This window comes from Drosophila busckii, chromosome X (genome assembly GCF_011750605.1).
Source record: "Drosophila busckii strain San Diego stock center, stock number 13000-0081.31 chromosome X, ASM1175060v1, whole genome shotgun sequence".
In the NCBI taxonomy this organism is placed as follows: Eukaryota; Metazoa; Arthropoda; class Insecta; order Diptera; family Drosophilidae; genus Drosophila; species Drosophila busckii.
The window spans coordinates 17,338,971-17,627,328 of record NC_046608.1 but is presented as its reverse complement, the minus strand read 5'-3'; the positions used below and the strand labels follow the sequence as shown (position 1 = coordinate 17,627,328).

Sequence of the window (288,358 nt, the reverse complement as noted above, 5' to 3'; positions counted from 1 at the left end):
GCAACAAAGTTGAGCGGCATGTCGCATGCATCGGCAGCAGGCCCCACCCGACCCTCGAGAGCGCGCGCAACACAAATCATTTTCGAATAGCAAACTTTTGGCAAGTTTTGTTGCAATAAAGTTGTTGCTGCCACACCTTAGACCAAGCGAGCAGCAGCTACTTTTGAGTGCATGCCTTGTTACTCAGTTGGTTTTATGTGTGGCAAGCAGTTCGCAGTGTTTTAAACACCACATTTAATGCAACGTTCGGTTTGAGTTAAGCAAAGTGAACTGAAGTGCTGTTTGTTGTGTTTGCTTTGGCGTTTGGCTGTCAATAAATTTGGCATTGCTGCTGGGGTGCGGTGGCAAAAAGTTGCAGACTAGCTTACAAGCATGTATCTGTCAGATACACGCATTTGAAACGCTTTCTCCAACTGCAAATAGCCACTTAACTAAGCAGTCAAAATGTCTGTGAATCTGATATGAACGCACTTAGTTTCTATTTACTTGCGAGAGAGAGAGAGAGAGAGGGGGAGAGAGAGAGACACACAGTGCACAATATTTGGCAGGCTCAGGGCTATTGCTATGGTTTTCTAATTTACACGTATTTTTATAGCATTAATTTTTTCTTTTTGCTCCTGCTCTCTTATCTACAGAATTTTGTTTATACCATATGAAAAAATTTGTTTGCAACTGCCATAACTTTTAGCATTTTATCTTTGATGTGGTTGACTTTCTTCTTGCCAAATGCTCTAGCATACTTTCTCTCTCACACACACACACACACACATGCACACATACACACGCACACACTCTTGTTTGGCTTCAGCTTCGTCGCAATCTCGCCACTGCGCCAGTTGTGAATCTGTAAAATCTGTAAGCTGCAATTGTGCCACGCCTCGCTTGCCGCCTTCAGTGGAAGGCGCTGTGCGAAATTAATTTGCGGCTTATCGAAGCCATAAAAAAATTTCTAATCCACTTTGCGTAAATAATAATCAGCAGCATCAATTTCAATGCCAGTCGGTGTCGCTTTCGCTCGCTCGCTCGCTCTTTCGTGTGTGTGTATGTGTAGCATACTTTTATGGGCTGTGGCTGCAGCAACTTTGTGGATTCGTCAAGGTTATAATTTTAGCTATGGGCGCTTTAAAATTTTTACGTGCAATCATAATAGAACGTTTTTGAAGGCAGGCGCAGGCAGGCAGGCAGCAAAATATCTCAATTTCAGATTTAAAAAGCGCTGCATCAGCCGAAAACAAGCAACACACTTGTCAAAGCCCCTGACAATATTACACGCTATTTGCTTTAGCTGCAGCGAAATTCGAGCGCAAAATGCAACAAAGTTTTGCCAACAACAATGCGCTGCACTCTTGGGAGTGACAGACAGACAGCCAGACAGCCAGACAGACTGAATGCGCTTAAACATCTCAATGAGTTGAATTGCTTAAAAAGTCAGCGAGCTGCAGCAATTAAAGTTTTATTGAAATAAATCGAATCGACTCGAATCGTTCAATTGCTGCTGCTGCTGACCACAAATTAAATATAGCTTGCACCTAAGAGTGTGTGCAACGAAACTAGAAGCAACTACAAGCTTATTGATTATTTGCTGAAGCAGTTTGCACGAATGGCCAATGAATATAAAATGTTGTGGCATTTGTTAATTAAATTGAACAAAAATTAGATGCATACACCTGACCCGAGGGACTGCAGCAGCAGCAGCAACTAATACTAATAAAATTACAAATACACACACACACACACATATATATTGTGTGTGCAGACATTGGCAAAAGATTTGCATTTTGGCCAAACAAGCAAGAGGGGAAACGAAAAATTGTGCAAACTTTTTAAAGACTTTCGTCTGAAAACTGCTAAACTAAAGATTTGTATACGTGCCTCGTGCTGTGATAGTCCAGAATGTCTGTTTGTTCGTCTGTCTGTCCCTGTGGGTGTGTGTGTAGTTGTCGATGTTGATATTCTAACTTAGTTTACAGTTTGCCTGTCACAGGCGGTAAAACAAAAGCAAAAACCGTATAAAATTTCAAAACTTTCACATGCACTGCATAGCTGTGTGTGTGTGTGTGTGTGTGTGTGCATTGGGCATAGTTTTTAGTTTAAACCTTAGACAGTTTGTTGTTGATTTTATTGCTTGATATTAATATGTGCGCAATCTAATAAAATCAAATTGAACTGCAGCCCGCAGTTGCTGCCGACACATGTCCATGCCCATAAAATGCCGAGCCAATTATTTTGGGATTAAAGATTTTCTACTTTTTTCCTATTTTAAGTGTCTAAGCGAGCGCGTGTGTGTGTGTGTGTGTGTGTGTGCAGGACCTTGACTATAGCTTTGGCTTTGGCCTTTTCAATATTTCATGCTCAGCTAAGGCTGCTCTGAAACGAGAGCACTTCAAAGTCAATAGCCTGCCTCTCTCCACACCAAAATGTGTGTTTTGCTCAGGCCTGGCCACTTTGCACTTGCCACGCCACTGACTCAACGCACCAGAGATTCTAGGGCTGCTCTAATGCGTATCAATTGCAGAGCATGAAACTTTCGAAAAACTTGCACAGTTCATTAGGCACACCATTTGTTAATACGACGATGGGGCATGCACTAAGCGGCTATCAAAATTTCCTTTTTTGCTTGCAAGTTACTTTAAGCTACAGTCGAACAGCCGAACAGCTGTTACAGCTACAGTTATAGTTATAGCTACAATAATAGTTGTCTGACTTACCCTTATTGCTGATGCTTTGGCTTTTGTTTTTACATTCCGTGCATGAAATGAAGCTGAAAGCAAAAGAAATTGCATAAATAAATTGCTTAAGCTTGAATTATATATTTTAATCGATTTGCTTTATCAATTGAATTATTAGTTGACAAGCTTATGCTGCATTTTGAATTGGGCACACTCATTTCGCTTTTGTTGCTGGGGAACAAAGTGTATGAGCGAACTTAGTTGATATTCCAAGCGTGTTTGGCTTAACTTTAATAACTTTTCAACTTTTTGCTTGCTCGTCTGCTTTTGCTCGTCTGCTATTTTTTTTGTTTTTTTTTTTTTTGAATGTTATTTTGGGTTTGGCTTGCGCTTTTGTCTACGCCGAGGCTGAGGACATGCCTTGATTACTACTTACAATGTGTGGAGTCGCAGCCATTTGCTTTGATTGCCGCTTGTGACGTTGATGGGCTGCTGGAACTGCTGCTGTTGACTTGGCTGGACATGATTTGTGTGCGACACTCCTACCCAAGACGGTCCAGTCAGTCAGTCAGTCAGTCAGTCAGTCGGTCGAAACAAAAACAAAAGCTGCAAGCTGAGTAAAACTTGTTTGTCTAAGTGAAATAAAGCGCAGAAAAACAAGCCAAAGCGATATGGCAGCAGCACTTGCTGCTTGCAACACTGCAAAAAATCTCTCACTTACTTTGTCAACTTGAGTGAACTGAGCAGCGCTGTAATCAGCGCTGGCCTGCACTTTGTTTGCCATTAATTAATAAGTTTAATTTGCATATTTACTGCTCTCGAGCTTTGCTTGCCGTGTAGGCTTCGGTCGAGCGATAATGAAGATAAATAACTGAAAAGAAAAATACCTCAATTACGAACTTTAAGCGCACTACTTTTGTAATCAAATGAGCGATTATCAAAGTTTCGCTTTGGCCAGCAGCTGGCGCTTATCCCATAGTAGTAAAAAAAAAGTCACATAGTCACAGAAATAATCGCGCATAATGGACGAGCGCAGAACCTAAAACTGCCAGTCAAGTCATAAGATGTAAAACGACTCTCACTCTCTCTCTCTCTCTCGCTCGACTGTAGTCTTGGCTCATTATCTACTCAGCACGCGTAGTTTTGTTTAGTTTTGCGCACTCTTTGCTACTTTTGTTTTGAAGTTCAAAAGCCGCGTCAAGCAGGTTCAGTCAACTTAATTACAACTTTATGCGGTCTACAGTTTATAATTTATAAGCGGAGCTGCCAAGAGTTTCCAATGTTTACTACTTGCCAATTCAATTGCAGCTACATCAATACACACAAAATTAATTTATGTCTATTAACAAGTAATGAACACAGCGCCGCGCTGAGCTTAAATAATTGCTAATTAGCCATTAACATAAAATGCCGCATGTGTGCATAAACTAAATATAAAATTAGTTTGCAGCTCTCACGCTCACGCTCACGCTCACGCTCTCACTTGAGTTTGTTCATTGATTTGCATATTTATGCAGTAGATAAAACTCGACAGTACCACAGCACAAATAAATATGCATAAATTTATGGAAATAGACATTGGCATTGACAATCGAATGACTGTAAGTGTATGTGTGTATGTGTGTGTGTGTGTGTGTGGCAGGTGGCATTTTTGTGGTTTATAGAACACGCAAGTGCGCATCATCTGATGGCTCTTGTTGCAATTTCATTCAATCAAACAGTCAATCAAACAAATTGCATTCGTTATGCTCAGCATTCAATATGCTGCCACCAAGGGCAGACGACTATATATACATAAAATATACAGAGAAGCGTTCATATATAACCAAATTATAAGCAAGCATGCATGCAGTTATATGCACACACACACAGAGACAGACACACAGACAGACAGAAGGCGCCATTTGTTTTTGCAACATCATTTTGTTTGAGCGCTGCGCTCCTTTGCTGCTAAAACTATGAAAGCAAAATTGCTGGCAATAAAATGCGTTACAAGTGCCGCGACGCAGGTGTAAAGCAGGCAGTCATTCAGTCAGTCAGTCAGACAGTCAGACAGCCAGACAGTCGCTGCTTTGCTTGTCAGCGGCATCTGGTGGTTTTGCCAAGTTGAAAGCTGAAAAATGTATCTGCAGGTTTCGCTCGCAAACATTATTTATTGACTGTGTAAATTGGAATTTATTTAAATATGTTTTTATATATAAATACATACATATATATGTGTGTATATATGTTTCCATGAACTGCTGCTGCTGTTGAGCTTACTACAATGTGCTCTTTGATTTTCGCTTGTTTCTATTTTTGTTCGTATCTGTTTTTGTTGTTTGCTATTTTTGCACCTTGGCAAACAATTTTATGGCCTGCCATTTGCAGCTGCCAAGCCAACAGCACGCTCTGTGTATGTGTGTGTGTGTATTTTATATGTTTGCCATCGACATTTTGTGCTTTGCGCTTTGTAGCGTTTTATTATTGTTGTTGAACAGCAGCAATAGCGACAGCAGCAACATCAAACTATTTGTTGCCAACAAATTGTTTAGCAGCAGCAACTTTTGCTGCAACTTCGAAGCGCCATGAAGCTGGTAGGTTTATTAAGCAGAAATACTTTTAGTTTCTGACAGTGCTTAGAAGCCTTTTAATGCCATAAAGATGCGCATGCTAGTTTCACTTTTAGCAAGGCTCTGGGCTCTGGCTCTGCCAGTTGATTAGGCAGCAGCGGGTGGCGATATTCAGTGCTTATGACACACAAAGAGCGACAGTCTGAGAGTTTGAGTGAGAGCGAACGAACGAATTGTGCTTATGGCATATCAAACTCTCAATGAGCAACGCAAATACGCAAAACTAAATGCAGCAGCATGCATACTAACTAAATACAGCTATGCAGCTGGCTAAGTATATGGCTGTGTGTGTGTGTGTGTGTGCATTTAAGTCTCTGTCTAAGTGCACACACACATGGATAGACACGTAGATATTTTGGCACATAAGCTCTCCTATTTAGAGTTGTCTATTGCTTTGGCTTCCAACTTGGCCTGTGATTCGTGGTATGCATTGCAATTTCATTAATTTAATGAATTACGGCTCTTGGTTAAGTCGACGCTCGACGCTCGACGCTCTGCTCTCAACAAAAGCAATTGCAATCTCAACTGCCACTAGCTTTTGCCTAGTGCCTATTCATTATGAAATTCCATTTAATTATATACTACTGCCACACACACACACTCACACACACAGATACATACATATATATTACAATGCTGTGCATTTTGAGGCAGCCTCATGGCTGAGACTGAGGCCATGACTATTGTTCGAAATACGCAAATATCAGTCAAGCGAACGCTTGAGTCAACCGCTTAATTATTATTTTAAGCCTCAATCGTATTCATATTGCACTTAAGTACATATCATATTTATACCTTAGACAATTTGAAGTGTGTGGTGGGGCTGCTTTGAATTTACCCAATGCACTGCGATTCATCGCTTTGCTTGTGTAACTTACACTAATTTCAACAATGCACGAATACACTGCAAAAAGTTTATTACAATTTGCGCACACAGCATTCAAAACATTCAAAAGTTTTTAAGTAGTTTTCAAGTAATTTAAAGTCAGCGCTTAAAGGTAGGCAACACTTTTTATTTTTTACCAGCTCCAGCTGCAACTTGCACAGTGTTGAGCTGTTAATTTACTAGCGCCGCCTTTTATTAACAACATTTTCAAGTGCAGTTTGTGAAACTTAAGTGAGGGGATTAAAAATATATTTTATAAAATTTGTTACTTGTCTGCGCTGCAGTTAAAATCAAATTAAACTTTTGCTGATTAAGCAGTTAAGCTTTGAGTGCAACTACTGGATATGCAGTCAACTCATTTGAACGTGGTACAACCAATTTATAATGCATGATTGAACATGTTTTATGTACTCACACACACACGCACACACACAGTCGTATGCCTGAATAAACATTGCTGGTGTCGGCATGACAAAAGACCAGCCCCAAGCCCCAAAGTGGCCACACATTCGAGGCTAAAAACACAGCCTCAGGCTTCAGGCAATGCTGGCTGGCTGGCTGGCTGGCTGGCTGGCAGTTTTGTTATTGTGGTCAACGTGGTGGCAGCAGCATTGGTATTTCAAATTGCAATATCCTGCCATGTGCCTGTGTTGACAGACACATTAAATTTGTAATGAGAGCCATGTTGCTTGCAGTTAGTTTCACGTGTTTTTAATCGTTATAAGCTCACCTTTAGTTCAAACGCCCCCCACACTCAACCCAGCACATGTGACAGAGCTTGCTTAAACATGACAGCCATTTGATTGCCTGCCTGCCTGCCTGACTTGATTTAAATGGACAGCTTCTGTCACTTAAACTGTCCCTTCGAGACATGGGCAATGTTAAGTAGTGTTGCTCCATTGATGTACATGTAATTAGCTTGGCAAATACAAAATGCAGAGAGCGTACAATCAATAGAGAGCCAGGCTGGCTGAAATTCCTAGTTCCTGATATTAACTACAGTTATAGTTGGTATATAGTTATATATGCATATGCAAATATTGATTTATTTTCTGTCTCTCTGTTTTAATCAACTCAAATATTTGCGCAATTGCGAATTGTAAAATATGTGAGCTGAAAATTCATTTGAAGCGCAGATTAAACTTGTTCGACATTTTGCAAGCCAAGCACGCTCAAGTTTATTAAAGGCGCAGTGCTCGTATGTGTGTGTGGGCGTTGGCTATCCATTATATGTATTCATATGCGTATAAACAAATATAAATTACACAGACAGACGCACACGGTTTTTGCAATTTATGCAAATCTGTGAACTGTAAAAAAAAAAGCAATTAGCCGCAGTTTTTGCAGCTGCCATAATACACACACACACACACACATACACATGCGTTGTATATTTGCTTGACTTCAATACATATATATTTTAAATGGCTAAAAAACAAGAACAAGCGTCGTAGCCGCAGCCGCAGCCGCAGCAGCAACAAGAGCAAACAATGGGAAAATACATTTCAACAATGGGATGTTTGTAAGGGCGCCAGCCACGCCCATTTGGCAATTTACAAAACTAACCTTGCCTGTGCCCGAAATTTTCAGCGTGTTTACCGCAAATTTCCATTTAGCCAGACGCTCGCTGTGCTGCCCATCTCTCGAGTACGGAAGTGCTGAGTTTGTAGTCATCGTCATTTTTTTTTCTCTGATTAATTCAATATTTGGGTTTATTATTTATGCAAAAGGCGCTCCTGTTTAAGCCTTTCTCCATGATCTTCTGCCTTGTTTCTCATTCTTTCTTTTTTTCCATCCTGTTTCCGTTAGTTGTTTTTTGTTTTTTGTTTTTTGGTGTGGGTGTTGGTGTTTGCCTGGGTGTTTCCTAGCGGCAGATTCGCTCTGCTTCGGCGAATCGATTGATAGTAGTTTATTTTTGCCTATGTCGGCTACACACTTAGAAAGACCATGAAATACATGCAAAAACAATGTGACTTTTTTAATACTTATGTCAAGATATAGTTTTTTCATGTTTTTCTAAATCTGGCTAACTGCAGTATGTTTTCACGTTAGTTTAGTGCGTCCGGAACTCGACGGTCAAAGTTACCTAGATTTGTATATTTGATGTGTTGACGTTGTCAGGTATAATTTGTGGGCAGGAGAGATATGTAGGCGCGACACAGGGTTGGGTTGCACCCGCGATGTGCGTGGTGTTTGTTTTGTTTTTGAATGTGTAGTTTTTGGTTAACTTGCGCTTATGGTTGTTTTTCTAATAGAATACTATTTATTAGCCTATAGGGCAAGTTGTCTCTTATTAGGGCCATTACGTCTTAGCTATGTATGTCAAGGTATGCGCCGTTGTTAAGTACGTTGTAGCTGGCGCGCCGCCGGGGGAGCCGATCCGAGCCGTAGGCAAGAGCGTAGCGAGGCTGTGTTCGGTTTTTTTCTGGTCGATTGGAGTCTCTGAGCGTGGTGTTCGTATTCGTTCGCGCGCTTGATTATGCCTGCGCATTAAGTGTAGTGTGTGCGCTTTTTCGAATGCGCTCTGTGAGCCATAAGTGTTAGTATGTGCTATTTGCCTTTAGCGGGTGCCAGAAGCGAGCGCCAAGCCAAAGCCAATCTAGTAGCTTGAGCGCTAGTAAGCTCGCAAGGATTTTGTGTCTGCGAGATAGCTCAAAGGCTACGACTATAGAACAATTGTGTGTATTATAGCCACCTACTGCGCGGTGGTCATAGTGTTACTTGTGTTCTGGTGTCATTATAGACGAGTTGGGTCTGAAGTCCTGAACTAATGTTGGACGGTTGTTGTGTTTGCTGCTAAATCTACCGAGCATGTCGCGTTATCTGTATAATTAATGCTAAATAAAGTGTCAATGTTCTATTGCCTCAGGAGCTTCGCTAGAGCATATTCTAAGGTTTTCATTAGCTGCCTTAGGGTGGTCGTCCATATGTGTTTGGCATTGACAAATGTTCATTTTTTATAATTTTGCTATCTCGAAATGACTGAAGTCAACTACCATGCGAGAAAGAGAAGAAAGAGTAAAGGAAGATAGAGAGAACAAAGATATAGCTAATGATAATTGAGTGCAATTTGCTGGCAATTAGAGTAAAGACATTTTAAGGTAATTTAAGTATAGGTATTCGAGCAAGAGTTTTATAATCTGCTATTGACCATAGTTGAGAGGCTAGCTAGGCGATCTTTCTAGATTTGTGAAAATGTGGCCCTTTAGAAGGCTAATAGGGTGGAAGTAAAGGTGTGTGTGTAAGCTTAGGCTGTGCAGTCTTAGGGACTTATCATAGTACTCTGTATGTTATGATCTGTTGCGTATGTGGTTTTGGTGGTGAGCACTGGTGCGCGGTTTGAGTTTTGTATGCGGATCTGGCTGATTGGTCATTAGGGTTATGTTGTTACGCGCAAGTCTCAGGCAGGTCCAGAAGTGGAGAGACTGAAGAGGGTTGGTTGAACTGGTTCTGGGTGTCGAAGTTAGCTAAGGAAGCTGGTAGCAGAGCAGGATGCGCGGTGATAGGTCCTGGGAAGGTGGATTTGCGTAGCGTCGGAGGGGCGAATGGCTTGGATGCTTGTACTGGTTTCATAAGGGGCCTGTAGCCTATTTGGCAGCAAAAGAGCGTCTGGTTCTCATGATTGGTGGCAGCGATATATCGCACTTAATGCAAATCTAGCGAATGCAGGACTATTACATAACGGAGCGAGTGGCTTGTCGATGGTAGTAAAGGGTCGCAGCATAACAACATATCGCGAACAAGTAAACACAACCAAACAACAACACATTAATACGACTGGCGACTAGGCTATTGTGCGCTGGCTTAGTGTTTTTTTTGTCTTATCTGTTTCCAATCTTGGATAAGTGCCCTTTACATGTTGTCGCATCACTGACACATTACACTATCGACACACATGCAGCACATGGGCATCGTTCTATGGGGGGCATTGTACTGCTGCGTATGACGGTCAATTTTATGGTCAGCACTTGATTCATAATGCGCTAGATATGGGATGTGCATATAACTTTAAATCGGAGGTTGTTATCGCTACTGAGTAAAGGTCCTGGTGGTTGTATGGGGTGTTGTCGTGTCGCGCGTTCGTGGGGGTGGTGATTTGGGGTGTTGTGGGGGGGGTGAGGTGAGAGCTAGTGTAACAGAGCTTGGGTTCGCCATTTAGGGCATTGTTAGGAATGTGTCTACAGCTACAGCTGCTTGCGCACGGCCCATTCCCTCTCCCTTTTGCTTGCTCACTTTTCTTCTAATCTTAATTTTTGTAGCTAAATTATAAGTGCGTCGAGTCATGGCCAGTCAATATAGTACAGAGTGTGGTGGGGGGTGTGTATTGTGCCTGCCTGTCTGGTTGTTGTGTGAGGTCTGGGTTGAGGGGCTGTTTGTTTTACAGCGCACCAGTATTACATATGGGATGGCAGCTGCGCGTCACTTAGTGGGTTTATTGTTGCTCGTGTGCGAGATTATTATTCGCGTGTTTGAATATTTCAATTTTTTGCAGTAGCTGTTGTCTCAGCAGACGGTGAGCAGCTGCAGTGAGCGTGATGCGCTGTCTACAGCTATCGGGGAGCAGTTGGCGCGTGGTGGTTGATCATAGCATACTTTGCGATGCTGCTCGATGAGCTATAAATCGTCGCTTTATGATTGACTTGGGACTTGTTTTCATTTTTCTCATTTTTGTTGACCACTTTTTTAGGCGTCATCTTTGTGTTACTTGTTCACACTAATTTTTTTTTTTTATGAACAGTCTTGTGTATAATTTTGATAACATTCACTAAGCACACTATTGTGTCACAGTTCTGAGGTGGTGTGAATCTGTTTAATTTCGTAATGGTCAATTAAGAATATGATTTGCTCTATGTATTCCACTTCTTCACGTTCATGTGCAGGTACTCAAAAAGCAAGCTGGTGACAACTTTTTGTTGAGTCTTTATGCTTTTGATTAGTCGCTTTGGTCGCGTCGAATGTGTTTTTTGGCTGTACATCTTTCGATAATCTGTTATCAGGATACTATTGTGAGAGTTCGATTAGAGGTATTAACGAGCCGAAGTTCACACGATCGTGTTGTGTTCTGTTAATAGTTGAGTATCGTGTGGGTAGGTCGGATATGCGGCTCGTGAGTGCTAGCATTAGCTCCCTATTGGGCCTTATTTTGTTGTGGAGCTAGGCAAATGGTAAAGTTAGTTTCCGGAGTGCGACTTGTCATAGGCGTCCCACTTGACAATAACAAACAAGGCAGTGCCACGCCCACGCGCAACAACAAATAAATAAATAAACAAACAGCAGTAAGACAAACAAAACGCATCAAGTTGCCGCAGCAGAAGTTGCCAAGAAATAAAAGCAAAAGCCAAGGCAACAAGCAACAAGACTGGGCTTGGAGGGAGGGGGCGTGGCCGTATGCATATTGTACTTTAAGCTTTGGGCTAAGATTTGATGAAGTCAAAGTTAAAGCGCAGCAACTAATGCAACAATCTGCGTTTAATTCAAACTTATGCGTTATGTAATTTGAATATGTTGATAATGTGTAGCGCACATTTGGGGGCAAGCAGCTCGAGCTCAACGCTATTGAATTCAAAGCGTAGCCAGTCACAAGTGCATGCAATGTCACGTGTTCCCAACGCACACGCATCTAATAATGCCTAAGCTAAACACACACACGCACACACACACAAATGTATGTGTAGCAGCAGCAGCAGTAGCAGCAGCGCAGTCGAGGTTAAGGCTCTGACGCTGCGTTTGGCTGCGTAACCAAAATCAGCGGCACATTTTCCCTTTTTTAATTACATTCTAAGCCAAGTTCATATGCGTTGCCCATGCTGCTGGCTCTGAGCTGAGGCGCTGCTGCTGCTGCTGCTTTGGCTTGAGTTCAGCTGCGTGGAGTTTGCTCTTAAGCCGCTTCGGCGGCTGCTGTGTAATTTTTTAAGCAACAGCATGCGCATGAGTTTAAGCAAAAATACATGCTAATGTCACGCCCTCTAAGCAACGCCCCTTTTGTGTTTTTGTCACTGCCTTTGCTTTGCTTCGCTGCTCAGTCTCTGCTCATGCTCGTTTTCTTTTTTATGCTCGCTAATTAACAAAGGATTTCTGTTTGCGCAACGTCGCTTTCATTTTCTTTCGATTTGCGACGCATTACAAAATGTGAAGCAAAAAGAGCAAGAGAAGCAACAACAACATCTGTATAGAAAGAAATCAAATAATGTAGATTTTCACAGCCTAACAAATGCACTGCAACAAATTGAGTTACGGCAGCAAAAGCTTTTAAGGCTGTTAAACTTGATGTCGCAACAACAACAGCAACAATAGAAACATGTGCTTTACACTTTGCCTAAGCCAACAGCAGCTGAGCCCAAGTTGCCGACAAGTTTTGTTTTGTGCTATGAAACGGCAACAGGCTGAAGCTGAAGCTGAAGCTGAAACTGAAACTGAAGCTGAAGCTCAAGCTTTGTGCTTATGATTGCCAAAAGTTTAAACAAATTGTGGCATTCATTTTAGTTGCTATGGCACAAATTAATTAAACTACTGCCAAAGACTTTGTACAATTATTTAAATTTGTGCAGAATTATTTTTGGCATATCAGTGCCATAATTTAATTTAAATAAATAAGACTGTGAACTTACATGCAACATTCCACGCTTGTGCTTTAGTTTAATGCGATGCTTCCCTACAAATAAAAATAATGAAAGTTTCTTTAGTTAGAAATTCTCATTACAGTTGCTCGCGCTTGATATTAAATTCTTGCTCCAGCTTTAAATGTCACTCACCCTTTAAATGCCTCAGTGCTGCTGCTGCTGCTGCCGCCCGCACAGCCTATGCTCGTTTATATAGACAGGCAGTTAGATATATAGATAGGCTGACTGGTCAGCCAAAGTCCAACTCCAAGTCCAAGTCCAAGTCAAAGGTCAAGTGACAGTTGACGGAAATGAGAAAATGTTTGCTCATTTCCGCTGTCGCTGCCGCTGTCAGCGCTGCTGGCGCCCCCAAATGTCCAATGCCCAGGCACATGCTCTGGTTGGCTACAGCGCGCGCCTGAAGATTCGCAGCCATTGCCAAATGCATTTTGTTTAGCGTATTGATGAAATATGCAAAAGACAATGCGCAAAAGTGAGTTGCAGCTGCTGCTGCTGCTGCTGCTGGCGTTGGCGACGTGCATCATGTTGTCAGTTGCAAGTTGGCGCTGTCAACAGCATCATTATTGTCATAACTATTATAGCCACACCCACAAGAAAAGAAGCAGAAAGCAGCAGCAGCAGCAGCAACTTAAGCTTATATAGTGCAAAGTTTTCTAAGTACTTACTCTGAAACGAGCATGCTGCCTGACACTGACGCTGACGCTGATGTGGGGTGTGGGTGTGGGCGTGGCTGTGGGCGTAGACATAGCTGTGGGGCGCATGATTATGATGATGATAATGTTAATGTTGTTTGCGGCGGCAGAGAGCAGAGCGGAGCGAGCGAGCGAGCGAAAGTTTGTTGTGCGGCGGGACAGCTGAACGGACGAACGGGCGGGCGGGCGGTCATGTACGGGTACGACTGTCAGTCTGTCACTTGGCTCACCTTAACCGCGACATATTCTGTCTACAGTTATGTAGTTAGTTTCTTTCCACTTTCCACTTTCCACACACACACACGTTGCGGTGCTAAGTAGCACAAAAAGTTGTCATGCAAAGCATTTCATACGCTCGCTCTCGCTCACTCTCTCACTCTCTCTCTCTCTCTCTCTCTCTGTGGCATTGTAATCCTTGTTGTATATCTTAGCCCAGGCCCAAGCACGTACGTAATTGTTCGCTGAAAACTTTGCGTTAAGAAAATTATAAATGAAGCATGTTGCAACAAAGTTTTTCATTTTTTTTTCTCTCACAACAGCAACAACACTCGGCAGCAATTATGAGTTGCTGCCACACACTCACACATTTGCCACATTTCTATCAATTTCAAGCGAACCCTCTACTTTCCATTTCAATTTCAATTCCAAGTGCTCTAATAAATGAGCAGCGGCTTCTACTTTGAAGTTAACGAATGTTAATGTGTTGCCAACTTTCAGCTGCTCTTAGGCCATAGCCCCATAGCCGTATCATTTGCAACTTGCGCCTACGATTACGTGTGCAATTCCGATTGCCATTGCCATTGCCGCGCCGCGCCACGACTTAAACTGTGACTTTTATGTTGGCCCGCGGCCGGAGTACAAAGCGAGTGAAAAATTGTTGAGAAAGTAGCAATTTCCTTGATTGACGCACTCATCAGCAGTGGAGCAGCGCAGAGGCCAAAAAAGGGGGCAATAGAAAGCAATTGAGTGCGCTAAAAATATGTGTGTGTGTGTGTGTGTGTGTGTGTGAGCGATATGTATGTAAACAAGTTGAGACAGCGAAAGATTGGACAGCGAGCAGCTATTGCGTTGCGGGCTTCAGCTTCAGCTTCAGTGCAGCCAACTGGGAATAAAGCGTATGCTATGCAGGCTAGAGCTGTGAAGAGAAGGCGATGCGAGGAGGGAGGGAGGGAGGGAGGGAGGGAGGGCTGGTGTTTCAAAAGGGTTGCATGTAAAATATATATTTTAGTCGCTACAACTTTATTTTGCATTTTTTTTTATAAAAATATATCTACATATATATGCATATACATATATTTGTGCATATTTGTGTGTGTGTGCTGATGTTTTTTTGAGTGACTTGGACTGCTCGCTGGCTGGCTGGCTGGCTGGCTGACTGGCTGGCTGCTTTGTTTAACTTTAGCTGTTTGCTTTTTGCTACATTTTGGTCTTAAATGATTGCCATAAAAAATAAGTGCACATTATTGTAACAGCTCTGTTACAGTTAGAGAGCCACTTTACAGTTATGCCAACCCAGTCCACAACTAAGTGGCCCAAGCACAAGCCCAAGCCCAAGTCATACGCGTAGTGTTTGTTACAAATGATTTTCACAGCATTTTTACTTTATGAGCTTTTTAGAGCGGCTACGTGGCGATGAGCTGCAGTCTAATATACATACACATATATATAATATATAGTCTAAATCATCAGTTTACTATTTACGATTTATTTGCTGCTTTCACTTATTACGTATACGCAATGCGCGCGTCGCGTCTTGCTACGGCTTCCGCTACTTTTGTTGTAATTTAATATTCATTCATTTTGTGCTATTTTTAAAATCAAGTATACGACCCCTAATGCTGCTCGGCTGCTCGTAGCCCGCGGCATGCAACACGTGGTTTATTTTTAGACTAAGTCAAAATATAATTTTGTGTGTTTTTTTAAGCTTGCCCACGCCCACATATTTGTAGCCTCGTTAACGCAGCTTTAAACTGTGGCTTAAAGTCTGCTGCTGCTGACTGCGTTTAATCTGCTGCGGCCAATGTTGCCCTATCATTGACTTTTGTTTGCTGGCTTTGGCTTTGGCTAAGGTCTGAATGCCATGAGCATGCGAATGCCTTTGGCCATTGCAGTTCGTTTCGCCGAGGGCTTTGGGACTCGCTTGGCGCTTGTGCTTTAAACTTAAAGCCGCGCGCATATATCAAAAAGTGTTGCAAATAAATCAAATTGTATAAATTAGCTGTGTGTGTTTCAAATTTGCTGTTTGTGTTGATTTCAGCTGCAATTTTAATGCATTAATTGGGCAGCTGCACAAATGTAAAATAAATTGGCAGCAACTCGAAATTAAAGTGCAATCGATTTAGTTAATTATTGGAGCTTGCGCATCAATCAATTGCAGCACACAGACAAGCAGCAGCAGCAGCAGCAGCAGCAACAATTGCAACAAGCAGCAGCAACAACAATTGCAACACCTGTTGTGGCAGCTATGAGTATGACAATTAGCAAAGCGCCTTTGTTCTAAGATCGAGACATGCACTTAGTCTAAGCTGCAGCACACAATTAGCAGTACACAGTGTAGCAGACGCTTCATATGCTGCTGTTGCAGCATGTGGCAGCAACAGCAGCGAAATTTGGCTGCAGCTCCTTGCATTTAGTTAGAAAACTCAATGAGAGCAAATCCAGGCAAAGTGCCCACCCCCCCCGCATGCTGCTGCCACAGAGTCCATCCACTTAGTGTGCACACACACACACACACACACACTCGCACTCACACTGTCTCTGTCGCACTTATGTGCCAATGGGCACGTGCCTGCTTGGCTGGCGTTTTCTCTTGGCGCTTGTCCAAGTACACTGCGGCCTGTCTATGTATGTGTGCGTGTGTATGTGTGTGTGTTTACATTCATATTAATGTTTGTGCTTGTGTGTGTGTGTGTGTGCCGCATGCGATCACGAAGCGCATAAATGGCGTTTGACACGTGACAAAAATTTTGAATTTTAATATTTTTTGCCATTGTGTGTAGTGCACGTTGCTCTTCTGCTTTTATCACAGAATGCCAGCGCTCTTTTGTGTGTGTGTGTGCTTGTGTATGTGTGTGTGTGTGTCGCCTATTGTTTCACACATCTAGCCTAGCCTAGCCTAGCCTAGCCTCAATTGATGTTTGTGTTTTTTGCAAGCAAAGCAAAGCTCACAGCTCTGAGCCGCACAACAAACCGATATGCTATATATATATATATAGTATGTATAAACAAATAAAATAAAACAACAATAAGTGTGCGCTTCAAAGTTGTTTGTGCGCATATTATTGTTCCAAATGATGCGACATAATAAGTGTCAGCTCCAGTGGCAGTCCAAACAAACAAACAAACAAAACAAAACAAAACAAACCAAACAACCAACTAACCAACCAACAAAACAAATAAACAAACATACAGGCTGTCAAAAATTGCAAGCACCACTAACAGCAACAGCGGTAGTGGCTGCTGCTATTAAATATTATGGCAATGCAAACGTATCAACAACAGCAGCAAGGCCAACAAGAGCGACACTTTAGTGTGCCAGCAAATAAAAGTTAAATGAAAATGAAAATGAAAATGAAACTATGCAAATAAATGAAAATGGCAATGGCCACACACACACACACACACACACACATAATTGCAATCGGCATCAAAATCACAATCACACTTTGCATAAACTGCTGCGTTTGAAATTTTTTATTTTTCAACTAGAAATAGTTAATGCTGCCAGTTGTAATTAACAGAGGTTTTATTTTAATGCTATTTGGCCTCACTTTAGCACTACCCAAATTGGTTGCATGCTTAGACTTAGATAACGTCCTTAGATAGCGCACAACATTAATAATAATAATAATAGCAAACTAATCAATAAGCCTCATTGCTGGCATTAATACAACGTATAAATTTAAATGTACAATTTGTTGTGCTATAGTAAATTTAATGCGCTGCTTAAGTCGGCTTAAGACTTCAACAAAAGATAAATGCAGCAAGTTGCAGCGACAGTTTTTTAGTTTTCCATTGTGCGTTGATTAAATGCAGTCGCTTTGACTGAGCGAAGTGTGAGCGACAGGACTTGCGCTCAATTTCCAATTACTTAATGTGTGCACCAAACTTCAAGCAACAATAAAAGGTCGAGCGCAAAAAAACGCGCAAGAGATACAAATTCCAAAGCAGTGAGCGAGCGAGGCAAAATATAAAATCAAATAAAATTACATAGCACACATTATTAAAAAGTAAATACATTTTAAACGCGTGCGCTGAGCAAATTACGAGCAGCAGCTTTTCTTTATATATTTTTCTTTTTTTCTTTTTTTGGGGGGCATATTTTGTGTGCAAAGTTTGTGTTTTTCTTTTTTGGCGGACTACACTTGGGATTGGAGTAAATGCGAACGTGGAAATGCTAACAAAGCAATAAATTGCCACTAAATCTAATTTGTGGCAGCGGCAGCAACTGGCTGCAAAAAAAAAAAAAACAAAAAATTGAAATGGCTGGCCAGCAATAGCAAACAGCACACGGTCAGCTGTGGGCGTGGGCGTGGGCGTTGGGTGGGTCGCTAGGGCCGTTGAGCTGATTGCATTAAAAACAACCAAAAACGTGCCATGAAATCATGTCATGAGCACTGCTGCTGCTGCTGCTGCTGCTGCTGCTGCTGCTGCATGTTGCCCCAATGCCCTCGGGCTGATGAGCACTTAGTACATACACTTTGCCGACTTCCGGCGGAAGTGTGCGCAGAACAAAAAGAATGAAGCGAATTTGCTGCCACGTTGACTTCTATTGCTGCAGCTGCCGCACAAGTTTTTATCGCTCAGGCTGTGTGTGTGCAACATGCCACAGTGTGATCGCCGCTTACCAACAGGCGCAGCTTGCAACGTTGTTTAGCAGTTGGCACATAATTAAAATGCTTGTGGCAATTAGCAGGCAATTGGACAAATCGTGAGCGAAGCGCACTAACTGCGGTTTGTTCAATTACGAATAATGCAAATTGATTGCATAAATATTTAAACATATGCACGTGCCTGTGTGTGTGTGTGTGTGTCGAAATCGAAGGCCGAGTTAACTCGCTCGCTCGTGCTGAGCGACAGCTTAATTGCTGTACTGGGCTAACGCGTTGCAGCTCAATTTTTTGTCGCTCTGCATGTTTAATGGAATGCACTTGTCTGTTTGACAAACAGGATGTGGTGCTGCTGCTGCTGCTGCTGCTGGTGTCAGTGCTGGCAATTTAAGCAATTCATTGTAATAAATATTTTATACTGTCGCGCTGTCTGTCGCTCTGTCGCGCTGTCTGTTTGTGCATTATTTTTAGCACTGAATCAGCGATAAGCGCGCACGCCAAAATGACAACAGCACAAAATGCTTCAAGTGTCAACAGCCGCCCACGCTTTGTGTGTGTGCTGTGGGCGTGGCATTCAGTCAGGTCAGAGTCATGTACATGGCAGAAAATCAACAAGACTAAAAGGCAAATGCGGTAAACAAAAAAAAAAAAGAAAACAAAGCCCAACAACAAGCAAAAAAGAAAAATAGGCGTTAAAATGTCAGAGTTTTTTTTTTTCTCTGTGGCAGTTGAAATAAGGGTTAGACACCTAATTCGATGCGATAAGACAATCTGAGGGCAAAGCTTATTTGTTGCATGCGGCCGTCTGCCTGTCTGTGTCTCAGACTTTTTATGCGACTGCTGAGCGAGCGTCTCGCTTAGGTAGCAGCGGCTTGAGTTGGGTCGCTAGCCTGATGGCAATTTCATGTACCGAGTACGGGATGCTGCGGGCTGCTCTGCTGCTCTATTGATAGCATCTGCTCAAATAAATAGACACACACGCGCATTGGCTAACGCTTAAATTCGCTCAAAGCTACAAATTTCGTTACGCATACGAATTTACAATTATGATTAATTTATTTTTGGGTTCAGGCAGCAGCTGTGTGCGCTGTGCGCTGTAAAATTTTAATTATCTAATTAGTTGCCAACGCTCTATACGCTGCGTATACGCAATGTGCGTTGCTGCAAATCTCAGCGAGAAATTCGCATGCCAATCAAAAGTGAAAAGCAAAGCAAAAAAAAAAGCGAAAGCTGAAACTTTAGTGCGCTGCAAATGGCATTCAATTGGTAGCTAACAACCCTCCCCCTACCCTTACCCCACCCCACTCACTCACTGCTAAGCAATGTAAAAAAGCTAATGCATTTCAAATGCCTTTGAGCTGGCTGAGCTGCCGTTCTCGCCTCACTTCAACGAGCAATCACTATCATAGCTGCTGCTTCGCTCTCACGCATTTGCACCTCATGCTGTCTACGATTTGCTGAACATTTTGATTTTGTTCGCCTCACAAAACGATAAAAACGAAAAGTTTTTTCTTTTCTTTTCCTTTTTTTTTTTTTTTGGTGCGGGCTGTGGCCTGAGGGCCAACAACTGGCGTTGACAAGAACATTAAAATTAATAAATAATAGTTGACAACGAGAGCTGCATGTTGCATGCCACAGCAGACCACAACAGCAACTTACTGTTGTCAACAACAATAACAAGCGAGAGAGCGACTCAACTGACTTTGCCTTATGATTTTTTTTATGAGCAGAGTTCGCTGCAGCTGCAATGTGGTTTGGCCTATTGTTGCGTATACGCAATGTGAATGCTTAATTAAAGCAAAAGCCAAACTAAATTAATTAGAGAGGCAAAAAGTTTGCGGCTTGCACAAAACTTTTGCAAGCAAATCTAAGCCTAAGTAATGTGCTTAGTATGTGAAAAGCCTCGGGGCTTGGGGTTGGGGTTGGCAGGTGACAACAACTTTTGTGACTAACGCTTAAACGCTCGTGTCTGGCCAAAGGGGGTGCAGCTAATCAATCAGTTAATCATTGCAATTAGGCAATCCATCAATATTCAATTATCAGCAGCAAATATAATTGAGTTTTGATTTTGACAAGCGTTAGAACAAATGCGTCGCTTAACTAAAACTACGCGCCCCAGAAATTCATAAATGCGGCATTTGAGACAAAACTGAACTGCCGACTTGCTTGGCCAGTCGGGCATGAAAATATTGAAACACACACACACACACACACACACATACACATGCTGCTGACTGTGCTTGTGGCAAGTTGAGATGAGCTCGCTGCGCAATGAAGTAGAAAGACAAAAAACCTTTTAGGCAATGCTTTCATTTTGTATTTCTTTTTTGGCCTGTGAAATTTTATAAATTTCTGTGTGTGTGTGTGTGTGTGTGTGTGTTGGCTGCACAGTTTACCGTTCGTAAAGTTTTTAAGCGTGAAGCGTATAACGGGCTCTAGAGTAATCTACAAATACATACAAACATACTCACATGCATGATTGCGCTCTGACCCCCCAGAGCAGCAGACAATGCAGCTAGGCAAAGGTCCTGCCTTGGCTGTCTGTCTGTCTGTCTGTCTGTCTGTTCCTGGCAGTTGAAAAATATTGTAGCCCTGCTATCTGCAAAATATAACATGTAGTTATATGTGTGTGTGTGTGTGTGTGTGCGTGTGTGTGTGTTATTTTTGAGTTTTATGAGTCAAGTCAAGTTGCATATCATTTATTAAAATTCAATTTAGATATATTGTCTGACAGCTTTAAGCGGCGCTTTAAAACTGAAACCGAAACTGAAACGAGCGCACACAACACAAATTGGAAGTCTTCATATTTAAATTGTGCTGAGCTGACTGCCCCCCACGCTGTCATTTTTTTGCACCTGTAATGCGAGACGTCAACAAAAACTTTTTTACTTTTATATATACAAAAAAAAATTTTGTATAGCGCATTCAACTTGCTCGCCGCCGCCCCTTTTTTTTTTTTTTTGCAACTTGTTATGCTTTTGCCTGCGCAGTTTAAATTTTTTGCTTCTTTCCATTTGTTGATAATGTCACGACCATTGGGGCTAAGCAGGGCCAAGCGGCGCCGTTTAAGCCGCACAATTGTCACAGCGTAATGCCCAAACGCTTACCGCTTGATGATGATGCCGCTCAAGCTGTTCAGCGCTCAAGCTGCTGATGAGCTGGCGTTGATTAAGCGCTTAAGTGTCTGTCTGTCTGTGTGTGTGTCTGTCTGTGTGTCTGGTTAGTTGCAGTTTAAAGTGGTGCGTTACATAAATTAATTAAATTGAGCGCTTGCTTAAATAATTTGATTTACTCGCTCGCTCGCTCAGCTTCGCTCAGACAGACAAAGCTGCTGATAAAGCAAAGCAGAAAGCATAAGGCGTAAAGCGTAAAGCGTAAAGCGTGCAAAGTGCTCAATAGAAATTTTGTGTGCTTGCGTTTGCATTTCAATGGCTTTTCCAAATCAATCGCAAAGTCCCCAAATCAGCAGCGAGACTCAAAGGCAACGAAATTGAAAGAATTACACACAAACGCTGGCGTGTGTGTGTGTGTGTGAGCTGGTCAATATATATAGAGTGACACATATGCTACAGCTAAGTTGCATGAAAGGGGGCGTGGCACTGTTGCTACTTTAGCTTTTACAATCTGAACGTTAATGGTCTGTCAATTATCGCCACCCAGTGAATGTAACGATAAGATATCGCCCTAGGCATAGAACACACACACACACGCACACGCACACACACACACACATGTGTATGTGCAAGGAGTTTTGGCTGGCAGCACTTTAGTACATCATTTAGTACGAATTAGTTATGGACATCGGTTGCTAGCTCTGCTCTTACCCAAAGTCGCTTGGAATTCAATGCGTATGTGTGTGTGTGTGTGTGTGCGTGTGAGCTTTATGTAGTGCCCAAGTGCAATGTGTAAGTGCTATCTCTCTCTTGTTCGCATTCCCATTCCCATTCCCATACGCATTCACATTCGTTTTTGCTTCTTGCGCCGCTGGCAACGCCTGCTGCTCATCCTGCTGCTCGTCCTTATTTTTCCATTTGTATTTATGAGCAATACTTGCAAGCGGCACAACATAAAGTTGTACATAGCGCGCTGTTAAGCAGCCCATTAAACTGCCTTACGTATGAGTTGTGACTGGCTACACTGCAACAACAACAAAAAAAAAAAACAAATGAAAATACCTTAAGCCAACAGCTCAATTCCTCCCCCCAAACTGGAGCGTTCGATTAGCATGGACAAGGCCACAACAGGGGCACATGGAATGCTTGGTATACTTACCAAATTTCATTGCAACTCACATCGTGTGTGTGAGTCAGTCCAACTCCAAGCCGAGAGAGCTGAGTGCCCATTAAAGGCGCAAAACGTGATCACACGAAACGAAACGAAACTATTCTGCATTAAGCTGTATTTAGGCCGCATAGAGAGCGAGTTGGCAGCTTGAATTGATTTGACCAAGCAGCGGCGGCTAGCTTGGCCTTTAGCCTTGGCTTTGGCTTTCGCCTGTTTCCGTTTCATTGCCATTGTTTGTGTTGTGTAAGTATTTTTATTACTTTCCATGCTTATTGGAATTTTATTATCAGCTCATATAAATGCAATAAAATGTTGATATATGTACGTACGTACAGACGGACGGACGGACGGACGGACAGTTGTCTGTAACGCTGTTAAGAATTTTGTCATATTATTGCAACTTACCCACAAACTTAATAAACAAACAAAAAAAAAATAGAAACAGCGCACAATGTTTTGAAATATTTTCACGTGTTTTGATTTATTATTTTTTGTTTTTTTTTTTGTTTACTATGCTTATGTTGTATGTATTCATTTCCGTTCATTGGGGTTAAGTCGAACTAGTTTTGCTTGTTTAATATTAAATTGGGGGCTTACACATACATATATAACTTTTATGCTATTACATTAATTATGCAAAGATACAAAAAAAAAAACAAAACAAACTTTATCATTGCTTCAAAATAGTTTCAGTTTTTTTTTTGGGTTTCCACACAGTTAATTATTAATTTGCTTTGTTTATTACTATATTATGGGATTTAATATATTTATATGCATTTAATTGTTTGTGTGCAATCAGTTTAGCCTTTGTATATTTTACACATGTGTGTGTGTGTGTGTGTGTGTGATACATACTTAAACGCTATGATTATATGCTTAGGCGTATTAGTATTAGTATTCGACTATTATAATTAGAAAACAAATTCAACAATTTAAACAATTTTGCTTTAAAACCCGAACCCGAACCCGAACCCGAACCCGAACTCAACAACACACGTACGTATATATTTTAATGATTATTAAACAACTTATGTTATATATATATGTTAATTAGCTGTAGTGTGTAGTGTTATTTTTTTAAAATTCAATCAATTAGTGTTCTATAAACTAATAAGCGTTTTCTTTGGAAGAACTTACAACTTAAATATGCCACCAAATGTTTGCTCCATATCCATTGCCGAAAACTAAACTTGAACTTGTAGTTTAATCAGCACTAAGTTCTTAAAATTAAACCAAACCAATGCCTTTATATAGGAAAGTATAAAAGTCTTTGAGCGTTAATGAGCTGCGTATATGGCTTAAACTAACAGATTAGTCATATATATATATATATGTTTTTTAATATTATTTGTCACATAGAAACGTTTAAGAGGACGGTTATTGAAAGCATGAATCGAAAACGATGCATTTTGAAATCACACAAAATATTTCAATCGCTTTTGTTGGGGGCCACCAAACAGTACGAAATGCTTGTCAAGTGTGCATTTGTATGTGTGTGTGTGTGTGTGTGTGTGTGTATAGCATAGTATGTGTGTATTCAAGCATGCGTCATACAACTTCGATTCATGTTTCAAATCAGATCAGAGTTACAACTTAATGCTATTAATTTTTATAGGTCTACGCTTTACCCTGATGCAACTTATGCTTTAGTATTTTAAGCTAGTATATACTAGCTTATAAAAAAAAAAACGTATATTTAATGCTGTCGCACTAAGTGCGTACTAGTTAGTTAGAGTATTAAGTAGTGTACTTATTGCTAGTTTTAAATGCGCTTACATTTTATTATTAACTTTAGCTAGTGAACTAAGCAATTTTTGACTAAATTCAGCGCGTGCTGCTTTTGCTTTTGCTTTTGCTTTTTGTGGGGCTCATTTAGTGTTTTGTTTAATTTGTTGCTTTCAGCTGAATTTTCAGTTAGCCAAGCAGACAGCTCTTGCTGCTTGGCCAAATCAAATTGCGGCCATGGAATTGTGTTGGACGCTGAGTTTAGTCGCACTGCTTAACCGCTTTATATTAAATGCAACTAACTAACTAACACATAGACTATGAAGTGAAGCTGCTTGGATATGCAAATCTAGTACAAATGGTGAGCGGGCCGTGGGGGGTATAGAAATTTAGCTATGATATGTAAAGTTAACAAAATATTAAATTAATTGTTAAACTAGCCTACAGCTTGGCATAAACAATAACAACAAAAAAAAAAAGTATACACATTACTTATGTAATATTTACATTGAGCATTATCAATTGTTATTTATTTGCTTTTGTATTTTTCTTGTGGTTTGCCTGGCATCTAACAACAATCTTAAAATTCTAACTACGTATTGTAGCTTTGCGTACAATTGCATTAACTATTATAATTTATATTGTTTATTTACTTCTTCTTCTTTTTGTTTGTTTGGCACTGGTACTTACAACTTATTAACCCAAATGCATAATCTTCTTGAATGCCTTGCGAAACTCTGGATTGAATATCGTATAGATAACCGGATTGACGAAACTGTTCAGATAGCCCAGCCAGGTGGTGAGCATAAAGGTTGTTAGCCCTGGTCGGCAATCCTCGCTAAACTTGGCGCACATCGCGTCCATAATGTTGCAGGTGAAGAATGGCAGCCAGCAGAAAAGAAAAACGCCTAAGCAGCAATGAAATAAAATAAAAAAATTAAAAAAAAAAATGAGATAAAGCTTAAGCTTGCTTGAAGTTGTTAAGCTATTTAGTAGGTTGTTTGGTAATGACATACCGGTTGTTCAGTTTAAGAACTATATAATAATTGTCTCTGTCTTAGGCGATGACAAACTATCCATTCAAGCCGCTAAACAGAGGTTTATGCCACTCCGAAGTGGTAATTTTGTTACCGAAACACTCAAGCCCGCCGGACGACCAGAGATGGATAAAATCATAGAAAAAGTGCATCGATGTGGTCATGTGACTATTAGACACTATTAAAGAGATCAGAGAGGAGCTCCAGCTATGCACGGAGACCACCATCCATTGGCACTCAAAGTCGAAAGAAAGAAAGAAGCAGCTAGATCTGCCTATCTCTGCTGCAGCGTAATAAGCTCGACTTATGTCTAGACCAATGGGTCACCGCCAGTGAAAAACGGATCTCATAGGACCATAACACCAAGCATAAACTATACTGCTGGAAGCGGGGTGAGTCGTCTTCAACGGTGGCAAAGAAAGCATTGATGGCTAGAAAGGTTCTGCTGATGGAATATCTAAGGAATTATGCATTGTGAAGTGCTGCCCCATGGCCAAATCATTAATACTGACAACTGCAGCGATTAAGGATCGCACTGGAACAGAAGCGGCCAGCCATGGTGAAACGTCCCATAGTCTGGACATTGCCCCAAGCTATTGCATTTTTTTTTTTTGCAACTTGTGAAAATCGACTTGCTGACCCTTTTGCCCATAGGATTAAGTTCTTAATTCAGGAGAGGCATTTAAATGTTACCATCAAATTGGTAGTGAATTAACGAAGAAAACGGACAACTGTTAAAATAATGGTCGAAAATCAATAAGAAAACCGGTATGTCATTACCAAACAACCTAATATTCAGTTAGTTAAGTTAGCATTAAGTTTAGTGCTGCTGCTGCTGCTTCTTCTTGTTGCTTACCCAGCACAATGGCCAATGTTTTGGTTGCCTTGCGTTCCTTTTTCGCCGACGATTTCTCACGTTTCTTTTTCGATGCTTTATGCACTTTATATATCGTGAATCTATATATATATAGTATATATGCACGCAAGTGTAATAAGCCAGTCGTGTAAATTGCATGCAACGAAACAAGAAAATGTTCGCTTGTTATTAGTGAACTTGAGTTAAGGTTGTTAAAAAATTTCGTGCTTTGGATTTGGTTTTTGTTTTGTTTAGGGCGTTGCTCACCTTGACGCCTGCGAGTTTTTCTTATCCTTGCGCGAGGACGTTTTCGATGTGGTCGATAGCGTCGAGTCGTTGCGTGCCAAAGTCATGGCCTCCTGCACTCCATAGCGCACAAAGGACAAAGGCTTCATGGCGACGACGCTGCTGCGCACCCAAAAAGGAAACAACAGCAAAAATAAATTTCAGTAGCTGAAGCAACAGTTCGATCATACACACATATATATGCATATATATATATATTTTTTTTATGGATAATAACAAACTTTTCGAGTTGATTTAGTGTGCTGGGGGGCAATGAATTTTTTAATGTGCCAATTTAAAATTGTGAAATTACAAAAGTTTTGAGGGCCAAACTGCAAACTGAAATTTTGGCGTGTGTGGGCGTGGGCGTGGGCGTGGCACTTACCTAGGCGCTACTTCGCCGCGCGCATCTTCGGCGGTGTTGCGTCGGCTGCTGACACTGGAGCGATGCAGAGTTGCGCCGCTGGGTATGGGACTGTCCGGCGGCGTTGTGCTGCTGACGGCGGCGCCAACGCTCACTCCTGCAAGGACATCGTCAACGTTTGAAGCTGCATAACCAGAATCATGATTACCATTCGGATCAGCAACGACCAGCTGCGGCTGAGTGCTGATCTGCGCCACAACGCTGCTGTCCCCAAGAGCGCCCAAGTGGAGTCCACACAGTCAATTGTTGAGCCAGGACACACACACAGGATGTAGCGACAGCGCGTGGAAAATACAAGAGAATGCAAGGCGCAGCGTCAATTAAAAACAGGCCAAAAATTGAGTTTTAATTAAGTGACGCATTAATTGAATTAACGCGCATTATTATTTTTTTTTTTTTTTTGCTTGCAAGCCCCCTTTGGGGGCATTAACTTGGGCCAGTTGTTGCTGCTGCTGCATTGCGTTCATTCGCCTATCAATAATGGTTTCATTTCATGTCCTTATTGGATTAAGTAGCCCATCAGCTGGCTAATTGACTCGACTGTTCGGCTTGGCGCTGCTGCTTCGTGCTGTTTTCCCTTCTGTGGCAATCAGAGCGCAGCCCCTCCCCCCCCACCAATAACTTTATACAGCTCACAAACAATAAGTGCAATTGATTAAAATGTATTATTAACAACTATAGAGTTTGCTTTTTATGTTGTGTGAATTTTAAAGGCGCAGCCAATGAATTGAGTTTCGGTGCTGCAATTACAATTGGAAATTTTCTACGCTGCTACGACTGGCGCTAAATGCATTAAGCGATGGGGCGGGGGTGGGAACACGAACCAATTTGTTGTGTCAGCAGCTGCTGCTGTCCAATGAGCTACTCAAGCTTTAGTTTGCTTATCTATTACGTGCGGCACGTGGCCACTGCCAATATCAACATAAAAACCTGCAAGCACCTGATACCACACACACACACACACACACATACACACACATATATATACGTGTGTGTGTGCTTGTGTGTGTGTGTTTGTTTGTTTGCTTGCTTGCTGCTTGCTGCTTGGCTGTGCAATTAAAAGTCAAGTAGCAAAATTAAGTATACGCTGCGTATTTTGAAATAAACTCACTTGCCCGTCTCCTCCACAACCGTGGCCAGCATAAACTCTGTGGACTTGTCGTTCACTATAACATGACAGTCATCAATATCGGGCGATATGGCATTCTCATCCTCCTCCTCATTGGAGCCGCTGGCCGTATTCGTCGCCGGCTCATCGGGCATTATGCGACTTGCATGGCGACTGCTGTCCAGGGCCGTCTCAGCCAGTCGCCTGGTCTGCGCTATGTTCTCAATGACGCTGCCGCCCGTGAGCTCTGAAAGATGCGGCTTGCGTGCCGCACGCTGCTTACGCGCACGACTGCGCAGCGCCTGCAAAGCAAATTAAATTTAAAACTTAACACAAACAGCGACGCAAGCGAATCGACCTACCTTGAATATGTTCCAATATAGAAAGACCATTATAATGCAGGGTATATAGAAGCTGCTTAGCGATGAGTACAATATAAAGTCAGCATTGTAGAAGGCGCATACGTCGGGCTCGCGATTGGGCGTATTATTCAGGCCCAGCACAATGGGCGAGCCAATGGCCGCCGATATTGCCCACACCAGTAAAATCGTAAGGCAAACGCGGCGACTGTTTTTGTGCTTGGCATACTTTATTGGCTGCGTCACAGCTATATATCTATATATATATAGAGATAGAGAGCAAGCGACTTTGCATTATAAATTGTATTAAACTAAATATTTGGCTTGGCTTACCTGTCTATTGAAATGGCAACTAAATTAAATATCGATGAAGTTGAGCATATCACATCCATGGCTATATAGAAATCACAAACAACGTTTGGCAAGGCCCAAGCGCCGTTTACCTGCAAGAGAGAGAGAGAGAGAGAGAGAGAGAGAGAGATAGAGTGAGTTGCTATTGTAAATAATTTCAATCAGTTTTTGTTGGTTAGCCACATAAATTTTCATTGTTGATCGCTTACAAAAATGCAAAGATGAATGGATTTTGATACAAGCGCAAGGCGCATGCATTTAACGTTGTCAATTTGAGTCCACACACATACATACATACATGTGTGCGTGTGTGCGTGTGCGTGTGAGCAATTCAATTTCCAATTGTCCTCGCTTGCTTTTGCCAGCAGGCGCAACATAAATTCTGGCCGTCTGCCAACCATTGTCATCTATCAATAACAATATGCTGACCCCGCCCCCACCCACCAGCACCACCCACCAGCACCGCCACCACCTGCTACTGTCGCTAGCTACAAATTAGTTTTTGAGTTTATCTTTTCGCTAGCATCTTGCGCACAGCACAGCAGAGTCCATAAAAACCTCAACAATAATGCAAAGAATTTCGTAAGCCAAACAATTTGTAGCACACACACACACACACACAGATCGAGCGTGTGTGTGTGTGCGCACATATAAAACGTTACATATTTGCAGGCAGCGCAAATAAATAGAAAGCCGATCGGTTTATGTTTAAAGTAGGCAAACAAACTTCGCTGTGGCTTTCACACAAAAAGTGCAAAATATGGCAAAGTGAAACTGAAAGTTTGTGTGTGTGTGTGTGTGTGTGTGTGTGTATGTGTGTGTTGCTGGACTAAGCGAGCATAACAAAAATTTGAGCAGCGGCTAAGGAAAGTGGCAAAAACTTTTCGTTATAAAGACATACGCACGAATGATTCACACACACACACATACGAGCGCACACACACACACACACATTGCTGGCATACTTATGCCAATATATCGTAGCACGTAAGCTGTTCAAGAATTTTTACAGCATTTATTTGCTTCCTGTGCGCCATTGTCGTCGTTTGGCCCTCTTTGCTTGCTTGCTTGAGATTGCGCATACGCCAAGTGTGCAAATAAAAGCTCTCAACTTTAATTTATAATGTATTGCCGTCGCCGTCGCCAGTTCAAACTATACAATATACATATAGCGCATATATGTTTGGCTTGCTTTATTTCTATTCCTGGCTTTGCTTTTACTTTTGGCTGGCGCTGGCGCCAACGCGCTGCCCTCAATCGATTATTGATCATGCTTAGCATAGCGTATAAATTACAATGTGCCGTTAGTTTAATGCAAATTCATTGATTTTAATGTTAAGTCAGCGCCCAAAGGCTACAGCAAAGTATGCAAGAGTCTCTGCCACATTTTGTTGCAAGCAATTCGCCATACACACACACATAAAAATTATCAAAAAATAAACACAAAAACTAACTATAGAAAATAAAATAGCAAAGAACATTTTTGGCAGCCAGCGCTCTATACATTTGTCGCTCTCGCTCGCTCTCGCTCTAACGCACATGCTGGCGCTAATGTTACTTGTGTGTGTGTGTGTGTGTCTGTGTGTGGTTTTTGCAGCAGCAGGGCATAAAATAAATAAATTTATCTATTTGCACAGTCAAAGGCGAACGCACACACAAAAACCTAAAGGGACAAAAACCAAGCAAAAAAGAAAAAGCAGCAGAAAAGAAAAGAAACGAAACGAAAAAACCCAAAGCGACAATGAGCATGAACCATGGAGCATGAGCATAAGTAAGCTTTGCTTGTGACACACACACACACACACACACACACGTATATAGAGCGCGCACAAATTGAGAAAACAACAAACACACGTAGCATTTTGATAATTGAGCTTCTGGTTTTTATGGCCTGCACGCAGATAGAGTTTAGAAATATGTCTGTGTGTGTCTGTGTGTGTGTGGTATACATAAACTGTATTCCTTAAGGGGCATAAGCTAAAATCCTTGAGCGTATTTGTCTGCCACTTGACATATAGACTACTGAATACTGGCAACAAATTATACAATTTCATAATCAACAAATTGCGTACAAAACTTTTTCGTAGCATACATTTTAGCGCATGACATTTTTTAGGAATTTTATACACAACTTAAACAAAATCCATGCTGCGCCACAGCTCTCTCGCTCTCTCTCTCTCTCTCTCTCTCTCTCTGTGTCTCTGTCTCTTTTGCATACGCATTCGTCAATAACCCACAGCGTTGGCACTCATTGCTTTATTGGCGCTTGTTCCACAAAACGCACAATACACAATATTTTTGTATTTTTTGTGCCTGTCGCGCGCTCGGCTCTCGGCTTTGTTTGCAGCTTGTTATATTGGCAATGCACGCTGGGCCAGCAGCTGTGGAGCTGCAACTGCAACTGCTTTTAATTAAATTCTACTATCAGCGCAACGGATTGTTTATTGTGGCTGCTGGCAAAGCAAAAAGAAAAGAAACAAAGCGCCACCCCAACTCCCACTACGCATAAAAAACAATGAACAAAAAATAAAAGCTATAGTGCAAGTTTTAATAGCAATTTGTTTGCGCCAATTGCTTGCGCCCCTTTGTTAGTAACAGTGCATTGCAAACTGTAAGCAGCAGACACTTGCAGTTAATTTAAGTGAATTGAATTAATTGTGCATATGATTTAATATAAAATATGTACAAATTTCCTGCATAGCTAACTCTATGAAAATTCCTGCGACGCTTTTCCAGCGAACTCAGTTAATATAAAAAGGGCTTGAACTTTGAGCTTTAGACACACACACACACACGCACTTTTCATATGAACAAATGTGAGTCTCTAACTATGATTTAATTTTATTTGTATTTGTTTTTGCCACTTGCTTTGGCTGCCTGTCAATTGCGCATTTTATTTACCAGCAGCTTAAATTAAGCGCCGCTGCTGGCCTCTCACACTTTTGAGCTTTGCTTTGAGTGCTTCTCAGACAGTGACAGCGACTGGAACTGAAGCTGAAGCTGGTGGCAAAGCTCAACAGCAATGTAATGAAGCGAAAGTGGAAACGAATTACTTTGTAGCAGTCGATGATGATGATGATGACGATGCTGATGGCGCCTTGACCTTGTCTCGCTATCAACACACGCATGTGTCGCTCTCTCACTCACACCAGCTCAGCTTAGAGAACGCACGTGTCACACGTTGCTGGCAACTTGTTGTTGTTGCTGTTCGCTCGTTCGTTCGCTCGTTCGTTCGCTCGTTCGCTCTTGTTAGTCTTGTGGGTTTTTTGGGTATTAAAAGTTTGACAGCCTCGAGGTATTTTCTCTAATTGTTAGTGTGTGCCTTAAAAGGCGCCTAGTAAAGTAAAGTTCGACGCCTAAGCGCTGCCAAAACGTCTAACGGCGCTGGCCTTATAACTTTGACATGCCACAGAAAGTTGCCGCTTGCAAGTGATCCAATAATGTGGCACGAGCGCCTCAATTAGAAACTAATTTCAGTAAAATTCTAATATTTAAAGCATTTTGTGTGTTTAGCTTACGGCTGCAATTAAAAGGATTTGGATTTGCTTTCAATTTAAGGCGTCGGCGTGGGATTGGGATTGGGATTGGGATTGGGTCAAGTGTTTTAAAAATAGCCCAAGCATAAGTCTAATTAACTGCCGAATGTGTCTGCATTGGTTAGCAGCTTGCCACGTGCCACACACACACACACAGACACACACACACACAGAGAAGGCGTAAGGGGCGTGGCAATGTGGCGTGTAACCACGTCATTTAGCCTGGCAGAGCGAAGTTGTTAAACGCCCAGCGAGCGACTGGGAGTTGCCACGTGCCACATGCCACATGCCGCATGCCACAAGCAGCTTGACCACACTCAAATGCGAATGTTAAAAATTCTTTGAAATGCTGACATGTGAATGCAAATTGAAGAATTGCGGCCAGTTGCGAATAAAATCTAATCAAAGGCACAAACTTGCAGCACAAGCCGCAAAACAAAAAAAAAAACAAAAAAAGAAGAAGAAGCAGCAGACAAAAACTATAGCACATTATGATGTTGAGCTCTGTGCGCTGCGACTGGGGCGTACCCATATCAAAAACAAACAAAACAAAAGCAAAAACAAAAGAAATAAAAGTTTTCTGGCTCCACTTGAAGTGGGTGGTTGGTTGTGGGTGAGTGGGTGGCTCAACTATTTTATGCGGCGCATAATGAGCACAATTTGTTGCCAGCATGTTTGCCAGCTCATGTGGCAGGCAAGCAGCGCCTGCGGTTGTCCACTGGAGTAACCAAAAATCTGAATCTGTTTGAAGTTGAAAGCGTTTCCTTTGGCGAAATGTAAAGACAGCCCCAGTTCCCACCACGCCGCCCATCACGCTCACTTGCCCTTGCACTTCATCAAAAAAGGGTTGTCAGATCTCTTGTCATGTAGGCCTCGCTCTCGCTCTCTCTCGCTCAATGTTTGCCTACTTACGGTTTTATAATTAATTTGAAAAAGCTTTTAATGGCTGGCACGCGTAAGCAGCCCCACCCCCTGGCCATGCTGAGCTCATAAACTTGTTATTAAGCTGCTGCGCGTACGAATTGATTTAGAATTGACATTCATATTCATTATAGATTTCAGTCTCTTATTGATTTAGGCATTAAGTGCTCATAAGCAATTTGCTAAGGTTACGCAATTTGGTCGCAGCTCAGCTGGCCAACAATATGGCGCTGACTTAACTTGTTGGCCAAAGCGGCAGCTGCCAGGCAGTTGGCTTGATGTTTCGTCTCTGCCCAACGACATGATAAACGAGTGAGCGTAAACGAGTTTAGTTGGCAAGTGATAAACCAAGCGAGAGCCAGCGCCAGCGCCAGAGCGCAACAGCTTCAGCTGTAAGCTCGAAAGTATGCTATAACATTTGGCGTTTTTATGAATTTTCATAATTTGCTGCTGCGCTGTGGAGTTTTGTGGGCGTGGCTGCTTAGCATAAAAATGTCACAACAGCTGCATAAAAATGCTGCCAGCGTTACGCGTATAATATATATATATATATATATATATATATCGTATATATATGAGTGAGTTTTGCCTATTTTAGGAGCATCATAAAAGTTAACTTAGTGGCCACTGACAACTAACAATTCTGACTGTTGCAACAAATTTGGAGTGGCAGCCATTTTGTGTTTTAATGCTTCATTTTTTAATATTTTATAGCTGCACACACACATAAATTGAGTTGACAGGCTGCAGTGCAAAAAGGCATTGCCTACTTTTGCGGGCGAGCCAAAGTAAAATTCACAAACACGCAATTTCTACAACGTTAGTCACCCAAGGCAGCCAAAGCAGCAGCGGAAGCTTGCACGGTAATCAAGTTAGAGTGTCTCAGCTCTCGTTCGCTCAGTCGCTCACTGCTGCTGCTGTTAATACGGAGCTTCCGCAACGACTATTAAACGAGTTTCGCTTACATTTTGTTATGCCAAAGACAAAGTTAATTGAACTTGCTGGCCCCTTAATAGAAGGACACTAACAGCAGCTCACACACACACACACACACACACATGTGTAGCACTTGACGCTGTTGCTTTCAGGCGGCAGCCATTACAGCTGCTGTGATATCATATCAGACGCGCAGAGCAATTAATTGACTTATTTATTAAGTTTATTGTGTGCGCTTGGCGTACCTAAGTGTGTGTGCCTGTGTGTGTGTGTGTGTGTGTGTGTGTATTGGTGTTGGTAAATGTAACATCTTTGGCCGTAACAACTTTAGCGCGCTCTGTGCCACTTTTAATAGCTTCGGACGTACCCTAGACACTCGTCGCTGTTCGTTACACACACACACACAAACACAGAGAGACACACACACAAACACATACACATTTATTTTGCTATTTTGCGTGTGTATTGAGATTTTAGCACAAATTAGTTGTCATTAGCGTCGAGGGAAATTTTATTTTATGATGACTTTGGCTGGCGCCATAATTCACTAACAAATGTTTGCTATGTATGTGTGCACAGTCTGTGTGTGTGTGTGAGTGTGTCGTATTACTTATATTTTTGCAATTAGCAGGCAATGATTGCAATAAATATTTTTATTTAAATTCGCAACTTTCGTTAGCAAGGCAATAACTTTTTAGTTTTTAGTGCAGCTAAATTTGATTAAATGCTCCCCAAGCTGCGGCATGCCACATGCCCCAAGCAAAGCGAGAAAAAACACAACAAAACAACAACAAAAAACGGGGCGTGTGTGCTGAGCGGCAAATTGCTAAAGTATTGTTAATTATTTAACTTACATTTGCCCCCAGGCGTTGGAGCTTTATAGTGGGCATTAAATTAGCTAAATAAAGCGGCAAGTGGCAAGCGGCAAGCGGCAAGCGGCAAGCGGCACGAGCGGAAGACACGTCGCATGCGTGGCGGCAAGCTGGCGATAATTTAGATAACATGCCATTTAGTTCAAAGGGGGCGTGGGCGGGGCGGGGCGTATGAATTTTCATTTTGTGCACCCTTGTGTAAGCCTTCAAATATAATATGTGTGTGTATGTGTGTGTGTGTGTGTTGAAAACTTTTGTTGTTGGCCAATTTCATGCTCTTGGATTATTTATTTGAATTGATGTGCGGCTGACTGCAAAGTGTGGCAAGTGGCAAGTGGCAAGCTTTTGAGGCTGTGCAAGGATTTATATAAATTTTCTGGTCGCTCAGCTCAACTCAACTCAGCTCAAGTGGCCGCCATTTAAACTTTTTGCGCCTGTTTTGTGTGTGTGGCGCTCAAGTTTTGGCAGTCAACTGTGGCAAAGACGCTGCAGTGTTGCATAAATAAACAAACATGTGCAACGCGACTTGACCTCGAACTGTTGAACTCACAACTGAGAGAGAGAGAGAGGCCGCTGACCGCTGGTTAAATTTTATTTGCAGCAATCGATGCGCCATTTAAATTAAAAAACTTTCCAAAACAAAAACACGCAAGACGCTTGTACACTGAACTTGGCAGCAGCTGCCGCAGTTTTGCTTTTATTGCTTGTTGCATGCAACAAACAAATAGCGCTCGACAGTTTCGCTCGCAAACTTTTGCCAAGGCGCTGGCGACTAAAACGTGTTAACAGCAGTCACAAATGTTCAAGGAAAACGACGACGACGACGACGACGACGACGACGACGCATTCGACACCTTTGATTTTGATTTTTATTTTTATTGCGCTGCAGCTGACAGCAGCACACAGTGGACGCAGTTGACCCTTCTTCAGTTGACCACTTTAGGCTAAATCTAATTCAATAATTTCAGCAGACAGCTGAAGAGGGTACGCCAAAGAGAGAGAGAGAGAGAGCGAAAGCGAGAGCGAGAGATAAAGCGTTGAAAAAAATATATAAAGAGCGTGAAAACATTTGAAATTCGAATGCGTGTGCAGCACTTGATGCTGTCATCGCCAGGCGACGGTACAACAACGCGACTATTTTTAAACAAAATCTTACTAAGCGATAGAGAGAGAGCGAGAGCGACAGCGAGAGCGACAAGCATTAAGCGCTTAGCTTCAGTGACATGTGCATGTTTATTTATATAAAACGCTTTAAGCTCAAGTGTGAGCCAGCGCGCTAAGCTATTAATAGCAACAGCAGCTTGTTGTCAACTTTAAAATGTTTGCCTTTTTAATATTGATTTGATTAAGCGAGCGAGCGACAACACTTTCTATTTCAGTGGCAGCTTAGCTCAACTGCCGCATACAAAAGCAATTAAGAGCAAGCAACATGTGTACACACACACACACACACACATGTGATATGCTTATAGCAATGAACATGAGCTGAACTTTGCAGCGACAGTTACTTTGACTTTGAACATGCCATAGCAACGAATTATTCACGCGCCTCGTTGCCAGCCTCAGTCTCTCACTCTCTCCCTCTCTCTCACTCTCTCTCACTCTTTTGTGCTGCCTCCGCATGTTGCACACGCTTTTACACTGTGAATGAGGCACTTGAATGTCAACAAAAGCTTTCAACTGACATATACAACCACTTAAAATAGAAAAGGACTGCCCAACACACACACAGCTGTATGTATGTGTGTCTGTGTAGTTTGTTTTAGTCGCTAGTTAAAACAAGCCAAGTTACAAGCAAGCAACAAACTTTTGCGCACAACATGGCGTATGCGTAACATGACAACATGGCGCTAGAGTTAACTGAACTGCCACAGCCACTGCCACTGGCCTTCGCCCAATGTCTGTTTGCGTGTCTATACGTTTCGTCTGTCTGTCGCTCTGTCGCTCTCTCTCTGTGTTTGTTTGTTTGTTTGACTATCTGTTTTGGCATTGCAATAATTCTCTTTGTTGACTAAGTTGCCTGCTCTGCTCTGACTGTGACTCTGACTGCGACTGAAGCTCACACATTGAGCTACAACAACCTTTGTCACACACACATTTCAGCGAGTTAAGTGCTACGACACACACACACACACGCACAAGCGCCGCGTACCCAATCATCTTGAAGCCAGTTCACAGTCTGTGGGCGCTAAAGTCGCCCCAGTGCCCCATATTACTGCCCACTTATTGTGCTGTTGTTGACGCAAATCCTCTTAACTAAATCAATTTTCATTTGTGTTTACGTGTGTGCTTTCCCATATATATATATATATACATATATGTGTGTGTTTGTGTGTGTGTGTGTGAGCTGCTGTGGCATGCTTTAACAAACTGAAATGCCCATGGACTTGCTGCTCTATACACACGCACAAATAATTGTGCTTGCATTACGGATTTATTTTTTCTGTTGTGCGCGCTGAAAAGTGTGCTATCATTTTTTTTCGCTTTTCGCCTAACCCCACGCACCGACTAAGGCTTGACATGGGACTTTGTTTGCGCAAGTTTTAGTTATGACAGCACCAAATACATTTCGACTATATTTAGCGCACATATTTATAGCGAGTTGTAAATATTTTTGCATAGCCAGCAAATTTCGTTTGTGAACTAAACACAGTAAAGCGCAATTTAGTTAAGTTTGTGTTAATTGTTAACAAATGCAAATGCAAGCAAGTCAATGAGCAGTATAAATTGCAAGCAGAGAGAGAGAGAGAGAGAGAGAGAGAGAGATGCATGCTAGTTTATATATCAAAGTCTGAGAGTTTAATATAATGGGCTTTGCCACGCCTGTGGCTATTACACACACACACACACAAATGCAGCTGCATGCATATCAACTAACATAGCCATGTGTGTGTGTGTGTGTGTGTGTGTGTGTGTGTGTAGGTGTAAACGTAAGTTGACATGTTCAGCACGTCGCAGCTGCTGTAAAACTTTGCCAGCAATGCCTGCCAGGCTTTGCTCTCTCAAGCGCCCACCCACCCCCACCACACCCCGCACCATTCCCGCTCACAATTGTTGTTGTTATTGTTGTTGTTTTTGTTGCTTGTTGTTAAACGCTATAATTGATACAGTGCCTCTGCACCTGACACGCCAACATGACTACAAGTGTCTATATGTGCCTCTCACTCTCTCACTCTCACTCTCACTCTCTCTTTGCATGTGTGCTGAGTTTAATTAGCACCTGACACATTCACACACACACACACACACACACATACAACGAGACAGCAGCCAAGCCATCGTCCAGCTTGAAGGCAAAGCACATTTAATGACAAGTTAATTTGCCTCGCTCTGATCAAACCTTTTGCCTATAACTATGCATATGTGTGTGTATGCGTGTATGTGTGTATGCGTGTCTGTCTATGTTTGCATGCGGTATTAGAAAATCAACACACACAGCGGGAGCAGCCAGCGCGTCGCACTGACATGAGGTTGAGTCTCAATGTAATGATCAAATTGAAATTAAATGAGCTGTCAGTGTCGTTGACTGAACGCAGCTGTCACTGTATGTGTGTGTGTGTGTATGTACGTGTGTGTGTGTGCGCACGCTTGGCTATTAAACATTAGCGCTTGGTCAATTGCATGCGGCTTAAGCAACATGATCGCTAGATTAAGTATACGCCTAGTCTGTCAGCTATGCAATTAAAGCTGCATTTAATTTAATTTTTTTTTATTATTATTTGTGCACATTAATTATTGTACACTGCTGTCAGCCAATTGTTTGCAATTCGCTTTGCTTTCGCGCATTTTGTTGCTTTTGTTAATTTCATTTGACTTTGGGGCATTTTAATTACGTCAGCGACAAATGTCAGAGCTTTTAAAATTGCAATTGCAATTGCAATTTTTATAACTTTATGTAGATAAAATAAACACACAATTAATTGCGGCCGACCATGACAAACGTTGAGCTGACAAAACGAGATAAACAAAAAATAGTGAAAGCAATTTTATATGCAGATTTACGAGCGTAACTATTACAATATGTAGGCTTTATGATATTGCCCCAGACTTTGTGCGCATATTTTAATATTTAAATATATATAACTGGCCGGCCAGTTGACAGCCAGCGCTGAGCTGAGCTGAGCTGAGCCAGCAAATTTAATAAAAGCACAAAGTGCGAGAATTGCGCGCGCATTTAAATTTTGAATTCTTGAAATTCTCAGCGCTGGATTAACTTGTAACTTTGTTTTGCTGCCTGCCTAATTTGTAAGTCCGAGAGTCTGACGCGGCGCACTTTTTATTAATTTGTCAGCGCCTTAGACAGCTTTTTACTTGGAATTGTTTGCCACAGACGAAGGAAGTCAGTCAGTCAATCAAGCAATCAATCATATGGAATGACAGCCGACGTCGACTTAAGTCAAAGCAAACACAAGCGAACGCTCTACACTAGCTTTTGTTACTTTCACCCCAGCCCCCAGCCCCCAGCCCCTTTCACTTGCTTTCTCTCTTTTATGCTGTTTGTGGTTAAGGTTTTGCCATTTCATTTCCACCCGCATTGATTTATAAGCATTGGGCCACCAAAAATTGAATGTTATTGCTTCAATGGCCGCAATTTACTAAAAAGCCACGACCCCCCACCCCCCACCCCTCACTCTTAGCTTTAGCTTTGCTTTGTTGTTATTTATGTGCATGTTTATTTATTAGATGGCCTCCAGACACTTGATAAAATTAAACGCAAATGGCAAGCAATTTTGCATTCAGCCACGACCCCCCACCCACCCTCTGAATTGGCTTGTGCACTTACCAGAAAATAAACAGCAAACGGCATAACGACAACGGCCACCAGCAGATCGGCTATGGCCAATGATACGATAAAATAGTTGGTCACTGTCTGCAGCGAGCGCTCGCGACAGACCGACAAGATGACGAGTATGTTGCCGAAGAGCGTCAGAATGGGAAACACCACCAGGATGAGCGCCCAGTAATTGTGGTCCACTGTAAAAAAAAAAGTAGCAGTTTGAAATTAAATAAATATATTTTAAATGAATTTTATCTATTTGTATAAACATTTAGCGATTTTAAAGAATATTAAGTTTCAATGGTCAAACATACACAACTAAATAATATAATAGTGAAGAGGCTAAATTTAATATAAATAAATAAATAATATAAGCAATATAATAATTTTTGTCTAGTTGCTAGATAGGCAAATTGCTAAAGATTTATAATTTGAATTGAATTTTGAATTTAAAGATCTGCTCAACAGCTCGCAAACAATATAAAAAGATTTATAAAACTGACTACAAAATGAAATATAAGAACATAAGTAGCATAGCAAAAACAAAAAAAAAAAAAGGCTGGAAAGCCACAGCTACTTTTGTTACAGAATTAAGCACATTTTAGTTTTGAAATTGTTTTAATTTGCTGTACAAATAATTATAGAAAAATTCAGATGCAAGCGAAGCTTATAAATATTAAATTTGTTTACAAACAATTAACTGCTCTGCTCACATAATCTACACACAATAATATAAAATTACTAATTAATTTCATAGATAAAAATAATATATTAAGTAATTTAAAAGTTATTACATTAAATTTTGTAAAATAATTTAATTTTGTAAATAAATTAAATAATTTAAAGCGGGCACTTTTGCAAATTTATGGTACAACATTAACAAAAATAAAACGTTGACTACTATAATTTAATTGATGAACTGAACCAACGCAAATTATAAGCAAATCTTATAATTTTTTTAACTATATACAAAATATTTGAATTTGCAGCTGTTGCTTTTGTTAATTTCATTTGACTTTGGCGCGTTTTAATTATGTCAGCTAAAGTTACTAACTAATTGCTAAGACAAAAATAATATTTTAAGTAAAATATGAGAGTCGAGTCCATGGCGCGTCTTAGCTGCTAGAGCTGCCTACTTAAGTGATTATATTAGTTTTCGTATATAAATTAAACTTGCAAATAAATCAAATAAAATAAAGTGTGGAATTTGTAAGTTTTATAAACAACATTAAAAGCGTTAACTGCTAAAATTTAATTGTTATGCTGAGCAAATGAAAGCGAGTTCTATGAATATTAAATGAACTCAATAAAACAAAGAGTGGAATTTTAAAGCTTTAACTTAAAGCATACAAAAAATACGTTGCTTTAAGCTTAAATTGATATGCTGAGCTATAGTTATATATATATAGACTATAAATTTTGAGTTCGCACTCACCGTTGCGCATTTCATGACAGAATTCCGATGTTAGATTCAGCGTTGAGTTGAGTGTGCAATTGAGTTGATAGTTGTCCGTGTAGAGTGCGCTTAGGTTTTGCTGCTGCTGTTCCAGCAGCAATCCGGTGCTGCTGCTGCCGCTGCTGCTGCTGGCTGCTGCTGTTGTTGTTGTTGTCGCTGTGCTGCTGAGCAACGAGTTGCTTGTGCCCGAAATGATGCTGCCATTGTAGTTGGGAAAGTAATCATTGAAGTTTTCGAGGAGCAGCATAAACGAGCTGCCGCCACCACCGCCGCCTGCGTTTGTTGTTGCCGCCCCCGCTGCTGCTGCTGCTGCACCGCCGCCGCTTAGCCAAACGGCATCGCTTTCGGCCATTGCGGCGGCCGTGCGGTTCGTTATGCTTGTTGCCGTGCGTTGCAGCAACTCCGATGTGCTGTCCACATCGCCAGCAGCAGCAGCGGCGCCCAGCAGCTGCCCATAGTCGACATCGCCATCGGCGGCAGCAGCATCCAGTGCGCTCTCCTCACCGCTGTCAATCAGCGCAATAGCCTGCGAGGACTCGCCGCCGCCGCCGCCGCCAACGCCGCCAGCTTGCAGCTGTTGCTCCACAAAATTGCGCAAGGCATAAAGTCCGCCACCACCGCCACCAATTTGCTCATCCATGTGGCTGCTGCTGCTGCTGCTGCTGCTGCTGCTGGTGTTGCTGCTGGGCAATGTGCTATTCTGCAGCTCGAGCATGTCCAGCGTCCAGCTAAGCGTTTCATTGGCATTGCTGCCGCTGCTGCTGCTGGAGGTGGGCGCTGCTTCGCTCACATTATTGCCAGCGGCAGCACTTAGCAGCCACTCACTGATGTCATCAATCAACGCATATCCTGCCTCCTCTGCTGCCGCCTGTGTCTCGTCTAATGCACTTGCCACATCGTCATAGAGCGCGAGGTAGCTGCTGCTTGTCGTTGAGGCCGCAAGTTCGCCGCTGTCGTTGCCGTCGCCGTCGGCGCTGGGGCTCGACTGATTGCCAAGCAGCTTGCTGGCCAATGTTGTTGTTGTGCTTACAGTGGCTGTTGCAGCTTTAGTTATGGCCGCCATTGCACAGCTAACGTGCCACCAGCCCCTCGTCGTAGCCTCTAGTGTCTTTGTGGCGTAGGCGTGGCAAGCGCCGCTCGCTGCGTCCCAAGGCAGCGCCTAAGCTGCATGTTGCTCAGTTACTGCAAAGAAATAAAATTTCAATTTATTTGCTATCAATTTATGTTTTAATATCGAATTCGTTTCCAACTTGCTGCTGGCTATTTATTTAAGCAATTAAAATGAATTGCAAGTAATTAAATTAGAGAGCCTGGTTATTGTTTTGAATATTTGTGGGCGTGTCTGTGTCTTTTGCATAATAACATAGCTGCAGGTGCAATTGTTGTAATTGAAAATTGCACACACACACACAAACACACACACACACATACTTATATATTTATATATGTCAGCGCGCTGCTAATTGCTGCTGCTTTCTGCGCCAATGCAATTATCTATCCATCTATGTACTTTGCCGGCCCTCCGCATGTTTAATTAACTCTTTAATCAATTTATTGCCAATTATTCTACAAAAAGCGCCATGCGAAAATTGTGTAATTTAATTAAGTTACCCAAAAGGTTTTTATGCCGCTGCCTCAGTCGCTGTCGCTGCTGCTGCTGCTGCCTCTGACTCTGCCTGTGTCTGTGTCTGTGACCACGCCCACACTCTTCGCACTGCCTTTGGACTCTTGTGCTCAGACATTTTGTAATTTTCGCTTTTGTATTTGCCAATTGGCGCTGATTAAAGCCGTCCTAGTCAGTGGCCCATAATCAGCAGCAGTGCGCGGCTAATGAGCAGCCAAAGTCAAAGCCAGGCCAGACCAGCTGGAAGGGGGTTTGGGGCCAAGAGCTGCTTCAATTGCAAGTCAATGTGTTTGCCCATCGATTAGCGCCGAGTGTAACTCAAGAATCAGCGGCTAATTTGCAGTGCAGCTTTAGTTACAATTAATCACAAGTCACTTTAGTTTCAATGCGAGCACACAAATATTTGTGATTTACTTGATTTATATAATTTAATTAAAGTGACAATAAATCATTGGCACAAGTCACTTTCGAGTTTCAATTTAAAAATATAATTATGAAACGCTCGCTCTTTGTTGCGTTTGATTGATTTAAATAAATTAATTAAATTAATAAACAGAATTATTATTGACAATTAAGCAAAAGTCACAAGCAGCATTCTTTGTTGCGTATAAATTAATTAAGCAATCATAATTATTATTGACAATTAATCATTTCACTGCACAAGTCACTTTAGTTTATGCGTATAAATCAATTAGCATTGTTATCTTGCTAATAGTACACTAATTATTATAAAATATCAAAGCACATTGACGCACTGTGCATTTTACCGCTAGCGCACATGTTTTTAGTGGAAATTTTCATCAGCGATCAGCGCCGCACCAACATAAATGCGCACGCGTCGAAATCAGATCAAGAACTGACCTACTCAACGTGTTTTAGGTAAAAGCTTTCACTTGCGGCGGCGTCGACAGCGCGCTCAGCTGCTTAGAGAGCGCTGCAGCAGTTGGTCACGCTGCTTAGAGAGCGCTGCAGCCCTGATACAATAATACAAGGTAACGGACTGCACTCTTCTTTTTGAGTGTTTGGGTACTTAGCTTCATTCACTCTCGCTCACACCGTATACAAAACGAAAAGAGCTAGAGCGAGAAGGCAGCAAAAAGGAAGAGGAAGCGAAATAACCTAAGAGCGCAGTCCGCTACCTTGAATTATTGTATCATGGCTGCAGCTGTCGCCTCGCTGAAGCTCAGACTCCTAAGAGAGCGCTCTGCAGTCGTCTTACTTACACGAGCAGCTGCTTATAGAGCGCTGCTGCCGTCGCCTTGCTGCTGCTCGAACTGCTTAGAGAGCGCTTCTGCAGTCTCTCTCCAAGCAGTTGCTCACGCTGCTTAGAGAGCGCTGCTGCCGTCGCATTTCTGAAACTCAAACTGCTTAGAGAGCTCTGCTGCAGTCGCCTTGCTGCAGCTCAAACTGCTTAGAGAGCGCTGCTGTAGTCGCCTTCCTCTCACCAAGCAGTTGCTCACCAAGCAGTCGCCTTGCTGCACTCAAACTGCTTAGAGAGCGCTGCTTCAGTCGCCTTCCTCTCATCAAGCAGTTGCTCACGCTGCCTAGAGGGCGCTGCTGCAGTTACCTTTCTCAAGCTCAAACTGCTTAGAGAGCGCTGCGCTGCTGCCTTGTCGCCTTGCTCGCTCTTCAAGCAGTTGCTCACGCTACGAACGTTTTGTGTGTGGGCAGCGCAGTTGAGCATCGCTGCTGAGCATTAAAAGTTTTGAGTGAAATGCGCAGCGAGTCTTAATCTTTGCTTATTTCTTTTGCTGCTCAGTACAGAAATTTTGCGTTTGCTTTAAGCAATATTTAAAGAGAGTGCTCACTCTCTCTCTCTCTCTCTATCTAAGCTGCTGCATTAAATCAAAGCAGTTTTATTTTTTGTTCGGTTTGAGTTCTAGTTTGAGTGTTTTGCCAAATGTGGAAATAATGCGATCGTAAATGCGTCTTGATGTAGTGCGTGCTGCTTGGTTATGCTGCTGATTGGACAGGATGGCACAGGACAGCAGACGTGCCACTCAAAATCCGTGCCAGCTGTCTGTGCAACCAAAGGCTGCCACAAGCAGTGTGCAAATTTATTTATTTTTACTTGCGTTGCCTTTTACTTTTTTTTTTGCTTGGCACTAATGAAATTTTTGGCGCAATACGCAAACTGCTCAAATGATAAAAAAAGAAGAAGAAGCAGAGCGTACAGATAAAATAGAAAAATAAGCAAAGCGAAATGAAGCAGTGTACAGTTGACCGAAAGGCCACAACGGAAACACGCACAGTGGCACAAAAGAGTGTGAAGAGTGTTCGGTGGCTTAATCAAAATGGCGCAAAGCAGCACTGCACTTGACTATGTGTGTGTGTGTGTGTGTGTGTGTTTTGTGTTTTGCTTGCTTTTTTCATTAATTACGCCAGCAAGTGGCAGCAGCAGCAACAACAAATAATAAGGCAAAAGTAGCAGCGCAACAAAAAGAACAACAAGCTTAAAAGGAACTGCTGCAAAGCAAAACGACAACAACGACAACAACAACAAATAGCCCTAACAACAATGACGACAATGTCGAGGACTCGGGCACAATCCAACTTGAAGCTGAAGCTGAAGCTCAAACTGTAACTCCAACTCCAAGTGCCGTAATTAATTTCACTTTCGCTTCAGCGATGCTTTTGAATATGCGACGACCGCACGCAATTCATGCCAGGGTTAGGGCGTAGGGGCGCAGGGGCGTGGCGGGTAGCCAGGACAAGAGCTAGAGTGTCATTTCCTGTCGCTAGTTCCACAATTTTCATGCCTGGCCCCGAGCATTTAATACACAAGTCGTCTCTCAATGGCATGCGACCACATAATTTCATCTCGTTTGTTGTTCTTGTTGTTGTTCGTCCTCCAAAGGAATTGTTTTGCCAGTTTGCCCAATACTAATCAGCATACTGAGCATACAAATGGCCAGCCACTGGCATTGCTCTTGAGTTGTGCTTAAAATCAAAAGTGAATTGCGTTCGCTTGTAATGAAGTTGATTACAGGATTTGACTTTTAGCAGCCACAAAAGTTGGCTAAAACGGAAATGTCCACTAAGCTTATATATGAGAGCAGCCCAGGTAAGCTGCTGATCTCAGTGGCAGTTAAGCTGCCGCCTGCTTGGCTAATTGATTGTTGGACATGGCTGGTTCACATTAAAGTTAAGCCAAACTTTAATATTTCTTCTTAGTAATGCGCAACTTGCTTAATGCAAATCTTTAGCTTTATCAATTATTATATTTAAATTTAGTTATTCTTTTCTATTGAGCTTCTATTAAATATTTCTTCTGAGTTATGCGCAGCTTGATTAATCCAAATCGGCAATTATTATATTTACATTCGTCCTTTATTCACTTCTCTGTTCCATTGAGCTTCTCTCTTAAATAACGCGCTCCATTTCAAGCTGTAGCTTATTTTCTTAAAGCGTATTCGCTTATGATTTGTATCGATTTGTAGCCGACTTTGTTGCACTCGCTATAATGTCGTGCGACATTTACAATATTCGTTTCCCCTAGGCGACAGCCGCAACACTCAATAAATCAGCAACAACTATAATTATATTCGACGCCATTCAACGCGACATTTGACGCATGCAACAAGCCAGAATAGCAAAGCAAAATTGAAGCGAAGGCTGTGCGTTGGGTTGGGTTTTGGCCAAGGTTACGCCTTGGCATTTGGTTAGCAATTAGTTTACAATATTTTAGCTGCAATGCGTCGCATTTTGCGCGCAATTTATTATGAGCGATGGGCTCGAGCATGGGGCGCTAGTTGAAATTTCGTGGCACGTTTACAGTTTTAGAGCCCAGGCGCTTAACTCAAATTGAGATGACACATACGCACGCACACACACACACGCACGCAGGCAGGCAGGCAGAGGCGCCCGCAGATATGAGGACTACGATAAGTAAATTGGTTTCCGATTTAGTTAGCGCGTGCATGCGACTGGGACACATGTAGCCCAGCGGCGAGACCAGCAGAGCAAGCTCTAGAGCTAGAGAGCAGTAAATGCTTTATGTGCGTATGTGTGCGTGTGTGCGTGTGTGTGTTGCCCGCTGGCGCAGCAGCTGTCGCAAGATAAATTTTATGACTCTCGTAGAGCAAGAGCTGCTCACTCTACTCGCTCTACTCTCTATACAAGGCCGCTGGGCAAGCGGGCAATTCGATTGCTGGCATATGCTTGTTAACTATGCAGCTGGCACCAAAAAGCATTGCAACGACAAAGTTTGAGACACACACGCACACACACACACAGACACACCTGACAACTGTCAATAAACAAGCCACAGCGGCTGCTGCTGCTGCTGCTGCCCCGGGGGAGCAGCAACGCTAAAAGGGATACCCCAAGCTGCTGCCAGCGAGTTCCAGCGCTGCGTTGACAAGGGGCAAACATTTTATTGTTGCTGCTTGACATTTTGTTATTTTCCATTTCTATTAGACGCAAGCGTCCCCAGTGTCACACTGAAAATTTATTTATAAAAACAAAAAGAGAGCGCAGCAAACTTTGCGTATGAGTAATGCGCATACGCCATGTGGCAACTAGCGCAACAATTAACAAACACACACACACACGCTCAGTTTATACATGTGTGTGTGTGTGTGCGTCAATCAGCTGCTTTAAGCGCATTAAAGCCATAAACTGGTCAGCGTCATAATTGGCGAGCGACCCGTTGTCGCGACTAGCGCAAAATATATTTTTGTATATAGCACAACAGCAGCAGCGACAGCGACAGCGACAGCAACAGCGAACAACAACAAATAGCAAAACCGCTTATCGCTTCAAGTCTACTCAAGCGTCAACGGAGCGATTCATTCGAGAATTTTCTTATGCTTCAATGAACCAGAAGTGTTGTCGTCGGCGTCGGCGTCAGCGTCAGCGTTAGCGCTCGCGTTCGCAGCTATATATACATACTATATAGTCAGCAGCTCATACAGCTGAATGTGTGTATTACTCTAATGCGTGCGTGTGTGTGTGTGTGTGTGTGTGCTACGCGCCATTTACTGACTAGCGCTTGCCCCTTTTTTAGCTGCGCTGGCTGAGCCATTGTCGCTTCGCTCGCTGCTTTGTTGCTACTATTATATTATTTTTGCTGCTACATACTTTTTATTTTTATTTTTGTCGCTCCCGTTTTTGCCTCTAATGGCAAATGATTGAAAAGAATAAAGCGCCAGGCGCCAAATTGCATGCTCAATTTTGAGCGAGCGAGTGAGCGACTGCCTTTGTCATTATAAAACAATTTTAAAGCATACGCGTCATAATCATAAACATAATAATAAAAGTAAAGTGTATGTGGTCGTGCTTGAGCGACTAAATCACACACACACACACACACACACACACACACACACATGCGCAGACTGTGGCTAATTGCTTAACAAATGCAATTTAAGCTGTCGCGCAACTTTGACTTTGACTTTAGACGCTTAGCCAGTTACACTTGTGGCCAAGATGCTGCAACAGCTCGTTTTAGTTTTTGTGCTTTGCCTGCTGCTCTCTTTAAGTTGCAGTGAATATTGTGGCGAGGATGGACATGCCTGCATCAAGGACTCGCATTGCTGCAATGGGCATTGCAATCTGCGCTACAAGTGCGGCAGGCTTAAGAAGGGCTAAATAAACTTGCTTAAAGCGCAAACTTATTGAAACAAGCAAAACATTTTGTAGGACAAAGCGACAAATGGCCAAACAAAGGCGCGCAGAGCAATCGTAAAACTGTTATCGATACTATCGATATTAACGCTAACGTTACTGCCTGCCAGCGCTCGCTGTGTAATTACAGCCAAAACTGTAGCCAGATCGCATTTTATGCTCGATTCACATTCAAAGCTTTTGTTCACATTCGTTCTCAACCAGCAGCCCAAGCCCAGGCCCAGGACAGCGCAGCAGACAATGGAAAATATCTTTCATTAACTAATTAGCTTACTTTTTGCCAGGCACCTACCGAGACCTAAGACCGAGAGCTCTGCATGTGTTTGTGCGCGCGCTCGCTCTGTTGTGCTTTTGTTTGGAGCCCCATGCAAGGCCCACGCAGAAAGGATAACGTGTAAAATACAACTACTAATACACATTTTGCTGCCGCTGCCGCTGCCGTTGCCGTTGCCGCTGCTGCTGCTTTGGTTGTTGCTTTTACTTTGCCCTTCCTTGTCTTTGTTATTTTACGCTTTACAATTCTTTTGGGCATGCCACAGCCAGCAAAATTTGCTCAGCAAACGTTGGGGGCAGCAGCCGAGTTCCGGTGGCGCGCCTTGCATATCCTGCCGTTAACGTTGCCCGTTCACTTTGATTAAAGTGAAAATAAATGAGGGTCCTAGACAACTGCCGCCCACTTTGAGCATTCGTCTTTTTTCAGCTGGCGCGTCGCTCACTCGCTCTCACTCTCTCACTCTCTCACTCTCTCGCTCTGCCGCTCTGTGTGTGTGTTTTTTTATTTTTGCACAGCTGCTTCTCCTGTTGCTGTGGCTGTGGCCTACTCCTTCAGCCTGCCACTGCCTGCGGCTGCCTGCAACTTCATTAGATGCCACTAAAAATACAAGCGCCAAAGGCACCTGCCGCACTCCGCTCTCACTCGCTCTCTCTCACTCTCTCTCACTCTATTTGCTGTGTGCGCTCGGTACTCTCAGCCTACAATTAAATAGACCGTTATGACGCTGCCAGGCCTGTAAAATTCATTTGAATACCCAAGCCTCTGCTCTGGGCTCTGGGCTCTGGCACACTCAAGCAACCCTCACGCTTCGCTGCTATCGGTTTGCTTATCGACCACGACAACGAGTAGAGAGCCAGAGCGTTGCCTTAGTAATCAGACGCAAATTAGTCAAAGGTGCCACACACAGCAACAGACACAGACACACACACACACACACACACATACAGTGACGTCCAGCACAGTTAGTGGCGCTTGGCTTATGAGCTAACTAGCTAGCCCATGTGCCTATTAGAAAATCTACACGCAAAGCAAAGCAAAGCAAAGCAAGAGATAGAGACAGACACACACAAAGAGCGAGTCCGACAATTAAAAACAGCAGCTCGCTTCAAAATGTACAAAATGGCTGCTCAATTGTAAAATTAATTGCCAGCTCATGCGCTAGTTAAGTAACTGCTGCAATAAAATGACAGCCAAAAGTCAGCAACTCACACTGAGCATATAATAATAATATAATGTGCCATATATAACTCGAGCAACAAACAAACAAACAGACATTTGGTGAGCTGCTCGCTGGGCTGTCTAAGCGTTGACTCTGCCTCTTTCATTAAATGCGTCGTAGCCGTAGCAGCGAGCAGCAAGTTTATGCTTTAATTCAATAATGCGGCAGAGCAACTCGTTAACTTGCCACGCCCATATAACGTAACGCCCACAATAGGTAGCTGAGCTGAGCTACGAGTACGTGCCACAGCAGTTTTGGCTCAATCGACATATCAAAACCAAATAGCACTTGCCTCTCACTCTCTCTCTCTCTCTCTCTCGCTGTCTGTCTGTCTCTTTCTTGGTTATGTTCTGCATGTGACATGGGCATGTTTTCCGCTTGAATTTAATGCCATATCGTTTCGTTTCGTTTCGTGTCATCTCGTTTCGTTCCACACACACACACACACACGTTGACGCGTTCGAGCATGTCGCTGGCATTCAATTTCTTATTTCCTTGCCAATGCTGTCAGATTTTTCATATGGTGTCATATGCTTGTCTTCTTGGCCTTCAGCAGACCAGCAGACCCACCCACCACCCACCACCCGCATACACATACGTAGCTTGCACATTTGTCTGCCATGCTGCGCGTCCCTTTGCTGCTGCTGTATGCCCAGAGTCAATAAATTCATTTCCTGTGTGTTCTTCTCTCTGCCGCCGCTGCCCCCAGTAAGTAGGCAACAATTTTATTGCTGCTCCGCTTTTAATTAACATTTTGTGCAGTAAATATTAAAGCATAATCATTGCCCAGCGCTTAAATGATAAAAACATTGAATTTTACGTAACAAAATTTTATGCTCAAGCCAAGCCCTTGCCCTAGCTCGCAACGTTAGTCCCAAGCGTCGCGTCGAAACTTAATTTAATGCAATTATTGTCAAACATCAAAGTGTTTCTAAGGGGCGCAGCACCTGCTACAAGCCTTCACTCAACAGCAAATTTCAATTGCTACGCTACTCAACACTGACAGACCACCGACCACCGACCAGGCGCCTTATCTTCTGCAACTGTGCAAAAAATTTCATAAATTTTATGCGTCTGGCCAAATTAGTAGCGAGAAATTGTGCACAGGCCAAAGCCAACAGAAAGTTAAATCGTTAAAAAGCAAAAAACGTATAAAAAACACACACACAAATTACAAAAATGCGCGCGCGCCGAAACTTTTATAAAAAGCATTAAAAATTACAAAAAAAAAAAAAAAAGAGCAGAGAACACAGAGCGAGAGAGTTTGTTGCACATGGTCAAAATATTGAAAATGTACGTTAACAAAAAGCGCGCTGACCGACCACACGCCCCCGCCCCCGCCCCCGCACAGTTGAACTTGTTAATAATTTGGGTTTTGTTTTACCTTGCGGTTTGCTTAACATTCTTTTTTTTTTTTTTGCATGCTTTATTTCATTTTATTTAATTTTACTTTTTTTTTTTTTGTCGGTGCTGCGTACTTTTGGTAGCGAGCGCTGCCTAAAATGTTGATAATTGGCATTGACTGTGCCAAATGTTGTGCGCAGCGGTAGGCAGCGGTACCATAAATTGTTACGGAAATTACTGCTGTACCCAATGGGTGGCACTGAGTGGGGTGGGGTGTGCTGGCGGCTCGAACTCGAAATTGATTACAGTTCATTGCATTTCATTTTTTTGTGCTTTCTCATTTTGCAATATTTTCTTTTCCACAGCTCTCGCATTTCAATATTTGGCTTTGCATGCCCATTATTATTACATACTTATTATTCTTATCGACTGGGCTGGGCTGGCTGGCCAAACAATTAAGTATTAACTTTGCTTTATTACTTTTTTGTTTATTTTGTACGCGCAACAAATTGCATTTGCTTTTCACGCTTGCAGCTGCATGTGGCTGTGGCTTCGATCAACTCGCAAACTTTTCAAAACTGAGCGTGTGCATAAAAAAATGTATAATTAAATAAATGAACAGCAGAGCAAATCCAATTACGAGATTGAGCTCGCGCTCATTTTTTTGCAATGTAAATTACACATACATATGTGCGCGTGTGTGTGTTAGTTGCGCGCTTTGTTTGCAAACAGCTCAACCAATTAATTGCAATAATTGAACTGAACTAAACAAAGTTCGTTTCAAGGTCAGCGGTCTAGGCCTAACTTAGTTGTATACACAAATTGCACTCATCGAATTATCGAGACCACTGAGCAATGACAACGAATTTAATGCGATTTCAACTCATTTAACATTGAAGCAAATCTCGCTCAGCGCTCAGCGCTCAGCGTCTGATTAGTAGTAGATTGTTGTTGTAATTAATGACAGTTGCCAGGGCTTGGCACTCAGCATGAAGTAAATATCATAAATGCCGCACTCAAGAGTGCCAAAAAATGCAAATCAAAGTGAACCCTTTTTATTTTTATTTTGGTTTTGGTTTTCACCATTTTTGTTGGTTGTGTTGTTGAGCCCGCAAATATGCGCATAATTAATTTGCCGCCCACCGAAAAATTGTTTTCGCTTTGGGCTGTGCTGGGCGGGGCTGTGCTGGGCTGGGTTCTTATGCGTGGCAAGTTAGAGTAGATTAAATGGCATTTTGTCAAAGTGTATGGCCGTATTTTAATTAACCTACCCTCGGTAGGACAAGCGTTGCCCAGTTGGGCGCGTTCGTCGCTCAAGTTGTTTGCTCAGCTTCCAGCGCTTTTGCCAACTTCGAAGCTCTTCGAAGCTTAAACAGTCCCAAAATTAAAACGCGTTGCCCTTCAGGCCAATAACAATTCGATTATTGTGCAACTTTACTTACCAATTGATTTAATCGCTCGCTCGTTCGCTCGCTCGCTGTGCCTTTGTTCGCTTTGACTGGTATCAATTCAAAAACGATGTAAATTCCAAAGTATTTTAGCTGCAATCAAAATAGCAAAGAAATACAATGGGAATTCTTAGCAAACAATAAATTGTATAACGTTCTAGTTTTTATGACATAGACAATATTTTTACGACTTAAGGCTCAGGCTCAGGCTCAGGCTGAGGCTCAGCAAAGAGGCCGAAACAGTGCGAAAGTTAAGAACAACAAAAAGCAAACAAAATCGTCATCATAAAAATAACAAAAATATCAACAAAGCTGTCAGCTATTTGCATAAACAGCACGCTGCATTGCCATGCTGTATGTGTGTGTGTGTGTGTGTGTGTGTGTGTGTAAGCATAAACTGACAGCTGTATTGGCTGCATTGGCTCCATTTACGGCTTGCAGCTCAACATGGTTTTAGTCTTAAATTCTTATGTCCTTGGATTCAATGGAATTCACCCGCTGGCTGGCAATTGTTATTGTTGCATATACTATCCCTGTAACCATAAAGTGCTGCCACAACAACAACAACAACAACAACAAAAGCAAAAGAGGCAAGCAGCAAAGTTGTAAAAAACAGCAGCAGCGCCAATGTCTGCATTATGTTCTTACTAAACTATAAATCGAAAAGATTTTTTATGCTGCTGCTTGAGTTATCAAATTTTAGTTACAGTTGAACTTGATTTATGTTGTAAACTTTGCTGCTTTATGTAGCGCAAAGCAAACTGCTTAAAATAATAATAAAAATAAATATAAATGCACAATATTAATTTATTGTATTTACTTAAGTCTAGCCGCTTACATTGTTTTAAATGCTTAATTGAAACACAATTCGCACAAAGTTTGTCAAGCAAAAAATAAATAGAACAAAAAATAGCAACGCAGCTTACAATTTTTATTTTTTTTTTGCGACAATAAATTTAATATCTGCTTCAATCTGCTGCAGCGTAAGCGACAGAGAGAGCGTGAAAAAATTTGCTGTTGTTCTTTTTTTCATAGGCACTGTCGCGTGCTGAAACGTAAACGAATTTGTAACTCAATGACACACAAAGCTCATTGCAGCTTTATGGGCAACTCAATTTCATTATGCCGGACAAACGGACAAGAGCAAAATTTTAACGCGGAACTTAATAAACACAAAGACGCGTATACGTAATATGACTAACATTTTTAGCACTAAATTTTTAAACAAAATGTAGCCAAGTGTGCGTATGCGTAATATGACAAACATTTTTAGCAAAAAGCGCTTGATTTGTAAACAAAAATGTAACTAAGTGTGCGTATGCGTAATATTTTCTTTAAAATTAATTTATATGCCATTAATAATTGTGCGGTGTAGCTTTTGGATATTGTTAAGTCATCACAGCTGCTTTATATTTGCTTAGCTTGCTCAACTTTGAATCCATTCAACTTTAACGACGATACTTTCACTTTTTCGTCCTTGCCCTTGCCCTTGCCATTGGCATTGCAAATATGCAAATGCGCTAGGCTACGCCCAACATGCAAAATAAATTTATATGAAAAACGCCATGTTTCGCTTTTGCCAGCTTTGCACGCAGCATGCCCCAAATGTGGCGAAAATATTTATGCATTTTGCCTGCAGCGCAAAGCAAAAAAAAAAAATAAATAAATAGTCAGCTGATGAGCGTAGTTAGCTCAGTTCACAGTTTTCACGTTTCAAGTTTCAAGTTTTTGAGTTCTGAGCTCAAGAAACTTGCGCATAGATAAAAGCCATAAAGTTTGCTCAGCTATCACTACGAGTGACGCTGTCGCGTATTTAAATTAAAAGCAGCCCCAAAACAAACAACAACAAGGCATAAATTTGCCTGAGTGCATTTAATGGGCAAGCGAAAGTCTTGGCACATTTTTAATGGCCGCACGTTTTACTTGCTAACAATGACAATATTTCGATTTGATTTCGCTTAGGGGTTTTGGGCAGCAGCAAGCGGCAATGAGTGCTGAAGTTTATGGCCGCTTTGCTACAATTAAATGGAGCAAAACAAAAGTTAATTCAACTAATTTAACTTAAATTTAAAACAACTTTCGAACTAAATGCACATGCATTTGCCGCTGCGCTCAACAGTTGGCATTGCAACTTTAATTAAATATTAATAGCAAATAGTGCAGCTCATTAAGTTGACCAAGCACGCAAGTTTTAAGCAAGCGAAGCGAGTTGAGCTAAGCTCAGCCTCAGATAATAGATGCAGCTATTTAGACTACACGTATCACTAACTGACAAGCCATCAGTCAGTCTGTCTGTCTGTCTGACTGTCTGTCTGTCTGCCTGCCTGCCTGTGTGTTTGTTTGTTTGCTTGTAGACAGATCTATATGCTGGCAAAGTTTGCGTGTTTGCTTTGCCCTTTGTCGTTTGCTGCTTCCAGGCAAATGGCAAAAGTTTATACAACCCCCGCCACCACCCCCACAGTTCAGCCCTCGAATTCTTTGTAGCTGGTTCCCCTGTCTGCACTAAAAACCAAAAACTGTAGCCAAAGCTGTAGCTCGAGTCGGGGCTAAGGTTTTCTCGGGCTGCCAGCTCGCCACTGACTTAACATTTGAAATGCTAATGGCAGTCGGCATACAGATAAAGGCGACACTCTGCCCCACTGTGCCCAGCACACCACTGTGCGTTGGGTGGGTGGCTGAGTGAACCGTTTCATAATTGAATGTTTGCTAATGCAGCGCAGCCTTTTGTGTTGCCTACTTTTTTGGGGCCGCACATACATATACAACGGCTGCGTTTGATGGGGCACACACACAGACACAGACACACAGATAGCAAGGCAGTCTAGTTTATGGCAACTAATTTAAATACATGTCATGAATTTAACATAAATAAATAAATAAATAAAATAAAAATAAAAGTTGCTCATTTTTTATGATGCCAAGCGACGAGGCTTGAGTTTCAGTTTCAGTTTCATTTTGTGTTCGACTTGCTGCTGCTGTTGTTGTTGTTGTTATTTTTGCTTTTTGCTTTTTGCTGTTATTGCTGTTTGCTTTTGGCCAACAAAGCAGGCGAAATAAAAATGCAAAAGCTCAGGCAGAGTTTTACATGGGTAAATAGTGTAAAAGTTGCTCAACATTGGTTTGTCACACGGGACACGGGACACGGGACACACTTGCTGGCCCCCGCCGCCCGTTTAACTGGGTGTGGGCGTGGCACACACACACACACATACAGTACGTGCTTGCAAAACTTTGAGCACAACTTTTAGTCAAAAGCTGAGCCGTCCGCTTGAGAGTGAGAGAGCGGAAATGACCAAACATATCAGCAACAGATATTATCATTCAACCGAATTTTTAATCAAAAGCTAGCGACCCAGCAAACTACAAACATATCTCGACCCCCCGCTCCACACCCCACACAGTGTTACACATTTTTTTGAAGAGTTTTGCATTTATTTTAAATTAATTTCGCATGAATATTTCGTATTCAGCAGATGCAAGTGACAAGCCAAACAACAAATAGCCAAATAGCAGCTAAAACTGCCCGCAGGCAAATTTATGCTCATATATGCGCTATATAGCGTATACGCAAGTCGCTCATACGCAACGTGCGCTTAGCTGCGCTTTCACAGCTCATAGCAAATAAATAAAGTTTTGTTTTTGCAGCGTCGACCATTTTTGGTGGCAGCCAAGCATTCTCCGGGGGGTAGCGACTCTAACCCAAGAGAGGGTGCAGAAAAGCTAGCGAAGGGTTTGCCACAAGCTGTGTGGGGGCCCGAGTCGAGTCGCGAAACCAACGGAGGCTGGACGTCAACATGAATTTGCTTTTTTGATTGCCAACAACGCTGCCAGGGCCAAATAAATAATTTTGTGTGTCTCTCCCGCCCTGGCGCTGGCTTTCTTCTTTTTTTTTTTTTTGGGATTTTATTGGGTTTGTAATAAATTTAAAGTTACGCCTGCGTTTCGACTTTGTGCTCTTAACTCTTTCTGTTTGTCTAGCTTGGAACTAAATTTTTTGTATGCGCTGCTATTTTTTGTTTCATAAGCCGGAAGGGATCAAACGTTTTGCATATGCGTCCAACCACAAGCGCCAGGGTCAAGCTGTATAATTTGTCTAGCATAAATAACGCACATGGTCCAGGCTGAGCATATGCATGGGTTCGCTCGCGGCTAATTGAGAAGGCAGCTGCGACTATTTATAGTTTAGCCAAGGGTCACAACAAAGCGCAGCAATCAAACGCAGTCGAAGTTGACAGACAAAGCTTGAGTCAATAATAATGTGTCTAGCTGCAGGCGCAGGCCATGGCTAAACTCACTTATTACAACTGCGAACAAGGCCACGCCCCGCATAATGATCGCTTAATTTGATGACTCTGCCGTCCGCCCGCCTTGCGCTCAACCGATCACTGCGGGCAGTCGTCAGTCACAACTTGATGCTAAAATGTATTTATTCCAGCCAGATGATTTCAAAAAGCCATAAAGGGGACACACAGCAACAGCCAGAGCCAGAGCCAGAGCCAGAGCCAGAGCTACGACCGCAGCACTTTGGCTATTGCTGCAACAGAAATTCTATGAAATTTACTAGCCAGTGTCAAAGACTTTGCAACGCCGTGCCGCTGGCTTTGGCTTTGGCCATTGACAGTCAGCCGGGCGGAAGAAGCTAACAGCGCCTGGCTGCGCGTCAATTGACAAATTGTCGCTCGCTCAGCTCTCGGCTGGCAAAGTAAAAGGGGGCGGGGGTCTGCACACAACTTTAAGCTAATTTCATTTCGTTTCACTTGCGCCAAAATAAGCTCAAACCAATTTGGTTATTATTATTATTCATGCCAGAGTGAGAGCGAGAGCCAAAGCGAGAGCCGCAGCTTTTGTCTCTAGTGCTGGCGCTTTCATGTTTTTCATGCGGCCTGCGCTGCTTTTATTCAAAATAAATTACGTATACGCAATGCATAAAAAGAAAAACAGTAAGCACACGCATATACAAAAAATTATAAATGTTCTGCTCAGTGCGTCTTGTGCAAACAATGGCCATGCAGAGCTTTTGTTTATTTTGTCATATTGTTGCTTTTAGGGCGGCAACACCCTCAACCCCAAACCAGTGAGCATTATTATACAAACACGCACACACACACACAGATACACACACATGCTTAGAGTAGCTGCTTGGCTGGTTTTTTATTGTGCGGCGCATATTTTTAGCCACAGCCACTGAAAATACTTTAAAAAGCGAAAGCACTTGGACCAGTGATATATTTAAGCCCAAGCAGCAGCAACTTTACTTATGGCTTAAGCCTGTAGTAATTCATAACTTGGCTATAAGTACAGCTGGCACACAAAGTGTATTAGTTAGTTGAGCCTGCCGCTGCTTGGCTTTCATTTAGCCAATTTACTAAATGTATTCATTTTGGCAAGATTTTATGCGTGTCTTAGCTAATTAGCACACACACACACACACACATTCATAATTTAATGCCATGCAATACTGCGCGACAATAAAAATGTCAGTTTTGCGTGTTGAGCTGCAGCATTGGCCATGGCTATAAATCAAGCAACAACAGACAGTCTCAATTTTTGGCACAAGTGTCCTTTCAATTTGTCTGAGTTTACTTTATAATACTAGTTAATTAATTGACAGCTCACTTTACATTTGCGTGACACTTTTGTGTAAGTCACAAATTATTTGGCTAAAAGCGAATTGTCAGCGAAATGCGAAAGCAGCAGCCAAACAATTAGCGCCACCTAGCAAAGTCAACTTAGTTTATCTGGCAGCAATCGACGGCACGCAATGGGGTCCAGCCCAGTGGCTCACTTGAGATTTATGCATGTAACTCACGGTACTTTGCTCATAACTCACAACTCACACACACACACACACACACACACAGCTGCAGCGGCAGGACAACGCTAGCCATTAGTATATCGTGCTAGTTGGCGACAAATAAGCGCAAATATTTTGGCACACGCTAAACAAACGACAGCAACAAAAAACACCTCAACTGAATTGAAGCAATTGCCATTAGAGTGTTGCTAACGCACTCATTTGTACATTAATAAGCGCCACCCCACCCCCCACCCCCTACTAATTAATGACATTAGAGGCGACAATAAAGAAAAGCTCGACTTCAATAAGCAAGAGCCAGCACTTAATGTCAGCTGCTGGCCACAGATATTCACTATAGAATTTAAAAAAGCAGCGCAAATATTTACGCACTACTCAAGTATTTGGCGTTGAAGCATTTTTTATGCCAAGCGCGCAATTCAATGTTTTAAAGCAACTTTAAGCTTAACACACATGTGTGTGTGTGTATTTATGCATGCGCGTTTTACAAAATATATGTTTTATTTAATGTTTACTGTGTGCGTATTTTATTGTTTGGCATTGTTTGGCAGCTTTATAAAAACATTTTTAAGCACATCAAATTTTTTATTATTTTTCGACGACTGCATGTGCGCGTGTGTGTGTGTGTGTGCATAAAATTATGCCGCGTCTCGCCGGCAAAAGTTGTTTGACGACACGCCAAACGTTTGTTTTTGTGTTTGCCTCAAAAGCATTGCTGGCATTTGCGTATTTGATTGTTAGTCACACACACACACACACACACACACAGATAGAGAGAGAGAAACGCACACATGCTGATTTATAACTGTTTTATGTGGCGTTTATAGCAGTTACATAAATGCAATGAGCTTAGCTAAAAATAATGTTGCCTACTTTTGCGCGCACTTTATATTAATTACACCCAAAGGCTGCAGCAGCGACTGTGCGTCTGTCCGTCCGACTAGTGTATTGCTATTTAGCATGGCCAATTTTACAAGCGTCAGCAGCTTACGAAATGCAAGTCAGCTGGTCTGAGCTTGGCATTGATATGCCATGACTTGGCAAGTCTTGATTGAAAATTGATGGCAGTTTAAAAATACTCACATCATGCGCACATTAACACACACACACACACACACACATACATGCATAAGCTTGTTGATGCTTGATTTTGCTTTAGTTTCGCTCTTTAGCATGCTGTGTGTTTTAATTGCGCCTTGGCCGCAGCTTTTGTCTGTTTGTGGCGCCATTTTATATAGAGCGGCGTATCTTGTTGCTGATTGCGTTTGAAGGTCACAGCAATTTGCGCTTAATTTGTGGCAACAATAGAGCGCTTAGCCGCATGCTAAACACGCTTCATTTGCCGCATCGCAACGCATTAAATGCGTGCATTTAAAAACAAGCAGCAAACAGTAAACCAAATGGACTTTGGACACAAGCGCATGCAAATATTTTTGGTATTTTTATAAAAATTATGTGTGTGTGTGTGTGTGTGTGTGTGTGTGTGTGTGTGTGTGCCACACAATGTTGGCATATTTTAGACTTTAATGCCTGCACTGTTTAGATTGTTGAGCAGCTTTGTTGTGGTCGAAAATCTTGACCCACACACACAGCCAGGCAAACAAAATGTAGCTACTTGACTTTGGGCTCGTAACTGCTACAGCCACTGGACACAGTGTATAACGGGACACTGTGTTATGTTAGCTGCTTGTGCTAACGGTCGACTTGTCAGCATGGCTCAGAGCCAGTGACATTGATTTTCATTTCGTTTGCCAGTTGAACTCGCATTTTTTGGCTTTACTTCTTGTTTCTTTTCTTCTTCTTCTTCTTCTTCTTCATTTCATTTCTCGCTACGCGTCGCTTTTTTTGTCGCTTTTTCTTGGTCTTTTCGGCTTGACTTGCTTCCCCCTACAATGCTCCGTTTGCTGTTCAATTTTCAAAAGCGAGTTTACCAACAGCTGCTACTTAATTGGAATTTTTGTGCTGCTGCGAAAAATGTGGCATGCATTGTCATTTATGTTTGCTTTGCCGTTTTTGGCATTTCGGCCATCAAGGAACTCAAACTCAAACTCAAACTCAACTCAGCTGGCAAACAAACAAGTTGTAGCAGATCAGCCAGGCCAAGAGCTAAGAGCAGCAGCAGCTGCCACCACCAGCTACTCTCTGTATGTGTGTGTGTGTGTGTGTGTGTGTGGGTGTGCGCCAGCTGGCTTTTACATGCTGCTGCTGCAAGCTGCATGGTTAGCAACTGTGTTGCGTGCTTTTCATTTCTTTGGGTTTCTCTTTATGGAAATGTCGCCATGTCCACTCAAGATTGAGATGTTGGCCAGGCAGACGCACGCAGCCAAAGAAACTACCATACGCATATTATAAATATGAAAGTCAAACTAGCCATAGGCATCACACAGCTGTAGCTGCTAACTGGGCAAACATAAAACACAAATTAAATTTACACAAATTTTGTTTGGCAAACAAACTATAATTAAATTACTCTAGTTGCAGCTTTTATTAACAAACAAACAACTGCGCTGCTTGTTTGTTATTTATTGCTATTAATATTGTTTTATTGTCTGTCTTTGCACTTTAATTTTAAATAGTTTTCAATGCTTACTTAAAACGTTATTAGCATTTGAGTTAGACTTGCATAAATATAATTGTCTAATGCGGTGCTCTGACTTGCTATTTTAATTTTAAATAGTCAAAATTTCCCCCTCTACAAACTAATGCATATTGGCAATATGGTATAAATTATAAATAAATATAAATATATTATAATAGATTTTATTAGCCCAACTATAATGTTCTGACCATGCCTCGTTCGCCTCTACCTTTCATCTATACTTTAGGAATGCAAATCGCATAGAATTCAGAGTGCTAGTGTAGCACTATGCCTAAGTTATGAAGCCCTCCCCGAAGAATCAGGACTATGCAGACAACGATAGGCTGTGGTTATGTTAATATTATTTATTTATACTTATAAGCTGCCATTTTATCAACACATACTATTTGAGTTCGACTTTGGCATAACTATATTTATGTAGATTTATTAGCCCAACTATAAATGTCTAATGCTGTTGCTCTAATTTTAATTTTAATCAATAATCAATCACATTAGAATTCAATGCTAGTTAGCACTTGCCTAAAACGTTATGAGCTTTTCGAGTTCGGACTTTGGCAATTTGGCTTTATTATTTAATTATTATTTATTAGCCTGGGCTATAGATGTCTGCACTTGCAGCATCATTTTAATCAATAAAATGCAATGCAATTTAGTTGTCAATTCGGTTTTCGCAACTGACGTTGACCACAAAGCGATTTGCTGCAGGCTCAGTTATGAAATTGTCAAATGCGGCATGAAACAAAGTGAGCGAGTGAAAGTGAAAGAAAAAATAACAAGCAAAGTTAGTTAGCTTTAAGCTTCAGTGTGTTTGTGTGTGTGTGTGTGTTTGTGCTTTCTACTTTTCGTTTGTATCATCATCATATTCAAATTGCCAGCACTTATCAGCTGGTTGTCTCAGTTTAAATGCAAATGAAATGCAAAAGTGTGTTTAATACATTTTATTTGAAAATAGCAGGCGCTAGAAAAACCAACGCACACACACACACACACACGCACGCACACGCATAGTATATAACAATAATTATGCAAATTTAATGCCATAATGTTGGGCTAGAGATTCTTATAAACAGTGTCGCGCCAGCAGCTTTGGCGAACAGCTTCATCTACTGCTTGTCTACACTTGGCTGATTTTATGTAAACAGAATGACGTACGCCTTAAGCTTTTTCCATTTTCACTTTTCTTTTTTGTGTGTGTGTGTTTTTTTTTTATGTCGCATACCTGAGCCTGAGCCTGAGCCTGAGCCTGCAAATTCCACTGCAAATTTCTTGTGCGTGGCAACGGAAACGAAATGAAGCCAACAAAAAAAGGAAACTCAACCAAAAAAAAAAAAAAAAGAAATTTATATTTATATAAAAAAAAAAAAGTGAGCAGCAGCGCAAATCTCTTAGCTAGCGGCCAAATGCGCATAACTCGTTTGAGTGTCGACTCTAGCGGGGGGGCGGGACGAGTGTGGTGGGGTGGCAGTTGCTTGTCATTTCTGGCCAGGAAACTGCTGCCTGCTGTTGTCTCTCTGGCTGCTCGTTAGCAACAAAAATTTTGCAATTTTCTGTGTGTTTTGGTTTCGCTTTGTTTTTTCCGTTTATTTTTGTTGCGCCGCTATGCTGGGGCTTAGTCTAATGTCTTCTAACTAACTGAATGGCTGAAAATGAGCTTACATAAGTAAAAATTTGTGGCAACAACTGTGCGTATGCCTCGCTCACTCGCACGCTCAGTGGCTTTAAAACTGTTGTGTATCTATTATCTGACGAGCCGCATGTAGCCGCATGTGCTTGTGTGTGTGTGTGTGTGTCGCCCACATAAAGCCAAACAACATTCAAATGGGGAAACCTTTTAAGCAGCTAAAACGAAAACTGGGTTACCACTAAAATGCACATGAGTGCACTAAAATAGAAGCTGGGCGAGTGCTAGAGCAGCCTTGTCCTGCCGAGAGAGAGAGAGAGCAAAGGATATTGTTGCACAGCATCTAACCAAATACAAGTAAAGTGCATAAAGCTGTTTCTCTCTGGCTGACTGTGCGACGCGGTTTTTAGAATGTATTTTAAAAGATTTAGCGCACTTCCCCTGGGCGCCCAAAATGCTGGACATGGCCAGAGACAAACACAAACATTCGCTGTGTGTGTGTGTGTGCAATAGAGAAAGACAAAACTCAACCGAGCGACAAACCCAAACCCAAGCGCCAAAACGTTGCAGCAGCAACGCGAGTGACAACCGCAGATAAACTGCAGGCAGCAACTTCACTTCACTAGCAAGAGAGAGGGTGAGCGACTGAGCGACTGAGTGTGAAGCAAATGTGAAACAATTCCGCTAATTGCAAAAAATGCAAAAGTGTGAGCTGCACTGGGTGGTGGGTGTTGAGTCAAGTGCGACGCTTTGCTAACCGCATCAAGAGCGCAGCGCTCTGCTGGTCATTAAAAGGCGCTACACTGTGAAAAATGCAACAGCTCAAACACCAAAATAAAGTATAAGCGTCGGTATGCGAGCGACTCTACGATTACGATTGAAAATTTAATAGAACTTGAGCTCTTCAATTAGGATTTGCATGAGCGTGGCCGTAGAAACAAAACGTAAGCGATAAATGGGAAACAGACGTAAAAGAAAAGCAAAGCAAACACCCCCTCTGCGCCCTCCCCTCCCACTTGCGTTGCTATTGTCGGCGTTGCGATTTGCTATGCCAGGCCAAACTAAAACTTTTACTTAATTTGACTTTACTTTTGCTGGATTTCATTTGCACGACGACGACGACGACGACGCGAACGAGTTTTCCACGTGCGCTACACAGCGCAGATTTTCTTCGCACTTTAATTAATTTAATTTGGTTTCGGCTTTGGATTTAACTCGACGAGCGGCGAGCGCGGCAGCGCAAATGGAAATGGAAATGGCCAAGCGCTTAAATGGGCGAGCGAGGGTGCTGCCAAGTGAGCGTTAAAGCATGCGAAACATGGTCAACACACAAGCGCATGCAAACAGAGCGAAAGAGCGAGAGCGAGAGCGAAAGAGTGAGAGCGAAGAGTTTGTTGCTTCAAGTGTTGCATTTTTCACACGCTTTTAATTAAACGCCGCTCAGCCACAGCGTATGCTACAAATTTATTTCATTGCTTGTATGCATCTGTGTATGTGTGTGTGTGTGTGCGTGTGAATTTTGTGTGTTAGTTGACAATTCGATTAATTAAAGTCTTAATGCATTTCAATGCGTTTGCCGTTTGCAATTAAAATTTATGCTTAAACCAACTTAAGCGTTTCGCTTAACTAATTTAAGCGAACCCGTAGCCACAATAAAAAAGCAGAGCAGAGCGCTCAATGCTGCTGGTGTGCGATACTAACGAGCATAATTGCAATAGGAAGTAACAATAAACCGAATGCTATCGAAACGCGCCTGAGCGACAGCCTGAGCGAAGTAACTAGCTGACGTTATCGAGGCTCAGCACAGACCCAACAGTGAGTGGCAAACAGTTTGCTAGAGCGCGCGCAATCAGCGTAAAGTGCGCGACGCTTTGTAAGTGAAACGATAAAAAAAAATACAAAAAATTGTAAGCAAAACAAGATAAAAATGTGGATAAAGCTGAGCGATGCAAAAGCGAATACAAACCAGACAACAACAACGTAACGTAATGTAACGTAACATAACGTTACTGTGCATTGCTTAATGGAGCTACAACAAATGCCAGCAAAACAGTTGAGAAAATAATAAAATGTCGCGCGACAGGCTGCGCGATTGTTTTTGCATCAATACAAAAAAGTTTGCAGTGCATTCGAACTGAAGCTGCTGGTTGCTTGCAATATAAACAATTAGTTAATTAAATGTTGTCAAGATCGAAATGAAATTATCGCTCGCTCGTTCGCTCAACATTTGCTGTGTGCTTTGTGCACAAAGCGCTTTGCATCGCCAGCTACCGATAGCAGCAGTAGCAGCAGCAACTGCAATTCAAGCTTAATGCACTTAATACTTTAAGTAAATAAATATAAGAAATTTGCGCAATTTGTTTGGGCTCAGCTTTAATAAACAATTGCTGAGCTACAATTTGAATGCATATTGCATATGCATATTATTTACATAAAATATGCAGCAGCATTCATTCGCTTATGCAATTGTTTAATCAGTCTAATTTGCTTAGATTTAAGCGCTCAATTCACTTACCTAATGAAATTGATTTAAAATGCTGTTTAGCTCGAACTTTTTTGGCATGTCAATCAGTTAGTGGCCACAATCGAATGTAGTTGTCATCAAGCCAAAACACACACACACAGAGAGAGAGGGAGAGCAAGCAAATTAGGACAGCGCCATTTGGACTTACATTTGTTGGCTGAGCGACAATTTGAGCGCACAGTGTGCCAGCGTTAGAAATAAACACTTGTTACTCGCTTAGACAGTGGCGCCAGCTGTCATTGTTAGCGGCTTGTGCACACTGTGCGTATGTGTGTTTTTAATTGCCTAACGCTGGCATTGTTCATACGCCGCATGTGACAAATCAACAGGATCTACTTTAAGGGTAGCGTAGTGTGTGTGTGTATGTGTGTGTCTTGGCCACCCACCCAGCAGCACAGACTCCCACCCACTCTCCCCCACTCACTCCGACACTCTTGCGCTCTTTGTCCTGCGCTTAGCAACCAAACAGCTTAGTTTCATCCTGCGGCAACGTTTTCATGCACATTTATCGTGATTAGCTATTAATTGATAATAATTAACTTAAGCACATGCCACAGATGTGCGCGTCCCAGCAGCAGCAGCAGCGGCAGCGGCGGCGGCAGAGGCAACTAAAAGCTACATTTGAGTTTTGTGCGTTTGGAGATTTGTGTGGTGGGGGTGGGGAAACGTTTATCGATATTGACTATTTGTTTCACTTGTGCTTACTCTTGGTGTAGCCACATTAGCTTACACTGCTAAAAACTTGCAGCCAATTAGCAAATGCGTATAAATAATTAAAGCAAAATATTAAATTGATTTGCAATTTTAAATAAATAAATTATAATAGCTGCTATTGAAATATGCTATGCTAGCTATATAATAAATTATAAATATTTAGTGCTGCTAATTTTCTAGCTCTGTACTTAATTTATTTACATTAACTAGCAACTGGCACTTGAACAATTAACAGTAATTAATTAATTAGCTCAAATATTTAAACAAAACTTTGCTACTTACAATGCGCGCTCTAGAATTTCACACACACACACACAAATTTAATTGCATTCAGCTTTGGCTACTGTTTTTTTATATTTTTGTTGCTTTCAATTTTTTTTTTTTGGCTTGTATATTTAACAATAATACGCTTTTAGTTTTATAAACGCGCACACTTAACAAAAACCGAACGCGTAAACAACTAAAAAAAATATTCAAAAAAAAAATACGCACACGCACAGACTTTGCCGGCGGTTAACTTAATTTATATGCAGAAACTTTCGCACGCAGCTTGTTGATTGGAGTTGATTTTGAACACACACACACACACACACACAGAATTTTGTGAATTTGAAAAACACTTTTGAGTAGCGTCAGAAATTTGAATGTTGCATGTTGTGCGCTTAAATTTGTTTGAAGTTTTTTGTTTGCTGTTTGATTTTGAATTTTATTGCTGTGGTCTGTGGAATTTGATGATGTTTTGCTTGATTTGATGGCTGGTTGGCTGCGTGCGATACGTGCGAACACGTTGAGATTTCATAACCAACTGTCGAGTCTGGCAATGAACAGACGAAAGGCGAGCCACGAGCAACGAACAGCACGAGGCGCGTTGCGAGCCGAAACGAAATCGTCAGCCAGCCACGCTGCTTGTATAAAGCGAAAGGCTTTCGAAGTTGCTGCTGCTGCTGCTGCTGCTGGTGGCTGCTGCTAATAGGCGGCATCTTCAAAGAGCAGCAGCAGCAGCAGCAGCTCCCAATGGACGCGACAGACTATGGGGCGCTGTTGCTTTCAGTTTGTTGTCTCTTAAGCGCGCTGGCTCTCTCTTAAAGGCGCTCTTAATGTAGCAAACTTTCGCTTCAACTATTAAAGTCTCGAGCCTAGCGAAAACTTTGACCATTAGCCGCATTAATGCTGCCGCCAAAAGCGAAATTCGTCAGCCTGAAACGCAAGCTAAGCTTAAGCCGCAACTTTTATTGACAAGCCACACACACACACACACAGAAATCGTTTCAGCTATATTAATGTATGGCAATCAGAACTTTTGATTAAAGTGCCACAGCTAAATATTTAAGCTGCAAAACTAGCAGAGTGAAGTGATTGTTTTACATGTGTGTGTGTGTGTGTGTGTGTGTGTGTGTTAGACTTGGCAGCAGCATGCAAAAATTTATGCGCTACCCACTTGAGGCCGTAAGTGCTGTCAACAAGCATTGCACGCGTCCACTAGTCCCGAGCCCATGACTAGACGCAACTGACACATGTTACTGTGCGTGTGTGTGTGTGTGTGTGTGTGTGTGCGGTAGTCAGTATGACATATTGTATCCACAGCCGTACGTGCCTAGCATGCCGAGCTCAAGAAACTTTTCTTACGCGCACAGGCTCAGGCTCCAGCTCCAGCTCCTGTTGTTGCTCCTCGCTTCAGTGTTGGGGCTGCTTATGTCACTTGGGCTTGTTTACGGCCGCGTCCGCTGCACGTAGCTTGATGTTTTATTTTTATGCGCCTCACACACATATAAATTATATGAAAGACATATTAGTTGCTTGATTTTGATACCCAACTAGCCACAGAGCGAGCGACAGAGTGAGAGCGACTAACTTTTGCTAAGCTGTAAAGCAGCAACGTTTAGCTTGGGCCGCCGCAGCCACTTGGGCTGAGCATTAGCAACAAATGCAAGCTGAACTCAATCGAAGCTGCATTCACTTTGAAACTGCTGCCAACTTGGCAAAACAAATTTAGCAATTTAATATTTTAGGCAAATAAAAAGCAACACGACGCTCGTCTAATAACTTCTAATGCAAAGCGGCGGCGGCGGCGGCGGCGGCAACAGCTTGGCTAACAATTCCACAAACCTCATTTGAGCTGCGACCCACACTTAGTTGTAGTCAAGTCCCCAAATCAATAAATTAAGTCAACGCGCCCCCCAACTGAAATGGGACATAATTGTTAGAAAATTTATGCAGCTTCAGCTTCGGAGTCGAGTGTCCAGCCAGGTGGCAAAAGTTTCAATTGTAGCTTGAGCGACCTTGAGCGTTCCATACACACAAATTTCATGGAGTTGACCTCAGCTGCGCTGCGTCGTCCAAGCCTTCGAGGCAACTCGAACAACTTTGGCACATTTGTCACTTGTGAAGTGCAGAGCTATAAAAATAAATACAAATCTGCAAAACAGATGCAACAAACTGCAAGTGCAGTCAAATGTTGCATGCAACACAAGCACACAAACAGTTGAGCAACTTGAGCGAAATACACGAAAACTTTGAGCGCTCAAGCTCTGAAGCTCTCAAGCAAGATAAGCTATTAAAATTATTGAAAGCATGAGCTGCGGCTTAACGAGTGTTTACTGTTAACACAGCTGCCCACGGACCAACATTGAACAAGCTCAACGAAGGCCGGAAAAAACAGAAATACCACCTGCACGAGCTGCAATCAGACCACGCATGTCATACTGAGAATATGCCAGCTACATTTACGAGTTGAGCACTTTAAGAGCGAAACACCAGACGAGCCCAAGAGCAACACTCTTATCATAACACCTCGATGCGCACCAGGCACACGACACAGCCATTATCTAAATTAATAAAACTAAACTCCCATAAACGTTCGTAGCAATCAACACCATTAAAACAGAGCACGAGAGCTCTGCTAAAGCTGCTTAAACATCCGCAGTGCTACTGTATTGCGAGCCTGCGAACCAGGTATCGCAGCAAACTTCCATGCGAACCCTGAGCGATGACAAAAAATATCAAAACTTCAAGGCGAAGCTGTACGCGAAAATACACGAACCAAACAACTTCAGAGTTCCAAACTCACAAATCAAGCTCCAGCTATACAGCCCTAACCATTAATTACCATACATACAAATCACTAATATAATTATCTAGATCAAGGGACTACTATAAATAAGCTTAAGAATGGACGCTAGAATCTGGCTCCTAACGGACACTATGTGCGCATCTACCCGCCTAACACAACCCACCCTCTGTGACTGCAGCGAACCACAGGAGATATGAGCAACACTCGGAACCACAAGGCAAAAGGAAAGCGCACACAACCTGCCTGAAGCAAAATAAGAAACAAATATAACTGCTGTCACAGCGAAGCTCTAGCCGAGAAAAGATAAGCCAAAACATTCAGATTCAAGACAAAGCTCAGCAAGCATACAGCATAATTAATTAATAAATAAATATCACAACTTCATAACAATTAATCAACGAGCTTCCATTATAAGTGATTGACCAGCTCGCGGACAAATACAATCCAGCACCATTCAACGCGTCCGTGAGCCCTCCTGTCCCGGTAACGCAACAGGCATTGAGCCAAACTAGCTGTCGCCGCAGCCAGTTACTCAAAAAATACAACAAAATATATATTAAAGCATTATGACGCTCGACAAAAAAAAAAAGAAGCAAAACTGCAAGCCAAGCTTAGCGAGTGACTACTGTATGCAAAACTGCGAATCACAGTTGCCACTTGCGTCGCTCACTCAACGCCAGCCTTAACCCCTTGTGCTAGTCAAAGTTAATAACTGCCAGTGCTGCTAAAGGGGTGAGCGGGGCTGAGCGGGGGGCTGGGCCAGCCATTAGTTCACCGCATTTTATAGCTTTAGCCTCACATATGCGCTTATGTTATCTGCTTCAGTAACTTGCTTGCGCTCTCTCTCTCTCTCTCTCACTCTCTGACTAACGCTAGGGTTAGGCTCACGCCCACGCCCATGAACAGCGCAGCTATGGGCATGTCAAAAGGTGCGTGGTCCCAACACGCCGACACACACACACACACATGAGAGCACAAACATGTGTGTCTTTGGCAGTCGCTGTCCTATGTCTATGTGTGTGTGTGTGTGTGTTTTTTTCGTTGCCACAGCACACGGCCAACTTTTTCAGCAACTACAATAATTTAGTATAGTTCAAAAAGTTCCACCTGTCCGCATGTGTGTATGTGTGCGTGCGTGTGTGTGTGTGTGTGTCGAAAGTTTATTGGTAAAATTTTATTGCAGATTTTTGCGCTACACACACACACACACACACCTGAATTTTATTTTCAGCTACCATTATTTAGCTACCGCTGCTGTCTACAGTTGTGGCTGCTGCTGCTGCTGCTGCTGCTGCTGCTGGTGCGGCAACGTCTTGTGAAAATATTTGGCAAAAACTTTTGCAATTTATCTGTTTCATAGCCAGCGACGAAAAACGTAGCAGCAGCCAAGTGTCTTTAGCCGTTGCTCTAAGCTATCTCTCGCTCTCGCTCACTCACTCACTCACTCGCTCTCTCGCTCGCTTGTGCTGCAGTCTATTACAATGTCTGGTAGGCTATGCTGGCTTCGTTATGGGGTTAAGCATTGAAAAGCAATTGCAAAATGAATCGAGTTAAAGTAATTTGGCAGTAGATTGCCCACTCAGCCAGCTGCTCAAGCATTGATAAGTGACCAGCGTAGAGTCCGCAATGTCTGTGTGGGCAAAAAGTACAGTTAATTATGATACAGTGAACGCTAGCAAAGTTTCAATTAGCTGACCAATACGCAATTTCGCTTTAAATTGCGTCGTCGAGTGTGTCAAATGCCAGGGCAACGATCTTTGCTGCTTGTGGTTGACGCTCTCAAAAGTTTGCGACTGCGGCGTTTTGGCAACCGCAAAAGCATTTAAAGCAGTCGACTGCTTGGCATATACATACATATGTGTGTGCGTGTGCGTGTGTGTGTACTTTGCATACACTTCAACTCATTAGCGCGTAAAGAAATTTAACGCTTCAAAATGAATTAATTTTCATCCAATTTGACGTTGTCATGCACAAAGCACACACACACATACGTATACGTATACACACACACACACACACACACACATGTGTATGCGCAACACACCTGCTTGACATCTGCCTATCGTTTTGTATATTTTCAACGCGCTCTTTATTTTTTCGCTGCTGTCAACATTTGCGCATTAAGTTAAAACTAAAGTCTATATACTTATGTTCATATATATGCACAGCAGACTGTAAGCCGCTTCTATGTGTGTGTGTGTGTGTGTGTGTATTTAAATCCGATTTGAATAATTACAAATTTCAATTGTATGAAACCAGCGACAGCAGCAGTCAAAGCTATATGAAGCCATATGCTAATACACACACACACACATGCACATACACACACATGCAGCACTGCACAGCAGCAGCAGTTGCCTGCTATTGTTTACGTTGACTTCTTTTGTTGCTGCTGCTGCTGCCATGCTTAAGATAAGATTATTAGCCTCGTTATATATATATAGGCAAGAATATAACGGTATATATAGCGCACAGCTCACAGGTTTTGTCGTTTTGTTGTTTGTGCTGCCTGCTTATCGTTTTGTTGTTTAAGCTTGCATTTTATGCATATTACGCATACGCCATGTAGACAGCAGCTAGCAATTCAAATGCAGCCAGACAACAAATTGCAGCTAATATAAGCAATAATAATTATTATATGTCTTTTATACATAGTTTTAATTGCAATTGTTTACGTTGCGTATGCGCAATTTTAGCGCTAGACGTTAATAAGCAAACAAGCAGTAAAAATATATAAAAAAAATACTTTTAATTGTCTTATTAAAATGCCAACTAATGAGTTTTCAAGTGGTTAGTTTGCCTGCCTGTTTGTCTTGCCGCTTTTCGAGGCAAAACATTTTTGTGTGGCCTCAGCCTGTGCCCCATTGAGCTTGCTTATCGCTTAATTGCTTCACGTAGTAGTCGTCAAAGAAGAGGAAGAAGAAGAATAACAACAACAAGCTCAGCATACAGCATTTATCAAATATTTGGGCACTCTGCACACAAACTTTGAATTGTTTAGCATTAAAGTTTGCTAAGCTCTTCGAAAGCTGCAAGTAACCAACCAATGAAGCCGTTTAGAGGCACAATGAACTTAAAGCTGCTGCTGCTGCTGCTGCTGCTGCTGCTGAGCAACTGAATGCGTATGTGACAATGACAACAGAACCAAAGTTTTTAACAAGTGCAGCTGCACCTGCCAGCTTATAGCCTGACGTGCTATTTTAGAGCTAAGCACTAAAGGATAATCTTGTCAGCGACCCCAATTGCTAGCATAGAAAACTTTTGGCCTCTGGCTTTAATGAGCCAGCTAGCACTTCAATTGAAAGCGTGATGTAAATTTTATGCGCATAATGCTGATAACTATACAACCAATCATTATTATCAAGCCGGGGGGTGGTGACTGGGTGGCGCTGATTGTAACTGAAAAGTGATTAAAAACAATGAAAGCTAAGCGCCCGCAGCTTTCATGCGGTCATTGCCGCTTCATTGGCTTGAGACGGCTTTGGGTTTGGGTTTGGGTAATGCGATGACAGGAAGTGCGCATAATGAATTAGCGTGGCGGAAACGCCTCAGCTAGTTGCGCCAGCTTAAGCCATTAGAAGCGCTGCGGAACTGAAACTGGTAGCTTCAATACGATTTGATAGCCTGTGGCTCATCTATGCTCTAGGCCATGCCATTGATGCATACAAAGGACACTTGGGCTTGGGCCACGTGTTACATAAATTAAGCAACGTTGATTGCGAAATTGAAAACTGAAGCATCAATTCGCGCTATGCCCAAAGCTGTAGCATAGTTAAGCTATTAACTATTATTGAAATTGTTAGATTTTGTTAGAAAATTAATTTAAAATAAATATGCAAAAGCACACGCTTTACTATCAAGTACAACATAGGTAGTATGCATGTGTGTGTGTGTGTGTGTGTGTCATTTGCTGAATTTGCTCATGCAAGAAATCAACATATCAAAATTAATTTCCCATGCATAAATAAGTAATATGAATGTCAATTTAATGCATACACACACACACACACACACACACATACGTATGCAACTTGAGCTGTTGGCTTTAGTTTTGCTGTGTGAGATTTTAATGCCAGCTGCCTTTTTTGCTATTAATAATTTTTGTTAGAACTCACACACACGCACACGCACACACATTAATGCACACATATATATAAATATATTTATATACATAAAAAAGAAAACAGCATAGAATGAAAGCCAATATTGCGAGCAAATTTCAGTGAATTATGGCAAATTACATTCTTATCGATTGCTGCTCTTTCATATACTTACAGCTGTGCGTGTGTGTGTGTGTGTGTGTGTGTGCGTATGTGTGTGAAGGCACCTACAAATTATCGTATATAATAAACACGCCCCACAACATATGAAAGCCACGCACACACACACACAAAAAAGAGAAAGAGGCACAAAATTTTGTGAGACGAAAGCAGCCCAACGCTGCTCAAACTGTAACTGTAACTAACAAATCGATCAACAACAACTGAGCGAGCGCTTTTCATTAATTTTAATTGTTTTGTCACAGCTTCGTTTTATGATCAATTGCGCTGTGGCTATAATAAAAATATTTATACATCTCTTTCGATTTGCGTTGCGTGCTCAACGCGACTGTCAACGCGGCATTGGCTGCTTAGCCATGGTAATAAGATAACCTTATTGCATATGTTTATATTATATTGCACTTGAAGGCGCCACACACACACACACACACACAGGAAAGAGACAGCGCAAGCGTTTGAGTGTGTGTATATTAAAATAAATATAAAGCAAGCAGCCCACCTGGCGTAGGGAAAGGCAACGCCCCACAGCAAAAAAAAAAAAAAAAAAAAAAAAACAACAACGTGCCAAAATACCTCGAGCATCGTTTTCAAAAAAAAAAAAGCTATACAAGCGACAGACTGCGCGGCTGTCGCTGTCGTATTTGTGTTCAGTGCTGCCTAATAATGTGATTGCCTTGTTATGCTTAAGCCATATAATGTTATACATGTGTGTGTGTGTGTGTGTGTATGTGCTGGATTCACAAATTTATTTTTATGATCATGTGAAATTTATTAATATTTATTGTTGCCACACAGACCAAAGCGGCAGCCACATAGTCCAGCAGAACAGAACGTGCCATTTGCTTATTGTTTTTATATGTACTTCAAGTCGCTTAGCTATGTCAGGTGCACACAAATTACGCATTGCCAAAAATCTAAAAATCCACTCAAACAACACTAAATCATTGGCATTGCCAAAGGGGGGGGGCGACATAACTATAAATGAATGCACAGCATAAAAATATGCCAACAATGCCAAGCGAACGCACAAATTTTTGTGCAGCTTTAAAGCCGCACACTATTCAAAATAGCAGCTCTACACATTTGTGTGTGTGTGTGGCAAAAGTTTTACGCTCAGTGTCTTCGCTTGATGAGCATGAAATCAAATCTTATGCAAATTATACGCCTTTTTACGCATTTACACAATGATAGTAACTGAGGCTGTGTGTGCGGCAGCGGCGAATACACAGCATAAAAGGCTGAGACTGTAAACTCCTCAGCGCGCTGAGCGACGCAAAGTTGCGCCTTAGCATATGCTATAAATATATGAGCGAATATGCTGCTGGGTAGAACAACAGCTGGAGAGCAAAGGAAATGCGCACGCTGCTGCGGCGCTGATGAAGCGTCTTCAGCAACGCACAAATTGGAGTTGTGTGCGTGTGTGCGTGAGCGAAGGAAGCGCCGCGTTTCTTGTTACTTGTTACGTTTTACATTTCATATCTGATTTTTTGTGCGTGGAAATTTAATTTGTATTCCATCACGCGCAGCATACAAAGTTAAAAGATTTCTGTGCTCTCACTTAACGAGCAATTGAATGCGCAACGTTACGGCTGCATGCGTTGCTGATTAATCAAACGCTTAAATTTAAACTATGGCGCGCAATTAAAAGTGCGTTTTGCTATCAAATTACCCACAGACTGAGCACTGAGCACTGAGCACTGAGCACTGAGCACTGTGCACTGAGTGTGTGGCTTTGTTTATGAAGGTGCAAGCGGCGCTAAATGTTATGAAAGCGCGAAATTGAGTTTATCAAGCTATTAGTCAGTCTGGGGCGTGTGTGTGTGTGTGCCAACAGACAGATTGATTCGCAGCAAGGAGATGCACTTAAGCGCCCAGACAAATATATGCACTTACATTAAACACACACACACACACGTACAGTGTCGTGGGTATTGCTAGCGAGACTTGCAACAAAATGCTGCTGTGTAAAGTCATCAACTTGGCTGATGATAGCAAAGACTACAACGCTCGTTGCCAAGAGCAACTCCCTCCACTCTGTGCCACAAGTTGTGCTGCTTGTTGCTACGTCTAGCTGAAACTGTTGCTGCTGCTGCTGCTGCTGCTGCTGCCAGCGAAAATAATATAAATAACTTTAAGTACATTTGATTTTTCACAATTTTGTTGCAATTCGTTTTGAACGTTGCTGCTGCTGCTGCTATATAAATTATGGCAACTATGCAGCGAAATAAAAATGAAACTACGACACCGGCGCACGCGACGTATGCGTAATATGCAATTATCTGCAGCACAATTTGCTCTCACTCTATTGCTCTTTGCTGCTGTATTTGTGTTTGGTTAATATTTTCAATTTTTTAATTGAAGATTCCATGCATTCCAGCTCCACCCTATAAATTATGTTTTAAATGCGAAACACACACACAGCAAACGCTCACGCTCACGCTCACACTCACACTCACGCTCTCGCTTTGGGTAATGATTTACGCATTGCGAGCGAAAATGGTAAAATGGTAATTTCGGTTGCTAACATGCTCATAAATTAGACTCAACTGAACGAATTAAAATCGCTGCGCAAAAATCAACCAAATATGCGTATTATACATAAACTTGGCACTTAGCTCATAATGAGCTCGTTATTTGAGCAGCGCCAGCGCCAGCGCCAGCGCCATAATCTGTTTTCCTTTTTTCGCGCACACATTTGAATACATTTCTATAAATCTGATATATGTAGAGAGCTCTCTATGCGTAATTGCTGGCAGCGTATATATTTGTTTGCAATAAATCAACAGAGATATATAAAAGTCGAGCTAATTATAGTTTGCAACAAGCGCTGCCCCTTTTACACTTGTACAACAAGCGCTATGCATTGATATTTTAATGCAAAGCAGTTTGCTCGCCGAGCTGTCGCCTCCCAATGTATGAAAAGTGTAAAGTTTTTTGCATACGCTCAAGAGTTCAGAATATGAGACTCATTTGCATGCGAGCGAACAGAGACCAAGGCAAATCCAGTTGACAAGCTGCTTGCATTTAGCATATTTGCCACTCAAATGGAGCAACTACTTGCCACACTGTGTGGGCGGCGCAGGCGCAGGCGCAGCACATTTAGCGGCTTGACTTCGACTTTGGCATGTAAATTTCAATGCTCAGCTCAACTTGTGCGTCAGCTGTGGCAGCTACCTGGGTGCGCCTCAGTCAATAACTATAACAAACATAACATAATCTACATAAAAGTATTTGTGTGTGTGTGTGTGTGTGTTTACATGTAAGCTGCTTAAGTTGGAAATCCTTTGCTCTTATGTCATGCGAGTGCTGCTGCTGTCGCTGCTTTGATTTGGCATCCATTGCATGAACAGTTGTCCTGGCAACTAGCCTAAGGGTATTTTACATACGCGAGCGTATCCATAAATGCATATCAATACACACAAAGGCAAAAATCATTTATCGATTATGATAAAGAGCATGAAAATATGGCAAATCAACTCTTTTTCTCCCATTCCCATTCCCATTCCCATTCACATTTACTTTAGTTTAGTTTGCTTGCCTTGTTTGTGAACACACATGAGCCAAGGGCGAAGCCCAGCTGCGTATGTGTGAAAGGTTATCTAAGGGTTGTCCGGCAACGTAGCCTAAGCTGTATATTTTTTTTTTTGTTTTTCGGCTCTTCTCTTGACCAAATATCACAAGTCAATTTGGCTACAGTCCCCTCATTTGTGTTGTTTCTTTTTTTTTTTTTTTTGTCTACGCTGTCCCAAATTTTCCATTTTTTACTTTTGCCTTTTGCCTTTTGCTTTTGTTTTGCTTAATATGCTTTACGATTGCTGTGCTCTAAGAATATCACGTATACGCATAGCAGGCCCACCCTTTCCCCCATTTGTTTCTGTGGATTGTAAAAATATCATGTTTACTTTTTTCTGCTGCTGGCAGCCAAATAGGTTTACTTTTGAAATTGAATAGCCCTTAACTACACTTGAAAATTATACAAGACAATGTTTTAAAAATAAGTCCGCAACATGCTTGCGCTTTTGCCTTAGCGCTCGCTTATGCTTATGATTATGCAAATAGTCAATAAATCAATTTAAATTGTTAATTAAGCAGGCAGCCCTAACATGCGCTTGACTCGTTCTATTCAGTGTAATAGGCAACTTGTGTACTTATCCTTCTCCCATCTGCCCGCTCTGCGAAATGTGAATTAAATATTTGTTTAGAATATATCAACTCATATTTCTTACACGTCATTGTGCATGCAAGATTATCATCATTGTCATAAATCATACACAACAATCTTTCCATAAATATTTACAAAAGGCAACAAACGCGCGCGCCCGAGCACAAGCTCAAGCTCAAACAGCGGCGTCTGCATGGATGCGCACTCAGCATGGCATTGACTGCTCTAGCAAATATGACAGACACACGCAAGTCTAATATGCATGTGTGTGTGTGTGTGTTGAAATGTAACTTGATTCAGCCCGTTTGCAATTGCAAATGCAACTAAAACTGAAACTGCAACTGAGACTGAGACTGAAACAGCAACTAAAACTAAAACTGGCTGACAAGCCAACTAGCTTTAGCTTCTGTTTGTTTTTCCACCTTAGAGCCGCAGCTGCTGTAGCTGCTGATGGAGTCTCCTTCAGCAAGGAGTTGAGCAATAGCTGTTGAAAGGCCTTGCTGCTAGTCGTAACCACGCTTGATTGCTCACACATCCACACACAAGCAGCAACCCTCAAGTACGGCTCATCTAGTAATTTCGCTAGTCCACCAGCTTTGCTCATCCGAGAAGTGAGCTACCGCTCATAGCAAATATTGTTGAAATTAACATAAACAATCAGCACTTCATTGGTGTATTCCAATAACCAATTGCTAGCAGACAAACTGGAAGAAATGCATTATTAATCACTTTATTCGATATTAACATTCACCAATTGCTAGCAGTCTTGCTCATTTATAGTTAATAAATATTATTTTTGAAATTAACGTTGACAGTCACCAACTCATTGGTGAATCCACTGCATTCAACAATAAAAAAAATTACCAATTGCGAGCAGCCCAACTGGGAGAAATTAACATTAACAATCACCAATTGGTTAACAGTCTTAACTTGGAATTCGTTGGTGAATTCACTGCATTGGTGAAATTAACATTTACAGTTACCATTTCATTACCAGTCAACAATAAGTTGCAATTCATTGGTGAATTGACTTCATTAGATATTAAAAAAAACACCAATTATCACAAATAAATTCACCAATATTTCGAACTGGGAGAAATTTACATTAACAATCACCAATTCATTAACAGTGCTAAACAGTTAATCATTGGTGAATTCACTGCATTAGTGAAAATAGCATTAATGGTCAACAATTAATTACCAATCAACAATAACTTGCAATTCGTTGGTGAATCACCAATTTCTAGGAGCCGTACTAAATTCTTGTTCATTTAAACTTAATTAATAAATTGTTGCTAAAATTTAGTCACCAATTAACAACAATCTGGAATTCACTAAATTTTCAACATTAAATTTCACCAATTGCCAGGCAGCCGTACTAAAGGGTTGCACATTTAAAATGAATAAATATTAATTAAAACAGCCTCGAGTGCAAATTGCACATTATTTTGATATAGCAGCACATTAATTTCTCTCAGTGTAGCAGCAACCCAAGCAGCTGCGCCCACTCTGAGCGCACTCTGGGTGGTTTGCAAGTTATTTTGCTACGCTGCCTGTCACTCGTAGCTTATAGTTGATGAGGCGTGTTATGCGCATTTTATTTAAGGCCAAAAGCAACGCTCTAAGCCGCACAGCGAGTTCTGCACTGTGTGTGTTTCTGTGTGTGTGTGTGTGTGTGTTGCAAATTGCATTTTGCTGCTTGTATGCTGAGGCTTGAGGCTCAACACATTACACGCTGCCAACGAAGCTCATCAATTAAACAGTGAAGCGAAGGAAAGTCAACAAAGCCATAAAATGCAATAATTTCTAATCAATGCGCCTTTGTCTGCAGCTTGGCAGCCTTGCAACTAATTGAGCAACTTCATTGGCAACCTAAGCTGGCCTAAGCACAAAAAAAACGAAACGTAAATGAAGAGCAAACAAATCTGATTTGCTTGTCATTGAACAGATGCGCTCAGAGCAGCCCACAAATAAAAACAAAAACATTTAAAAGCGAAAAGCAGATAAACGCAAAAAGAGAGTAGAGAGCAGAGAGCAGAGCAAAAATATGTGCATCGTTACATGTGCCTTGCCTATAACTAAAATGGTCAGTGGCAGTGGCACAAGCGCTGCATGGCATGAAAATGAGCTTGGGTCACACACACACACGCTTAGAGAGACAGACAGTCGGACAGACTGTGGGTTCAGGTGCGGCAGTTGCTACAAGTGCTGGCTGTGATTTCTCACTGACAAAACGCACGAGCGGCTGACGAGGGGCTTGGGCAGGGGGGGTAGAGCAAAAGTGAAATGCGACAGGTAGTAACGACAAGGATAACAAATTTCATTCTTCGCATCACTTTCATTTGCGATTCATGTTTCGTTCTGCAGCTTTTTTTTTTTTGCCTTCATATTTTTCGGTTTTATTTGCTGCCTTTTTTTTCTAGTTTAGCCGCAGCTGTCGTCTCTACCTTTGGCTAAGCGATTGAAAATTTACGCATTAATTGTGCCTTTGCCACTGGCAAAAATAATTCAAATGTTTAGGCACCCAAAATGTTATAACCACTTAAGCATGAAGAAATATTTTACGCTAGCAATACGCTCGAGTTAAAAGCAGCGAGACCAACAGACGAACGTACGGAGGCAGAGGCGTCTGCGATTTAAGCAAATTTGAATTTTTCGATTTTCAATTGGTATGCAATCAACGTGTAAAATTGTACCCCCCAAACCCGGCCCTCTATATGTATGGTAAAAATGAAAGCAGCTTGCTAATCAAACAACTTATAATACTAGTTAAATGTACTTACATGTAGCATGTTGTCGCATTTTAATGCCTGCAAATATTTAATTATGTTTTAGTAGGCAGACAACTTGTAGTGCTCATTAGCTGTACATACTTACTTAATATGCAGTCTGTCCGTCGTTTCATATTGTTGTATGCATTAAACACTAACACTAACACTTAAATTAAACTGTTTAATTTTAGATTTTTACTTTGTTTGCATTTGCGTCGCTCAAATTTGCATTGTCAACTGATAAAGATCTCGCCAGCCATTGAGTAGTTAACGGTGCTTGCGCTCTTCTTGTTTGTACATGTGCGCTCACAGCTTTAGCTAAGCAGCGCTGCTGCAGCATGAGCGAGCGCAGGCAGCAATGAGAGAGCGCAAGCTGACTGCGTGACTGCGTGACGCTGCTTAGATTTGAGCTTAAGTAACGGCGCTTGCCATTTGAGCATTTCTTCTTGCTGCATCTCTTCTCAAGTGCAATGCGCATGCACATTGGTTACAAGTTAGTTATTAAATGCGTATATAATATTAATTGAGTGAATTTATGCTTGCGCGTCAGTGTGTGCATAAAATTTGTAACGCTTTGTTAATTTCCACTGCTACTAGCTCTCGCTTTTAGCATGAAATGTTAATATTTCTGCATACTATTTTGTTTATTATGTACTTCTTGTTTGTGCACGTGAGCTAAGCAGCGCTGCTGCAGCGTAAGTGAGCGCATGCAGTAATTAAAAAGAGAGCTCAAGCAGGAATGAGAGAGAGAGCAAGTTGACAGCGCGGCAGAATTAAGTTAAGCTTGAGCGCAAGTAACGGCGCTTACGCTTACTATTTGAGCATTTCTTCTTTTTCCTTCGCTTCTCAATTGACAAGCACATTGGTTGAAGTGAGTTATTAAATGCGCATATACTATTAACAGAGTGTATACATGCTTTGACGTCAATGTGCGCATACAATTTGTAACGCTTTGGAAATTCCAACTGTTACCAAAGCTGAAATGTTAATAATGCTGCATACTATTTGGTTTATTAGAAAAGTTGCTTAGGCTTTAAGCAAATGTCTTGCTTAGGCGCCGCGCTCTATATCGATTTAGTATAAGCCAACATGCCTATGCTATTAACTGATCGTTTGTGTCGCGCTGTTTATGCAAATCAAAGCAACAGCAATTTGTGCAACACTTGTAGCTGAGATTTGTATTGGCACGTTGCTTGCCAAAGGGCTTAAGGGGCCAACACACACAGTTTACACTACTCGTCGAACATGTAAAATTTTAAATATGAAATACGCGCGCAATGTCTGTGTGTGTGTGTGGCACGTGTTGCAGGCTGCTGCTGCTGCAAAGATTTGCTTGAATTTTGCATGTGGCTGTGGCACCTTTTGACTCGAATTGAGTTGATTGTTGGCATTCAGCGCCCGGGAGCAGCGTGGGCTGGGCTCAGGGCTCAATGTTGAAATGCCAACAGTTGTTGTTGGGTCTTGTTACTGCTGCTCACATGCTGCTGCCACGTATTTGCCTAGTCGCGCATATTTACATAAGTTAAGGCGACATCCGCCCGCTCAGCTAGACGTTGGCAACAATAGAAGCTTATCGCAAGCAGGTTGCAACTTTTCTTTTTTTTTTTTTGTGCTAACGATGCCGTTGAAAAGTGTCACAGTATTTTTTATTTTAAACGAAACCAAATCCGCAAGTTGAGCTGCAAACAAACATTGGAATTCGCCTAGGCCTAGTCGACTGACAAGCCGCTGAGCCAAACGAGCTTTAGACGCTCGCATGGCAATCAGCTTAGAGCGTTGAGTTGGGCGTCGTCATTAGATAAGCATTAGATTAACGACTTGCCACACATGTGCGAAAAGATTTAATTAAAAGTGCAGCCGAACCGAAACCAAGTGCAAGTGTGAAAACCGCCGAGTTCGTGACTGAGCAACCAAGCAGTTCAAAATGCTAACCACACACACACATACGCACACACACACACACACAGACAAAAAAGCACACACAAGTCAATGTGCAAACGCAAGGAACAAGCAACAATTATTGAGTGCAGCAAGCCACGAAAAGTGAAGCAACACACACACACACACACAGAGATACAAATTGCTTTTTGGTATTGGTAAGCGAACCACGCCCCAAACGCCCAAGCAGCAGAACTCAAGCGCTTGCAAATTCAAGCGAATTAAGTCATTTAAACTTTCGAAGCGTGTGATTTCTTTTTCCGGCATTATTTCAACTCGTGCAGCAACAACAACAACAACAACAACGAGCGTAACAACAATAGCAAACAAGCCTGACATGTAGCTTTTTGGCGACAGGTGGCTGCGCAGCGCGGCAAGGGGGGAGGGGCAGTATTTTTATTAATGCCGACTTTATGCGCATTCATCATTCGAGAAATATTTCAGCTGCTCGCTCGCGCGCTCGCTCGCTCTTGTGTGCGACTGCATTGACAGCGTGTCTGTGTGTGCGTGTGTGTAAAGCTACTTAACTACGCTTGTATTGGTGTGTGCGCTGCTGCGCGGCGTACGTGGCGTATGTGTAATAGCCATGAGCAACACACGCACTTGACATTTATGTGCGAAATGCTAACCAAAGTTAGCGTTACACTACTGAATTGAGCGCTACGTATCCCGCTGCTGCTGGACACTGGCACAGCATTTCTTATACATTTTACTCACGCACACAGCCACAAGCGGCAAACAATGGGCCAAAGCCAAACAGCAAGCAAAGCTAGTTAAAATTTACAAATGCACTGCAAGACGACTGCGGCATGCTCTCTACAGTTTGGTAGCCACACAAGCTAAAAATGTAAACAATTCTGTGCAGCACTGTTTGCTTTATTATAGCAAACAAAGCAGTTGTTATTATAAACAAACATTCAAACCCAACAACTGCTGCAAGCAACTTGAAGCTTAACAAAAATAATTCAATGCTGCGTATTTTTACAATTCACTTGGCTATAGAGTAAACTGCGTTGAGTTATTTGCAACAATTTGACATTGGCAGTGGCCACCCACCCAGCGCCTGACAGCGTTAATTACAATTGCCCAACTAAATTTAGCCACAAAAACTGAAGCTGGCGAAAACAATTGCTAATATACGTCTAATAAGCATTACCAGCTGCATGTGTGTGTGTGTGTCTGTTTGTTTGACATGTCAACAATGAGCAAGCAACACACGCAAGCAAAGAGAGCGCGCATTAAGCTAAGAGCATTAGCTCTTACGCTTACGCTCTTAAGTTGTTAAGAGCAGCGCACGAGTTCGCTTCGGCTACGTTTATGTTTTTTTGTTTCTGTTGCTGTTGTTTCGAAATTCGAAGTTCGAAATATGTGTGAATTTGTTTACAACATTCAAAGCCAGCCTCAAAATGTTGAGCATGCTTTGCTTTTATTTTGTGTGTGTTGCTTTAAAATAAAAGAAAGCAGTTCAAGCAGCGCTGCCAAAAATGTATTGCCTACTTATGGGAGTTGCTTGAATGTTTGCCGCTGCTGCTGCCTTTTTGTGCTTTTACGCCTTTAAAGGCGTGTCACATATGATTGGGCTGCAGCTTGAGCAACATTAATATGCGCCAGCATATAATTTGACAGCTGCGCGTCCATAGGCTATTAAAATTAAATTTTTAATGCAAGTTGCTGCTGCAGTTTTTTATATGCAGCACTCATTAGCAGCCTTAAATACAGCACGCTAAGTAATCAGCGAGCAACTCTTGTGAAAACTGATGCTGGCCAGCAATTCGCTTGTACAATTAAAAGCGCAACGTAAACTAAAACCTTGAGCTGCTATAGTGGGAGCTAACGCTAGTTGCAAGTTTGCCGGAAACGGAAATGCGCACATATAACACGCGTTTATTGCAACTACTAGTGGCAGCTTTGCATAGCGCGCACACACACACACACATAGCGCTTTAAGCCCCACAGCAGTTTTAAGCGTACGCACGGCTTATTGTTAAAGCTCGAACCAATTGCACAAGCTTAACGTTTGAATTTTAATATCACACACACACACACATGTGCACAGCTTACAAGCTACACGTGCGCCATTTTAAATACTTGCTCATTAATTTTAATTATTTTGTAATAAATCGAAGATTTATTGCTTACAAGCTGCATGTTCAATAATTTTAAACACACACACACACATACACATGCACTAATTGCATTTGTGGTTACAATAATGTAACTGTAAATTAGCGCAACTATTTAATAACGTTTTTTGCCACAAAAATGAGCTGTGGCTTTAGTTTTTTTTTAATTATAAACTTTTGCTTATCTTGGCTTAAGTTTATTGCAGCTGTCCAGCAATGCATATGCGCAAAAATTCATATAAAGCAGCAACTTGTTGAACTTGCGCTGAAGTGCAGAAAAAAAAAAACGCTCAAGGGGTGGGGGGCCGCTTACTCGTATTTGCTCAACGTAACTTTTGCTTGCCCAATAAACGTTGCAACATAAATTGCAAATAAGCAGCAAGCCGCACTTTGCATGCGCTATAAAATTTAAATTTACACAATTGTTAAAGCTGTCAAAACAAGCGAGCAAACAACTTCATTGTTGTTGTTGTTGTTTGCCACTGGCACCAACTTGGGGCAAGCAACTAATGAGCCACTGCTGCTGCTGCTGCTGCTGGTGGTGGGCGACAGTGTAGCTGTTAAATTAAAGCGGCGTTAGCAAACGAGCATGAGCGAGCAGCATGAGCGACCGCAGCAGCAGTAAAAGCGAAAAAAAAAACAAGTTCTAATTGTTTGTAGACATTAAATGAGGCACCGTTTGGAAATTATTGCCACTCGCCTCAAATCTTCACTGAATTTACACTGACTGCCCTGCTGCTTGTGTGTGTGTGTATGTGTGTGCAGCATAATTGGTCGCTTGGCTGGTCGCTTGCTTGCTCATAACAATAAGCAGAAATGTTGGGCAGGCACATGTACTGACAACAGTGCGCGCTGTCTCGCTCACACACACTATCGCTCTCGTTCGCTCTCTGTCCTTAGCTTGTTATGCTGTAACAGCATGTAGCTGCTGCTTTAACAAAATGGCCGCATGACGAATGTAACGTGCGGTGCGGCTCATAAACTTGCAACAACAACAACAACAGCAGCCCAGCAGCAGCAAAGTTGTACAACTTGGGTCACACACACACACACACAGCAAGCTAGCAACGCCTTGTAAGTTTTGATTGTGTTTTGCCATCAGCCGTTAAAGCAACAAACAACAGCAGCAGCAATTATAAGAACAATAACAATTCAACTGATTATTAGACTTTAAATAATTAATTGCTCATGTATATGCCACACACATGTTGCATATGTATGTGTGTGTGTGTGTGTCTCTATTTTATTGCAGCACAGCTGACAAGCATTTGCGGTCGCTAGGCAGCTTACCGCTCACTTGAGAGCGAGAGAGAGAGAGAGCGAGAACTTCCATGCCCATTGCGTGATGTGCGTTCAATTGCAATTTCGCAATAACATTTTGCGGTTTTTCCGACTGCCCAAGGAATTTAATTAAGCATGCTCAAATTACACATACCCAACCAATATGCCACACACTGTGTGTGTGTGTGTGTGTGTGTCAGGCTCAAAGAATTTTGAACAAATTTACAAACGACGAGGCGAATGGCAGCCGCTGGCAAGTACAATTCCAAGTACAAAACTTATTGAAATTTCGGATCATTTTGTGGGCTTTTGACAAGCAGCAACGATAAAGGACAAGCTATTGCCAACTGCTTGCAATTACATGACATTTGACTAGCCACATTGCGTATGCGTAATATGCAATTTAATGAGTTTATGTGCACAGCAACAAAAATTTAGAGCACACACAAAAATGACTAAAAGAAAAATTAAGTCAGCGCCTTGGCCCATGATTAATTACCGCTAACGCAGGCGACGCTATAGACCAACTGTCCACACACACACACACACACACACACACACGGTCTTTGCCTTTGCCCTGAATGATTTATGTCTTTTTAAAGATAGCCATCAACATCAACGGCAAGCGCAGCTTCAGTTTCAGTTTCAGCCTCAGCTGTGGCCCCAACAAAACACAAAAAGAAAAAAAAAATGTTAGCTAACCGAAAAGCCAAGCAGCAAGTTTAGACAGCCATGTTGACTTTATTTACGTGCCAAGCGCTGAACGTTGATTTTCATGTCTATGTCTATGTAAATGTGTAATTATTTGGAAAATGGCTAAACAACATTAATGAGTTCAACTGTAGCATAGAAACTTAAGCACTGAATACGAAATAAATCTTGGCCATGTGCCCATGATGAACTTTAAATTGTGTGACAAAACATTAAGCACTGATAAGCGCGCCAAAATGCAATCGCTTTATATGTATATATACATATAAAGTTATTAAGGCGGCAACAATGGCTACAACTTTTAACATTCATTTGTTTGAGCCACAACAATAAGCGGCTCAGGTCAGCGCTATGCTGTTTAAGCAAACACAATGCACAAAGCTTAGCACACACACACATACACACACACATACATTCGTTTGTTATTATATTTGCTTGAAAGTTGAAAAGTTATTTGGCATTCAATTGGTATTCACTTAAAACACACAAAAGCAAACCCAAATGAATTTGATGTAAAAACTTTGAAGTCAAAAGTTTGACACGCCTTCCGCCCCCTTGCCCACAGGTGTGTGCAGCTGACCAAGAGTAAGACAGGGACAATGAACAGAATTCTAGTAGATAAATGCCAAGTCACTTAAGTTATTTACCGTCAGCGCGGCAACGACCACCACAAAGCTGCAACAACAATCGCTTGCAACGCTCGTAAACATTGGCGTTGGCATTTTGCATTCGGCAGCTGCAGTTGCCACAGTTAAGTGCGACAATCATGATGTTGTCTATGTCTATGTCTATGTCTATGTGTGTTTGTGTCTCTCTGTCACGGTCTTGAGCAATTGCTTACTGAGCTGCTGCAATTGCTGCGAGGGCCCCAAACAGTTTTGGCAAAGGCGCAGTGCGATAATAAAATAATGTCAAGCGCCTGTCTAAGTGCCAGAGCGTTGATGAGACAAAGCGCTGGCTGTTTGCAAGGCTTTCAACAACAACAATGCAGTGAGATAGAGCGAAAGTGAGAACGAGAGAGTGAGAGAGAGAGAGAGAGAGCGCGAGCAATTGCATGTTAAGTGGGTCGCTGTAGATAAACAGAGCAACTGTTATTAGCATGCTGCTTAGCTAAGTATGCGTGCATGAGCGACTATCGATAGTATCGATAACTTACTTCAAATCTGCTGTAAGCAGCAAATAAACTTTCTAACTTTATTCAATATGTCTGCAGGTAAATAAATTGGCCTGGCCACCAATCAGTCAGTTCAGTCAATTCAGTCAGCACATGTCATACGCTGCGTATACGTATTTTCATAGACATACAGAAAACTGTTCGATGACATAGCAAGCTTTATAGGTAATTCAAAACTTATATGCTAATTGAAGTGAAAGACCTGTGGCCTAGTTAAATTTAAAATAAGCAGCATAAAACAAACATGATAATCATCGGACGCTGGTTAGTACATATCGATAGTATCGATAGCATAAACTAACTTCAAATCTTGAAATTTATTTGTTGCCTGGCCTTTGAGCATGAAACAATTCACATAAATACATAAAGACAGCAGCAAGAGTTATTCGAATAGAATTATCTAACAATAGAGAAAGAGAGAGAGACAGAGAGAGCGCTGGTATGTTAAGTGGGTCGCTGTAATTAAACAAAGCAAAAATTATTAAAACAAATAACTAACTTAACTGCTTAATTAAGAATGCATGCATGGGCGACTATCGATAGTATCGATAACATAAGCAAAACTTCAAATCTGCTGTAAGCAGCAAACAAACTTTTAACAAAATCATTTTATTTGTTGCCAACGCTTTGAAACAATTCACATAAATAGATAAAGACTTATTTGAATAGATTTATCGTTAGCTGTGGCTGTAGCGGCGCTGCTTATTGCATATCGATAGTATCGATAACATAAACTAAATTTCAAATCTGCTATAAGCAGCAAAACAAACTTTGTAACTTTCAACAAAATCGTTTTATTTGTTGCCTGCACTTTGAGCATGAAACAAGCCACACAAAGAGTTAACTGTATAGAATTATATAATATCGGCAATGCAGTCATAGAGCTAACTGTGCTAACTTGTGGTTGTAGCTGTAGCTTGGTTATTACATATCGAGAGAGATTGGGAGGTTGCTGCTGCTGCTGCTGCTGCTGCAAAGCTTAAGATGTTTAAGTGCACTGGCATCGAAATGGGACTGCATTGGTACTCAGTACACAATATCTATAGCTGCTATCTCTGTCGCACACACTATATGTTTACCTCACACAGTCAACGCGTACGTGTGTGTGTGTGTGTGTGTGTGTGTATGCATTTAAGTGTATTTGTGGGATTTGGTTAATGCGACAAACTGCTGTGTTATGCCCATAGCCAGCAGCAGCAGCAGCAGCAGCAGCAAAATGTACACTGCACAAAATGAAGCGCTCAACTGTAAAGCAAAGCAAAAAACTAGTTGCTAACTAACATTGTTAAAGCTGCGCTAAATTTTTTTGGTTTTTTTTTAGCTAAAGCAGCTTGCAGTGCATTTTTTTTTTATGCTTCAAGTTGGAATTGTCGTTGTAATAGCAGCAAACGGCAAACTGCTTAAATGGCAGCACAATGTGTGATAAATGTGCTAGCCAGACATTCAAACTACACACACACACACACATACACTTGCATGCTGTGAGCGCTGGGTGCACTCATAGATGTAAATAGCATTTGAAAATTCCTTTGGGTGGCTTCAAGTGACTGTCCGTTAGTGTCGACTCATATGTCGCTGTGTGTGTGTGTGTTTGTGTGTGTGTGTGCACAGGTTTTGGGCGCTTGCTATGACACATACAGACACAAGTATAACGCCTGGCAGCAGCATTAACATTGAGAAACACTTAAACAACTTTGACTGATGGCAATGTTGCCAACAAGCATTTGCAGCAGACCCAAACACACACACACACAGACACACACAGACAGCGGCTACATTATTTTGATGATTTATGCGCATATTACAAGTGCCTTGGCCAGACAAGAAAACGTTGCATACTTTCCGGGTAACGGGTACGTAACTGTTGCAATTTATGACCGACTGACTGGCTAACTGCCATAAAAATTCTCACAGTGCAGTGCGCAGCGCTTACTTCAAGTAGCAGCAATTAAACTGTCGAAACTGTCAAATTAAAAGCAACTCAAAAACCAAACAAAAGTACCAATAATATCAATAGAAAAGAAATTGCGTTCAAATTGTTTAGCTGTTTGACAAGCGAAATGCGCGTAAAGTTGATTGCTTGGGGAGCACAGCGACACATATATATATATATATTTGATACATAAAATTATAGCATATATATATTGTGATAGCAATCAATGTAGAGAAATTAACGCCAGCAGCAAATTGCTGTACAAATAATATTCGCGTAAAATCTCAACTGAAATCAAATTAAAATTTAATTAAATCTTGTTGATTGATGCATTTGTTTTTTGCGCTTTTGGCCTAGGCAGTAGGGGGGGGGGGGGGTTGCTTGCTTACATTTTACTTGTGACAACGAGCACACAATTAAAAAAAATGAAAGCTACTTAATAGCGGCGACAACAGTTCACGTGGCCTTTGATGAAGACGAACAAGCCACGAGAGAAGCCATAGAAAAATCTAAATCTAAGCGTAGACCAAATTAAATGGCACAATTTTCTTTTTGAGACACATGCGTGTGTCTGTCTGTCTGTCTGTGTGTGCTTTTCGTTAATGAGGCAATGCGTCACTGCGGCCGTCGTCAAGTTCATCAGCATAATTATCCAGCTGGCATTGACTTTGGGCTTTGTTGTTGCTGCTGTTGTTGCTGTTGCTGCCTTGAGCGCTTTGTGTGTGTTAATTGTGCAGCTTAAGCAAATAATGTTTTGGGCTTAAAAAAAGCGAAATGCCACTAAATAAATATGCGACTTACTAAAGCTAAAGCGCCGCTAATCATTTATATGAGATTTATGCAAGTTTTTATGCAATTGCTGCTGATAAATTACAAACACACAAACACACACACATGCACACAGACAGTTAGAGCTCAAAAATTGAATGCTACCTTTGCTTGTAACTCTCAAGAGGTCTTGAGTGCGCGCGCCCCCAAAAGTCATTGAGCAATTTCCAAAAACAAAATGCAAATCGTACGTCAAGCACACACACACACACACATGCACACATGGCACTTATTTATTCCGTATGGCGCATTATTCAAAATGCTACAAGCAGACAGCAAACATACTGCGCTAGACAGAGACAGCAGCAGCGAGTTAGAGCGAGCGAGCGAGCGGGCGCGCTGATTTTGGCAGTGCTTTGTGCTTGGGCATGGCTGAGCCACAACCCTTCAATCAATCAACAGCGTTGACAGTTAAGCAAATATCAATCAAAAATAAATCGCATATATATATATATAAAAATATATACGTGCATGTTGCTTAGTTTGTTTGTCAGCTGCTTCGACTTTTGCCACAAGAAAAACCAAAAAAAAAACAGCAAACTGGGCAGCAGCAGCAGTAGCAATAAACTTAAGCCGCCCATGATGCTTCATATATATTTATGGGCTGTGGTTGGGGCAGGCGTGGCAGGTGTAGCGTTAGGCACGTGTGGTTATCGCTTTAGTGGCATTACTTTTGCTGCTTACTTCGCTGCCTAAACTAAGCTTTGCCTTTTGGCTTGCCATTCGTCACTTTGGCGTTAACACTTGTCGCATTTTGATTGCGTTGACTGCTTTGCTGGCTGATAATCTGCTTATGACTACAATCAATTGCCAGCTCGGCAAATAAAAATCACGCATACGCATAGTAACAAACAAATAACTGCGACTAGGCCACTAGTTAGTCACGATTATTTGTATAAAGTTGACACAAATAATGCGCGCTTGACTTTTATGCGCCCCAAACTTTTGTTGCCAACTTACCTGTGCAGCTTTGTTGTTGGCGCAAGCTCAAGCTATATGAATAATTTATTGTTGTTATTGTTTTTTGCGGTTGCCACTGCAGCTGCAGTTTGCCAACTGTAACGGAAACAAGAACAATGAGAAAGCAACCGCAGCAAAGCAAATGGCGGCAGCCAAAGTTTTTCTTGTGGCTGGGGCAGGGTCAACTAATTTATGCGGCCAGTACGCGCTGCTGCTGTTAATTGCTGGCTGCATTTCAAATGAAAATTTGCAGCTGATTGCTTATGAATTTATTAAGCATACGCCACATGCGCCAAACTAATTACAATCAAATGCAAAACTGGCGCGCAACTAAATTTTCAGCTGCGAATGCGAAACATGAAATATGCAAAGAGCTCAGAGACAGCACGAAACTGATGGGCAACACCTACGTCGCTACTCTTTGGCTATAAGTTTTTTGCAGTGCGGACGCTGCGTGTGAATAATTTATGTAACAATTGCGACACTTTTGTTAGCTACAGCAGCAGCAGCAGCAGCAACAACTTAGAGCCAACATTTACAAGTTTAATGGGCATTGTTGCTCAGGTTGTTAGACGCGCAGCCTCAGCCCAGCCAGGCGGCCCAAGTGTCTCATAAAAAAAGCAAACATATGTAGCACAACCAGACAGCGCACGTCAGTTGCAAGACAGTCGAGTCGAGTCGAGTGACTCAACTAAGTGAATGAAATATGGCTGCCTAAAAGAAATTGTATAAAATAAATGTGATGACTTTCACTTTCACAAATAAATACGCAGCACAATATATATATAAAAAATTGTATGTTGTATTTGTTGTACAGATAATACAGTTATATGTATGTATAGCGCAAGCAGCTACCGCCCAAAGGAAGTCGCCGCCAGGCAGAGGCGATATAAGTAATAGCGACAGCTGCTAAAGTTTATGTCTGAAGTAAATCCGCTGCGTGGTACGTGCGTCTGTTGTACGCGCTGCCTTAAGTGTGTGTGAACCTGTTGCACACACACACACGCACACGCACACACAAAAGCTGCAGCTTCAATCTATGTGCTTCGAGTTTAGCTAAAATATTTAAGCGCTCAAATTGCAGCCACTGCACTGATTTTTGTAGCTGCAACTTTAAACTTGATTGGTTGTTTATTATGTGTGTCTGTGTGTGTGTGTCGTATTTGTTAATAAATTGCAAAACTAACAATGGCAGCAGCAGCATGTGAATATGACACCGAACAGCCTTAGGGCGAAAGTTTGTGGCAACTGGTCAGCCAATTAGAGAGCACTAAGTGAACGCACACACACACACATGGGCACACATACATGCGCATAGATTAGCATGTGTAGCGTGACTTATTAAAAGTCACTCGGCGTTGCGCTGCGGCAACTTAATTAAATGCATCCGTGGCCACGCAGCGTATACGCAATGTTTACATTACAAACACCAGCGAACTAAACAACAACGTTAACAAGCACACACACACACACAAATATCACACGTACACATGGCAACGCCTCCAGTTGGCATTAAATGCAGTTTATATATATATATATATATATATACATATATATATATATATATGTTGTTGCTTTTGTTTTATCGCTCACTCGCGCGCGCTTTAGTTTGTTTTCTTTTTTTGCGCTATAAATTGCGCCACTTGAGCAAAGTTAATAAAGTTACAAATAGTTGAAATATTTATTTACAATTTTTTGGCTTGGCCAACAATTTTGTGCGCTTTATTCTGCGCCAGTTGCTGTTGTTGTTGCTGTTGCTGTGAACATTTACGTGACATTGCTGACATTGCTGTTGCCAAACAGCGGCCAAAGTGGCAAGCTGCTAGCTGTTTGGGTTAACAGTAAACACGCATACATATACACACATACATACATGTATGCTGTAAACTGTAAACAAGATAATAAGCAGCTGATTACAGCAACAACATAATTAAAAACAAGCCACATGCATGGCAAGCCCAAGCGACATATTTTTATAACAAACTGCAGCTGGAATTACCGAAACTTCTAGTAGCCATATACCTAGGGCTGCTTTAGTTTTAGCCATAAACTAACAGTTATATAAATAAATAAATAAATAAATCAACTGTTGGCACATTTATTTGTTACATTTCAAACATTTGCAGCTGCTTTAGCAGTAAGTTTAAAGCGCCTTACATTATTAAGCTAATAATAAAGCATGTTAATAAATAAATTTGTTGATCAACCCAAACAATATAAAAGACTGCATGAAATTAACAAACAAATTAAAAATAAGAAATTAGAAAAACAAAAAAATCAGCCTGAAGGCCTTTGTTGCTCTGGCTATACCAATGTACATAGAATTTAATTCTAGGCTACAATTAAAAATAAATAAATAAATATATTTGTAGCAGGCCAGCCACACTAGCAGCCATAAGTACTGCAACAAGCAATTTGAGCGACTGTTTTAGTTGATTTAGCACATTGTTAACATTAATTTTATTTATTAGGAATTGAACGCAGCATGGCATAAGCAAATAAAAAATATTATTCATGTTGAATATGGGCAGGAGTAAGCAAAGGCTCTGCTGGGATTATATTAGCTGATTTAATTTAATAAATGATTGTATAATAATTGAATTAAAGTTCGCATTTGTATGATATAAAAGTGAAATATATATATTAATTAAATATATTTTAGTAGACTGACTATAGACTGCGCTAAATAATAAGAGCCAAACGATGCTAAATTTAATTTAAACTATAATTAATAATAACATAGACTGTAAATCAAACAGTTTGTCACTGCTTGACTGATTGTGAATTAATGTAAAGGGAAACTAACGCGAAATTTATTTAAATTAGTTTATTTAAATTAAATAATAAGTAATAACACTAACCCAGACCCGATTGGGTTTTTGGGTGTACTCCAATCCTTGCAACAAATGTTGGGTCTGTTTAACACTCCCAATCTATAAGTTTATATAATTAAATAATTTTTAAATTGAATTTTAAATATTTTTTGTAATCCTTTGCTTTTACGTCACAGTTCACATTAAAAAAATAAATAAGTTCTAAATTCTTAATTAACGCTCTCGTTTAGTTGCGCTGCTTTAAACAGAATTACTGCCCAACCTTCCAATTGATTTCGTTTCGCTGAATTTCGCGCTGTTATTATTCTCGAATCTAATCTGCTGCAACTTTGTTTGCTTGTAGCCAAAACTGCAAACTGCAAGCCACAGTGTGTGCAAATTTCGAGTAATTAGCTTTGCAGCTCTCATGGCATGCATAATAAGCAATGACAAATGTTAGGCGCACACACACAGCTGCAAAATGCATTAAATTGTGAGATATTTTGGTGTCAAGGCGATGCACGTGCCGCTTTTAAGGTTGCAAAGCAATTTGAGTGCAGCTAAGAAATCAAAAGAGCGCGAACTATTTAATGCTTGAGCTTCATTCATCAAGTGCGTAGCTGCTGCTAAATCCAATGGCTACATTTAGTGAATCAAAAATAATTTGATGACGTCACTCAACACACACACAAACACACACACAGCAACGCTTCATAAATCTTTGCATTAAAAAAAATATATATGAAAGCGTATTGAGCGCAACAGCAGCAACGCCGCATCGTATATCAAACAGCAGCGTGCGAAGCAGAGCGAAAGAGAGCGAAAGAGAGAGAGAACGAGAGAGCGAAAGCGAGTGTGCAACAATATTTTACAATATAATTATGTCAACTCCAGAGCATGATGGCAAAATCTGCAACGAGCTCTCAACATCTCAACAATACTTTGTATGTCCGTTGCCTTTTGTCGTTGCCATTTTCACACACACACACACACACACACCATGCCCATATTATTTCCCGTGGCCATTTCCTGTTTGGGATTTGCTACTGCAACTGGCCAGAGGGAATCGTTTGGTTGGCGCCAGCATATAAAATTATGACGCCCTTTGGGATTAGCAGCGAGTGCTCGACTCTGCATGTCAGCAAAAATATGCACAAAGTACAGTTATAAATATGAAAACACTAGCGAGAGCTACTAAATAATAAATATTAGCTAGTAACTAGACAACAACAACAACAACAACAACCAGAACAACAAAGCAAAGTTTTCAAGTTCAAAGCACAAACTTTGAGCTTTTAATAATAAATCACTTGCAATTGACTTTAGCACATTGATAATAAAAATTAATACACTTTAAGCGTCAGTTTAAATATTCTGAGCGCGCAACTTTAAGCAAAGTTCGCTGTTCGTCAAATGCAAAATGTTAATTATATTGCCACCGAAGGTGGCACAACTTGCGGTTACGCATTTAATATTGAGCTCAAGTTCATTTGTCTTAAGCAACCACAGCAGACACACACACAAGCGCGCATACACGCATACGCATGCATAACCGCACATTTGGCACGCAGTCAAGCGCTCAAGCGCCGCAAAGCAGGCAACAACAAATTGCAACAAGGCTTGAGCCCAAAGTTGACAAACAAATTAAATAACCATTTGGCTGGTAAGCAGCTATACGCTATAAGGTCAAACAACTGATAATAATAATAATTAGTTTAAAGATATTTCAATTTTACTGCATGCGCTTTATTTTGTTTTATATTTTTAATGCGCGTAATCAACTAATTAATAATAATTCATGATTAAGCCCCGCAACAGCAAAATCACAGCAACCACAATTAAGCTAACAAGCATTTTAAAAATCCAAAAGGGTTTTCATTATGTCCTGCAGCTTAACAATGCTTTAATGAGGTTTATTTGGTTAGCGCTTAATGCGCTTGATGTATTTGTTGTTGTTGTTGCTTTTGTTGCTGTTGTTGTTGTTGTTGTTGTTATGCAGCGCATGTAATTCCTTTTTGCTTTTCGCTGTCGCCAGCATGACAATTTATCGACTTTCATTTGTCTTTTTAGCGCTTTTATTCGTTGTCGTTGTGTCGTTGCCTCGACTGTCATATTTATTTTCATACATTCTGCTGCTGCTGCTGCTGCTGCTGTTGGGCACCTGGCAAGGACATGCTGATGATAAATGTTGCCGGCATGCTGATATTTTAATATAATCTTGCAGTTGTTGTTGTTGCTGCTGCTGCTGTTTCTGTTTTATTTTTATTCTCCTTTAGCCCTGCTGCAAAGTTAATTTATATTTATGCTTGCTTGTGTAACTATTAAGTAGTCATGACTTGCACTATTAAATTATATACAAGCCATATAGTGCGGCAACAACTTATTGTTAGTGATGGCACGTTTAATCAGCTGGATACACAATTGTATCGAAAAATTGCAACATTAATCGATTACTTTGGAAAATTACAGCAACTCAATGCCTTAGAAATTGAAGAAGCAGCCAAATTAATCATCAAATGTTGTACATTAATTTTTAGTTGAAGTTGATTTAATTTGATTGAAGCTAATTTAGTTGAAGCGTAGCAGCAAATCTAAAGAAAATTGGCAGCAGCTTAAGTTTTTCCCAGGGGAAAATTCTTCAAGCTGCTGCTCATGCTTTTATTATAATTTGTTATAGCAATAACTGGAGAATTTTGGCACTAATATTATGAGACACCGATATGGTATTTCCTCGAATTAATTAATATAAGATTGACTTTCACTCACAGCTTAAACATTATTATTAGTAAGCAGAATAGTTAATAATGGAACTGGTACAGGAACTGTTTACACATCCCTATTTGCCGGGATTGCTTACGGATGTTACAGCGCTTTATAAAATTTATGTCGTACATAGTGCAAAGTGCTACTACATTTAACTCAATACTGTAAATGATTTCAACTAAAGAAAAATATAAAATACTTTAAATTATTGCTGCTTAATTGGAGCTACAAAGCAACGTTGTTAATGACTGGAACGAGCTCTGATAGGTCTTATTGATATTAACTATATGTTTATGTAAATGTTGTTTGATTCATTGCTTAATCGTTTGTTTTTCAAATTGTTTGCAATTTCCATTAATCATATGATTTAATTAATCGATTAATGCCTACTTTTTGCCCATCACTAGCAGCCAACATTAAGTTTGAATGCCTGCATTGCAAACTAATTGCTGCCACTTTGTGTGCATTGTATTTTAAGCGAGAGAGCTAGAGAGCTACTCAGCTGTAGCTTTGGCTTTAGCTTTGGCTGTTTGGGTATGCACGATTTCTTATTGCACATGTTTGGCAAAGGCAATTGAATGCAAACACGCTGCAGCTGCAAATTTTTTATTTTATTTACATTTTTTTTGCTTTTTCTTTTTTTTGGGGGGTAAGAGGTGCAACTATAGAAGACGTTGCAAGGCTTGAAACGTGCTTCTCATTTCAAAATTGATTTCCCTATGCCAAGCAGCAGCAGCAGCAGCAACCAGCTAGCAATTGATTTGGGTAGTTACTTGAGTGTGCTGCTGTGTGTGTGTGTGTGTGTGGGTGGCTACCAAAGTGGAGCAATCGCGTTTGACTGTGGATTAATATTTACTCAGCGCAGCCCATTGAGACGCACAGTTAGCTGCATAAAATAGAAAGTTGCCAGTGAGTGCCATTCAATCGTTGTCTACACATTTGCCAAAGGCCACACAAGCACACACACACACACACACACATATATATATGTACTTACAATTCAAATAGGATTTTGTATGTATTTGTTTGCCATTTGGCTGAGTTGCGTTTGCTTTAGCGAGCATAAATTGCAGTGAAACTTAACTAAAACCGACACACACAGACACAGACACGCTTGCTTGTCTTTGTGCGCAGGTGTGTACGCGCGGTAACCCCAAAAGTGTTGGGCAAATATTTAGGCCAGCTTGTTAGAGCGCTAATTTGATGCGCGGCATGCACAAGTATGAGCTGTGGTAAGCTCAGAGCGTTTGTTTGCGGTCCACACACACACACACACATAGACACAACATGACAATGACACAACGCTACGTATACGCAATACTGATATCTCAGCAAATATTTGATCACATGCGGCGTATGCGTAATATGCGCTGCTCTGCTGAACAACAACAGGCAATATTTTGACATTTGTGCTATTTATTTATTTAGTTTTTACTTTAGACAAGGGCGTATCATAATTTGCGTAAATGTATAATACGCTGTATTAAAATAAACACCTCGGCCTGAATAATAAAACATATTGGGATGCCAAAATTCAGGCATTTGATTACAAATTTCCGCTGACAACCACCAGCCTGAGTAGCTACCGCAGTTTGTATTAAAAGTTGCATTCGCTGCAGCTTGCAAAATATCAACAACTGCAGCTTTGTGAGTTGCCAACTTTTGTATACGAAATTCTTGCTGCTCACTGCCAATGGCAAATTCATCGTAATGCGCATAAACAGCGCCAGTTGCATTTGCTAGATATATAAACAACTCATGCGGCTGATTATGCGTTAAACGATGCACTTTGTGCAGTCCCAGAAAAAATTCAGCATCAAAACTGCCAAATCCTTTGCTATAGTTTGCCCAATTGCGCTCGAACAGCAGCGAGCCGTTTGATCTTCTTTGTATGACTGTCCAGCCAGCGCCAGCGTATTGATTACTCGAGTCGCACAGTACTGTAAACTCTGACATATTATGCGGCTTAATAGTTTGCATGCCAGTGCGATTGGCCAAGCAGCTGGCAACTGGCTCAGTTTCTAACTGCGGCTTAATTTCATATTCAGCTGCTGCCGCCAGTTCATATGTAAGTTTATGATTTTGATGCTTGTACCTAAGCGCCTTTAGTTCCAACTTCAATTGCTCAAGCTGCTCAAGCTGCTCAAGCTTTGCTGCTAAGCCAGCAGTTGGCACAAGTGTAAAGTTCTCATCGTGCACTGGGCAGTGCGGAAAGAGCTCAGCTGCCATGTCCTTAAACTGCTGCAGCAACTTGCAATAGAGTAAAAAAAATAATTAAATTCAATTGCATTTGCATGATTTTCAGCCTAAGCTACTTACTCTGCCTGCGCAGACGCCAGCGAGCAGCACCAGACTGAAGATTATAAATTTCATTTCGAAGCACTGTGCGCTACGCAGCCTCAAAGGCAACTGAACTGCACACAGCATTAACTTAAAAATAAATAAGTAATCCCATGAGCTTTTTAATTGCTCAGGCATTGACGCATTGACCAGCATTACTCTGATAAATTCAATTTACAAAATGTTCTTGCCTGTGGGGGGGCAAGAACAAACTTAAAGTACTCAAATCGAAATGATTATAAAGTCAAACAATGAGAGCCAAAAGCATAAAACCAGCTACAGCTTCAGCTTCAGAGTGCCTGCTAATCCGTTCGCCCTTGGGAGCTTTAGCAGCTGCAAAAGGCCAAGATAGCGGCGCGGCGCGGCGGTGCGGCGCAGCTTCCGTGAAATATTCGAAATTTAATAATAATAATAAAGAAAAAACAAGGCGAGAGACGAGCGCAAACAATAAAAAGAAAAGCAATGCCAGTAGTAGTTACTGTAGCTTGCAGTAGTTGGTTGAAAGCTGCTTGGCATGCAAATGCAGCAGCCGCCGCAGCCGCTCTCAGGTGTAAAGAGCCAACAGCAGCAGCAATAACAATAACAATAGCAACAAGGACAAACATTGGCCATTTATCAGAGTGTGTTGGGTGGGTTTAAGCACAGTTACTTTGCGGCGACTACGTCTCACGGCATTTCTGTTTGCTGACCAAGCGGCTACGCCAGAATTTAATGAGCTCTTTGTTTATGCATTTTCATTTATCTGAAATTACCGCTTGCGCCCAGACATGGCGCAGAATTTAACGCTATAACTTTAAGAGTTATAGCAAGCACAACTCAGCAATTGTTAAAATGAAAATGGAAAGTGCTTATGTTTTATGTGTTTGAGCAGCAGCAGCAGTAGCAGCAGCAGTAGCAGGTGTTGGGCTTGAGTTTACTATTGGCACTACTTACTAAACAAAATGAAAAGGATTTATAATTAAGCAAGTCTGCTGTAACTGATATAAAATTCATAAAATCCATATGTATTTGTTTAGGTCTACTTAATGCTAGTGCAGTGGCCCCGCCCAAGCGCTTGTTTGCCTTAGTTGTGTTGCCCAGAAATAGCTTTCCTCGGGCTTATACAAATATAAATACAAATGTGTCCTGTGCTGTATATAGCTAAATAATGCAGCCCCACTTGGGCCTTATTGCCATTGTCGTATTTGAATTGAACAACTCATGTAGATAGTCGTACTGAAATACTTGACAATGAACTCTAGCTGGCCGCTTTATTAAATTAGCTTAAGTACGCAAATACAAAATTGATAACCAAACCGACAGACAAATTGGCAATCAGCAAATTTTCTTCTTGCTGCAATTTAATCAAAAGCTTGTGTAAATATTTTTCGTACGCATTTAACTCTAATTTGATGCATGCAATGTGTTTGGCTTTATTGTTATTGGCCAACTTAAAGCATAACCTTTATGATTTGCCTTTGCCTTTGCCGTTGGGGCCATTTCGCTTAAGCTTATGTTTATTTGGCCATTGATTAATGTGCTGTGTCTATGGCAACTGCAGCCACACAAAAGGTCTTCAATCATAGTTTGCTTCTTGTTTACCACATATATACTATATTTTATTTTTTTATTATCGCCGCAGCTACGGGTTTATTTATGCAGCAAAATTTATAGGCTAAAACAAGCATATTCGTGTCATTAGCCGCAAATTTTTGACCCATTTGTCATTAGGCTCGCATGCGTAGGATTTGCATAAAACAAACAAACACACACACACACGCACACACACACACACATGTATGTATGCTTGTTTGCCTGCTAAAGTGTGTGACCAAGCGACAAGATTTATCAAGTAATAACAGACATTTCGGACAACCCATAGACCCATTAGTCACACACTGCCTTGCCTGACATTGTCTCCAAAATATCAGTTTAATCACACGGACCGCCGTCGCCGCCACACACACATATCACGTCCAGAGTGCCATAGCAGGTCTCTAAACTGTTGACCCCAGCGCGCACAGCTGGGAGTTAGCTTCACTATAATTTGTGGACTCACCTGCTTAATGCAGTTGATAAAAATTAACAAAAACAAACAAATGCAGTGTGACCATTCAACGAGCAGCTGTCAGCACTGTTGACCAACACTGCAACGATATCGATTGCAAATTTAAGTGTGATCGTTGCGCTTTTAAAAAAAAAGCTGCGTTAAGTTTCATAAACTCTATGAGCTCTTGATTGACGCAGCTAAAACTCTTTTTGATATAACACTTGTTAAATTAATTAAATTTATGTACTTGAACAAACAAAAAATATGTCTTCAGTTTCATAAACTCTATGAACTGCTGATCAATGAAGCTAACACTCTTATTGATATAACACTTGTTTATATTAATTAACATTGAATGTCAATTAATTATCAATTAATGGTTGTTGTTGTTGCCTTTTAAAAAAAGCTGTTATGTATTTATGCAAATGCGACATATTAACATGCGTTTAGTTTCATAAAGTCTATGAACTCCTGATCAAGGAAACTATACTCATTCTTGCCCTCACGAACTTCGTACTTTACATTAGAGCCTTTCACATGGAATATATGCGTGGTATATGGACAGTCCTCGTTGGCCATGCGCATGCTGATATCCTCCAGGAATGTACGCAGTACACGCATTTCGCATTGCAAGCACCAGTGCTGTTTCTAAATATATAAATTTAACATAAACAAGCTGTTGATGTTGCTGTGTGACGCGTACTTACATTCAAAAGCTCCGTAGAGTATTCGGTGATAAGGGGCGCAACAATTTGGCCATTTTCATTGAAGAAGCCCAGATGGATGCGCTTAATGTTGGCAAAGTGAGCCTGAAGCAGCCAAGCTCTCATGCGATAGTTAACATAATAATCATCTTGCATATGATTCGGCAAGATCTTGATGGATGCCAAGTTGCATTGCTGCAGCACAGCCGGATCAGAGCTGCAAGCACAATTATTGTTAAGACGCCAATGTGGCGATGTTGGCTACTTACAAATTGCCCAACAGCTCGCTGTTCTCCACGCCAGTCAGCTCGGCAGAATATAGCAGCCTAATAGTATCCAGCTCAGCAGTAAAGATGCCATAATTTTGTTTTCCCTTAATTATGGGCTGTTCGATATCGGGCAAATCGCCTGGCTTATCTGCGAAATGCAATGTTGATTAATTATGGAATTGCAAGTGCTGGTGCCTGCTGCTTTTTGCTTACCAACAACAAGCGATTGACGCAGCTTGAATACATAAGTGTCGCGCATGCGAATGACATCAGCTTGTCCTTCCTTCACATTGTCTGCCGTTTTGATATAAATGCAGCCATTGAACTTGCTGGCCACAAGTGTGCGCATCTTCATGCGATTGAGGCCAATAAGTTCCAGCAGCGTACGGCGATTGGTGCAAAAGTCAAACGGTTGGTCAAAAAGTTCCTCCGGCTTCAGCTGCATGAGATAACGCATGCCGTGCAGCACATTGAAACATTCCGGTGGCATTGGTACAAATTTATCAAAGCCATATTTTAGATCAATAGGAAACTCCATTTTCTGCGGCTCTCTATAGTAGCCCACAGTTTTCGGTACTCGCAACTTTTTGCCATCCCATCCAAGCACGTGCACCAACTTCAAGTTTGTTAAGCTTGTCTTGGAATTAAGTGAATAGCGCTCAAACATTGTCATGGTACATTAATATTAATATAGCTTGTTAATAATTAATTAATATCGTGTGCACTTTGCTAAATAGAATGTGTTTTTCACTGCGTTGCAATTCTGACGTGCCGGAAGCTGAAAACGCTAGAGTTGCCAAAATCGATTTTGCCTAGAGTTGCAAGAATATCTATCGATAGCCATTGAAATAATTGATATCTGTTACGGATACTTAGTTCCGGACTTATCACAATATTAATGAACTATATGCTCTTATAGTTCTTACGCTCGTGGAGCCTTCTGACCACATCAGCTATGCATAGATTGTAATTGCGAGATTCAATTTTATTGCTTACAGGTAACGCTGATAGCAATAGTGTTACTTTCTTTCTTATGTGTAAATGCCATGTTTATAAAATGATTGATTGTATTATGAAAGCCACAACAAGCATCAGTTGAGGCATAACAAATCCGTGTGTCGTACAAGCGTAAGGCGCTTTGACCAATGTGTCGTATGAGTGATTACATGCAATCATTTTTGCAATCACAACAGGCACAGAGAGGCAGAACGACAACGTAGTGCTGGGCATCATGCATGTTGAAATAGTTATTCCATTTAAAATAAATGACATTTAAATTACAGTTCAGCAACACACACACACACACAGAGACAGAGAGAAAGTGCCAAGGATATGGCGATAATGTTAGAGCGCCCAGGCCCAAACCCAAGCACAGGCCAGTTGCATTGAGGCTAATATGGCAACTAGAGCGCAGGCTGCAAGCACAAGTGCAAATTCGAATACAAGCACAAGTTTATTGTCATTTGATTAGATTACAGTGCATGTGTACATGTGTGCGTGTGTGTGTGTAAGTTAGAGCTGGCAGTAAGCACAAATTAAAGTACGTGAGTTTAAAAATAAGTGTGATTTAATTCAACAAACAAAAGACTTGCTGCACTATCGATATATTCGATATATGCAAGTGCCATCCCTAATGTTGATCTAACAGCAAGTGAAGCAAAACAGCGCTGGAGTGTCAAAAGCCAAGATGATATCCTTGCATTGCTGTGACAATGCAACACAGGCGCTTTGCCACATGCCACATGCCACTTGCACAGCAAGTAAGTAATACTGACAAGCCCACTGCATGCTGCAAATTTCATTATCACATTGACCAAGTCCTATCACCACCACCACCACCAGCAGCAGCAGCAGCAACAACAACAACACGAAGAGCACTTGAAATTTTCATTTACATTTACGTGAGAGCATGAGAGACAGTTTGACTTGCATGTGAGCTGTTGGCGCTGGAGCTGCAGCAGCCGCTGTGCCCATTTCTCGTTGTCACTTCTGAGCTGGTTATCATATTGTAAAGACAAATTAATTGTAAAGTCATGTAATTGTTTTACATTGTTGGCCAAACAGCAGCAGCAACATTTGCCAGCTAGTAAGTAGTATGGTCTGCTGTCAATTGGCAAACACAGCAGCAGCAGCATCAGCATCAAAATGCAAACAGCTTAGCTGGAACAAAGTCATCATAATCATGCTGTCTGTACGTGTGTGTGTGTGTGTGTAACCCAATTAGCTGACAAGCGTTTCAATATAGCTTAGTCTCAAGCTGAGCTGAGCTGAGAGCTTAATTCAGGCCATGTTAAAGTTGCTGCTGCTGCTGATGCTCAATCAAAAAACTGAGCAATTAAACCGTATAATAACCCAAACAATAGCATTTGAAATCATTTTATTATACAACATAACATAATATTTATGAGCAGACAGACAGCGAGTGGCCGCCCCAAATGCTCGTATATAATTAATCAAAACAAATATGCGACATAATCTTAAAGGCTTATTTATTATAAGTATATACACATCAGAGGTCGCGGTCAGTGGGCAGTGGGCCACTGCGGCTGGGTGTTAACGCAAGGACACGCATATCCTCAGCCTGGCCGACACTCAGACGACTGCTGAGCAACAAGCTAAAACCCAAACAGGCAACAACAATAGCCATGCAGTGGGGCTACAAGCGTTTTTGCCGTTTCCGTTTCCGCTGGCACACACACACACACACACACAACCACATCCGATATAAATGATATGATGTGATTATGCTGCTGCATATGTGTGTGTGGCAGGGGAGTGTCAGTTAGTTCAAAACGATTAATTATCAAATTGTTTTGTTCTCGATTGTCTTTTGTGCCCTTTTTGCACTCTGCCCCGAATAGAGCAAGGATAACGATAATTATGCTGGCTGTCTGCACAAGCTTGCGTATGCGTATGTGTGTGTCTGTGTGTGTGTGTTCTCAACTCAATTTGCTACTGCTGGCACAAGTTTATTCAATTGCCGATTAGCATTTAATATTGAATTTGCCGGCAGAGATTATGGCCAACAATTGTTTTCTAAGCTAAAGCACAACGCACTCTTAAGCTTGCGGTTCTAATGCTAATTCACGTTTGCAATTTAAGCTTATTAGCGATACATAACTTTAAGCTGATTATTTTATAACTACGCTGAAGTTATCAGCATATTGCAGCTAGTTTTGGTTTGCGAAACACTCAAAACCATTTGAGCTTTGTCCCTGTCAAGGCGTCTAACGCTCAGATTAGCAAACAATGTTTGTGCATTTTCATTGTCTTGACGCAAGTCATGCTGCATGCAACAAACAATACATTAAGAGCTTAACAATATGCCTGCCTTGTTGCCAAAGCTGTCAGTGCCTGACAGTGGCTAGATAGCAATATTAAATACAAATTAATTGAAATTTTCAGGTATACAATTTGCTTTATAGCATTTCCCAGAATACTCGAATGCTGCTTTGCTGCTACTATATTTGTGGCATTGTGCACATTACGCATTAATTTTGATCCGAAGCTTCTAATGTATTGCGACACTTCGACGCGCCCACGCGCAGCTTCAGCTCTGCATTTTTTATTGCCTTTGAAAGCAGCGCGAAATCAACATGGAAAATTTAATTAAATCATACATGCATAAATAAAACGCATACGCGAATCAGCAAAAGCAACTGACTGTCGTATACATATACATATATATATATATAGCTTTTGATTAACATATTTCTTTTATCTGCGCAAGTAGGAAGTGTAGTAAAGCGAATGGCATTCGAAACGTTAATGCATAACTCGACACATTTGGCCATATTACATATTTCTTTTCAAGTGACAAGCAAGTGACATACAACAGCAACAACATCAAAATTTAGCAGCCAAGCGTTGTTAGACGTCTAAATATGCTCACAATACAGTATGTATAGCAAGTTTATGCGCAGCACACAAACTAAGGCGCAAACTTTTTTAATTAAACCACCGGTAAAAGGTGCCAAGCACAAAATAAAGAAAGAGCAACACATAAAAGTTGAAAACACAGCACGGACAATATCCTAGCCACAGCATCAGCATCAACAAGTACAGCGTATAAATTTGGTAATCAAGTCAAGCTATGCATATAAACAAATGTTTACAAATCTGTTAATTTAGTTTAAAAAACAAAGCTTAATGAAATTTGTTAAACTGCAAACTAAACTAAATAAAATGTTTAAGTGCATTTGCTTTTTGTTTTTATAGCGCTTCATTTCCTTTAACGAAATTAAAATGCTTTACAGCTTTGACTTTGGCTTTGGCTACAATTTGTTATGTTGACTGACGCCTCAAGTGGCAAATTGTTTTACATACATTCATTGCAACAATATTACAATATCTGCAGCTATTTTGTTTTTATAGTTCTTATGCCTTGCTCATAGCTCAAAAGCGCTGCCAGCTCGCCATAAAACATAAAGCAGCTGCCCAGACAAGCTGGCAATAGATACAGCTGCAGTTGCTGCTCGGATGTTTGCTGCAGCAGCAACATGCAGACAACATAGACAGCAAGTGTAAAGTACAAATAAACGGAAGCGCCACGTCGATGGAAGCGATCAAAGCGCAGCAGCAGACCAGGAAATACGACATCAGCCAAGCCTCAGAGCTCGAAAGTGGCTGAGGGCAATTGGCACTTGCAGGCTAGCCAGAGCTTCAGCCAGCAGATTGCTGTTGAAATGAGCATAGCATTGATAGCTTAGCAGACTGCAGAGCTAAAGCTGCACAAATGCAGCACGAAAATTGCATTGAAGACCAGCGAAGCCAGCAGCAAATTATGTGACAACCAAAGCTGACAGCAGGCCAAGCAGCGGCGGCAGCGTAAACTTGCAATTGATCAGCTTGAGCTTGTCCATGGTAGAGACGCCTTGCCAAGCAGGCGGGCAGCAGCTGCTGCAGCTGCTCCAAATGCCAAATGCATAGCATGCCAAGCTAAAGCGCCAGCAATAGATTGATATGCTGCAGTCCATAGAACTCATAGCAGCACTCAAATGCATCAATGAAAAGCTTTTTTTTTTTTTAGTTTTTATTTAAAATCTGTGCCTTCAGCAACAATCATTAAATTTTCTGATATAACTTAACCTAGCATATATATTTTATTTTTGACGATTCACTTAACATTTAGGGAAAAGGGTAGTGGTTGGAATGTCTTATCCTGTGTCTCTAAAGGGCAAGTCCAGGAGGTGGTAGCTGTTTAGTCGCCTTATTGATGTTTAGCCAACTTCTGCATATATTTGCTGCTAATTGTCTGGATTTCCTTCGCTACCCAAGGGATCTTCAGCGAACTCTGCAGTGTTCGGAAGTGCGCTCCGCTTATACTTAATAAGTATTACTTATACGTATTGCCTTATTTTGCATTCTTTGGATAATCGCAATGTTGGAGCTGAATTCCGTATATCTTATTTGAGCTGAATTCCGTTCTTAGCTTAAGCTTTCATCGTTTTCCAATGAGCCAGTGGATTTGGCGAGTCTTGTGGCTTATTTGCGCTTCAAATAAAACTAAAACTTCAGCCCATGTAAAATCATCCAACAGCAGCATTAGCATTGACAGTCCAACGATTTGTAATTTTACTTGCCACATTTTTTTTAAGCACTCTAAGCTATATGTTTATTCAATTCAGCAAAGTCCGCTATGTTGACTAGATCTAGCTCAAAGCTGAACGAATATGAAGTTAGTGAGCTGCACAATAAAAATGAAATAAAACAATTCATTAAATATGTAGAATGGTAAGCATGTTATACATAAATGATTTGCACATTTTAGTGGCATTTGAAATCAATACTTAATTGCTTTTGTAGCGCCATAAATTATGGAGATTGAGGCACACACACACATACAGTTACATTTGATGATGAGGCAAGTGTAATAGCCGCAACTGAATGTTGCATAATTTTATGGACTGTGCTACCAAAGTAAAGTAGCTACGCTCCAGCTGTGTAGCAACTGCGAAATTGCTACGACTCCACAACTGATGGGCAAGGGCAAGAGATAACGAGCGCACAAGAGAGAGCGTGGGGGGGGGCCGAGAGTCTGCAAATGTTCTAAAAGTTGTTTGCCAGCTGTGCCTTATCAAGTGTATGTACAACATATGTATATATATATATATATATATATAGTATATATGTATATACTTGATTGCTGTTTGCGCTGTTTATTGTTATTGTGTATTATTGTTATGATTATTGTTATTGTTTTTGCATTTTAAAAGCAAAATGTTGAGCGTATGTGAGCGCCAAAAATTAGCTCACATATACATCTATATATATATCTATATATTGCGCACTTGATGTGCCTTTAACTGCTCGTCCGTTGCCCATCAATTTTACTTACATTTTTTTTCTCTCATAACATTTGCTGCACATAAAAATCAAATTTCCGCATAAATTACCAGCTAAACAAATTTAATGCTTGCCACGCTCTTCTTATGATTGTCGTTTATTTGCGCCTCGACTCTGCTTGTTGTTGTTATTGTTGCTAAAACATAATTGTGGCACATTTGCTTTGTAATTATTGCTGTTGATTGTACACTGCGAGAAACTGTTATAAGCGCAACACATATGCGTATTTATCAAATCAATTGTATTGCTTCAAGTGTAGCGCGCGCCTATCAAGTGACCCACATTATTAATTATGCGCTGGGCGCGTGATTAGCGCTATAAACTGTGACCTTGAATTTTGTGACTGATAAGTGGCAGTTGCTACAATTGAATAAATATACAATTATTATTAGCGACGTTCACTCGCGTTTCTAATCCTAAGCAGCAAACACGCAGCCAAAGATGAAATCCATCATTATACTTAGCCTAAGCTTGAGCTTGCTCTGCGTGCAGGCAGCGCATTTGCCACGGCGACGCGATGCGAATCCACAGCCTGCACCACAAGCAATGGATGAGCATATTTTTGAGCTGACATCCGCCGAGCGAGCAGGCGCCGCCGCCGCCGCCAGCAGCACACCCAAGCCGCTGGGCATTGTATCCATCAAGACGCGCGCCGTTGCCATGGATCGTGGCTTGTGCCTGGAGCGCTCGCGCTATCATCCACATTTTCCCAAGTGCCATTTGTACTGCAAGCATTTGGACCATTGGATTGGCCAGTGTCGACGCGAGAGCTGCCACTGCATCTCCTGAGCGCTCTATACACTATACAGTTATTTTAATAATAATGTGCAAGTTTCATTTTAATTAGCGACCTAAGTGCGCTACACAATTACAAAAGTGCCTGCTTATTAATGTTGCAATAACTTTTTGCTTTTTGTGCTGTTGTTTTTTTTTTGTGGTTTCTAGTTGTGAACTCATCTGGAATTCGTGCTGGCTAATTAACAAGTTTGCTGCTCATCATTTAAACAAAACTTGGTGCTTCCGCTTGCGCCTACGCGCAGCACTGGCAAGTTTCAAAACTGCGGAAGTTCGATTTTAGCAAAGCTTTCAACACTGAAAAAAAAAACGAATTGCAAGTGCTTGCTCTAATATTTAAGCTGCTGCTGCTGCTGCTGTTTTTAACTCAAAGTGCTGGCAAATCTGCATGTATATAAATAAATGATGTAGGCACATGCATGAAATGTATGAAACTTTAAAAAAATATGTAAACTACGCGAATATTTACTAGCTGTCCAGCTATTATACAAAACATGTGCACATGTGTGTGCGTTTGAGTATGTGTCAATGTGTGTGTGTGTATGTGTGTTGGCAGCTCTTTCATATGCTAATTTAATAGTAAACAGTGGCAAAAACGCGAGCACAACCAGCAACCAAGTGGGTTGAGTTGGGAGCTTGTGGGCTGGACTAACAAATGGAAGGACATCTCTGAATGTGCATGCATGTAACAAGTGACAGCTACTAATAGCACACACACACACACGCATACACATACACACTCAAAGCTGCTGTTGTTTTTGTTGTAGTAAGCACACAATATGCATATTCATGAACTAAGTGGCTGCATTTTCAGCGTGCGCTCTTTTCTAAAGCTTCTTTGTCCAAATTGCAAGCATTAACATTTGTTTACATGTTTTTTTTTTTTTGTTTTGTTAGTGCATATTCTTTGACAGCTTGTTTGGAAATTTTACTTTAAATTAAAGTCGCACACTTTTTGGCATCATCGGTACAAATATCAATTAACTTGGTTGTTCATTAACATTTACATTTACATAAATAAAGCGCCGAAATATTATTAGCTCATTTGATTGATATGATTATGCGATTGTGTGTGATCATTAAAATTTAATGAGCTACGCATGCGAACAAAGGCACAAAAAAAGAAATAATACATCAAGGCGCCAGTGGCCTGGACATTAATAACGCCAACATTCATAACTTGAGCTCGAGCTGCTGCCAGACTTAGTCGATACCCTGTAGCTGTGTGTAACAACTGCCAATGTCCAGTTCGAGTGCAGAGCATTTTGTTGTGCATTGCTGTGTGTTTGCACCTTTGCTTTGGGGTTTGCTTGTTGTATATCTATATCTGTTGTGTATTTGTATTTTTGGGTCTGCTTAGGGCTAACAATGCGACACGTCGGGCTGTTTGATAAGGGTAAGGTGCCTTGTCTCTGTCAACGCAGCCAATCACAATGAGCGGCAAGAACAAGCAAATAAATGACAGAATGTCAGCTTGTTATTTTTAGCAGCACATTTAATGCCGACTAACTAATCACGATTAAAAATTAATATTAATACGCAGCAGGCACTCAAAAGTATGCGCATAAGACTTAGCTGCAGCTAATTAAGCACACTTCATTTATTTTATACAATTTATGCCTCATATTTTTTTTTATTTCACAATGTTAAAGTATTGTATGTCAAAATTTGTGTAACAAATGTCGCTTAAGCAAGTTGGCCCATGTAAATTTTGATGGCGCATATATAACGTATAATTCATATAGTCGTAATTTGTTGGGCACGAAAAATCTCCCCGGGGTGCATTTAACTAAACGTAGCACAGGTCAGCCATAGAGCGAGCAACGGGCTTTGACTGCTCGTGGCAATTATAAATTGTTGAAAATAATTTCATTAAAAATGTAAAAAGCGACAGGCCAAATAGAAAAGTGTGCAAGAGCGGTGTGTCTATGTGTCTATGTGTGTGTGTACTATTAAAAGCCAGAGACCTATAAAGGCAGCAGCAGCAGCAGCAGCACCATCAACTTCTATTGGTAGCTGGGCTCCCATATCTCTCGGCACGACGTGCTGGCCATTAACTTTGCTTTTGGCATGCTGTCCAAGCCAGACATTGTCCTGTTTTGGCCGTGCTGCTCGTTGCTGCTGCTGCTGCTGCTGCTGCTGCTGCTCCTGCTACTGCTGCTGTTGTTCGAACTTTGTCTTCCTGTGCCCAAAAGGTTTTGCACTCGACGCCTGCTATTTGGTTTGCAAATTTAATGCGTCCGTAAATTTTCAAACTGAAATTTCATTTGCTATACAACAGTTCAACAGTTCATTTCGAGTGTGCGCAGCAACTACAACTACAACAGCAACAGCAACAGTCTGTACCAACAAACTACTTACATAGACATACAACTAGCGTATAGTATGTAATGTAAATGGGTACATCTGTTTGTTTGTCTGCTTTAAGTGCCATCATTTGAATATTAGCTCGGCATGCGTGCACTGCATTTTTGCTTTTTTCGCAGGAAATTAAATTGGCAATTTTACATAAATCGTTACACGCCATTATCGAACCATTTCCCATTTCCATACCCCTGCCCCTACCCAGACTTGCTTTGCTTTCTTTTCTTGTGCCCTGCTGCAGTCAATGGCGAACTGCTGTGCATTTTGGCTGCGTTGTATACAAACATTTACCGGAGCAATCAATTGCCCCCAGTGCTTGAAGTGAACGTTTAAGCTTTTATAGCTCAACAATTTTCAAACATTTTACATGCTTTTGCTCTCTAGCCAAGTCGAATTGCTTAAAATTACAACTTCTATTGCTTTATACTATTTGAAGTCACAAAAATATCATTATATATGTATATATAGCAACTTGACTGTCTGCTGAGAAGCTTTTTATGTGGTTTCTGTGCTAACAAAAAATTGTTGCATACTTCTCGGCACCGGGCAAAATATAAATTTTAATATTCAACTTATTTTTGCGGTCTCTTGCGCTTAGCCTAAGTAAATAAAATACAAGCAAAATACAAACACAAAACTCACGAACACACGAAAAGCCAACATTAGCTTTAATCAGTCTAGACACAGCCTTGCCGAAAAATCTACGCATAAACATAACACCTTTGAAGTAAAAATTTTAACTCAGGGCTCAGGCCTCAAAAGGTGGCGAAAGTAAAAGTTGTTTGAAAATTAATTCTCATTTTTCGTTTTCGTTTTAGCTTTTTGCTGGTATTTACTGGTATTTGCTTTGCACCTGTTTTCCAGCTGCTTGTGGCTGCCGATGGGGGGGAGGGGGAGGCAAAGCCAGAATTAATTTGCGCCCAAGCATTTCAATAATTACATTTGAAGTGCATTTTAAGTAAACAGTTGATGCCGTACAGCAGCAGCGCGTTACGTTTGCTTGCTTAACATAAGAATGGGGTTTCTTATGAGCGCACACACACGTACACGCACACACACACACACACACATAACGTAGCGTATGTCAAGCACTTGGCAAACAGGAAATGTGTTTAAAGAGCGCCTTGGCTTGGGGTAGCTACAGCACGTAGCTTATGCCTGCGTCAGCCTGTAGCAAAGTTATTAACACCCACACACACACACACACGCACACACGCATTGCTGTCAAATTTGATTCACATGCGCTACATTGCGCTTAAGACAGCGCGTGCTTGAAAAATACGCACTTCATTTAAATGAAATGAAAGTAATGAGAGCGTTTGCCAGATATCATTTAATGCAAATTAGTTGAAATAATTCAATGCTTCCGTTAACAGCAGCTGTTGAAATTCATTATAATTACAGCGATTAGTTAAATAATTCAAATGTTAACTGCTACTTTTGTATTGTGGTGTGGCTGCTGCTGCGCTTGATTTGCCGCTGCTTTGCGTCTGTTCCGCTGCCGCATTGCAGCCAAGTGGCAAGTCAAGTAGCTTGCATTTGAAGCAAGAAAATTAGGCGCACCCACAAAGTAAATGGAAAATCTGCAAATTAACTTAAATATTGCACGCACGAATGCCACTGCCATGGCATGAAAAGTGAGATGTTGGGAAGTGATATAATTGCTGTGGGCAGGAAACGTTAACTGACTAAGCGACTCGCTGAGTGACTGACTGAGTGAGTAACTCAACTTGACTCAAATGCACGCAAACAGCAAGAAGTAAAAATAAATATATATATTAAAAAAAATGTTAAAAAAAAATGCAACAAGATGCGCAGCACTTGCCCAAAGTGTTGCACACTTGACTGCCTCGCTAACGCTCTCCCTCGCTCGCTCTCTCTCTCTCTGTCTCTCTGTGTGTGCAACACGAAGCTGAAGCTGGCTTAGAGGCATGTAATGCATGCGGTAGCTTGTCTAATGTTTCACGCAGCTGCCAGTTTATGTTGGCGCCTACAAAAAAACGTTTAGTTACACATCTCTCATGCTAAAAATACGAGCTGCAGTCATGTTCATGCCAAGCTTGATGTCTTTATGCCAACAAGAGATAGTTGTTTGTATAGCAAGCGACTTGACATATATACAAACAGATTCTCATTAAAAATATGCGCCACACTCAATCGCAAGACTCAACTGGAAACTTTAATAAACATAATAGTTATTAATTCATTCCAACCCAACGTTGCGTATGAGCAACTCGAATGTTTAAAGACTAACTGTAATTGTTTCTTTTATTATTTGCTGCTAATTCTTCGTTTTTACAGTAGTTTTTGTTTCTATGAGCAACAACATTTTAATTTGGACTTATTTGGATTTAATTAAAAATTAGAAAAAAAAATTGTTGCATAATTCTGCGACTTTTTGAAAGAGTCTAATTTACTTATTATTAATACGAAAAGCTGAGAAGTATAAATACAATATTGTTAATAAATAACTTAACTAAATTATGTTAAAGTTAAATTTAATATATTTTCAATAATAAAACAGGTAAATTTAATTGACTGACGACTTGAAATTTTGTTCAAATACTTTTTAGAGCATTACAAAATGAATATATTTAAAAAAATATATAAATTTGGGCTCAAACGAGTTAAATAATTAAATAGAGTAATTCAAGGTGTCAATTGTTTGCCTGCAACTAATACATAGACAGCTTTAAATAACGCTCTATACAGCTTTTGATGCAATGTAGCTACGTTTTTTATAGAAAAGTTGAATAACAACTGTTGTTTGCTTTCTTTTCAAAATACTCAGCTTACATTGATTTTCAGCGAATTTGTGTGTGTGTGTGTGTCTGTGTTTAAGTTTATTTATTGCTTATTTATTCATACTTTTATTTCACTTTGCAGTGTCGATGGCCACCTTTTTCACAGTTATGCCCGTTAAGCGCCTGCCACATTGTTTGCACCACAAAATCGTTGGAATATGAACATAACGACCTTCAGCAACTGCCAGCCAGCCAACCCGCCATGCCAGGCCATTGTCTCTAGCCACCCACTTTGGCTATTGGTTCGCTTTTAGCCTGGTTCGCCTGCATGCCGGATGCAGCACTGATAGCGGAACTAACTCACTTGTAATATTTCAACCAACTGCCGGCCGTGGCCGTGGCTGTGGCTGGGTGGGTGTTGCCTTGTTGGGTGGTTTGGTGGGTGGGTGGTTGCAGCAGTTGGCAAGCGTTGCATTTTTGGTAGATACTACTTGGCCGTATTCGAGGTCAGAATTTTTGGTTTGCTTGCATTTGTGTGTGTGTGTGTCGAGTCTCAGCACAAAAATATTTACACTGTTTTCACTCGATTATTCAGTTTGAGGGGTAAATCGACTACTTTTTGGCCAGGCAATTGCATTTAAATAGTTTTTCATTTCACTGCCCAATTTGCGTTCATCTTTTTCTCACTCACAACAGCCACTCCCAGCTCGCTGCTGGTCGTTCGTTTGGCATTGAATTGCGCATTTGGGCCAAGTTTATTAGCAGTTTGTGCATTTGCAAATTTAATCTTTGTTGTGTGGCACCCACAAGCCAGGCCAGGCACTGATTTTATTAGCCCATGCACGTAATTCGAAGCATTTAAGTTCTTGGCCTAAAAGAATTTTGCATTCACTGTAATTTTGTTAACTCTAGCCACACTGTGCGGCAGTCAATAATAGTACATAAAAGTATTTACAAACTGAAATTAAGCTGTTAACAAGCCCACATGCTTGTCATAACAATTATTGAATTAACAAGCGTATTTACGCGGCCCTAAATTGTTTATGTTGTACATTTTGTTGCCAGCACGCGTTTTATATTTTATTTTGCGCTCACATATACATTAGTGTGTGTGTATTTGTATGTGTGTAGTATTCCCTTGTCCAATTAAACGCATTTTGCTGGCAACAACAAACTTTTTTGATTAAAATTAAGCAAAGTTTTAGCGTTTTTATATATACAAACATATATTTGTTGCTGCTGCTGCTGCTGCTGCTGCTGCTGCTGTTGAGTAGAAGCTGCTGAAGCTTGAAGTTTGATTTCGCTTTTGCTTTTGGCGGCTCGCAACAAGTGGCAAGTGGTTAAAGGGGTGGGGGCAAGCGGGCGGGCGGTTGGTCCGTCAAGTGCATAAGATGTTGGCGCTGCGTAAGCAAAATTACAAAATAAATTACAATAACAATAAAATGAAGTGGCTGCCTAACGGCCACATCTTGTCGCGTCTCGGTCGCGTCTGTGGTCGCGCCTGTGGCACGCTGCTGCTGCTGCAACGAGCAGAGGCCTCGAGTTGTTTACTGGCAAAAAACCTTAACCAGCAAAATTACAGCATCGCCTCAAATTATCTGCGCCAGTGTCGCAGCTTAAGCAGCAGCCAAGAAATTGCCATCATTTCAATGTGAAACTTATTCAAAGTCAATTGCTGGCAGCAGCAGCAGCAGCCACGCCTATACAGCAGCCACACAGTCGATTCAAATGAGCATTTGAAACATTTTCATGGAAAACTTTTTCTTTTGTCCATATCCGCGTGCGCGGCTTGTGCTTTGCTTTACTTTTTGCACACACACACACACACATACATGCATACATTTTATTTTGTATTTTTTGTTTTGTATTTCTTGCTAGCGCGGAAATTGTAATGAATAATTTTGCTTTTAACTGTTTGGGGAGCCCGTTGGCGACAGTGGCGCAAGTTGTGAATCTAAATCTCTTGAACATAGCGTCTGTCTTGCCGCTGTTTGGGTTACGGCTTGACTTTGCTTTGTTGACAACTTGAATCAGCAACTGCCTAAAGTTGCAAGCAACAAAGTCGAGGCTAAAACTTTTTGCTTTAATTTAAAAGAAAAATGTTGAGCAAATTCGTTTTAATATTTTATGCATTTTATATTGATTTTGCGACTTGTCTATTAATTTATTAAGCTTAGCAATAATGCAATAATTCTTACAGTTTATTTCGCTTGCCTTAGTTGGCGCAGCGCATTAAAATATTCGCTAAAGTCGAAGCGCAGCTCGCAGCCCAAGTTAAGGCCAATGCATGCGGCTGATTTAGGCGCACAGTCAAAGCCATTTAAACCAGTTCACTTTGGCTTGAGCGCCTTTAGCTGGACACCCCAAAGCCGGTTGTTAACAGAGCGGCAGCAGCCGCAGCAGCAGCAACAACAATGGGTAAAAGTAACAGCAACGCGTTTCCGTGGCAATAACTGGTGCTGTCGGTTTCCTTTTTTGGCATAAAACCAACTTGTTTGAAGAGCCAACCCAGCAAGCAAAGCCAAGCAAGCAACTTGAAACTTTTTTTGAGGCTGCTGTGCTAATTTAGTTTCTGCAATCAGCCCACACTTAAGCCATTGCATAATGCAGTTTGACTTGCGCTTTTCCTTGCCAACAAGCAAGCCGCAAAAAGCAAACAGCAAACAGCACGCATCATATTTCCTGTTCAACGTTCAACTGGTCGTATACGCATTGCGAGCTAATTAAACAGCTTTAGACGACAGTTGTCAGTTGTGTCAGCCAAGTGGCCGCCTTATTTCATTTTCTTTTGGTCAACAACACATGAATATGACCAAATTGCTGGCACACACACATACAAATTGGCAAACTATTCATCAGCTGCTGCTGCTGCTGCTGGTTGGTGCTGGCATTTTATAGTTGATTATGAAATGAGCTTGCAACGCATGAAAATTGACAACGCCAACATTTGAACAATTTCAATTTCGCAATAATCTCGCACGCTCTCTGTCATTAGAGCTGCTTACATAATACTTTTAATAGCACCTATTATTAGAGAGAGACGCCCACAGCAAAATATATTCTGACTCATTGCTTTCTATATGGAGCATCCATCGATAAGCGATTGGTATAAGCTTCATATTTATGCAAATGGAGCAGCTACCAGTATGAACTAATTTTGCCAAACCAGTTGAAAGCTTAAACAACAACAAGCCCCCGCCGCATATGTAAACTTGACTAAATATTGCAAATGAAACTGTAAGTTCTGCATAAGTTTTAAGATGCGACAGTAGCTGAGTTTAAGGAACTGAATATTCAATTTAATTTAAATACAAAAGTAGCAGAGCTGAATCTAATATATTTTAGCTATATAGTTAGATGGAACATAGCTTATAATATTTAATTTAAGCAGCACTTCAAAATATTTGCAGCTTATTTGCAAGTGCTACAAACTTTTTTGCTTAAATATTAGCAGCATTTTTATATAAGTTGCTGTTGTTGTTGCGCGTATTTGATGTTTATTTGTAATTTGGCACTTGTTGCTGCTAAGCCTGGCAACATGCGCTGCTTGTTGGCTCTTAAGTGTTGGCAACAAATTCCGCTTAAACAATTGTAAGCACATACAGCCAAAATTACATGTCGGCAGCCGTGAGAATGTGGCTAAAAGCCTTGGCATAAAGGCAGACAAGTCGATTACTGTTGCTGCTGCTGTTGCCACTGGCTGTGGCTTTGGCTGCTTTAACATTTTCTAATCCTTGCTCAACTCGTTCAGCAAAAGCCGTAACTGTCAGTGTGTGTGTGTGTGGGTGGCTGGCTGGGTGGTTGGCTGTGTCATAAACAGACACGAGCCACAGCTGTTATGCTTTTAGCTGCCTGAGCTACTTCTGCTTTTTTTGTTGCTGCTGCTGTTCTTTATATACAATTTTATTTCTTTTTGCTGTAAATGCTTGCAGTGCTAATTATAACTCTTTTGCCTGCCTGGCTGCCTGGCCTGGCCTGGCCTGGCTCTAACTGGCTCAGTTAACAACTACAGCAAGCCGTAGCACTAACAGCAATTAAAGCATGTTAGTGTTAAGGCGCTTAAGGGCCGACGCGCTCTTTAAACTTGCCACGTTTTTTTTATTTTTATTTTTTTATGTCATGTGTGTGGCTGTTTTTATTTGATATGGGTATATTTTGAACATAATGTAAATTATTATTATTATTATTACTGTTTGTTGTTGTTGTTGCCAAAAAGTAACAATCAAGTTTTATAAAAAAAAAAAAGCCACTTGATTTTTATTAGTAGCATCATAAAGCTGCTGAACGAGCAGCCAACGCAGCCACCCAACGCACCACACACAGCTTTGTAGTTTTTATAGCGCCAAACTCTTAATAGTTGTAAAATTCACATTGCTTGACGGTTTATAGTCGATGAAGTAAGATAAGCGTTTGACAAAAGCCAGTTAACGATAATTGAAATGTAAAATTTAATTGCAGCACACTTGTAATTAGTTCAAGACTATAGAACAGGGACTACTACTGAAGCATGCCTAACTAACGAACTAAGCCCAATATAAATTTTTGTATATAGCAAGCCAAAATGCCAGCTCAAATTACTGCGGCAAAGCATGCACTATAAATTATTATGCAAATATAGAATATTAGCTGCAGGAATTCATACAACAATGTTGCTTAAATGCCTGTGGATAAAAGCACACAATGCAATAGACGCAGGCACAAGCAGCATAAACAAAGCCACAGCTGTTTGCAGAGTGGGGCAGGGACAGGGACAGCAACAGGTCAAAGCTTGTCAGCTGCAGCTGCAGAGGCCAAAGGGACACGCAAATGAGACGCAGCTTGTGGCAAGTTAAGATTTGCGCGTGGCACATTGCATGTTGCAATGAGCGGGACAAAAGCAAAAAACTAAAAAGTGCCCTCAGCGTTAATTACAAAGCTCGTTGTCTAAGGTTTGCCCACAAGCTTAGCGCATTATCAACTGTTGACAATGCAAAGCAAGGCCAACAACTAATTATAATCATGCAACAAGCAGCAACAACAACAACAATAACAATTACAACTGACAATCAAATGATGTGCGCTGTTTAGCTGGCAGGTGCTTGCACCCCATGCTTAGGCTTAGGCCGCAGCTGCAAGTTGCACGCCACATGCCGCATGCTGTTTGCTTAGACTATAAAATGCCGCAGCGACGCTTTGGCCATTTCACTCTCACTTCACACACAGTAAAAGCAACACGCGCCTACCAAACAACAAACAACAACGCCAAACGCGCAACGGTGGCGTATACGTAATGTGTATACACCAAGCCAGCCGAGAGCAAATAGCAAGCGGCAAAAGTCGTGCACATAAATAAATAAATCCAAATTATCTTTGCTCTATCGTTATTTTGTTTTTCTATTTTTTTTACTGTTGTTTTGCTGCATATTTTTAATTGAGTGTCAATATCAAGTGCATAAATAATATAGAAATATAAAGTGAACAAAATAATTTATTTAAAGCAACAACAAAATGGCGCTCAAAAAGGTGAATAATGCAAACAGTACACTAACAAATAATAAAATAATATAAAATTAAATAAATGAAATGAACTGGCGCAAATTTGTTGTTTTAAATGCATAAAAAATGTTGAAATAATAAAGCTAAGCGCACGGCGCTTAATTTGCTTTATTTAATAATAAATTAAGTCACTGCAGTTGGATAAACGATTTAACGAACTTAATCATAAATGTTGCCAAATGCTGCATAAACTGAATTTTTTTTTTTTGCATACAATTTTTTTATCAAAGCTTAAATTGTAACTATGAAATGATAGCAATGTGATTAAGTTAGCATAAATAATTGCAGTGAGTGTGAAACGAAATGAAATGCACTTGCCAAAAAGAAAAGTTTGTAATCAATTGAAAAATGGGTATAAAATATTGAAAAATATATAAACGGTTTGACTTGAATTAAGACTAAGCTGAAATTTAATATTAGGTTTTCTTATTTGCATAGCTAGCCGAACAATGAACTTTGCCTTAATTTATTTAAGTGCATTAAAACAACAGTAACTGTAATTGCAAGCGGGTTCATTGAACGTGGCATACAGAAGTGTAGCTTGTTGCAAGCATAATTAATAGTTATTAATTATGCGAATGTGTACTATAATTATTGTAACGTCAGCAGCGGCAACAACAACAACAACGAGCGTAACAGTTAATTTATTTAATAGCATTATGCAGTGCATGCCACGCGGCCACAATTAAATTAATAATTGCATTTATAAATCAGTTTGATTAAATTATTGTGAAATTACAATGCAAAGGAAACAAAAAATGCATAAAATATAATAATTTTGCATCAAAGGCAATGCACATAAAAATCAACAATTTAATTTAATTAATGATAGTTGCAAATGCAAATATTAATATGTTATATTTATTTATTGCTTTTGCCAGCTTGGAGTGCTGCTGCTTATCTGTTGCATGTGGCACAAGACACACGCTGAGGCGGCGGAAACAAAGCCAACTGTGGCAACAGTCGAGCCTGCCCTAGCCACAATGCTAACTCCCAGCGTAGAGCAGCCCAAGAGCAAAACGGAGAAACGTGATTCATCGGACCAAACAGGTATTAAGCAGACGATCAAACAGCCAAACTCACTTTAACCTTTAATTATGCTTTAGCCACACCGTACGCAGCTGGCAGAGACACGCCCTTTAGGCCCATTTATGCAGCTAGTGGCAGCTACTACGAGCCGGCGGCCGACAATGCGCACAGCTTTGAGCCCACCACTGTGCGTTATACATCCGCCGATGCAGCAGCAGCAGCAGCAACACAGGTATGCCAACAGCAACAGCAACCATAAGCAAATGTATTATATTAATGTCACACTTGCAGACTTATTACGAGAAAGCCGACAGCAGCAGCAGCAACAACAACAACAACAATCATTTGCGCTATGTGGCAGCAACTGCCTTGCCGAAGCAAGTAAGTGGTTTGAACGGGCAGCTGCAGTTTGTGACGCCACAACGTTACAACTATGCGTTGCAGCAGCAGCAGCAGCAGCAGCAGCAGCCGCCGCAAGTGGAGCTCTATCAACGAGCGGGCTACAAAGCGCCAGCAGCAATTTACAATTATGCTGAGACAGAGCCGGAGACAAGCATTTATGAGCGAGCGCAATATCAGCAGCAGCAGCAACTACAACAACAGCAGCAACAGCAACAGCAACAGCAACAACAGTTGCCGTTGCCAGGACAACGCGTGCAATATATTATAGCCATACCTCTCTCGTATATGCGACAATTGCAGCAACAAATTGGCCACAGTCTGCTGCCGCTTCCAACCGCCAGCAGCTCAACAACAACTACAACAGCAGCAGCAGCAACTACAACTGCTGCAACCGAAGCTGCTGCTGCCAGTCAGCCCATCATGCAGCTGCTTGGACCTTTGGCGCGTGATCATCATGGCAACTATAGGCCCTACTATCAATCGGATGCAGCCAGTGCACCGCAATTGCCAGCGCTCAGCAGCTATGGACAGCAATACTTGCAAATACCTGCCAACTTGCTGTTAGCAGCAGCACAGCAACTGCAGCAGCAGCAACAACAACCACAACAGGCAGTCAGTCCAACAACAGCAACACTTTATCAGCCGCTGCTCTATCAGCAGCCACAATTGCAATTGCAGCGCATCTATCAGCCAACGCCTATGATTTATGCAGAGCAATCAGCAGCAGCGCCTAATGCGCTTTATGGTAAGCGCGCAGCTGTTAATCAAATATAAAGCTTAAATGTTGCTGTGCTGCAGTCACTCAATTAGTTTCTATTACACGCCCAGCAACACACACACGTCAGCAGCAACAACATGCGGTCTGCTAACTAATGTTATTATTGCTTTTGTTATTTCACTTACGTTACGTTACGTTTTTATTCGCAGCATATCCGCTACAACAGCAGCAGCAGCAGCAGCAACAACAGCAGCAGCAGCAACAGCAGCCGCGACTGCTGCGGCTTGGTTTGAAACAGGAACAAGCGTCACTCAAATATGCGGCAGCAACAGCGCCAACAACAACAACAACAGCCACAGCAACAACCTTGGTATTGCCAACAGCAACAGCTGCAACAGCACACGAATCAATACGGCAACAACAACAACAGCAGCAGCAACAGTCACAGCCACTTGTGCACTACAATCCAATTTATGTGCAGGCGCCAAGCGAACCACAGCAGCAACAGCAACAGCAGCAGCAGCATCAATTTGCTATATTGCCACGTTTCAGCAATAATAACCCAAAGGCAGTTTACAATCTAGCGCATGAATCAACGCCACCAATTCATGTTGTCAGATTGTCAGCAGCACAAGCATTAGGACATCAACACCATCATCAGCCAGGACAGCCAATACACGGCCATTATGCACACCCACATCCGCACCCACATTCACACCATCATCATCCTGCTCATGCTCATTCGCATGCACAGCAGCAGCAGCACCCAGCACAGCAACAGCAACACTTTTATACACATACAGCGCCATTGGCTAGTTATGCAGCGGCGCAGAGTCCACGCTCGCCAGCCATAATACCATACTTTAGTCATCCGGGCGCAGTGCACTATGGCACGCATTTATATCATCCGGCTTCGCCAGCAGCAGCAGCAGCAGCAGCAGCAAAGCCACAGCAGCAACGTCAAGCAACCGCAACAAGTAGCGCTGCTGCTGGTGTTGCTGTTGTAGGCGCCAACAAGCAGCAGCAAACAGCAGCAGCAGCAGCCGGCAGTATTGTGAAATATCCCTAAGCGTTTTAGCTAACGACAGCCAAGGCTCAAGCGCATAGCAACAACAGCAGCAGCAGCCAACGCTGCCTTTGACTTGCGGCCATTTTTATTCGCACGTGCATAGCTAACAATGTATGCGTGTGTGTGTGTGTGTATGTGTTGCTGTTGTCAAATATAATTGTCAAAGTTTCTAGCTATATATCTACCATATATAATATACTATTTTTTTTCATGGGCTGCATATTATTTAACTATTTGTAATTGCCTTAAAGTTTATAACGCAACTTTTACTTTGTAGTGCGGGTTTATTTTTTGTTTGTATATAAAAAAACTTAAATTTTTTTGTTGCTATGCTTAACTTAAATATAAATAAAGTTACTTAAAAAGCGAACAACTTTTGACAAACTGCACAGGAACTGCGTGAGCTTGGCGTGACTTTGCATGTGTAGGTCAAGGGCTGGGCTGGGGGCTGGGGGCGTGTGTGTGCCTTTTGTAGATAGCATCATCAATGTGTCTTCAGTCGATTGTCAACTGTTGCTGACAGTTGAGCAAATAATTTGAAAATTATGTAGGATATTGTTTGCATTGGCATAATGACGATAATTTATTGACAATGGTAAATTGTAAAGCGTTGCCATTAAGTGACTTATGCGGGCTTTTGGGCATGACCTTTAACACACACACACACAGAGAGCGAGATAGCTGCGCAGCTGTGTCTCGCTCGTTAAGCTCGTGTTGTCCATTTAATTGAAAACATTTCTGCAAATATGATTAAACGTTGTTTACTTGCAACAGATTTGCTTGACGCTCGGCCACAGGCCAGTAGCTTCAATTAAATTTAATGAATGCCTATTAAGCAACAAAGGCCGCACATATGTTGTGCAGGTGACAACGCTACACTTTCTTTATTAAAATTAATACCTTTTTTTATACTCTTTTATTTTTTGCCACAATTTCCTGCACATTTATTTAATAATGAGCTGCAGGATTATGTAATAAGCGCTTCAAAAGTCCGCGCGACGCAACGCGACGCAAAGTTTCAGTGTCACTTTCATAGGCTCATAAAACGCAACCAGCCGCAAATCCGTTGACATGGGCGCAAAAATATAAAGCACACTGAAAAAAAAAAAAGCAGAGCGTATGTATAATAATAATGACACACACACGCGTAAGTGTGAGAAGAGCAACTGCATAAGATAAACAGCTTCCGTTGAACGCCAGTGGTTGACACTTGCATAAAAAGCGCATTTCCGGTGGCAGCTGCATGAAAATGAAAATGGCGGCACGCACGCATGCACGCAAACGGCCGCCGCCATATTCATGGACACGGAACGCTGCGCGTTAGCGGCCATATTGGTGAAGCAACTGCTCACTGCTCGCTACTCACTTCTCACTTTCGACTGCTGCTGGCCGCTGACGCTGCTGGACGCACTGCGATTTACGTTTTTTGTTCGCACGCTTTAAATAATAAAAGGCCGTACAATGTATGTGTGCGTGTGTGTGTGTGGGCGTGGTCGCCTGGGCGCAGCGGTGCGTGTGCAAGTATAACAAGCATTTTCAATTTGATTTCTGGCATTTATTTCACTTGCTCAGCTATTTTATCAGACTATAAAGCATTTCATTTTGTAGCAAATTGTATTTCAAATAGCATTTAAATATGTTATGCATAAAGCAAATGTTTAGACTGAGCTGCTTTGTGTATAAAATTCTTTGACTTTAAAGCTAAAGCGCCAGCCTCGAACTAATGATGCAGCAGTTTTCGTAATCATGGGCGTAGTCATGAGCTGAAGCACGTCCCTATGGACTAACAATTATATACTACGATTGCGGCTTAAGCCATTTGAAATATAAGCAAAACTTTGACTACAAGTCAATTGTTTAATAAAAGTCTCAATACAACTTAAATATTCCATTGACTAAAGCTCGCACTAGTTCTGCAGCAAATCTCGTAATCATTGGCTTAGTCATGGGCTGAGGCACGCCCCTATGCAAAAATGTTATACCTTAATTCCTTTGTTATATGCTCCCATTTATGCTGAGCTAAGTAAATGTATTTTAACTAACAATTATATATAATATGATTATTAATTATTACTTAAAATACAAGCGATACTTCAATTGTTTAATAAAATTCCCAATGCAGCTCAAATATTCCATTGACTAAAGCTCCACCTTCGCAGCAGATCTCTTAATAAAATGCTTTAGTCATGGACTGAACTAATGTACTTTCGCATTTAAACAATGAGCTAAGTAAATGGCAGCTTGTTAAGTGAGCGACAGCAGATCAATAATAATTTATATTATGCACAATTAAAAACGCATTTCACCTGCTTCAACCAGTTTGCTTGACCAAATTTGTAACAAACAAAAGTATTTAGAATTGTGCGGGTGTAGACTTGTTGAGCTGTTGTTTTTTGTTTTTTGTTTTTTTGGTTCTTTGGGTGGCGCACACAGGTGCCAAACGCGGCGTGTATTCAAATTAATAATGCCAAATTGATTATATAACATTTGTCAATGGTAGATTCGTCTGCTTTGGTTTGCTAGGCTTAGGCCCAGCCGTCACCTACAGGCTAAAGCGAATGCCATGATTGAATATGATTGATTTGGGTGGCATAAATTTTGAACAACAGCTCTACAGTTGGGAGCAGCAGGGACTGGGACAACCTGTCGCGACCTTGAGCGTTTGACAAATGAGCTGCTTAAGCCAAGAGATTTGCACAAGACGCATAATTAAACGGCCACCAGATGGCAAATTGACATGGACAATTGCTTGGAAACAGCAGCAGCAACAGCAGCAACAACAAGTTAAGTCTGTTAGGTCCTGCAAAGTCCCGTTGTAAATTGCAAATTAATAATGTCAGACACAGGTCAATTATTGGTAATCCTCGAAAAGTTTGCAACTGGCAAACTTTAGCTGCTGCTGCGCCACAGTACCTGCAATAAAGTTTCGCCAACAATACGCAATAACATTTTAACGCAAATTATATATAAAAAGTATGCTAGTTATATAAAGTTATATAAACCTTATTTCCACTTAATCATGCATTTATATGTATTGCTTTAATTTTTCATTTCGCATGAAATCCGTTCAGCTGCACTTTGACCTTTTCGACTGACATTTAAAACGTATTAGAATAATATTTTTTTGAAAAAGGCAATGCTGAAAGCTGAATTTATTTAACAAATGCGCTATGACATTTGATTATTTGTTTAGGCAAAGAAATAGCAACAACAAAAAAAAGAAATAAGCAAATAAATAAATAAAATAATTGAAAATAACAAAAGTTGTAACTTTTTTGGGCCGACGGAAATTAAATGAAATGGAAATGAGCAGTGTTATTTACAGGTTTATTGTTATTGTTATTGTCAGACTATTTGTGTGCTTTACAAATTTCCGGCTGTGTTAAAATTAAAGCATAAATTAAAAAAAAAAAAAAATGAAATTAAAGCAAATGAACGACATGTGTTGCGTTTGATTCATTTTTATATACAAACAATCAATTCAAAAATAGTTATTTAAATATAATTAATACACTTGCAACTGTTTGCGTGTAACAACAAATAAAATTGTTTACAGCCCGCTGGCTTTGCCAAAGAATAACAACAGCAACAACAACGCCTGCATGGGCTACAAATTGCTGATATATATATATAGTATATATATAGGCATGACCATATATTGGCAAAGCTTTGTAATTAATAATGAGCAGCAAAATCAGCGTTTAAGTAAATTCATTTTAACACAAACTCAAACAAACAATGAACACATAATCAAATTAATAAGTAAGCAAAAGCTGAGTCAAAGCCGAAATAACAAGACGCTGTACATAGATAAATATGCTAACGAAATACGCATTTATTTATTTAATGTCAACTATGGAACAACAAATATTTAAAAAAGCTTTAAGAGTATTTAAAAATTAAGCATCTTTCTCTCGCTCAAACTAAAAGACCCTTTGTACACTTTTGCGTAATGGGTCTGTAAAAATGTACGCAAATATTTAAAAAAAGCAAAAAGATAGCCTTATTAACTTTTTTTTTTAGCAAAACAGCCAAAACAATAGCTTATTGAGTTTTTATTTTTTCATAAATAAATAAATAAATGCACGCCTACGCAATATGCAAACCTCAACGCCATAGACAAGTTGTCAAGTACACGTTTATAAATAAGCTGATGCCTAAGCTCTGGGCCAAATGTATGAATGAATGAACTGAGCATATATGAATGACTACAGCAAATCACTTTCAGCTCAAATCGAACAAAAGCAACAACAGCAGTCAGTTTGCCAAGTTTGTCAAGACAACTGAGTGTGGTGTGGTGTGGTGTGGTGATGACGCCAACATTTGTCTCAGTTCTCAGCTGTTCTCAGCGCCTTTTTGGAGACAAATACGTTTAAATATATCTGTGCCCAGTTTTTTTGAGTCTAGGCTTATAAATAGCCCAAGTCCAGCTGCCAGTCGCTTCAGTTAAAGGCGAGCGCTTCAAGTGGCTTACAATTTACATTATTTTATTTTTTTTTTTTTTGCTTTTTGTTTATTAATTTATATTAAACAGTTTTTTATAGTAAAATGGTGAGTGCTAGTTTTGAAAACAAGAAATGACAAGCATTAAACAAGTTACGTGCGCAACATTTAAAATCAAAACAATAAACTTAAATCGTACTATATGTATATATAGTTATCAATATATGCGCATCATGCTCGTTGCTGCGCTTCCGGCACTTTGGTATTACTTACGAGTATCCAAGTAACCATGAAGCAATAACAAAGTCAACAGAACAACTCAACGTATGACGAATTTCATGTGAAACGCGGCTAAAGATATATATCTGGCTAACTACGATATGTTCTAAATAAGTTTAGTTTGCTAAGCATACAAGCTACAAGCGCTTAAGTGGCAAGACAGTTGACACTGGCTACAGTGAACGTCAATTAAAGTTACTTACTTGGAATTGCAATATTCAGTTGAATAATATTCTGATATTTGCTAAAAACTTATAAAAATCTTACATCATTAGCTAAAAATTGATAAGTTCAATTAGAAAAATCGCACATCATTAATATAGATTACAATATTCATTTGAACATTGCAGTTTACATTATTAGCTAAGAATTGATTGATTACTCATGCGATATTTACGATATTCAGTTCAACATAAGAACATACTTTAGAAATAGCTCGCATCATTTTGAATAATCTATTCCAATCAATCTTCAGCTCATAATGGCTAAGCTAAGCTAATGATCACGATCATTACTCAATTCCAGTTAAGAGTTATGAGTTATGAGAGCTTTGAAGCTAATGAACTGTAGCCAAGCTTACCAAGAACAGTTTCGGATTCATTAGTTAGTGATCTATACTTTTAACGTTTGAGTGAATCTGGCGACCTTGTATCGAGTTGTAGCTTCTCAAATGAAATCAAACCATTTTGGGCGGCTGCGCAGGCAATTTGCATAATATTAATTTATTATTTATGCTTAAGTCCGACAAGTTTGTCAATAAATGTGTCAGCAATGCTAATCAAGTAGCCCTGTTAATTTAAATGTGAATTAAGATGCGTCATTTAATTCGCTTGAATTAAGCAAAATGTGAATAATTTGTGAATTCTTTTTTACAGCTACGACAGCAACTGCAGCTAGTCGGCCTGGCTTTAATACTTTTGGCCATTGGCTGTGAAGCCGCCGAAGGTAAAAAAGATAAACGTTGTGTGAACTGCTCATATCGCACTTATTACACCTACGGCGATGGTCGCTCCGTGCAGCGTGTGATCTATCAAGATCCGGTCTATACACGTGGTATTTACAACAAACAAACAATTTTACGCCTACACTTAAACTTATTAATTGCAATACTATGTGCACCTTGTATAAATAATTGTTTATAGCAACTGCAGCTAATGATTAACAACAACAACTAGGCCAAATGCATTATTAACAACACACACACACACATTTATTAAATGCACCTTAGACTTTAGTCAGCAGCCACTTACTCACCCACAATTGTCAACACCTCAACGCACTTTTAGCTGCCCAAAGTACTTACGGCTGCAATGGCAATCCCTGTGGCGTCAATGCCGTTTGCCAGGAGGCTGCCGGCGGCCGTCCGGTCTGCTCCTGCCCGCCGGGCTATAGCGGTAATCCGCTTACGCACTGCAATCGCGGTGAATGCCTGGACAATGTCGACTGCCGTGGCGACCTGCAGTGCAAGGATAATCGTTGCGTTAACCCATGCGTTGGTGCCTGTGGCATTGGCTCCAACTGTGATGTAAGTCCCCCCCTCACACACACACACACACACATTTCCAGCCTTTACTTTTACTATAAAATTGCACATTTCTTATCAACAACAGGCCAGAAATCATGTTGCTGTCTGCAGTTGCCCATCGGGCTACAATGGCGATCCCTATACATCTTGTCATCTGAATGATCCTGGTAAGTGAGCGTAGCATTTAAGCTAACAGTAAGTTTAATGAAAATTAAAGCTTAACAAAATCCTACTATGTATATTTATATCTCACTCACTATGCAAGTTATTTGACACTTGGCTATTGTTGCTTGGCAGCAGCAATTTGTTGGCACCAACTGGTTTTGCCCAAATTGAGTAAATATCGGGGCTGGGTTTCAATATTTATATGTGGGTTGCCATACACACGCCTCATAGCAATAGCTTGGCACTAGGCTATTGTAATTTTATGGTAATTAGCTTGTATTTTGTTGCGTAATTGTCAAGATCAAGGACGCCGCTCAAACTCGAGTAGGCGAAGGCGACAAAAGCAAACCAGAAGCACAAATGCCTGCAATATCCATTAATGGGCATATAAAGCAGCGTCATACACTTACAAAACAAAAAGTAAGTTAATGCGCTTGTTTATTTATAGCAAATTAGTTCAAGTTGCTTGGGCTGAGCGCAAGTTTAAATATTCTTTATTTTGTATGTGAGCTGCGCGCTCTCAATCGCTCAATCGCTCACTCTGTCAATAATTATGCTTTTGTTAGCGCATTGCAGTGTCGTTGTTTATCGCTCTGCTCCCACTTGTCGCCTGTCGCTCTTTCGCTTAATTCATTTCCAGTTTGAGTTTCAGTTTCAGTTTCTTTTTTTTTTTTTTCCATTCCTTGCTTGTGTTTAGTGCCATTGTGTCGGATGATTTATGTCGGGGTCATATGATTCATGTGCAGGTCGTTGGTTGCCGACTTTGAACCATTCAAGGGTTTCCCAGCTATCCACTTCTCGCCTCTGCCCACTGCCCACTTGTGCTCGCACGCACTTACTAAGAGCAGCACCATAACAAAGCGCAAATAATTGGCAAAGGCAGCAGCAGCGCCTGGCTGGTGGGTTGGTGGCTTGGTGGAGCAGGCACTTCAAGTGGCCCTGAATACAGCAACAACAGCAAGCACTTGTCCAGTTGCTGGAAACAAGTTCAAATTACGTATGCAGTCAAAGCTCATTTATGCGCATAATTTTTACTTATAATTTGCTTTTGTTGCTCTGAAAATTGTTCGGTTCGGTTCGGTTCGGTTGTTGGTGTTCCTTGCTGCTGATGATGATTATAATCAGGGCAAGTTTCTGAATTGGCATTTGTGTTACCATGACAAAAGTTTTGCGCCATAATCGTTGCAAGCGCAGCAAAAGGAAAAAAGAAAGTCCAAACAAGAGGCTAAACGCTCATATTTATTTATAGATTTGGTCAATTGGTTTCATTCGCGTGGCTACGTTTTAACAGCTTTGCTATGCAACCCCCAGAGCACAACACCCTCTCATAGCAATGGGCGTGGGCAGCACAGAGCACAAAAAAGAACATTAAAGTTGAGCGCAACCAACTTTTATATACACTTTGAGTAGACTACACACACTCGCTGTAGAGTCATTTAAAAAAATTGACTATATTAAAAATTGAAATGTAAATAATTCCTAAGTTATTTACTCGATCATGCTGAAATTTTGTACACGAGTCGAAAACATGACAAAACGTATATGTTATTTATTTCAGATTTTTAAATATTTTTTAATTGCTTTAATGGTGGTTGTAATACATTTTTTTTTCAATTTGCGTGGGAGTGATGAGGAAATAAAACAAAATAAAATAAAAGTAGTCGAGTTTGTTTATACATGTACGTACATGGCTATAACGACCGATTTTGTCTTGCTTAACAAGAATTTATATGCTGCTGCTGCCTGTTACACACATTTGGACAACTTCAGCATACCCTTTGGCATTTTTTAGAAAAATATCAAAGTGTATAAAACCAGAAAACGATTTAAATGTATGCGCTTAAAGTAAATGCTAATTGGAATTGCATATAAATCAATATTTGAAATAGAAATGAAATTAACTGAACTGCACTGAAGTGTGTGCTGCTTAAATAAAAACAAACAACAAATTATGATTATTATTTATATATACTATAACGCATAAATCCATTTCCATTTCCCATTTCCCACGCCAGCAGCCAAAGCAAATATAAAGCTTATTATATGCATAGCAAATTGCTCTGCAAAAAAAAAAAAAATCATAAACTAAACTAACAAACCAAAATGCAATGCAGCTTAAGCTAGTGAATTAAATTTTAAATGCCAACCAACATTTATTTTACAGAGGAGCAGTGTCATCCGAGCCCATGCGGCGTCAACACCAAGTGCGAGATTATCAACGGCGTGCCCACCTGCTCTTGCGTCCATGGCTATCTGGGCAACCCGCTGAGCGGCTGTCGCCACGAGTGCGAGCACGACGGCGACTGCGGCGGACGCGACATGTGCAGCAACTTCAAGTGCGTGCCCGCTTGCGGACAGTGCGGCATTGGCGCCAACTGCAAGACTGTGGCCAGCCACAGGGCGGTCTGCGAGTGCCCCAAGGGCTACATTGGCAGTCCCTACACCGAGTGCCGTCCAGAGTGCTACGGCGATGTGGACTGCCCGGCGGGACGGCCTGCCTGCTTCTACGGCATCTGCAAGAACACCTGCGAGGGCGCCTGTGGCGTCAATGCCGATTGCAATCTGCGTGGCCTGACGCCTGTGTGCAGCTGCCCACGTGACATGACCGGCGATCCGTTTGTCAGCTGTCGCCCCTTCACCAAGGAGGATCTCTGCACGCCCAATCCGTGCGGCAACAATGCCATCTGTGTGCCCGGCCACGACAACACTGGACGCGAGCGTCCCGTCTGCAATTGCCTGCCCGGACACACCGGCAATCCGCTCAGCCACTGCTCACGCGGCGAGTGCTTGAGCAACAGCGAGTGCCCCGACCACAAGGCCTGCATCAATTACCAGTGTGTGGATCCCTGCTACGGCAAGTGCGCCACTGGCGCCAGCTGCGAGGCCAAGGCACATCTTGCTGTGTGCCGCTGCCCGCCCGGCCAGTCCGGCGATGCGCTCGTCTCTTGCCGCCAGACGCGCAACTTTCCCGTGGCCAAGTATCATGGCTATCATTAGGCCGGCCCACTTGGCCTGCTGCTTAACAATTGCCGCACTGCCTGCCACACAAACTAAAAAAAGCTTTTCAACGAAATGTTCTAAATTATTTAATAAAACTGCTGCTAAACAAACAAAATGCACTTTCTAAATTCGCCAATATTTGTTATCGATTTTGTTTAAACTAACTACGTGTATAATAAAAAAGAAATCTCATGCGAAAACTAACTAGCTGCATTTTTGTATATTAATTGGGAGTACATGACGTATGCGTTATTTATGTATCAACTGCAATTCAAATATTCTATATTGCTCATTATAAACAACTTTTGTGTTTTGATCTTCATTAAAAAATTTATATATTTGCTTTATTATTTTATTATTAATTTTTTGTTGTTTTTTTTTTTATTTCTTATCATATTTATACGCATTAATTGTATTTTCATCTGTTAAAAATAGATTCAACTATGGATTTATCGCACTTTCTTAAAGTCGGCATTTTTTTTTTCTTTTAAATAATTATATTTGGTGTTGAAACACAATCAATATGTATACGATCTTGCTCATTTTGTTAGTTTCTATATAAATACAATCATATACAATATCAAAATTTGTGTTCACTTCGAATTGGCGTTTGAAAAACAATACAAAAAAAATGTTTTATATATATTTATATGTATATAGTATGCATGTATATATGTATATGTGTATAGAAAAAATTCAGTTTTCACACGTAGTTATTTTTTTGCTTTTGTGTTTCAATAAATGATAAGAAACGAAGTATGTTGATTTTTAGGCATAATATCAAGTATAAGTAGCAGTAGTTGTTGCTTCTACCATAAATACAGCATGGTTCGAATATATAATGGAGTACCTTAGGTCGAGCACAATCTATGCATAGATTTGATTATATCATAAGTAATTGAGTGTACACAGATATAATAGAACTAGAACTGTGTGTGTTTGTGTGTGTGTCTTGCCAGCTGCTGTAAGTCAAGTTAGTATCAATTGGCATGTGTGTGTGTGTGAAGTGAAAATTGTTTTGCTAACTTATGTTGTCTCGATTTCTCAATTATTGTTTCATTTCTTGCTACTATCGTAAATACAATTTGTTTTTTGTTGCTCTAAATATGCTTCAAATATAAATATATATGTATAAATATATATATTTATTGTTCTTTGCTGTATAAATTATTTTATTCTCTTCTTTTTTGCATATATATATATAACTATATGTATATATATTTATACATACGTGTGTGTGTGTGTGTGTATATATAAAATGCTAAATATAATTAATTGCGCTTTACACTTTTTACGGCTCTGAGGCATTACAAATATTAAAACAAAAAGTATATAATAGGTATATAAACAAAAAATTTCTCTCGGTATTTAGTTATGTGTACATTTATGCTTGTCTAACTGTGGGTATGTGTGTATGTGTGTTCTATGTTTCTATGTACCACATGAACCTGTACTATGCGCCACTTGCTTCTCGTGGTGGTGCTGCTGACGCCGCCAGTGAAGTAGCATTGTCGATGTTTCAACTGCAACATTTGTTATGTTTCCTTGCGCCTCGCTGTGGCTTGACAACAATGCCACGTCCCTTCTCCTGATCGTCGGAGGCTGTGCGCAGTTTGTGATTTAACACCTGCCGCGTTATCGACAGAAACATATCCTCCACATTGAGGTTGTCTTTGGCGGATGTCTCGAACAGTTCAATATCCATTTGTCTCGCAAAGCGTTGCGCATCCTCTGTTATGACCACCTTGCGATCCGGATCATCATTCTTATTGCCCACTGCAATGCAAATAAATGAATTAAATATATTTTATATGCTATGAAGCAAATACTTACCTAATACTTTGTTGACCACATCGCAGTTGTTTTGTATTTCCTCCAGCCAGCGCCGCACGTTGGCAAATGAGTCGCCATTCGTTACATCATAGACTATAATAACACCATGTGTGCCACGATAATATGTGCTGGTTATAGTGCGAAAGCGCTCCTGTCCGGCCGTATCCCAGATCTGCAGCTTGACGCGCAGTCCATCGATCAGCACAGTGCGTATCTTGAAATCGACACCAATCGTTGTTATATAGCTGCCCGAGAATGTGTCATCTGAGAAGCGTATGAGCAACGAGGATTTGCCCACACCTGCAAAGCGCATAAATAAGCAAATTGTTAATGTATACTTTCTAAGAATTATTGCTATTTAATTACACTAATAAACAATAGCTATAGCTGTAGCAGCGTCTGAACAATTTTATGCTGAAAACAGTTGCATATTTATTGCACTGTCAATCGATTTAAAGAGCGCAGCAGTCCAGGCCAATAGCCAATGATTTGATTCTCAGTCGTTGCCCTCTTCTCTGTCTGGCTCGCTGTCTGTGTCGCTGTCTGTCTGTCTGCGTGTGTGTGTGTGTGTGTGTCAGACGCTGCTCAGCTCATGCAATAATTGCAAACATAACTTAGAAAGTGAGATGAGCACAGAGAGCGACAAATAAAGATACAGAGCGCGCGCGAGAGAGAGAGAGAGCAACGCTAGATCAGCTGATTGCACGCCCGCTTTAGCCAAAGACGGGAATAAATCATTCGAAATTGAGCACAAGCTATTTTTTTTTAATGGTTTGTTGCTATTTATAACAACATTTTTTGTTTTATTAACCTGAGCAGGTGAAAACATGAAAAAATGCATGCAACACACACACACACACACATTTATTCACACATACAGCATGTTTGCATGTTTGTGTGTGTGTGTGTGTGTGTGTGTACATTCATATGCTTATTAATACTTGTGTTTGCATTTTACACTTACCGCTGTCGCCAATTATAAGCAGCTTGAACATATGATCAAAGTGGCGTGCCATTTTTTTTGAGTTGATGTAATTAACAGTTAGCAATGCAAAAATGTTGCTCGAGAAAAGAATATTTGTACTGCTTTTGTTGTTGTTATTTTTGTTGTTGTTATTGTTGTTGTGCCTCTTGCTTCCACATGCACATACACGCAGGCACACCCACACTTTGGCGTAAACGCACTCTCTCTTTCTCTCACTCTCTTTGTTGCTCTCTTATGATACGTGGCTCTCGCTTGCGCTTTTGGGCTGCTGCTGTCGCCGGTTGCTTAAATATGATAAACTGTTGTTCTTCTGGCTGCTGCTGCTTCCGTGGTTTGCGTGTATGCGTTTGTATGTATGTGTGTGTGTGTCTGGTGTGATAAGCTCGCTATTGTTATTGTTGTTCTTGCTTGTACAAAAAGTTTATAGTTCTGTTACTTGTTATTTAATTCACGGCATTAACGCACTTGACGACGCTGCAGCAGCTGCTCTTGTTGCCCTTTTATATATGTACATATGTTTCTATATACATACATATGTATTTATTTATCAGCAATTTGATTTTTGGAGAAGGCGGCAAAGCAAAGGCTTAAAATGTCAGACACAGGCAACTTGTAGTTGTGTTGTTGTATCTGGCGGCTTGGTGTTATGTTTTTTTTTCGCTGCAGTGCAATGCGTAGTCAGAATTATTACAATTACAAAGCTATTATTGTCATACACACACACAAATGCACACGCACAAATAAATTAGCAAGTCGCACGTCTTCTCTCTCGCTCATGCACACACACACGGACCAGCGAATTTTATGCCTTTAATTATAATACACATATACATATGTGCATAAATTATATATACATATATGTTCACTTGAAAAAATAGTGGCTTGTTTTAGTTTAGCAACTGTTGTACTCTTTTAATAACTAAATACATTTCATATTTGCTAAATTAAATTCATGTTATGAGTAAACTATCGCTAACACACGTATATGTATGGAATGAACTGAGACGTTTTTGATACAATTAATCACCCCGTATGGATGACAGTGTGTTGCTAGCAAATGACAGCGCATATTGAGCTCTGGTCACACTACATGCAACAAGCGGATAATATGCGAAAAATAATAACAAAACAAATGCAGTATATATTGTGGCTTAAAATGCATGCTAATAATTATAATATATAAAATAATTACACATAGTTGCCGTGTTTGTTATATTTCTAAGCTTTTCAGACAACTTACTATGACAATAGCTGTTAGAGTGCCATAGATGAGAGTGAGAATACTTTTGCTCTCTGTCTAACTCATGAACCTTCTTGAATTTGCATCAGCAGAAAAATAAAATAGATATTTTGTATTATGTAGTAAATGTAGTCGCAGTAGTTTATTCATTCGCAAGCAAAATGAGGAAAGTCAAATACTGTTAAACTTAAATTGCATATTTCAAACTAACCGTTGATGTATAATGATAAAAAATATATGTACAAAGAAAATAAAAAAGAAATATCCATAATTAATACTTAATTTGCAGCATATACATATATGTATATGATGTTTACTTGCGGGAGCGACCACGAGTGCGTCGGGCAACGCATGAAATATCAATTGGTTTGAGATCAGTTGTTCTTGTTGTGACTTGAGGAGTCTTGTCACGAGAGCGGCGTCTACTCTGCCTAGCCTGGTGCTGCGGTAGTGGGAACACAGCTGGCGCTGCCTGCTCTGCAGCAGTTGCAGTTGTAGTAGAGGTAGCACCAATGGTGGTGCGAGTGCGTTTGGCAATGCATGAAATATCCATTGGTTTCATTTCAGTTATTTTTGTTGTAGCCTCTGGAGTCTTGTCACGAGAGCGGCGCCTGCTCTCCCTAGCCTGGTGCTGCGGTAGTGGGAACACAGCTGGCGCTGCCTGCTCTGCAACAGTTGCGGTCGCAGTAGCCGCGAGTGAATGCGGTTTACTTTCAGATGAGGTAGCACCAATGGTGGTGCGAGTGCGTTTAGCAATGCATGAAATATCCATAGGTTTGAGATCAGTTGTTTTTGTGGTGGCTTGTGGACTCTTGTCACGAGAGCGGCGAGTGATCTGCGTAGCCTGCTGCTGCGGCACAGCTGCTGGAACACTCTGCTTTCCAACAGTTGTGGTGGCAGTAACCGGAAGTGAATGCTTGATTGCAGACGAGCTAGCACCATTGGTGATGTGGGTGCGTGGGACCACAGCTGGGGCTGTCTGCTTCTCAGCAGTTGCGGTCGCAGTAACTGGAATGGCATGCAGTTTATTTGCAGACGAGGAAGAGGGGCCTTCCGATATGTTATCAGCTTGCCGAGGCTGCAGCGCTAATTTTCCTGGCTTGCGTACAGGTTCAGGTCTTCTGTGCTTATGTGCATTCTCGCTGTCCATCGTTAATTTATCAAAAATCCAGTCATCATCCGATTCGGATTCGTAAACTCGCACTGAGCGTCGCTTGGCAGTGCCATTGGCAGCGATTGCCAACTTATTCAACGGGTCCAACTCCTCCTCATTATCGCTATCAGTCTCAATGCTAATACAATCGTTGCAGCAGTAATTATCACTTGAAAAGTTGGTGCATTTGGGATGCATTGGATTCGATCCACAGAGATGACAATAAAGTAACTGTGAAGTGCTGCCAGCGCGTCCTTTGGGCATTTTGCATTCCACAGCGGTGCAATCTGTGGGCACCTCTTGCTGATCAGCGTAGTCATCATTCTGCTCCCAGGCAGCATCACTAGAAGCAAACAAATAAACTTTAGTTTTTGTTTACCCGTAGACTTTGTATTTGCAACAATTACCGATCTGGCACCGAGATGCCCCAGTACGCTACATTGCGAAATTGTTCCATGTTATTGCAAAGTGGACACTTGAAGAAATAGCCGGCTGTATTCGCATAACGTTGCAGGCAGTCTTTATGGTACCAGCCATTCATGCAGCACTTGCCATGCAGGTGCTTGGTCAGCTGGAACCTTTCCCCTGAAGCCAGCAGCGGATTAAAGCAAATGTTGCAAGGCTCATCAGGAGTAGGACGTTCTTTGTATGCGATCACATGGTGGCGACAAAAGGATTTGTAGCTTCCAATAAATTGATTCTGTGCGCCATTCTTGATGCCACACTGCGTGTGGAATGTGCTGCGACATGAAGCGATACAACAGCCAATATTAGCGCCACTCCTGTGACAATAGCGGCAGACCTACAAGTGGCATACGATTGCAAGTTAATAAATGCGTGCCCCGAATTTTTTTTAAAAGATTTACCAGTGATCTAACGCGTTGCGCTTCACTTTTAATGTCTTTCAATAGAAACCCAATTATGCCATCTCTGCTTCTTCCGCGTTGCACCAAATTTGAAGTCAAATACTGGAAGTCAGTTGTTTATTAGCATCACCCAAAATATTTCTGTTTGTTTTTCTTACCAAGCAGTTGTGATGCACACAAACGTCTGCCCGTTTATAAAATTCGCCCAATTGCAGCTCATTGCCGTCTGGCTGAAGGCAAAATATGCATTTGTCCATTAGTTTCTTTATTATTTATCCGACTTTGCAATAGTCTCGTTTTGTTTCCTTGTTCCCGGTTTTTTTTTCTTAATTGCCAGTGTTGTAGTATGCGTTGTTGTTTTTATCGAACAGCGGCATTAGCCAGACATACTAGATGACAGTGTGACACAATAACGTTTTTTTGTTAAATTTCTAATTGTAAAATTTGTTTGCTTTGTTGAAAAAATACAACACTGTTTCATTTTGCTTATGCTCTGAGGCTTTGTTTCTATACTTTTCTAAATTTGTTTTAGAAACATATTCATAATTACATATATCGATATAAGATGTTTTCAAAAAATAACAAGGAAACAGTATCGATAATTTCTTATGATTGCTTAGCATCTGCTTTAAAAAATGAATTTGTCAACTAGATGTTGTTTAATAGCTCAAATATATTTAGGTCATACATTTCTTTCAGTTAATAATACTATGACTATTTACTAAAGACATACATACACAATACAGCACTTTATTAAAATACTCCCCGCTGCGCTACCGACAAACTAAAATAAAACGTAATTCGATTGCCTTAACGACATATACAGATACATGTTTCTATACATAACTTTGATTTTTTTTATACACTGCTCTCTACAATCAACGGCAAATTGCTTAAGAACTACACATGCTATATACTACATTACTATATATACGATTGACTTTTGAGTAGCACAAGACAGTTAAAAAAAACACAAGCCCTAAGTCCGCAGTCTTGTCCAGCCTTAAATGCCGGCACGCTCCAAAGCACTCAGCTGTGTGCCCAGACGCTCCTCCTTGGCCTTGCGCTCAGCACTAATTTTCTTAGAGCTCTGATAGGTGTTGAGAAATGTTTGCACATCGATTTTTCCATTAAGAAAATGCTCCACATGACGATCGCAATCACCATCGGCATTCGAGGCGGCTATTTGCAAAAGTTCCTGCAATGAAGCAATTCAATATAAATATAACATTTAAGCGCTAACTTAAAACATTACTCTTATGTGCTGCGGTGCATATTCTTCAGATTTCTTTAAATACTTTTTGTTTAATTTATCGCATTTCTCGCCCAGAGTTTTGAGCGCCGTGTAATCATCGCTTAGCCGCCGTTTTAGCACCTCGAGATGCGTGCCCTTGCTTTCATTTTCACCTATGCACATAGTATATAGTTTAGCCAAGTTAATTTACAAGGTATCATACAGTTGAACAAGTTAAAGTAACATACGAGAAATGGTTTCCACTTGATTCATCATCGAGTCTAGTTCCTCGTTCAAATGTTGCACTACAGACATTTCCTCAATGAAGTCATCAAAGAATTCAGGATCACGATCAAGCTGCTTCAGTTCGTCCAGCGAAAGTATTGATAAATTTGGCATATTACTGTTATCTTCTGTTGTAAGCTCATTCCCCTCGTTCTCATTCCTTGGTTGTTGCTGCTGGTGTTGTTGTTGTTGTTGTTGTTGCTGCTGCTGCGGCGACTGCTGTGCAGTAGGCATCTTGGCAGCGCTTTGCTTCAAAGTTTATTATGCTCTGTTTACAAGTAAACAAATTGATTTGCCAATCGATGCATGCGTGTGTAATCACCTACCTTTGTTATTTTTTTTGTTATTATTCTCCCTGCCAAAATTTGAATTTGCAAATACTGAAGTTAGAATCAAAGTAATTTTTGTGTAATGTTATGACAAAAACAACAATGCATTTTATGAAGCACCGTTCGTTTGACAAAACAGGGTTGCCAACCAGCTGGTAGCATTTCGCACTAAAACACGAACCAATGCAAACAATAGGAAATCTGTTTATTCAAAGCAAGTAACAGTTATGACAATTTAAAACATTGACAATAAGCAACTGCCTATATAAAAAGTACTATAATAGAAAATATTTGCAAGTAAAGTAGAAAGCCAAACAATCTTGTATTTTTATAATAGACTTAATACTTGAAGTCCTATTATTATTCCTAATAATATATAGTTTACAGACTTCTGCATATACATATATATGTTTTTTATAAAAATTGTAGATATAAGTAACTATATGCTAATAAATAAATAATAAACAATGCATAATTCTTGTTCTAAATATTTTTCATAAAATTTCAAAAGCGACACATATGTATGCAGCAAAAAGCAATGCCCAGAAATGCATTTTTTGTGAAATTGTAAAGTTGGATTTTTATTTTTGAATATATCGAATAATACTGCACCGATTGATCTGAAACCTACAAAAAAGGTATAATCTGAGTCTAAGATTATGTTAGTCTACGTTTTATACCGGAAAAGCCGGAAAATTTATGAAAATCTACTTAAAATTTTTTGTTCTAAGTTTGATTGACTTGAAATTTGGCATGTATATTCTTATTAATAATATAAATAATATGTCGTTTTCAGATTTTTGATATCTCATTTACAACAATAATAAATCGTATTTAAAGTTTTCATCAAAGTTTTATACACATGTTTCTATGTTCATACATATGCATGTTCAAGCTCTCTTCTAGTGCTGTTCTCTGTTCTAAGAGAGTGTGAGAGAGGGATGCGCGATCAGCGTACAGACATGTAGAGCAAAGGGACGAAAAATATAAGGCGCCATAAACCATTTGGCTTTTCGTTGTTTTTGATGTTTCTCTTTGTTTTTTATTTATATGTATTCACATTGCTGTAAATGCGAATTTTTCTATGCACAGTGTACATTCTATACAGACATATGTATGTACATATATTGATGTAAACTTATGTACATACATTTGTTAACATTAATATTATATGATATGATTTCACATACATACAGGGTGTCTCATGATATTTATTCAAATTGAATACACGAGATATCTGAGTTCATATGCTTCAACATAAAAGTTTAAATACATTTTAGACATATGTAGGTTACTAGCTGCTAATAGATAAATAATTAATAAATAATAAACAAAAGCATTTTTCATGTTCACAAAATTTCAAAAGCGACACATATGCAGCAAAAAGCAATGCCCAGAAATGCATTTTTTGTGAAATTGTAAAGTTGGATTTTTATTTTGTCAATATATCAAAATATACTGCACCGATTGATCTTAAACTTTGGGACAAGGTATAATCTGATCCTAGGATAATGTTAGTCTATGTTTTATTCCTGAAAATCCGAAATACATAAGAAAATTGTATAAAATATTTTTGTTTTAAGTCTGATTGACTTGAAATTTGCCATATATATCTTATTTATAATATACACAATATATCCGTTCGGTTTCTAAACATAAAACCCATTCTTGTTTAATTCGAATGGGAATAAATTGTATTAGTGCTAATTTCACAGCTGTGACTGTGAACTATCACTTGCTTGGCTTATATTTTTGATGCTTGACAACTCTGGCGACAAACAGCTGTTTGCTGTTGTCACTGTTTTATTGTAACCAAAGGCTGTTTGCCGATTTTTAGAAGATTTATATAATAAATAATTAACTAAACAATGGCGTTATTTCAAATGAAATGGTTGCGCCGTTTTGTCCGGCGTAACACGAGTCCAATACCGGAGAATCGCGCTGAGTTGTGGAAACGACGCCTAAGCATTGGTTATGCTTTATTGGCCTGGAACGCATTTGGAATGGTCTGCTATATGGTGTACACAGGTCGCAGCGACTGGGCCAAGCATTACGGCTACAAAACAAAGGAGGAACTGGCGTTGTCGCCGGCACAACAGTTTGCACAACATATTCATGTGGAGGGCACTGGCAAAATTATACGTTTCTCTGGCTTTACCAAAAAGGAGGAGGTGCCCTTTGACTCCAGCAAAGTGGAGCCTGTGCAGAAGTAAATGCTGCCTTTAGTTGGTAATATACAAACATGTTTTTTTTTTGTTAGTTCATATTGCAAAATAAATTTAGCTAAAAAAAAATACATGATGGTATATTCATTTTTGGTATTTATGTGGCTAACGCACAACGGTCACACTGTAAGTAAAAAACAAACCAGACGCCGCCGCTGCTGCAGCAGCAAACACAAACAAAATCAACGCAGCCGAAGCTGCAGCTAAGGCAAAAGTTAACTTGCCAATAGTAATATTATTGATTACAAATCAAGTGAAAAAATTTAAATCGTGTCTAAGCGCGTGTGCTAAATTAAATATCCTGCTGCGCGTCATTGCATTAGTGTGTGTGTGAGTGTCGGTCGCGTTGCATTTGTCTAAAAATAAGAGATCATCGAAATCTATTTAATGAATATTAATTGGCTATCAAGCGTGCAAGTCGATGTCGAGGTCAGACGCTCTGGCTGTCTGTCTCTTTAGCTCTTACATATTTAACATGGCATGTGAGTGTTTGTGTGTGTGTCGCTGAGAAATAACGGGACCCAACAATAACAAAAGGCATTTGCTGCTGCACTAGTCTAATTGGAATTTTTAAGTCGAATAATTTTTTGAGGCCTGCAAATAATTGCTTAATTAGTTGCATATTATTATTATTATTTGTTTTTTTTTGTGTGTTTTCTTGCAAGGCTTCGCAATCGCGACACGCATACGAATTTCTAATGCAATTAACGTGTGAGCCGCTATCTCTGCCGACGTAGACGTCGGCGTCGCTGCAAACGTTTGGGGTTACTGCGACAGCGACAGCAGCAGCTGTGTCTGAAAACATAAGAAATGCATTTTTAAAAATACATATGTGATCGCATCTGTACGCGAGTGTGTGTGTGTGTAATATTTATGTGTTCTCCTTTCATTTTCCTTAGTTTTGAGCAGCGTCAAGTGTTAAAACAACGTCTAACGGCATTTCGAGCAGACAAAACAACACCTTGGAAGTGCAAGTGCTAAATACATACAAACACACATGTATGTGCATATGCATGTGTGCATGTATATATAAAATACCGTTGATTGATTATTACTGTTGATTGCGCTGCTGTCTGCTGCTTATTCTGCTTGCATCGAATCTCTCTCTACGGGTAAGTTTTTGAATAATTATTACAAACAAATGTGCTCGTTCTCTCTCTCTCTCTCTCTCTTTCTAATGTCTGCTGTCTGCAGCTAATTAAAAACGCATTAAATATGTACAATTTGTACATAGAAATAAACAAATGTGCTTGAGTGAAATTTTTAACTTCACTTTCTGTTTCTAAGAAAAAAAAAAACATAAATCATTAAATTAGTTTATTTTTGTTATAGAAACGTAGCAACAACGAAGAAGAGTTAGTTTCTATTTCTACATGATACCGTTTCTTGAAAATAATTTATTTTCTATTCATTTGGTGAAACGAAAGGAAAACAGCTTATAAACTGATGTATGAACATACATAGCATACACACATACATACATACATACATATATATTTATGTATGAACTGCATATGTGTGTGTGTAAGTTTGTTTAACAATCGAACAATAAAAGCGCGTTATAGTTATAAAAGCGCCGCAAAATGTTTAGCATATGGTAAATATGCGAACAAAGCGTGCGATAAACACAATAAGAAAAAAATGAAATGAAATGCAGAGAGAAAAAATAAAAAACATAAACACACATGTCACAAAGCATATATCGACTAGAGCGAAAGAGATAGAGAGAGGTAGGGTAAACTTAAAGCTAAATTCTATACGAATATTAATTACGCTATATAGCCTAACAATAGAAAGTTTAACAAAGACTTAATTGGAATACAGTAGCCAGGCACGTGTCTAAAGTTATTGTTAGTTTTATATATTTTTTGTTTATTATTTTTAAATAAGACGCATTGAATTTCTCACGCATAAGCCAATACGCCCTAAGCTTGAAGCGCAGCACACACACAAACATACACACATATACATATAGGGCACACACGAGTGAATGCCCAGGGAACAGTTTTGGGTTAGCGTATTTTTGTTTTTTTTTTTGAATACTTGTGTCATGCTTTGGTGGCTTAGCCAATTGTCTGTCTAGTTAGCTGCCCACTGGGTTAGCTCAGGTGCTCAGCTCCCGCGCGTAATGTGAGCCTTGGGAGTCTCGCTGCCCGTTCAACGATCGCTAGCAGTAACGGTATTATTAACATTAATGTGCGCTCTGCCTGTCTGTTGGTTATCATTTGAGCGCGATAAGTGACGTTGACGTTGGTTTGTTTGAAAGCTGGTCATAGACCCTAAACGTGGTCAAAAACAAAAGCAGTAAACATTACTAAACAACAGGCCAAAGAATATAATAAAAAATAAGCTAGCAGCAAAAAAATGCAGAAGACCGCAAATAGCCGACGCGCATTGTGGCTTTTGTGGTTACCACTAAGCACCACAAGCTGCCCCTAGAGTTATGTACAGCTGTCTATATGTACATAAAATAAATAAATATGTATATATGTATGTATGTATGTGTAGCTTGCTGTGTAACGAAAGTTATCTCTGCTATACTACAACCTGAGATGTTTGCTGATTGTCGACACACACACACACATACATGTGTGTGTATGTAAACGAAACAGCATTAAAGAAAATGAAACTGAATTGTCATCAATGACAGAAAAGATTGAGACATTGAGCCAATGTCCAAGCAACTCACACAGCTCAATGACTTCTTAGATGATTGGCCTTTCTGTTTGTTGCCGGCGCAGAGCTGCTGTGGTGGGGGGGGGGACTTGGGTAAAAAGTGTCTGTCTGGGAAAATTTTAGTTCGTTGTGGCAGTCTGAAGTTTAACTAATTAAATAGATTTTCGAGTATAAATATATAGCTATAACTAATTTCAAATTATTGCCAAACTTTCACTAACATTATTTAATTATTTAATTTTATGCGGCATATTAAATAATTTGTTTGCACGATCAGCTTGTTGGCTCATTCAAATTTCGCGCTCTCACCACAGCGCGCGCGTGTTGTGCAACGCAAAATGCTTGCTTTGACTTTAGTGTTGAGCAACGTATCGGGCATGCAACATGTTTGTGCGCTCGCTCGCACGCTATGTTGCTGCACTGCTTGCACAATATCATTGTAGATAATACTCGCTTGTATGTTGCGTTATTTGTGTCTGCTTCTTTTTAAGTTTTTGTTTCGTGCGCGCTCTTGTGATAACTTCAACAATTTTCTTTTGTTTGTTTTTTAACTATTGGCTTGTATATTCATAAATGTATATTGCCCACACGCTACATGCGTTTACATGTATGTGTGTGTGATCTGTGTGTGTAAAGTGTGCATAAAATAAAAGAAAGGCACACATGAAATGCCACGGCCTTTTTACAGTTATTATTTGGTGCAAACAATAAAAACGTTGAGCATGCAAGTGTGTGTGTGTACGTGTCCAACGCATATATGTATGCGGATAACTCTCACGCTCTAACCGCGCGCGTATGCATGTGTGTGTGTGTGTGTCTCTGAGCGTTCCATTCATTGTAAAGTCAGAGATCCTAAGCTCTTGTTATTGCTGCGTATGAATTACACGCATATTCTTACTTCAAGTACTTGCAGCCTGTTGTTGTCGTCGTCGTCGTCGTCGTTTCTTTCTCTTTCTATACGTTGCGGCAAGCTGCAGCTTGATGTTGTTGCTGCTGCTGCTGTTATTGTTGCCGCAGCAACAGTTTCTTTTTATTTACATGCACACACACACACATGCATACGAAATACAATGCAAGTACATCCTGTACGCTTTGCAGTCTCCTTCACATAAAAAAATGTGCAAATGTGTGCTAAATTAAGCGCGCGTGCTCTGCAAATAATTCAATTAGCATTAAAATGTCAAAAACGAGTTCATGAACGCAGCTTTAACATATATACACTTTCTTGTCTGTGGTAATTTGTAATTATCTAATGGCAATGCCACTTATCGCAGTGCAAACAAATAGATAAACCTAAGCCTCACCCACAAAAACAAAAAAAAAAAAACCACCGCACCGCACGCAATTGTTATAACTATAACTGTATATCTATGAGCATATATGTAATTACTTCAATTGCAAAGAAAAAAGAGCATTAAATGTGTTTAATTGTTTTTATTTTTTTTTTTGGCATTAACATGATGTCATGTTTACTTTGTTTTTATATCAAAAAGTAAAGTAGCATATAATTTTGCAGGCTTATTTGTGTAATGTGGGCAGTTAAAAATATTAAGAGCGTACTACTCATGGATACGTCAGAGGTGTCAACGAATTTTTAACGTGGGAGGTTTGAATTTTGGACAGAATTGGAACTAAATTTTGTTTAAGTATGGTATTAAATTTGTAACTTTGTTTACTGTCTATAGGCTATAGTTAGTTCGCAGCTTTGAGTTTATTTATTGTTTTTTTAAAGCGTATTCGTTGATGTTGACAACTCTGCTAAGCAACCTGTTGAATGAATTTTGATAGCCGGCCGGCCATAAATGGTTAAGATTTTATATATACAGTTTTCCAATTACATACATATATGTATATCAGTATATCAATCCAGACCACATGATGACAATGACACATGAAAACACATGAATAAACATTTACATATGCTGGCTGTACGTTAATTATAGACAACGTCAGTCAAATCGCGTTTTTCATTTCGTTAAACTTGACGCAGGCAAATTTGTGCTTTGCATTTGCAATTGCAATTAATTTGTTAATTGCATATTAATTTGAAGGCGGCTTTTGATTTCATTTTATTTTTCGTTTCTGCTGTTAGTGTGTGCGTGCGTTTTGTTTTGATATTGAGTTCGCTTTAGGCTGCTGATTCATACGTTTGCCGCTGTTAGTTAACATAACAGCGCGCTGTTAATTAACACTGCCCGCTCTCACGCTCTCACAACAACAGCAGCAGCAGCAGCAACAATGCCATGCAATTGTCTGTGAGCAATATAAACGAGTTATTGTTTTTATTTGCTGTGGCATGCAACAGTCGCTGCAACTTGCAATTGTTGTTGTTGTTGCTTTACTCGCATTTTCTTTGAACTTTCATTCAATGTTTGTGTACAGCCTGAGCTGATTGCAAATAAAATTGCAATTCGCTTGTACTTTCCCTTTAGCACACACACACACACCCATATACACACATACATACATAGCAAGCGTAGTTGAAAACCGTTGCATCTATATATAAATGTGATAACAGGCATAAGCAACGATAACGATTAATGTCTAAGCACGATTAAAACGATCAAAATACGAACGACGACGTTGCAGATTTTAAGAACTGCAGCGATATGCAATAAACAAAACATACAACAAAAACATTTTGCAACAAACAACACAGAAATACAAGCACAATCCACAAAGTTAACAATCAAAAGACACAAACAACAACAAAAACATTTTCAAAAATGATTAAATTGAAATCATTATTCCGCAGAGGACAAGGAACCTCGAGTTCTGGCTCCTCCAACAAGCAGCAGCAGCATTCCAACAACAATCGCCAAAAGTCACAGTCCAGCACATCCCTCAATACAGCGCATGAGCAACAGCAGCAACAGCAACAGCAACAACAACAGCAGCAGCAGCTAAACAACATTGCAGCAACAACAGCGACAACAACCAAGTTTTATGCCAATCAGGACGCAACCTATGAGCGTGGTGTGGATGTGGGTGATGAGTCGGCGCTGCTGCTAACAGCACAACAGCAACAGTTGCAGCGGCAACAACAGCAACAGCAGCAGCAGCAACAGCAACAACTTTTGAGCAATACGCTGCCGCAAAAGAAATCCAAATTCAAAGGACAAAAGCAGCCAAAGCAATTGCCACAACAGCAACAACAACAGCAGCAGCAACAGCAACAGCAACATATGACTACCATTACAGCAGTGCCAAGCAGCAGCAACAGCAACAACGGCAGCAACAGCAATAACAACAATAACAACGCATTGGCTGCATTGCAAGATGGAAGCGCTGCTGCCGCTGCTGTCGCTGCAGATTTCTATCAGCAATTAGCAGCAGCCGCAGCAACAACAACAACAGCAGCAGCAGCAGCAACAACTGCAACAGGCAGCAACGCCAGCAACAGCAGCAGCAGCAACAATTCCGCCGCTGCAGCAGCAGCAGCTGTTGCCGTTGCCGCTGTAGCTGCCAGCAGCTACCAACAGCAGCAGCAACAACAACTCATCAACAACGAGCAACAACAACAGCAACTGTTAGAGGTATGTTGGCTGCAGAAATAAACTTTAAACATTATTTAATGCTAATTAATTGGCAGGCTAATCATAAAATGCAGGAGCTGCATACACAACTGGAGCGACTTGGACGCGAGCAACTGCAGCTGGAGACAAGGATTACGGAACTGCTGCCATACCAAAGCGAGGTGACCAAACTCAAGGGTGATCTGCTCAAAATGCAGGTAAACAAATCGAAACGAATTATTCAATTCAATGCATGCGTGTGTCTTGAGCAGTTTGGCAAACTGTCAGTCAGTTTGTCAGTCAGTCAGTCAGTCAACCACAAAAGCTGTCAATTGTGTTGCTATTGCAATCGTTCTAATTGTATTTGTTATTGTTATTATTGTTGCTTGAATCGAATCTGGGGGGGCGTTGCGCTTCGTTACTTAAACCCAAGCTATTGATATTCAATATGCTAGTTGGCAATAATATTGCGCTTCTTTTATTGAAAGCACATTATTAGAAAATAAAAAGCAACAGTATGCAATACTGAGCGTTGAAAGTATGCGCTTCAATTCGAAATTGTGAGCGCTGCTTTATATGTTTTATATAAAATTTATAGCACATGCTAATCAAAGGCATCGAGTTGCTTGTCAATTAAACTTTTTGCATATACTGTTTGCGTTATTGCGTTTCGAACAACAACAAGCATTAAAATTTATAATAACAATAATAATAGCATTGGCTCACCTGCCTGTCTGTCTGTCTAGCTGTCTATCTATCGTATCTATCTATAACAACATTTGTTTGCTTACAGAGCCAACAGGAGAAAACACAAATGGAAATAGGCAATCTGAAATATGAAAATGAATCTTTGCGCAATCGTTTGCGCGACGTTGTCAACTCACCATTGTCGGACGCGGAGAAGCATCAGATTATACAAGACTCACAGCGTTTGCATAGCTCAGCGCCAGCCTCCATAGCGCTGCCCAGCGTAAGTGCAGCCATTTTCTTGATTTAAATCAATTTTAATATTTGCTATTTGCTTGCAGACAAACGAAGGCGGGCAGGATGGCACGCCTTGCCTTACGCCCGATTGGGACAAACACTCGTCGTCCAGTGAAATTTCAGTAGCTTGCCTGCAGGACAAGATTATACAAATGGAGGAGACACACTACTCCACCAACGAGGAGCTGCAGGCAACGCTGCAAGAGCTGGCCGACTTGCAGACACAGCTGAGCGACACGCAGACCGAGAACGAGCGTCTGGCCGAGGAGAAGGACGTGCTCTTTCAATCGCTTTGTCGCCAGACCGAAAAGCTTAATGAGTCGCGCACACAGATCAGCACATTGCAGGAGCTGCTGCTGCGCGACAGCAAGCAGGCAGCCGAGGTGTGCACCTCGGAGCGCGAGAAGAAGCTGCTCGACTTGATACAGAACTCGCAGGAGGAGCGCGAGGCGCTGCTGCTGAAGCAGGAGGAGCTGAACGCAGAGCTGGCGGAGCTGCGGCAATCGCGCGATGCAGTGCAGCTGGAACAGCAGCGACAGCGTGAGCGCAATGCGCTGCTCGACTCGCAGCTGGATGCAGCCAATGCTGAGCGCAAGCAGACAGAGTCGCAGCTATCGCTGGCCAAGGAGGAGATCTCACAGCATGCAATAGAGATTAGTCGACTGAGCACGCTGCTGGACAATGCGCGCTCCAAGATTGAAGAGCTGGAGGCGGATTTGTCGCGCGGCGATAAAACTGATCTAAGCGATGTGCTGGACGCAGCGCGTCGTGAGAAAGACGCGCTCGAGGAGCGTCAGGCTGAGCTGCAGGATCAGCTGTCGCGCAGCCAGGCCGAAGGGCGACGCCTGCGCGAGCAGCACGCCGTGCTCAGCGAGGAGTGCAAGGTGGCCAAAAATAATGTCAAATGCGCCGTCTCCAATCTGGAATATCGCCTGGAGCAGCTGCAATGCGAGCGCGACAAGCTCGCCGGCGATTGCCAGACGCTCGAGGAGCGCGTCGCTGAGCTGCAGGTGCAGTGCAAATGTCATCAGGAGGACAAGGCGCAGCTGCAGCAGCTGCTGAGCGAAACGCAGCGACATTTGAGCGACGCCAAGCTGCAGCTAAGCGATGCCGAGACGCGCCTGGAGAAGGAAATGCAGCTGCGCAAACGCGACGCAGACGAGTGGCAACAATTTCAGGCGGATCTGCTGATGACAGTGCGTGTTGCCAACGATTTCAAGACTGAGGCGCTTAGCGCACGCGAGCAGCTGGTGCTCGATAATAAAACGCAAAAGGAAAAGATACGTTTGCTCGAGCAGCAGCTCGATAAATTCAACAAGCAGCGTAAGTTAACAGCCGAAAGTATTTCAAATTAGCTGCTAACATTTAATTTACCTTTTCTAGCAGAATTGCAACAGTCAGAGACGCAGCAATCGGTGCTGTCCACTGTGCAGCAGGAGATGGCCGCCAGGCGCAGCAAGCTTAGCTTTAGTCGACAGGACTCGCGTCTGTCTGTCAAGACGCTCATCGAAAGCATTGAGAACAACAAGCAGGTAAGCTGAGCAGGCTGAGCTGGCACTAGTACAAGCTGCTAATACAAGTTCCTCTTGAATTGCAGAGCAAGACAGATGCAGATGCGGAGTCGCACTACAGCTCAACGTCTAGTTTAAACAGCGGCACACCCGAAACGGGCAACACGCCGGTTATATTGCCGCTGAGCAGCGATTGGCATGAGAGCGTAAGTTGCAGCATATGCTACGCCAAACATATATAATATATATGCATTTATTTCAATAGCTGCGCTTGCCTGTGCTGCAGAGCAGCAATTTGCATGTAAATATCAACAACACAGCAGCAGCAGCAGCAGCAGCAGCCAGCAGCAGCAGCAGCGTCGCCAACAGCAACAAGCACAGCCAAAGCAACTACAACAACAAATGCAACTACATCACAGCCCTCCACACCAAACACGCCCAGCGCGCAACAGCAGCCGCCCAGCCTGTCTACGCCAGTGCAGCAAACTCCGCCCAGCAGCAGCAGCAGCAGCAGTATTAACAACAGCAGCAGTGCGCTTGTCAACAGCCTAAGTTTTGGCAATGTCTCAAAGTCCTTCAGCAGCGGTAACTCGCTAGTATTTAACTATATATATATATATTTATTTATGTTTTTTTTTTAATTGCAGGCGAGCGCAAGGATCCGCTCAATATGCTGGCCAAGAACGGTGGCTCAAAGCGCAATGCATTGCTCAAGTGGTGCCAGAACAAAACTGTTGGCTATCGCAACATTGACATCACCAACTTTAGCTCATCGTGGAACGATGGCTTGGCATTCTGCGCCATTCTACATTCCTATTTGCCGGATCGCATACCCTACGATACGCTCAGTCCGGCCAACAAGCGGCGTAACTTTTCACTCGCCTTTGCTGCCGCCGAATCCGTCGGCATTGGCACCACGCTGGTAAGTCCTTGCTGTCGCAATTGCTCTCTCTCTCTCTCTCTTTTCATATTTGAAAATCTCTTTTGCTTCGCAGAACATCAACGACATGTGTCAGATTGAGCGACCGGATTGGACGCAGGTCATGTCCTATGTAACAGCGATCTACAAGTATTTTGAGACGTAGACGACTCAACCTGAAAACCTTTTGTATATTCTTTGTCGCTCTGACTATTTATTTTACTATTTTGGCGAGTCTTTGCTTTATTATTTTTTTTTTTAAATGCCTACTCATAAATATAGTGTTTTTTTTTTAATATTGTATTGTCATGCTTAAAAATGTGTGGCAAATTTTTAAGCATATATTATTATAACAGAGTTTATTTTTAATACATATAACTAGCGAGAAGCAGAGTGGCCGATTAGCTTTAGCATATTATTTATTATAAAAACAAAAAAACTAAAAAATGATCAACAACAAATGTATTTTTATATTCAAACTCAATTACGATAAAAACAAAGAAACAACTATTCTATTAAAAATGAAACAAAAATTGATATTTGAAAAAGAAATGTACTGTTTTTTTTTTTTAACTATGTAATGTTTATTTGAAAAAATAAAGCATAAAAGAAAAAAGGTAAGAAAAAATAAGAAGAGAAAAAAGAAGAAAAAAAGGGATATCAATGGGAAATATGGGAAATGCTGCATACTTCTGGGGCGATTGTAAAATTGTAATTTTTGAGCAATTTAACTATTTTAATTATTGATTTAATTTTAGCATTTAAACTTTATTAACACGTCCCTGTATTTTATTTGACCTTTTTGCTATCTAGTGTTGGATAGATTTTAAATTCTAAAGCATAAATAGGTGAATACCTAAAATAATGGGTAAATACCAAAATAGGTAAATACCTATGTAAATAGGTAAATACCTAACTTATTTGAATTTAATACTACAAAAAAAAGAGCTCTAGCTTAACACATTTAATTACTTAAATTTCTATGTTTTCTCTGTTGGCGTTGATTCTTATACAGCTATTAAAAGCTGTACCCCAACTACTTTAGTCGTTTTTAATAAAAAACACAGCTTATAAAAAATTTACATTACAAAAACTAATTTGAAATATGTGCCGCAAACATTAAGAACAACATTTAATCCCCATGTTGGGATCGCTCATAAATGCAAATTAAAAAATTGCCAGGGAAAAAGAAACAAAGGCTCACACATTTTTTTTTTTTGTGTAATCAACATTTAAGGCTCTGCTTATTAAACAGATCCATCTTCCAGCCCCGCCTCCATTAGCATTTATGGCGACAGATAAGCTTGCAACAACGCCCAAGCTTCAACCGCAAGCGGCAAGTTAAATTTTTGAAGCAGCCTCAAACGAAAGGGGGAAGAGCAAAGAACATAAAACATGCTACACAGCAAAGTGAACTCAAGTGAAATGCCACAAAAAGAAAATGGCGCGCTTTAGCTTAAAGGACACAAAAAAATTTCCTACGCACGAATTTCCCAACACACACGAACTAACGGACACAGACTATTGCTAGAAAGAGATGCCGCACTTGCTGCCGCGCTGTGGGCGGGACTCCAACAAGGGGGCGTGCTAGCACTAAGGCATTTAATTAAGTGCTAAAAGTTACGCACATCCCCCAGGCCAGGCAGCAAGTGTATGAAAAAGAGAGAGAGAGAAAGAGAGGAAATGTCTGTGGGTGGTGGGTGGTCTGCTGCTGCTGCTGATTTTCGCTTCCTTATAATAAGAACACAGCGGCGAACAGCGAACAGCATGAGATTTTTTAAAATTAAAACAAGCTGATGATTGATGTACTCGAGGCTAATAAGTGTCGGCAACTTTGCAGCCCGACTGACTGACTTGACGATAATTTAAGCTGTAGTGTGAGATAAAACGTAAAATGGGCGGGGCCGCTGCTATAAGTAGTTTGAATATTACAGAACTTACAGAAGAAAGTTTGCCTTAAACAATTGAAGTTCAATTATATCATTTGCTATACTAAAACCTAAAGCTTAACTAACATTTACGGAAATGAAAATTAAACAATTTGTTGCTTATAATTATTATTTGTTTAATATTTTATTTTATTATAATTATTTGTTTCATTTGCTTATTATTTTTAGACACGTTTGCAGCTTCGACAAGTTCGTCTGTATGATCGCGTAGATCTCAGCGATTTTGCTGTTGACATCTTGTTAATGCTGTCAGCATTTTAACCAGCTGACAAAAATCTGCAAAATGCTTACCCAAACACGTACAGCGCTCAAGGATTACTGGACTAGTTGCTACTACGTTGGGCCTACAGGTAAGCGTGACCACAAGCGATAAAACCGCACAAAAGGCAGTCGTTGTCAATTAAGCAGCTACTCACACATATTCTATATAGAAGCATTAAATATATACACACACACATGTGTGTGCGTGTGTGTGTGTGTGTGTTAGTTTTAATGTGCGGCACATGGCGCTGTGCATGAAATGAAATGAATGCTGACGCATCATTTGCTGACCAGCGGGCAGTGGCTTGAATTGAATTGAATTGACGTGGATTGAAATAAAAGAAAATGCCTTGTCATAAATCAAGAAATGACCAAAAATAAATTTCAATGTGCCAAAGATTTTAATATACAAAATAGACAGACAATGCAACTCTCACTCACTCACTCTCTCACTCTCTCACTCACCCACTGCAACTATAAATATATTATCTATAGTTTCCACTCAACTGCACAGCGCTCGCACTTACCGGACGACGCTCAACGCTATTTGGGCGTAAATCATAACCCCCATATCCATATCCATATTCATATCCATACATAATATCTAATGTGCACTCATAAATAGGATAAGCGCTACAGGCGTGGCCATATGCTATTTAATCGACTTCCAGGTTTTTGGTCAAAGTCGAATTCGAATTCGGATTTTGATGTGTTTATGGGTCATTTGATTTTGGCTAAACAAGTGAGCTGTCTGAAAATTGACTCAAGTAGAGTAAACAATTTAAAAAACATTTATACGGAAATATTGCAGCTGAGCTTAATCGTATGACACTTTATTAATTTGCAAAATATGCAGCTTTGTTTAAATTTATCTATTGCATAATTGCAATTCAATTTTCAATCAGCTCAACTATTTAAAGACCACAACACATCTTCAATATTTTTTGTTTTTGGTCAAGTTCGCAGTCGTTCTGACTGTTTATGGGTCATTTGACTTTGGCTAATTATTAGAAATTGTTAAAATTAAAATTGTTGTTAAAATGAAATCAATTGACATTTGCTTAAATTTATCTACTGCAATTGAATTTTCAATCAGCTCAACATTTAATTGATTGATGAAAAAAAAGATCACACACTTCTCCAATATTTTTTGGTTTTGTTCAAATTCGAATTCTGATGTGTCGCTGACTTTATTCAAATCAATTTAAAAAAACAACAGCTGCACTTAATCATTTGTTCTTACAATTAAATCGATTGACACTTTGTTAATTTGGCTTCAATTTTCAATCATCTCAACTATTTATTGATTACGCACTTGTTACAATTTTTGTGGAAAAGACCACACACACACCTCCAATATATATTCCGATTTAATACTAGACACGCTGAAAAGTTCACTTCCTGTTCACTTGTAGTTGAATGTTAATTTTTCGATCAGCGACCCCTTTTGAATAGAATGAACGCAGCTTCTTAGCATTTCCGATTGGCTACAAGCAAATCCTGTTTACTGCCTGTCAACTTATAAACAGTTTTCCATAAAAAAGCAGCAGCAGCAGGAAAAAAGAAACTTTTGCGGCGGAAGCAAGCCAAGACTTTATAACAAACTCAAAACTACACACACACACACGCACACATATTAAAAGGATTATAATCATGTAATAGAAAATCGAAGAGCGCTGCAGACAAAGATTGACAACATTTCCGGTCGGGGCGGGGGGGCAACACAGTAAATGACCAAAGGCCAAGACAAGAGTTAGATCTTTGCCATGACGCGGACTTCCGCTGGCTCTCGCTCTCGCTCTCTCTCTCGCTCTCATTGTTGTAGACAAAGAGCTTTATGATTTTCCGGTCAATACAAATGAAATTGGCTGCACTGCATCCTTACAAATCAACAAGCATGACACATTGCCTGGTGCCCATTGTTGTGATTTTCTAGCTGAGGCAGCACTCTGAGGCTCAAAACGCAGTGCAATGAGTTGAGTGTTATTATCTCTCTCTCTCTCTCTCTCTCGCTCACACTCGCTTGTTCATCTTTTGCTGTTGTCATTTATTGTTGATAAACTGAACAAGTTGACTGCGTTTTTATTTGCTGCTTGGGCTAATGATCTGTGCACTTGACAATGTTTGGCAATGGCCAAGCAGCTAACAAAGTGTTGCCAATCACTCTGAGCTGGCTAAACTGTAAATGTATATATATATATATAGCAGTTAATAGTTCACAACGTATGGCAATTGACCTCATATAGAAGCAAGTGCAACTATTTTGTCTCATCGATTGTTCAATGAGCGTGCAATGTGTTAAAAGGATAAGCAGCTGAGCCCAGCTATATAACAGATATATATAATATATGTACTATATGTGTTGTCTGTTGCTTGTGGATTTTCCACTTGCTCAGCTTTGATTTGCACGCATGAGCTGCTCATGAATGCCCAAAATGCTTACAATGCTGTCAATGTTTACCCCCCAACTCCCGCTACAGCGTTGACACCCTAAACAGATTTCAATTTGTGCCTGAAGCCAAAGCGTTTATGAGATTTGTTTTGTGTGTTGTGTGTTTTTTTTTTGTTGCTAAATGGCCAAGCTCTGCGCTGTGTTAAGGGGTGTTGATGACTGCTTGGAGATTTGCTTGGCACTTTTATTGTGTTTGGCCAGCCAACACCCTCGTAGCTGAGCACAGCTTGGGCTTGGGCTTGTGCTTGGGCCTGGGCTTGGGCTGCTGCGCTTTTTGATGTAATGTGACATGATGGCTTCATCAAAAGCGCATTAAAAACAAAGCGTGTAAATTGCGTTGTGTAAACATTGATGGTTAAAACTGTAGCCAATAAGCAGCAAGACATAAATTCTTGTAGCAAAAATAACATAACTCAAAGTCGGGTCAAATGATTTATATGGGCGCAGGCAATATAATTACGCAAACAGAAAATTGTTCAAAATCATAACAGGCCAATGCACTTTGTGTCTAGCAAATGGAAACTCGAAACTCGACAAAAGGCAAATCAGTAGCGCAGCAAAAGGATTCAGGCCATTAAGTTCCGGAAGTGTGTGTGTGTGTGTTGGTAACACAGACAACAAGTTAAGCTATAATACAGCCGCGTAGCCTAACGATGTTGTTGCTGCAGTAATTGGCTGCTGTCTGCCAAGAAAGCAGCAACCAGCAACATTTTCATATGCAAAACAAACTGTTTGGCCTATGCTGAGAATCTTGTTGCTGCTGCTCTATAAAATTCAATCGCACAGTTTTTTATGTTGCAATTTAAAAACGGCAACACTTTTGTTTATTTGCTGCATAGTGTTAGTTTGCTAAATAAATAAAAACGAATGAATTAAGCAACCCTTCCGTTGCGCATAAATCATTAAATTAATACCAAAAAGAAAGCCAAAACCACAGTTAACCCCAGTCCGCTGCCAAAAGCAAAGCAAAGCGAAGCAAGCGGAAACGGAAGCGCACACACTGTTAGTCACTATACATAAATCGAATTGGCCAACACACAACAAATATACAAAAAAATATACAAATGGCATTTTCAAGTGGCTTTAAAATAATTTTGTGGCTTATTTTAAATGCATTTGTTGTTGTTGTTGTTCGATTTGAAGTTGAAGCTACAAATTTGATTTTAAAATTTGAACGGCGACACATTTCCGCTTCCGAAAGGATTGCCAACTGGGGTGCTGACCTTATGCTCCTTTACGTTTCATTTAGCAAACGATTTCATTAACTAAAAAGCGCAGCCAACAACAGTCAGCAAATGGGGGAGTGGCTGCGACATATTGTGCCTGTCCTTTGGTCCTTGTGACGCGCAAAACGAGTGGGGCGGCGATTTGTGACCCTCAGTGCATGCGTTTGCTTGTTCTTTTCTTTTTTTTTTTTTTTATCGCTATTGAAGTTTGTTTTTCCGCTTAAAGTATTTTTATTGAATTCGTTGTTATCGTTTTTTATGGCCAGCCAGCGAACTTCAGCAAGTCCATGTCCTGTTCTGTTCTGTTCTGTCCTGTGCCTGCTGTGTGTGTGTGTCCATTAATGCTAATCTAAACAAATTTCATCATTAAAGGCCCAATGGCCACAAGCTGCTCGCCGCTTTGCCCATTCAACTTACATATAAAATATTGTCAATCAATTCAATTACAAGTTGACATCATTGTTAGTTATTGTTGACGTCAATTGTTCGGACTCTGCACTCGATCCACTCGCTCTGACCCATTGTACTTGCCACAAAGTGATTTATGCGGCACTTGCTGGCTCCGACTTGTGTCCGCAGTCCGAATAGTTTAGTACAGTTGTTAAACCAGCATAGATACTTATAACGAGTCCTGTTGTTATGCGTAGCAAGCACTAATCTTGGCAAGACTCAGGAAATCTTAAGTTCAATAAATTCTAAGCAAAGTATACTTTGCCTTGCTTACATATATTTTGGCTATACTGCTGCTTAGGTTACTGCTCGATATGAGTTCATATAAATTACAAAATTTTTTACAAAGCTCTGATAATGTTTAATTTAAATATTACTCATGTATCTAAATTTTTATAAAATTCTTGAATCGGCATTTTTTTGCCTCGGTTTTTATGCCATAATTTTCTAAAAATGAACCAATTTTTAAATGTGTTGCTCGTTTCAATGCTAAAAACAAATATGCAGCATTGCATTTTGTATTCTACAAGTTTTAAATTTTTTGAATTTAAATAAATTTTAGATGTTTCAAATTTGCATGCAGTGTAGTTCGTAGTCATCTTACGAGTCTAACAAGGCATAAAACTCTGAGGTCGGATTCATATTTGATAATCCACACAAAAATTGTGTTGTTTATTTACTCTTTTGTTCATAACTTTGGCGTATTGTATTTACATAAATATAAATATAAAATATAACAACATAAAATGCTATAAAGCAGCTAAATCGGTTTTGTTTTTAGCGATTTATAGCTACGCATAGCTAGAAATTAAACAAAAAGTAGCTTTGCAGCTTTGGTGGTAATAAACCATAACTTGCTGTAAAGAATTGTTTAATTAATCAAACATAACAGCAAATGTTTTTTTACTAGCTCATGTGTAAATTAAGCTAAAAACTCATCAGTGAAATTTTTTTTAGCTGAGCTATCGTATAGTTGCTCAATGTTAGAAACTACTAAGAAATGCGGAAAATTCTAAGGGTACCCCCTTACCCCCAGGTTTTTAGCAAAAATATTGAAAATTCTACAATTTCCAAATTTTAATGCAGTTTTGTTCGTATGCAGCTCACGAGTCTAACAAGGCATAAAATTTTAAAATCGATTCGAAACCGTTTGGTTGAGTTGAGTTTGATATTTCATAGAAAGATTGTCTTGTTTGTTTAGTTTTTTGTGCATAATTTTGCCAAATAAATTGTATGTAATACATTTTTAAATGCAATTCAAATTGTGCAACATAAAGAGGCATAAAATATTTAGATTGGGTTTAGCTGAGCTTTAGTTGCTCACAGTTTGCAATTAAATAAAAAGTAAGACTGCAGAATTGGCTTATTGCCATTTTGACAATATAACAATATTTTGTTATTGCTGTAATGCAACACAATGTGTTTATTTTTATGTATTTATTTATTTATTTAATGTCAAAGACGATAAAAGAAAAATTACATAAAATATTAAAAATTTAATTTAAAAGTATTTAAAATTATGTTTTTGTTTTTAAATCTGATAAACTTATAGATTGGGAGTGTTAAACAGACTCTCATGTAACTAAATAAGCATAAAACTTCTGAATCGCATTTTTTTTCGCCTTTCCCCTTAAAGTTGGAAATTAAAAACAAAAGCGAAATCTGCATTGATATTTAGCGATAACTGTCTTAAAATTCATTCGATTATTGATGCTAAAAGCAAAGTTTGCTATGTTGATATCTTATTGTTGCTTTTGTAACATAAATATAACTAAATCCTAATTGTTTGTTAGCCTTAGCGCTAATTAGAATCAAAATTGAAAACCTTTTGGTCGCTGATGTTGATTTACCCCTAAAGTCACTTTGAGGCGCAAGTTGCGTGTGCGCCCATTAACAAAAAAAAAGCCACGAACATCAATTTAAATATTGCATTACAATGATTTGCATAAATGAAATCAAAGCCATAGAGCGGCGAACAAAATAAATATGCAGAGTGGCAGGGGCGGGGGGGAAAATAGAACCATTAAACCAATATAAATTTGCACTTTCACATGACCTCGCGGGCGTTCAAAGTATATTTCACGTCATTCTCAATTCTCAGGCGTTTGGCTAATTTGAATATGGCCCAGCCCTAAATCTGAGTTGTTGGCTTCCCACGATATTGATATGTTATGTCAGCGGTGGCGGTGGCGGCGTCGGCGTCGGCGGTGGTTGTGGCGCAACCATTAGCTGAAAGGTGAGTGCAACATTGAGCGAGCTCGCTGCACGTGCAACACCTGAGCAAAGAGTTCATTTGGCAATCAGCGCATTATTAGCATTTTATTGCATTATTATTGTTAAATAAACAATGTTTATTGAAGGGTCGTCAGCCTAGACTTGAAAATCAATCAATAGAAATCCTAGCGCCTGCTGCTGTCACAACATTTGGCGGCTAAGCAATTAAGCGCTGCCGAGCAGGCTTTCAACCTGAACCACACACACACACGAACACACACACACACACACACACACACATATACATGCAAAACGGAAGTCATTATGTTGCGCATTCAGCAACTGAAAGGGTTGCGGTTCAGAGTTCGCGGTTCGCGACGTGTGCCGCCTAATTGCTTAGGAGTGGGTGCAACAACAGCGAACGACAACAAAAAAAGGGTCCTTGGGTCCTTGCTGCACACGGTGGTCTCGCTCAACGTGAAATTCGAGTAGGATACTCAAATTTTCCAGCTCAACGATTCGACGATCGAGTGAATGCAGCAGATGCAGTTGCTAACTAAATATATATTTAGTATATATAATAGTTATAAACTTTCTAAGCTGCCAAGTTACGTTTGCTATATTAAGTAGCAGAAATTTATTATCCTTACTCTATTTTCATTACAATTAGTTATAGTCTGTTTCGTTAGGTGTGAAAAGTCAATTGCTAATCCCCATAGGCTAAGCATATAAAGATCGTGTTTTTGTGGTGTGTGTGGCGCGTGTGGCAGGTGCCAGTTGTATGGGGTGGCAGTGGCATCTTCTAGCTCTATATAAATAATAGTAGTGTGTGGTTGCTGCTGCACGCGTTTGCCACACCCAAAATGTTGCACGTGCAGCAACAGCAGCACCCCTTGGATGCGGCCCACGCAGAAACAATTGACTCGACAAGATTACATGCAGGAAATTCAATTTTAAAAGCAGCTGCCACGTGTCCCTTTAGTGCTTGAAACTGTTACAGTTATTGAGTTCGCTTGCCCAGCCCTGCGCTTCTGCTTTGCTGCTCCTGTTGTTGTTGTTGTTGTTGCTGGTGCTGCTGAGTAAACTATGAATATGTAATTTTGGCAACATCGATGAAAATTGAGCAATAAACGCGTTTGTTGCATTGCGTTACAAATAAACAAAAGCGCACGCTGGCAACGGAAACGGAACCCACACACACACACACACAGCAACGCTGACACATAGACAAGTAATCAACCCACGCCGGCGACAACGTGTTAATTTGCAGGGTGGCTTTTTAGACTTTGCGAGCTGCGAGCTGCGGTGGCTAAAAGGGCGTGTGATTGACTTAATTGACTATGAAAATGAGAAATTACATGCAGATAATGACGATGCCCGCGAAATGAACAACAAACAGTAACAACAACGACGACAGGCAGACATTATTAAATTCCCAACAGCCAAGAACTGTAAAATGCGCCATCAACTTTGACTTAATTTGATTTGATTTGCAAGCGCCAGACAACCCCCCAATTGTAGCAAATTTTTCCCAGTGCACACCTTGCTCACACACCCCCCGCAGTGTTGAGCCGCCGTCCGTCGCTTTATTGCAGCACATTGGCTAATTAGAATTGCGCTGTGACTTTGTAGCCACCACAGAGCTCAGGCCACAATGTGTAAGAGTTTTGTCATTAAAATTGCATTTTATTTGCGGACAACGCGCTAACAATGTTTGATTGATTGCTATTGAATACAATAAATTGCAGTTTGCAAAGCTTTTTGTCAAAAAATTCCCCATTTGTTAAATGTTTCGCTTGCACTTATCGTTTATATACATTTTTTTATTATTATTAATTGTAATCTCAGCTGTTTGCTTTTAGTTTGGCCTGTTTAATTTCAACATGTCTGCCTGCCAATTGATTTACGTTTATTTTATCTGATTATTATTATTTTTTTTTGTACGCAGTGTTTTAATCAATTTTTCATTACAAACTGCCCACAACTGTCCGGGCACTGTCTGTTTGGCCTTATCAATGCCAAATTTAAGCAACAACAATGCCAGCACATTCATTATTATTGCTGATTAAGCAATGTAAGCAGGCGCTTGATTCATAGCAATTTATTTATAAACTCCTTGAAAATTGCAGTCGCCTCAAGTGTTCAACTGCACATTGTTGTTGTTCATATCGAGAGTTTACATTACCTTGCTCTGATAACCCAGATCCAAAGTCATTAATTTCAAAACAAATTGAAAGCTTGTTGAATTTACTTCAAACCAACTTTCAAATTCAGTTTAAGTCAAGCCAAAATCAATTTCTGCTGCGCTTTGCTACTTTCTATATATACAAGTGTATATTATAGTTGAGTATTTGCGTCTTAAGTTTCGCTCTTTTCTTTGTCTGCATGTCACTTGCAGTTATCTAAACGGAAGCTGAGTAAATAAATAAATTGCTGCTTAGACTGCTGGCATATTTTATGGCCCCAATCTCGAATGTCAATTATCGTAGCTAGCTGCTCACAGATTTACCACTTTTTGTTATTATTATTATATATATGTATATATAACTGTATGTTATACAGTTATTTTGTTGTTGTTGCTGCTCGACTGCATCCATCAATTGTTGGCTGGCAATTGATAAGCTCACACGTTTGTGGCAAGTGCTTGACAAGACGTCCACACGCTGCTGACCAGTGTCTATGATAGCGCGATCAGAGCCAGTCCAGTTCGGCCGTTACGGCTGATATGAGCACCACACATGAATGAAGGGCAATCAGGTCGATGGAAGTAAAGTCGAACCCACTGCTCTAGCTGTGGCTGTGGCTTATCTACAGCTACGAAATGTTTATAATAATAAATATGAAAGCTATGCTCATTATTGTTATTATTATTATTGTGTTCAACTGCTGTGCAATATGAGTCTTAAGCAGTTATTACGCTTAATCTTGATCAGTATACAACAAAAAAAAAAAGAATTTTGTTTTGTTTGTTTTGGGCTGCGATAGTCAAAGCTACTTATGTTACCTCAACTACTATCAACATCCTGTGCGATAAGCCGTAGGCACTAGTATATGCAAATAAACGTAGCCGAGCACTTAAAACTTCACGGCAAAACGAACAATTTATGCGCCAATTAAAGGCGCTGTGCACTCAACGCGGCGTATACTTAATATGCTTAAAAAAAAAACGTAATACATTTATATAGAAATTTATGAGCGCGTTCAGTTTATGACACATTGCTAAAAATTTATGAGCAAGCACTCAATGTTTATTAATAACTTAGCGTGTTTATTGTTTAGCTGGCGTAGAGTTAAAAACGAAATTCGAGTAGCTGCATTACAGATTTGGAAATTAACTGGGTTAGGTGCTGTTTAACAAACTGAAGCTTTCGAGTGCTTCAATTCAATTGATGAGTAATTTAATTTGTCGTTTATACGTATAGCACTTGTTTATTTTATGAGATACTCAAAAACATCTACTTGAGTTTCGAGTTCTTTATGTGCAATCGTTGCCATTAGCTAACGCGTGGAGGGGTTGAGGGGCAATAATTATGATTTTAGATACTTTTAGCAGCTCGGATTTAAGTGCAGTCTGACAAGCTGTTGAAGGACACTGCTAGTCCATAACATATAATCATAACCACTAAGCATATGCATATATAATAGCTGTATCGCACACACACACACACACACACATACATATACATGTGTATTGTATAAGTGCTTTGTAGTACTATAATCATTAATGGATTACGATGCCAATCGCGCGCTATAGCACAGTAGCTAAAAGCCCTAATCAAGGCGTATTTATGAGCTGCTTTATGGCTCACACACACACATAGATAGCATAGAAAAAATGCCAATTTGTTTGTTTTTTTTTTTTATAATTTTCGTTATGTCTTTTTATTAATTGCTAAAAGGTTTTTGAATATTCTTGTATTATTAACATTAAACTGAACTCACATTACGCGCTATAAATTCAAAGATTTATTTTTATTTATTTATCAACTATACAAAAAAAAAAATATTGTGTATGTATTTGAAATTTTTATACAACTACAACTAGTTTATATATTTGCGTATAAGTTTTAGCTGATTGCCTATAAATTGAACACTAATATTTGTTGCGCTTTAAGTTTTTAAATAGTTATATATACAATTTACGCTTTTTTATGTACAAACTGCTTTATAAATTTGTTGCTTATGCTATAAAAAAAACTTGCACTACAGCTACTAAATATTATAATTGTTATAGTTGGAAAAAAAAAAGACTTAAGCTTAAAATGGCCTGCAAACTTAAGAGCAGCAGGCAAAAAAAAAAATTTGATATATAGTTAACAATTTAAATATAAATTGTTATTGTTGTTGTTGCTGTGGTTGGCAAATTTAGTTTTAGTTTTGCTGAGCGTATACGCCGTAGTTATTATTGCACCAGTGTTCATGGGAGTTGTCGCTCAGCCTGTTCTAAGTAGTTCCTGTCGCTTGTCCAAGTGCGCGAGAGCAGAAGCTGCTGCTGCTGCTCCAGCGTAAAATGGCAGGCAGTCTAACAATATTAGGGCCACCAGGCAGCGCGCTGCGCATGCGGATGAGCGTGCGCATGGGCATGAGCGTGAGCATGCAGTCCAGCGGCGGCGGCAGCTGCGGCATGCTGATAGGCAGCGGCGCCATTGAGCGCCACCAGATGATGAGCGGCGGCGTTTTGCATGGCGGTGGCTGTGTTGACGCAATCCTGGCTGAGCTTGCTGCCATCGCTTAGGCAGGGCTTGCCATTGCGCACCAGCACGGGCACAGCTACGCGTCTGGGCGAGGGCAGCGCGGCTGGATGATGCGGATGCGTAGCATGGCCATGCAGCAGTCCTGGATGCTCGTAGCCCTTTTCGTTCTGAGCGCGCTTGGTCTTGTAGCGATGATTTTGAAACCAAATCTTTACTTGCGTCGGCGTCAGGCGTATGAGGCTGGCAAGATGCTCGCGCTCGGGAGCGCTTAGATAGCGCTGCTGGCGAAAGCGTCGCTCCAGCTCATAGGTTTGCGCTTTGGTGAACAGCACGCGTCGCTTGCGCTTCTTGTTGGGCATGCCGTCGGCATTGAGGCCGCCAGCACCGCCGCTGCCATCTACATCGTCAATATCGTCAATATCCTCCTCGATGCCGTCCTCATTGAGACTGTCGTCATGTGCGCTGCCGCCGCCGCCTGCATCATGCTTGATGCTATTGTTATTGTTATTATTGTTATTATTATTGTTGTTGTTATTGTTGTGCAGAGCATGCGCCGCAGTGGTGCCACCAGCTGCTGCTGCTGCTGCGGCGCCAGCATGCAGCGTATGGAGCGCATCGCCTACGGAAAGCGCATCGCTGTCGGCTGAGCGACTGTAGCTCTTGTAGTCGCCCGAGAGCGCCGGCGATGTTTGGCAATTGGAGCCTATGTAGGTGTAGCTGCGCTCTGAGGTCAGTGGCGAGGTGCTGTCCGGGCTGGCGGGCTGCTGTGTGCCTGCAATTGATAAATACAACGAGAGAGTTGCTTTTAGTCAAAGCTCAATTAATATTTAGCTAGCGATAGAACTTCAAGCGAAACTACTACCGAGTCTTCAATGCAGCTGCGCTCGATCGAATTTGTCAACAATTTGGATAAATTAATGCACACACACACACACACACCCCAATTAGCATGAGCAAGCACAAAAGTTGGCAGCGCTACTAAATGAAAAGTCAGTGGGTAAACATCGTAACCGCCAACGATTCACACAATTGGATTAAACCCTTGGCAAATCGGGGTGGGTCAACCCCCGAGCACAGTCCGAAGCTAGCAACTAATAACATCAATTAGTTGCCAGGCTCATTGATCGTCGCATCGAGAGCGACGCTACCTGAGCGACAACGCTTAGGGGTTTGTGTGTGTGTGTGTGTGTGTGTGCACACCCTGCTGAGTTACACCTTTGGGTTGCCCTCTGACCTTCAGCTTGTTTGCCTTTTTGTTTTTTTTATTTCATTGCTATGCGATCGCTTGGCATTGTTTGCTGCCAATGCTAATGGAGGAACATTAAGGCTGCATACCAAAGAGATGCGCACAATGCGCAAAAACTGACACACAAAAGCCAAACCTCAAACATGGGTATATACAAAAATATATGGGCTGACTTTGAAGCTAGTTGCAGCCCCCTTTTTGCTGCTGCGCCGCAACACGCCCACTTTTGATAGCTAACGATTTATTAACAAACGGGCCGATCGGGGCTGAGCTAGAGCTAAGAATTTACAGCATTGACTAAACAAGCGACTAACACTTGCTGCTCACCATGACAACTCAACAAATTAATAACTTAATATAATCATAACGACTCGATTTACAGCTGTGAAATTTCCCAAAAAAAAAAAAAACCCAAACACGTTAATAAAAAACAAAAGGCATGCAGCATATAGAAAAAAAAAAAAAATAATAAAGGAGGCAACGGAAGTGCGTGCCATAAATTTTCAGGCTTATATGAGCGAGCGATGACTGAAAAATGTTTTGCTTGCAACAACAATAAGGGGGCAACGATACAACGAAAAAAAAAAAAATAACAAAATTAATCCTCAAGTGTGAAGCGCATACAAACTATTAGTCAAGATTATGTTTGGGCCAAAAAGGGTGGTTCGCTGCCACTTTTGGCTTTGAAGCACCTGAGAAACATTTCAAAAAAAAAAATAGCAAGGGGCTCGATCGTTAGACCTACCGTATAGCTCGTTCTCCTTGATCCAGGGCGAGCGTCCTGTGTGCGAGAGCATTGTCTGCGCCATGTGATGATAGGAGGACATCTCATCGCCAAAGCTGCCGGCAAAGCTTTTGGGCAAATATTGTCCAGCGGCGACAGCTGCAGCAGCAACTGCATTGTGACTGACCAGCAGATGAGCAGCGGCCTGAGCATGCGCGCCCACATGTGGCGGCTGCGCCAGTGCAGCGCTCTGATGATGCGACAATGGCTGATGCTGGTGATGCGCATGCAGCTGATGTTGCTGATGCAGTTGCTGCTGCTGCTGGTGATGTTGCTGCTGCTGCTGCTGCTGCTCATGTGGCAAATGCGCTGTAGTCTGATGCTCGCCAACGGGCGTTATGTGCTGCTCAGCGCTGGCCGCAGTGGGCGGCAGCGTGGCATTGGGCGTGGGCGACAGAGCAGCGGGCGCAACGGCGTGCACATGCCCATTGCTGGACTCCAGCTCTGTGCTGTGATGGCTGTGGGTATGATGGGCAGCCGCGGCGGCAACGGCGGCGGCGCTCTTTAGCTCGGAGCCCTCCAGATTGAGTATGTCGGATATATGAAAGCCAGAGCGCTGCGAGGATGGCACCTTGGCATCAAACAAACTGCAATAGAAAATGGACACAGTTTTAATTGTCATGTGCACTGGCAACATCCGGTGTCGGTTATGAATGAAATGCAGCAAAGCGGAAACAATGAATGCAAAAAGGTTGAAACTACCTGTGCTTGAGCTACCTGCCCAGCAATGACTTTGGAAATTGCCAACGTGCTGCTGCCTTGCTACGAATTAACTTTGATTAAGTGCAGCCAAATCGCTGGATTATTGACACCTACGACACCAAAAAAGGATCAGAGACGCAGACTTAGCACAAGATCAAATTCTTAGCTGCAGCGGCTAATGCAAATTTGATTCTACACTAATACCATCAACAATTAAACGCAACACACACACACATACACACACACTTGCATAGCTGTCTACCTGTTTGGCATTCTTCGTGCCACATGTAAAAAGCATCGCTTGTGCGCTTCCGGTTTTTCCACATTGAATTTTCCCAAAAATTTCTCGGCCTGTTTTGTTCTACGCAAACTGCGAAATTCCCACGCGCACTCAGGTCCAGCCACGGGGCATTCCCCGTGCTGTCTGCGGAATTCCCTCTGGCCAGACAGTGTGACGCCGCACGTCTTCTACGACTTCGCTCATCATCCATAGCTCGGTCGATCGCTCGCTCGCTTGGTCTGTTGCACACATGTTGGCCAGCTTGGGGTTTCCCTGCAGCACAGCTATGGGAATTTCTAAGCCAGAGACAAAAACAGGCTAATATTTGTTAGCTCAGCGCACTGATCGCCAAGTCCTTGAGTCCTTGAGCCCTTGAGCTAACCTCGTTTGCGTTTGTGGGGGAATTACGTGCTGCGCGGATTTGCTAAGCACGGGGCAAGTGCAGCGATCAGCTAAGTGGCTTTGATTGGATTGCAGGGCCTGTTGTTGGCTAACTCCCAAGCTCAGTGGCCTAAAATAATATGCGCATGGGTGTGATAAACTGCTGGGCTCGAAGTCTTGAGGCTGAGGCTTAACTAAAGCAAAGTGGGTTTAACCAAGTGGTAAAGTGGCATTAGCTCAGAGGCTCAAGCAAATGCAATTAAGGAATGATAAATTGAAGCTTAGCTAATACAATCAAACAAACAGCATGCCAATGATTAATTAAATTAGCTCATAATATTTAATTATTAATTTTGTAGCAAGTACCAAACAATCGAGAACTTAGCTGAGCTTTATATTAATGTAATTTATATTTTTCTTTCAGCTTTCGCTGCAACTCTTTGCGTATAAAGTGGAAAAGTTAAAGGTAAGTGCCCATACATATATCTGCTATATCTTATACAAGACTTTTGCGCTGACTATAGAATTTAAAGTTGTTCAAGTTCAAGTTGCAAATCCAATCAAAAGCAAACTAAAGCAGTTAGTTTGGTTTCATGCATTTTGAGGCTTACCCGGGTAGAGCGTTGCGCAGCGCTGCCGGATAGAAGGCGGCGGGCAGTAGCGCATGACTCCAGGGCGGCAATAGTATGGGCGACCAGGGCAGAAATGGAGCGGCGGCTGCGGCTGCCACGGCAGCCGATGAGGGCACCATTAGGCTGCTCATGCTATGCAGTGAGGGGAAGCCGCTGAAGGCGGCAGCGCCTGTGGGTATGCGCAGATGTTCCGTGGGTGCCAAGCTGGCGCCGCTGGTGGGCGTGGTGGTTGGCACTGTGGTGCTGGCGGTGCTGATTATTTTGCTGGCCGTTGCCAGCTGCTGCTCCAGCGAGGGCGTCGATGTGCGCAATGGGCGCTTCGGTGTGCTGGGCGTGCCGGGACTGACGGTGGCTGCACTCTGGGCGCTCTGCGGCGAGGCGGGCAAACTGCCAGCGCTGCCTAAGCCGCTGCTGTTGCCGCTGCTGTTGCTGCTGCTGGCAACGGCGACGGCGGTGCGATCGCGATCGCGTTCACGCTCACGGCCACGCTCGCGCTGCTTGGAGGGCGTGCGCTCCAGAGCCGGCTGGCTGTGCGTGTTGCTGTTGCTGTTGCTCAAGGTGGTGGTGGTCATGTCTGTGGCGGCTGCTGTGAGCGCTGGCGATGTGGCCGCCGCTGGTGGTGTCGCGTTGCCGGATTTGCGTCGCTGTTGCGCGGGCAACGGCGTGGGCGACGTTGAGCTTTTGCGTTTCTCCGCCACTTTGCGGCCGATAGACACACACACACAGTAGAAAAAGACACACACACACACGATCAAAAAAATGCGTTTGTGGCTCACTGAGCAACTGCAATGCTGCACATAATAATTTGAAATGCAAATAAAATGAGAAATTTGCACACTCGATGGCTCGATGCACGTTGCTCGTTGCACGTTGCTCGTTGCTCTACGTTTAATATTACAATTTACAATTTGTTTCTAAACACGACTCTCGACTCGCGCGCTCGTATTGCGTTTTGTCAGCCGCACTCTAAACATTCCAAACTGAAGTGTCATCAACAACTAACGAGACATCAAGAGCTCGACACGAGTCCAAGCAGCCAACGGGCGCAAAAGTACCAAAAACTACAAACACACACACACACACACAGACACAAACGTGCATGGCTTGTATATGGCGCATCCATCCACCATTGGGTATATAAACTCACACACACAAACATGCACGCACACAGAGATACACTCTCTGGTTGTTTAGTCGCGGCGCGTTCGTCGCATTTTCACTAAGTGGCTTCTCATGTCCTTTTCAACAAGCAAACAGGCTACAGGCAGCAACTATGTGAGTGGCTCATTCAACCACCAGCAACAACAACAACAGCAACAGCAACAGCAACAAGCGCATATAACAATAACAACCACCACCATTTGCGCACAAGCCTTATCCTTGCTGCTGCTGCTGCTGCTAAACAAGGCTGGCCTAGTCTTGTGTGTTAGCTTGCCATCTCGCTTGCACTTCGGCGCGTACGAGTGCCCACTTGAGCCGCCTCTCTTAGGCCCTTGCTCTACAATTGCCTGCATCTCTCTATGCCTGTATGTGTGTGTGTGTGTGTGTCTGCCATTGTGCTGGTCGAGTAGCCGCGTAGCTAGAGGCTGCCAGCCAGTCAGACAACTCGTCGCTGCTCTGCTCTGTTACGCTTTCCATTCATGAGAGCCTTAGATGTTGCTCTCTAGCTCTTACTGCTGCACTTGATGCTGTCAACAATTGCGTTGTCATTATATTGTATTTATCATTAGCATCTCTTCTCCAATATATGCTCCACTATAGCTATAGTAGCTACTTACATATATCATTGTGTAGCTGTGTGTGTGTGTGTGTGTGTGTCCATCAATTGTGCTAAGCTTCCTTTGCTCTGAAGTTTTTCAACAATTGCAATAAGTGTCAAAGTTTGTTTTTGCAGATTTAGGTTTTCAATATTTATGCGAGTTTTGCAGGTTTTTAGTTCAAAACAACTTATCAAAGGCTTACAATTTAATCGTATGTTTTATATTAAATACAGCGCGTAAATAGCTTAAATTTTAAATGCAAACCAAATAAATTTAAAGTTATAATCGAAAATTGCTACGAAATCTTTTTAAAATCTGTAGCGCAGCTCAATTTGCAATTGCTTAAATATTTATACATATAATATGTATATTATAATAATATAATTGCAAAGAATTCAAGAATTCAATTTAGTTCAATTTTAATTCAAATCTTTGCATTCATTTTCATTGCCTACTTTTTTGAGCAGTTGTTGCTCTGCCTGGGAATTTGTGTTACCAAAATTGCAATAAATGGCAGACAGTTTGCTAGAAAAGCGTCAATAAGTTGAATTTAATTTAAAGTTGAGTATCGACTTGAGCTAAGTGTTCAATGCTGGCGTGACTGGCACTCCAAAGGGGGGCAGGGCAATACGTATACGTAAAGCATTTTGATTTCATGAGTAGGAGCATGATTAGACTGGAAAACTCGCTTACTATACATAAATGTATATGGCAGCTATGTAATGGCTATGTGTGTTTCTTATTGCTTGTCTAATGCTACACCCAAATGAGTTGACGGGGCGTGCGTGTGGTGAAAGGCACATAATCAAAACGACCATTAGCTAAGTTGAGCAATGCTCTAAGAGCTTGACGCATGTCAGAGCTGGGGTCGGGACACAAAAAAGTGGAAAACTTTTAGCAATTGAAAAAAGAAAGAACATGGCAGACCATGTGCAGTACATGGAGTAGCGCATGGAGGGTCTCTTTATATAAAACGGGCTGCCACATGAGAGCGGCGCGCGCCTTTTAGCTGGGAAAAAAGGAAAAACTATAATAATCATAAAAGCAACGCATTTACAGCTGTAAATGCCGTCGGCGTCGCTGCTGTCAGCGGCAGAAAAGTGGGCGTGTTGCCATTTTATAGCGCTGACCAATCAGCGTGCCGTGCGAGCGAGATAGCTACATAGCGCACTTGCGCGCATGAACAGGGAAATTTTGTTTGTACGAATTTCATACGCAAGGATATAACAAAAAATTTCCCTTTAACACGCCCATTTATGAGAAGCGCTGCATGCGTATGTAAAGTAATATATATGCATGTATATGTGCGTGTGTGTGTGTGTGTGCTGGCCATTGTTATGCACTTAATGATGATGTTGCGTTTAACAATAGCGACAACAACAACAACAACAAGTGAAGCAAGGCAAAAGTAAAAGCCTTTGATTGTTGTATTATTTTTTGTTTTGTTAGCTTCCGCAGGAAGTTTAAGTAGCCAGTCAGCAGCAGCAGCAACAACAACAATTGAATCTTTTAGCTAAATATGTTTATGCATATGTGTGTGTGTGTGTGTGTTAGGCAGGCATACAAATTCAATTCAATTGAATTTGGCGGCTCAAAAACTCGTTTTGTTTTTATTATTGCAGCTCAGCTCACTTTTTATTTATTTTCTAAACACTTCAAACTACTTTAAGGCATTGTTGGTTGTTTTGCATGGACTTTTGGCCCTATTTGTAGTTGCGTTAAAGGGTTAAGTAGGCTGCACTATTTAGCTTAAAACTTAAATTCAATATATTGTGCTTTTGTTTATTGCAGACAGTTGAACTGTCTGCCGCCAGCTAATGAACTGCACTTAAGATTGCTTCGAATTTTAGCCAATCTAATCTAATTAACTTAAAATGCTTGCGTTTTGTATTAGCGCAAAATATGGCGTTGAGACTTTGACTTGGCAGCTGCTCAACACTGAAGTGTGATAATGCGTAGGTCACTCAAATATGCCGTAGCCAAGAGATACAATTAACAAGCAGCAGCAGCAGCAGCAGCAGCTTTTCAATGGCAATACAAATGCAATAAAATATGTTTCATGTCGTTGAATTGTTGGGCTTGAGCGCATAGATTTGATTTTTAGGGGCGGGCGCGCCTAACAACCCTCAATTAAACGGTTCGTTGCAAAAGGAACATGCGGCTGCTGCATAAGCGTAAAAAATCACACATACAAAAGCTATAGACAGCGAGCGATATTAATGGTTTAGAGCAGCGGCAGGGGCAGCAGGAGGGGCACGCGTTGTGCCGCAGTTAGAAGAGTTTTTGCCAAAAGGTGTTTGCTTAGCCAGCAGGCAATAGTAACAAGCATTCAATGCTAACTACACACACACACACAAGCAGAGCAGTGTGTGCGTGAGTGAGCGAGACAGACACGACATGCATTCAATGCTCGTTTAGAGCCTCATCCATTGTCATCCATTTTAATTTACCTTCCGGTTTCTGCGCTCTGGCCCTCGCACCCTTCAGCAGCAGCAGCAGCAGCAGCAGCAGCCGCCAAGGTGTTTGTCAATTGACGGCCATGACAATTTGGGTTTTCAGATTCGTTGCGCGGAAGTGATTTAGCCGACAAAAAAAAAAATAACACAGTAGAATAAAGAAACAGCAGCAAAGCAATACAAACTAAATAGGTATATAGAACTGACTTTTGTTGCAGCAGCGCATCAATAGCAAGGAAGTGCCTCATTCAGTTGACGCAATCGCTCTTTAGCTAATTTGATTGATCTTGCTCTTGTTTTTGTTCTTGTTCTTGTTCTTGGCCTGGGCTGCTCAGCCGGCATTGGCGTGAGCATTGTAACTACTTGAGGCGCTGGGATTAAAGTTAAATTCATAAATAATAGCCACAGATTTATACAAATTAAATATATTAAATGTTGGCATAAATTTGTTGTTAGATTTACATTTTTAATTATTTAATTTACTCATTAGTTTATTAAGTAAAGTTAAGTAAAATTGATACTCAAGACTGAGTCCTTAGCGGCTTAGGAATAAAAGTTAGCTGGGATTAAAGTTAAATGCATAAAAAATAGCCACGAAGCGTTATATAATAATAATTTGTTGTTACATTTTAGGCATTCATCAAAATATTACTCATTAATAATCTAAAGCATTTTTTAATATTTATTTATCCACTTGATACTCAAGCAGAAGATTGAAGTTCAGCCAATTGAGCGGCTTAGGAATTAAAATTAGATTATTTGAGATTAAAGTTAGATGCATATATGAATAGCCACAAACAGATTCAAACAAATTAAATATATAAAAAATCGAAGGAGGTTAAATTAATAAGTTTTTATATTTGCATGTTTAATTATTTCATTTGTTGTTATTTAAGCATTTTTTAATATTTATTTATTCAAATTGAATATTGATATTGAAGTAGCTCGAACTGAACTTCGGCCAATTGAGTTCTAAGTGGCTTGGGGAATTTGGATTAAATTTATATTAAAACAGATTCAAACAAAAAGTTATTAAATTTACATGCTTAATTATTTAATTTACTCAAAGCATTTTTTATTAATATTTATTTATGAGTTAAGTAAAATTGATACTCAAGGACTGAGCGGAGCAGCTGCTCGAGCTGAAGTTCGGCCAATTGAGTCCTAAGCGGCTTAGCCAACATTTTCACACTATTAACAAGCGTAGAATAAATAAATGCAAAATGCCTAGGCTAGCATAGAAAATGCAGACAAATCACTTCCTACTTAAGCTATGCATATTTGTATTGCATTAATGGAATTAACATTTTATTGAAAGCCCAAAAGGAACGAAGCTGCAATGCACTCAATCATAAAAAGAAGTTAAAAAGCAGTTTCTAACCCTGCCTCTGTCTGTGTGTGTGTGTTTGCTGGCTAATTGTACACTAAATTTCAGAACTTGACAAATGGGTTTTTTCTTTTTCACTTTTGTGTACACAGTGTGTGTCCCACTGTGCCTGACCCCGAGAGTTTAGTTTTGTGATTGGAACTTCCTTTTTGCGCACTTCCTACTTCCTTCACAGCTTGAGGCTGCATCAGTTACACATTTGCAATTTATTTCAAATGCCAAGCAATTTCAATTGCAATATATTTTTGTTTTTTTTTTGTGGCATGAATGGCACAGCGGCAAACATGCAACACACCTTGACCCGGTTTGTGGTATTGTTGCTACACCCCCATGTTGCATCCATTGTGCGTTTAATTGGCTCAACAATTTCTCAGTTGGCTTGCATGTTGCCTTAGTTGACACTTCAGCCAATCACATGCTTCATTATAGGCACATCAAATCAAGCGAGAACGTATAAGATATATACGATATATGTATAAAATCTGGCGGCGCATGCGACATTCTGATTTTGATTGCTGCCTGACTGGCTTGACTACTGACCTGACAAACTGGCATTAAATGTCAAAAAGTCACGCGTCGCAACGTCTCAAAAGCTCAGCTCAACATTTTTTGCTAAATGTATCAATTTCTGTAGCTGTTGTAGTTTTTTTTTTTTTTTTTTTTTGACAGACAGAACAAAGTGACAGACAGCGCAACAAAAAATCTAAGGGCAAGTGGCCGATTTGACAGCCTCGTCGTTTAGGCCAAGCAGATGCAATGCAGGCAAAGAATACAAAAAAAAAAACAAGTTTGTTTATGACAGTTGGGACAAGAAAAGTTTCGGCGCAGCAGGGTTGCCAAGTGCGCTAAATATAGTAACGCGATTTAAGCTTAAATGCCATATAAATAAAAAAAAGTAAAATTAAGCCGCATCAGGGGCGCAAAAGTTGAGCGCGTATTAAACGCATTTAAAACATGCAATACACTTCTATACACTGCACTACACAACACAAAGTTGCAACACTACGCTAAAAGCCAAACACAAACTAAAATCGCTCAAGCGCTTAAGCGTATGCGCTATTCGCTTAATTTACTTGTGTGCGTGTTTTGTTTACTTCCTGGCTCATCTGACGACGACGACGACGACGACATAAGCATGTGCACACATTCCCAGACATTTGAAGTTTTGGGTTCATTTTTTCTTTATATATATATATATATGTTTTTTTTGGAGTACGTTCAACTTGACTGAGCTGCGTTTAGTAACGCGTTCTGCCAACTTATGCTTATTACTTTTAACTTTTTTATACAGACACACAAAAAGATTTGCCAGCTAAACTTGTTTTGTGTTTCAGTTCATTTGCTAAACAAAGTGTATGTCAAAGTGTGTGGCATACAACTTTTCATTTGCTTGCGCTTTTTTCCTTGTTTTTCTTTGATTACTTTTGTTTTATTAATAAAGCATAGTATCATCAAATAGAATTATGTTTTCGAACTTCATATTTCAGTGTTCGGGGCGCTTGACAAGTGCATAGCGTGTCTCATTCAACTCCAAGCACAAGTGGGCAACAAAAGGGAGTGGCATTCAAAAAAAAACAACAAAAAACAAAAATGTAACCAAAAAGAGAATTAAATATTCGCTCATATATTTGTTGGGATAACATGCATTTAAATAATACAAATTGCTGCAAAACAAACACAAATGGCATTTTCTTAATTGAAAATAAAATAAATAAAGCAAAACTAAAGAAAACCTGCAAATTGCGAAACAAGCTGACACAAAAAGATAAAAAAGCAAAAAGATATTGCAACCTGCTAGTGTTGCTAGTGGGAAAACCAATTCGTAGCTCAGACACACTATGAATGAAAATGCAATATAACAAATAAATATAACAAAATAGCATTTGCTTTTATTTGGCAAACAGCATTATCCGAGATTAGCCGAGGGTACGATGCAACGATTATGGACAAACCCAATTAAAGTAAAATTTTCAAAAGCGCGCGAGCTCGCTCACTCACACGAACACACACACACGTGTGCTGTTTGTGATTTTCCAAACGATTTCACTAAACATGTGTTTTGGTTTTCAAAGTGCAACCGTAAAAACCCCGACATACCAAAAATGCAAAAAGGTGACAAAGTGGAAATAATGCGCATTGTTCAAGTATATGCATGTATGTATATATATAAAGCCGAACAAACACCTTTTACGCCTTGGGCTTATCACACTAGCCCAGCCAGTCAGTCAGTCACTCACTCAGTTGGACCAATATCCAGTCAGCTGGCCAGCGATCCTCGTCAGTCCATTAAGAGCAGCCAGCAGCCAGCAGCAGTCGAGCTGCAGTTTCAGTTTCTGTCACAATGCCGTAACATTGGCTTAGCCTCAGTTGCACTCTCTATATATATGTGTGTGTGTGTGTGTGTGCGAAAATCGTAGGCTTACGACGGCACTATATGTCTTATATCTATAGCTTGAGCGATAGTCAGTGCCGGCAGTAGTAAAATTTCATTATTGTTATGCCATTAAATATTAATACGCTTGCCTACGCTTCTCTCTCTCTTTCTCTTTCTATGTCTCTGCACTTTCTTTGCCTTTAGATTACACTGAGCCTGTTTTCTTGTTTGCTTTGTTGATTTCAAATCAAATTGTTTTTAATTGCCACGCAGATTTCCTGGAACTGCTTTGTCAATTTTGCTGAAATCTGTGGCTGCTAAAATAACAAATAGCATAACTAAAGCTGCTGCTGAATTAAATTTTAATTCTTGTTTTAAATTTCTATATACTTTTATTTTACACACAGCATATTACTATTAAATTTATAGTATTAATATTCAGCACTTCTGATATCAACTATATTATTTATTGATATATTTGATAATATATGAAAGCCAAATCAATCAAACGTTGCCTGCTGCTAAATTAAATTTTAATTATAGTTTTAAATTTCTTAATACTTTATTTGTTATACAATCAAATGCTTGCCATACAAAAATGTTTATTAAATTTATAAAATGTTACGCAGCATTTCTCATTAGAATTCTATTAATTATTGACTCAATTGCCTAATAATATGTAAGCCAATGTTCAATGCAGGCAAATCAATCAAATATTGTGGCTTTGTCATAGCCAAAAGCAAACACAATTAAAGATTAAGATTAAACACAATATTTAAAGCAACTAAAGAGGGTTGCTAACTTTTGCTTTGCCGTCGGCAACTGTTGACCCCTGTTTATTGTATATTATTAAGCATTTATTGTACAATATTCAGCATGATGTTGCTGGCAAGGGAAGGCAAATGGGCAAATGGGAATGGTATAAAAATGGCGTTTTGGGCAATTTGTTTTTGGTTACTCACTCGTAGACATGTTGTTTGTATTCATAATCCGGTTGCATGCAATAATCCTGTTGATATGCATTATTTGTGTAATAGCTGCAATCCTCAAAGTAACCACAATTTGGATTATAATTGCTCATAATTAAGCCTTGTGTAGTGCTTGTGTATTTGTATTTGTATTTGTTTGCGTGTAAGCCAAGCAAAGCACGAAAATTATAGCAACAAGAAAAAAAAAATAATAGAAAATGGAAACTCGCGCTGCGCTCCTCTGCTCTGCTCTGCTTTGTTTGTTATTAATTTGTTTTTGTGCTATTTCCACAATGAATTAATTAATTTTTAAGCTGCCTGCAATTATTTGCACGTGAATCGATTTTTAATGCGCAATCACTTCATAATTTGTGTGCAATAAATTAATAACAAAATAACGCGACACGTCACTTGGGGGGCACTGCATTGATTTATTAGAAGTTGTTTAGCATTTAATTTGTTTAACTAATTCAACTAATTGTTGTTGTATTTTATCGCGATACACTTGACAAAATTGGCGCCTTTGTGGCAACATGTTCATAATGTTGAGTGGGTTAGATTTTCTTTTTTTTATATTTTTTTTTGCCGTAGCCGCTTAGTCCGAGCGGTGCGCGCGCTTTTGACTGACGATTCCGATTTCAATAGGCCATCATAAAAATGCCAGCAGCAGTGTTAAGCGCGCAATCGCGGTCCACTTACGCACACGCTGATATGGCCGCAACAGCGACTAACTAGGCTAAAACAAGGCGGTCAATGTAGATGCGCGTGCGCTCTCTTTCTAACAGTTAACAGCGACTGGCTTGCTCTAACCAATGTCGAGCGATCGATCAGCAGAACGTTGCAATTGCGCTGGCGGTGCAACTGTCAATTGGCTGGCTGGCTGACTTGGTGGCTTCCTTCGTTGATCCACACGCACACACGCTCGACGTTAAAGTGGCGCAGCAACAACACTAAATGGCCACAACAATCACTTATTAAAGTCAAATAGGTATTAAACAAAAACTGAGCGAGAGAAAAAAAAAAACAACATACAAGCGACACAACAGCAAATATAAATAAGTAAAAAAATATATACAACTGAGTTAAACAAATACAAATAAAGCAAACAAGCAAGCAGCGCACATATCGATAATGTACCAATACACTTTACGCGCTTACATGTGTGTGTGTGCGTGTGTGTGTGTACTGCAGTTATCATGTATATATATATGCATATATATAGGACGTTTATTTGCTCTTCTTAGCATTTTGCTTCAAAAGCTGCTTTGACTTTGGCTTTTATTTGTGACCTGTGCACAGTGGTGCAAAAGCGTCATGCTAATAAGCCAAACTAATACAAAAGCAATCTAGTGCTGATGACGTTTACAGTATGTGGCGCATGTTTATTGACAAACAACAACAACCACAATGCACATCGATCGTCAGTTAGTTGTCATAAGTAACTCCCGTTTGGGTGCCAGCAGTGACTGCTTGCCCTACAGTCTACTTACTGCCACATTATTTGTATAAAGACTACTCGCGATAGCAGTCGTTGATATGAGCGCTGTGATAGTGATATACACATATATATATATATATATGTGTAGTAGATACCCATGGACTATATACTACCAAGTGTGAAATGCAGAGAGCTGTTGCCACTTTTGCTTCTTGTTGCTGTCATATCGTATTAAAATGATTTTTTATTAATATTTGTAGCGATCAATGATTATGATTTAAATGTCGTGCAGTCAGTCAGTCAGCAGCTATGTGTGTGTGTGTATGTGTGCTTGTGTTTGTGTTAGATAGCTGCCAGTTGACTGTGTGTGTGTGACTGCTTATCGGTTTAACCGGTAGCTCTGTTATTTTCTGATATAAATATTCAGTTTTCAACTTAACTTTGACGCTGCAGCGCAAACACAATCTACGCTTGTTATCAGCCAACTAACTGCTATATACATACATATGTACATATATGTGCGTGTTTGTATGTGTATGTGTTTGGGGCGTACATTGCGGCCCCCAAAAGCAGGCAACTCTATAGCTGTCTCTGTTGCACTGCCGACTTGTTTTTTGGGTTGGGCTATTGTTTATGCGCTTATCGCTTAACGATTCCGTTTCACACTTATCATTCGCTACTACAACTCACAGCTAGCTGCTCTGCATAAGCTAAACTATTTAATTGTTGCCAAAATTTGCAATAACCTTTAGTTGATTCAGAATCTTCAGCGTAGTTCAATCAGCGTCTTTAGACTTAACCACAAAATTGTCAACAACTCAAGTGCAGTTATCTGCAGCTGTGTTGTACTACAACAACAGTTAGTAGATTGTGTGTGCATGCAACTAGTGTTTGTAAAGTGCTCTTCAGCATTGAAACTTGTAGCACTTGAACACGCCAGTGCACTTTGGAAAGTTTGCAGATCAGCCAAAGCGAAAATCAATGCAGCGCTCGTATTAGTTGCATACACTTATCAACTCTCTCGATCTTTATCAATGTCTATGCCGTGTTTCATATACATCGATCGATCATTTGTGTATTTAGCTCACACACACGCACACACACACACATGCATGCACGCTTGTCGCTTTGGCTTTGGCTCGTATATCAAAATGTACGTCAATTTTCATGCTTTGGACACTTGATAGACTGAAGTGCCTTACATTGATTTCACATACACTCGTTCCGTTTTCAAGTGATTTATTGTAAAGGCTTGTTCGCGCACTCGACGTTGAAACTCATAATGAGTACACATAATAATCACACGTAAGCGTTATGCGGCATACAAATCAACTCATCAACAGCTACAGCTACAGCTACACCCCCCACCCAACAAACAAACTAATGGCCACGACTCTCCACAACATTTGCCACAACTTGCCAATTACAAAAGCTGCGTAGTCCACAATCGGCTGCTGGTTATACTAGAGTAGTAGTTAATACTTTTTAATTAAAAATTGAGTTAAGTTTGGCTACAAATGGATATAGAAGTTTGTTGCCTATTCGCTTTGGTTCATGGCATAAGTTTTTCTGTTTCTTTACGTTTATTTATGCAAAATATTTCAAAAAAGAACTTGCCAATTACAAATTAGTCTACAATCGGCTGCTGTTTTACTAGAGTAGTAGTTAATACTTTTTAAATTAAAAATAAAGTTAAGTTTGGTGTAAATGGAAATGGAAATTCGTTATATTATAAAAGCTTCTTTTGTTCGGCATCAGTTTTTTTGTTATGCAAAATATTTCGACAAAGAACTTGCCAATTACAAAAACTTTTGTAGTCCACTATAGTAGTAGTTAATACTTTTTAATTAAAAATTGAGCTAAGTTTGTTGTAAGCTTGGCTGGAAATGGAAATTTGTTGCCCACTCGCATTTGTTATACGAAAAAGTTACTTATTTATTAATGCAAAATATATCGATAAAAAACTTGCCAATTACAAAAATCTTTGTAGTCCACAATCGTTGCTGTTATACTAGAGTAGTAGTTAATACTTTTAATATCAAAAATGAAGATAAGCTAAGTTTGGCTACAAATGGAAATATAAGTTTGTTGCCTAATCGCTTTGGTTCGGCATAAGTTTTGCTGTTACTTTATATTTATTTATGCAAAATATTTCAAAAAAGAACTTGCCAATTACAAAACCTTTCTAGGCCACAATGGCTGCTATTATACTATAGTAGTAGTTAATTTTTTTTAAATTAAGAATGACATGGGAATTGCAATTTTTTGCCTATGCGCATTTGTTATATTGAAAAACTACTCTTATTTTTCTATAATTTTATATTTATTTATGCCAAATATTTCGAAAAATAACACAAGGAAATTATGTGATTATACAATGAAAATTTGGCTGCTTGGCCACTTTTCTTTACTTTCCATTTGTTTTAATATTGTGTATTTGTTTATTTTATAATTTCAAATACTTCTGACCATAATTGAAGTCTCACTTGGCTCTGCTGCTGGGCATGGTCTTAAGCTTGAGTAACAAATTTAAATTCCACGTATATGCCACATATATATAGATATAAATATAAGTACGTGTGTGTGTGTACAATTATTGTTGCAATTACAATTGTCTTGAGTACATGTAATAATTAAATGTTTATACTTTACCATTTATACGAACCTATGCACAAAAAAAAATTATAGCTAACAAAAAAACGAATTACACAATGTTTTTTTTTGTTTTTAATATTTTTTTTTTTTGCTGATTTTCTTTAATGAAGAGACTACGGACAAAAACACATGCGACTTATTTCAAGTTTTCTTTATTTATTATTATTACGTTCTTTGTAATTATTACTTTTTATTTGTGTGTTGTTTTTTGCTGCAGTTGCAATTTGTTGTTGTTGTTGTTGTTAATGCTTGCTTTTAAATTTGTGTAAATTTTTTTTTTTTGCATTTTATGATATTTTTTTGTTTTCTTTACGTTTATGTTTAATTTTATTTACGCAGGACGGGGTTTATTTCTTACACATTTGCATTTTTTGCTTTTACGTTTTCTTACGTTCATTTTTTTTTTCACTAAGTGTAAATATCAATTGTTTTTTTTTGTGTTTTTCCATTTTCATATATATATATTTTTCATTTATATATATATATATATTAATGAGTAAATTAAAAAATATTCAAGCTTTGACTAGTTAGTTTTTCTTTTTTTTTATGCATTTTTGGATTTATGTAATTGATTTACTTGTGGCTTGTGTGAAATATATGTAATATATGTGTTAGTGTGAGTATGTATGTGTGTGTGTGTGTGAGTGTGTGTGCTAGCTGCTATAATTGGCTTTGACATGTTGTTGGGCCTGCGCTTTGGCTGCACTTGTTTTGATTTTTGAGTAAGGATTGATTACACGTGTAAAGCGATGAAAAAAAATACATTCATATAGATCTATATTAATTTTTGTTGCGAATATTGTTGCTTGTTTGTGTGTTGCTTGAAGCCTAGCAAAGCTTTTTAACTCTACGACTTGAAGCATGCTTAGCGCAATGTTAGAGCGTGACAGTTACATAGTTAGCTAGAGAGAGAGATACAGAGAGAGAGAGAGTCAGTGTGAGAGAGAGGGAATGCATATTGCATGTAGTTGTGTCACAGCAATTACTGGGGGGGGTGGTTCGAGGCCTGAGAAAATGCAAAATGCAATTCAGAAATTGAAATTGAAATTCAGAAACAAAACACACACAGTTTGCAATTGAGTTGAATAAGTCTACTAGGCAACAATTAGTTGAAAAGAACGAACAGAGCTTGCATATGAACATCAAATGTCAGTTTGTATATATATTTATTTTGTTTTCCACATTTATATTTGGTTTCAGTATATATATCTAATTTATTCGTATAGGCGTATACAAATAAAGTTACAAATTTTTGTTTTTGGTTTATAGCAAAAGAAAAAAAAAAAGTGCTACAAATTACATTTATATAAACTGTATTGGCATTTACTTCTCTTTGTCTGTGTGTGCGTGTGTGTGTGTGACAATTATAGAACGCCTCGATTCAAGCATTGGCATACACTTGTTAAATATTTGCCAAGCAATTGAAATGAAAATTAAACTAGCAATTTCTAACGGTTTATCTATAACCTCTGTCTGCTGATTGTGTGTGCATACAATTATATATATACATACATGTATATATCTGCTCTAAGCACACACACACACACACTTGCAGTGAAGTCATGCAATTCTTTTCTGTTGACTAATTGGCCATACATTGACAATTTTGTGAAAGAAATTGAAGCACGTACGTTGTAAATTTCTTGTTGCATACAAACAGGGGCTTTTATAGGCTTGCATGTATGTATGTGTAATATATGTGTTAAGCTGCGAAAAAAAATAAAAACGAATGCATGAGTAATTTGTTGCATTTGTTGCTTAATTTGCTGCTGCTGCTTTTTGCTATTTAGCTATATCATAATTATGAAGATTGCTTCTGCTTGTGGGTTTATATAATTTTGCATTTATTTAGTAGCCTTATTAGCTGAGTTGCTTATTAAGTTTTTCTTTGCGTTTCTTTAGCTTGTTATATATATTTTTTTTGCTTTTTTATTTTTGTTTTTTTTTTTTTTTTTGTGTTGTGTATAGATACATAAATACATTTATGGACATTTTGCTTGCATTTGCGTTTTCTTGCTTTTAAATATATTGTATATATATATTTATATATGTATATATAATTTGTTTTGGTTTTATTTATTTATTTTTCGGCTGTATAAGTGTGTGTATATATATATAGATGCACATACACATGCACAAATATATGTATATATATGTTCATATAGAGATTAGTACGCGTAGGTAGCTCTTAGGTTCACATGTGTCTGTGTCGCACTGTTCAGTGTGTGTGTGTGTGTGTTTATGTGTCTGTGTGTGTGTGAGTGCGTTTTTATTGTTAGCGTCTACTAAATGGCAAGCAGCTTGGCATTTATGTTTAATTAAATTTGATTTCGCTTGCGGCGCTGTAAAGTATGCAATGCTTTATGTCCTATGCGTATGCGACGCCATATTGCTTGAGAGTATATGCATATGTATATGTATGTGTATTTGTGTGTGTGTGTGTGTGCGTTGTGAATGTGTTGATAATTTAATTGCTAGGAATCTCTTTCTGTTCTTGTAGCTTTTCTTTTATTATTATGCTTTGCTCTTACTTCTCTCAATATGCTGCTGTTGTTGTTGTTGTTGTGTTGTATTTGTTTGCCTTAAGCTTGAATTCTAATTTCCATTTAAAAGCAAACATTGAATAGCGTGCAAATTTTTGATAATAAGCAAATGTTTGCCTAATACTTTCTATACAATTAGAATGCATTACGAAAGGAAACAAATTTCTGCACACACACACACACACGCGAACTGTCTGCTTGCGTGTGTGTGTGTATTTAACTGTGTGTACGCGCAATTTTCAATTTGAAGCATTCTTAAATGTTTCTTTCTTACGATCAGAGTTGTGACAAGGTTTGAGAGAAAGTTAGAGAGAAAGTGAGCTAGAGAGAAAGATGTTTGCGTTTTGTTTTTGTTTGTTACTGCATTTGTTAAACATTTAAATACTTAAATTTAGTTGCGTTTTTTTTATATATATAATTCTTGTTATATATAGATGCATTACATTCACGTTACGTTTGCGGAACTGCGCTCCATTAGACGAAAAAAAATTTGTTTTCATTTGTTTTTTTTTTATTGTTAATATCATTTAATTAATGGTATTTTGTTTTCATTTTCATTTCATTTTATTATTTGTTATTGATGTGCCTTGGCTGCTGTTGCTTGCGGCATTTTTTGTTGCAAGCATTTTGTGTAGAATTTCGCTTTATTATGTTTACTTGCTTTTGGTTTTCTCTTTTATTATTATTTATTAATTTTATTTTACGCTTGACGCTTTACTCTTTCACTTCGAAATATTTGTAAGTTGGATTCTCGTACCCATTGATTTGCATATTGGGCACGACTTTCTCCTCCTGCACGATGGGATGGTGGGTGGTCACATTCTAGATAGAAAAAGAGAGAGAGAGAGAGTTAGCTGCATGAGCTAGAGCCAGCTGGCGAATACTCACCTGATCCACCTCAATGAAGCCTTGCGCGTGTGGCGAGCGTGATGTTCGCCATTTGGCCACGGCCACGCCCACGAAAACGGCTGCCATTAGGGCGATGCCAGCAAAGGAGAGAGTGAAGTACACATTGCGTCCCTCCTTGGTGGCATGCGCGTGCGCAAATTCGCGACGTAGGGAGAAGCTCTGTAATGAGAACGAGAGAGGATATGCTTTAGGTAGATGAGGCGTGACTGGTGAACGCCGCAGCTCAAATACCGATTCGCGATGTCCCAGATCGTGGGTCATAAAGTGCTGCACCTGCGGCTCGGCCTCCTGATGGGCCACGGCGGCAGCGACATCCTCCACCGCGCGCTGCACTGCATCATCATCGACCGTTGGCAACACAGTCTGTACCTTGGTGCTAACAATGGCAGAACAAGAGGTGTGAATAGCATCAGGTAAATAATTGTTAGTGGCTACTTACCTGACTGTAGCCTCGGCATACTCAGCATCGGCCAGCTCCTTCTCGCTCTTGGTAGTGTCAAAGTTCAGATTGGCTGCGGTTACCAGACCAGCGCCCAACTCCATGCTCTGCTCCTTGCCCTTGTCCTGCTGCTGCGGCTGCTGCTGTTGCTGGATTTGCTGCTGGGGTTGAGACTCCGACTGTTGTTGTTGCTGCTGCTGCTGCTGCTGCTGCTGCTGCTCGGCCGCCTGCGACTTAAGCATATCGTCCACCTTCTTGGCCTCCAGGCGCAACTTCTCCTCGCGCAACTTTTCACGCTCGGCGGCACGCTGCTCCTTGCGCTGCTTCTCGGCCAAACGTAGACGCTCCTTCTCGGCCACCTTGCGCTCAATCTCAATGCGATACTTGTCCAAAATGCCAGCCTCGGCCTCCTCGCTCATGCCCAGCGAAGAGCCGGGAATGTCGTCCTTGCTGCGCAGTGCCAATATATAATCGTTCATCAGTTGCGCAATCTTAGCCGACAGCTCCGGATAGCGCTTGAGCATGGTCATCGACTGGTTAACAGCACGATCGATGTCAATTAAACGCTCCAGCGTGCGTGGACGCTCCGAAGCGGCCGCCTCCAAGCCACCCGGTCCGCCAGAGTTCAACAGATGGCGATAATGAGCCAGAGCATGGGCGCGATCCTTGTGCAGCGCACGCAGCAACTTCTGCAGACACTTCTCCACATGATGGGCCTGCGGCAACAAGAGCGCCAGAGCGCCAGAGCGCGATTAGCAACAGCTTTGAGATTCACTTACTCACGCACTACTCACGTTCGGTGGCTGCTCGGTTAGCGCCTGAGTGTAGCAGGTCATGGCCTCTCGCTTGCGCTGGTTGATGTGGGCCAGCACGCGCTGCTGATGCATCGCAGCCAGTTGGTGCTTCTCGGCATTGCCTTCCTCCTCGAGTGCCTGAACATAAGTCTAAAATTACATTCCCATATAAAGACGTATTGCACACCAAGAGAGAAAGATTATCAGCATGAGTTTGGATTGCTTTTGCTTTGGCGCTTCAATTTGAATTATCGATTCGGTCAGTACAGTCAGTGGCAGTTCGTCGATGTCTATGTGTGTATATGTGTGTATATGTGTGTGTGAGTGCTGCTTATGCTGTGCATTATCTAATGAAATGGCTGGGTTTGGTTTTCAAAAAGCAACAGAAGCCAAGTCAAATTCAATGGCGAATTGATCGAGCAAAGACTAAGCTATAGTGTTGGTTTAGTAATTAAGCAAGCATATTGATAATTAGCAGCGCTGTGAGCATTTAGCATTTAGCGTTTATGAATATTAAGTATACGTATATTACATACAATTTGTAAGCAGCAGCAGCACAGCTAGGCAAGCGTATGGGATCTTAACTTAATTAATTGCTAGATTTGTTTAAAAAGCTTAACTACGCAGCAGTTTACATATCAGTTAAGCTACTGCTTTTAATTTTATTGTGTGTGTTGGTTTAGTTACTGTTTGATTTGTTGCTGTTATGTTGAGTTTGGCAGTTAGTTTGGTTTGGTTAATGTTTTGGTATTTTATTTTTACTTTTTGCCTTCAATGATTAATAAATCATTATTGTTATTGTTAATTAATGATTACAATCTGATGCCTCTTTCGCTCCCATTTGCCATACATGGAATAAACATACACAAAAGTACACAAAACACACACACGCATACGTCAGGCAATTACATATGTATGAGTAGAAAGAGCGAGAGATGAAAAGTAAAATTATGTGCATGTTAATGTGCTGAACAAAATAAATAGGCGCAAACTATGTTAATTAATAATAATGCAATGTTATGCTGACTATGTATAACTAAGTTAAGATTTTATATATTTACAGTGCAGTCACACACACACACACACACACACACACACACACGCATAGACACACACACGTACATAGAATAGGCACAGTCAGTTAGAAAGAGATACAGATAGCTGAGTGAGTGAGTTTGGTGCATAGCTTTTGATATAAATAGCATAAACATATAAAGTATGAGTTTGTCTTGAGAATGGATAGGGCTGGGGGTGGTTGGGTGGGTGGGTTGGTGGTTGGGCTCACTAACCTGGAAGCGAGCCGTCATGCGTTGCTTGAAACTTTGCGCTGCCTTGGGATCGGCCAAACGCATGTCCTGATACTTCTCCTCCAAGTCGGACCAGTCCTTCATGATGCGCGTCACCTTCTCGCGATGCGATTCCTCAAGGCGCTGTTGGGCTTCCTTTGTTTAGAATACGTTTTGTTTTTCGTGTATAAATAAAAATGCGCCCTCAAACTAAACACTTACTTTCTGACTTACTTTGTAGCTCTGATGCTCGTAGTGGGGATCAAAGTGTGTGAAGTAGGGATCCGAAGTGGGCTGTGCGGTCGACGAGGGCGGTGCAACTGCAGCAGCGGCGGCGGCAGCGGCAGCAGCGGCGGCAGCAGCAGCAGCAGCAGCTGCAGACAATTGTGGCGTGCTGGTTGCCAGCTCGGGCTTGGGTGCAACGGGCTTGGCGGCCTGATCAGTTGGACTGGCGGGTGAGGAGCTCATGCCGGCGGCTTTAAGTTGCCCAGTTGGTGGCTTGACGCCACTGGAGCTGCCATTCTGATCCCAGGAGTCGGCAATGCCAGCAACATCGCTGTCCGACCCAGCACCGTCCTCCTCATAGTTGTCGCCCTCTTCGGCGCTCTCGTACTCAGCATTGATGTCGTCCAGCGAGCCGCTGCTGGCGTCGCCATTGCCTGCCGCGCCATTGCCATTGCCATTGCCAGTTGCAGTTGCAGACTCGTCGGCTACCATTTCATCCTCCTCATCGTCGCCCATTAGGTCGTCCTCATCGTCCAGCTCATCCTCATTGGCATCGGCGTCCTTCGAGTAGTTGCTCTCATTGCTTTCGTCATCCTCCTCATTGACATTCACATTCAGCTCATCGTTGGCCGCGCTGTTCAGCTGCGCTGGCGGCATAACTGGCAAATCGGTTTTCTTCACGCGTATCTCATCGGCTGCAAAGGATTGTATGGGGTGGTGGTGGTCAATTGCAATTGTTCAATACTCATGCGTACTCACTCTTGAAGTGCTTGGGGCAGCAGACAAACTCAACGCCCGAGAACAGCGAAATGCCGCAGGGCAGCAACATGGCGAAGCTGCGCATCTGCATGCCGCGCTCCTGGCAAGCGGCGGCGCCCGTTTGATTCCATCGCACGAATGGCCAGCAACGCGAGGCGTTGTGAATATGATCAAAGAGACAGCCCTCGGGCACCAGCAGTGCGTCCGATTGGAATGGTCCTTCTGAAGCCAAACGAGTTGTGTTTTGGTTGTTGTGAGTTGTGCACAAATGTGAGTTGAGTTCGTATAAGTTACGCATACACATAAACAAAAAAAAAAGGCTTTAAAGCTTACCCAGGCAGCGGAACGGCTTGATCCAGCGATGAGCGCCCTTGCATTTGGCTGCGTTCAATGCGCCCTGGCGACACCAGCCGCCAATTTTCTGATAATGCGATGATTCCACAATGTTGGTAATGTCTCGATTCGGATAGGCCTGCAAGCAAAAATGAGAGAGTGTGTGTGAGTAATGTAATGTGTTTCGCATTTCTTATTTCGCAATCATAAGTTGAGTTTTGTGCTATTTTGGGCATGCACTTGGGTAACAAGAACGCAATCAACTTTGCTTGTTGGCAGGCGCTATATCCTGCTTTGAGTGGCATGTGGCATGTGGCAGGCACTTGTAGGCAGCAGCAGCAGCAGCCGAGCGAGAGCCTTGGCTTCGATTTTGACACCTGACTATTGCACACACACACACACACACACACACTCACACACAGATTGGGCACAGAGCTTAAATGCAGCACCCACCCACACAAATACACACACACACACACACACAAATGCATAGTACTAGTCACAAGTAGCTATGAGTGTGCATGAAAAGTTTGCATTTCATTTTGCAGCATTGTTGATCAACAAGCGTGCCACTTGGCGTATGCGTAATGTGCGCAATTTAACTCAACAAGAACTATTGAGAAGAACTTGACATTTTACGCTCGCCTCGTTTTTGCAAAATGTTAATTAGCAATTGCCAGCAACAGCCAACATGCCACACCGCATACTATGCGTATACTTAACGCAAGCAAATTGAAAGCGCACAAAGTTCAGAATTGAAAATGAATTTGCTAAGTAAATTCATTAAAAAAAAATGCTGCAAATTTAAGTTTGAATTGCGTTTGAAATTTACAGCGTTGGAATGTTAACTTTTCATTTGTTTTTTTTTTTTTTAGTTAGTAGTTCACATAAATATTTATTTGGCCAGCACGCTAGGGAATTGGCGGCCATTGTAAGCGATTAAATCATTAGATATTTATAGGTTTCAGTTTCACTGTCTGTGTGTGTGTGTGTGTGTGTGCAACGCGTATTTGATGGGCTGCCTCATTTCGTAGCTTTTTTTCGTTTTCTTTTGCTTGTAGCTTTCGCTTTTGTTTGGGCAACGTGCGGTAAAACTTTAATTGCTCGCCCGGTTTGATTGACTGACAAAATGACTGACTAACTGAATGGCCTAATAAAGTATTGCGCACACACACACACACACATACATATGTACATATGTTGCATGCACTACATTTGCTGCGCACGATTATGTGCTGAGTGCTACACAGACAAACACACACACACACACACACAGATGTATGCTGAGCAGCAACAGCTCGTGAAAATGAGGCCTTTTTAAATGTTGTTTGAGTGTTTTCTTGCAAATGGCACACACACACACACATCGAGAGCAAAAATGAGCGCAAGCGGCACGTAGCAACGATACGCTGCATGCCCCTTACGACGCCGCTGCCGCTGCTGCTGCTGCTGCTGCTGCTGTTGAGTTTTTGTTTTGCTGCGTAGCTGTTGGCAACCGAGCTAAATAAAACATTAAAAGCACAAAATAATGATGCTGATGCATGTCAAGTCAAACTGAAAACCGAAGCCCCAAAGGCTGCCAAGCCGCGCACTGAAATTAAAACGAGCCACACACACACACGCACATAATGGTGGCAACTAATAGCTAGCGGCTATGTCAGTGTGATTAAAATGTTGTATAACAGTTGTAGCTATGACCGACGACTGACTGTCTAGCTATTGATATTTGTATAACACTTTTTGTGTATTCACTTTTGGCAGCCCACTGTGCGTGCCTGCAATTTTCATACACTGCCTTTTAAAGGTAAATCAACGACGTCAGCAGCAGTTGCTGCTGCCCACACTCAGAATCTCACGCCCTGACCAACGAGCCTGGCTGCTAGTTGTTGTTGTTGTGGTTGCTGCCTGTGAATGACGCTGAGTCCGTCATTTGCTTGGTCGCTCGAGTATATAAACGTGCCAACCCAATGCGCGCACACACACATATACACGTGAGCTATATTTACACACACACACACACAGCATCACTTTAACACGTATACGAACAACGCTTGGACCTATGGCACATGGTCAGGGCGCCAGCCAAGGCTCCGCTCAGCTCAACTTGATGTGCTGCGGTTCAGTTTCGGCACGACATGGCCTGGCTTGGGCTTGGCCTGGCCCCGGTCTGGCTAAAATGTGTTCGTTCTACTTGGCTTAATCAAAACATATTCAACTGAGCGTGATGCTGTTTAAGTGCTTCGCTCGAGAGCGCTTGCCACACAAATACACATGCAACGGCAACGGCAACGGCAACTTATTGTAACAGAATTTGATTCTTTTGTTTCACAAACACACACACACACACACACAAACATGCACATGCTGGCAAAAGTAAACTGAAAAGCAAATTTAATTGCATAAAATTAGCAAAATGCGCGACTCCCTCGACGTTGTCGCTCTCGCTCTCGCTCTGCGTGCGTTTGCGCTAATGACAGACAAACAATTAAACTTGACATATTCGCTATTGTTGTTAACCATCATCTACATTTAACATGGCATAGCATAGCGCTATTGTCAACTCGCGCTGCGCTTATCCTTGAGCAATGCAATTAGACAAGTTTCAATACAATAACAGGCAACAATAACATCAAATGACAAGAGCCCGCGCAACCGAAAACAAAAACCTACACACAATATGACAGCTCTTCATATTGAACGCACACACACATGCACACACACACATGTGTGTGTTATAAATGACAGCATTGTCAGCTGTCCTTGATGTTTGTTTTGTTGCGTGTCTTTTGTTTTCCTACTAGCGGATGCTGCCTGCTTATGCCTGCTTTGATTTCTTGTTCAACGCATTGCATAGCTTTAGGCGCAAGCATTGGCAGCGCCTCTCCCTTTACTTTAATTTCATTTCTTTTCTGCTGCTAGGCCGTCTGACTGTATTTGGGGCACGCCCCAAGCGCCTGTCAATGCATACAATCGACTGTGTGCGTGTGTGTGTGCGCCACGCTGCAGTCGAGCGCGATATTGAAAATGATTTTTTAATGCCGCTTTCATGAGTTGGAGAGCGCATCCTGCCTGGCAGTCTGAACTTCCCACTTTAGGCCTTGCCACTTGCCACATGCGTATGGGGCCAAATTATTTTGCCGCAAGTTTCTATTTGCGTTTGCCATATTTCTTTTTAAAACATTTTTGCGTTCGCTCGCTCGCGACTTCATGTCCCTGGGCATTACTCGCTCAGCTTGCTACGCTTTTTTATTTGCACTGAGCTGAGCTGAACTGAACTGAACTGAACTGAACTGAGCTGGGGCCCTGAGTTTGCTGTAATTGAAGTTTAACTGCAGCCTGCCGCATAACGAATAACGCACAACGCAAAGCGTAAGCCGTACGTATACGTATTTTTTTTTATTTCGTTTTCTTCAACTCATTGCTGGCGACGATAGTTGGGCGGCCCCCACGCAGCAGTTTCGGTGTGTTAGCACTCAAAAGGCCTGTGGCCAAAACGGTGACCGCCAACGCCTGTCAAACGCCCACACCGCCCCCCGCTATCACACCCTCCCCCCGGACCGACTGGCAAAAGCCTGCCTAAGTCGGTTCGTGCTTCGAGCTCGCTGCCTGTGCTTCACCCTAGCTTTGAATCTCAACATTCGGCCTTCGCGCGTGCTTTGCTCGCTTTCTACGCGTTGACATTGAAATTGTAAAAATAATTTCCCCTAAGCTACACACACACACTCACACACACATAAGCATATGTATATGAAACAATGGGGACTAAAAGGCTAAATGTTGTTACTGCTTTGCGGCTGCCGCTGTTGTTGTTTAGCTGAAAGTTTTGTGTCACAAAGTCAGTTCTGTCAAATAAGCAAAGCAAACACATTAAAATTGTAGTCTAAAGTGTGTGTTCGTGTGTGTGGGTGGCTGGGTTGGTATCTGTTATTTAAAGTTTACTTGGGGCCTGCTGCCGAAATTGGAATTGCGTATACGTCAAAAATAGTTAAACGTAATTCCGTTGAGCAGAGAGCGAACTTATTAGTAAAACATTGCATTAACTGAAATGAAATTTACATTGCCTTTGAGCTCTTCCTTGCTGCCCATTGATTGCTATGAAAATCAATATTTAACTTTGCCTATGCTAAAAAACTCAAATAACAACTGTACAACTTTTGTGCCCCAAGAGCTCAGCGCGCCGCTGTCTATATCAGTCTATGTAACTGTGTGTGTGTGTGTGTCTGTTGCTGTGCGTGTGTGTGTAATACATCACTTTTAATGGGCATTATGTGTTAGCCAGCATTTAGTCCTAAATGAGCAGCGGCAACAACGTAACAAACAATTGAATTAAGACTGGGCCGCTGCACAGCTGCTTTGCCACAATCTAAATGAGCCCCCCCAACCAACCAACACATGCCGCAACGGTAATGCCCACACATGCTACGCTACGCTGCGCTGCGCTGCTCTGCGCTGTTGTGCAATTTCGTTCAGCATTTAAGGAACAGGCTCGGGTCTCAAAACCCATTTGTCTCATGGCCTAATGTGTGCGCAAGTGTTCTGTTTGTCGGTCTGTCCGTCCACAAAGCCACAACATGCCTATGTATATGTTTGTATATTGGACAACTATATTTAGCTATAATCATAGCACACACACACACACACATAGAGCGAGAGAGACATAGGCGCATACTCAGGTGAATACTTTGAACAGCTCGCTGGCTGTGGGTTAAACTACTTTTTGCCTGTTCACTGAATTTCAATGGCCATGCAGCATTTAATTATATACATTTTCTAAATATACTATATGTTTATAGTTTTGCAAAACATGCAGCCGCGCAGCAGCGCAGCAGCAGCAGCGAATCCTTTAGAGCGCTCTATTTGTCCTGTGGCCCTCTCGAGCCAAGTGCCATTTATAAGCGTCGCTTTAATGATGCGCACACAAATGCGATTTCACACAGCCCGTCACACTTATGGCTTATAAATTGCTCACAAATTGTCTATAGACACTAAATTCAAAATCGTTTCTATCAGTGTAATCCCCTTAGCTTATAATTAACGAACACACCACACGCTGCATGAGCAGAGCAATTGCAGTTTGTCTTCATTGTCTCAGCTCAAATAACAAAAAGCTTTTTGTTGAAATGCAATCGCCCCGCCCAGATTAGAAACAAGTGAAGCTCTTAGGCTTGTAATAATTATTTATGGCAGCTCAATAAGCATTAGCCAACATTTGGTTTTGCTACATAATATTTATAAATTTGCCTAAATGGAAATTGTACTAAATGCAGGCTTTAAGCCAGTCTCGAGGCTTGTTTGTGCTTATTTTTGTTTCAGTTTCAGTTACAGCTTGAGTTGGAGTTTTTGTTTTAGTTTATTTCGCTGGCTGTGCTTAATCAAAGTTTATGCGTGTCCTTGGGGCGCTCACTTGCAAATGTCGTAAATCTTGCTGCGGATTTTTATACAACTTTTGGCTTTATGACGTGTCAGTGTGTCAGTCGCTGAAGCCGTAAACAGCACACTAAAATACTGATATATATATAGCAGCAGCACTACTATCTAAATGCAATCAGCTGTTTATTTTAATTGTTAAACAGGCCAGCAGCAAATTAGTTTGTTAATGTGACGGCTACGCAATGTAACTGTAGCTGTAGCTGTAGCTGTATCTCTGTTGCCATTAAAGCGAGTAAATTGAATTTTCGGTAGATGAATCGCATATAAATTCAATTAACTGCATAAGTCGCCAAAGCGTTTAAATCGCTTAACTTGCAAGCTCAGCAGAGTAGAGCGCTGAGCGCGCCCTTTCAACGCAGCTGCCACTCCAACTCCAAGTTCAATGCCCAACCACACAGCTACAAATGTAAGCTCATTTGCGGGGAAAATCTCATTAGCTGCTTTGGCAACATGATGAAATTTAATGCTCTCATATACGCAAGCATTTCGTAATTGAATATTGTGAGACGCGCGCAGTCAAACAATGTAGCGAGTAATAAAAAATGTGTAACTGATTCGAGTGCAGAATTTCTGCAGAATTTTGATAGATCGAAGCACTGTAAATGAAGGATTCATTACAAAAAAATTCTGAGTAAAAATCAATGCATGTTCAATGCAAATGAGTACAAGACCAAACATTGTACAAATACCCGCCTCACCTCTCTATCATTACTCGCATATGTTTGTAGTACAACTCATTAATGTAACCGAACAACAAACAGCAGCAACAGCAGCAGCAGCAGCAGCAGCAGCAGCAGCAAGCATTGCAAACAATTGTGGCTATATATAAATATATTCATGTACACATACATATGTATGTATGTATGTGTGCTTATAAAGTAACGACTGTTTTTGGAGCCTAACTTGAATGCCGCAATGCAAACAATGCGACAAATGAGTGGCCAACACACACACACACACACACACGCTGGTTTGTGTATGTATACATAGGCCCAATGGCATATTTGCTTGTTTTCCTTCTTGTCTGTGTGGCACGGCGCGGTATTAAAAGGCCGCGGCAAATTAATTAATTTCCGTTTGAATTGCGCGCACACTGGACAAACAACAACAACAACAACAACAAAAAGAAAATAGTAAAGCGAAAATAAATAAGGCAATAAAAGTAGGCAGCAACTGAAATTGAAACAAACATAAAATCACATACAACACACACACACATTTAAATATGCGCATAAATGAATATGTTATGCTGCACTTCGGCGAGCGGCCTCAAACCCAAAAAGCGCAGCCAGCAAAACCACCACAGGGTTCTCGTAAAGGACAACAGGTTTTTTTTAATTAATTTATTTTCGTTGACCAGCGTCAAATTTCACTAACAAAAAGAAAGCAAGCAAAGGAGGCAAAAATGTAAACGAAAAAGAGTAAAACACAAACAAAATGATGGCAACAAGGGCAAAGCGTATGCAAAAAAAAAAAACAAAAATGTGTTGCATACTTCTGTGCGGCTTGATTTATTTGACCAGCAAACAACAATTTTTCGGCCAAAAAAGAAATGAATAAAACTGAAAACGCGTGCAACGCAACTGAAGAGGCTTGAAGCGCAGGTATGGCAATGAAGTGAAGTGTATTTATGTACACACACACAAAGAGTGCACACACACAGTTGTGAGTGTGTGTGTGTGTGTGTGTGGAAAAGAATTAAGTGAGCGTGAACCCAGCGTAAGCTTAAGCGTATGTGTGGCAAATGCTGCGCGAAAATGGTTAAATTAAAAATCAAAATAAAAAAAAAAAACACAAAATTGTTTTAAGAAAAACTATATGCATGCAATTTACTTGCCACACACACACACACACACACAGAGACTGTGAAAATTTCCCAACGCTTGACATTAATGGCGACCAAAAGTTTTTCGGCATTGAGTCTCGTCGTGTGTGTTTTGTAGTTTTTGTTTTTTATAGCTTTTGGTCATAAAAAGCGTTTAAATGGCGCATCACAAAGTTGTTTTAACGCATTTGGCTGTGTTAAGAGCTGCCAGCAGCTTTAGCCAGCGCGCTAGCTCATAATAAATTGACTTGTGCTAAATTCCACGTAGCGGGCAAGAATATTTTGTAGAATTTCTAGGTTGCAGTAAACTTAATTGAATTCAAAATGAAATGAAATGAAATAAAATTGCGCGCAAGGCAATTAAAAAAAATGCTTTCAATGCATTTAGTATACGCAGTGTGGGCTCGGTAAAGCTGCTGCCTGCCTGCTGTGCTGGGCCGTGTTATTGCCATAGACAAAAGCCTCAGCCTGGCTGTCATTGATTTGATTACAGGCGAGCAGGCAGGCAGCGGCTTGTGGCCATTGTTACTAAAACAAAGCATTTTTGATTGACTTTCGTAATTGTTATTGTTGTCGACAGTAAATTGCATTTGATACAAAAAAAAAAAAAAAAATCGAATATAGAAAGGATTTTTAATAAGCAGCTAGATGACATTGGCAGGCAGACAGACATCAAGCGCATATACGCATAAATTAAGCATAATAAATAAATTAACATAATTATATAGTATGTGCAAAGCAGATATATATATATTTATCGGGAAATGTGCTACAAATTACATGTTGAAATGCAAATGCAAATGAAAACCCAATAAAACACACACACACACGCACTTTTAACCAACCTTTACCACAAACTCATGTCACACTTAACTCGCCCTTTGTGTGTGTGTGTGTTTGTTGTAAATTGATTTATGCTGTGGCAAACTGACAGCAACAGCAGGTCGCTACAAATTTGCGTGTGGAAATCAAATGCGACAGTTTTGACAGGCCGCCAGGCTCATTATAATACGTAACGCTTGCCATTTAGTCAGCGGCAGCATATGTTAGGCTTAACTCTTAAATATATTTATTATTAGCATATATAAAATGCTATTTGATTTGCATGAAATGCTTGATAGCTTTTAAGTTGAAATTGCCAAAAGAAGCAGCAGCAGCAGCAGCAGCAGAAATTGAATAAAAGTTACCCCAATGGAGTGCATGCCAATCTATAATAACACTGGCTGACTATACGTATGCTTAATATGAATTACGCTGCCTTCCCTTTTATGCATTATTCTTTCTCTTGTCTGCAACGCGCTCATATGCTAAGAGCAAAATGCGAAAATTAATGGAAAATTAATTAAGTGTCGTTTAATGTTGTCTCAATGTAAACGCTTTCAACGCTGCGCAAATTAAATTGTTGATGCCGCATGCTCTCGAGCCCTCAAACGTAGGATGGCTGCTGCTGCTGTCGCTACTGTTGGCTGTCGGCTGTTGCCTCTTTTGATTTATTGCCTTTCATGTTGCTGCATTTTGAGTGGCAGATTGTATGTGGCCCCACCCCCCCCACCAGCGCCTGTGGCTAGCCACTTGAACGTTAGCCAGGCCATAAAATTACATTTCGCATTTGCGCACTTTTTATTTTTATTTCATGCACATGCACTCACTCATATGCAGTGAGGTAAATGCAAATAGCAATTTTCATGGGGCTTCAATTCAATCAGCAGCAGCAGCAGCATTTTATGAATCCAGCCAATGCAGCAACTTGCAACTTTCTTAGCCAACACAAGCGAAAGCAAAAGCAAACCTCACCACATCACTTACCTTCTTGCAGTAATCAAGCAAATCCATTTTATCACGCAAACATGTGGCGCCCGATGTCTTCTTGGCCAGGTCCGTTACCCAGCGTCCCTCCTCCGACAGATATTGCGGCTGATAGGTTTGCCCAGCCTCACATAGAACGGCGATCTGTGGCTCCCAGCGCGGCGAGGCGGCCTGCAAAAAAAAAATACAACAAATTTTTGTTATACGCATTGAGTAAATTTGCTTAAGCTATGCGCTGTTTGTGTGTGTGTCTGTGTGTGTGTGTGTGTGTGTGTGTGTATTTTAAATTGAATTTAAATACACCTGAGTGTTTTCAAATATTCAGGTCACGTATGCATTGTGTATTTGTAGCAGCCACTGATGTATATGCAAACTAATTGCCAAAAAAGCAATGCAGAGTTTTATATTTTTCGCTAGGCACTTGAAATATTTTGCTATAGTTAGCAATATGCTTAGTGGAATAACAAATGTGAGCGTTGTGCCACATTGTGCGTATGCGTGATATGCCTAGACATTTTGGCAATGAGCACATTAATCATACGCCACATTGTGCGGCAATATCAAACGGGGTGTGTCTGAGTGATAAAAAATGATGCCACATAGAGCAGAGCAAGAGAGAGAGAGACAGAGAGACAGAGAGAGAGAGAGAGAGAGATCAGCAGGCGTCACATGTGAACAGCAAGACAACTGAACTCATTAGGCTTTGCTGCGTGTGCGTGTATGTGTGTGTGCGACATCAGCTAAACCTCAACAATGTCTTAAATGCTTCATTACAGCTGCCACTGGCAGCAGCAGCAGCAGCAGCAGCAGCAGCAGCAGCAGCAGCGGCGGTGGCAGGGGCGTGGCTATGAAATGAAACATCACAGCACTGTAGTGAGTTGTGTTATGCATAGACAAGCAGCTGCAGACATGATTTGAATTGATGGATTGATTATGGATGCCGACACTACACATCACAAGATACAGTTAGTCGGCTATAGCGCAGGCCTTAGCACAGATTTAAAGCTGCTGAGCGCAGCTTGATAGCCATGGCAATCAGTTGAAACCTTTTTTCTTTTGCTTTGCACTGCTGTCAAAGCCAAAGCAACAAAGCACTTTTAAAAGCCATGCATATGTGTGCGTGCATATGCTTGTGTGTCTCTGTGTGTGTGTGCAATTTCCATTAGTTGCTGAGGCATTGTTTGACAACAGACTGATAAGCTGCAGCTCATGTTTTTGCAAAAACAAAAATAGAGAAAACTGAAATGCATACAAGTTAACATAGCATATGTGTGTGTGTGTATTGGTGTATGTGCTATTCAATCTATTCATTCGACTGGGCGGGCAACATGCTGATGATTCATTCATTTATTCAATGTTAACTGAATAGGCGTTAGCCCAAATGCTTTCAGCTTCAATACAAAATATAAAACAAATACTGAACTGAGCGGCCTTTGTTTGGCATTTAGGTTGCCAGGCAATAAGTGCGAGCCACTCCAGGAGCGAGCTTACTCCAGGATCTATGATTTCATTATGTTTCATTCTGCATTTTTGCTTTGATTTTGCTCACTTTCCGTCTCTGTTTTCTGTTGCTGTCTGTGCCCTTTGCTATGCAAAACTTTATTATCAAAATGCATTTGACGAAACTAAGTTGGTTGCATATAAACTACATTAAAGCAGCCTTCCGTCTTGTGTGCCCTGGCTAATAAATATAATAATGCCGTTATGCCCTGCAGCGCGACTTTGGCTGCAAAAATGTTTTCGTCTGAGTCTTCATTCAAGTAAGCGTAGAGGGTCTGACGCTCTGGCTGCCAAGTTAAGCTTGTCAGCTAGCCCAGCTATACCAATTGCCATTATTCATGCGCTCTTGTCTACGTCTCTATACGTGTGTGCGTGTGTGTGTCTGTGTGTGCGCTCAACTATTTCAAAAGTAATTAAGTTGGCAAGCAGGCGGCTATGTTGTCGTTGCGCCTTGCGCTTGACGACGCTGACGTGGCAACATTTTTCCAGGCAATCTAATAATTCACACACACACACACACACAAAGTCATACACTATATGTTATATATAGCTTATAGCATAACAGGCACGGCTGCATTGTTCATTGTTGTTGTTGTTGTTGTTGTTGCTGTTGCTTGTTTGCATGTGGCAAAAATTTTGACTATGCTGACAACAGCAGCAGCAGCAATTGTTGCTGCTACTTAATAATGTGGCTGCCTGGGCAACGGCAGTGACAAACAATACGCCAACATACACACACACACACACACACATACACAATTTTATTTATAACTAATGTAGCCTAAGCCTTATAGTTACACATGTTGGCAATCAGTTTGATATTGTGGCTGGCCGTAGCTAAATCGATATATAATTTGTAGTTAGACACTGTTGCGCTGCAATTGACATTTGTTCAGCAGCAATGAGACAAGCAGCAGCAGCAGCAGCAGCAGCAGGATTAGCTCAAAGTAAATGCAATGGCTTTCAGTCAACGGAAGTGAGTTGGCAACAAATTTGCTGTTGCTGTTGCTGTTGCCTGGCAGCAGCTGCAGCTGGCAAACAGCAAACGTGCCAGGCGACATTTCAAATCGAAATTAAACAGCCAGTGCATACACACGCAGGCAGTGCAGCGCAGCGGAAGCGGAAACGGATGTTGCTACGAGCAGCAAAGCTGCTGCTGTTGGGGCTGCTGCTGTTGGCTGAAAAGAAAAACAGCAAATGCAACACCAATTGGAATTGGAATTGCCAAAACGTTCTGGGGGCCCCTCTCAATATGCATGCTACATTCCAACCACGCCCATTAGCAGACAGGTAGATGCTAATCAAAGCGCATGTTACATGTTTGCTGCCCCAGCAGCTCCCAACATTGTAATCAAGCACAAGCAGTCAGCGGTCGGTCAGTGGGCAATTGTAGGCGTGTCAGCTGCAGTCAATGCCACAGCTTACAACACTGTTGCTGTTGCTGTTGCTGTTGCTGGCACGGTTCAGGTGACACACTGACAAGGTGACAAGCCTGTTGTCGAGCAGCTGGCAAAATTGTTGCGGCGGCCAGCAGCAGCATTGAAAGACAGCAACAGAAGCAGCAGCAGCTGGCGACGACAACAGACTCAACATGTTTGTGGCGTTTTCTTGATTAAAAGCTTGAAATCAATTACTGCACAAAATTCTTCAAAATTCTGTGTGAACTGGCAGAGACTTTAAGCATTTCGCTTGCTAATTGCCAGGCCAACATCAATTTATACAAAATGCCAAAAGTTTGCAATTGATAGCAATCAATTTACAACATTATATACACATTATATAAATATATGTATATAAATGAATTTAAGAAAAATACACCGCAGGCTGCATAAAAATGTGCAAAGAGCATGACACAAGCAAAGCGAAAGAGTGGGGTGGGTGTAGCTACTTATAATGCGACAGTGGCAACGGCCAAGCGCACACAATTATGTTAATGTTTACTCGACCGTAATTAACTCAAATTTATGATATTTTAATTTCGTCTCAGCGGCACCAGGCGTGGCGCATAACTAAGGTGGCCGAAAAAGAAGAAAACAAAGCGCAGAACTGTAGAGGACAGCACAGGACAGTTGAAGCGCCAAAGCAAAGCGCACAAAGCAGCAGCAGCAGCAGCATCAACGCAAAAGAAAAACAAAAGAAATTGCTTTATAATAACACACGTAATAAGTTTTTCTTGCTGCTCGCTCTCGCTCTTGCTCTGCCACAAACAAATACAATTTTAATGCGAGCGCGTTAAGTAAAATGAAAAGAAAAGAAAATGCTGGAAATTTATTGTTTGCCAAAGTCGCGCTGGAAGATGCGCCCGCAAAACAAATGTAAGTAAGCAACAATATTAACAACAACAACAACATAGCTACAGTGAAAACTTGTTAACTAGCTGTTGTCGGCTGCAGCTGCTGGCTGCGAAGCTTCACTGTACTTATGCAAATTATGCTGTACATGCTAAATGCGAACGGGCATGAAATGAAAATAACACGTAGCCAAAATGCAAGACAAATAGTGAAAAATGGCCGTCGAGCAAGCGAGTCCAGCTCAAAGGTGCTCAAGAGAGTGTGGGGTGGGGTTGGGCTTGGGGTTGGGGTGACGAGGGGCTGACTTGGACTAAGTGGCGTGTCGCGTTGGCGTTTTGCTTAAATGTAAGTCAAAGTTGAATGTTTTGGCCACTCAATTTGAAATTCACACACACAAACCCACACACACACGCACACACATACAGCTAATCACAATAAGACTTGCTTACACATACATGCGTATACAGCCACGCTGTCACATTGACTATTATTTATGACTTTTCTACGTTTTTTGTGCAGTTTTTTTTTTTTTTTTCATTTTTGTTGTATTTTCTTTTTAGCTTTTGCGCATTTCTTATAGCGGCTCAATTTCAAGTGTCAAAGCAGCGCTGTGTATGTGTGTGTGTGTGTGTGTGTGTGCTTGTTGTTGAGATGACTCAGCTTAGCATACACACACAGCTACACACACAGCTTGCAATTTGGAAGGGCATTTTGGCATAAAATTTGTGACGTTTTGTCTGCTTTCATTTGCAGTGTACGCAAGCTGAAACCGAAGTCAGCCACACACACACGTACATGCATGTGTGTAGCTGTGTGTGTTTGCAAATACTTGCGCTCTTAGCTACGCTTTGAGCTACAAAGCAGTTGAAAAAAGCAGTAACTGAGCAAAAAGGCAACTCGAAACTCGAAACTTCTTGGGCAAAAGTTTTTGTGCCGTAGCATTCCTTATCATGTGTCATGCAGGTAACTCATACAAGTGATTGCTTTGAGACACACACACACAAACACATATATATGCAGCATTACATACAAACAAAACCAACACACACGCAGTCATTTTGAAATTAATTTTGTGAGAAGTGCCTGCAAGTATGCAGCAACATTTTTATTTGGCAACTTTGCTATGCATACACACACACACACACACACACATAGACATACACATACACATGTGTACGCTTGCCTTGAGCATGTGTGCGCCATACTTCTAATTGATGTTGCAAAAAGCAGTTTTAATTACATTTGCTCGCATTGCCGTTGCAACAGCAACAGCCACAGCAGCAACATCGCTGCTTTCTATCTAACTGTACATCAGTGAGGTATGAGTTATGCATACACAGACAGGCTGTAACCTGATTTAAATGTTTCTCATAAGCTGCCGCCAGCAACACAGCCACATGACTTAATATTGCTGCTGCGTATGTTGTGCAGTTTATTTGGCATCGATGCGATGCGCTGCGCTGCGCTGCGCTGTGATGCGCTGCGCTGTGATGCGATTTGATCCCATTCCAATTACACTTTCAACATTCGTTGCATTTGCTGTGCACTTCTAATTGATTTTGCCTAGCGCCCGCCTTCAGCAGCTGCTCAATTATCCAACTTTGCTGCAAATCAAATTACCCTAAACTCAGTTTGCCTTTCTGCCCTTTTTTTATTTTAGTGCTTCAAAATGTCCAACGATTAGGCCAGCAGAGCGCTGCTGCGGCACGAGCACGTAGCTTTGTGTTTTTTTTTTGCTCTGTTATTTTTGTCAATTTGGCGCAGGTCACAGCATCAAATTGCTTTTGCTGCTTTTTTTTTGAGCTAATTGAGTGTAGCATGCGCATGGCTGGGGCAAAATTTGAAATTGTCATGTGCGTTTAATGGCTGTGAAGACACTGCTAATGATGCTGCTGCTGCTGCTGCTGCTCAGCGTGAAAAGCAAATGGCCGAGTAGGCAGCAATAATGAGTTATCGATTGGCAATCCAAATTGCACACAAATGTTACAACAACAAGCGGCGTTAAATTAAGCATAAACAGTTGAAAGCTGCCAAAAAATAAATTAAAGTTAAAATTAAACTGAATGAGCAAAGTAATTAACAAAATTACGCAACGCGAATGCTTCGCATGCGTTTTGGGTTTTAAAGTTATGGATGTGGTAGGCAAGGCCAACATGTATTAGTGTGTGTGTGGCCCTAAAATGCAACGCATTAAAATGCTGGCCAAAAACAAAATTTTAAGCTGCCCACAAATTGTTGGGGCTTAAGTGCAAAACAAAAACAAAAGCGCTGCCATTATAAATATGATTAATTTTACGAGCTCACAACTAAAGCACCAAAGTGCTTGCCTGTATTATCTATATACACACTCTATATACTTTTGTGTGTGTGTGTGTGTGTGTCTATGAGCTGCCTTTGAATTACAATTCAGCTGGCATTTTATTCAGCAAAAACAATTTGTTTTGCAATAAGAACGTCAAGCTGATTTAATATTTAAATATAAGTGTGCTATGCATTTGCATTTGTGTTCGTTTGTTGTTTGTTGAGTCGAGTCGAGTACAGTTGGCCACAAAACGCATGATGAGGCAGCATTGGCAGCTGAAAAGTTTACACAGCCAAACACAATGCAGTGTGGATTATTATGAAAACTAAGCGACAGTTGGTTGTTGGCCTGCCCAGCTGCATGGCTATGTATATGAAAGTTTGCTGTTGCCAGCTTTTGGGCGTTGTGCGCCCATGACGAGGCATTGCAATTCAATTAAGTGTAAAAACTAATTAAGTAACATTCAGTGCTGTGTGTGGATGGAGTCGGTTTTCGTTTTTTTTTTTTATGTTGCAAAAACCTTTTAGTCAGCTCATGGGCGGCCACGCCTACAACATACATACATATGGCATGTGTGTGTGTGTGTGAGTGTTGCATACTTTTTGGCAAAAACTTTGGCTTGCGTCAAAAACAAATTGAAACCGGAAGCAGCCACACGCTGTAGCATAAACAGTGCGAATGAGCAAGCACTAGCGAGAAAGAGAGAGAGAGAGAGAGAGAGAGAGAGAGAGCGAGCGTTTTTGAGCATGCTCGTGCGTGTTCCAAGATGGCGACTTTGACAACACTTGAGCGCTCGACAGGCAGGCAACAAAAACTTTTGCCCTGACAGCGACTAATTCTCATTCTGTTGATGCACGCAACCTCGTCATCCACCCACAATCAGGCAGCAAGCTCCATTACCACAGCCCACAACGTTTTCACATTTTGCGCATTGGCAAAGCTTCTACTTCTTAACGCTTACCGCTTACAACGGTGCGCTTCACTCCAGCTCCAGCTCCAGCTTCGTTGGCATTGCCATTGCTGTTTTCATTTTAATCGCAAGCGTAAGCCAAATGAAAAGCTTTTTCAATTTATATTCTCACTTTTTGCCTTACCTTGGCAGCAGTGTTGGCTGCAAACCTTTGATGCTTAATCATTTGCCAAGCCAAGTTGCGTAGCGCAAGCCAACCGCTTAATATCCTGTCTATATACACACACACACACAATATATAAAGTATACGTATTTGTAAAGTAAAAAGTATGCGAGTGCTTTGCATAATTTATTGTGTGCACAATATTAAAGCTGCCTGTGTGTGTGTGTGTGTGGGTTGTGCAGCTATTGAAAGACTATTGAAGTGATTGGGGCTTAGCTCAAGCTGCAGATTTGCACAAGAGTGCCATAACTGTAAGCTTAAGCCTGGCGATAAGTATAAGCTGGCCTCAGGCCACACACAGCAAAAGAAGCGAAAGAGAGACAGAGTGAGAGAGAGAGAGAGTAAGAGCGAGTAGCACTCAACGACTAATTGCATTGCTGCTGCACAGAGTCAAAGCTAAGGTTAAGCCAACGATAATTGCCAACAGCTGGCAATTGTAGCTTTGATAAACGGCGATTTTACACTCATTACAAAACTAGTTACACACACACACACACACACACACACACACGCATACATAGCTAAGCACTAGTATTGACTTGCGTTGCTCGTTTCGTTGCGCTTCGTTTTGCTTGCAATGTTCATTAAGTCAGCTTTGGCTTTAGCTAAAGCTTCAGCTTCAGCTTTTGCACTCTCTCTGTTGTCTCTGCTACCTTTTGTAACTTTGTAGCGACTTAGCTTTGCTTTGCTTTAGTGCTTGTTATGCGCTGCGCTCTGCGTTTTTCTCATTATCTCTGTAAAATGAAGTCAATGAATTACACACACACACATACACATCAACAGTCTGCGTGTGTGTGTGTGTGTGCATAAATTACAAACAGACGCAGCGCATGCAAAAGTCTGCACTGAACTCGACGCGACGCAACTCAACTCGACACATGTGGCGTATGCGCAATTTGGCCAAGGTGTTGAGCAGCAAGTACGCGAGCGAGTGTGAGCGTATTAGCAAGTAAGTGCAATTTAAACTTTTTTGCTGCTGCCTGCTTGCGAAGACAGTTGAGCTTGCAAAATGTTGTTGAGGCGCCACAAACGCCACAAAAAACGTAGCAACAACTTCTGCCCATTGAACTTTGTGGCTGTGTATCGAATTAAACTGACTGACAGGGAAAGAGTTACAGTTCAGCTGTGTGTGTGTGTGTGTCACACTTAACTAAGTGCAGCACAGTGAAGCAAAACTAATTTAATTGCAAATGGTAAAAAACCTAGCTGCATAAATAATAAGCAAACATTTAAAAAATGTTGTTGACATTTTTGTAGCTGCAAATTGAAGTTTATTTACATATGCGCTCACCCATACACACACATATATATGTTAATGGGTCGCCCTGTTGGGGGTTGAAGCACTCTGCTGGCAAAGTAAAAGTCTTAAGACCCAAACACACACATGCACAGTGGGACTTAAAATGATGATGATGAAGTGCAATTATTTGAGACAGAGTTGAGTCTTCGGCAACGGCAACGGGCAAGCAAATGAACTTTAATTAAATTCTTTATACTTAAGTGTGTATAGTGTGTGTGTACGCTAGACCGCACAATAATTTTATCTATGTTGCTGCTGTTGCTGCTGCTGCTGTTGCTGCTGCTGTTGCTGCCATTAAAAAATTGCGTCTTGCTCTGCCAAATGCTTGGCATACCAAAGCGACATGCCAACGCTCTTAATGAACTGACCACGCTAACAAATTGTGTAAATAGTAGAAAATGCACACACACACACACACAAATGTAGCAGTGTTAAAAAGTTAGTAGCACAGCTGCTAGCAGCCATATTAATTAATATGGCAATGTCTGTTAGGCAGTCAGCAATTCATTATCTACCCCCAGTGAGCGCAGCAACTTGCTTCGATTACAACAGCAGCAGCGCATTTAACTAAATGAAACTGGGGCTGCTGCTTGGCTGCTGCTGCTTGGCTGCTTTATGAACTCTAAGCTGTGAACTTTTGCACCTTTTTGCTGCAAATGCAAGTTTCGTAGTTTTGAGTGCGTTTTTGCACAAAAGCCTCACTAAACTTTGCAGTTTAAAGTTTTCGCTTACTTCACACGCTTATATACACACATATATATATATATATATATATATATATATATATATATGTATACGTCTTGTGCTGCTGTCCAGCCATTGCTCATTATGCGCAACAGCACAGCAACAATAGTTACAAAACTTGCAGTTCAGATAAAAACGCACACAAAATATAAAAAATAAATTCGAAGCGCAAGAAATGCAAAAGTTTTTAGTTTGCAGTGCGCATGTGTTTCATTTATATTTCTTACATGCATTTTAAGCGCTTTAGCGGCAGCCCAGCAACAAAGTGTAAGGTGCTTCAAAATTAGCACAATTAAGTTTAATTGACATAATTTTTAGTGACGCCAGCGACCAACATCATCAACATCACACGCTGTCGCTCGCTATTGTTGCTGTAAGCACATTAACAAGTTCGCATAATGCTGCGCACGCTTTAACTACAGTTGGACACTTGAATGGCAGCCAATTACAAAGTGTATGCAACTTGATGTTGCAACTACAATGGCTGCTGCTACAATAAAGATATGGAAGTCCCTAAGCTGCTTAGCGGTAATGCTCTTTCTCTGATATCAATGCGTAGGCACAATAAATTGCGTATACGCCTTGCTTACTATTCAGCTGCACAATAGTTGGCATGGCAACAGCTAAAGAGCGTTGCGCTATGAATTTCTAAATTTTGAATTCTACTCTAACTTTATCGATAAACAAGCGCCGCACTTCATTTGCCCCCACATTGCTGTCTAACTGTCTAAGGCACTACTATGCTGTCCGCTTAGGGTTGACAGCCTCTTGCTCTTGTTTTGTTTTGTTGTGTTTGCTGTAGCTTCATTCATTAGACATCTTGAAATGGCTTTGTTGTGACTTTGTCTGCTTAGCGGCGCTGCCTGTAAAGTCTGCATTGCCTGCAAATACACCAAAAAACACACACACACACACAGTCACACACATACAGACGCAGTTTGAAGCAGGCAACAACCCCATGGTCGAGACAAATGCCCCAAACCCAAGCGTAATTTCCTTTCTCTGATGTCGCGTTATTTTATGCTTTCTTTTCTGCTGCTCATTTCATGAATGCTTTAAGCAGCAGCAGCATCTGCGGGGGCACGTGGGTGGGTGTTGCTGTGGGCGTAGATTGGTTAGCTCTTTTACCAGGCCGTAGGAAGTTTACTTTGTCGCAGTGTCATTTATTTTGGCATTTTTGTCGCTGACGTCTGCCTTGTTGCTGTTACTGCTGCTGCTGTTGCTGTTGCTGTTGCTGCTTTTGTCATCATCATCATAATCGTTAGTTTTGTCTTTCTTTCGCACTCACTGCGTCTGTGCTACTCGAATAAGCCCAACGCGTTCACCCAAAGTTGCTGCTACGTCAGTTCGTCTGTCTGTCTGTCAGTGGCACTCTGCTGCTGCTCAACTGTATTTGTGTGCGTGTGTGTGTGTGTGTGTGTGTGCGTTTTTATGACTCTTATCTGCTTTGTTATTTCACAAGCATGCCCCCAGTAACTTCCCATTCCAGTTGCTGCTGCTGCTGCTCATCAGCCCCATTGCCTTGCCACATATCCATGGCACCCCAAGCTGCTGCTGCTGTTGTCATATATATTTTTCAATTTTTTTTACATTGCATATATTTTCAAGGCGCAATTTTTTGTGTCAATAAAATAAAATCGATAACTGCCTTGCCGCAGCAGCAGCAACAATGTTGTTGTTGTTGGTGTTGTTGTTGTTGTTTTAGTGTTGCTGTTGCTGTTGTTCAACAACTCTGTGCCACATACGTAAATTCCAATTGCGGCAATGCCTGTGACTGACAGTCGCTTCAACTGTGACTAACAGGTGTGTGTATTTGCATTTGTGTGCGTGTGTGTGTGTGTGTGTGTCTTTGAGTTGTGGTTGCAACAACATTTGAAATTTCAACACAGCCCCCAACTGCCGCAGCTTGACTAACAAATTGCTTAAATTTACTAATTAAGACAACGAGCGCAATTTACAACAGCAACATTTAACTCACAGCAACAGCAGCAGCAGCAGCAGCAACCGTAAAACTTGTGTGCAAATTAAGCGCACATAAAAGTTAATTTTGCAGCGTATTTAAAATAAACAACAGCAGCACAACCAGAACGCAAACCCCACGTAACAAAGTTATACAATAACCCAGCAGCAGAATATTGAGCGTTGAGTTTGCGTTGCGCCACGCAACTGTCAACGTGAATGCCAGCGGCACCCACACACACACACACACACGCACACCAGCGCGTGTTGCAGTCGCCTAGAGCAGCAGCAGCAGCAATGGCGACTACGCACACCATTAAATTTTCAACTAACGCTACAGTTGAACAATAATGAAAGCGACTTGAATAAATGCCTGAAAATTGGTTTTCTTTTTTGTTGCTGCTGCGCATAGTCGTTGCCAAATATTCCACTCACACACACACACACACACACACACGCATACATAAATATATATACAAGTGTATACATTGCAGCATAAGACACAGTGGCAGACTCTAGACGAGGGCAAAGTGTCGTTGGCAAAGGCCAAGCAGTGGCAATTCGAAATAATTTGTGTAAAATAGTCAACGACGAGGAGCGCTCAGGCGCTCAGCTCGTTCGCATTTGAAGTTGGACTTTGGGAGCGTGTGGTGAAATTGCCGCTGGCAGAGCTACCACAAAAGCAATTCACCTCATGCCTTACCTTAGCCAAGCAGCCTGCCAAAAATTACGTATACGTATATTTATACATATATTTTTCTATATATATATTTCAGCACAAGGCCAGTCGAGGCAGGCAGTAACAAAGTTTAACAAACACTGAAAGCTTTGCCAACTGCAGAAGCGAGAGACAGAGAGAGAGAGAGAGAGAGAGCTGAAGCTGAAGCTGAAACTGAAGCCCTGGAGGCTCATAAGCGAGGCACAGATAAAACTCTGGCATTAGCAACTCTTGAGAAAGTTACGCGCTGTGCCCAAAGCGCTAAGGTAAGCACTCACACACACACACACAGACAAAACAATTTATTTATATATATAGTGTATATATTTAATTTAAATATAGCTACATTCATTTGCATTCATATTTCATACACACATTACACATGGACTTTGATTTGATTTAAACGCTGTCATAGTAAAAAGGACTTGTCCCTAAGCTGACCTCACTGCTGCTGCTGCTGCTGCCTCTGCTGCTGCTGCTGCTGTGTATGTCTCTGTTCTAGGCCATTGATTTAATTTTAGCTTGGTCTAAGCCATAAAACTCAACGCAAGCTTTTGCAGCAGAACTTTTACTATATTATGCCATTATACATATGTATATATATATAGTATGTCTGTATGCCGACATGCAAATTTCTAAAAGGTTCATGCTCGCTGCCATTATGTTGTGCCGAGCTATGGCAACAGGCCCCGAAAGATCATAAACTCCAAGCGGAAAATCCCATTTCCGTGTGCACAATACAAACGTTTCACACTCACTCGCTCTCACTCTCTTGCTGTCTGTCGCTAGAACACATTTCATTTGGCTTTTGTCGAGCGACATACCCCAAAAAATAAACAAAAAATTAAATATAAAATGAAAACAAAATCATTTGTGCTCTGCTATTTCCTTTTGGGCAGTTAACAGCAGCAGCAGCAGAAACGTGTCAAGCTTATTGACAGCAACAGCAGCAGCAAAAGGCCTAAATTTAAATTAGAAAAACCTGACTAGTCACATTTGAGCTAATTTGCTAGTTATATATTCATGCATTGTTTTTATTTGCGCATATATAACAATATAATTTATGTAGTGGCAAGCTTAATGCTTTACTGATTTTGCAATAAGCCACAAACCACTTTGAAGCAAGCCGCGCAACATAAACTGTGTCAGTTCAGCAGCAACAGCAACAACGTTGAAAAAAAAGGACACTGTGAATGGCGATTGAGTTAAATGGATTTGGTTTTGAGTGTTAACCACTTAATTTTCCGTATCATTGAGAAGGCATATTTAAAAGGATTGCCAATACACACACACACTGACACACACATATGCACACTCTTTTTATTTCTTTTGGCAAACAAATTAACTTAACTGTCAACCGCAAAATCACAACAGATGCAGTCGCCACTCAATCACAGAGCCACAGAGCTTTGAGTGCTCTTCAGCTCTCGCTCTATCTCACTCACACACACTCTGCGGCATTGTGCGCTGAAAAACTAAAACGGCTAGCGAACCCGATATATGGCTAGGCAAGGGTTATATTGCCAGCGATAAAGAAGAACTTGTTTTTATGCCGTTGGCCCAGAGCTCATAATATGACAGCGCTCAGTTTTCAGTGTCCTGCGTCTGTGTGTGTGCCTGTCTGTGTGTGTGTGTGTGTGCGCTACAGGCTACAGTACACACCCAATATCAATAGCGCTTTATTTGCGTTAAAAATTACACACACACATACACACACACACACAAAGCAGGGCAAAACGACTTATAAACAATTTTGTAGCATACTTTCGAGCGTGCCTGCTTGCTACACAACAAAAAATCTATACACAACATTTGCTGTCAGTGTGTGTGTGTGTGTGTGTGTATTTTATTTTTGGCGCTTTATTTATTTGCCAATACGTCAGCCCCAAACATTTTTCACAGCTTACATGCAGCACAGCAGCAGCAGCAGCACAGTCGAGGGCCAAGCTAGGGCGAGCCAGGCTCTAGTTGGGGGCGTAGCCAGCACAAAGCACAAAGCAGACTGTGGCAGACTGTGAGTAAGGTAGCCTAGCCTAGCTCTTTGATTTGTATGGGCACGAGCTGCGAGCGCCAAGGCAAGTGTATGAGGGCGCTTATGCTTGGCTTTCAAAACAAGGCTTTCGATTTTAGTAAATTTATGGCTGCTACGCGTAGCACACACACACACACACACACAGAGCACACATGAGTCTGGCGACAGGAGTTGCTGCTAGTTGCTGCTTGGTTGCGCATACGACACGTTGTGCCATAATTTTTGCACACAGCAACTTACTAATAAAATAAAAATATATACATAGAGCTATGTATGCCATATAAAAATAAACAACGACCAGCAGCAGCAGCAGCAGCAAAGGGGCAGTTGGCAGTTGGGGTTGGGGTATGTGGGTCAAATGTGGGATGTCATCAAATTTAACGCCTGACTAGTCGTAAAGTGCCCAAAAGTAGCTAAAAAAGAGCAGGCTTCAAAATTTGTATGTGAGTGTGTGTGTGGCTGTATATCGATAGACACTTATCGATGTTACAGCAGGCGCATTAATCAATCGAGCGCACAAATCAGCGCTTAAATGCCAATTGAGTTTTATGTTGCTGTCATAAATGCGCGCCAACAGGCAAGTTGCAACAGCAACAACAATTTGTGCTGGCGCCGAATGTAAATGCTGTAAATGAAGTTAGCTGCGTTCTGCTGCATGCCGCATGCCACATGTGGGGCCAAGATGATACATGCGGCGGCACTTGAAATATTTAAACGATAAACTAGCAAGCAGACTGTGTGTGTGTGTGTGTGTGTACTTGTGCCTAATAGAGCCCAAGTGACAAAAGCGAGAGAGAGCGAGAGCGAGCTGACTCAGCTGGCCATTAACTTTTAGCCACAACTGTGCATAGCTGAGCAAATTTTAGCCACAAGCCAAGCGACAACGACACTGACAGCGAAGTTTAACAGAGCTGCCCACGCAAGCAACTCACTTGCATATGCCAGCAACAGCAACAGCAACAACAGCAGCAACAGCAACAATTAAGGCAACTTAAACAACAACAGTGCATTGAGTGAGTCCCCAAGCATGCGTATGCCTGTGTGTGTGTGTGTCTCATGCCAACAAATACAATTACAGTTGACACTCGCACACACACGCACACGCACACAAACAGCGCTGTCAGCCATTATGCGCCGCAGCGCATACAACATTATTTTATTAAGTGCGACGCAGCAGGCAGCAGGACACACATAGCATACAGCATACATCACACACATAGAGAGCGAGAGAGCGAGAGAGCGAGAGAGAGAGAGAGAGCAAGAGAGGCAGAGGCAGAGCAAGAGTGTGAGCCTTTGGACAAGCTCTTGCTGTTGAATGTGGCAGTCGAGCGAACGCCAAGCCGCAAAGTCATCGAAAACTCCAACGCGCTTAACAGCAAAAAAACAGAGAGAGAGAGAGCGAGTGAGAGTGAGCGCGATAGAGTCACTGAGGGATCAGTGTAGCTGCAGACAAGACACAAGACACATGCGATATGCGACAGGCAACGCTGCAAAAAGTGCCAACTGGCTACAGTTCAAATGCGTTTGTGTGTGTGTACAAAGTTTACAAAAGCGTTGGCAATTTTTTGCGCTCTGTGTGACACGACAGACAGACAGACAGACAGACATACAGGCTGGCAGCATATTTAAGCCACTTTGGCCAAAGGTGTGTCAAAGCCATGTTGGCCAACTGGGCAGTGCATTAGCGCACTTGTTGGGATTTCAGCAGCAGCGGCAGCAACATAAATATTAAGCAACTCTGCTGACTCCCTTGACTAAAGTGCAGCCAACAGCAACAACATTATGCGCTGCTATATTTTGAAGATATATTTATTTCATTTACTGCCAAGCCAGAGCCACAGCAAACATCAAGTCTGTATGCTCAAGTCCAAGTTTAGCAGCAGCCAAATTTCACTAGCGCATACATTTTGTTATTTTGTTTGCTTGCTTGTGTGTGTGTGTGTGTGTGTTTGTGTGTCTGTTTGAATAAATGTGCAAATAAAATTTAATTTAATAGCAAATTTTATGTCACAAATATTGTGATCTACCCAACACACACACACACACACACACACAGACACTGACTCACTGTCACTTCACTTCACTCCCACTCCACCCCATTTTTTGGCTTATGACGTGCATCGCCCACTTTTATGGCCCTCAAAATGGCAGCTGGGTGTTTTTGAGGTTTGGCAGTTGGCTCTTCGATTTCTGACATCAAGGACTTCACAAGTCCACCCTCGCCTCTTGCCACTCGCACCCGCTGCGGACTGTTATTGTGCTGATAGCCAAATGGGATTTGGGGAATACGAATGGGGCTAGCATCCCGGCCAGCTCGACCAGCCCGACCATCCCGGCATTGTATTAAAGTGTCAAACTGAAGTTCCAAATTGGTATTGGCCTTTGATTTTCCACGGAGTGGGCGCCATTGTTTGGACAAGGGTTGCCAAATTGAGTAGAGAGCAGGTGCTTGGTGGGGTCAGCTGCTGGGGCTTGATGGCTCCCAGGACGATTGTCCGCGCCACCCACAATCAAAATCTCGGCATGCTTATCGTTTCATTTTGTTTCGCTTCGCTTTCTGCTCATTTCATTTCATTTCATTGCATTGCATTTGAGTTGCTTTTTTTAATTACAATTAAATTTACTTGATTATTTCATGAGCCAAGGCTTAGGAGCGCCAGCGCCAGCGGCGGCCGCATTCAAGTGAAAGCCAAGCAAGCGAAAACTATGCCAATTGAAAAATAAGCCAAACGAGAAAATGGCATAAAGTGTAAGCCCAAAAGCAGCAGCAACAGCAGCAGCAGGCAATTCAAGCTAAAAATGGAAATGCAAATGCAAATGGCAGTGAGTGGGTTGGTGGGTGGGTGGTTGGTTGTTGGGTGGTCAGTCCAAAAATGCAATATTGCGATTTTATAACACAAATTGCTTATAATCATCCGAAAAACAACAACAACAAGTTAAAGCAGCAAAAACGGAAATGCACGTTGTAATGGCCTGGAAGTGGGCGCTTTAAGTGGGCGTGCCGCAAGGATTCAAGCAGCCTGGCCTGGCCTGGACTGGCCTGCTGCATTAACTGCGCCATGGATTTGCCGTCGCCTTTCATTTATTTGTATATGTATGCGTGTGTGTGTGTGTGTGTGTGCTTGGCTGTTATTGCAAGGGAATGGCATAAAAATCATATTTCCGTTTTATTATTTGCTGTTAATGAAAATGCAAATAAAATTGGATTTTCCGTAGCGCACACAGAATAAAAATGAAAATAAAAAAAAAATAAAGCCAGCAAAATTAAATGTTGTTGCCGTTCCCGACCAGCTGAGTGGCGCTGTTGTGCAGGGTGTGTGTGTGGTGTGGGGGGGGGGGGGGGGGGGTTAAGGTATTGGGCGCGCACAAATTTTCAAATAAACATTTGGATTTTGGGTTTTTGTTTTTGCTTTAACAGCGTGCCTTGTTGGCAAAAAAAAAGTTTAAAACCAAACAAAAATGATTGCCATTTGTACAAGTGTGTGTGTGTGTGTGTGTGTGCTTAGAATTAATTGGGTCACGTAATTAGCAGCTTGTTTGTGCGCCATATATATATATATAAATATATATGGCATATACTATGGAGCAGCCAAAAATTTGATTATTTGCATTTTAAGCGACAGCAACTCGGGCAACTTGTCGTACACGCTAAGTGGGAATTTGAAAGCTACCCCAAATCCCAAATCGCCTGCAAGAGCAAGAACGTGGCGAATTACAAGTGATAAAACAGCTTGTGGCATTTCGGAAAAATTTAAAGCAATTCACATGAAACATTTGCAATGTTGTTTAACAACATTTGTTGATTAACCTAAATCAATTTGCAGTCTACAGTACTACTGTAGTACAGTGTGCACTTGAGAGCACTACTAGGGCCTCGACAAAGTGAACTGAAGCTGTTTAAGCTAATGGCTGCATAACATAATCAGGCGCACAGTTGCTTTTGCAATTTGAGCGAGCAACTCGTTTGGAAAAGTCAAGCAGACTAGACTGACTGCTAGTGCTACTACTACTACTACTACTACTACTACATATACATAAGTAGTGAACGTATTGTCTGTCTGACTACGAAACGCTTTTCACTCTTCGCTCTACGCTTCTTACGCCTGATTTGTTGCAGGCAACGTGAGAGCATGGAAAAGTGCCATACAACTGAAATGAAATCAGCAAATGAAACTACTGCATATGCTTGCATACTAAGAGCAATACACACACACACATACATGCACAGCATACTACTACTGTTGACTTTGTTTGGCAAAGGCGTATACCCCCCCCCAAAAAAAAATCAACCACTTGAACAAATAATGCATGCGGCTTGTGAGAAACAACAAGAGAAATCGTTCAGGCTCAGTCAACAAAATGCCAAATTCAAGCACCTGCCACAATTTTTGGCTTGGCACGTTGTCGTTGCCTCGTTGCTTCGTTGCCTGCTGCTGCTACAGTGGCTGCCACCTCAAGCTTTCTCTCTCACAATTTTTTTCTGCACACTTTGCTTTCACGTACTTACTGTGTGTGTCTGTGTCTGTGTCTGTGTCTGTGTGTGTGTGTGTGCCTTTGCTTACAAATGTATAAAACATTAGAGCACGACTGTGGCAAGACGTGCAGCACAAACAAGCGCGAAACGCTCAAACTTTTATTTTCGGGACTCCACTGCCAGCACACGGGGCTGCGGCTATCAATGAGGCCCTGGGCTACCGCTACCGCTACCAGTGCCAGTGCCAGTGCCTAGCGCTGTTTGCATTAGTTAAAATCGCGCCCAAGTAAAGTAAAGTAAAGTAAAGTTGCACCCTTTTATTTTGTTGCTGCCTGAGCGAAATGGCTGGCAGCCCCTATTCCCTATTCTCATTTTCGCTTTGACACTTCAAACGCTAAACTTGCGCACACACACACACGCTCTGTATGTATGTGTGTGTGTGTGTGTGTGTGTGTAAAATGGCTTTGGGCTTGGTTTTGTTGTAGAACGATTTGCTTTTTATGCCTTTGTCTATTTTCGTTTTGTCCTTACCCATCCATTTAGCACCTTTGCTCTGTCTTTGCCTTTCGCTTACGTTACGTTACATTTCGTTTCATTTCGTTTCGTTTGCTATTCATTCTGCTTCATTTGCTCAATTGTGTGAGTCATCAACTAAATCATCATCATCAACAGCAGCAGCAGCATTATCATCAACCAAATCATCATCAGCAGCAGCAGCAGCAGCAGCAGCAGCAACTTTAGTCTGTTGTATTGTATTTCATAGGCACATACATAGATACTCTATGTGTGCGTGCGTGTGTGTGCGCCTTGTGAACTGTAGAATCGTCACCTTGTGGCCGCCGCAGGATAAGTGCTGTTGACCCATGTGCATGGCCTAGCCAAACGATTTCGCTTGTCCAATTCTCAGCAATTGCAAACTTTTTTCCCTCTCTCTCTACACAACACACACACACGTAGCCTTAATAATGCTCTGTTCCGGTGCTGGCGGAAAGAGGCGCAGCGCCCTGAAAAGTTAAGCACAAATTCTCGATAACAACTGCTCCCCTAAATTGCAAATTGCCTACGCTTATGTTTTGGGGCTCATGAGCTTAGTAGCACAGCTTACTACGATAAGCGTATCAGGTTACTTTGTTTCAATTTAGCAAAGAGGGAAATTTGTATTTCTATTGAAAAATAGGTTTGCAAATTTACGATCAGAAAACAGAATTTGAGTGTGTGCCATTCAATGCTGACTGGGCCACACTCACTCTCTGTCTATCTATCTGTCTGTCTCTTTCACTAAGCTGTGATCTTTTCAAACTCAACGCTTTCATCCTCACATAGCTCAAGCTCAAGCGCTTTGCTCAATTCGCATTGCTTGAACGCGTGGCTGCGGCCTTAGGCTTCGCTTCTTCGAGCTGAGGGCATTAAAACAATGACAGCTTATTTGAGCAGTTCATTTCGTTTAGTTGTTTTCGTTGGATTGGCAGGGAGTTTGTCAACGTTTCGAAAATGAGGCAAATGCATAATCGAAAAAACCATTGAGGCGTTAACGCTTTGTAACTGGATATGGGCATGAATGCGATAAAAGCGGCAAACGAAGTAGCCCCAGACGGGCGGCGACATGCCACAAGCATATCGAGTCCTAACTGGACAGGCTAAACATAAAAATCAAAGAAATATATGCATATATAGAGGAGCTTACCAAAATAGCGCAACAAATCCAAGCAAACGGAACAGAACAGAAAAAAAAGCCAAAGCCAAACCAAAGCAAACCAAGTGAAACGCAACGAAACGAAACGAACTGAGGCTGAAGGACACAAAAACACACACACACACACACATACACAAAGGCGCAGAGGCGCTGGCAGTGCCAAAGGCTGCAGCAAAAGGATTTTAACAGTGGGACGGGAAATTGAAAGGATGTGGGGTCAGTGCACAGTCAGCTTGTTTGTATGAGTGTGTGTGTGTCTGTCTGCTTGTCTAAGGATGTGGGCTAGGGTAAGCAGAGCTGCGCGCTGTGTGGGCTGTGACACCACAACTAATGAATGTGCACGAACTGCAGGCGACGACGATGTGCAATGTGCATTGGAGGACAAGCAGTGCTCGGACTGCGCGAGAGGGAAGGAGATGGAGATGGCAAAGGATACGACAGAGTAGAGCAAACGCTGACCAAGTTGTTTGGCATTGCACAAGCCTGACAAATGCCAAAGAATGAGACGATTCGTGATAGCGTTGCATGCAATAAGCGATGGAGAGAGGCGAGCGGAGAGAGACGAGAGAGACGAGTGAGTTGCTGGGCTTGGGTTGGAGGGATTTGCTGAAGCAATGACTAAGTGCAATGCAATGAATGCGCTCATGATTAAATGCAAGTCGCCGTTGCCATCGCACTGATATGAATAGATAACAACAGCAACAATAGCAGCAGCAGCAGCGGCAGCAGCAAATAATCCAAGCTGCAGTCAAAGTTTGTTGGCTTCAAGCACACGCACAAATGAAAAGGTAGCGAGCTGGCTTAATGCTCGGCATTAAACACACTTCAAGTAACTACTTACAAAAGTTACTAATGCTGCTGCAAATAAATGCTCAGGCTTAGAAATTGCTTTTACTTAGCATTTAAGATTTATTAGCACTTTGGCTTATAACAAAGCAAGGACTTAATTCACTTAGAGCTCAAACTTGCAGCAAGCATTCATAATAGATAATTATTAAATTTGATAAATTTATGCAGTAGCCTGCACGAAAACGAAAACTTTGCCCTCAGTCAGGCCAGTTGGCTTCGGGCCATGGCTTAACAACATTGACAACCACAGTCCAGTCAGCCCGTCAACCGTCAGCAGTGCAGCCGTTAAGCGTCAGGCCATAACCAGTTTACAGTTTACAGTCGACAGTTGTTGGCCACGACAATCGAAATGCTCCGATACGCAGTTGCAAGCGCTAAACTTTGTATGGGTTGTGGCTTTTTGTGGGCAGAGCGGAGGTGCGGGTGTTGCACTCGCATGAGTCAGACACGCGTGCCATGTTGAGTCCTTTCGAAATGGCATATAGAAAAAAAAGGGCATAGAGGCATACGCTGTAAAAAATAATACGAAAAACCATTGCTAACGACAGCATGAGACTCTGTGCATATTAATTGGAAAAACCAGCAACGCGAGTTGGAAATTTTGTTGCGTAAGCCGCAAGCAACTTTAACTTCGATTAGCACAATTGTTAGCTTTGCTTATATGACATTTTTGATTTGTGTTCAATTCGATATAAGACCCTTTTTGTATATTTTCTCTTACAGGGTCGAAAAAGAGACAAGGCAGGCAAAGAAAAAAAGGCCAAGCGAGCAACCACCACAACTAGATTGACGTAGCAATGGCAATGGCAATGGCGATGCGTTGGCGCTGATAACGTGCACGGCAAACGCCAGCGGAGAGCTGCGGGTAAGTCTATAGGCTGTGGTTGGTGGTGGTGGGGGCAGGGGTAGGTGACAGCCCAGTGGCCTGTGCCAGGGGTCACTCATAAATTGCCAGCAGCAGCAGCGACAGCAACTAACATGAATTGCGAACTTAAAGTATCAGGCAACACACACACACACACACATACATACTATGTAGCCACTTGTGTGTGTGTGTATATGCATAAACATTGAAAGCTGCCTGGCTTAGGCAGAGCTGGTCAAAAACAAATTGCAGACTGCATACAAAAAAGCTCAAGATTCCAAGCAGCTGAACGCCGAGGGCTGACATATAACCCAGGACAACTTATAAAGCAGCTTAACTGCCTACCTGCCTACCTGCCTACCTGCCTACCTGCCTGCCTGCCTGACTGACTGTCAGACTGATAGAATGACGGACTCAGGCTTGGTCAGGTAGCCAAGCCACCTGTGCTAGTCTTTTGTCTATGGGGCACATTGAATTACTTTCGCATGTATATGAATTTGATAAGGTTTTTGTTGCTACCACAAATTGCAAGCTCTCAACGCTCTAACTGTGTATGTGTGTGTGTGTGTGTGTGTGCGGCGAGGGCTTAGAGGTATTCAAATTGTTAGGGCAAGCACGTCAACAGAAGCTAAAACGTAAAGCAGAGCAGAGCAGAGCAGCAGCAGCTGCTGCTGTAGAGTAAATTGTTTTCTACTTTTTTGTTTTTACTGAATTCATTTGAATAAACATTCGAGTTTTGCATATTGAATATTTAGATGATGAGTTTGAGTGCGAGCTATGAGTTTTTGTAATTTGATATGCATGCCAAGAGAGAATCAAAACTCTGGCTGGCCATTAGTTAGCATTAGCTTTGTTTTAGTTTTAACTAAAATATACATGTATAAATATATATATCAAAAAATGGTTCAATTAAACTAATATTTGCGCACACTCGCCTAACACCAGCTGTCCAACTGTCAGTCTGTCTGTTTGGCTGTCTATGTGTGTGTGTGTTTGTGTGTGTGTGAGGCGAGTCTCTTTTGCGCTGGCACATTTTTCGTAGCATACTTTCAAATTGCTTAGTCTAACGTTACGTCTGTGTATATGTGTGTGTGTGTGTGTGCTGGTGTTTTGTGTGTTGTGCAATGTATATATGTATGTATATATATATTTTTTTTTTTGTATTTTTCGGTTAGCATGACTCACCTGCACGGTGCCAATGAGCACAATGGCGGCCCAAAGGCTACGCAGCAACAAATTACGACGCAACGCGGCGCACATTTTGGTTTCTTTTGCTGCTGGCTTTTATTTATATTTTGTATTTATTTGTTAAGCACTTTTACTTTTGGGTCTTTAAAATGTCTTAGGACTTTCAAGTCAACACATATATAGTTGTAGATTTTGTTTGTGATTAAGATTCAGTTAAGTTTCTTGCGCTTGCTCTGCCTACAGGCTACGCTTGGACTGCAACTGCAAGTACACAATAGCAACAATGAAGAGATTACATATAGTAGTGCGTATAAATATCAATTGCTTTAGTTAGGCCTGCCTGCCCGCTCTACCGCGCTCAAATAGCTGCCTCACTGACTGCTTTAGTTGGTGTTGCTGCCCCCAAAACTATGCAACGTCAACTTAAAAACGCTATGTGTGTGTGTGTGTGTGAGTCTATGCGTGCGTGTATGTGCCTCGTAGTATTTGATTGTAGAACGTAGTAGTGAGAGCGAGAGCAAGCCCAAGCCAGCGTGAGAGCAACGGGGTGTGTGGAAGAGAGCATCAAGCATACGCTCTGGCGTATGCTCTTACACGTTACTCGCTACTCGCTATTGTCTCTACACTCACACACACTCGCTATTCTGCGGCTGCTTAGTTGCTGCTTAACTATTGCCAAACAAAAGTTCTTGTGCTTATGATGTTCAACTAAGTATGTCAAATGGACTAACGACGTGCTCAAGTATTTCTTCATACTTTCTATAAATTTACATGTGTGTGCCTGTGTGTGTGGCTGTGTCATAGTGTGTGTGCGCGCTTTTGACAGATAATCGTTTTGGTGTAGTTGCTTTCTTGTTTTTTCTTTTTGGGGTAAAACCCATTGGCAGCGTCATTGGCATTCCCTTTCGCTCGATTGCACCCTGAGCGACAATGCTTTGACCAACTTGGTAAACTATTTTCATTAAAAGCGAGCGCTGTGGCTCAAACGAGGGCTGCAAAAGGGGAAAAAACAGCTGCAGTGAAGCTGCTGCTGCTATTATCTTTATTCAAGCTTTACGCAGGTCTATACTTTGCCCCCTCTCTGCCACCCACACTCTCTGCCGCTCTTATAGCTTATTTTCTTGGCTACGCTCGTTTGCTCTAGAACAACTGCGCACGCATTAGTGCAACACACACACACATACACATACGAACACACTCCCACAAACACTTGACAGCAACACCGCTCACGCTCTCGCTCACTTTCTCTCGCTCTTACGCTCTTGCTGTTGAGTCCTGCGCCATGCGCAAGAGCCAAAATATTAATTTCGAAACAATAAAAAAAATTTGAAAAACTTTTGCTGCTTCGTTGTTCTGCTCTTCGAGTTTTGTTTCTTTTTTTGTTCAACACAATTAAAATTTGCGTATGTGCAATGTGTGAGTTTCTTGTTTTGTTTTCAATTTTTGCACTTTATATTTGTCATTTGTCACGCACTTGAAAAAAAATATTCATAACTGTATACAACAAAAATAATTTTAACGCCGACACAAGTAAAAAAAAAAAAATTCTATTCATATGTATATATGTGTGATTAGCAGTTGCTCTATGCTCTCTCTCTCTCTCTCTTGCTCTGTATGTATGCTCTCCCTTCTCTGGCTCTCTCTCTGTCTCGCTATCAATCTCACTGTCTCTCTTGGCTCGGCTTCAGGTTGACAACCTTGTAGTATTCAGTATTCAGTTATGCTATTTGGTTCGAATGCGCCAAGAAAACTTGAGGAGTACCTTGCGCTGTGAACGCTCACAAACGACTGCAAGTGGCGCTAGCAGCAGCGGCAACTCGTCAACTCGCTATGTGGCTACTCGTCCAAGCCAATCGGCAAAGGACATCGGCAACGACCTCGTGCTCAAGCTAGGATTGCAATTGCGCCGGCGCTCTAGAGCAAGCAATCGATATTAAATCCGAAACATGCCCAACAAGGGTGGAATTTATATGGCGAGGTGTATACATTGGACAGCAGCAGGTGCTATGGGCTTTAGGTAGAAAGCTTGCCAGAAAGCTCAGCTTAAAACTAATTCATTTAATTGCTTCAAATAGAACTAGTTTCATGTGAGTTAGTGCTTTGTGCTTAGCTTAAAGCAAATAATATATAAAATAATTGACAACTTATGTATTAGAAATGCAAACAAATGACAAACTGTATTATATTATAAATAGTATATTAATTTGTTTAAAAGAAAAGCAATAACAAAGCAGCACTTAAGATTTATTACACAAAGAACTACAAAAGTCAGTGCTTTAGTAATTCTTTCGCTAGCGAAAACGAACTAGTAGAACTTTCGATATCGAATACAGGGAGCCCATATGTTTGAGCTGCAAACAGCAAAACTCACCTATGGGTGCTTGTCTTTGCTAAACTTGCTGCTGGTTTGAGCAGCCGCTACAAGTTCATGTCTTGAATTCAGCAAATAAGCGCCAGATGGCGCAAAAATAAAACAAAGAGCGCGCTTTAAATTCAATGTACAAAAAAAGAAGGAAATTACGTTTAATAGCTAAAATTGTGTAGGCTACGTTTTATGCATGATGAGTTAACAGATAATCGTAGGCATAGTCAAAGACTAGGAGCATAATGGCACCGCCCGGACCCAGGCGCATTATCTTGGGCACCAGACCCTTGTAGAGAGCTCGGAATCCCTCCTCTGCGTACACAATGCGTATAGCACTGAGGGTGCCGCGATATTTAATTTGATTTGCCACCGGCTGTGGTCCCTGTATACGCGACTTGGCCACGTCGAACGGTATGTTAACGAAGCAGGCCAGCGTGCCGGCCGTAAAGCCAATGGCCACCTTGCGCAAGAACTCCAGCGTGTTGTCATTGGACTCGGGCACCACATTCTTGACGCTGTGATAGAAGCCAAAGTAGACCATGTTAAAGACGCCATTGCGTCCCATTGTAGCGGTCACGCCCTTGTTGAGGCCACGCAGTCCAAAGCCATCGCGCTTGACAATCTCTCGCGCCACCTCGAAGGTGCTAACCATTTTCTTTTGCCGATCCGCCTGCTGCGCCACCTTAACAACCTCAAAAGGATTCACAGCCACCGCCTCCAGCAGACCAGCTGTCAAGCCAGCCAGCGAGAAAGTCAAGGGTGTGGGCGTGGGCGAGCCAAACTGAAACAATTGCTTTGTCTGCTCGAAGACCAGAAACTTTATGGCGCGCTTTGGTGTTTCGGCCAGCACAGGCGGCAGCAGGCCCTTCCAGTAGGAGCCGAGTCCCTCATGGCGATACATCTTGGCGAAACAGTCGAAGACGCCATTGTAATGCAGCTGCGAAATACAAAATAATGTCAGCAGATTGTTCAAATATATGCAAACGCATGTATGTCAGCATTTTAATTTTAATTGAAATGCTGCGGCTATTTTAAATATGTGCTAAGCTCGTAAATTAGCTGAAATTTAGCAGCAAATATAAATGGAGAGCGAGAGCGACAGAGCGACAAAGCGAGCGAGCGAGAGCGTAAAGTTAGCTTAAGTTAAATTTATGTTATGATAAGATATGAACACAAGTGCTTGGGCAACTTTCACTAGTGCATAATAAACAATTTGTTTGATTTGTTGATAACAAGCAGCAGACAGAGTACAGTGAATGCTCGCTAAGTCAGCAATTCGATATGCAAATTGCTGCTGCTCTTACTTTGGCATTAACATAGATAAACAATCATCAGCTGTGCGCGCGTGTGTTTTATTTTTTATAGACACACACACACGCATACAGCTGTGTGTATCTATGTATTTGCAGCTGTATGTGTATCTATCTATATTTGTCACAACAACAAAACGCTCGCGTTGCTTTATTTCTTTTCGTATTCTAATTAACCTTGACATGACATTTTTCCCCAGAAATATCTTTGCACGCACAGTTATCGCTCAATAATTCATTTAAACAAATTCTTGGCCGCTTATCAGGCTTGTTGCTTTAATGTTGTACACATGTCTCTATCTCAGTCGCTGTAGCTGTGATAAGTTGAAAAGCCGATTACTTGACACTCTTTTGCTTTCCCTTTCACACTGAATCGCTCGCTCGCTCTCTGTCGCTCGCACTTTGGCTCAAAGCTTTTGGCTGATCAGCTGACTGTTGTACTCACCTCACTGACTGACGCTGTGGGCTGCGCCTGAATCTGCATGCGCGTCTTGACCACGTCCAGCGGCTGCATAATGCAAACTTCCAGAAATCCAGCAGAGCCGCCGGCCATCACTTGGAAGACGGCGCGCTTGCCCGGCGATATGTCTGCATGATGGCTGGCCATAGTTTCCCACACTCTTAGCCAAAAAACGTAGCAATTTGTTGATATATACAATACATAAGTTAATGAAAGAAAGGCAAAGAGAAAAGGCAATACAACTAACAATTTTTTGTCTGGCAAGCACTTTAATATTATTTGTTAGCCAGCTTGTCACAACGAGTTTGACAAACACACACACACACAGACACTCAATAAAAAAAAGAAAAACAAAACGGCAGGAAAATGCAGAAAATTGCAAATATTTAAGCAAATTACCAAAACGAAGCCGCCGCGCGCTCCGACTAACAAATTCGCACTGAGTTCAAAACTCAAGCAGACAAATTCAAAATTGAAATTCCAAATGCTAGATAACTACAGACGAACTGGAAGTGCGGGCGCGACAGAGAGAGTGAGAGAGAGAGAGAGGCTAAGCTTTTAATTCAGACAGCTGACGACATTTGTTTGGCGCGTGCTGGAAAAGCTTTGGGCGCAGCAGCTGCGCCAAATGATCGACTAAAGCGAAAGCTTTGCAGAGCTTCTCGCAGTAAAGTTGTAGTAATGTACAAATCAGAACGACTAACACAACAAGCATTTAGTTAAGATTAGATTAGGCCGCCATAAAAACAATTGAGGCATAAAAATCAATAGCAAGTTAATGTGGCAATAGTTACAGCTGCTAGTTATAGCTAATATTAGTTTTTAAATCGAATACTAGCAACGCTCCCGAACTGGGGGTGGTCCATGCTTATTATTGAACAGCCCAGGCAGCTTCACACCTTAGGCTAGAGACATTTAGCTATAACGCATTCATTAGTTAGCTTATCTGCGGGATTGCATCTGGGCAAAGCGGCCATTAGGCCGATCAAAATCCACACCCATGTCAAGCTTGAGATATGACAAAAGCAACAGCAGAACAAAAGCGACAAGACAGACAAACGAATCGCTTCACATTTGTCGCTTGTCCAGTCTGCAGCAGATGCGACTGCGTCGCTTGATTAGTTTATTGTTTATATGCGGCGCATCAATCAGTTGGACAAACAAGAAAATATGAGCAGAGATCGATTGAGCGCAGCTTTCATTTGCATAAAATGCATTCCTATAACAAATTGATGCAACAAATTGCTGCGCCAACAGCTTTATGGGCTGCAAAGTCAGTCAGTCTGAAATATTTTTAGCTTGCCACACACAATTAAAAGCTCATAAGTTGCCAATAGCAGCAGCAGCAGCAGCAACAGCAGAGCCTAATTATGTTGTATTAGTCCATATACAATTATTCTACATTTGCAGCAACATTTTCACGGCAAAGCGGCAGCAAGAAAATGAATTTATTTTGTAATTAGCAGCAGTAGTATTTTTATTTTTATTTTGTTTTGTTTTGGGGCTAGCGCCGATTGATCGATCAATGCAACAGCCAACAGCAGCAGGCAGCAAAGACTAATAAATCATTTTTCCATTTTCTTTAGAGCCTGGCTCGAACGCTGGGTCCGACTCTTTGCATCTGCCGTTGCGCAATGCAGCTTGACCAAAGTGAGAACTCACGAGCGAGCGAGCGACCGCCCGTGGTCCGTCCAATTGTCTGTCAAAGGCTATTAACCCCATTCTTAGCCGTAGCCGTTCCACTTGTTCTTGTCGCTCTCTCGCTCTTTCTCGCTCACACAGCACTTGGCTTAAATTGTTTTCTCAAACACAACGCGCTGCTGTTCAAAAATTTGTAAGCGAAGCGACAAATGTAAAACAAAAGCAACGCAACGCAAGGCAAGGCACTTTGGCTGCCCCATGCCACATGCCCCAGCTAGTTGCATGTTTTGAGTGCCGTGCATTCCACAAATCAGTTTGAGTGTTTTGATTAATGCCGCATTTTGACAGCTGTCCATGTCCAAGCGAGGGCTCTTCACATCTGTAATTAGTTCCTCAATCATGGACGCCAAAATATTTCATTCATATGCATTACGAATTACAATTAAATTTAATAGCAATAGAGCAATTAAAATAAGTCTGGGCTGGGCTGGGCTGGGCTCTAAACTAATTTAGAATATTGTGCTTGTGCCACTTTCAACTGTCAGCCCCACTGACCCGCCTGACCCGCTGAGAACTTCAGCTGCGCGCCGCACTCAAACGAAAGTACGAGTTGACGCCCAAGCAGCTTATAAAGCGTCAAGTGCGCGCTCAGCTGTTGGCCAGTTGCTGCTTAGGCACGTCCCAGGGCCATGGAGCTGCGCAATTTGGTGGTGACAACGCTTTGCTTGCTGAGCGTGCAGGCTGCGCCATTCTGGATACTCGAGGATGAGCTAATGAAGCGTCAGCGACTGCACAACGCTGATACGGACTATGTGGACTTTGCTGAGCGGCAGCGCGACCTGCCCAGCTCCATTAGCTTTGTGCTGCGCCAGAGCGAGCAGCCGACAAGTCTGCAGCGTCAGCTTCAGCTGCGCCTGCCACAGCGCTACGTGCCACAGACGAAGCGGCAGGCCAAGTCGCACAAGCGCGCAGAGCGACGTCAGCCAGCGTCGCTGCCCATATTCGATGCTGCGCCTGGCGACAATGCACTGCCTGGAGCTGCTGCCAGCAGCGCCGTCTTCATCTACAACGGCACGCGCGGCGAGCTGCTGCTGAACACAATGCTGAGCGCACAGCGCTATCCGATGCAGGAGCCCGTGCCCGGCCAGGTGCTGTATCCGCCAGCGACGCCCATGTTTCGGCCCAAGCCCATGCTGCAGCGCTACCGACAGCCCAAGCAGGCGCAGGCACAGGCGCTGAATCTAACGCTCATACCCTTCTATGCACATGAGGCGATTACAGCGTTGCCCAGCGTCGGTCAGAGCCAGCGTCAGGCCAAGCAGGTGCAGCAGCAGTACAGCGCCTATCGCACGCCCCAGGAGGTGATGCGCTGGCAGCCACCAACGCCAGCGCTGCTGCCTGTGCGCAACAATCATCGTCATTATGTTGTCAGCTCCACAGAGCCAGCAGCACCAGCAGCAGCAGCTGCTGACTCCATGGAAGCGTCAGCTGAGACTGCAACGCAAACTGCGAGCAGCAGCACTGCAGCCGCGCCCTTTCAAATCGTGTACATGGATGAGAGTCTGGAGGCGCCACCAGCCAGCACCACCACTGCTGCACCACAGCTGCGTCAAAGCTCACGCTATGCGCTGGCACGCGAGTATTACGCATTTCCTGTCTATACGCTGGGCAAGCTGCTGGCAAGTCCCAGCAGCAAGCCACAGGATTGCGCAGAGCCGCCGGCGCCAGCAGCTGCAGCTAGCACTTGGTTTATACTGAATTCACTGTAAGTAGCCGCGCAGCTTCAAGGACTTTGCATACTTATAATAAACTTTTAATTTGCAGCTATAAAGGAGCGCACGGCAACGCAGCGCAGCGGCAGCGGCGTCAGTACTATAACTCCAAGTATATGTTGCAGCCAAAGAGTTAGCAGCCAACACAAGTTGCATGTGATTCTTAAATATAAAACAGTTTTTTTTTTTTTTTGTATAGACTTAAGCTGAGCTTGACCAAAGGTTCGCTCATTAAAAGCCCTTGGCTAACAATAATCTCAAATGTTCTAACGCCCAATAAAAAATGGCAGTAAATTTCCAATCCCAGTCACAATAGCCATTGCACTTTAGTGCGAGTTTATGGCGTTAAGTCGTCGTCGAGCCCAACTCTATTGTCCACAATTATTGCAAAACGGCAATTGAGACAGCCAAAGAGTTTGTGGCATGTGGCATGGGTTGACCCAAATACCGAGTCCAAATCAAAATCAAAATCAAATTTCGAATGTGTGAAAAAGAAGAGAAAAATTCAAAACACAAATATTGTGAGCCCCACAAAATGTTTATGGCTAATTTCCATGGCTTGTGTGGTGCTCTTTTCTTTTTTTATGCTTAAAGAAAGAAAGAAAGAAATTATAGACGAAGCAAGCAGCAGTGCTGCTGCCGCCGCCTTGGGTAGCAACACGCCCCATTGGTTGCGTCTTCTTCACATGCACGTCATTCATTCAATCATTTTGTCAATGATATGGCTTTCTATTCTAAGCGCACGTTCATTATTATTATTGATTTCCCAAAAACTTATTTTCGCTTTAGCGTCTCTACAGATTTTCCAAGCCAGCAATTAATTTTCAAGCCCAACACACACGCATCAAAGCAACAGCAACAGCAACAACAACAACAACAACAACAACAACAACAGCAACTTACGCCTGCTGCTGTGTCTTTCATGTTTTACGAACATTGCTCTGGGGCAGATGCTTTTGCCTTTGACTGTAACTTTAGAGCCAGATCCCCCACCCCCCATTGCCTTTCGTAGCGTATAAAAGCTTGCCACATACTTGCAGCTGGGCTTAGAACAAATGCAGCTGCGCATGCGTGCGGTGCATTTTATTCGGTTACTTAGCTGAAGGATAACCAACGGACAAGTGTGTGCAGTGTTATAAAAAACAAAAATAAATTTAACTATGTGGCAAATTGTTGTGGTATGTTCGTTAGTCCTTGTGCCAGGCTTTTATTTTTATACTTTTTTTTTCAAGTGCATATTTGATAAATTGATTGCTTCAATTACAGATCATGGCCAGCTTAGGCAGTCTGACTACGCCTGGCAGCGCGTTCTGGTGGCCCAAGGCAGCAACCAGGTAAGTTGCTTGACACTTCATTTGATTGCAGCTAATTGTGTTTCGTATTGCAGCGAGGTAACGCCGCGGCCGCAGGTGCTGCAACAGATACCGTTAACCTATTTTCGCACCTACACATATCAGCCGCTGGCTGGCAACGCCTTCAGCATGCCGCTGTTTGGCTTTGGCGCTGCGCAGACGCCGCTGCTCTCGGGGCGACACTACGATCCATATGGATCAGTGACCAGCTATGCGGCAGCCAGACGCTACGATGCCGCTGCTGGTCTCAAGCCAGAAGTAACAGCACCGCCCGCACCGGCGAGCACAACGCCAGCAAGCAGCACCACAACAACAACAACAACTACAGAAAAACCAACCACCACCAGCACCACCACAACGACAACGACAACAACAACGCCAGCGCCAACAACAACCACCAGCAGCACAACAGCAGCGCCAACTGTAAGCAGCAGCAGCATGGAGTCCTTGCCAGCTCAATACTATGAATATCCAACGTACAGTCGCCGCGTTAATAATCTGTACAGCGCACGACCGCAGTATCCGTATCCGGATTACTTCAACTACCAGCCCAGCAGCACGCTGACGGACAAGAGCGGCACGCGCATACAATTTGTGCCCTGCATGTGTCCCGTCAGCATGCCCAGCTTAAGCGCTCTGCCCAGCCAACTGCCGAGCCGCGATCGTACCACAGGCGTCACCATCGACACTGTCGCCGCTGTCAGCAGCGCCGAGCAGAGCGCTGAGCTTGCCTCTGTGGAGCGAAATATTGCAAGTCTGCAGGCGCGCCACATGGAGAGCGAGGAGAGCGCGCTGGCCGAGGAGGAGGATGCAGATGCCGATGCGGATGCATCAGTCGAAGCAAACGAGAGCGCTGATGAGCTGACGAAGCTTGCTCCAGAGCCGCAGGACACTACGCCCGCTGTAGAGTCCAACAGTTTGGTTTAGTCCTCAGCCAGCTCCAGCAGCGTCATAGTATTAACTACGCCTAGACTGATTTGTGCAACTCTCTTGGAATCATACAAATTGATTCTTTTACGCATTACCTAACGTTTTTTTTTTTTTTTTTGCAATTTAAGTCTTTAATTTATTTAATTTTTTTTTGTGCAACTCAATAAATCTCTGCCCAACCTGTGCGCGTAATAAATAGAATAATAATATATGTATATACTAAGCAATTATTAACTAAACAATTAATCAAGCGACTAACCGCAATTAACAGATAACGAGCAAAACCAATTGAAATCACTTGCAGGCCAATTAAAATCTAATTAATTTGTGGCGAAAGCAATTTGAATGCAATTCAATGCATTTTTTGCTTAGACTATTGCATTTATTTATCAACACAACAACAAATCATGTTTAGTTTCTAAATATCAAATATTGGGAGGCTTCTCACGAGTATAACAATGCACAAAACTTTGAAATCGGGCATCCTTTGGCTGAGTTATGGCTAATGAAAGTGGGATATTCTACAGAAAATGTTCTGATTTGTTTACTACTTTGTTCATAACTTTGCAAAAAAATGTGCGAGGTAAACACATTTTACACTCATTTTAATCGTAAATGCCACGCCCACGTAAAATGGTATAAGACATCCAAATCGGACATCCTTTCGCTGAGTTATGGCTTCGCAAAGCTTCAAATAAGACACAAAGTTTGCGCTTGAGTTTTTAGCCTCTTGCCTAACCTTCTATGGTGCACTGTTACCGTTTTATGTCGTATGTGCTGGAACACGTTGCATCCTTACATTTTTGGACTTCCGAATTTCGATTTTGCTTTGTTAGAACTTCATGAAAAGTACCTATGGTTTTTTCAAAATCGTCCTGATTCATTTTGATGCGATCGTGGGTTCGTCCTGCGATTGTGCCAAACAAAATTTTTGAATGCGACCTGTCCTGCCGAGATTGTATTGCTCGGGATTGCGCGTGTTTGGTTTGGTTTTTGTCTCCGTAATTGTTTTTCATCTTGAAGTATGCACATTTCTTAAGGGTGCCAGCACGCATCCTTAGAATTGGCTATCTCGAGGATGAGAACGGTTTTTTTAAATTTTGGGTTTGCCACACTCGGGACGATCTTCGTTGGCAATTAAAATTTTGCATTAGGAATTCGATTTTTGAATTCATGATGGTTATCTGTTTTTAATGCGGCACACATCGAAAGTTGCGGAATGCAGTTTTATTGATTCGATGCCCAGGATCAGGAAAATGGAAGTCCTTTTTTGATTGGAAGGATAACAAAGGAGTAGGAGCTTAAAATGTCTTTTTGTCGAATCCTGTGTAGCCTGCTATGCAATTCGATAGATTTGATGCCGAGGACGGCAAAAATGCATATCCTGCATGTAGTGCTAGTTCAAAATGGGCTGAGTTTAAATGAAAAATGCTGAGAATATTTTTTATACACTTATAACTTGTTGTTTTGTTTATTAATTTGCATGATTCGTCAATTACATTTACACATTTATATATATTCATATGGGTATGCTAATACTTTGCGCTTCGTTTCGCAATATTCAACTAACTTGGAGCACGTGAGGCTCTAACGTCGATGCGTAATATTTGTAATTTAAAATGTGATAAGACCATATATTTTTAAGTTTCACTTGATGCCCTTTAGCTGGCCAATTAACAATTACATTTATGTAGTATATCTAGATGAACAATGAACTTGTGCTTCGAGTCTTTGAAATAGAAAAACAATTCTTTCGTAAATAGATAAAGTAATCGAAAGTGGTTTTTACATATGTATAGCTTAAAAGTATGTATGATTTAAACATAAAAAAAAATGTATAAGTATCTATATATAATTTGGTAAAGAGGGGTGGTAAGCAAATCATGCAAATATGTAGGAAAAAAAATATATAATCAGTCACTAGTTATACATACATATACAATACATAAATATCTAATAGCTATAAATAAATTGTAACTTAGACAATACAGTTTCATTCGGTTTTGCTTTTGTTTTTCCATTTTGAATAATTAAGCTTTAACATTTAGAATATCTATGCTTAGTTTGCGCATACACAATGCCTGGGACAGACACCTAAACGTGTAACTACTACAATATGTTGATACATATTTTTACTTGTGTAGAGATCTTAGCTAAGAATACACATAAATATTTTGTCGTACTTAGTGCTAAACATTTCTTTACTTATTTGCAATTGCGCATTTGGAAAAAAATTTCTTGAATGTGTTTTACTTGCATTCTCTGATTTGAGTGTCATGTGTGTGTGTGTGTGTCAATGTGTGTTCTGATATCGAACTATCGAACGTTCTTTGTTTTCTTGTTCTGAACGCGTGGCTTACGTGCTACAAATTGCATTAATATGGCCTATATATGCATATATGCTTACTTTCTAAAAAAAACGTTAGAACACATGCACATTATTACATCAAATATCTGAAAGCATTTAGCTTGACAAATTGCTAGAACACCAAAAAACATTTAGAAGTTTACGCTTTTCATTTCATGCTTATAATATATGATTCTTTGTTTTTCCATTTGATTTCTCATAAATACTCTGCTAGACTGAAACAATTTCTTTTCGCTTTGTGTGTGTTTCTGTGTGCCTGTGTGTGTGTATGTTTGTGTGAGTATCGTTTGCTCATTGCGTTCGTCAACTGATTTAATCAGTAGTTAATCAAGTAGCTTTTTAACTAATTATGCCCACAAATGAATATCTTTGCTTTGATTTGAGGCAAATAAGTCCTCGAAAAGGATCTAATTATCATAAATATTAATTTGCAGTTTGCGTAGTCATTTGTTTACATTTTTGTTATCAATTAATTATAATGAGATTGCGGAACATTAATTCTCATGCATTCACACATTTGCATACGAGTCCACCACACACGATGATGAACACACAGAAAGTCCAAAAAGGAAACCGAGCAAAAAATTTACGTATCACAAGTCTTTTTGCTTTCGATAAATGCCAGTTATGAACTAAAAGTGGGCGTGTCAGGGATTAACTATACAAAAAATAAGTTACAAACAAACATAAAAAAAATGGATAGATGTAAAAAATAATAATAAAAAAGTTCTGGGTCTGTGAAACGTGCTAAAAACTAAATGCTGGTAAATCTCAGATCTCTCGTTAAAAATTAAAACCTTAACATAAGCATACACATAGATAAAACTAATATAGCCAAACCAATATAAATCCAATTCCCTATAGCAGTGCACCGGCAATAGTCAAACATATGTCGCCGCTTGAATGATTCCATAGAGTTGAAATCCATTCGCTTCTTATGCGACTCGCGTTTGCTGTTGCTGTCATTGATGTTGTTGTTGTTGTTGGTGGGGAGGAGGGGACAATTCAAACGAATGTCTCTCTTATGACGGTGCTCCTGCTACAGACCGGATCTTAGAATTCGGTTGATTGTCAGACAAATGACGAGAAGCCGGGCAATGGAGCCCTCGATCTGGCCATATTATTGACAATAATCTGGCCACCATTGAGACTCATCACTGCGCTGCCCTCGGGCTCGGAATCTGTGTAGCTGGAATAGTTGCGCACGGGCTTGGTCTTCTTCCATGATTGCCGTAGTGAATCGTTTACGTTCGCATAATGATTTACAAATGAATGTGGATCGCTGCGTACGCTCTCGTTCTCGCTCTCCGAATGCTAAGGGAAATGTTATTGAGTGTTATTAACGATTCACATAAAAATATATAAAAAATATAATGAAAAAAGTAAAATAATAAGAAAAATTGGAGTTTCCTCCATCTCACCTGCGACGCATCTGAACTGCTCACCTCAGATGGTTTCTCCGTAACACTGCTGTCGTCTGGATTCTCATCGTAGCACTTGAGACTCTCCTCATCGCTGTGATAGGCCACCGAAGCGGGTGACGGACGTGGAGGACTCTTGCCCAGCTGCACAGTGGTTGTGCCACGATGCGCCGACTTGCGTCCCAAGGTGCCCAGCGTGCCGCTGCGTAGAGTTCCAACGCTGTTCAAGGTGCCAGTGCCAACGCCATGCCTAGAACGATACAATTCCAATGCCAGCTCCTGGCGCTCATCAATCGACATGGCCATGGATTCCTCCAGCGTCTTCTGTGCCTCCTCTGCAGCAATCAAATATATTAATATATATATGCATGTTAATTTATTAATTATGCACTTACGCTTGTACTTGTAGCTCTTGCTCTTGACACAGAGCACGGCAATGACCATGACAATGATTATAATGGAGGTGGCTGCCAGCGAGACCATGAACCAGGTTTGCCTGTAGAAAGGCTTGTGCTGCAGATAACCGTACTCCATATGCAACTTCGAAGGGGTCAGAATGGAGTCCTTGCAGTACACAGGGAACGAAATGCCGTAACGATTGTAGGCAATAACTCGGAATGTGTACGCAGTCGATGGCATCAAAATGTGATAGCTAACGGTAAAGTCCTGCATGGGTCCTTTTCTGGTCTGCTCTATTTTAGTCCAACGCGACTCGTCTGTATAGAATAACGTTTGGGCTAAGTACAGTTTTAAATTTAGGCTTACATTACTTATCTATCAATTTAGCCAATTACTTACAGAAATACTGCGGCGGTTCCACTTGATCTACGCAAGCATTTATAGTTTAAAATTTATGTTATTGTTATAATAGAAATAGTGTAGTTAAATACAGTTCACCAAAGTTTGTTATAAAAGCAAGAAATGTATGAGAAAAATACAAATAACTACCAAATGCAAAAAATACGCGGCAAAGCTCTGTTCAGATTAATCCAAATGAGAATTATCCAATCAGCTTTTATCAGAGCTGTTCATATATTTGCTTAATAATACAATTCAACAGATTTTAAATACTTTTTCCAATCTACAACTTTTTGAATTAGATTGATGGGATTATTTGGTAAAATATTAAAATTGAACTATATGTTAGGATATTATTGCTGTTACTGGGAATTACTAATAAATACCGTAAATAAATCAAAGAATTTTTTGCTTACCGCGCTTCTTGGCTTCAATCAGATAGCCAAGTATGGGTCCACGACCAGAGGGTCCGTTAATCCAGTGCATCTCAACGCTTGAGAGCGTCTTGGTCAGAATCAAATCACGCGGTGCAATTGGCGAGCCCTCCTGGGGTCCAGTGGTCACATTCGCAACAATTGCCGGTCCATAGTCAATCGTCTGAGCGCGCACAGTGAACGTGTAGGTGACTTCCTCCTCAAGATTTTGAACGCGTAGCGTGGTGTTCGATACCTTCTGCTTGACCTGCTTGCTAAACTCTGTAGAGAGACAGAGAGAGACAGAAAGAGGGATTTTCAGCAGGTTTTTTACTTGGGATGAGCTAGGCAACTTACTTTCATTTTCCTCCGTGGTCTCATAGGTTACCAAGTAGCCAAGGATTTCGCCATTGAGCAGCTTGGGTGCATCCCAGGTGACCTCCATGGTCTGCATGGTAATGTCGCTGAAGCGCAGATTGAGCGGAGCACTGGGCACGCCTTGGAGGGTCTTGACCGTTATGGGTGTGGAGCGTGGTCCGTCGCCGGCGGGATTGAAGGCCAGCAGCTGGATGCGATACTCGGTGTACTTGTCCAGGAACACCAAACTGTGCGAAGTGGCTGTGGCCGAGACGACCTCGATTTCCTCCTCCCACTTGCGCACGTCGAGCGCCTGAGGCGAGAAGGTGACCAAGTAGAAGATCTTGTATCCCAGTACGTCACCATTTTGCTGGCTCTGCATTGGTGGTTTCCAGCGCAGACGAACCTCGGTGCTCGAAACGGGAGCAGCATCCACAGCGCGTGGCTCGCCGGTGGGCACAGCTTCACCTACATAGACAGCAGCGGGGGGAGTAGCGGGACCAGGTCCTTGCGAGTTGAAAGGCAGCACAACGATTTCGTAATTGCGATCCTGGGTGAGATCGGCGAGCACAACACTATTGACATTAATGCCCATGACATCGGTTTTGGGTGTGGACTGCAGCGCGGTGGGGAAATCGGAGGTCAGCTGATAGAGTATGCGATAGCCACCAGTGGCAGCATCACCATTCCACATTCCAGTCTCCAAAGCCTGCCAATGCACACGCACCGAGGTCGTAGTAATGGGCACCACCTTCAAGCCACCCACACCGATAGCAGGCGCGGCGGGCAGCGTGCGCACCACAATGCTCTCCCGACTGAAGGCCGAGGGACCCAAATCATTGGTTGCCTGAATGCGGAACTGATAGGTGGTGAATGCACGCAGATCGAGCGCGGTATAGGAGCTCAAGGTGGGATCGACGTGTTCGGGCAGTGACTGCCAAGGGCCTTCGTTCTCGCGCATCTGGACGATGTAGTAGCGAAGCGGAGCATAGCCATCGCGTCCCGGAGTCCAGCTAAAGGTCAGCTGATGCGCTTGCACTTGACTGCGCGAGACTTGGGGCATGGACGGCGCCTGCGGACGCTCGCGATTGTTGGTGGTGTAGACCAGCACGCTGGCGATCTTGCCCCAGCCGAGACGCGTCTGAGCGGTGACACTGAAGGTGTAATAACGTTCCGGTAGCAGGCCAGTGGCGCGGAAGGTGCGATCCGAGGGCGGGAACTCGCGACTGTAGTTGAGCTGGAGGCTGCCGTTGAGAGTGTAGGTTACCTGGTAGGCAAGGATTTCACCGTTCGGCTCGTCGGGTACGTCCCAAATGATGCGCGCCATGGAGAAGGTGACATCGGGGAAACTGACATTCGAGGGTGCGCCAGGAGTGTCCTCAAAGGTTTGCACGCGTATGGGCGGGGTGCTCAGAGCGCCGTCACCCAAGCGTGTGTAGGCCAAGACTTGCACATGGTAGGCGACAAACTTATTCAGTTCGGTCAGCGTGGTGGTGAAGCTGGTGTTGCTGGGTATCGTCTTATGCAGCACCGGAGTGCTGGGCACTCGCTCGCTGGCGTAGAACACTTTGTAGCCATCGATCTGTCCGTTGCGATGCTGGCGCGGCACCTCACCCCAGCGCACCACTATGGTGGTGGAGGAGGTGGCATTCGCCTCCACTGCCAAGGGTCCATAGCTGGGTGTTGCCTCGCGCGTTGCCTCCTCCGCGGGATTGCTGTCGCGCGAGCAGCCGACATCATTGCAGGCGGTGATGACCACCGCGTAGACCGTCCACTCCTCCAGATTCTCCAGCACATGCGAGTTGGCCGTATGATCCTCGATTAGCACGCTGCGTGTGCGTGGCTTAAAGGTGCGCGAGGGACGGTCCACCTGGCGATAGCTGATGTTGTAGCCGCGCGGATTGCCGAACCACTCGAGCTGCTGCAGCGGAATCCAGCGCACGCGCAGCTGCTGGGCACTCATGGCACGCACCGTGACGTTGTATGGAGCGTGCATGGGACGCGCTTGGATGGTCTGGAAGTCCTTGGTGGGCTCAGACTGGCGCGAGCTGCCCACCACATTGGTGGCACTTAATCTTAGACGGTATTGGGTGAAGGGCGTAAGTCCTGTAACTGTAAGGGTTTCCGCATCGGGATCGCTGATCTCGCAGAGCAGAAACCAGGTCATGTTGCGTTTGGTTTGCGCCTCCACGCGCCACTTGGTTATGCTCGAGTTGCCATCGAAGCCGGGCGTGAACTGCAGCACCACCGAGAAGGCTTCAATGTTCGACAGCGCCAGATTGGTGGGTGCATGTGGCAGCACCGGCTCCACGCCCGACTGTATGGTGGCCGTCTTGGGCATGCCGCTGCCCACGCGCGTCCAAGCGCAGATTTCGAACCAATAGTGCGTGGTGGCCTGCAGCTGATTCACCACCAGCTCCGTATCCTCTGCTGTCAGATTGAAGGACTTCATGGTCTCGGCACGATCGCGCACTTGGTAGCGCACCGTGTAGCCCGTCAGCAGTCCATTGATGTGTCGCGGTGGCGCCCAGAGCACCTTGACCGAGCGATCGGAGACGTCATCGAAATGCAGCGCAGTAATCTCATCCGGCACATCCTCAAGCGTGCGAATGGGCGCGAATAAGCTACGCACACCATCGCCCGGATCGGTAAAGCACAACACGCTTATGTTATATTCCGCATATTTCTCCAGCCCACCCAGCTTTGCCGACTGCTCGGCCAGTGGATCTATCAGACTGGGCGGCACCGTTATCATGCGCTTCTCCACATCGATCAGTTCACCCTCCTTAAGTTCCTGTTGCCAGGCTTGTATCTTGTAGCCCTGATTGATGCCATTGATCTGCTGTGGATTCGGTGGCGTCCAGCTCACATGCGTTGCCGTCGAGTTGACCGGCGAAACGCGCAGATTTGTGGGCGCTGCTTCGGGCACGCCCTCTTTGGTTTTGATCTTGGCACCGTCGGTATAAACGCCCACGCCCATATTATTAAACGCCGCTATCTGCACTATGTAATCCTTCCAGGTGATTAGCTCCTGTATCAAGAAATTGCGCTGCGCTTCGTTCGTTATATTCTGATACGACCAGGGCACATTGTTGTAGCCAAAGAGACGATAGCGTAGAATGTAGCCCAGTATTTGGCCATTGCGATGCTCCTCCAGCGGTGGCTGCCATTGCGTAATAATCTCCGACATGGAGCGCGCAGAGCCTACAAAACCCACAGGCGGTCCCGACGGAGCTGTGAAGCAAATTACGAATATTAATTACTGAACTGAACTAAATAAATGCAAAAGTGACTCTGGTTCCAATGGTTTTCTTTTCTCATTGGGTGCATTGTTGTTGTTGGGTTGGGTTGTGACCAAAATACAATAGTTAGTTTGCTATGCTAATATACCTCGGTGTAGTGGAAACGCTAAGCGGTTGACGTTGAGTTCCAGTTAAGACGACATTGATAGCGTTTACAAAAATACATTTTACATTTAGTTAAGCAATAATTAGCTTAAGTCTACATTTAAATAAAATACAAACTAAAGCAATAATCAAATTGAAAAGTTACTGCGTGTGTTTTCAAATAAAAGTTACTTTAAATTTGCGTGTTGTTCAACTTCAAAGCAATTAAACTAGTTAGACTTAAATTTAGAAGCGTTGCTCACCTTCTTGGGGCAGTTCGACAACATTGCTGGGCTCGGAGGGTGAACCTTCGCCCACACGATTAACGGCACTCACGCGAAACTGATAAACGGTTGCAGCTTTCAGATTCTCCAGCAACATCCAACGCTGATCGGCTGAAACATTGCTCAGCTCGGTGATCCAATTGAGCAGCGGATCGGGCACTGGACCTACGAATTTTTCTGTGATGTGTTAATGTGTTGAGAAATAAACGCAGTTGGATGATGGGTGGGCGGGGTGATTGAGTGTGGGGGGGATATACACAAAGTGTTTAAGTTGTAATTAGTTAGTGTTAGTAAAATAAATTAATTATGTGTTTGTTTGTGGTTGTTAGCGTAGAATGTAAGTAGAAGAAAAAAGAGAGAACAAAATAAATGCATCAAAATGTTGTTCAACTTGGCAATTATATATTTTGTAACTTTGTTCTGCAATTTTAACAACAAATTGAAATTCCATTTGCATATAGAATTTAATATTTAATTAATAGCTGTGTGTTGTTGTTGCTGTTGTTGTTTATCCGAAACCTTTGAACCACCAATAACCCAATAGCAATTGCGCTACTTACCCAGCTCGGAGACCTCACGTCGCTGTATAATAAACTTGGATATGGGACTGTTGCCATCGAAGCCCGCCGTCCAGGACACATTGATGCTGCGCTGCTGCGGCTCCGCCAGACGCTGCACCTTGACATTGCTGGGCGGGAATGGCAGCTCAATGACGCTCAAGCGTGCGGCACGCGTCTCATTGCCACCCGGCGAGGTGACCACACAGGCATAGCTGCCCACATCGCTGGCGCGCACTGCCTGAATCTCCAGCTGCCCATCGCCCTGTACGCCAATGCGCTGCGAGTTGCTAATGGGCAACGTCGAGCCCTCGCGATACCAGTCAATGTTGTAGGGCACGCTCGGATCGCTGGACACCTTGCACTGCAGCGTTGCGGTTAGGCCCAGCAAGACGGTTGTATCCACTGGCGGTTGAATGATTTGTGTGCGCACTAGAGGGACACAAAGCGGAAAAGGGAGAGAGAGACAGAGAGAGAGAGAGAGCGACAGTATTAGTTCCTTGCTCGTAAATCAGGAAATTAAATTTTTAAAGCACACACACACACACATGCATAGTTGAGTGCGCACTTTAGCACACATACACACACATATATATATATAAAGTATATGTATAAATTTCTTTTTTCGTGCATGTGCTTTTGGTATTTAGCCTCTTTTTAAGCCTTTTACAGTCATTTTTAGCCTCGCCATGCATCAAAAGTTCAACGCGCTTGGCCAGACTTTGTTTAGTCCGGCAACAGCAGCAGCAGCAGCAGCTTGTTGGCCATAACTACCGACTACATGCTAGCCAGCAACTCAAATGGGCTTTTAGCGCTAGTTTGACCGAATGACGCAGCCAAACGTACTGCAGACTCTTTTTGCAAAAAAAAAAGGCTCACATATGCGCACAGACGACGACGACGACGACGGCGACGACGCTGCCAATTAGCCAACATTGATGTGGCTATTTTTTTGCATTTTTTTGTAGTTCGCTCGCCAGCTTAGGCTGTAAACTCAAAGCCGCAGTGCGAGCAATGCAAATGAATTTTAATTGCAAACGACAATTGCAATTTGACTCATGAAATTTGCAGCCAACTAACTGATTGGGCGTATTAACAATGCCACCCACTCGAACTGCTGCTGTGGCTTGCGAAATGCATTATGATTATTGAACTTGGGCTGGGGGCTGCTCTTTTGATGATGCCACGTTGTGTGGCACACCGAATACTTCTATTTTGCGGTTGTGGCAACTGCGGCCGTGCGCTGTCCAATGTTAATGCACAACAGATAAGGCAACAGCCAAACTAACTAACCAACTAAACCAGCAGCAGTTGCTGTTGTTGTTGTTTTGCTTGTCACATTGCAACATTCCGCATGAGCAACAAATTAAAAACTAAATTAAATAAACTACTGCAAGTTAATAAGCATACAGTGCGTTGCATAAATTTATGCACACTGCTGTCTGCTTGCTTTTTAGTTAAATTATGTTTTGTGCGCTTTTGCATTTAGACAAACGTAAACAGCAGCGAGTTGCTTGTTGCAAATTAGCTCAGCATTTCTACGAAACACAAAGCGCTGCGTCTACCGCTTTATAGTTTAAGCGTTTGACAGCATAGTTAACAATGAATATAATTATAAAGTAAAGAGTTAAAGCAATGCATAGCGCAGTCAGTTGTTATAAATATTAAGCAAAAGTCATGCTAAAGTTTGCGCTGCGATTGATGCGGTGTTAATACAAATAACTAGAGCTTAATGCATTGCCTAGCATTTATCTTAAGTGTATGTGTGTGTGTGTGAGCAAATACAAATACCAAGGCAAACAGCAGCGTTGTTGTTGTTCGGGGGGTCTAATAGTTACTTACCTAGAACGCCCAAATAGGCCTCGCCCTTTACACTGCCCGCCTCGTTGGCGCGCACACAAATATAGAGACCCGCATCGCTGGGACGTATATTTGAGATGAGCAAATCGCCCGACTCGAGTATCTGAACGCGACTGGATATCTCGACCAATTGTGTTTCTAGTCTCGTGATAATTGTTTCGAGCGTGTGTTACAGTTGGGCAGAGCAGTTAGCAACGGTTAGGCAATTGTTTATTAGCATACAGTTTGGATTAAACAAAGAAAGACAATTAGCGACGAGTTACACATGCAACAAAATGTGGCAAGCAGTTCGCTTGTTCGCTTGGCACTTACCGTTATAGATCCAGGTAATATTCGGATTGGGTGCGCCAATAGCGCGGCATGAAATTGTTGCATCTTTGCCGTCCAAGGCGGTGGAATTCTGTGGCGGCTGCTCCAGCACTGGCGCCGAGGCTATACACAAAGAGTGGAAAGTTATACAGTTAATAACAGCGCTATATATACATATACATATATATGTTACACAACAGTTGGTGCTGGCTATAAGACACATATGTGGTTAATATACAATTATAAATAAATACATGTGTGGAGTATTAGTAAAGTAAATAAAACGCAAGCCAAAGCTTGTGTGTGTGTCTGTCTGTGTGTGTGTGTGTGGGCGTGTCGAGTATTATTATTGTATTATTTATTCAGCTTGTGCGTAAGTAAACATGTGCTAGCTGACCACGCCCACTTTATTTTGGTGCTGCAGCAAACTAAACTAAATGAACTACAAATATATGCGCCAATGCGCTGAAGTGTATGCTATAAAAAATGTATACAAATCAAAGCTCAATTGAAAGCGTGCGAACAAACAATATTACAAATTATTAATAAAAAATAAAAAAAAAAAAAAACTGCAACGCGCTTTTGTATTTCAACTCAGCTGCCAAAGGCCAAAGGCTTTTTTAACATTTCAATTAATTTGCTTACATGCATAAGCCGATACAAACACAAAAGGCAACGCCAACGCCAGCGACAGCACTCAAAGGCCAGTTAATGCCAATTATAAGTGCCCGCCGTGGAATGTTGAGTTCAGTTGGCTACAACAGTTAGCACATTAAATTCAGCATGATGGCCAAATGCCACAAGCGCTGCGCACTGCATGCAGCTGCTGCCAGTTTATTGTTACTATGCAATCAGCAGCAGCAGCAGCAGCAGCAGCAGCAGCAGCGACGACTGCATTTTATTGTAAATAAGTGCATAAAATTAATATGCGAAGACCTTTCGAGCGAGCGCGCTTACATTAAGATATTGAATTCGCATCGGTTCGCTTCAGTTCGCTGTGTGCTGGCGCCTGTTTATTTATTTAATTTGTTAATGCTTTACAAAGCAAAGGCTCAAGTCCTTGTGTGAAGAAAATATGTAAAACGCTTTTAATACATTTTAATTAGCTGCGCATTCAGCGGAAACAAATACAAATTAAAAGAGCAGCGTCCAAGGGCTGCACATAAATATTCATTGCAGCTGCTGTAATGCGATTTGCACATTTGTGAGATTTATAAGCGACAGAGAGAGCGAGAGCGTTGAAGAGCGACGCCGCCTAAGCGCTTTATGTATAGGTATATTTTGAATTAATGATGTCTTGGCATGTACAACGCTTAATCGCATAAATTGCGTCGTTTATTCGCTGCCGACTGCAAAAATCTATATCGATCCACAACTTAACTGACTTATTACATTTACGCTTTTGGGCCAGGCCAGGCCAGGCCAGGCCAGCAGCTCAGCTCAGTTCAGTTCCTTGTGTGTAGAGTTAACGTGTTAAAAGTGCTTAAGCGGCTGCCAGCCAGCCGAAAATAAAAAAATTACAACAGCAGCCGCGGCGCCGCCGCCGCTTGTAGCACGCAAAGGGCATATTAAACAAATGTGCGCCGGCCAGCCAAAGAGCAGAAATATACGAAATAAAGTGAGAGGCGAGAGCACGCAGAGCTGTGTGGCCAGCATTTTAAGGACACTGGGGTTTTGTTTTGGGCGCCTTAATAAATTTAAGATGAACGCTGACAACGGCGCAGAGCAGAGCAGTAAAAAAAAAAGTCAACTACGTGCAACGGCGCGTATGCGCAATATTCCATCAAACGCGCCATTATGTTACACCGTAGCGACCGACCGACCGACCCAACGACCAACCGACTGCCATGTAATACGTTGACCATATTTCAGTTGTTTCGCTCACTCGCTTTGGGCCGTAATTAATTTCAAGTTGACCCACTAAAGCAAACGCTTAAAAAACTTAAAGCCAGCGTTGAAAATGGCGTGCAGCGGCGTTAATTGCCGTTACTCGGCAGGCGGCGTTACTAGCTGCAGTCCTATGCTAACGCCGTGTGGTTGCTGCTTGGGTGGGGGGCGTGGCCATGCATAAGATTTGCATATGAATGTTGCTACTTTGCTTTGCCTCATTCGCTCTTGAGCTGCCAGCAATGAATGCGGCGTAATATCTTCCCACTTGCCACTTGCCACAAAGACATGTTGCAAGTTATCTTTGCCTCAATATGCAGCCAGCCAGTCAGTCACACAGTCAGTTACTAAGGAAACGTTTAGCCTGCAACTGCTACTCTAATATGCGTATGTGGCGCCACCTGTTGTGCACAAACGCACACACGAAGTGTGTCTGGATTGGGGGTGAGAGAATGAAAAATAAAAATAACTGATTTGCATGACTGCAGTGAGAAATGCGTGTGTGTGTGTGTGTGTGTGTGTTCGCTGAGCTTGTCAGCTGGCGGAAGTTGTTGTTGGCACGCCTACTTGGGCTTAAGACGCCTGCTTTATAATATACTACACTGAGAGAAAAGTATAAAATAACTTAATACTAGCTGCTCTAAGCATAAAATAGCTGAAGCAATGGCAAAGTTTTCATAGCTTATGAATGAGTTTAAGATCAACTAACTAAATGTAAATTCTTCACTTCAATCTTTCAGTTTCTATCTCTATCTCTAACCCTCACTGTATGTCTATCTCTATCTCTATTCTTATCTCCATCTTCATCTTCATCTCTATCTCTATCTGTATCTCTATATCTATCTCTATCTCTATTTATATTTCTATTTCTATTTCAATTTCTATTTCTACTTAAATATTTCTACTTCTACTTCTACTTCTACTTCTATTCATATTCATATTCATATCTATATTCGTATTCGTATCTCTATATCTATATCTATATCTAAATCCATCTCTATCTCTATTTCTATTTCTACTTCTATTCGTATTCATATTCATATCTATATTATTTTTATATTTATATTTATATTTATATTTAAATAAAAAGTATTTCTCTCAGTGCACATTGCTGCACAGCAGAGACAAACTGTGTCGCTTGTTGTGCTGCTAAGGAAACAGCGATTAAAATCACTTTGCGTTTCGGGAAATTACAAAATTATGTTGCTCCTTGCAACAGCAGCAGCAGCAGTAGCCGTAGCACACACAAGCCAAGCGGAAAATGCACAACAACAACAACTACAACAAAAACAACAATGAAAATAAGCAGCAGCATGTCTAGTGTTAAACTAGATTGAAAATCGCTCGACGTCAGCTGCAATTCCCAGTGCTAAAGCAGCAAGATTTACCTTAGCCCAGCAACAGCAACAGCAACAGCAACAACAACAAAATAAACAACAACAGCGCACAAAATTATGCAAAACTTTTCTTTTGCCAAGAGGCGGCGGCGCAATTAAAATGCAGACAGTTGTTGAACTCATTGCTGTTGCTATTGCTGCTGCTGCTGCTGCTGCTGCTGCTTAGGCGACGCGCTATGCTGGAAAATAATTTGAAGCTGAACTGAGCTGAGGCTATGGCACGTTCAGAATTTTGTGCGCTGTCTGGCGCTGCGCTGAGCTCAGTCAAGTTGAGTAGTGGCCAGCTCAGCTTAACACTTGTTGCATCCACACGGCGCGGCGCATACTTCAGCCAGCAAGTGAAGTGAGCTCAGCGGCTGTGCGCGCCCATCAAACATATTCAAGCAGCTTTGAGTGCCGAGCCTTGGCTTAAGTAGCGTTGGCGTGTGGCAAAGTTCAGCTCAACTCATGGCTAAGCGTGTAGAGCAGCGATAAGCTGTAAGTGAGGAAATGCCGATTAACAGGCAGAGACTGAGGCGAAAAAAATTCCCAATTAAATTTTGAATGTTTGCTAATTAACTTGAAGATACCTCTTGCCATTGTGTAGCAGCAAAACAAAGTGTGTGGCAATTAGGCGCCACTATGCGCTGACAAGCTGCCACAAAATGATGGCGCTGTGTGGCATGCAAAACGCAAAATTGTGATAAAAGCAAACTGTGGGGTCAGTGCGAGAGCGAAAGAGAGAGCAGCAAACTTAAAACGAGATGGACAAAGCTGCTTACGCAAATCTGGTGTCAAACAAAGCAGAAGAAGCAGCAGCAGCAGCAGCAGCAATGAGAACTTGGCTAAAATGCGCCATGAAACCAACAGTTGCAGTTAACTGCTGCAGGGGGGGGGGTGCGTGCATTGGCTTTGGGTACGCTGCTGGGGCAAGAAAACAAATTGACTTAAAATTTGTGCCTGGCAAATAAAACGAAATGGGGCGCAATGTCAACAAGCGGCAAGCGAGTCGGAAGATAATTCCGATTGACGAGGCAACCGCCATAAAGCAGCCGCCCAACTCCCCAACCCCCACCCAAAGTTAACTGCACGAGCAAAAGTTTATCAATAAAACCAAAGCCAATGCCGCAGCAGAGTATGACTAAAAATCTTTTAACTAGTTTTAACTCGATGAAGTGCAACAGCGGTTAAGGCAAATTGCTAAACGAAAAAGCGTAGCAAGTGGTACAGAGAGTGGGGGGTGGGTGTGGGGTGTGCCTTGCCACAGCTGTTTGTGGCTAAAATGCGCTGCATTACTGCAAAAGAATAACTCGTCGCTGGCTCAAAATATGCATCAAAAAATTTTCAATTTACATCGCAAGTAGCCAAAGCGCGCAACGCATAAAAAAAATATATATATATCTCAAGTTATTTGCTAGGCAAATGGCGCGAACTGTAAGTCCAGTGCGATGAGTGGGTGGGTGGCTGGTTGGTTTGGTCGAAACGACCGTAGGCGACGACGACGACGACGACGACAACAGTTGTCCAAGTTTTTAAAGAGCAATAAAAAGAAACAAGAACTTGCAACAGTACGCAGCAAGCTCTGCCGCTGCCTCTTCTATCTTATGCGCGCCATGTCACTTTGCATAATAATTTGCTCGAGAATTATTTGAGACAAGCAAATACAGAAATTCCACTGCGAGACGCACCGTTAAATATTTAAACAGCCAGGCAGGCGCAGGCAACAACAATAACCAGCAAAAATAAAAAGTAAAAATAAATTATAATAAAAGTTGCGCATTGAAACGCATTATTGTTTAATTGTTGTTGAAACTTGCAAAACTTGCAGCGCAACTTGCAACAGTTTGCAGCCTTCAGCCTAACAAACACATAAATGTTGCATACTTTTCAGAGACAACTCGCCCTAACATCGCAATTAAAATTTCGCTTAACAAATAAAAGCAACGTATCATTTATCTATAAGCTACTGTACTTGAATTCATAGTTTTGAAAATCTTTTGCGCCCTAGCGAGAAAACTTAACATACAACCAACTTCAACATTGTTTTTGCAAGTGACTAACTTTATTTCCAACTGGCTGCGCTCTATGCATTTGTGTGTGTGTGTGTGTATGTCCTTTGGCAGTCTTCATTTTCGCATTATTAAATTCATTAAAATGCAAAATTGCCTCACAGCAAATACAAATATAAATGCAAGAGCAGCAAGCAGCAGTTTCGTCTGTTTGTCTGTCTCACTGTCTCTCTCTCTCTCTGTGTGTGTGTGTGTGTGTGTGTGTACTGCTTAGCGGCAAGTTTTGCTGCTGCCCTAGACTGTGGCTGACATCATAATGTATGAAGTGACAGCACTTAACGGTACTCGGGTGTCAAAGAAATTTCCGAGCGCAACAGGCAGCAGCAGCAGCAGCAGCCATGAATATGCATGTGGCCCATAGTTATAATAACAATAATAATAAACAATTATTATACAATAACAATGAATATTTATGCTCGGCTCGAGTCTATGTTTCAGCTATTTGTGCATAAATATCTTTGTGAATGCTCAAAAGCCAACACTCAACTCAAAGCACAAACTTTGGGTTAATAACATAATTTAGCAATTAATATTACTAATTTGTCAGTTAAATGGGCAAATGTGTTGCAATAAATCACTTGTGGTTTATTAAATTTTAAACAGTTTTTTACCACAAGTAAATAACGTGTCAATTGGACAAACAATTTGTGGGGTGTTGCAATTTAAGCGCCTGTTGAGCTTAACTCGCTGCTAAGCGGGCTTAAACAATTAAATTATCGATATAAACAAATGTAAATTCAAGTGCAGTGCAGCTGAAATCGATAATAACTTAATAATTCATTTAGCACACACAAGCTGCTGCTGCTGTTTATTAGTTTATTTAAATTTCAATTAATGAAGCCAACACATGCAGCAGCTGCTGCTGCTGCTCTAAGCTAATTGTTGTTCATGAATATTTCAAATCACACATATCATACATTGTTAACAGTTAAATTACAAAGTAACTAACTAACAACAATAATAATAATAACAGCAGCAGCAGCAGCAGCAGCAGCATAATAAAGCAATAAAATTAAGCCATAAACAGCAAACAAATTGCTAGATTAATGTGTCATTAAAAAACAATTGAGCGCTAAGTGTGTGTGTGTGTGTGTGTGTGTTGCATGCCACTAACAAATGTGTGTGTGTGCGTATAAAAGTGCAAGTGTATAGAAAAAAGTACAACAGTGCGTGCAATTAAATGGAAAACACATTCAATTGACACAACAGCTAAAGTTTGTAGATATATAAAATATTAGTAATCTATTATTTACTCATTAGTTTCTTAAACTTTTTTTGGTGCAGTTGCTTTGTATTTGAAGCATTCTTGCCCCTACCAAAGCGAAATTCCTTGCGGCGGCCACTGTACTGGCCCACAGCTTGACCTGGAGCGGCATTGTTACCGTTCTTAGTGTTCATGCCCATGCCAGTTGCCGTTCCCGATCCCGTTCCCGATCCCGTTCCCGATCCCATGCCGACATGCGATGCACGCACACGCAAAATGCGCGGCTGAGCCAAACGCTTCACGCGCGGCTGCAACAGCTCGTTAGCTGCTTAAACGCACACACATATAGAATATATATGCATGTGTGTGTGTTAGATTTTAATATATATATGTATAGCAGTTGTTAGAGCAGCGTTTATATATATATATAATGTTTATGTGTGTGTGTGTGTATGAAATGAAAGAAACACCATTTAGTAACAATTTTTAAAAATGCGCCGCATGGCATTTTGTTCAAAAGGGATAAAGCCTGGGAATTGTTAAGCCCCGCCCACTTCACTTAAGCTGCATACAGCTATAGCTATAGCTATATAGATATATATAGTGCGCGTCTCTACTCACTTTTTACACGCAGCCAGGTATAGGCTGATTTTTCGCCAGCCTCGTTGCTTGCCAGGCATTGGAACATTCCCTCAGCATCCAGCGTCAGCTTTTTAATCACTAGCGTATTATCCGCTTTCAACGCATAACTGCAAATAACGGCAAATTGCCGGGGCATTATAAGTAAAAGTGTGTCTAGTAATTGAGCAGCGCATTAAAAAATGATGAGCACTCCAGCGTTGCCATTTTAGCCTTTTGCCGGCTATATCAGGCTGTTTTCAAAAGCAAATAGCGGGACAAATTGTAAACTAGCGGGTAGCGGGAAATATAGCCTTTTTGAAAGCCTCATGGCTTACTATGCCCAGTGGTCAATTGCCTTCATAATTAAATGAAATTTGCAGGCGCTGGCTTTTTTTCATTTCATGAATTTTGACTTCAAATCTCAACATTGCGACGTTTTCTTTTTTTGGTCTTCACATGAGTTTTGAAGCAAATTTTGAATCTTGCTTGTTCTAGCTTCTTTTTCTCCTCAATCAATCTCTCAAATTCTGGCAACACTGGAGCACTCTCGCTTAAGCGGTGTGCGGCCGCTTTAATATTCAACTAATTGCCTGCGCATATTTAAACTTTTGATAGCCTGCCCCACTTACCCGCCGCCGCCGCCGCCACCGCTCTGTAGCTGCGTATCGATGGCTTCCGCATTGCGATGCCAACGCACCGTGGGCTTGGGATCGCCAATCACATCGCAGGCCAATTCGACTTGACCACCAAAATCGCCAAAGGTTTCAGCACGCAGCGGCGTAAAGAACATCGGTGGCTCCAGTATTTGCACACGAGCCGTGGCGCTGACAGTTTTGAAGCCGCCGCTGCGTAGACGCACCTGGCAGCTGTACTCGCCCGAATGCGAGCTGTTGGCTTGCAGCAGCGCCAGCGTGCGATTCCAAGGATCGTTCAGCGTATGCAGCACGCCAGCGTTTTCAACAGGCAGCCCATCCTTCAGCCAAATGGTTTCCAGTTCGTGCAGCGGACGCGCATTGGCAATGCACTGCAGCTCGGCGACGCCTTCGCCACGCTTCAGCTTGAGGTCCTGCGGGGGCACAATAATTTCGGGCGCTACCTCCACATACGGATCACCAGTGACATTCAGATGCATAAACGCGCTCGCCTCCTCCTTGCCCAGCTGCGTGTTCAGAGCGCGTGCACGATAAGCTTTGCGATCTTGTTCATCGGCGCTCAGTATAATCAGCTGATTGGACTGTGTGAACGCGTATTTGATGTTATAGTTGAGTGAACCCTCCTCGGTTTGCCAAATGACCGAAGGTTTGGGCACCGAGTCTATGGCTGGCATATCGAATATAGCCGCATGTCCACTGACCACAGACAAGCGACCCTCGGTAACATTTTCGAAAATGCCCATGTCTGTAAATAGAAAAAGAGAGGAAATATTAAAAATTGCAATCAGCTGAAACTCAATTTAAAGTAAATTCATGCAGCGAACCACTGAACTGACAACTCAATATGCCACCGTAGGCTCAAATGTCGCAGCAGCAGCTAATTGAATCTAGCGAGCGAGCGAGCCTGCGGGCCAGCAATTTCGCTTAACCTCTCATCAGCGCATGAGAGAGGCAGCGACGCCCCAACCACTTTATATAGCACACGCATAGACAAACTCATAGCTAGATAGAGAGTGAGTGCAGCTCTAAAGGTTATTAGTTCAGTTACAGCGCACTCCTACAATTAATTAAGTGCTCAAGACGCGCACACAAGTCAGCAAGCCAGCCAGCCAGCCAGCCAGCCAGCCAGCCAGCCAGCCAGGCCACTCCTAAGCACAAGTCACCAGCTTGTCATCATCATCATCATCATCAGCTGAAGCAACAGCAGCAAAAGTTGCTTATGCTACAGCGTGGGCTTGTGCCCCCAAAAAGAAGGTCAGCAGCTTGTCGAGTGCTCGATTTATTAGGTTCAAGCACTAACACACTAAAGTGTAAGCACACACACACACACACGCACACAGCTTAAGACACATATGGCGCGTACGCTTTTCTCACTATGTGCTGCACTTGCTTTTATTTAATTGTTCGTTAGCTAACCCTGTTCGTTGTATTTGTTGTAATTAAGTTCGCATTAAAGAAAAATTAGCTGCTAGCATCAATTACACGGTCTAAAGATGTTTGCTTGTTGACGTTTGATTAGCTCACACACACACACCCACCCACCCCACACTTGAGTGCTACTCTGTCCTGCCTGCAGCTACAATTTGATGCACTCGTTGCAAGTTGCACGTGACTGCAGTGCAAAGTTTTCTTCAATCGATTGCTTGACATTTGCTTTGCCACTTCGGGGTCAACTTAATTGTATTAAATATTTATAGCAGTCGCTCATTATAATACAAATATAATAGAGCTATCGATTGCAAGTTTGTATATATAATTATACAGCTTGTGAGTTTGCATGCAATAACTTTAATAAATGACTGTCTTATCAGTTTCTACACTGGCAAAATATTAAAGGAATTAAATAAAATAAATAATCAGTTTAACAAAACTTGTGCTTGAAATCTAAAATTAAAAGCAATTAGTTTATAGTTTGCTTGAATATTCAATTCAGCTTATGTTTGTTTTACTTCAATTTGATTATTTATCTATGTCAAGCACTGCTGCCAATTCCGCTTTTTTCCCGTCAGATTTGGCTTTTTATGAAAGTGTGTATGCGGGAAAAATTTAAAAATTGCGGGCAGCGGGAGTTCTGGCTTTTTTGCAAATGAAAGCAGAAAATAATAAAATGTTTTTATGAAATTTGCATGTCATAACTAATCTTTTTAGTATGACTAAAAAAAAAAAGGTCGCTCACTTCACTTTTTTCCCACTTTATGCACTCAAGCTTTTTTTCTAACTCTGATTTAGCTTTTTTAGCCCTTACTTCCAGCCAGAAACAGCTTTTTTTTTTCTCATCAAAAGTTGGGAATCCCAAGTGTTGAAAATTAAAAGCATTTTGTTTTAAATTTACAATAAAATATTTTGGCTTGCAATTCAGCACACATTTGCCTTAATACATTTTGATTATTTATTGTCATTCCAGAAAGCGAAAAGCTTTCTCTTTAATACACTTGACACCGACAATCAGCAATATCAAATCTCTCAAATCGCCTGTCAATGCGCATTTATTATTATTTATGCAATTATGGGCTAAAGCCAGAGCCAACACATGCAGATGCCAACGACATTCAATTGCGGTATGAATAATAAACGTTAAGCGCAACTCACACACACACACATACACATGCAATCAAAGTTGTGTCCCGTCCCCCTGTAACTTTTTGTGTACTTACATGCAACAACCACATCGCTCTTCTCGCTGAATATGGAGCCAGCATCGTTCCTAGCAATGCACTGATAGCTGCCAGCATCCTCGCGTTTGGTGATGGGTATGCGATAAAATTGACTGGATGAGTAATCGGCAACGGGGACGCCGTCCTTGAGCCAACGATATGTGGGCTGTGGTGAACCTGCAAAATAAATAAAAAATACGAGTTCAGTTCACAAGCAATGAAATATATATACGCTCAATATTCTATATGCCGATTAAATCTTACACACTGACACACTATTTCTTGCAGTGTAGTAATGTTCGCATGTTGTTCGTTGACCATTTGTTTGAGCTTCCGCTGTGGCCCCCAAGCCAAACACACAATTTGCAAAATGCGATCGGCCGACACTTGAATAAACGACTTTTGTTGCAACAACATTTTTGATTACAATTTGCTCTCTCTCTCTCTCTCTCTCTCTCTCTCTCTCTCTCTACATTCTACGCTCTAACATTTAATTTAAAAATTGATTTATGTGTTGAAAAGTTGTGCTATGGCTGCCGCCGCCGCCCTCTAGTTAGTAAATGAAATTGCAATTGCAATTGCAAATTGTTAAGCAAGCATTATATGTGTGCATGTGTGTGTGTGTGTGCCCGTTGGGGCATCACTTGGTGGTTGCCAAGGCACTAAATGAAGGCATTGAATAAAATATACGTTTTAGTTAAAATGCCTATTACACACAGCTACAGTCAAGCTACAGTTTGTTTTACTTTACTTTCCATTTTATCCATTTTTTTTTTTTGGCCAAAACTTTAAATCAATTTGCTTCAAGTACTAGGCAAAAGTTTACGCTTTAGAGCAGCATGTACTATGGGTGATTTGGCTACACTAACAGTCAGTTAACGCTTTCATTTCATAAAGCTGCAGCTGCTTTTGTAGCCAAATTGCCCATTGTACGCTGGTCAGTGCGCTACGTACAGTAAAGCCAAGTGCGCTGGCAAATAAAACTTTTTGCAGCTTAGCACACACACACACACACAGGCACACACAGACACTTGCACAATAGTTAGGCTAGGGTAGCTTGCAGTCACATACGCGTAGTTTCTTCTTAACGTGGCCAATGGCAATGCAATTGCATTCAGTTGGCAGCAGCAGCAGCAGCAGTCGAAATCGAATTGAGCAGACAGACTAGGGCTAAGAAAAAGAAAAACAGCGCCAAAAAATAAATAAAAGAAGAAGCAAATAGCATGTTGGGCAGGCAAGCGTAAGGCAAAAGTCTATTTGAGCATTTGGGCAATGACGCTGCTATAAAATTACAATTTGGGGAATTGTAAGGCAAATACACACAGCACAACACACACACACACACACACACACACACACGCATATACATGTGCAAGTGGCGCTTTGGTCAAGAGCAGCAGCAGGCGCATTGTATAAGCAGCAAAAGTCCAAGAAGTAGCAAACTAAGTGAAGCAAAAAGCCTTAAAAAATACAAAAAAAAAAAAAAAGCCATTTCGTACTCTAGCGATATGTGTCAGCGTTAAATTGAAGTGAAAGCTGCAAATAAGCTGACCAAAAGCCTTAGAGAGAAGCAGCAGCAGCAGCAGCTAAGACAGCAAAAGAGAAAAGTCCCCAACAGGCGCCTACAAATGAGTTTTTAATAACTAAACTGACAAATCCTTTAATGCCAGTGCCTAGCAACAAAAAAAAAAAACTGAAAAAATACAGAGCATAAATCAATTGCAGCAAATCGAAGCCTAAGCTACTTTGCTGTAGACCGCAAACTTCAATAACTTGCGGTGCACCAAAATGTATGCTATAGAAATTTGACTGAGCTTAATATGAACAATGCCATACAAACTGAGTTGTTGTTGTTGTTGCTTGTTGAGTCAATCAGTCAATCACTCAAACAGTCATTCAATCAGTCAATGTCTAAGCAAAACGACATGCATATAAATAAATGCAATAAACTCGGTGACGAAACCAAGCAACAAATTGCATTTGCTTACATGCGTGCGTGTGTGTGTGTGTGTGTGTGTGTGAAGGCAATCATCGCTGCTTGCTCAAAAGGCGGAAATTGTTTGATTTGTATGTGCGCCTGCAGTTGCAGTTGAGGCTGCTTTGGGCTGTGCTCTCGTTTAGTCTCTGGGGCTTGCTGTCAATCATAAAAAGGCTAATGTCATCAAATGTCAAGACAATGACACACACACAAACACACACACACACACATTAGGCTTTAAAGTTATTAGCGTTTGAGTTGAGTTGAGTTGAATTCTAATGCCAATTGAGCCTAGCTGCATATGCCTGTTGATTTGCCAACAGTCATACGTTGCGTATGCTTGTTATTGCCAAGCGAGTGAGCTGCCTGCTGTTTCTTACACAAGCCAAGCCTTCGCCTGCCTTTTCGCTTTGTATGCTGCGTATTTACAGTTTGTTTGCTTGTGTGTGTGCGTCACACATGTTTGCTAAATTATGCACATCACAATGCGCTGCAGTCGCCCTTTTTGGTAGGTCCTGCGCTCGCTGTAGAGAATCCTTACAGCATCACATGCAAGTGCTTGCACTTAGGTGTGTGTGCACTCGAATTTATGTAAACTTTTTAAAGTGTTTAAAGTCTTTTGCTCACCGCACACGTTTGTTTGCCTTTTGCTTTGCCTGCGCCTTTGGCTTTTGCTTTTGTTTTCACACATTTGGCAGCACATTTCACTTTTATGCAAAAGCATCTCCTCTCTCTCTATCTCTCTCTCTCTCTCTCTCTCTGCTTAGCATTGTGTGCGCTTTTTTGCAACCACAACTCTTGGCCAAGCTGCAAGCCCACAACACACACACACACACAGACGCAAGATTTATGCCCCAAAACTTCAAGTATGTCAACTGAGCTTTGCTAAGAGCTTAAGCAAAGCAAATCAAAGTGTGTGCTCAACTTGGCTTTTTAAAATAAATGCTTGGCAACAAAATACGCAGCAAGACGCTTTGCTATTTATTTAATTTCAACAGATAATCAATGAAATACACTAAAGCGCTTAAGCACTAAATAGTCGCACCCACATGCAACTGTCTGTCTGTCTGTCTGTCTGTCTGTCTGTCTGTCTGTCCGTTTATTATATATGGCTAGTAAATTTCTTTGTGCTTTATGGCTCAGCAGCAGCAGCACTTAACGTGCTTTATGCGTGTTTGTTGCTATTAGCGCACTACATACAACGGCTGCTTATCAAATGAATTGCTAACCCACGCGAGAGATTTGTGGCCAGACCAGCATTAAATTGTCGCCTGGGCAAGCAAATTTTTGCACAAAGCAGGTGAAAACTGTTAATCAGGATTATCCATTTGCAAGCTGCATGAGCTAGAAATGTAACTAATATGCCACAAACACAGCGAGCGACATAAATACAACTGTGTGTGTGTGTGTGTGTGTGTGTTGAATTGTTTTTCAGCAGCAAAAAAAAAACAAAATGAAGACAGGCGCGACGCAACGGAGCCGCTTTGCGTCTTCAATGGCAATGCATACAGTTGCAACAAAGTCGTTTTTATGGCAACAAAGCCCCCCAGCCCGAGCCACACACACACACACAAATACACACAGCAGCAGCAAAAAGATGTAGCAGCAGCGACGGCAACAAAAACAAAAACGTTGGCAGAAAAATTGTAGAAACAAGTGAAGAAAGAATTAAGCCAAAGCTAGTGCTGCTGCCAGCGCTTAGAGTTGCTGCTGCCGCCTTTTCATATTTCTCAACAATACACACACACACACACACACACACACACACACACACACAAGCACACAAGTATAGGAAACATTACGAGCCAAGCAACAAAATAAAAAATGCAAAAAAAATGTTAACTATTGTTATTGTTTTTGTCGCCATATTTTTGTATGCCACACAACTTTGTGGCATGAGCTGTGTTGTTGTTGTTGCAGCATTTCTGGGGAGAAAAAAAGTCACAGTTGATGGACATGTTATCAATGGGCCTAACTTTTTAGCTGCTTTGCTTTGCTGAATTATGTGCAAACTCGAATTGAAAAGCTCAAGACAACAAAAAGCAAACAGAGTGTTGAAGAAAATGAATTTGGGCAGTTTTTTATGGAATTTTTAAGTGTTACAGCCTCATGCAGTCTCGCATAAAAGTATGCAGCATTGTTTTTGTCTTCAAAAAAACTAAAAAAAAATAGTTAACGCAGCCACAAAGCAAAGCACATTTAAACGTATTGAGAAAGTGTTGCAAATGCATAGCAAGCAACAAAGTGACATGCTGAGTGGGCGTACACACACACACACACACATATATATATATATAGCACACATACGCAGTCATAGTTGTTGCCATATCAGTTACTGCGATTTTGTTTATTTTGGTTTTTTGTCGTCGCTCCCCGCTCAGCGTGTGTTGACAGTTAAAAGCGTCAAAGTGACTAAGTGCGTGAACGCCATTGCCATTGGCAAACGCTTGTCGCGGCAACTGTAACACCAGCAACAGCAACAGCAACAGCAACTACCAAAGAGCAGCTAAAAAGATTTGCACGCTTGTTTTGCTCTTTTTTGCATTCTCTTGCATTCGTTTTGCTTTTGGCCGCTTTTTTCGTAGCTTACGTAAAGTGCAGCGCTTTTGCCAGCAACAACAGCAGCAACCAGGGCTACAGTAAGCACAAGCTACAGCTGCAAGCGCATCAAGCTTGACTGCAAATTGTTGAGAATTCCAAGCACTACTGTATGTATTAGCAGCTGTGCCTGTGTGTGTGTGTTACGCAAGCTAAAACTAGCGCTGGCTATTAAAAGGCCAATCAATTAGCAACACGTTGGCTGCAGTTCACAGCCTAAACGAGTGGGCCAGGACAACAATTTTAAAGTTAGGCCGAGGCTTACAGTTTGCCAGTCCCAGCGCGCAGCATCATCAATAAACCAATATCAATGCGCATTAATTTTCGCTTAGCTATTGTTTCGTTTTTCAAATATGTCACGGCTAATTGTGCGTATGTCTCTTGGCCCATATCACGTGTAACAAAGTGACAAAGCCAAGAACAGTCACAGGCTCTAAATATTTTGTTTATTTATATTTTGTTTTTACTTTTCGGGTCAACCGATACTTGGGCCATGTCAAAAGCAGAAGCCTGAATACGCAGGAGACCAGCGTGTGTATGTGTGTGTGTGTGTGTGTGTGTTTACGCCCTAAAGTGTCCGTTGCGTCTGGTCGCACAACAAAACGGCTCAAAGGATTATGTCGCTCTCCAGCCCCAGAGTGTTGGGTGGCTGGACTGGCTGTGAAACCTCATAAAAGTTATTGTTTTTCTACTTCATTATCTTTGAAAAGCAAAACTGCGCGTGCCAAACGGCAGAACGTACAAGAATTTGTGTGTTTTCGTTTATGGTTTCATTTTACATGCCACTTGCCAATACTTAAAGCCAACTTCGAGCCAACAGCGCCAACTTAACGCTTAAGCTTAGCCTGTCAGGCAGTTTGAAGGACATTCACAAGTGTAATGTTTATGCGCTGAAGCACAAAAAAGGAAAAACAAAAACAAAAAAGAAATAGCAAGCAATTTAACTTACCTAGCGCATGACACTGTAAAATCTTAGTGCGTCCTTCGCTAACAATGGAGCCCGAAGATGACGGATGCGTGGTAAATCGTGGTGGTTGCTGAGCGGCTTGTTGTTGCTGCTGCTGCTGCAGTTGTGGTTGTGGTTGCGTTTGTGCTGCTGCTTGTTGTTGTTGTTGTTCTGCAATGAAATTGAAAGAACCGAATTTAATTGTAAGTAAATGCACTTGCAGCTGTTAAGTATGCTATGAAATTTTGATTGCCAAGCAACAAGTTTGAGGAAAAACTCAAATGTGTTTCGTATGCTTTTTTTTATTGGTACAATATGTTTACAATATTTATTTAATCAATTATGTTTTATTCACATGCAAACAAATTACATAAAATTGTTTTTTCCCAAGAATTCAGCAAACAATTGGCCTATTTCATTTACAGATATGCAAACCAGTTTGGCCAGCAGTAATAAATTCAATATATGTACAAAACAGCAAGGAAAACCAAAAAGAAAATAAGCTAAAAGCCAGAGCAGGTAACTGTAAACCATTATAGCCAATGCTGGCCTCGAAATTCTGTCGCACTTTAGCAACAATATTTGTTGCTTGTTCAGCCTGCAACACACTTTTCTTATTTTTTGCGTGTCTGTGTGTGTGGATTATAAATTCATTTGCCATGCAAAACTTGTAAAAGCGTTTCTGATACTTTTTTTAAGCAACTACAACAAAGTGTAGCAAACAAATTTACAGCAGTTTATTGATATTCTGGCAAATTATTGCTATACAATGAACTTTTATATTGGCTGGGCCAATATATTCAACACTTTAGCTATACGCAAATATTTTTGCTAACAAATTTGATATATATATATGTGCATACTACAGTTGCCAATCCAAGGTATTTCTCGTTTGTATGAATAATTGAAATGAAATATTAGAATTTGAATAAGACATAAAATGAAATATTACGACAAGCTAAGACAAATAAACTGAGTACAGCGCGAGTGTTTTAAGCAAAGCGCGTTTTAAGTAAATTTCTATTTATTTTATAGCTTCACCACATATGGCAGCCAGACATTAATTAACATTCCAGTTGCTTTTGCTTGGAGAGTTTAAGCTTATTGGAAGTTGCACGATTGATATGGAATATGAAATTCTAAAGTAGGCAAAGCACAAAAAACTAATAAAGTTTTTATTACTTTTGGGCTGCACTAGAAAATATTACAAGTGTTTGTTTTAAGTCTAAATAGACATGGCAGGTTGTGAAGCCAAATGTGGGCAGCTGCATGCATCGCTGAATTGCTTTGGCCTCTAACGTTTGCATTTCTTGTTGCAGTTTGCAGTTGCAACTGCTGCAAGCTATTGCTGTTGTTTGGTTTCCCTCAAGACGAGAGCTGTTGCTAGTGGCAAATTGCATGCTGTGTGTGGCCACAGGGGCATGAAAGCCATGAGCATTGACCAGCGTGCTAAAATGTGCCACTAGTCAAAAGCAAAGGGGAGGCACATGCGGCACATGTGGCATGTGTGTTTGTTGTGCCCAGCAGCCAAGCAGGCGTTAAATTGCCACACCAAAGTGTGCCACCCCCCCCCTCCCTCCGCTGAACACCTGCAGCACACTCTTGTGGTTTTTGCGCATGCGCAGCCTGCGAGGCTTCTTTATATATTTGATATTTGATACACACACACAGTGCCTGGCAGTAAGTATGCGCATACAATGAAAATGTGTGTGTGTGTGTGCTGCTGTTTATGCTGGCACAAAACTTTTGCTGTCCCTGCGTTCAATTTACAGGCACTTGAAGTGTGGCCCAAAGGATGCTGAGGACAACAGCAGCAACAACAACAAGTTTAAGTAGGCTGCAGCATCTTTTGTTGCACACTGCTGTTGGTGTAACATAAACTAGTGTGGCGAGCTGTTCATAATGTTCAAATTCATGCCATTCTACTTATGCAGCATGTGTGTGGCAGCTGCGCTGCGTAAACCGATACGCATTTCATTATAAAAAATTGTGCCCACTGCATTTGCTTGCAGTTAGTTGCAATTGTTGTGCACTTTCAATTGTGAAAGCAATTGCCAACAGTTGTTTTTACTAATTTCATTTAACTGCGCCACAATTAAATTAAAACCTGTTTACCAACAATATTTTTGTGGAATTTTCAATAATAAAGTTGAACTGAAGAAATTGCCAATGGCAAAATGAACAAAACTGAGCATCAATTTGACAGACAGCAGCACAAACCGCAAAGCCACACACACACACACACACAGAGAAACACACATACAATTGCATACATTGTAACTAATTTTCATATTGTGTGCTTGCGGCTTGTGGGCCACATAAATCACAACAAAGTTAAGTTGCATTGGATTTTTCGTAGCTTGTTAAACATTTTTTTTCATGCCACATTTGAGCTGCTGCTGCTGCTGCTGCTGCGTACATCAAACGTCAATCTTAACCCTTTGATAAGCGCAAAGCAGCACTCAAAGCATTTGGCTGTGTCTGTGAGTGTCGGAGGAACTGACTGATTTGAGCTGCTGCTGCTGCCAGTTGCTGTTGCAGTTGCCCCTATGGGGGCGCCACACACAGCATTTGCATCTTAATGAGTCGCATTTAGCAGCAGCAGCAGCAGCACAACGAATTTCTACCCTCAACAAGCGCAGCTATTTGGAAACCCTTAAAGATTTTTAGTATAATTAAGCGCATTAGTTTTATAAATAAAAGCGAGCGCGACGCGACGAGCGTAAAAATGCAGCAAGCACATGGAATTGACTTGAATAACACACAATTTGTGGTGCAGGCACAGACATTCAAGTGGCAATTGCTAGGCAACAGCAACAGCAACAGCAACAACAGCAACGATTACAATAGCGCACACATTTTTGAGCCACCAACGCCCTCGTCCTCGCCCTCACCCTCACCCTAAGCACAGCTGACGCTGTCACCATTGCCGTTTGTCACGGCTCCTTGGCTTTCCATATGCAGCACACCACACCCCCCACTCCCCCTTCCAGCTGTCATTTCATCTAGCTTCTATCCTTGTTCATAGCCAATTGCCATGCTAGTTTCTGTTTCATTCGCTGTTCTCTGTTCTGTTCTGTTCTCTTCTCTGTTCCTGCTCACGTCTCATAAATTTCTGTGCTGTCGCTCGTCCGTCGCTTAATCCGTGCGCTCTTTGCTGCCACGTGAGAAATTGCTCTTATCACTATTTTCCACTTTTACTTTAGCAGCACACACACACACACACTTGCAACGGCTTTGTTGAGCAAGGCTCTTAATATTGTTTGGATTAGTTGCAGATTTTCACAGTTCCCCAAACTGTTTTTCGCTCGTTTACAATTTTAGTTGAGATTTCGAATGCAATTAAATGCAATTACTAACTCACGCCCAATATCAAACAATTTGCCAGCTCTTTATGCCACACTCGCTTCTGCTGCGTCTAATTGGCCGCATAATGAGCAAATAATAATCAAATTATTGGCTACAACTGCAAATTTTGCAACAGCCACAGCCACAGCAAGAAGAAATGATTGATATTTGAGGAGCTTGTAAATTATAGCAAACAAAAGCAGCAACAAATATTGAACTAGCATTGAGTGCAGTAAAGTCAGACAACCATATTAGTTATCAATGCTTCAATTGCTTAAATAATGTTTATATTATTATTTTTATCTTTAAAATTCGTTTAGCTTTAGTCAAATTAAGACAGCAGCAAATATTGAACTAGCATTGAGCACACTAAAAGTGAAACAACATTTTTAGTTATGAATTAAAACTAATTGATTGCACATAATGTTGATATTGTTATTATAAAATATCCTTAAAATTGTAATAAGACACTCGTTTGGCTTTAGCAATGAATGAAATGTCCAATTAAAAAATAGCACTGACTACTGTCAAGTCAGTTATTATTAAAAAAATAATTACTTAATGTTGATATTGTTATTATAAAATATTTTTAGAACTGTAATATGACACTCCGTTTAGCTTTAGCTTGTTATACACTTTGACATTTCTGTAAAAAATGGTAAGGGGTATGCTGAAGTTGTGCAAATGTAGGTAACAGTAAGAAGCAGGCAAAGACAAATTGAGTCGATATAGCCATGTCCGTATGCCCGTTTGTCCGTCCGTCTGAATGTTTGAGCAAATGTTTCTCAGTAACTATAAGAGCTAGAGCAAACAAATTTTGTATATAGCTGCTATATCTAAACCCGAACGCTTTTATTTATTTATTTCTTCCCCCCTCCCCAACAAATCGAAAAAACACAATATTAAGCAATACAAAAAATATTTAAAAATCTGAAATAAATCACAAAAACGCTTGATTAAGGTTTGGACCGATGCCGAAAATTGTAGAAAGTTCGGGTTAATAACTTAGGAGTTATTCACATTCTAATTCTCTATACAGTCGCTGCCGACGCAGGCTGTGACGCATTAGCTGTTTTGTGTGTACGTGTGTGTAGTCAAAGTGTACATAAAAGTTGGTTGCGCCCCAATTGTTTTTTTTTTGTTGCAGTCAACACTGTTGTGTTAACTTTGTCAAGCGCATGTTGTTGCAATGAATGCACTAGACTTGTCACACACACACACACACACACATACAGTGACTAGTGACAGTAACATGCCAAATGCATACATGGGTTAGGGCCAAAGCCAGAGAGACAACAAAACGCAGAGCAAAACTATTAAAACGCCATTCACAATTTTTGGCACTTCACAGAGCCTTAAGGCCAGGCCAGGCCAGGCCAGGCCAGCAGCGAATACTCTATACCAAATAGCAAAGCATATTAAAGCCTTTTAAGCTGCGCATATAAATTCATAATTCATTCTGCGAATTCTGTGCTTAATTAGCAGTTCAGGCTAAGTCCGCAGCCCACTCTGCGTGAATGTTTTAATAAGCGTATTAAATATATATTAAAACGCAGCAAAGTTCAAAAAACTTTTGGCGCTTATTGATTTTCTTTAGCCAACTAATACGAGTTTTATATACTGTACAAATATAAGTAATAGTAGTTTAGACTGTTTATAGCGTATTTATAATATGAGCACATGAGCACAACACAAATTTATGTGTGTGTTTTGTTTTCTTTTAAAGCTTTGTTGTGTGCTCAGTCTTAGCTTTCAGTCTATATGCAGATGAGTAAGTCGACTAACCGGTTTTGCTTTTCTAGCCGAAGCCCAAGCTTAAAGTTTATAGCAAAAAAAAAAAAATTTCACACGCAGCTGCTGATGTTGCATGCCACACACAACAACATAAATTGCAATTTTGCATAGACAGACACCTGTATGCAATGCCTAATTATATAGCCAGCTATATATTTGACGTACGATTGAACTACAGCGCTGTTGATTGTTCAGTTGTTCAGTTATATACTTTTGAACAAAATGAACAAAAACGTACTGAGCAGTGTTGCCACAATTTGAGCGGCAATATAAGCTAGATTGAGGAGAAAAAGTAGCTAGAATAAGCTAGATTCAAAATATGCTACAAGGTCGCACAGTTGAGATTTGAGGTCAAAATTCATGAAATTACGTAAGTATAAAAAAAAAAATTATGAAGGCAATTGACCACTGGGCATAGTTTAAAATTTATGCCGCATTTTGCTTTTCAAAACAGACAAATATAGCGGGTAAACAGCTAAAATGGTAGCACTGATACTGAACAACTGAACTTTATAGCTGTTTAGTTTGCACTTTATATTTCAATTGAACAAATCTACTATATATGCATATAGTCTATATATATAGCTATATTTTAGTGCTAATTAATTGTTTAAAAAACTTGCAACTTGCTAAGCTTAAAGCGTTGCAAGACCTAAGCACATATTTGTCTATATGCAACGCTTGTTGTTGTTGCTGCTGCTGCACAAATCCCTGAGGTGCCCTTAAATCAACACTAGTATATCAGCTAATACAAGCATACACACACACACACACACACTTGCTTTGTGTGCAGTCTATTTATATGCAATCACATTTGAGAACATTTACAGACTGTAGGGCATGTGGCATTTACTTCTCATACTCCAAACTCACTACTTGGGCGCTAGTTGTTGATTCTATTTTTATTGCCAAACGTTTTTTTTTGGGGGGTTTGAGAGTCAAATAGTTCAGCTGCATACACGCAGTCTATATATTTATAGTCAAGTCGAGTCGAGTCGAGTGATTTTATTTTCAAATAATTCAACAATTTTGTGCCCTTTGGCGTTTTGTTTTTTTTTTTTTAGTAGTCCTGTTACATTTGTTTTATTTATTATGTTGTACTTGCTTCTTCTCAGAAGCCACGCTAACTAACTCCTAAGACTAACTGCCCTGTTTAACTGTTGTAAATTCCCCAAATTTGTTGCCCTTACACACACTTTTGTACATTAAGTAGTTTTGTTTTTTAGGGCCTCAACTCGACTTTGTTCTGTTTAATTTTGTTTTGTTTTGTGCTGTGTTTTTGTTTCTTTTGGAGCTTCTACGAATTTTGTATGCTACATAAACATAATTTCTAATTTTATGTGCCATGTTTATAAATCATTTTGTTGTTTGCTTTTTGATTTCTGCTGCCTGTGCGCGTTTTATTATACGCCCCGCATTTTGTTTTCTTTATGCTTCGCTCATTGCGCATTGTTGACTTTGAAGTTTGAGTAAAAGAAAATTGCAGCGTAATTTATAAGCAAAAGTCAAATTAACGTCAAATGCAACAAGTTTATATGGCAAGCATAGACTTTAATTTATTTATAAATATTTGATATTTAGTTAAAGCAGCTGCAAATTTAAATTTCAAGCTGTCGCAAGTTTTGTTTGCTTTTTATTGTCGCACAAAATTGCCAATGGCAACATAATTAGCGCATTTGCTTGCAACAAGCAGCAGCAACTTTCCAGTTCGTGGCTGAGTAGCGATCAGACTCCCACACAAAGAAGAGACAGCACTTGATGCATTTCCGGCCTGCGTGACATTGCAACAACTTTACACACGCTCCAGGCTCCGAGATATGCAAAGTCGCTCTCAGCTTTATAATTAAGTTGCAAGTTTCCAATGCGTCGAGCTCAAGGCGCCGCTCAAGCGTTAACAGCGGCAACTGTTGTTGCCATTTTGATTGCAATTTACAGCTCGTTTAAGTGTTGCTGATCAGATTACACCAGCAAGTTCAGGCTGCAATTTTAATTGCAATCATATGCTAATCAATAGCTAAACCTAAGCTGCAGCGACTAAAGCGCAAAAGTGAAATAAATTAGCTGTCGGCAGCAGCTGAAGCCAGGAAATTGCAACATTCGCTAAACCGCTAATTGAGCAATGCAATTTATTTTGCTTGCAACAACAACAACAACAGCAACAATAAGGGCTAAGACACTAAGCTATTGGCTAGCGGTGGTTTGCACAGCTTTAAGCCAATTTATTTATTGCAGTGCAATGGGGCGTGGCTAACAAGACTTGACCAACTATTCAACAAATTGTGAGGCAAAAAAATATAACAAAGCTAAAAGCTAAAAATGAAGCTAAATTGGCAGCGCTGTCTGTGGGCTGCTTCAACTGTCGATCAATCGATTTATTATGCCAAATGTGCATTAACCCAAATTTGCTTGCGATGCATTAATTGATAAACAAAACAAATGTTGCTCGCTGGCAAAATTGCAACTAAATGTTGTTGCTGTTTATTTTTAAATGTAAATTGTTTATTGTTTATGCTGCGTTGCAATGTTGTTTTCAATCGATTGCGAGTCAATTGCGCGCACGCTCGCTGCAGCGTTTGCTACTTGCCACACATGTGTGCAACATGTGTGTTGTAGTAGAATGCGTCAAGAACTTAAATAAATGCACGAATTTATGTTGCAGGTCAGGCACACACACACACCAATACACACACATAGAGAGCTAAAGCAGCATGTCAGGCAGTTACCCAAAAGCAGCCAAAGCAGCAGAACAAGTAAATCAGGTTTTTGGCCAACATGGAACGTATTAACCTTTGTGTTGTTGCTGCTGCTGCTGCTGTTGAAATATTTCAAACATTTCATTTTATACAATAAAAATGCTGGCAAGGCTGCTCTGGGCAAGCAACAGAAGCTGAGAGCGCGCCCGGTTGCTATGAAAACCGCATCAGCTGCAGTACAAAAGTCTTAACTTTGCGCTCTCACACACACACACACACACACACACACACACATGCGCTCTCTTTCGCACTCTCTTTCTATGCGTGTGTGTGTGTGTGTGTGTGTGGCGCGCACGATTACTTACATGCTACGGCTGCCAATGTGAGCAAGTTGCAGGCTCAGTTTACATGTGCGTGTCTGTGTGTGTGTGTGTGTGTGTGTGTGTGTGTGTGTGGTACGTTTTTTGAGGTCGCCTCAAGTGGCTTATTTCCGCTTTTTGCATGCTTGAGGCTCAGGTCAGTTTTGAACATATGCAGCATGCAGCGCTGTGGCAAAGTGGCACACACAGAGTCCAAAGTCAAAGTGAACGATCTGCTGCTGCTGCTGCTGCTGCATGCAACACAAAGCGCCAAGTGTTGAAATAAAAATAAAACAAAACAAAAAATAAGTTATGTTGCACAAACAAAGAGCGAGCGAGAGCCGAAGAGCGAGCGAGCGCGCTGCACTTGTAAAAACCGCATTTGCCTTTTGGTTTTGTTTTCTTTGCTTTGTCTCTCTCTCTCTCTTTGTTATGGCCACTGTGCCCCATTGTTGTGCCACAATCATTTTAACCCAAATTGGTTTACTCTGCGTTTTTTGTCAAGCAGCTCTTGCAATTTTGCATTATAATTTTTATTTATCACATGCAATATATGTCGCCAAAGCGTCACAGGCTAAGCCCAAGAGAGAGACAACTTTGCTTGCAGGTTGCCGTCGAGATGCTGCTCGACAATTCGTTTAGATTTAAACTCAATATACTGCCACGGAAGTCTATACAAAATCTCAGGCAATTTCCTTCAATTTGTAAGCTAAAATAAAATGTAACAAGAGCAGCAAAACATATTTAATTACAAATTGCAAAGACTTAAAGCAGCTTATGATAAATCAAAGCATTGATTGTTAAGCTTGCTGCACTTTATTTAAATCTTGAACAATTAAAAGAAATGCAAGCAGCTTAAAATATTTAAAAAAAAAATTAGTTTAAAATCAAACTTTAAATTCAATAACAAATTTTCATATATATGTGTGTGTGTGTGTGTGTGTGTGTGTGTGGGAGGGCGTAATTTTATCTCTGGCCTTGCTTTTTAATATGCATGCGTAATTTTTGGCGATTGACAATTGTGCGGGCTGCAACTGTTGCTTGGGTTGAGAGACTTCGATTGAAGTGACTTAATTCAGTTGCTGCTGTTGCTGCTGCTGCTGCTGCTGCTGGTGATGATGATGATGTTGTCGGACGTCTGGCGGCAGCAATCAGAGCAATCAGGCAATTCAATCAGCCAGCAGACAGCAGCAGGCCTCACTATTTGCAAGCCCAGCCATCAATACGCCTCACTCCTCACGCTTGCCACACTTGCTGTCTGGCAGTCGCAATTGGCGTCACTTTTGAGCTACAACTCTCGCTGCAGACGTTCTATATATATATATATATATATCTATGTCTGTTTGCAACTAGAAGGATTTACTTGTCGCTGTAGTTGGCGTCAGCATTGCTCTGAAACTTTTGCCTTAGAAACGAAACCGGGAAACAAGTTGTTGACAACGGGCAAAGGGCAATGCTAACATAGCCAGACACACACACACACACACACACACACACACACACATTGTTGTTGCGCCTTGGCGCATAATTCCTAAATAAGTGCCCCGTCTCTGTCTCTGTCTCTGTCTCGAGACGAGACGCAGCGCATCCAATTCCGTTCGTGTGCGGCATAAACTGAGTGCAGTCAACTTTTGTTGTTATCGCCAACCAGCCGCCGACTGTCAGCCAAAAAGTTTTTCCTGCTTCAACACACACACAAACACACACACACACAGACAATTCGTGAGACAACAACAATGCTTGAGAACATCGTCGGTCTTAGCGATAAGCAGCTGCTATTCTTTTCATATATACATATATATTTTAATTAACGCATTCAAGTGCAACATGCAGCATGCAACAGCAGCAGCAGCAGAGAAATAAATCTGCGCACACATTTATGTTGGTTAATTATGAAAACAACGCACACAGCAATGTGCACTCAGCAGTAAATAGAAAATAGCATAAGAATTAGAATTAGCATTAGAATAAGCAGATTGCAGCTTGAATTGATGGCTTGGAAGGTTTTGCTGCATATCAGCGGATTTATACATTATAAAGCTGCTGGCACTATGGCCAAAACATTAATACTGAGCTCAGCTTTGGTTAAAAAGTTTTAAAGTCCAGACATTGCCCCAAGCTCGACTCGACTCGCTGAGTTTTTCCCAGAGAACGTAACGGTAATTAATTTAATTTTTATTAAAAAAATTAAAAAATAGCATTTTATTTTTTAATTAATTTTTATTATTAAAATTGATTCCATTACTTTTATTTACAATTTTAATAATACGATGGAAATTTTGAGCATAAAAATTGAATTGAACCAAATATCGGACTATGTATGTATATATATGCATGTTCATTTATGTTTTCGAATATGCCGTAAAAAAATAAGTTATGCGTACTTTTTTTTAATTTTTTTTTTTTTTTGAATTAATTAATTAATTCATTTTCTCAGAAATAATACCAAAGTATTTGGCAGTAAATTAATTATATTTAACACTTAAATCGTACAATGCTAACTATATTTAAAATAAGCGATAAAAATCAATAATAAAAACCGTTGTCATTAACAAATAATCTCAGCGATTTAATAGAAATTGTCGACTACGCATTAGCAGCTTAAGCTTAAGCATTTAAGCAAGCAGCGCTCAATAAATTAATTCATATAAAGTATACAATTAAAATTGATATAGGCAAATATAATAAAACACTTAATGTCACATAAAACGTTAAAAGTTTTAAGCACATTTCATTGGTCTATATTGCAGCTTAAGCAATTGTAGCGTTCAATAAATAATTTAAGTGCGATATATAAAATACAATTAAAATATTTATATTAAACCAATTAAAGTCATATAAATGTTTAAAAGTTTGCAGCTTTTCATTGCTTTAAATATTAGTTATCAAGCATACGCCCCATGTAACGCGCACAAACAATGCAACAAGTTGCTGTAGTTACAGTTATAAGTGCAACAACAAAAAATAGCTTTTTATTATATTTACAAGCAGCAGCAGCAGAAGCGCCCTGTAATTATTTATAACAAGCGGCAAGCGTATGAATTGAATCGCTTTGTGAGCTGAGTGAGTCGCTTCCAATGTTTTGTTGCAAAATAATAAAAAAAAAAATACAAGTGAACAAACAAAGCCGCTACAGTGTCTCGCACTCGAACTTGCTACGCTTTGTGGCAGTCCAACAAAAAGCAAACAGCATTGTACATAAATAACGCAAATGAGCTTAACTTGTTTTATATTTTTACGTTACGTATTCTCGAAGTGAAAGCAAAAGCAAAAGCATCAAATATTTGACTCTTTGCTATTGTTAGAAGCGCAAAGCGTATTTATCAATTAGTTAAAGGCCAAACAAACTTATTTGCCACAACAAGTTGCATGCCAATTATATTAACTCACTAAAGCGCCAATTGGAGCGCAAATAAAAAATATGAAAAAATGCAACAACAAAATGTCATAAATAAAATGCAGCAAAAACGTTTAAATCTACAAATGAATGAAACTGAGTGCAAATCAAACTGAAAAACAAAATCAATTAGACTTAAAACTGCTTAAAATTTTAGCATTTGGTTTTAATTGAAAATTAAAATGCAATAAAAAGTAAAATTTCTCGCATTGGGGGGAGGTGGCAGCTGTAATTACAAAATCTTTTGTAACTACTAAAATAGCAATACAAATGCAATGCCAAATGCTGTGCATGTGTGTGTGTGTGTGTGTGTTGCTGATTGAATTGTGCACAGCAAAAAGTTGAAAACTTTGGCTACAAAATTCAAATTCTATGTGTGTGTGTGTGTGTGTGTGTGTGCCAACCAACCACAGAGCGCTTTTGGCATAGCGGCGAGCTTCGCCTATTTAACGGGCAACTTTTGTGACATTTACTTTGAAAATTAGTTTTGGCTTAACAATCGTAAAGGCTTAAAAACACACACAACACACACACACACACAACAAACAAAAGCCGACAAAACTTTTTGGCCACAATTCTCACACGCCCCATAGATTGGCAGCGCACAGATTACAACACTACATACTAATTGGGCTTGTTAAGTGAGAATTAGCTAAACTTGCAAACTTTTTACTGCTGATAAGATTTTCCAAATTCGAAATTCAAACTTTATTTATGCGCAAATATTGTTATTAGTAATGAATTGGGAATCAGTTGCCAATTAGCGTTGCTGCCAGCAATTTGTACGCAATCTTGACAGCGCTACACACACACACGCACACATATATACAAAAGCTGAGCTCCTGAGTTGAGTGTGTACAAGAAAATATTGCGAAATTTCTTCTTGAGCTCTTTTGTCCTTGTGGCTGACATTTTGACGTTGACTTTAGGGCCTAAGTCACACACACACACCAAAGCGTTTGCATGTATTGGTATTGGGGGCGCAGGTGAAAACGAAAATTTCGCCTGTTTACTCTCGTGCTGTTTGGGTAAATACATAAAACTTTATGGGCTGCCTGGCCTGGCCTGGTCTGGCTAGCTGACTCAGTTCGAAAACTGTAACTCAAATTAATTAACTCTCATCGATTTGGCGTTGCCGTTTATATTGCTACTGCCACACACACACACACACACAGACGCACACACACACACACACACACACACACACACACGCACATTTGCACAGTTAAGGAGCCTATCAATTACTTAATTAAAAAATATGATTGAAGTAACGGGCATTAATGGCGGCACTGCATTGATTTCACATTATGGCCCATCGGCCCTTTGTGTACTAAGTACTTTAGACCTTTAATAGCCGCCAACACCAAAGAAAATTGCCAGCAATATAATGTGAGCACAATAAATAAATACAAAAGTTAAAAAGCAGCACAAATGAAACGTTTATAATGCTTAATGCATACAATATATATATAGAATTGAAATTAAATGCACAACTGCATAAATTATTAATAATTTAAATTGAAAGCAGCAATTGAAAAGTAATGAGACATGAACAAATAAAAATTGAAATTAACAGCAGCATAAATGGATTTTTTTTTATATTATTAATTAATAATTTAAGCTGACAGCAGCAATTGCAAACTAAGATTCCATTACTTGCAAATTATTGTAAAATTTAAAATTTAAACTAAATAAATTATGCAATTATTAGTTAATAATTTAAGCTGACAGCAAAGTAAAGATTCCATTAAATGCAAATATTAAATGCATGTATTTTAAGTTTTAAAACAAAATAAACTGCAGCATAAATGGAATAAATAAATTATTAATTCATATTTTAAATTAATAGCAGCAATTCCATTACTTGCAAATATTAAATGCATGTATTTTAAATTTAATTTGTTAACAATTAGTAACTGAAATTAAATGCATAAATTAAGCAATTGCTGCATGTATTTTAAAATTTAAGACTAAACTGTTACCGTTAGTCATTTGAAGCTGCAGCGGCGTCTGTTTGATCAACTTACCTGCAAAGAGATGAACAAAAATATAACTAAAATTATTAAAATTGTTTTGGTCTTATTTTTAAGCACTGTCGCTGTCAACATAAACAATAATAAAAAGCAACTCATGTTATTGCTGCTGCTGCTGCTGCTGTCGCGTGTTTGGCTGCCTAATTAAATGCGACAAAATATGCGCGACAACAACAATAAACATGTGATGGGGAGTCTGTCACACATTTAGCGCCTTCAAATTGCTCATGATCTATGCGATTGACAAATAAACAAAACAAAACACAAAAAAGCAAAGAAGTCAAGCAACAGCATTTGGGGTTGAGCAGACATATATGCGCTATATATAAAGATATAGACAGCGCGCCACGTGCCCCAACTGAGTGGAAAGCAAATTGATTGTTGCGCCTGTTGCGCTATGTCTATCTCGCTCGCACACTCATTCGCGCTGCGAACAACAAACGCTTGTTATTGTTTATTTAGCATGAGGCTGCCAAAAAAAAAAAAAAAAACAAAACAAGCGCAGGCACAAATGTAAGCCAAGTTAACGTAAATTATGTACAGACGCCTGTGCTAGGCTGTTAAACAAATAAATAAATGCACACACACACACAGAGACACACACACATAAAAGTTGACATGCTAAGCAAACGCAATTGTCATTTTGATTAGTTAGTGATTTATATAGTAGCAGCTTGGCTGCTGAATTTACTTGCAAACATTTATTTATGCACAATAAACATAAAATTTATTGTTCAATAGAATTGTGTGTGCGCTTAGCTGTTTTTATTTAGAAATCGAAATGGCGAAAATGCTAAATTTATATATCGAAGGCACATAATTGAATTAAAAATGTTTAGCAGCTTTGTTTATGCCACGAAAATTGTTGAAAAGGGAAAATAAATTAAATAATTGCTTAGCAGTTATTAAAATTTGTTTCTTGTAGCGCCACCATTTTAAAGACTGTGTATTGAATTTAAGTAAAATATGTTATGTTAATAAAATAGGAAACCACTTGCACTTTGATTGAATGTTTTACTTACGAGCGAGCAACTGGCATAAAATTTTTTATATTGTATTGAGCCTGCGTTGCGTGCCTAGCAGCAGCAGCAGCAGCAGCAGCAGCAGCAGCAGCAACAACAGCAGCAGTTGCTGTTGCTCTGAGCTAGACGCGCGCTCGACTTGGCAATATAAATAGCTAGCAAAAAAAAAAAAAAGAAAAACGAATTTGCTGCGTGTGTTTATATAAAATTAAATTATGTACATGCATATATAGCACATATATTGCTGCCTACCGTTGATGTTGCTGGTTGCTGTTGCTTGTTGCGTTATAAAATACAAGCAAGCAAAGAAAGCATAAATAAATGTTGTTATGCCTATGTGTGTGTGTGTGTGTGTGTGTGTGTGTGTGTCTTTGTTTGCGTGTCACGCACACATTTGTTTTAAAGTTGAAGTTGTGCCAAATGTATTTAGCACAATTCAAAAAGAGAGAGAGAGAGCGAGCGAACCTGCAGCTAAGTTCAGGCGGCTATGCTAATGAGCATAATTAATGCACTGACTGTAAACAAAACAGCAGAAAAAAAAAAAGTGGAAGGACTCAACTCTAAACGACAATTAATGACATTGCCAAGACTTTAGCTGCCAGCTGAGCAGATCAACAGCGCTGCCAACTAATGAGTTTTAAATGCATTAACAACAACAATTTAATATTAATATATAAAAAAAAAAAAGTGAGTTATGCACTTAGCCTATCAAACATAGACAAACTGCAATGCAAGCTACTAAATGAAAACCCAATTGGTACCAGTGATGTCATTTTTTGATGAGGAAAAGTGGCGGTTTCTGGCTGGAAGCAAGAGGGGAAAAAAGCTAAATCCAAGAATGAGTGAATAAGTTGGAAAATTGGAGAGAAAGTGAAGCCAGCGACCTTTTTTTAGTTAATCAAATGCACATTACATTTTTAATTAATTTTTAAATTAAAAGAAGCTAGAATTCAATTTCAAAAAAGCCATATCTGACGGGAAAAAAGCGCAAATGACATCACTGCTTGGAACTGCTAGCGTAAGCGAAGAGCATAGCCTGGACATAGCAGCAGCGACTAAATCGACACATCAACCCCCCTCTCGACCATGCCTTAAGCCCAGCCTAGCAGTGCTAGCTTACCCTGTAAATTGCTGTAGTCATAGCACTTTATTATTATTCGCTTTAAATAGTTACATTTATTTTTATTTATTTATCTAACTTTTTTTCTCATGCGCCTAAATTTTTATAAATTATAAATTAGCAGACAATCAAGCAGCAGCAGCTAGCGGCTGCCCAAAGTGGGCGTGGCTGGCTCTGCGTCAAAGCGCTTTATGCTAATTGCAGCATCGTTTCTTTTTTTTTATTTATTTTTGTGTGTGTGTGTAGCTCTCTCGTATTTTATTTTAAATACGAACTTCCTGTTTGCAGCCACAAACAGTTGAAACGACTTTATGTTCTTGGCTCTTAAATTTCTTTCCACTGAAACGCGCATGCATCAATTAATTGGCTTATGGCAAAAGATCTTTTTATAATTAAGATGAAGCTGCAAGCGCGCAGTTCTTTGTCTTAAACTTTGAGCGTTGATTGAGCGCCCTTTGTTTAGCACTTGGCTTCCAATTTTGACTGCTACACATTTTTCAAGCTGGCCCAAGTTATTGCTGCTGCTGCTGCTGCTTGACTGTCCATTTATGGCCAAAGCTGCAGTTGTCAGTTATGTACGCAACTTTATGCCCACAAATGGGAGACAAACACGTTGCCAATTGCGTTGAAAATTTCAAACTAAACTCAACTAAACTGCTGCTGCTGCTGCTTCAGTGTTGCAAATTGTGATGCGTGCCGCTGCGCGTTGCAATGTGTGGGCAAGGCAAACAAACAAAGTCTAGCGACGCCGCAAACAAACAATTGACGACGACGACGACGACGATGTTGGGAACCAAACGTAGCGACGAGCGGGCGCTGCTGCTTCCGTGTTCTCTGCCACGTTGTTGCCTTTTTCTAAATTTATATACACACAGCTATATGCGCTGCATCGCTTTGGCTTTTTACGTGTGTTGCTGCTGCTGCTGCTGCTGCTATTTTTTTTTTATTATTTTTTATTAACAAACAAACAGGAGTAGCACTAACCCCAACCAGGAAGTGTGCTACAGTGAACACACACACAGCACGACGCTCGATTGAAGTTGTGAAGAGAAGCCTCAAAGGCAAACAGCCAAGGCTGTGTGTGTGTGTGGGTGTGTCTATGTGTGTGTATTGCCAGTGGCAACATTTGGTTTGACCTACGCGTTTTATGCGGTTTATAATTTTTTTTTTTACAGTTAGCACACACATACAGTTACATATGTAGTTTGTACAGCAAAGTTCATGATTTGTTTACTGGCCCCGTTGCTTTATTTGCATAGACATGTCGCAATTAGTGCGCTACACTATCAGATATATATATATATATATATGCATTATCAGCAAGTAAACTCTTAATTATGCTTCGAGTTCGTAGCGCTGCCTGTTTATTTATTATCTGATTTATGTGCCTGCATCGAAATTATTTTCATTGCAAGGCACAGCGCGCTAGGGTTAGAGATCAAGTTTCATTATGCATTGGGCACACATTGAGGCCAAAGAGCAGACACATTCGAATAACAAAATAACAAAGAAAAGAACTCGCATTGAAGAAATTGAATATAGTTTTGCCTAAATGCTAAACTCAACGCTATAATTATTTAAATTTATAGAGCTGCTGCTGCTTCAGACTTCAGACGCTATCTACATACATATATGTCTGGACTATCTTTGCAAGTGACTCAAGCCCAAGCCCTTGGCAGCCAATCAACTCACATTTTGTGTACATTGGGGGAGGGTGGGGGTTAGTGCGTGACTCATCACTGGCTGCAAGTCTCAATTAAAGTGCAACACTATGCTACAAAAGCGGTGAATTGAATTGGCAAAAATGGCGAAAGCTGATACAAGTTCTTTCTACTAAAGCCATGCAAATGCAGCAGGCAGAGCGAAGTAAATGGAAAGTGGGCGCCGTCTCCCACCCCCCTGGGTGAGAGATCAAAAACGAAGCCTACACACACACACACAAAGAACTTTAACTCACTCACTTTGACTGACTGACTGACTGGCTGAGTGACTGATAAACCGCGAGCAAAAATTTTTATATTTACATATATTTTTTTATAACGAGCGCATAAGTTTATTTGTATGTTTAATTTTTTTTCTTCTTACTCTGGCGCTGCCTTCTCAGAGCTTGTTTCATATTTTAAGCGCACATTTAATGAGGCGAGACATTTTTAATTGATGCTCAATTAAGCAACAGGCAAAGAGCAACGTCAACGAGCAGCAGCAGCAGCGGCAGCAGCGGCAGCGGCAGCAACAACTTTGCTCCATATTTAAATAAAAGCCGAGAAAAATGAACGTAAATTAAAGCAATTTATTGAAATGAAAATCTTGCATTTGTTGACAATTTTCACTTGATTTCTAGCGCTTAAGTAATAAGAAAATATATATACATTTCTTAATGCATAATGTCAAGGCTATGGCCAGTTCTCTAGCGAGTTCATGTGAGCAGAGCAATCGTTTAAAAATAACTGCTCAATTCTCAAGTGTGCCGAGTGAGAATAAAAAACGCGGCGCCAGCCACAAATTTCTCAAAGTAAACGAATGTGAAATTTAATGCGAATCATGTGGGAGTTGCTTTTGAAAATAGTTAACGTAACTTTTGAGCAATCGCTACTTTTGATTGCTACGTGCGCAAAAGTTTATTTATATTTAAATGCTAGAGCAATAATTTTTTATTTTTATATAAACCTTAAATAAGTTTAAGCAATTTATTTATTTACTTTTTAGGCAACACTCAAAAAAAATAAAAGAAGAAGCAGCAGCAGCACACACACACACACACACACACACACAAGAAAGCAGCAACAATGAAAAACTTTTTTATAATTGAAAAGGTCATTGGAATGGGCATAGCAAAGAAGGGGCAGAGGGGGTGGGGCACACTAGTAAAAGCACGTAAACAAAAACAAGTCTCAGCGTCGCAGCAAGCTGTGCGCTCTCTCTCTCTCTCTCACACACACACACACACACACACTGAGTGCTGGGTGCGCTATAATAAAAGGCAACCGTTATGCGAAGTAAATATTTGCGCAATGGCGCAAAAAACAGAAATGCACATAAAATGTTACAAAAAAAAAAAAGAAAATATTAGGCAAAACAAAAGCCAAAAAAAATGCATAATAAAATTAAGCAAGACAAGAAAAAAATGAACAACAAAAAACTTTACGGCAAAGTCTTGGGCCAAATATATAATTTAATGCAATCAAATTTTAAATAAATACATTTACATACTAAACAACAACAACAAGCAGCAGCTTAAAAACATAAATAAAAATTATTTAAAAGGAACTTGACGACAACAAAAAAAAAAACTCCAGAGCAAACAAACAATTATTATAAATGCTGCCGCTGCTTCCCTCATTCCCCCAGGGTTACAGTTACAGCATGCGAGGACTGCGGCAGGGCTGGCGGCTTCAGTTACAGGTGCGTGTACGCTTAGGGCACAAACTATAGCAAACAACAAATAATGCTGACCCAGCAGTCACCACACCATGCAAATAAATCCAGTTTTGCTCATTTTTTATTTAATTTATATAAAATTATATTTAAATATTAATTGCTCCACTAGCGGCGTTAAGCTGCATGCAATTTAATTATTTACAACTAAATAAAGTTTGCTTATGCATAGAATTTTAATTATACATTTTTTTTTTTTGGCAAAACTATTTCAAAGCAATTTATTTGCATACAAATTTTACAACTCAAACAAATCAACAACTTTTTTGTTTTCTTTGCTTTTAACACTCAACGCGCTTTTCACCCATTCACTGGTTATGTAAAGTCGTATACTTAATATTTCATTAACTATTGTCGTCATGCTTCCATGGCCAGCGCGCCATAGTTAAAGCAAATGCGAACAATTTTAATTGAGTTAGATTATGAGCAAATATCCACAATTGCGCTCATCGAAAGCAATTCCAAGGCGCCCCGTCGCTTTCTACATTGCAATGATAATGATAACAAACAAAAGCAAGCGCCACAACCAACTTTTTCATACACTTTGACTACAGAGCGAACAGAGCATGCAAAACCGCAGCCTTGATGAACAGGAAATTGATGAACAAAAGCAGTCCAGCCCAAAAGCAATCGGCGCACTGCCTGTTGACCGCAACCGAATTTTTGATACGCTTTGGACACGACTCTTATTGCATTGGCGCCACGCTGCGTTATATTGCAATGCTGACAATGCTAGCAACAGCAAAATATAAACAAAAGACAGCATAAAAACGAGCTCAAAGCGAATATTGAACGCAACCGATTTTTTGATACGCTTTGAACACGACTCTTATTGCATTGGCGCCACGCTGCTTGCTGATGCTGACTTAACAAATGCAAAATATAAACAAAGGCAGCCCAAAAATGAGCTCAAAGCGAATTTTGAACGCAACCAACTTGTCCATACGCTTTGAGCACGACTCTTATTGCATTGGCGCTAACCAACACTGACTAACAATAGCAAAATATAAACAAAGACAGCCTAACAACGAGCTCAATGCAAATGTTGACCAAATATTTCATACACTTTGGACTTGTCATGCGCGCTGGCCGCCGAAGTGTATAAAAATAGCTGAAAAATAATGATTTTAGTCAACGACTTTGGTAACGCTTATTAGAAAGCCGAAACAAGCGGCAAAAGCAAATGTGCAAAAAAAATAAAAATAAAGCAGCGACAGACAGAAAAACCAAAAACAATGATGATGATGGCTAAATGGGCTGTTTGCCACGCCCACAAGCAAATAACGCTTGAGTGCACAAGACAATGACAACAGCCAACAAATTTTATGTTTTTTTTTTTTTCGTACACACACATGAGCGAAGTGGCGGGGGAGGGGGCGTAGCATAAAGCAAAGACAGTGGGCTTTTTTCCCTCCATCAATTGATGGGTTCACATAATTAATATACCAGCAGTAGAGCAGAGCAGAGCAAGTTCTGTCGTCCACTTCCAGTTCCACTTCCACTCCCAGGCGCAGTCGCTTTTATTTTCTTGCTGGTTAAGCTCCACTTATTAAGCGTGCAACAGCAGCTGCCACAATTTCCCACAGTGGCACACACACACACACACACATGCAATTGCAACTAGCGGGGCAGATTCTAAGCAGGTAGCTAATTACACCCACACACACACACACAGACAGACAGACAGACAAACGCATGTTGTTCATGCCTTTTAACTTTTGTTGTTGCAAGTTTTTGAAATATTTCTTGCTGCAACTTCATTGTCGACTTTCTAAAAACAAAGCCAAAGTTGAAACGCATAGCAGTGAAAATAAACAGTCGTCGACTGGCTGCTGCTGCTGCTGCTGCCAAAATGAAATAATAACATATGCACTATAATACAAAATGAAATTCAATTTTGTTGCAATTTCAATTTCATATTTTTGTTTCATTTGCTTAGCAATTAGCAAAGCATTAGGCAGCGGCGTCAATTGAATTAACAAGCGTTCTACATATGTTTTGATGATATTGGTATGTGTAAGTTGCTAAAGCAATTGAAAGTTTTTGAGCAATTGGCCAGTTGTTAACTTGGAGCGGCGCATTGAGCATTGTTTGTAGTATGCAAACTTTTGCCGCAGACTGTGTGCGCAGAGTGAACAAGAGAATGCCTGAATTGCTAAACTGGTTTCAAAGTCTTTAGCAAAAAAAAAATAAAAAATAAAACGAACGCAGCAAGCCAAGCAAGCAAACTCAACAGACAAAAGTCAGAACAATGCGAGAATGTGTTTGTGTTAGTGTGTGTGTGTGTGTATCTGTGTTTAACTGCAAGTGCATGTGTGTGTTATGCTCGCAATTTATGTCAAATTAATTAAGAAGCTGTGCAGACAGACAAGATAAAAACTTAACTCAAATACAACAAGCACATAATTCGTTACCCCCCCCCCCCTCTCACTCTTGCACACTCTCTGCATCTCGCTCTTATTGTCTCTGTGCTACATGCCACTTAAACATCGATTTAGCAGCTTTACTGCTATGTGGCACAAATAAAAGCATTGCGGGCGTTTGCCTCCAGCTAAGCTATGAACAAAACAAAAAGAGTTAGTCCAACTCTCCTCATAATTGTCACACAATTATGTAAAGCGGCAGCAATTAAAATAACAAAAACAAAGCAACAAGTCAAACAAAATGCTCAGCAAGGCGCTTAAACGTTTCCGAGCAGTTGCCACTAATCGAATTGGCCAAAAACGCGACTGTCTGTCTGTCTGTCTGTCTGTTAGACATCGAAGCTCATTAAGCTTCAGCTGACAATCAATTGCAAACAAAATTATTGCAAATATTCATTTCACTTGTTTATCAGCACAAGTGTCAATTGATGTGTCGAAAAGTTTTACAAGCTCAGTTAGCTATTTATTATGCACATAACATAATTGTTTGCACATAATAAAAAATGCACTCTCTCATTATTTATGTTTGTTTAATTTATGCATTGATTTAAGCCTTTATATCCCAACATATAATTGAGTTTTATGTTTGGATTTTGTACATAAACTAATTATGTTGGCATAGGGCTTAAAAAATTAAGCAAATGTATAAATTTCTAGTGTCAATTGATAAATTAAAGCACCAACCATATGTGACTTTAATAATAATTCACTTGATTACTATGCACATTTCATAAATATGAAAATAAAAAAGAAAAACTTGTTGACCAAGTTCTGTCATGCATAAGCAAAACAACAACAAAAATACATTAAAAATTTCCAATTAAAATTTACATTTCCGTTTCCAATATTGACAAGTTTCTGTGTAAGACCAAAAAGCTGCACAATGAGTCAGAGCGACTTGGCCAAGAGCGCAGGCGAGCGATCAATAAGATCGTGATTCATGGCATTGGCATGGCCAACATTCCGGTTACGAAAGCGTCAACGAAGCGAATTAGCTAATAACTGCACAACATTAATCAGAGATAGGCATAAATACATGTGTGTGTGTGTGTGTTTGTGTGTTTGTGTGTTGGGTCGACAACAATTAGAACCAACATACAAGCAAAAGCAACACACACAATTGTTGTTTTGATAAGCGATAAGCGTTAAGCCAAAAGCAAATGTCTGAGCGAGCGAGCGAGCGCGAGCGACTCATTAACTTGGTTTGTTCTATGGGCCAAAATGACAACAGCATAAAGCCAAACAAACTGCACACAGACAGCGACACAAACACATGCAGCTTAAGTTAGTGGGCCAAAGATAAGCTTTGGCAGTTGTTATTGTTTTGATTATTACACATTCGTGTGCTCGAGTGAGTGCAGCTGAGATAAAAGCACACAGCAGGTCGTTATCATAATAACAATAATAATAATAAGCAAACAAAGCCAGGCGACAAGCAAACAACAATTTACAAATCTAATGTTAATTTACCGTGCGCCGTTTAGTCAAATCCAAAGCCAAAGCCAAAGCCAAAGCGTTGGTAAGTAAATTTTTATTTTAATAGCAGCGACTGCATTAATGAACTGTGAAATGAATTTAAAACAGGAAGTGCGCACACACACACACACACACACACACACACGCGCACACATGCATAGCCAATTAAGCCTTGACTTGTATGGAAATTATGAGTTCTCGATAGCCCCGATAGCATAATTAATGTGGCAAACATAAGTCAGTCTTAAGCACAGTCGTGTCGTCTGTCGTCTGTCGTTATTTATAGAATAAATGCTCAATTAATATGATAGTGTTGGCATAATTAGCAAATGTGTGTAATTAGTATTGATACAGGCTAAAACAATGAAGCGCCAGCAAGCTGAGCAAATGCAGCTTTAAGGGCTGCAACTGGCCACAAGCAACTTGCCACAACGCTGGGGCAGGTAACAATAGCGGCAACGGCTGCGGGTTAAGCAAACATTGTCACAATTGTTACGGCGCGCAGTTAGAAGCTCAAGTGCCAGGACATAAGAGACAAACACAACAGAAAACTGTGAGCCGCAAGACGCTGCGCTCAAGTAGTAAGTGTGTGTGTGTGTGTGTGTGTGTGGGTCAGAATGCAAATGCAAACTGAGCAGCAACTGCACAACTGCGCAGAACTGAAGGAAGAGCTGCAGGCCTATGGGGCGGCTACGTGCCCAAGCAGTGGAAACTGAAAACTGCTGTTGGTTGCTATTGTTGCTGCAGCTTATTAAATATTTAAAAGCGTCAACGGAGATATGTGCAACAACAACAAACGCAGCAATGCACCCGCAGGTGAGAGAAATAAAAGAAATGTAGGCGTTGCACAGATTTAAGTCCTTGGTAAACTTGATAAGGCGTGTAAAAGAACATAAATTATGCATGTGCATAATAAAATAAGCAAAGACATTTGCTATAAATTACAAGCGCACAGCCACCCCACCCCCAGAGCGCCAGCTGTGGCGCTAGATAGTGGCAGCAAGCTACGCTGCTAAGGCTTCATTTGCAAATAGCAGCGAGTAAAGTGTAAAATGAGAGCTTAGCAATATATCAGCAAAAGTTAATTAGAATTCTGTATAAAACGAGTGTATCGCATATTGAATGAAACGCGACTGTCAATGCATTGGCATTGGCTATTCAAATGTATCTACTAATCTTTTTAGTAATATTGAAATTAACTAAATTAAATTAAATTAACTTAGCGTACGTTGAATTTGAACTAGTAAAAGCAGCAGCTGCTTAAGCCTGCGCGTTCTTCACTAAGTGTAAAGTGAAGTGCTAGTGACCCCAACTGCCTTTGCAGCCAAGCAATGTTTTGGGTTCGGTCTCGAGCTGTGGTCAGAGGCTAAGCGGCAATGCTGACAGTTGGGCGAACAAACGCTTTACCTGCTAGGCAGGCAGCCAAACAGCGTCAGCAAACACAAACCCTAAAGGGAATAACACCAAGAGCAGCAGCAGCAACAGCAATAGACAGGCAGACAGCTAAGCAAGAGTGAGAAACTGAGTGAGAGCGAGACGGCGTGAGTTAAACGCTGACAATTGATAGACGGGCGGCGGCGGCGGCGCCGCAGCTGCTAACGCCCAATTGCAACGCAAAGTGGCAGCAATAACCGCATATGGAAATATTTCCTCACGTATGTGAGTTAACAACTTTGAACTGCAAGTTGACTGAGCTATGAAAAATTCAATGCACCTTTACACACATAATTGATATTGATTACCGAAAATTTGGCATATGATCCAATTAGCATGTGTTCCGTTCCATTCCATTCAAAGCAACACTGCGTGTTTCATTCCACTGTGGCTAGCTTAAGTTTCTTCTAAGAGAGCAAGTAATTGCAATTAGCTTGTGTTCTATTCCAACACTTTGTGTTCCATTCCATTCAAAGCAACGCTGCGTGTTTCATACCGTTGTGATCAGCTTTTGAGATAAATCTGCCAAAGCAATTGCAATTAGCATTCAAACTATTCCATTCCATGCAGCAAACACTTAGTGTTCCATTCCGTCGTTTCTAGCAACCACATTTATTTTACAAATGCAGAAGTCTATCAAAGCAATTGCAATTAGCCTTTGTTCTATTTGAAGCAACACTCATTGTTCCATTCCGCTGTTTCAAGCCAAAAACCATTCTTTTACATATAAAAAACGTCTCCAAAGCAATTCCAATTGGATTGTGTTCTTTTCCATACAATACTAAGTGTGCCATTCCGCTGTTTCAAGCCAAAAACCATATAAAACGTCTGCCAAAGCAATTGCAATTGGCTTGTGTTCTATTGCATACAATTAACTAAGTGTGCCATTCCGCTGTTTCAAGCATTGACATTTATTTTACAAATAAAGAAGTCTGCCATGCCAACTCCAACTCCAACTGTGTGTAGTCAATGACCGGAAATGCCTTATGATACACTTGGGCGGAGAGGCCATGAAAATGTCGCCGCCACCATCGCAATGGAAATTGCAATGTTATTTACACACGCACACACACACACACACATGTGCATGTTTGGGCTTAAACTAGAGGCAAGCAATTTGCACCTGGACTCGACGCTGCTGCTGCTGCTGCTGCTGCTGCTGCTGCTGCTGCCTTGAGCTTTGTCTCTGCTGCCTACTGTTAATGGAATTCATTTTGCGTGCTTACTATAACTTTTTTTTTTTCATTTTACTGCTGTTGCACTTTATGCCAATGAGGGGCGCTTTGCTTGGCCTTGATCGACGCTCGTGTGTTTGATTTTCAAAGTGCATAATGCTCGTCCACTCACCTCTCAACTCCGAGAAACTCTTCACATTCTGTCATGCACACACTGCTCACTCATCAAGCTTTGCGTCCGCCGCATATTAATGTTGGCCATGCAACCAATACACAGACAAACACACATGCATACATAAGTAAATCGCTTGGCATTGTAAGCGTATAAACAATAAGATGTTCATGTTGTTGTTTTTTCTTTCGTTCAACTTCTGCCTCTACACTTTGGTAGCTCAAAGAGCATTCAAAGTGGCCAACTTGCTATCATTAATACTTTTGTTAGTAGCACTTCTTGTATTTTTAGCTGCTGCGTGCTACGTGTTCGTAAGCTCGTTTGGCTTACCACTCGAAACTCGAAACTCGCACTCGCAGTCGCACTCGCACAGTGGTGCGAAGCCAGCCAAGCTAATTTCTCTGAAATTCGATATAGTTACAAACTAATAATTATGCGTATAATTAATTTAGAATTTTACTAATAATATTTAGAATACCAATTGACAGTTGATTAGTTTTCGCTTTCCAGTTTAGCGCTAATTAACTTTGTTGCACAAATGCAACCAACAATTAAATACTTGGCCACATATTGTGCCTAATTGGGCAACTTGATTGCAAGTTATTATTTTTGCCCTTTTAGTGAAACAATAAAAAGAAACTAGCAACACCAAAAGTTAGCAACGCGTTAGTTGTTTATTATTATTAGTATGCGTGCTAAGTAAGAGAAAACTAGCAAATGCTCAAGTACGTTTAAGTGGGTGGTTTAAACCGTTATTTGTGCTCGATTGCCAACAATTAAATTGAGTTGCTTGCAACACAATGTGGCAAATTCGAGTGCAATTTGAATGGCTGCGCATTTTTTGGCTCATTGTTTTTAATTTATTTTTGTCAATCTATGTAAATTATTATTGTGCCTTATTTATGCTGCGGCATGCAACCGACAGACAGACGCATATGCAACATCATGGGCGCTAAGTTGCGCAATAACAACGCATTAGAATAATGCAAAGAATGCAAATGCCAAAAATTCAAACACACACACACACACAGCTACAATTTGCAGCAGCAGACCACAAGCAGCGGCCATTGTTGCAGGTCAATCAATTTTAGACGCCATAAAAACAATAACAATTTCGAAACAACAACAATATGCAAAAGTTTGATTTATCTAATCTGCTGTTGTTTGAAAGAATTGATACATAAATGTGTAGGAATTGCACGAGTGTTAAATATTATGCATATATCTATATCTAACTGTACATAGGCATAATTCAGCGACGCAGCGACGACAGCAACGAGGCGACCATAACAAAATGCGCTTATTGGCTTAGAAAAAACACACACACACACGCACATGTGTGTGTGTGCATTGATATTTTGCAAAATATGTAGCTGCGCTTATTACGCAGCAACAGTGGCATGCAACATGCATTTTTTTTTGCTTTTTTTACTGCTCATCTTTTCGGGGCATAATCCCACAGCAAGGCAACTGAAATCAATCTGAGCATAAATAGTCTGCATTACGCTGCGCTGCATGTTGCAAAAATCCGTTGCAAGGTAATGCAAATCCATTTTTTTCGAAATGAATCTTAAAGCTTAAAGTTGCCACATGCAACAGACTAATGCATTTGGCGCCAGCACAGTTTCTAAGCCTTATTACTTAATAAAATTGATAAATAAATGAAAGCAGCATTTGCATTCTGGCTTAAAAAGTAATTTGTCAACCTCAATTTTATAAACAATTTGGACAATTTGGAGCAAGTACAGCAGGTGCTAAGACAAAAGAAAAACACACACACACACACACACACAAATTTATGCCTGCCCCATGTGTGTAATCGGAGTAGCTCTAGAAAAAAAAAAGCAGTAGACGTAAAAAAAAAATTCGCTGGCTCTAAAATCAAAGCAAAATTGCTGGCAACAGTTGCAGAAAATCCAAAAAACAGCTGCACAAATAATTTAATAATATTTAGCTTAGTGCTTAAACAGCAGCGGGAATTTAATTTCCTAGTCATGAAAACTAACTGGCTATCAAACAGTCCAATTGTTTATTATCTCTCCTCTCTCTCTCTCACTCTTTGCAACGCTTAATGCAGACACTTGAGGTAATTACAATAATTAATATATGACTAATTGACGCGTGATACTTGAAACCATTTAACGCTTCAATTTGTTTATGTTTTGCTTGCATCAGCAAAAATACAGCAATGCTAAAAAGATGCGTAGGTGTTCAACATATATATAAATAAATAAAAATATTGCTGATATAGGATTCTTAATAAATACTGAAAAATTGCTCAACGCTGCACAAATCATGAAGGTTAAACCAGACATGTTTTGATGTATTTGCTTTTATTGAATTAATGAGGTAGCTGCTGCTTTAACTTTAAATATTGCCGTCGGCGAAAATCTAGAAATTCAATAGAACCAACTTAGCTTTTGATTACAATTTTGAAAGTCATATATGCTACATAGGTGATATTATTTATTATAATAAATACATCAATTAGCAAATAACGTATACATTTGTTTGAACAATTACCTGTTACTGTTTGAAATTAGCTGCGGGCCACTGTTGTTAACTAAATGCTGTTTGCATTTTTTCAATTTACGATGCCTTTGCCGTTTTTTGTGGATTTCATATTTGCCCGCAGTTAGCAACACACACACACACACACACAAGCGCGTATGTGTGTGAGACATTTTGGCATTGAAACATTTAGATTTTGACGTTCCAATTATAGCCAAATAATTAGTTTTAGCGTTGAACCGTCAGCTTAAGGAATTTAAGCCGAATTTGTCTAAAAAGTGAATTCATTCAACTTCATGCATGTTGCATAATATAAAAACATAAGAGCA

The 288,358-nt window shown here is 41.1% G+C and overlaps 15 protein-coding genes across 23 annotated transcripts; 6 read left to right on the top strand and 9 right to left on the bottom strand.

The window, feature by feature from the left end:
- Positions 1–24,807: 24,807 nt before the first annotated feature.
- LOC108607218 (dopamine D2-like receptor) lies at positions 24,808–66,366 on the bottom strand. 4 transcript variants are annotated; one of them, XM_017997890.1, is made up of 12 exons: positions 66,328–66,366; positions 52,767–52,865; positions 41,215–42,417; positions 39,786–39,976; positions 28,720–28,829; positions 28,390–28,642; positions 28,031–28,329; positions 27,068–27,123; positions 26,881–27,016; positions 26,478–26,618; positions 26,211–26,311; positions 24,808–25,225 (listed from the first exon to the last, which is right to left on the bottom strand). In XM_017997890.1, exons 3-12 carry the CDS (start codon positions 42,296–42,298, stop codon positions 25,014–25,016), a joined length of 2,583 nt encoding a protein of 860 aa, XP_017853379.1. In that variant the 5' UTR covers positions 42,299–42,417; positions 52,767–52,865; positions 66,328–66,366; the 3' UTR covers positions 24,808–25,013. The 4 variants fall into 4 exon arrangements, with proteins under 4 accessions (XP_017853379.1, XP_017853375.1, XP_017853378.1 ...); XM_017997886.1 differs by having other exon boundaries at positions 26,881–27,123; XM_017997889.1 differs by having other exon boundaries at positions 26,478–26,615; positions 26,881–27,123.
- Positions 66,367–101,612: 35,246 nt separating this feature from the next.
- LOC108606077 (maker276) lies at positions 101,613–102,952 on the bottom strand. Its single transcript, XM_017995922.1, has 4 exons — positions 102,408–102,952; positions 102,195–102,342; positions 101,929–102,142; positions 101,613–101,869 (listed from the first exon to the last, which is right to left on the bottom strand). Exons 1-4 carry the CDS (start codon positions 102,865–102,867, stop codon positions 101,657–101,659), a joined length of 1,035 nt encoding a protein of 344 aa, XP_017851411.1. The 5' UTR covers positions 102,868–102,952; the 3' UTR covers positions 101,613–101,656.
- Positions 102,953–108,956: 6,004 nt separating this feature from the next.
- Positions 108,957–109,455, top strand: LOC108606138. Its single transcript, XM_017995992.1, has one exon. The coding sequence runs from the start codon at positions 108,981–108,983 to the stop codon at positions 109,326–109,328; it is 348 nt and encodes a 115-aa protein (XP_017851481.1). The 5' UTR covers positions 108,957–108,980; the 3' UTR covers positions 109,329–109,455.
- An 18,273-nt stretch (positions 109,456–127,728) lies between these two features.
- Positions 127,729–132,821, top strand: LOC108607187 (neurogenic locus notch homolog protein 1). 2 transcript variants are annotated; one of them, XM_017997845.1, is made up of 5 exons: positions 127,729–127,746; positions 128,793–128,862; positions 129,204–129,442; positions 129,528–129,609; positions 131,772–132,821. In XM_017997845.1, exons 1-5 carry the CDS (start codon positions 127,744–127,746, stop codon positions 132,602–132,604), a joined length of 1,227 nt encoding a protein of 408 aa, XP_017853334.1. In that variant the 5' UTR covers positions 127,729–127,743; the 3' UTR covers positions 132,605–132,821. The 2 variants fall into 2 exon arrangements, with proteins under 2 accessions (XP_017853334.1, XP_017853333.1); XM_017997844.1 differs by having other exon boundaries at positions 128,793–128,970.
- A 1,212-nt stretch (positions 132,822–134,033) lies between these two features.
- Positions 134,034–136,185, bottom strand: LOC108605619 (ras-related protein Rab-35). Its single transcript, XM_017995400.2, has 3 exons — positions 135,405–136,185; positions 134,441–134,740; positions 134,034–134,383 (listed from the first exon to the last, which is right to left on the bottom strand). The coding sequence occupies exons 1-3, from the start codon at positions 135,454–135,456 to the stop codon at positions 134,127–134,129; spliced, it is 609 nt and encodes a 202-aa protein (XP_017850889.1). The 5' UTR covers positions 135,457–136,185; the 3' UTR covers positions 134,034–134,126.
- A 732-nt stretch (positions 136,186–136,917) lies between these two features.
- Positions 136,918–139,072, bottom strand: LOC108605737. The gene is made up of 4 exons (XM_017995532.1): positions 138,843–139,072; positions 138,685–138,786; positions 138,226–138,620; positions 136,918–138,161 (listed from the first exon to the last, which is right to left on the bottom strand). Exons 1-4 carry the CDS (start codon positions 138,939–138,941, stop codon positions 136,979–136,981), a joined length of 1,779 nt encoding a protein of 592 aa, XP_017851021.1. The 5' UTR covers positions 138,942–139,072; the 3' UTR covers positions 136,918–136,978.
- Positions 139,073–139,362: 290 nt separating this feature from the next.
- On the bottom strand, positions 139,363–140,644 carry LOC108605919 (vacuolar protein sorting-associated protein 37C). The gene is made up of 4 exons (XM_017995737.1): positions 140,530–140,644; positions 140,167–140,471; positions 139,940–140,091; positions 139,363–139,882 (listed from the first exon to the last, which is right to left on the bottom strand). The coding sequence occupies exons 2-4, from the start codon at positions 140,435–140,437 to the stop codon at positions 139,688–139,690; spliced, it is 618 nt and encodes a 205-aa protein (XP_017851226.1). The 5' UTR covers positions 140,438–140,471; positions 140,530–140,644; the 3' UTR covers positions 139,363–139,687.
- Positions 140,645–142,343: 1,699 nt separating this feature from the next.
- LOC108606136 lies at positions 142,344–142,803 on the top strand. Its single transcript, XM_017995989.1, has one exon. The coding sequence runs from the start codon at positions 142,401–142,403 to the stop codon at positions 142,743–142,745; it is 345 nt and encodes a 114-aa protein (XP_017851478.1). The 5' UTR covers positions 142,344–142,400; the 3' UTR covers positions 142,746–142,803.
- Positions 142,804–147,765: 4,962 nt separating this feature from the next.
- On the top strand, positions 147,766–152,829 carry LOC108607025 (cytospin-A). Its single transcript, XM_017997613.2, is given in 10 exon segments — positions 147,766–148,969; positions 149,026–149,166; positions 149,742–149,918; positions 149,977–151,255; positions 151,319–151,464; positions 151,530–151,649; positions 151,709–151,777; positions 151,779–152,028; positions 152,091–152,365; positions 152,439–152,829. Coding segments are annotated over 10 exon segments (3,357 nt in total). The 5' UTR covers positions 147,766–148,159; the 3' UTR covers positions 152,529–152,829.
- A 12,427-nt stretch (positions 152,830–165,256) lies between these two features.
- On the bottom strand, positions 165,257–179,527 carry LOC108607133 (homeobox protein vnd). The gene is made up of 3 exons (XM_017997769.1): positions 178,573–179,527; positions 167,600–168,225; positions 165,257–166,380 (listed from the first exon to the last, which is right to left on the bottom strand). The coding sequence occupies exons 1-3, from the start codon at positions 178,689–178,691 to the stop codon at positions 165,446–165,448; spliced, it is 1,680 nt and encodes a 559-aa protein (XP_017853258.1). The 5' UTR covers positions 178,692–179,527; the 3' UTR covers positions 165,257–165,445.
- A 6,238-nt stretch (positions 179,528–185,765) lies between these two features.
- On the bottom strand, positions 185,766–223,838 carry LOC108606618 (amyloid-beta-like protein). 4 transcript variants are annotated; one of them, XM_017996899.1, is made up of 12 exons: positions 223,766–223,838; positions 222,066–222,329; positions 199,021–199,191; positions 189,960–190,098; positions 189,627–189,848; positions 188,865–189,562; positions 188,646–188,798; positions 187,357–187,494; positions 186,563–187,278; positions 186,355–186,499; positions 186,103–186,282; positions 185,766–186,036 (listed from the first exon to the last, which is right to left on the bottom strand). In XM_017996899.1, exons 2-12 carry the CDS (start codon positions 222,138–222,140, stop codon positions 185,929–185,931), a joined length of 2,745 nt encoding a protein of 914 aa, XP_017852388.1. In that variant the 5' UTR covers positions 222,141–222,329; positions 223,766–223,838; the 3' UTR covers positions 185,766–185,928. The 4 variants fall into 4 exon arrangements, with proteins under 4 accessions (XP_017852388.1, XP_017852382.1, XP_017852389.1 ...); XM_017996893.2 differs by having other exon boundaries at positions 187,357–187,506; positions 223,766–223,837; XM_017996900.2 differs by having other exon boundaries at positions 187,357–187,506; positions 188,646–188,786; positions 189,627–189,845; positions 223,766–223,837.
- Positions 211,156–231,895, top strand: LOC108604977 (endochitinase A). The gene is made up of 4 exons (XM_017994546.2): positions 211,156–211,233; positions 220,739–220,880; positions 230,883–230,950; positions 231,004–231,895. The coding sequence occupies exons 3-4, from the start codon at positions 230,886–230,888 to the stop codon at positions 231,893–231,895; spliced, it is 957 nt and encodes a 318-aa protein (XP_017850035.1). The 5' UTR covers positions 211,156–211,233; positions 220,739–220,880; positions 230,883–230,885.
- On the bottom strand, positions 224,561–226,617 carry LOC108606619 (mitochondrial 2-oxodicarboxylate carrier). 2 transcript variants are annotated; one of them, XM_017996902.1, is made up of 3 exons: positions 226,603–226,617; positions 226,189–226,363; positions 224,561–225,370 (listed from the first exon to the last, which is right to left on the bottom strand). In XM_017996902.1, the coding sequence occupies exons 2-3, from the start codon at positions 226,348–226,350 to the stop codon at positions 224,621–224,623; spliced, it is 912 nt and encodes a 303-aa protein (XP_017852391.1). In that variant the 5' UTR covers positions 226,351–226,363; positions 226,603–226,617; the 3' UTR covers positions 224,561–224,620. The 2 variants fall into 2 exon arrangements, with proteins under 2 accessions (XP_017852391.1, XP_017852390.1); XM_017996901.1 differs by lacking the exon at positions 226,603–226,617 and having other exon boundaries at positions 226,189–226,500.
- LOC108604978 lies at positions 228,534–229,753 on the top strand. The gene is made up of 2 exons (XM_017994547.1): positions 228,534–229,609; positions 229,669–229,753. Exons 1-2 carry the CDS (start codon positions 228,534–228,536, stop codon positions 229,751–229,753), a joined length of 1,161 nt encoding a protein of 386 aa, XP_017850036.1.
- A 1,886-nt stretch (positions 231,896–233,781) lies between the features above and the next one.
- LOC108606655 (protein sidekick) lies at positions 233,782–254,192 on the bottom strand. The gene is made up of 13 exons (XM_017996972.1): positions 254,116–254,192; positions 251,438–252,206; positions 250,809–250,936; positions 243,655–243,774; positions 243,325–243,480; positions 241,486–241,914; positions 240,905–241,102; positions 240,646–240,663; positions 237,256–240,489; positions 236,902–237,180; positions 236,083–236,403; positions 235,688–236,022; positions 233,782–235,580 (listed from the first exon to the last, which is right to left on the bottom strand). Exons 2-13 carry the CDS (start codon positions 252,202–252,204, stop codon positions 235,338–235,340), a joined length of 6,228 nt encoding a protein of 2,075 aa, XP_017852461.1. The 5' UTR covers positions 252,205–252,206; positions 254,116–254,192; the 3' UTR covers positions 233,782–235,337.
- Positions 254,193–288,358: the final 34,166 nt, after the last annotated feature.

Bases quoted from the DNA above. Each gene is read 5' to 3' on its own strand.
- LOC108607218 (XM_017997886.1), bottom strand. From the start codon at position 42,298: ATGGCGGCCATAACTAAAGCTGCAACAGCCACTGTAAGCACAACAACA. The intron at 28,330-28,389 runs GTAGGTCGATTC...TTTGCTTTGCAG, and splicing joins TATATTGGAACATATTCAAG to GCGCTGCGCAGTCGTGCGCG. The intron at 25,226-26,210 runs GTAAGCAACAAG...ATTGCTGCTTAG, and splicing joins AACATTGGCCATTGTGCTGG to GCGTTTTTCTTTTCTGCTGG.
- LOC108606077 (XM_017995922.1), bottom strand. From the start codon at position 102,867: ATGACAATGTTTGAGCGCTATTCACTTAATTCCAAGACAAGCTTAACA. The intron at 102,343-102,407 runs GTAAGCAAAAAG...TGCATTTCGCAG, and splicing joins GCGTCAATCGCTTGTTGTTG to ATAAGCCAGGCGATTTGCCC. The intron at 101,870-101,928 runs GTAAGTACGCGT...TTATATATTTAG, and splicing joins ACTCTACGGAGCTTTTGAAT to AAACAGCACTGGTGCTTGCA.
- LOC108606138 (XM_017995992.1), top strand. From the start codon at position 108,981: ATGAAATCCATCATTATACTTAGCCTAAGCTTGAGCTTGCTCTGCGTG.
- LOC108607187 (XM_017997844.1), top strand. The intron at 128,971-129,203 runs GTATTTACAACA...ACGCACTTTTAG, and splicing joins AGATCCGGTCTATACACGTG to CTGCCCAAAGTACTTACGGC. The intron at 129,610-131,771 runs GTAAGTGAGCGT...TTTATTTTACAG, and splicing joins TTGTCATCTGAATGATCCTG to AGGAGCAGTGTCATCCGAGC.
- LOC108605619 (XM_017995400.2), bottom strand. From the start codon at position 135,456: ATGGCACGCCACTTTGATCATATGTTCAAGCTGCTTATAATTGGCGAC. The intron at 134,741-135,404 runs GTAAGTGTAAAA...TGCGCTTTGCAG, and splicing joins GCTTATAATTGGCGACAGCG to GTGTGGGCAAATCCTCGTTG. The intron at 134,384-134,440 runs GTAAGTATTTGC...TTTGCATTGCAG, and splicing joins TGTGGTCAACAAAGTATTAG to TGGGCAATAAGAATGATGAT.
- LOC108605737 (XM_017995532.1), bottom strand. From the start codon at position 138,941: ATGGACAAATGCATATTTTGCCTTCAGCCAGACGGCAATGAGCTGCAA. The intron at 138,787-138,842 runs GTAAGAAAAACA...ACTGACTTCCAG, and splicing joins GTGTGCATCACAACTGCTTG to TATTTGACTTCAAATTTGGT. The intron at 138,621-138,684 runs GTAAATCTTTTA...TGCCACTTGTAG, and splicing joins CGCAACGCGTTAGATCACTG to GTCTGCCGCTATTGTCACAG.
- LOC108605919 (XM_017995737.1), bottom strand. From the start codon at position 140,437: ATGCCTACTGCACAGCAGTCGCCGCAGCAGCAGCAACAACAACAACAA. The intron at 140,092-140,166 runs GTATGTTACTTT...CTATGTGCATAG, and splicing joins TCAAGTGGAAACCATTTCTC to GTGAAAATGAAAGCAAGGGC. The intron at 139,883-139,939 runs GTAATGTTTTAA...GCTTCATTGCAG, and splicing joins ATGCACCGCAGCACATAAGA to GAACTTTTGCAAATAGCCGC.
- LOC108606136 (XM_017995989.1), top strand. From the start codon at position 142,401: ATGGCGTTATTTCAAATGAAATGGTTGCGCCGTTTTGTCCGGCGTAAC.
- LOC108607133 (XM_017997769.1), bottom strand. From the start codon at position 178,691: ATGAGCAATTATAATCCAAATTGTGGTTACTTTGAGGATTGCAGCTAT. The intron at 168,226-178,572 runs GTGAGTAACCAA...TTTCTATTGCAG, and splicing joins TACAAACAACATGTCTACGA to TTTGTTTGATGCCAAGGTGC. The intron at 166,381-167,599 runs GTAGGTCTAACG...TATCAATTGCAG, and splicing joins CAAGGAGAACGAGCTATACG to GCACACAGCAGCCCGCCAGC.
- LOC108606618 (XM_017996893.2), bottom strand. From the start codon at position 222,140: ATGTGCGCCGCGTTGCGTCGTAATTTGTTGCTGCGTAGCCTTTGGGCC. The intron at 189,849-189,959 runs GTAAGCTTTAAA...GTTTGGCTTCAG, and splicing joins CAAGCCGTTCCGCTGCCTGG to AAGGACCATTCCAATCGGAC. The intron at 186,037-186,102 runs GTGAGTATTCGC...TTTTCTATCTAG, and splicing joins GCTTCATTGAGGTGGATCAG to AATGTGACCACCCACCATCC.
- LOC108606619 (XM_017996902.1), bottom strand. From the start codon at position 226,350: ATGGCCAGCCATCATGCAGACATATCGCCGGGCAAGCGCGCCGTCTTC. The intron at 225,371-226,188 runs GTGAGTACAACA...TGTATTTCGCAG, and splicing joins CCACAGCGTCAGTCAGTGAG to CTGCATTACAATGGCGTCTT.
- LOC108604978 (XM_017994547.1), top strand. From the start codon at position 228,534: ATGGAGCTGCGCAATTTGGTGGTGACAACGCTTTGCTTGCTGAGCGTG. The intron at 229,610-229,668 runs GTAAGTAGCCGC...TTTAATTTGCAG, and splicing joins TGGTTTATACTGAATTCACT to CTATAAAGGAGCGCACGGCA.
- LOC108604977 (XM_017994546.2), top strand. From the start codon at position 230,886: ATGGCCAGCTTAGGCAGTCTGACTACGCCTGGCAGCGCGTTCTGGTGG. The intron at 230,951-231,003 runs GTAAGTTGCTTG...TTCGTATTGCAG, and splicing joins TGGCCCAAGGCAGCAACCAG to CGAGGTAACGCCGCGGCCGC.
- LOC108606655 (XM_017996972.1), bottom strand. From the start codon at position 252,204: ATGGGCATTTTCGAAAATGTTACCGAGGGTCGCTTGTCTGTGGTCAGT. The intron at 236,404-236,901 runs GTAAGCAAAAAA...TATTCTATACAG, and splicing joins GATTGAAGCCAAGAAGCGCG to ACGAGTCGCGTTGGACTAAA. The intron at 235,581-235,687 runs GTGAGATGGAGG...CATTTCCCTTAG, and splicing joins GCAGTTCAGATGCGTCGCAG to CATTCGGAGAGCGAGAACGA.